Source organism: Psittacula echo, assembly GCF_963264785.1.
Source record: "Psittacula echo genome assembly, chromosome: 3".
Taxonomy (NCBI): Eukaryota; Metazoa; Chordata; class Aves; order Psittaciformes; family Psittacidae; genus Psittacula; species Psittacula echo.
In genome coordinates, this window is record NC_137736.1 from 27,191,879 (window position 1) to 27,464,465 (window position 272,587).

Below are 272,587 nucleotides of genomic sequence, written 5' to 3' on the forward strand. Positions count from 1 at the left end.
AAAGCCAACCATATTCCTGGCTGCACGAAAAGAAGCATGACCAGCACGCTTGACTGGGGTGGATCCTGTCTAGCCTGAAATGCCTGCACATTGCAGATAGCCCAGCTGTGCCCCTGGGGCATTAACGGGCTGTGAAGGAGCAGCATGTTCAACATGGCGCAGGCACAGCAGCATGGCAGGCCGAGGGAGGCACAATGCCTGGCACACAGCCTCCAGGCAGCCCTCGAGGGGCGCCCTGGGCTACCAGTTCCATGCTAGCTGGGTGTTCTGTGACGCAGTGACAAGCCGCTGTGCCAGCCATGTGCCAGAGCCACCAGCCCAGGGGCCTCCGTGGCTGCTGCCCTGGAGTGACCAGCACAACCCGCAGCAGGTCCGGCGGCCTCCTCCGCAGGGGCCAGCCAGCTCCTTCACATAACAAGGTAACCATAAAAATAAATCTCATGTTTTATAAAGCAGGCTGGGGAGTGAGGCTGTTTAAAGGAGAACAAACTCACCTGATTCAGTGCTTGTTCATTCTAGGTTGTGGGGCTTTTTGCTCATTTGTTTCCAAGGGTTTCTAAGCATCAAATTACATTGCTGGAGCTCAGCCCTCTCCTGACAGTCTGGCAGGGACCACTGCTGGCCATAGCTCTGGTTTGCTCCCATCTCTGGCAGGGGCTGGAGGGGTGCAGAGCTCTCCACAACCCTTTTCCAGAGGAGCAGCACATGGGGTAAACAGGATTTTGCCTCAACCTAATTAAATGGAAAAAGATCGCCACTTGAAATGCTCCCCAGAGCTATGGCTTAGGCACAGTTAGATGGACTCAGCGCGGCGATCAGGGACTCAAAATAGCCGTTATTACCACATCCTGTTTTGGATCAGCTGCGGAGCCGCAGCTATTTCAAGGACCTGCTTCCTGCAGGTGCTGGTCGGGCCCTGCTGAGCCGTGTCTGCCCTGTGCCAGGTAGTTTTCTCTCTCTTTTATTTTTGTTATTTACTTCTTAGCAGCATTTAAATAGAGTGAAGTTTTCCTTTTGAGCCAGGTGATATCCTCCCTGAAACTGGGGTGGATGCTTTATCCATTGAGCTACCTTAGAGAAACAGGGTTACAAACACAGGAAGCTCTCACTTGGGGAGACTAGTTCTGTAATTCAGTGTCCAAATTCAGCTTTAACTAAGAATCCCATTAAAGCCAGAATATTTTATTACTTCTATATAAATCACAATGCTTACATTTGGAACATTTAAAGATTTTTCTGTGTAGTCAGCCAGATAAATTTCACAGGAATGTAGGAAGTGGCAGGGAAGATTTAGAGCCTGCTGCTTCCAAGAAGAAGGTGGAAGAGAGAATTACTGGGAAACAGTGAGAGAGAGGACCCCTCCTGGCCTGACCAAATCGAGACCTTCATTTTCAAGTGGTGGAAAAATTGCAAAGGAATGCGCCCAGGATGCTGCACACACCGTTATTTGAAACCATGTCATTAGGGTGTTTTCAATCTTGCTGCCTGGAGACATTTTAACAGCAGCTTACCCACCACCCACAAAATCCATTAGTTCAAACAATGAGTCTTTCGACCAGACAGCAATGGACCTAAAATTGCCCTGGTAAGTGCAGATATAACGAGGATGGAGATTTCGGAGATATGCAAGGATTGTGGCAGACCTAATGGAAAACAGAGCCACCGTGAGCTCTTCTCTGCAGGGGTAACACCAGGCCTCACTTTGCTTCTACTAGACTATCCCGTAGCTGGAGAACCAAGTTTAGCAACAGCCGGGTACTGAATGCAGAGCACTGCACATAGTTTAGGGCTAGGGTGTTTTTTGGTGTGGCTCCTCTAGTATGTGACTGGTAACATCTGAAGCTTCACCTTGGATCTGGTACTCATAGATCTGAGTGGGTCCATGCAAACCAACCAAGAGTGGGACCACCAGCATCTTCAAAAGCCAGCAGGGGCGTGAGTGGCTGAGGAGGGTGAGGTGGTCCTCATCCCTACCCGGCACCACTCTCCCTTTCCACGGTCACCCTCACCAGCTCTGCTGATGGACCTGCAGTGTTAGCGCTCCCTAACCCCATTCTGCCAAAACAACTTTTCCCATTAAATGTATCAACAGCCAGAGCTGCTTTCATTTTATTTATTCCCCACCCAGAGTAATTTCCTTGGGCCTGGAGAGGGGAGTTTTGTTTCCAGCCCATAGCTGCACACAACCGCCCTGCTTGGTTTATTGCTGAAGTGGGTGATATGCAATCAATCCCACACTTGGAAGTAAGGTGCTTAGTGACTGTCCTCTGTCAGCTTTTCTACCTTATGAACCTGTCAAACTGTTTTTATTCACTTCTAATACAATCTTCCCACAATAAGGAGCTTTTGCATGGCTAGAGGAGGCTGCTGCTATTACCTGGGAGCTGTGGTAACTGCTAGGCAGCTTTCAGGGTTGCAGCAGCCATGGGAGTGTTCCTCTTGAAGTTTCAGGAACTCTGCTCCCCACTGTGCTTTATGTGCATGTCACGGTGTGCATTTATAGCCTTTCTGTCAGGAACATGCCTTTGCAGAGGGAATCATAACAATGGATTACTTAATCAGTGCATAAAACTGAGTGATTAATTAACAGGTCATCCATGAGTAGTAAGAGCAGCACCACTGTCTCACTGGACAAATAACCCCGCACCAGGAAGTCTGATGTCTGGGAATTTTTGTTCAAAGCAGTAGCATTTTCTATAGCTGGGATTGCATGAGATTATGGTATTATCAACAGGATTTGCTCTAAAGGCCAGTGGCCCTCTGTATCTTATGGATTAGTCCAGCTCTCCTAGAAAGAATTTTCATAAAGCTCCTTTAATGAGACCATGCTAAATTGAATTATGGCCTGTCTTCCGCTCAAAGTGGGATTTTAATATGATACTGGACATGCACAAAGAGAAGTCTTATGTATTCCTTTCTAGGGGTATGCATGACCTGTACAAGAAGACCTACACAGACAGACACGGGCCTAACCCTAAATACTTGTAAATTAAAAACCAATAATTTGGTTCTTCTGGATCAATTTGACACCTCTGCTCACCATCACCCATTATTCTGGCCCAAACAGCCCAGCTTTAAAACCAGAGATTGTAAATTCTCGGGGGACACTGGTACTCCAGGGCTCTGATCCCTTGCACTGATTTCCCTTTGATACAGCAGGGATGGGAGAGCAGAGGGAATAAACACCTGATTGGTGACAGGCAATGGGAAGCTCTGAAGTTTTTCCTGCTACTGGTTCAGAATAGCAAGTGCCTCTTCATCATCCTGCATACTCGCAGGTAGCTTGTGAAGCTGCCTGCCCTGGCTGTCCCCTTGTTGAATGACCATTCCTCCTGCTCAGCCAGCCAGCACAGCTGTGTTGCAGGTCAGCAGAGTTTTGTGGAAGGACATGGATGGGGAATGTCAAGTCAGTGCAACGGGGCTGGAAACCAGTTTCCTCTTAGCCAAGATTCAGCTGCTCACCTGAGCTGTGTAGCCCCACAGCTGCCACACTTCATCTTCTTGTGGAGACAAAAGCTGCAGGCAATGCTGGAGAAGAGGCTGCCATGGCTTGCAGACAAACTGAGTCAACAAGCGCCTTTCCCTGGATAGATACTGCTATCTTTATTCTACTCCTAACTCTTTTCTCAGTCCTGCTTTATCTAACTCATTTGCTGCAGAGAAAAGAATAATTGGCTTGCTTTCTCATGCAACACGCATCTCCAGTTTTGCTTCATGACCCAGCCCGTAGCTCTGGTAGCTGATCTCCAAGCTCAACCTGAGGGGTAGAGGCCACCTTGAAGATCAACAGGTCCACTCACCCACCACGGTCTCACCTCTCAGCAGACAAGCCCTGAGGCACAGGTTGCTGTGCTGCCACTCTCCCAGAGGGCCAAGCACTGAAGGAAGCTCTCAGTCATGCTTCCAACCAGCAATGAGCAGAAGGCGCCAGGCTGGGGTTTATGCACCACAGCTCACCATCGCCTTTGCCCTCTTCCTGCAGCTTTTGAGACAAACTATTGGTGGTGCTGTTTTACCCTCCCTGAGCACCTGCAGTCATGGCAGGGTACTGGGCTGGATGGTCGTGCAGCCTGGAAGGCTCTCCTCCATGTGTTCACCTATCAGGCACATTGCAGGGCATTACCTTGCCAGAAAGCTGGCAGCAGCAGAGCAGCGGTGAGGTGGAACTTGCCGGCAAGTCGTTGCTGGGGATGGATGGGGAGGCAGGTGAGTCATTCACACCACGCTCCTTCTGCACGAGCATGGTTGGCTGGTCAGCACAGAAACACACCACCACAACAGGGCTCCTCCAGGAATGTATTTATTTACATTAAAAGACTATTATACAAACTGAAAGAGAGGAAAAGAAAAAAAAGAGACAACACCTTAGTGGGGCAGGAGTGCTGAAGTCAGCGCCCCTCACTCCCCACCCCATCTTGCTGCCACCACCTTCCTTCTGCTCTGGTCTGATTGTGAGTGCCGCAATCCTTGTAGGAAAACCCCTTCCCACCCCTCTCAATGTGAACATCCACATTTTCTGTTTAAGTGGCTTTCAGAATCATTTTCTGCCTCCAAAGAAAACTCTTGCCCAAACTTTTTTTCTTAATTTATTTATGTAACACAGTGTAGAAAGCTGTCAATTCATAAGCAATGGTTCTGTACAATCATCTTGCAGAGGATCCCTGTTAATTTTCAACCAGCAGGCACTTTCCCCCCCCCAGAAGTGCTCACAATTAACAGGGATTCTTTTTAGTATTTTTTTTTTAAGATCAAAAAGATACATGGAAAAGAAAATAAAGTTTACCTTTCAATGCCTAAAGTGTGCACATAAAACAGGCACAAAAAAACGAATGTGTATTCCCATGATTCCTACGTCACTAATACAGCAGAGGCAACAATCTGTACAATAAAATGCAGCTGCAGAGGAAAGGAATTTCAATAACTCATCTGGAATACTTTTTAAAAAATGTTGGTTTACTTTAAAATGCATAGTGATCAGAAAAAAATGCTCAGCAAAGAGAAGCAGCTAAACCCCCACAGACACAGAAAGCATCCCCCATCAATTCTTAAAGCATATTTCAATTAGGACTTAATTTTGTCACAAATCACAAGAATAATATACAACTGGCTAAGGAGCTACATGATAAATAATTGGGAAAGAGAATCTATCCATGCACTAGTTAAATACAGCTAACCTCTTTACAGTACACAAAAAACATTCATTAATAATGTAGTGTAAAGACTGAAATGTAAAGAGAAAGAGAGAGAAAATACATTACTGATTTTATTAATTCAAGTTCAGGCATCTACTTGTGTTACAGCACAGCTGTCAAAAGGCGAGAATGAGTAAATAATAAAACAGAGTGTTTTTCTTTCTTTTCACATTATTCTATAACTGAACACCGATGGGCAGTGAAGCAATCATTCTGCTGTCCAACTCATGAGGCTGCTGTGGTGTCCTAGTTCTGCATCTGTTCAAAGAACTTGTAGGTGGGATTTTCATAGCCATTTTGCTGCATCTTGGAAAGGTGGCGCTCCTCTGGTGTCACTGCAGCATCCACCTGTCGTGAGAAGAAACCACCACCGTCAGATTCTTACTTCATTCACAGCATACCCCACATTTCCCCACTTCACAGCCATCCAACGTACTTCATACCCTCCCCTGTATACTTGGGCAGAAAGCATTGTATGAAACACAAGACAGAGTTTGTTTGACAGGTTCTTCCCTGCCTGAAAGTAAGTTAGGTCCTGGGCCAGCTCAGCCCAAATCTCACAAGAAAGTCTAAAATAAAGGTGGCTGGCAAGTGATAGGGATACTTCTCCACTAAACCGAGTATTAAACCTAAAATCTGGAGGCCCTTGCTTTGTCTGAAGAGACAACTGTCTCTGAAAGCTCTTCTCTCCAAGTTATACAGGACAGTGAGCAGCATCATGACAAAATCAATAGAAGGCCCTGCACCCAAACAGCTTTGAAGAGCAAGAGGTGTCCTTTCCAGCTCAGACAGTCATGGTTCACTTTTTGGACAGAGTAACACACAGGAGAAGATAGGGCAAAAGGAACAATTCTGCACAACTGCTGCAGGACTTCAGAACCAGCTGACCAACTCAGCAATGCTAGCTTTGGTTTCTGATGTCTGGCTCAGGAAGCATGCAACTCCACTGACAAAAAAGGGGGTATGTTTTGCATCTCCCCACTAGTCCCTCATTATTAGGTTTCTCCCCCCGCTTCATATATATATCGGTATCTATACTTAGAACCAACTGCACCTCAAAAGAAAAGAAAAAGCTTGCTAAGAAGCTGAAGGAAGTGGCTTGAAGCTGCCTTCTGTCTGTGTTGTGCTCTCAGATTTGTGCAGGTGCTGTGATCTCAAGACCAAAAAAAAATATTAATTGGGAAAAATGAGGGTCACAAGGAAATGCCAAAAGTAGCCAGGCGCAAGGTGAGCAAAAGATCCCATTGCACTCATGGAAACAGAACTCTTCTGGCTCCAAGGCTGAGCCTGGTTCGGTTCAGTTCAGTGACAAAAAGCTTGATGTGTCTGCACTGGTTTAAGTATTTCTACTTAACAAAAATTGACCTTTCTTGATTACTTGGAATGCAGGCATAAAGACAGCTCAGTCAAGACTTCTCCACTGAACACCTGCGGCAGCTCCACAAATTATTTTCTTCCTTCACTGAACATTACAGTAATATAAAACTCCATCAAATTAGAGAGGGCAAGAACAGTCTCTAAATGTTAACGAGGTATTTTACCTCTGCCGTACAAGCTCAATAGCTGTTGTGTATTCAAAACCTACCATACATACCCTGGTTATCTTGCTAACCACCTATGAAAGCAGAGCTAAGCAAGCCTGCTTGTCAGCTATTTCACTTGCTATCTGATATCTCCAGTGTTAGACAGCTCTCAAGAGAGAAGATAAAAAGCCAATTTTACCTTGTTAAAATTTAACATCAGGGAAGTGCCTAAAACTCTAGGTATGCACATTTTCCTTTGGATTCCTATAAGTAGTGACCTTTAGGAAAAAACATCCATTTATGTTTAGCATAAAAATAGCCTTTCAGCTAATGGAAAGTGTATTCTCTCAAAAAGCCTTATACAGCAGTCTAACTTACTCCAATCTTTAAATAAAAAAGTAAAGGAGAAGTACCTATGTCTGATACTCATTTAAAATATACAAGATTGGAAAGAAGCTTAGTGAGGACAGACTATGACCTTCGGTAAGTTGCTTCCTGATTCCCTGGAGAAAGATTAAGGTTATGTCCTTCCATGCCTGGGACAAACACAGGCTGTTCAGCTTACTGAGGTAGGTTATACCACAGTAGCACCGTTCCCACAGTACAACCGGAAAACGGCTCCTCTCAGAGCCATCTTCTCTCCTGATGGTCTTTTGTCTGTTTCTGAGAAGAAATGTCTCTGTGTGGCACATGTATCGGACTGCTCAGATGAACTGCTAACCCCAAATCTGATCCATTTTCATATCTGTGTCGCTTTCATGTTTCATGTTTTCCTGTCCTTTTCAACTCTCAAACTGCATTTTCAATCAACACTGTATCTTCTATCAAATCTCTTTTTCTTACACAGTAATTACACATTTTTGTGAAACGCCCAGCTTTAAGGGCCACACACTGCTTTTGCTTGCAAGCTGCTATGAAACTGTAGCTGGGAGTCCTGAGCTTTCCAGCAAGCTCCTGACTCCTGCCGGCAGGGAGCAGGATGCCAGACACAACGGATCACTGGCCTAGGCTGACACTGTGCTGCCTGTGTTTCTGATCCTGCAATGTAACTTGACCTTTCTTGTTGTTAAAATATTGCCATTAAAGGCTGTCTTCCCCCCTCCCTCCCCCTTTTTTTTCAAGTTGCATTTGTGTGGAGTGATTCTTTTACGCAACAAGTCCCAAATCCATCTATTTCTTCACCTTCTGTGACATGCTCATAGGCACTGAGATTCTGTTTACAGAGAGAAGTCACTCTTTAAGCTGCTCTTTACAGATTTCCCTTTCTTAGACATTTATGGGGGGGCAGGAGGGAGCCTGTTCTTTTTTCCCTGCTCCCTCCCTCTCCAAAAGTAGTAAAAGAAACTTATGTTCCTGAAGGATGTAAGCTCTTCCTAGCCAGCCCACATGAATGGTGAGTGCTCAGCTTGGCTGTCAACAATCATTGCGATCCATCAAGGACAAGAGAACCCCAGGGTATTTCACAGCCCATCTCCTCTTCAACCTCTACACCCAAATCCTCAAGACATTCCTGTACAACAAGGTGCTCAGCAGCCAGCATACAGCTGTGCACTCCCATTTTAAAGACTTGTCCATGTCTGCCTCTGAAGCCTCACCTATGCCCAGCAGAGAAAGCAGTGGTGGGGCAGGGTGAGAGGTAGCGAGAGATGCTATTGCTTTTTGGCAGAGCACTTGTTTTCAATGTATGTCGTCAGTGTAACAGCAGTAGGTCCTAACAAAACGACTAATCCCGCCCTGAGGATCATGCAAATTTAACAGCGTTAACTACTTCCGTTGTGACAATGTTGCCATATGCCATCTGCTGCTGCTGGAGTTGTCACGAACTAACATGGCTGCAAAGGGAAGAACAAAGCAGGGAAAACAGCAAACGTCTGTGTAGCCTTTTTCAGCACTTACAGAAAATAAGAATACAAAGCAAGTGCACAGGAAAAGCCACCCTTCCTTTCATTCTTGAAGGGGCTGCTGCAGCATCAATTCAGTCCCGGTTCTTGTGCACAATACCATGCTACTAAAGTATTGTACTGCTTCTCCAAATCAAGAAGAAAGACCTCCACTATTCACAAATAAACCCACTGACAGATTCTCTTCTAGCATGAAATTAAAGCGCAGTATGAAGCTATGGGGTTGAAGAATCAGGAAACTCTGTGTATTGATACATGCCTGGGAGCATCTTCCTTTCTGGGAGGCTCTCCCACTAGGATGGGATGCAGAGGAGGAATATGCCAGAACCTGTGCTGTACTTCATATTTAAGCTCCAAACAACACTGTATTGAACTCTGTACTCAGTTTAGCTTAAGCCTCCCACTCAGCACTTCTTATTCAAGGACTAGAAGACGTGATAAGCACACAACATAACCTGCTTGTGGGAAAGAAACGGGCTAAGACAACATAAATAAAAGAGAATCAAAGAAAGTGCAAGGCAGAAGAGGCTAAAGAATTGAAGAGAAACTAGAGAAACTTGGAAGAAAATCAGGGAGGAGAAAGAGATTAGGAAAAAATATGAGGAAGGACAGCAAAATCAGGCAGAATTTTTAATGCTCTTGCACAATATTCCATATTAAAGAGTCTCACTTTGATAAAACCAGTTTGTAGTGAAAGTCCAATAACCTCTGAAACGCGGCATTTATAGATGAAAGGGATTTACTGAGGCTCCTAGTTGCAGTCAATTTTTTTCTTTAAATTTCCCCTTTAGCCTTCAAAATGACTAGTGCTGGTACTTCCTGTTCCTTCCTGTAGCTGTCTGCTGCAGGGTAATCCATCTAGCTGCCAACCTACATGCACTATCGCTCATCCTCAGTGTCGCCTCTTCTACTCCCTTTTACCAATTTTGACTCTGCAAACTCTTCCTCATGTTCCTTACAACCTCTGTCCTAGGTATTGCTCTGCCAAACAACATGCCCTGAACCAGATTACCTCCTTGTCAGTAAATCCCTAAAGCCCTTTATCATTTCAAGAAGCTTTTTGCACCCATTATGGAGGTGACAAATTGAACGCAGCACGTAAGAGGCGTGGGTACTCTGGTGCTACTGAGAAGCAGTCTTGAGACTTCTCTTTTCTACAGCATGATGCCTCTTGAGAAAAGAGCTCGGATGGGTAGGTAACCTCTGTTGAGACTGTTTGTCCATCTATCCCCTTCTGCTCCATCAGCCTATGGATCTTTCACAAAGAAAATCTTAACGCTGAGTCAGGGAGATGGCAATGCTGCAGAAAAATTCACATGCTGCCTCTACACACATGGGGCAGATCAATAAAACAGGGAGGAGATGCTGGCGGCCCTCAGATTCACTGAACACAATGATAAATGGATGTTGCCTAATATACACTTGCAGATCAGACTCTTGAGAGATGGGCTTTGGAGAGTACTACAGCAATTTTAATGTCATCTGTGCTAGTGCTGTGAGCCCTCCCATTGTCACCTCTCTCCACGTACTCCTGCTGGAGGTGCTGCCTCCATAACAAATAAGCTTCAAAGAGAAGATTCTCACAGAGGACAAGCTGAGACAGTCAGCCACTGTCCAGAGCACAGGAGAGGTGAGAATCTCTTTTGCCACCTGCTTTCATGGAGGAAGTAACCTCCTGCAGACAGCTCCTATGTGCACACATAACAGCTAATTCCTCAGTCAGTTATTTACTTAGCTGTGGAAGTCTTTTTCCTGAGGAAGCTGAAACACTTTGAAACATTTTCACTCTCAGATGTGGGAGAAAATCATTATGACACTTTTTCTAAACAGGACAAGTATATTCCTACTCAGAGCTTCAAAAAAGGCCAACAGGATTTTTAATAACATCTATTGTTACAGAAATCATAGTGAAATGAGAAGTAGTACTACGGAATTGACTTTCTGGAAGATAAGCATACAGGTGGAATAGGACCTCTTTTGTAATCTTGCATCCATTATCACAGAGTTAAATTCTCACAGTAACTTCTGACATGCAACAAACAGGTTGCAAGATTTGTTACCATATACTCAGCCAACCTAGATCTCATGTACAGTTATTTTCACATCAAGTGGTTTGCTCTTTCATGCTTTTTAAAGGTGTGCTGCTGCTAAATAGATTAATCCTCTCTAGAATGGAACAGCTTAATTTTGAAAGCATTTTATGATTAAACATCAATTGTATATGGATCTATGGATTGTATCTGGATTCCCTCCCCCCCAGATAAGTGCTACAGAATTTTTACCAACCTAGGAAAACATAGATGTTATGCCTTTCTTGCAGGCGACAAGCTCAGACAGTGAGGTCACGCAGTCTGCCAAGACCACAGAGCAAGCCTGGCAGAATGAAGAATCCTGCCTGCCAATGCCACACACAATGCAGCAAATCTACAAGGCAAAACCATCTACAGTGTGGTACTATAAATCAACTAATATCTTGGTACATCCACACGCTATGGCTTTACGGTTGTATCTGTGAATTGTTTTTTATTCCCTACGTGATAATGTCATTTTGACATGAATTACTTGTTCAGCCTGTGCATGTTATTTCTAGTCCAACATTTCCAAATTCATTGTCACTGAAGAAAGTGTGTAGGAATCCAGGATTATCTTTGCTATGCTGCTCTATCAGGTGAAGCTCACCTGAAGTTTTAAGGTGTTACTGCAGTAATGGTCTGTCTACATTTAATGTCTGATTCAGGCCTTTAGCCTAGCAAGCCTCCTGGCCTAGTCCGTTGCCGCTAAATTCACCCGAAGAAGGGTCTGATGTGCAACTGTTGGCAGCAGCTATCAACTTTGTGGTTTAAAACTAAAACCTGTTTCAATTTTCTACAAAATGGGCGGAAAGCTTTCATATGGAAAGTTAAAGCTGAAATTATTGTTTGATATTTCCTGTCTCTTGGTCCAATATTCTGCTGTCCGCTCAAATCTCACCCCAAACAGTTGGTGCTCTTCTGACCATGTCTCTTTGGAAGCTTCAAACCACAGGGGCAACCACAGCATGGAAGCAGGGATGCATAAGCACTGTGCAAAGGCTTACTCAAGTATTTTTAAGAAATATTTTTAAGACCCTTCGTTGCCCCAGACAATGGAATACATGCATCAGGAAGCAAGTATATCTCTAGCAAGACCAAAGCTAGGTTCATCTGACTCAAGGTGAAACCAACATAACAAGACCTGGAAGGAAAAACATGCATCTCTAGTCCTTGCTAGCACAAATACTATCCACAAACCAGACACTCACACAGTAAACTATGCATCAATAAGCAAGAGGGAAAAAAAAGTTGTATGAACCCCCTTCCATTTCTCAGAATTAAAATTTTTCTACTTACAGAGATCTTGTCTTAAATCCAAGCAACAGATGAAGCATTTTAAGTTGCTGCAAACTGAGCAAAAATTTACTTGGTAGACTGGGAAGACACAAGGGTTTTCACTTTGAAAACCTCATGTAAGAGTCTATGTATTATTTGTTTCTCAAATCTATGAGTTTCAGATTAGCCATAAATCAAAAACTGTTAGTGGCAAAAGGAAATCTTGTTTATACAACAAAAAGTAATAAAGTATCTGTATAGGGAAAATCCTTGTCATGTACAGCACAATCCACAGAAGAGCTGCCTCAAATGTTTATTTGCAAGCTAAATAAAGAATTCTCTGCGTGTGAACTCCCAACAACAGTAAACCCAGATTTTTCGTCTTGTGCAGTTTCTGTTCATTGCCCACTTAAATTTCCTATAAAATGAACCTTCACATTACGTGGTAATTGGTCTGGGATAATTCCAAAAGAGATATTTGTGGTTTTACACCCAACTTAACATGGTTTATATTGTGCCTGCATTTACTAAATAAGGCAATTTGATTCCACTCTGCTAGATGCAACTACTCCAACTCTGAACACGAGGCTTGCCAAAACCATGGTTTCTTCGTTTGTAAATATATTTATAGAGAGAGCAGTGTGTTGACTGTTGTACATGTGACACCAGTTGTGCTTGGTAGTTTTTTCTTACCTCCACAACTCCATGATGAATAGATGTGTACTGCTTCTTCTTCAGCATCACCAAAGTAATGACAATGACTGTTGCTATGACAACACCTCCCACCATAAGTCCAATGATGGCACCTTTATTTGAACCCACATCTTCAGCAAAGAACACCTAAAAAGAAAAATAAAGGAAGGTGGCTAATAAAACGCTCACTGAATATCCGGTTAACCTGTCCAGCAATATAAAGCTTGTTGAAGAACCAGTAATTAAACACTACTGCACATCATTCCAATCATTCAAAACTGGATCGCTATACCACAATGCTCTCACAGCTGGAGAAGAGCAATTTGTGAAATCTGGATTGCCTTTGGTGTAGCAGTGCGGTGGCTAAGGGGAAGACTCATCTCCGTGTTTCTGCTTCATACAGGTCTTAAGATAGCAGCTGCTTTTTTTCTTGGGTAAGCGAGTCAATGTAATTGCAAAATGGCTGATGAGCATGTAGAGGAGTAACCACAAAGCATACAGATTTTTTACTTTTAGAATTCTAATCATTAAAGTGCTCACAAATCTACATCTATATGGCTTGCTTGGACCATGATGCATTTCTTTTATCAAAGAGTAGTGAAGACCTGTAGGACAACAGTGGAACTTGCACGCGGTTGAGGTTAGAAGAAGATTCTTACACCAAAGAGACAGAGTCCAGCCATGCTGATTTAAGTGATCAGCAAGGGATGCTTCAAGATTTTGCAGAGTAAAGGGAGATGGGTGATGACAATGCTCATGTGAGACCTAGATGAGGTAACAGTTGTGTGAAAACTCAGATCACCTGAATTATACATATTGATGACAACAAGGGCAGCAAGATGCTTTACCATGCATTCAGTAAGACTGGCTTTTAGCAACAGGAGCAGGTATGAAAAGTGGTGCTTGTTTTCACTGTCCTGTTTTGTATTCAAGCAATATGCTAGATTACTTCACATCTATGCATATTTTACAAACCTTTTATCCGCTTGTCAATAGCAGCCTTTTACTATTATTATTTTTAACCAAAATGGGCAAAAAGGATTACATTCACAGAATTGTAAGACTACCTCACTCTGAAAGACTAAATACTTTGACAAGTATGTAACAAAAATGCAGAGGGAAGCAGGAAACCAGCTGAGAATTATAATGAGTTGTATAACATTTGCACTTTAAGAAACACAACCTTCCTCAGAGAGGTATTAAAGCATGCAGTATAAATATTTATATTGTTCCTAGTCATAAGCAAAAAATATGTTTGAACAAGGTTAAGAATTCACTAGAACATACACACAATGGACAGTGTTGGCATAAGCTGAAATGAAGTAGTAATTTCTTCTGACAATTTTACCTGCCTGGGACTGAAATTCTGTTACCATACTATTTAGGAGCACTGTTGAAATGTCCCAGCTAATATACATGTGCAACGGAGGAAGGCCTTAAGCACTTTGAGCCGTGAATACCAACTTAATGACAGTTAAAACATGAACATCCATAAAGGAGAAAATAACTGCAATTTCAGCTCAATTCAGAACTTTGCGTGTAAAATACAATGTGCAGCTGAATTCAAAGCTATATATATCCTAAGGAGACCGTTTCAATACATCCTAACAGGGCACAGAGGAGGAAAACATAGATGAAAAAGTATTTTCTGTTTAATGCTTTTGAATTAAAGCTAATGGAGAAGGGCATTGGCTAGGATATGGCATGTTGTAGACAAGCAATACTGTGTAAGCCATCACTCACTACTTTCTCAGCAATACCAGTCTCCCTGCTCAGTTTCAACTGAAAAAGACAACCTAGAGGACAGCTTGCCAATATTTAAATAACAGTTGTACCTATGAGTAAGAAGTATGGCATAAAATGCTTTAAAAGGCTGGAAAGATCCTATTTTAAGCATAACACAGATTACCCAAATGCAGGGATTACAACTCATTCCCTATCAGCCACTGTGGTTAAGTGTTGTTTCCAGCATCAAACTGCTCAGGGTGGTATCAAACCACTTAAACATTAAAGGTTACTGCTGGGAAGCGCATATGACACAGGATCAGTAACTACTGGGTCTGAAATACATTCCTGCATGTGCCTTCCCTTCAGTAAACTGCACGGGTTTACTCCATCAGGATGTTTAACCCATTTGAGCAAGCATGTCAGAATTTCCCAGATTAGTGCTAATGCATTTTGGATTAGCTCGTCAAACTGGGAATTCTCAGCTCTCAGCATCAAAGAGATGGCAGAATATCTGTTCATGCAGTGATTGCCTAGTTCAAATGCAAATTTGAGTCCCACGTTAATTTTAATTTTCAGCACTACTTAGCTTTAAGAATATATTAAGAAAAAAAGCTTTCGAGTTTAATATCTGGATAATGAAAGTCATAGAACTGAAATCTCACCATGTAATATACCTTTAAAAAAGAGGAAGCAGGAAAGGTTTGTAGTCAACATTGCTGTATGTGTTCTTCATTACTTATTAAGGGATTGAAAAAAGCTTTTAGAAAATGCTTGTTCTAGCTTACATTATTTTTGGTTGCTACTTTTGTGCTCAAAGCACAGTTCAAATGGGCAACATTTTGCTCCTACCTGCTCTTCACCTGTTAGTAATTTAATATACTTTAAGGAGCAAAACACACAGATAAATCCAAGTATAATTAAGGCCAGTAGAGAATCTCCTCTTATCCCAAGTAGGCAATATTGCAAAAAGTTACGCTCCATGGAGTTCAGCCTCCTTCATGCACTACCACCATCTGTTTTGACAGCAAAGGAATCTATTCCTGAAACAGAGCCACTCTATTTTTTGCTGCATCATGCTGTGGGTGTCTCCACAGCACTTTTCTTCTGTTCTTTTTTAAACTTACTTACCATCCTCCTCCCTCTGTATACCTTCTCTTTAGTTACGAGACCATGATGAAGGGTTTGACAAGCATTTCCCATATGACCACATATAGTCACATGGCAGTGCAATGCAGGTACTATCAGAATTTCCCCTCACTTGAGACTTAATGGCTTTCCCTCCTCTCTGCTGACATGATTCCAAGTTTACTCTCATTTAAACGAGAACCAGAAAAATCATCATCTGTTCACACGAAATCTTTCAGCATTCACATCACTCAGGGGAAAAATGGCCGTAACTGAACCATTAGTTCAAGACTTAATTAGCAACTCAAAATGGACACGTGGAAAGCACTGTTTGTTCACTCACCAGCTTTTGATGATGAACTTCATATCCTGAGTCATGCCGGAATTCCGCATCCATCTTCACTTCAGAAATCTCTTCTGTTTTAACATTGGTCAACCCAGAACCTGCATTGCACCGCAATGATAATTCATTAAAGTCATCGACTCAATTACATTTTGCTCACCTCCACCATTACAAGAGCAGACGGCAATCATTCACGCGGAGGAGGCGTGGTGCAGTGTGAGAGGGAACTGGGAGGAAAGTCAGGTACATTGGATGCTTCAGTCCCACTGAGGTGACACAGAATGAGCTGGTAAAATTTCTCCTCTGTTGAATGTTCCTTAATCCACTGCAGCTATGTTGGTACAAGCATCAAAGTCTTTCAGCATGAAACTATGCAAAAACTAAGCTGCAAGGGACCAATAAAAGTCTCCTGAATTGGCTCACAGGATGCAGACAGATCTGCTCTGACAGCCTCTTTAACAATGTCAAGAAAATTTGGTATTTAGGCTGAAATCTTCCTCCTCCCTAAACTCAGGCTGATGTAAGGAAAAAAACCACACAGCCGCGGTGTAAGGTGGGAACCCCAGGTACGAAATTTTCTTGCTTCCTGTGGGTCTGTACTTTTTATGCAAGCATGCACAAATAAGGGTTATTAAAATGTTCAAGTTTACACAGTTCTCACTTGTTTGTGTAAAGGGGAGATGCTACAGTTGTCTAACTGGAAAGATGACCAGGATTTTCTCCTAGAAAACAGCCTGAGGAGAATGAGCCAGATTTAAAACAGCTAAGCAGTACACCCTGTATGTGTGTCCTGAATGAATGTTTTGTCCTGAAAAGCTGGCTCTGGCTTATAAAGAACATATGGGTATTCATGTAGCTGGTTATTTTCCTGCTCAGTACCAACTGATTGACATTTGTATTTCTTGGAGGTACAAACACTGCAGAAGCATGGTGTTTATGAGAAGTTATTTCCTCACCCTATCTAATGTAATAAGAACAAACTGGTTTTAATTCCTTGTCTATATTTATTTTAGCATTTTAGCACCCCGCCTCCTCTCCCCAAGCCTTCCTTCTTAGTATTTTGGGCTGACCTCAGGCTCTGATGCAGAGGAAGAACCTCTTTTTAAAATTCTCAACATTACTGACTGCTCTTGTGCTCCAACGTGTCTCTGGACTCTCAATAAATTCTTGAATACTTCCATGTGCCAATGAGCTCCACAGTCTGAAGTAGCACTCAATGCAAGAATTATTGCCCTTTTATTGCCTTTGAATGTGCAATTTCTTTTTCATTAAATGCTGATTTATTTGTGTATTATGAGTCAGCAAGAATAGACCTTTCCAAGAACTTCTCTGGCCTGTACAGACAATCGAATTCAAAAGTTCTGAACTTTCTTTTCACAATAAACATGCAAAGGAGAGAACACGAATCATCTTCACACAGTGAAGTATTTATGGTTATTTTCCTGAGCAGTCTGACTGCCCATAAATTCTACCTTATAAGTGTCTTTTTTTTTTTTTTTAAGGAATAAAGCACTTACTTAAAGATCTCAAATTTCTTTATTAAGCATCTGATTTTTGATGCCACATTACTGTACTGACACAAGTATACTTTAACATTTATATATGAGAGCATTTCTAAACATAAGAACCGTAAAGTACTTGAGGAGTTGCAGATTGAGAAAACCATCATGTTCTGTGAATGACATGCAGGAGGACATGGAGGTGAAGAAAATAAAGCCCAGGTGGCACCTGAAGAGAGGTTTAACATTCTATCCTTGAAGCAGCTATGGTTTTCCAGATTAAAACAGGAATAAAATTTACTCTCCTTTGCACATCATTTCAAAACAGTCTCTAAACCTGCGTCAGTCGGAAGTGAAGAAAATGAAAATGTGTATCTGGCTGCACGCCCCTTCAACCCTTTTCGTTTTTAGGATCAAAGTGGATGGGGAAATACCCAACAGTAGAAAAGCAGTTTCTCGCACCAATTAAACAGCTGGGGGAAAGGGCTTTCCCAGGACTTCATTCACTACCCAGAGCTGTAGTGGCTGATGAGGCGGCCATCTCCCAGCTGCTTACCATTGTGCATAGCCACACTTGCTGCACCTTTGACGTGCTGGCAAAAACACCACATGGAAACTTCCCCAAGGCAAGGGCCTGGGGAATTGCACAACTCTCCTGCTACAACTGGCAAATTCACTGAAGCTATAAACATTGATTAGAACATATCCATACATAAATCGGTGAAGAAACAAGTTGTCTTTTGTTGAGGGAAGTCCTGCCTCCCAAACCTCCTAAGAGGTCACTGGAACAGTTAGGAACCACATGGGAAACAGTGATTCGGCTTGGATGACAAAGATTAAAAGGGAAAGTCCTACATGACTTTCCATAACTGATTAAAAGGCAGGAAATGAAGTGTAAATACACAGCCATTTTAAACAATGGAGGAAGGTTACCAGCAGGGTCCCACAAGGATCTGTGCTGTGCTGTTTGTAAAGTGACCTGGATAAGGGAGTGAATAGTGATGTGACAAAGTTTATTGACAAAAAAGAAAAACAGAGGATAGTCAAAGTACAACCAGCTGCAAAGAACCGCAGAAGGATATTACAAATTCTCAGTGCACAATAAGAGGGAAATTATATTCATGTTGTTATAATATAAAGTGGTGCTCGCAGGGACACACAGCCCTAATACATACACAACAATAGGCTCTAAATTATCTCTGTTCCACTCAGGACAGAGACCTTGCAGTCACTGTGGGTAACTCTCTGTGGGCAGTTGGCTCAGTAGCAGTCAAAAAGTCAAAGAGAAAGACAGGCTAATTATGAGGGAACAGAGAAAACAGAAAACATTGTTACTGTGCTGTATAAATGATGTATCCTCATTTTAAATCTGGCCATCCATTCTGGCCACCCCACCTCAAACGAAGGCAGAACAAGGAAACATACAATGCAGGGAGACACAGACAATCACTGGTATGGAATGGTTTCGGTACATGAAGGACTAGACAAATTGTGAGTCTTCAGATTGGAACAGACAACCCAGGGGTAACACTAGAGAGTTATTCACATGACTGTGAATGACAAGGAGAAAGTCTACACAAATGGTCATTCATTATTTCTTCTAGCAAATTACAGGTCATCAACATGGCTATGACACAGCAGATTAAAAATTAATGAAAGCATATATATTGGCATAATGCAAAATTGGACTGTGGAACTCACTGGCACAAATCACACGGATGTTCAAAATACAAAGGAACACAAGCAAAAAAGAATGCTCCATCCACGGTTACTAAGAACAACAGTGACAATAAAATTTCCAGTCCTGGAACCGATCAAAGGCTGGCTGCCAAAAGCTCAGTGGATGTGCCAGGAGTGTAAGGCAGACATGAAGTCTGTAAGTATCCTGCATGCACCACTGCTAGAGGCAGGATAATGGACTTGGGTACTTCTGCTCTTGGTGTATGACCACTTTTACTAAAAGCAAGCTACGATAGCTCAGACCATGTGTCCTTGTTAGCTTCCGTTAAGCAGAGCCATAGGCAGGACTTACAGCACCATTTCAGGGGGCAGAACAGGTCAGGGGCCTTCACCTCAATGAGTGAGCAACAGAGGATAAATTCATCAGTAGTCTCAGCTGCTGGGAAAGTGCAGGCTCAGGCTTCCCTAAAGCCACAACTCTTTGAGGGCTGGGTTGCCTCTCTTCCTCCCTCCCATCTAACAGCAGCATTTGAGCTGTACTTCCAGCATGCAGTGGGTTAAACAATCTTTTGCCTTGATATCAGGCAGAAATATTTTGCTTTGGGCCAGGTGACCAAGGTCTGGTGGCCTACTTGGCCTTACCAATCCATAAAACCTCCAGGAGATCTGAACACAAAGTAGGACCTGCTATTAGGAAGTTAATGACTAATTAAAACTTAGTTTTGGTAGCTAGCACAGGCAAAAGGTCAGAAACAGAAAACTCTTCTGTTGCACTAACAAACCTGATGGCAATTTTTTCTTTCCTCCTATCTGCCTTTGAGTTGAGGAAAACAACTTTTAGAAGTATGACTGCGGTAAACCGGCAGTCTCCTGAAAATATCTGATTACACAGTAAGAGAAGCAGGACTGTACTGGAATCTATTAAGTATCTGGTATGAGACAAAAATATGTATCTGGGGCTATAAATGCCTTTCCACCATGTTACTTTATAGAATTTAGACTTTCTATTTAACAGGCTTCTCTTTATTTCCAGTTAATTCACTTTCTTGTCCTGGTCACTACATATTTAGACCTACATGGTAAAATAAAAGATTTTTCAAAGGTAGTTACTGAAGAAGGAACCCTCACATCAGAGGTCTGTGAATCAGGTTAAGATGCAAACAGCTAAGGGCTACCTATACCACTCTACTCTTGTGCTGAAGACAAGCATACAAAGCAAAGTTATCTATAAGAACTTTAATTCTGACACAAAATAATGCTTTTTCACTAGCAAGTCTAAAGTACCCAAACACAAAAGCCAATGTAAAGCAGGAAAAGTGACCGCAACAGCCTCACAAATAATAATTATTAGTGCTTTTCCTCATGAATTACATACTATCTTTAGGGAGCTGCATTCCTAATTACTTCAATTTAAAAATGCTACATTTCAGCTGGCAAACATATTAACTTGCAACTCCTTAGAAAAACTGACAAAACTATTTAGTCATCAAAGACACAGGCTTAAAAGCATCTAGTAAAATCCAGCAAAATAAGCTATGATGGCACTTAATTCTATTGCTGTCAATTAGCAATGTTAACTGCTTTTATACATACATGTGTACACATGTACATGCGTGCACACACATACACATCACCAAACATCAAAGAGAGCACCACATGAAAACCTTGTTGTTCCTTGCCCTTAAAGGAAAAATAAATGGACCGCTCCCCCCATGGAGTTAAAACCTACTCATATAAAAAAAAGTAAGTAGCTACTTTACAGAACACCTTATTCGTACACAGAGAGCTTTTGTGTTTGTGTAACATAAATTTAGGCTTTAAGAAGAATAAGGGTATAGAATGAATTCCAGCAAGGATGCAATTAGGTGTTCATTATCTACTACACTACTTGTTAATACTAGTAGTTAAGTAACAGCCTAGCAAGATTTGTGATTTTGTTTTTCAAGGATTTGAAACAGGATTTAGCTGTGCCTATGGTTTTCCAGTTACTTTTAGAGTTAAAAATTAAACCTCCAAGTGAAGCACAGCTGAAACTACCAGACCTGGGTGGTCTCTAGGCAAGGAAAATGAAAGGTAGGATGTTTTAAGCAACAGATGAAATGACTGCATTCAGAAAAGCATTTAATTCCATGTCCATGAATGGTCTTTGAGTAATGGCAAGAACAAGAAAAGATTTGTTGAATCAAGGCCTGTTACAAGTGTAGTAAACAGCTTCTCTGGGTAAAGATTCATCTACAATAAACGGGTGGATGGAAAGGAATGAGGTGTTTGAACAATTACCTGCATGTTCTTCCAACTATTACTTCCATATGACTCTATGACTTTGTACAGGTCATTTCATTTTGAAATGAAAGAAGAATGAAGATTATATACTCGATTTTGCAAGGACAACCCAAATATCCTTGAGGACTAAGTACTTGTAAGACTGCATGGAACTAAAATCTTCTGGTCTTTTCTAGAAGTCAGTGAAATGGTGGTTTGCTTTAGCTTTGTGGATGACTAGAGGTCTCTCAAATTGGAGAAAGCAGAAAATAAGTGCAAAAAAGAATGCTATCTTTTTTTAAAAAAAGAATCTCATTGGAACTTAGTATGAGATATCCTGTCTAAGAACACCAGAGATTATTTTAAATGTGTGCAAAAATGAAGAATCCAAATAAGTAAAATTTGATAATCTTTCTGGTATGTCAATGCAGATGCTGTGCATATGCACAGATAATTGCATTCACAGTTAATAATGATCTAATTTATAAAACAAAACAATCTAATGGAAAAAATCCATTAATGATTTTTACTTGGTAGCTGCAGACAATTGGTTTAAGTTAACTGTATTGAACTAGTACCACTTAGAGAGGAAAAAAACCCTGGCCATTTCTGTCAAGAAAATCATAAATAATTCACTAAGCTGCTCTACGCCCTCACCTCATACAGATTGCAGCAGATGTGCTAATGATTCTGCAGAACAGCTATCGGGCTCAGAGCCTCTGCAACCACGTATGAAAAAAACCCCCTCAGCTTTCTATATAATGTAATAAAGACGGACATGTAATGATTTATCAGCAGAAGGGCAAGAGACACAGAAGCAGCTTTATGTGCAATGTCTCCTCAAAACTCTGGACTGACTGCAAAAACAATCAACTGACAGAGTTGGGAGAATGTAAACCAACCCCCAAACTGTATTACATGGAAGAAAGTAACACAGTTAATATAACAAAATTCTTGCACTGTGAATAATGGTCATCCTGAGAGTGATATCATTACAGCTGCTAGTGGTATAATTACAACTGCAACTGTGCAGCAGATGATAATATGATCAACCCTGAACAGAGCACTGGTTGTTTGCTTTATCACCTTGAATTTCAGAAAATGTGCTGACGCTAAGCAGCCTCCATTCTGATGTAGGTTCTCTAATCTTCACTCAGTTTCCACAGATCAGACCTGAGGAATTAACATTAGTAAAAAGGATCTTGCTTATGAGTATTTAAAAAAGTTTTTGTATGTATCTTTATGTGTGTATATACATAAATATATGCATAAAATAAAAATAATCTCTATATATACACACAAAGAGGGAAAAGTTACTATTAAACCCAGAATTCAGCTGCAAGAAATTAAATGTTTGTCCTGAAAAACCAACCTCTGGGCACAGGCGAGAAGGAAACACTATTGCAAAAGCTGTTATAGTTAGGCTACCAAGGAAAGAGGTATTTCTATTTGAAGCTCTTCCGGTGGAAGTTCTCAGGCTGGACTGAAGCCTTCTAATATTTCCCTGTACACAGCAGTTTGTAAAGAGAAGGAAACATCATAAAGCTCTTATTTTGCGCTATATTAAAAACCAGCTCCGTGATGACTGCTTAGTACATCTATTTTCCTTGCCTCTGACCTTTTTCAGTAGAGACAAGAAAGGGATTTAAGCATAATTCTTATTTTTGTTCCCCTATTTGTGTATTAAAAAGTAGAAGGACAGTATGTTGAAGCACTAGGCTCCTTTTCAAACAGCGGTGTCAATCATACAGATGTTGTATCTATACTAGGAAATGGAGGTCCCCCTGACAGTACTCTCTTCCTGGGACTGATGTAGATCAGATTCAAATTCAGTCTTTGACTGCTGACAGCCAAGGTGGAGTGCAACAGAGGTAGGGGTTGGGACAACTGGCTTAGATTTTAGTAAATCCTTTACACTTGGCCCTTACTCATAAGCTTTTCTGCTCTATGGATTGCACAACTCTACTTTTCCTGACTTTACTCACAGACTTGATTTTCTGAAGGAGAATCGTGTGGTGAAATAACAAGATCCTAGTTATCACAAACACTACTGAGAACTAAGTATTTGCTCTTCTTTTCTGTACTGTGATCAAATTATCTCTTCTGTGGCAAATGCACAAAGGTAATCTGAAAGATTTTGATCTATTAGTAAGAAAAATGTACTAATCATTGTAAGAATGTTGTATGGGTGAAAAGTGGTAAAATGAAAATGGTAAAGATTAAAAAGGGTGCTTGTTTCTATGTTTGCCATAGTCCTTTCAGAGCTGACTTTCTTCAAGGGTTCTGAAAACCTACAGAATATTCACTTGTTCTTATTTCCAGCCTTGGGCTGTTGCAGGTTGACATGACACCTGTTTTTTCACCCTAAAGAACCAGGTCACCAGCCTGTTCACTTGGGCAAATCAATTAGAAGCACAAACTGGGAAGTCAGGACTACGAAAAGGACAAACCTTTCAGAAAAAAACAAGAATCTAGGCAATTAAAACAAAAAGTTACAAGCAGCTGCATGTATTAATCTGCCTCCAGGTCCCTCGTTAATGCTTTTTCATTGTAAAATAATATGCTCATTTTTCTTTCTTTTCTTTTTTTTGGAATTAGCCTCAAACCATAAGAACAGATACAGTGACTGCAAACCCCCCAGTATCTCTTCTCCCTTTTTAACCTGCAACATAGAAGTTTTATCTATAATTAGCAAGTAAAACAAATTTAAAGCACACAATTTTAAACTTTCAGAATCCCTTTTGTATTTCACAGTTTGAGACCTCACTTGCAGTACTGCATCCAGCTCTGGGGACCCCAACACAAGAAGGACATGGACCTGTTGGAGTGAGTCCAGAGGAGGCCACGAAGATACTCCAAGGAGCACCTCTCCTATGAAGACAGGCTGAGAGAGTTGTGCTGGTTCAGCCTGGAGAAGAGAAGGCTCCAGAGACAAGATCAGGTGGACATTTATTGCCAGAATTTCTATCAGTAAGGACAAATTTGCAGAAGTCTGGACATGGTGACTAAAGGCACAGGAACTTAAGGTCTACCAACAGTGAAGAGAAAATGTTTTGCTTACTGTTACATTTAGCACTATTGTAAAGAGGCAAAATCCCCATTTCACAAGCCCATGTAATACACTTTATGCTTTGAAATTTGGAATGCAGGCACAGCAGTGAGAGATTCCAGTCACTCAGGGAAGCAAGCATCATCTCTCTGCAGAGGAATGTAGCACGCATCCTTGCCAGGCTGGAGGGGTTCACTCTGTGCCAAAAGCAGAGAATGGGCCTTCGCAGCACCTAAAATCTGTGCTAAAACTGATAAAGGCAGCACAGGCCCCTGGACAGTACTGCTTTTGCACTTGAGCAGAGAATTGAGGAAACAACCCATGTGGTTTTCATAGTGCAAAAGTTACTGTATCTGATGGAAATTTCAAGCCATAATGGTCACATGCTGAAATATTTTTCACCTCTCCATATGTATCATTCAGAAAGATCACTCATGACCTATGCCAGCCATACTTTCAGTATTATTTATATTACCCCAAACAACAAAGAGCTCTGACAGAGAAGACTAGAACACACAATTTCACTCTGAAACTAGAGTGCAGCAGTGTGAGAAACCCCATTCTCTAGAGAAGGGACATCAAAGGCTTCTGTCATGTGTGTATGTGTGAGGGAATAGAAGGGAGGAAGGAATAATCTTTAGCAATAAATAAGGGCCTCATAACAGGAGATTTTTCAAGACTGAAAATTAAAATAGTTAACAGTCTCAAACATCAATATTACAAGAAAATTCCTACATTGAACTAATACTACAAAATTCAGATTAAACACACTTGGTTTCATTTGTGATGATGTTTCTACTGCTCTTGGGGAAGAAATCTAATCCAGAAGGCAGAGATGTTCCCTCATCCCATGATTTTTGGCACCATTGGACAGCTAACTCCATACCTGTTTCCAGGCTCTCTTCATGGAATGAACTAAGACTCTGAACACAAGAAAAGATGTCAGACTGCTAAAACAGTGCTAGGAGCACATCACCTGGCAAACCTTGGTATGGGTGAGTTATCAGAAAGGCATAAACACACTGGGAGGGTGCTGCCCATATGCTATCTAATGGACATTTGTGGAGGAAAAGAGAAAAAGAAGACAGATTGATCAGTTTTATTTGATCCGAAGGAAAAAACATAACGATGCTGTAACACTAAAATAATTCTGACCCTAAATTATACTGATCTCATCTCACTATGTGCTGGAGAGCTCTTCTGAAATGAAAGGCTGCTTGCTTTCAATGGAATCTGCCATTTCAAGATAATCCTAAACAAATACAAGAGGAAAATCAACCTAAAAAAGCAAAAGAAGTTAGCATGAAAAGCACTCTTTTACTTCAAAAATCAGATTTGTCCCATTTACTTTCTCCAAACATTTGCAGCCTGACACACCAAACTAGTCATCTGCTATTACTCTGAAATCAAGAGGAAGATACAGGTATGACAGAGGGCAAATAATCACCCTTCTCCATCCTAGAATGGAATGAATAGCTGTAGAGAGGTGTCCTTAGAGAATCCAGAGGGAGCATATATGTATCAGTTTTTAGATACCTGGAGATAGCCAAGAAAAATGTCACAGTAAAAAACATTGATGCTCCCTGCATGAAGATATGCACGAATTCTTTATTAGACCCAACTGCAAGAAACTGTATGCTCTACACAGAGGATTCAACATTTCTATCATACATTCCAAATTAAAAGTACTCTCTGCACTAGGGGGTGCCATGTCTACCACTTCCTAATGCATTATTGCTAGAAGGGATGACAACTTGATACGAGTATCAGCTCTGGCTCTCTGGGTCCCACTCCCTCTGCAAGTACACATCTGGAACACGCCTGGTACAGACAGCACTCACGCAGGTTCACGGGGTTTGGGTGGGAATGCTTCCCTGGTTCAGGCACAGCATTACATTTTAAGAGACCGTTATACAAAAGCAAAGGTAATCGTTTCAGCACGAGCAGACCACATGCATGCGCGGAAAACACAGGTTAGGTAAAAGCCATGCAAGTTATATACCTGGTCGTGTGGTGAGTCCTCTGTCTGCAGCTGGGCGGGCATCAACTGGCTCAACTGGGCATGTGCAGAAAAGAAACAGAAAAGCAAACAAAAAATAAACAAAATCCCCCAAAATGATAAAGTCAACTGCTCTTCCGTTGGGACAGTGCAGGAGACACTTACTGCATAGACAAAGTTACTGAAGCAACAGCTTCAGTTAATCCTGGAAATAAAAGGAAGGGATGGGCATGACTTTGAAAGGAAAGATTCACAGCTGATGCGTCAATTTTACATCATATTCTGGTTACTGCTTAAAGTGCAAAAACATCCAAGATCAAAAATTTCTGTCTGCAGAGGGAAGCTATATTCATGATGTGCAAACTTCTTCCAATTGATGATCAGATCTGGCAGCAAGAATGCACACGATGAGTTCTTGCAACTACTCTTGATCAATGCTGACTTACAAACCCACTGAATCCCAAATCCTTTTTCCTTTCAACAGGGATTCTTACAGCACTAGGTATAAGGTCTGAAAAAAGTAAAGCGCATTTTGAAAATACGATCAATACTTCATTGCAATGTGCTCAGATTTGCAGACAGCATATTTGTCTTCAAATTTTTTAAAGGAAAGCAAAAGGAAAACACAATTTTCTTCCCAATTGTGTGCCATACATAGTTTTGCAAAACTCTTGTATTACTGTACTAAGGCTTTATCAGCTGAAACTTAAGGCTGATGGTACCCACTGGCATTAATAGAAAAACAGGTTTTGCAAAACTCAGGAGCTGTTTAAATCATTACCTACTACCTCAGTTGAGTTCAAACATACTGGAGAAGTTAATTAAAACATTCAGATTTTCCCCCTCTTTTTTTGTTGTTCCTCTCTTTTGCTCCAGTACTGTTGCCTTCTTCATCTACCCAAATATGCTGGTTCAGAAAGAAAGTAAAATTCAGAAATAAATACTGTTATACCTTAGAATTCAGAATTTTTAGAATAAGGTATTCTCGTTCATTTGAATTCCTGGATTCAACTATGAACCTTCTAATCAGCAGCAATGAACCACAATAACACAGGAAACCTGACAAAACCACAGTTTTCAATCACTAAGAACTGCTCACAGCATTTGGCATCAGGAAATCACACAAACCTGATGACACTGCTGATTTAAGTAACAGGACTGCCCATCTTCTCAGGAGGTCTGTGTCAGTTGCTTAGTGTTCCTATGGGTTTGACAAATAACCTACTATGCCTATGTGGCACCCATGTCCTTTGTACACAGGACATGACTGCAATAGCTCCTGCCTCTGAGAAAAAAATCAGTAAGCTTTATAGTAGCTGCAGACTAAAAGTGCATCCTCGTATCTGACTTGCTTGTGTTTCCAGAAGGGCAGAATTTTCATTGAGCTTGCTGGTTTGGTGTTGCAGAGACAAGCCATCAAACCACTCTTCTTCACAGCAGTTCAGAGTGGCACTAGCAGACCATGTAATTGCTTTCCTTATATACTGCTGTACAAAACCCAATTTCCATCCTTAAATAAAAACTACATTTTTGAGTACTTTCCTATTTCAGTCTTCTGCTAGGTTTTCCAATATTGTCAGCACCAACCCTCAGGTAGGTCAGCTGTAAATCTTCAGTGGAAAGGTCTCAATGGAAGAAATAACAAAGATCCAACATTACTCAAACTGCTCCTGAAGAACCCTCCTCTGTTGCTCTGGTGTCTGCCTCCTCGCTAGAAGGCTAAGGGGTCTTACTTCCCTCTCACTCTGTAACCCTACATGCCCATAGCTATGGAGAACTGGGACAGCAGGTTGTGGGTAGCAATAAAAATGGAAGAAGGTGAAAGCAGAAAAGGATGGAGGAAATTTCTGTTGTACAGTAGCACAGACCTGACCTCAGCGTAATGCAGTATCTGTGGAGTCTAGTGAAAGTATTAATAATAATTTTTCTTGCCATCTATAGTTTTGGAAGCACTCTACAGAGGAAAAGGCAAACATCACTGGCACATTTCATAACTGACACAAAAACTAAATCAACCTTCTTGAGGTCACAAACCAGCTGCAGGGGAAAAACTGAAGGCAAAAGATCAGAGGTTTTCCAAAGCAGATCGTGATTCCAGGCACTGAAGTACAGCATGCCCCAAGCAGCACAATACAAACAAAGGCTGGTTTCTGGAGAGCTGCCACCTTTTGAATTACAGCTGCATTTCAAAACCTGCTTGCTCTTGCCCCAGTACTGATGGGCAGTTAACTCTGAAAACCTTGTCTGTGGGTTTCCTCACTGCCTCCCCTGCTGGACCACAGCACCTCTCAGCAGTTGATACAGAGGGGAGAAGTTTAAACCTCCTACAGCTTTCATTAACAAAATTGAAACTGTAAGATGTGCTCTGTATTATTATGAAAACTGCATTCATTTTGATGCTCCAGAATCGTATTTCTCTTCAACACACTTCCATGTGCACAGAAATACACAGAATTAAGACTGAAAATTTTCCAGATAGCCTCATAATTGGTAGATATCCGCTTACACTGACTATGCAGGTTTCATACAGGCTCTACAACCCACCATGTATCTAACGCCAATGCATTTCAACAGAAAGAGAACATTGTTGCTTCTCTTTTCTAAAGTAAAATAAAGGTGAATCAAAAAGCTCAAATTTAGTACAAACCAGCAGGTGAGGAGAGGTATATGATGTTCACCCACCAAGAAGAGTGTTGAAGGGAGTAACTGGCCCAGTCTTAAAGACAAAGACAGTACATTCACAAAAAAAATCTCACTTCAGATACGTAATTTATCACTAAAGCTAACTATAACTGGTAAAATACAAAGGGTAAAACACTATACCCAGTTACCCACTGGCAAAATGATCACGGGCCTTGTTAGAGCTTCACAACTATTGGGGTTTTCCCCCATTGCTGAAAGTGCATTTTTCATTGTTAAGACAATTTCCTGACAGTTTGGTGGTGCCTTCTGCGGTGTCCTCAGACAGCATTTTTGTTAGCCTGATTTGTACTGCAATACGCTAGACATACGCTCAGCCACGCAAGCTGTGTTGTGTATGGTGTAGTGCTTTGGATTCATCTCTGTGGACATCTACAGGGAAACTACCAGGAAGGAAATTCTTTCAGAAAAAACTGAGCTACCTACACTTTCAAGGTCTTTTTAATTTTAGACTATTTTCCACTCATTCATCAGAAAAAGCAATTTGAGTAAACTGCATAAACCCCATCCTTTTACCTAAACATGCAGTTTAGACTGGAAAATTTCAAATGGAGTTATGAAGCCATGAGATTATATGGCAATGTACCAATCCAATACACTATTAATATCTCCAGCTGAAAGCTGGGATTAGATCATGGCCATGGCAGAAAACAGGCATGAGAACTAATGACAAACCTAAGGTATTTTTTGTAGTATTTTAACTTCATCACTTGTATGCAGAATACTGGATACTCTGAAACTAAGACTTAATGGCTGCATTTCCTTCCACCTTTTGGTTTATGCATTTCCTGAATGGTTCCTTAAAAACAAGGCCTGGCGCTGTGACTGTACCGGAGGGAGTGGGATCCCAGGTCCTAATCCAGCCAGCTCCAGGATTTGTTTAGTTGCCTCTCACATGTCAGTGGTCCCATTAGAAATTTGTTTTGACAGTAATGCAAATTTGCAGTGAGGTGAATGATTTACTTGGTGTGCCTGCTCAGGACTGAAGAACTATTGCTTATCCAGTGCAGCAGCTCTTTGCAGTGAGGAAGTTGAGGCTCTCATTCTACTTAGAAACCTATCTGCATGCTTAGCTGTTAGCACTCTGGATTTGTGTTCAGCAGAGTTTTAAACAAAGTTGACTTCAGCTTTCAAACTAGACCAAAGCAGTATTAACAAATGAACTGGTAACTTGCTTAACATCTGAAACTCCGCTGCTAAGTCTCCGATATCTGCTGGACCAACCGCTCAGCAGACTTCCCAGATACCACGTTGTCTGTGTGGAACATCCTGTGATTTTCTTGACAGTCCTGAGCACCCTCAGCCCTCACCCAAGTAAATGGGAGCTGAGATGTTCAGTTCTCTTACCTGTGATGTCATGCTCAGCATCTCCCAGCAGCAAGAGATCGTCACTAACGCTGCAACAGTTAGTCACACTACAGTATTTGAGGTTTCCCTAGCACACTGTTTTTGAACTTACACCTTTTTTGATGAACTGTTATTTGTTAAGAAACAGGAATGACTTGCTCTGAATGACTGCATAAAATACAAAAACCTCACTGCATAAGGGGAACTTACTGTGTGAAAAACAGACTATGCAAAAAGACCTTCAGTGGAGAGGGAAAGGAGAAAAAAGGAGAAAATTGTGTCAATTGTTATTTCCTTCTTGCTACTTCCAAATATTATAACAAGACAGACAGATGTTTTTGGAAGCAATTTAGACAAAGCCTGTGATTAGACCATGGCCACAGAAGAAAACAGGCATGGGAAGAGAGGACAAATGACACATTTAGTCCTGGGTTTCTGGAACAAAGAGGTGGGAGACAAAGACAAAGGAAAAAGACAAGGCTGTGAAATTTCCCATTGATACTATGGGCAAGAGTGTAGAGAGGGTATCTAAAGAGAGAAAAAAGTATTGTAGGCATAAGAACATTAACAATATTGTGGTCTGGGTAGTTGAAAGAGAAGGGCAACGGGAAGCAAGGAGGACTTGAAGAGGTTTAAGTCTTCAAATAATTTCTAGCTGGGCAGACTTAAACGCTGATAATGGTTGGCGCAACAGAATTGTTTGCTGCAGTAATTTTATGACAAATACAATCCTGACATCAAATAAACCCCCAACCTGAAACCCCAGCAACTTAAAAGGTATGAAAGTTAAAAGATATTCCCACAGTAAACATTAAGAAGTGCTGCAAGAAACCATGCAGTGCATTAAAATACACAGGATTAATAATTAAACAGTATCTTATTCAAGGCAGGAGAGGTTTTGTTTCTTATTTGATGTCATACATTTTGAAAGAACCACACTCAACGTATTTGCCTCTGGGAATTCAGTGCCACACTGAAGTATGTATTTTTCATTATTAAACTCTGGGCTTTGCCAGGTTTCTGAAGGATTATACTGTGGGTATGTCTGGGTGCACCTGTCTACCCAATAACTTCTGAACTTGGCGACTGGAATCAGTTACATTTTGAAAGGTGGGAGGACAGACTTCAAAAGTAATTAATCCTCACAAAGTTTCATGGAAGCAGTCAGTGGGTATAGAAACTGATGCCCTGCATGCCTCAGCTATGGGAGAAATGGCAGCCAGAGCTGTACTGGAATACTCCTGCAGGACAGACACCATCAGCCAGCCTTGTCAGCCATCTGTACTACTCACCAGCACCTGATGCAATCCAGTCAGCTGCTCTCAGACACTCAGCACATCACTTGGCTGCAAGCGCCCTCCAGGCATATCTGGAGTCCTTGTCATCATCTCCTGCCTTCTGGTTCTTGCTGCTGGCTGGGCCATTTAGTTTGCACCAGCTCTCCTTCTGCTCTTTCACTTGCTTCCCACCTGTAGTGCTGACCCCCTGGCAGTTTGATTTTAGCCCCACGCCTGACCAGCCTCTCCTCTTCCCCTCAGATTTTGCTTCACTGACTTGTTGACCTTTGCTCAGATATTCTTTTACTTCATCTTGGCCTTCTCTGACTCCTGGGGCTGACCCACTTTAACAACAGAGCTGGTTCTGACTCCACTGGTTTCACCTGGCATCAACCTGAGATCTGGCAAATCAATGTCCCATGTTTCATCTCCCAAGCACCCAGTTGCCAACAGTCACATGTGCTGAGTGAGACTAACTGCCAACTAAGGCTGGTATCAAAACTCATTCTGAGAGGAGGTATAGGCTAAGCCGGTGGTTTCGAGAGATTTCTGAGGGAGGTTAATGTCTGTGCAGTTCAGCTAGGAATTACAAATTTGCCTGAAAAAAGACTTCTGTAGTTCCAGCCTCTGTGAATCTGCTGCTTTGCAGTAACAAACTTTCACTAATGTGATTAACTTAGCACTAATGACAGTGGAGTTGAACTGATAAATGAAAACAAACATAATGGGAGAAACCTTATCGACAGGATTGAAGTCCCTCAGGTTTCTGATTAATTGGCTCTGGCACCTAAGTTAACTACCAATTCCAGATTATATATAAATTATTAAAGAAGTATGTAGCCACTTCAATAAATTAGTCCATGAGCAACATGAAATACTCAGGAAAAAAACTTTTCACTAACTAGTTGCATTTGTGACTACGCAGGCATATTTTTGCAGTACATTCCAGACAACCAGTGCGTGTGTGGAAATAAAATAAACTCTCATGCTAGGATTGTGCAGGATCTGTAATCATTATTGTACCAGCAAACAAAAAGCTCTTCCTTAACTGAAACACTGATTTCATCATGGCACAAATCTAACAACTTCCTGAGCTACCTTAGCTAATTGTCATGTATTTTCTAAGACTGTCAGTCATAATTCATGGTAATTTATTTTGATTTGCTTTTCAAGGAAAGTAAGCTCAACACTGAAAGCTATTGCGTGTCTGAATTCCAAATTTTAGTTAGGATTTTCTGTTCCGTCAAAGGGACACAGCAGACAAGTTCTAAACTTACATTTGAGGAACTCTATTTTGCTTCCATCAGAAAGACGTCAATTTCCAGGGAACAATGTGAAGAGAAACCACAAAGCTCAACTCAGAATATTCTGTCATTTCTCCCCTTATTGTACATACCTTCATTTTCAGTATTGGCTGGAACAGAATCAACACCAAATGGATGCCATGGCTGAAGGTCATCTAGGCTGAACTCTCCATCCACTGGCAGAAGTTCAACTGTAGTCTTAGTTTCTGTCAGCGAAGGCATGAGAGCATCATTTCCATAGCTGATTCTGGGTTCGCTGATCATATTGGCCAAAACATCATCAGAATAGTTTTGCTCTTTCTGAAGTAATTCATCTGCAAGGGAAGGGAATTTCAATACAGAAATTATCTGAAAGAGCCTGCATTTCTGAGGACATATTTCTGATGCTATTGAAGTAATAATTTACTGTTACAAGATTCTGTTTTCTTATGATAAAATCTCCCATAAAGCCTTTCAATAGTTAAAACTATGTGGTAACCACTGTAGCTAAGCTAGGCATTTTTTTTGCAACATGAACCAGAATTGTTCAATACTGTTTCCCACCCTCATTTCCACCACAGATCACAGGTCTGTGCTTTACAAGTCCCTGGACTCTTCCCCACCACTTTTAAAAGAAGCACAAATCAATCCCCTTCAACTCAACACACTTTAAGTCAGCAAAAGTCCACAGGAAGCAATGTCTTTGTTATTTCCCCTTCCTCTTAAATGCTCACTATCAGAGCTCTTAAATCCTAAATCACTGTAAAAGTTACTATATTAAATTTGGCTTACAACAACACACTGAATCTAAAGAAGCAGTTACCCTTTTAACATATATAACTGCCAAAATACTGAAGTAGTTCTTTGATAAAAATCTTCAGTAGTAATAGACATCTGTAGGTGAATTCTTTTACAAGAAAACAGGACCTGAAGTGGTGCAGTACTATTTAGGTTGTGTGTTTTTTAATTTGAAACAAGATGAGATCAAAGCACTTTTAGTTCCATCAGGTGTATAGGATAGTTTGTCCAACTCATAAGCTCGGAGGCAGTGTGTGCTTCATTACTCCAACTCCCTTCTCATATCAAAGTCCATCTACTCTCCATCTCCCTCTTCACTGCCAGTTTTTTGTAGGAACAACACACTATTCAGAAGTACTTTGAGGGAACTTGGTGCACAACAGCATGTTCAAGTAAGCAAGCAACCACAATGGAGATAAATAACTGCTAATAATGCACCAATGTAATTAGTAAGTAGACGTTACAGAGCTAAATAGTTCAGAATCAGAGACTGCAAAGGTTACATTACTAGGGTTTAAGTGCTTGCATACATAAGCACACCCATGACAGCTGACAATACAAGAGCTTTTACTAAGAATGGTTTCTCTTCACTTGGTTAGAGGTCCCCTGACTGTCACCGCTTCACACCTCATCTGAACCCTGTAGCAACGCAGGGACAGGAATTGCCACACTAGTGCTAAACCCTTTCGTCATTCTGTATGGGCTCACTTATTTCCCAGTATCAAAAGTGAGAAAGAGCATCTAGATTTCTGTACGTGCCAGATCTTTTAGACCCCTCAGTTAAATCTTTTGAATACTATGGTACAGACATGCTTGACAGAGGGAGGTACCCAACTCCCATCATGACACTGTGATTATATCCAAGTCCCAGGAGGCCAGGAGGGATGTATACACAAAGTCTCTCTCTCAATGCTACCCAACTGGGAGGATGTCACTGCCAGCACTTGCAGGCTCCATTGTCTCCCATTCAGCTGTGGCACAGAGCACAGACATTAACCAACCCACACAATAGCTCAAGTGAGGTGGACAGATAGTACAACCAGCAGATTATGACTGCATCCATTTTACAAGCAGGGAAACAATGGCCAAAATGAACGAGCCCATCTGATGTAATGAATCAGACACTGAATGACAGTGAGAAACTGGAAGTGCCTGGCTTAGAAACCATGCTGGAGTCCATCAGACTGAGGCAGCTGTGTCTGCATCGAGTAAATCATTTGCAAACAATTGTTTCAATCTCTATAAACTGCTGCTAAAAAAGTTTGCCCTAGGGTGTCTGGTTATCCACACCAGCTGGCAAAGTCCAAGACCAATTTTTCAGTGTTGATTTTGTTCCAAGTATTGATAACTACTTCAATCATCAGTTACACTAATGGAAAGCCATACAGCCTGGCTGTTACACAGCTATACAGTATTTGCTCTCCTTTTCACAGTCGCCAACTTGAACTCCCCCACCCTGCAAAAGACAATTCTCTAAACAAGCAGAGGTACAGACACAGCTGGAGGCTAGGACGTGCATTCAAGACTGTTTCAGGAGTTTTGTTTGTGTGGTGAATATCTTCATGGTTAGGTGCTTAAAACAGAGAGACTCTGGGCTTGCTCTTCAAAATTTCATTTCCCATCAAATCAACACGACAAAAACTTCATGACAATCGTCCTACAGTAAACTTTTTGTTGCCTCGCTTATTATCTCCTTGTAGTGTCCTACGATGTCCTACATGTCCTGCCATGGAGAAGAAAAAGGAGGATGCTGAAACTTTTTGTCCGTCTGAGAGCATGTGCTCAAAAGCAGCCGTGACCTGGGGAAAAACCTTCAGGACCTCAAACCTCGTTCTTGGGCTCACTGCTGGCATTTCCCCGTAAGTCACCACAACTCAACAGCATCCAGAAAAACTGAAGTGAAATACATGTGATGAACTAGACAGAAAGACAATACCACTGCAAGCTCCTTTCAAGACTATTCTCTTATCCCACAGAGACATACAGAGCCAAAAGCAAAGAAGGAGTAGAGGCAAAGGAAGAAAACTTATCACAGAATCTTCTGATGGACACTGGACTGTTACAAGCCAGTCATCCACAATGGCCCTAGACCACACTTTTACTGGTAGAGCTCTGCAAAGACCACTATACTAGCAAACGTACCATGATGAATCCTAACAGAGGTGATGGGAGTCTTACAGTGGCAAAATCCATGGTATTTTATAACTTTATCTACTTTTTATTGGCATACAACACTGTTTCCAATGTTGGACTCTGAGGCATACTTACCCCAGCCCTTAACTGGCACAGCTATAATGACAGAAATTTCACCTAGAACAGCTCCATTTATTTGTGTTTTCTTTACAAGGGGCTTGTTTACTAGATGGAAAGCTCTGCAATAACTGCTGTGTGTAAGACTCTTCAATTTACTTGAAAATCAGCTTTAAAATTGGCAATTGTAATTTTGGAAGTTCTATAAAGCAATTTAAGATCTTAACCAGACTAAACAAAGTGCACCCCAAACACATTTAATTGAGACACTGTCAAATTACATGACATAGCTTTGACCCAACACCCAACTTCCTTTGTAAAACAATATCTACATGACAGGATACATATTGATTCAACAAAGACAGGTTTGAGAACCATCTCAAACTGGTACAAATGCAGAGTCTTACTGCCTCATATTCACCATCTTATCCATGACCAGTCTGAACTGAACACGTGTTCTCCTCAAAGTTATGGTTGCTTTTGAACATGTGCTTTCAAAAAGACAAATTTAAGTGTCAGTAATCTCACAATTCTTAACATCAGAAATTAACAGTTGCCTGGGTCATAGTGCTGGCTTCATTTGCAGGTGCGTACATATTATCTTACACCAGTTAGAAGACAGTTTAAATCATACCAGTGTTGTATATCTCAATTAGGATTCACCAAGAACATTTACACAATCATTTATTGCAGTGCATGTGATGAGAGGTTAACATGTTCAGATGAAGCTTTTATGATGCCTACTTTATGGGCCAATTCAATATGTCACAGCTCAATCTTCAACATGATCATGTGCCTAAAGGAGCTGCACTGATGTAATGCAGTCAGGTTTTAACTAAATTTGAACATCTGCATTTCATCAGCTGTATGAATCAAAACTCCCCCAAACTGGTGAATTTGAAAACAAAGCCTCCTTAAAAGCTTAACCTTAGTGAATACTTAAAAACAAACCCAAAACATTATTTACCTCTACATCTGCATTTACATTAGAGCTCTTACCTAATCTGACAGCATACTTGTAATCCACTTAATGCGGCAGCACTTCCAAACGAACAGATGTATTTCACATTCAGAAAGCACTTTTATTTTCCCACAAGTCATTTCTATGGAGACGTGTTGTAAATACACAGTTTATGTAGGGAACTCCAAAATACAAAGTATTAGTAGTGCAAGTAAGGCGTTTTAGAGAAGTAACACTTAAGGTTCAAAGGACTTTCTGTACCTGTGATGAATGCAAATTCTACAGAGTCAGAAAGGTAGTTAAATCACTTGTATATGCTGTGGGTTTCATATATATAACTTTCTGCATCAAGCTAGAGTTCCTCCTCTGAGGTCAAAGGAGAGAATATACCAGAAAATACCATGGGTATTTCCTCCAGCTTCTGCCCAAGTTAGAGCAAATTTCAAGCATGTGCTTAAATATAATCACACTGAAGTCTGTGACTTACCACAGAGAGTTAAGCTCCACTGAGTTTCAAGCATATTGTTATTTTAACATGTTTTGCTCAATCAAGCATGTAAAGTCATAATGTTACATACTACTGGGTGTCATAATTATAACATTATCAAGCTGCAAAACACAATTATGTGGCGTTCACTGTTGAACTCATTCATTTATAAAGTACAAGTCAAATTTAATTTAGAGAGCAACTCTCATGACACCGTTATTGAAAGTGACCAGCCTACTGGAAGGTGTGAGTGGTTTTGCTGCCTGCACTCTTTGACGATGATGACAGAAGAGTAGTATGCTAGATAATTACTGTGAAATACTGGAAATGAGCCTAACCTGCAATGCTCAGATCCATACTGACAGAGAAACGTGACCACCCTGTCAGATTTAAGCTTTCTTCTCTTCTCTTGCCTCGCCTGTGAAATTACGCCACAGGTTGTCTTTTCTGGAAACTTTTACAGTGCAGTATGTCTCTCTGGGTTAAACTGAGACTGAGAGAGCAAGAACCATGGAAAACAGTATTTCACAGTTCTTATTTTCTGTCCTTTAGAAACTTCACCATTAGGGCAACAGTAAGTAGCAGCAGTTTTTCAGATTTCAGAAATTTCTTATGTGCCTCAGAATCTTGTTCAATAAGATGAAAAGACTTTTCCTTTTTCAGCTCCTCAGGAAATAAACATTTAAGGTATTATGAAGCAGCTCACCTAAGAAATTTTCCCTAAAGTTAGTAAGAGAATAATCATCCCATAGCCTTACACAATACCCTGGCTGCCCAAGAACCAAACTTCGGAAGAACGACACCTCTGAACTTAAGAATAGCTGCCACATTTAGAACCATACTAAAAAGAACATACTTCCAGTATTTTTTAAAAGATCACAACTTGATTTCTCTCATTTCTTTCCCATTTCTTGTTGCTTCTCCGCTTCTGGCATATGTGCATTTCAGTGTTTCCCAAATCGCATTATAAAAGCAACCCAAGTTGAATCTCCTCTATAAGCAGGTACATATAATAATGTCTCAGTTGGATTTGCCTTGCAGACTATTTGTCTGAAATAACAAAAAAACCCAAAGATGTTTAACTTCTACACATAGCAACTGTCCTGCAGATAGACTGTGATACAAGAAAATTTTCTGGTATTAAACAGTGTTCAAAGCTTGGATGATTCAATTCAGGAAAACATTTTTTATCATGTAACGATTAATTTCAATATGACCCAGGTGTCTTTCTCATTAGAGATGGACTTTAATGCAAATTAAGTTTTGTAGAGAACTATGCAATTACAGAGAGCTTTGAGTAAAGGTTCATGAAAATTTCCACACCACTTCATCAAGGAAGAAACACAGTTACCCTCTCTCATTTTTACAGCACACTTCATGAAACTCAAGGTCTCGATATTTTGTTTAATTTTATAAGAAGGCAGCTATGACACTCTTTGCCTTCAGTGAAAGAATATCAGAATTACTACAGACCCTCAGCTACCTGACAGCTACATAAATCAGTTATTAACTAAAATTGAAAATCAATAGATGGCTACAGATGTGTGCACATTTATGTTTTTTACAAACATTTAATGGCCAGTCTTCTGATTAATGACTGCATTTCCCCCTCAGTTCAAAGCAGGGAGTATTAAAGCAAGTTTGTGGGATGAAGTTAAGTCCAAAACCAGAAGCTTGTTCTCAATTAAAGACCCTGTTGAAACTCTATGCCATACTCAAGGATATACATTGTATGTCATCATTCTGATCCACATAAGGCACTGTAACAAATCCACAAGGTTTACATTTAACTCATTTAATTCCAAATTAGCATATAATTAAGTGCTTTAAAATAGGCTGAGGAGTCTAGATTAAAAGAAATAAACAGCTCCCCCCCAATCATCACTGACATTTCTGCCAGATGAATCAGCATTCATTATTCAGTCTTGTATGAATTAGAAAAAGCCAAGTACATTTCCATCCTAAATAAGGAAGTTACAGGGCTTGTAAGTGAAACTGCCCTGAAAAAAGCATTTATATGAAAAACTGCTACGGAATTTTATTACCTTATTTTCTGAAAATACACTTAATTTACTCATAAATTACTTATCAGTCTTATTTACCGATTAAAATGATCAGATTCATTTGCCAACCTCGTACTACAAGGTAAACCTCAAATCTTCAGTAGAACCTAAAATTCTACCACTTTCTAACCCCTGAAAAAATGTCCATTACCCATCATTTGTTATAAAAACATCTAAAGGTACAAATCCCACAGCAATTTTTGATGTTTACTGAACTTGCAGACAACTGCTGAATCACTAATAATCCATACAAATATAAAAATCTAAACATTAATTTGTTGCACCTGAGCAACCCAGAGGGCATTTTCAATTTGAGTCACTTATAATAGTTTAAATCAGGATTTACCAAAACTGAATCATGCAGCACCTGCTCAAGATAAAATATATTTTGCCTATTTATTAAGTGCAGTTTTAGCACTTGATAGGCCAAATATATCCTGGTTGTCAGAGTATTCTGAAGAGATGAATTTATTTAATTTAACAAATACACCCATTAATTGGGACATGGCCTGTTTTCACGGTTTTTATGCTGCTTTCATATGCATGATCTAACAGAAGGAAACAGAACAGGGAAAGGACTGGAATCCCAGCTAGGTAGCACTATCCAGGAAAACAAATTTTTCAATTAAATTGGGTGCATGAGATTCAAACAGCAGGAAAAAGCTGTGCTGATGCAAGATTGCTTCACTTACAATCTCACATGCATGGGAACTAGTTGTTAGGAGGTTACTGCAACATGTCCATCAATCCAGCCGTCCTGAAAAAATCACATATCCTCAGTAATTCTTTTCCCTTTTTATCCCAATAGTAACAGCTTGCCTAGCAAGAATATGTCAGATACTCTTGGCCATTATAAGCACCTGTGAATTTTCACTCTACTCTTCTGAAGAGTAAGTTATGCTTGAGTAAAACAAACCTTAGTACATCATTGGCCTACTTAGCGCTCTCCCTCAGATACTTGCCCGTAGTGATGCATTTCAGACTTCAGTGTCTGAATTCCCCCGAACAACAATTCCAGAAACTGCCATGGGACCGACAACTGACACACTAGCTCTGTAATATATAATATATAAAGCTATAATATATAGCTTGTGCAGACAGTCTCACTGGACACTTAGAATCTGCTGGCATGTCTAAGAATTAAGATGATTGCTTCTTTCACAATCCAACACTCCCTATTAGAAATCTGACCCTTTAGCGACTCACAGAGAATGACAAAACTATGTTTCCAAACCAAGTAATTGGGAAAGGAAAATCTACTATTCAACAGTAAGTGAAAGCTGTTGTAGGTGTGTGTGCTGCCATGATTTGGGCTGTTTCAGTACTAGTGGACACTGACATCATTAATGTGATTTAAGATGATGAGAAGATGACATATTTGTGAATTATACTACACATATATTCAGTGCACCAAGAAAATTTTCAGTAACTAAGTGCAATGACATTTCTGTAAGTGGGCAATGTTTCACCACGCCAGTGCCTCCCCATCTGAATGGAAGCTATGCATTCAGAAAGTCAAGCTCATCTGAGCTAACCTGCTCTCAGATCATACATGCAAGCTGGACAACTGCAAGATGTTTTCAGACTTCTGTCATTCAGCCAATAAAAGAATGACATCTTAAATTTGGCACATGATGAACTAATCTATTAGTTTCTTAAAATATAATGGTAGAAGCAATTATCAGGAAATACAAATGAGAAAGGCTGAGAGAAGCCATCCCCCTTCATAAAACAGTAAAATCAGACTTTATGAGTGCTCCAGCTTTTCTTTATACTTACACCGAAGATGCAATAGAGCAGGAAATCAGCTAAAATACTGTTTACGAACAAATCTAACTATGAGGTAATCCTGACCTATGATGTTTTTAAAAATGAAACATATCCAGTATACTGGTTTAAAATAATACATACACCAGTGGAAATAATACTCTTCAACCAGCTGCCACTGTGAGCTCAGAGTTGTCTTTTGGCCATTAACTTCCTGTGGGACCTTAAACAGCAAGATAACTTGTGTCTATGAAGAGGTACTTCAGGCTAGAGTAATGGAAAGGGTACAGAACAGACTTCAAGAAGGATCTACCAATACAGGACAGTGTTCTAGCTATCAGCTCCTGAAGAAAATCAAGGCAACACCTTTAAACCTCCCCTGCTAAAGAATGGATTATTTAGAATGAAAGATTGAAATAGCCGTTGAAATAGCAGATGTCCAGAAATTAAAAACAACTTTGTTTATAATTGACGAGTCCACCATTATTATCAGAAGTTCCTGGGTTTTGTCTAACACTTGGATCATGAGATTTTCTTACAGGTGCAAGCAAAACAGAACAGTGCTTTTCAAACCAGAGATAAAAATAATAAACTCTGTAATACCTTTTTATTCTGACAAAATTTCTGAAAAGTGGATGGAAAACACGATGTCCCATCTCTTTCCCTGATGAAAAGCCACCCCAATCCAAAGTCATGTGAAGCCATTTATACTTTTCACTATATCTGTAAGATTAGAGGAAGCTGGCTCTTTTACTGACTGAAGTCATGTTCACAATATTTATGAGATTAAAAGAGGGCTTGTGTGCACAAAACTCAGGATTCGTATCTTTTCTGAAGAACACTAGCGCCAGTGACAAGACACAATAGACCATTTAGCTACAAAAGATGGGGAGGATACAGAATGCTGCTAATGAAAGCATTTGAGAACATCAGCGTCAATGAAGTACATTTATATCTATTTTAATCATGTACTATTTTCTGCCTATTTTTCTATGACAGTTAAATAATCTGGACAGAAAATAAGAGATGCTTAGAAGAGGAAAACATTGTATCTATTTCTAGTGGGTTTTCTTCCTTCCCCCTATGCTGCAGCAAAGGACATAGAGTTTTCAATCTGGAAAAGTAACTGAGGTTCTTCAGCTCTTCCAAGATCCTGAATGCCGTTTGGAATTTACAAAGCAGCATGGAACTGTCCTTCCATCTGGCAACTACCTTTGCCTATTAAAATACAGCACACTAAAGGAGGACAGTAAGTTAGTTGCACAAGAAGTGATAGCTCCTGCTCCTGTACCTGGAGAATAACCATCCCATGCACCAATAAATGCTGGAAAGCAGCTCAGCAGAAAAGAACCTGAGAGTCCTGGTGGACACCAAGTTGAACACAATCCATTAACACACCCTTGCTGCAAAGATGACTAATGGTATTCAAAGTGCCAGCAGAAGGGAAGGGATTCTCTCGCCTCTGCTCAGTGCTGGTGAGACCACACCTTGAGTGCTGTGCCCAGTTTTGCGTTCCCCACTACGACAGGGACTTGGACATGCTGGAGAGAGTCCACAGAGGGACTGCGCAATCTCTCCTAAGAGGAAGACTGGGAGAACTGGGGCTGTTCTGCCTGGAGAAGAGAAGGCCCAGGAGGATTTTATCAATGTGTATAAACACCTGAAAAGAAGGTGCAAAGAGGACACAGCCAGGCTCTCTTCAGTGGTGCCCAGTGGCAGGACCAAAGGCAGTTAGCAGGAACTGAAACACAGGAGGTTCCCTCTGAACATCCGGAAAACACCCTCTTACTGTGAGGGTGACTGAACACTAGCAACTGGCTCTGGGTGGCCCTGCCTGAGCAGGGGGCTTGCACCAGATGACTTCTAGAAGTCACAGAATCATAGAATAGCTTGTGTTGGAAGGGCTCTTCAAAGCTCATCTAGTTCAGCCCCCCTGCAATGAGCAGGGACATCTTCAACTAGATCATATTGCCCAGAATCACATCCAGCCTGGCCTTAAATGTCTCTAGGCATGGTGCATCTATCACCTTTCTGGGCAATCTGTGTCAGTATTGTACCACCTTCAGGTCCCTTCCAGCCTCAGCCATTCTCTGATTCTGAGACATCAGCTGGTTCCCCATGTGAACAGAATACATCACCTTGCTCCAACAAATAGCTCAATGGTATCTTACTGAGTTACTTATGGCATTTAAATCATCATAGAAATATTTTATAGAGGTAACGAAGTAGTTAAACTGGTGACTTAGTAAAGACCATAAGCTTGGGATGATTAAAAAAAAAAAAACCAACTGAAAAAAAGGCTGCGGTGTGTGTACACATATAAACAAGCCAAATACTTTAAAATGTCCTTGGTGGAAGAGGTCTTCATTGCTTACCAGGTAGTTCACCTGGCTCACGCCATGTCAGTATTTAAGCAAACAAAATCCATCTATGTAAATGCTGCTGTGTGAAGCTTAACACAGAATTCATTTGCTTTTGTGGGAGAACCCCCTACTATTTTTAACCACTGACCTTGCAATATATTTTTTAGTAGAGTTCTAACAAATCTCCTATTCAACAGTGGGGAAAAAGCACAGGCATAGTTAGTGCTGGAAGTCACTCCAGGGTACCTGTGCAAATATACTTTCTCTGAAGGCTGCTTTTGACTGCTTGTTTCAGTTGCATTGTTATCCTTATGGGCAAAAAGGGAAGAGTGGAATGGGAGGAATGGGAAGCCTGTATGATACAACACAGACACACCAAAGAGTCTCTTGAAAACAAGAATGTAGGTTTTACAGTACCTTAGGGTAAGATCTGCAAATAACTGTGCTACTTCCAGAAAATCTGTTTAAAGTTTACTGAGGTATTTCTGTATGGTATAGGTAAACCCATCAAGTCTGAATGGAAGAATTTCTGCCATGGAAAAATGTGCTGCTTTTAAAGAAACAAAGGTGGAAATTCAACACTTTTAGTTTGGCAAAGATGACATTCCCTTGTGTCCAAAATTGAAGATGCTCCCTCTCAAGTACTAGCCTAGTGCCTGGGGCAATTTAGAAATAATTCTGTTGACCTCCAGAAAACTTAATAGAATTCTCTAAACTTTCTCAGGTAAAGATTTTTTGTAACTACTGCACACTGGAATTGTGGCTGTTTATCTTAACCTGGGCAAAAAGTTCAACTCCATCTGACTCCTTTATAAAAGGAAATGCCAACTGGAAAGTATTGATAACCAAAACCAGAGAGGAATTGCTTTTCTTCAGAAAGAAGAGTATCTAGTTTTCCAGTCCTCAGTGTGCTGCTCTGCACCCCCATCTATTGCTAGGAAGTGCCTTTATTTAGCAATCAAGTGGACCTTCCCAGTGTCAGTTCTCAAGAACAGTCAGAGCAAGCTGTGAAGTGGAACACAGTAAATAAGGACAACAGAGACATCTGTTACCAAACTCTACTCCCATGTGAGCCAAAATGCTACTGCAGACAGATCCAGGAGGATTTACATTGACTAGGCTGCCGGTTTGTCAGCTGGTGCAAAACCCAACTGTCCTGAGGATAAGCACCACTGATGACAATTCCTCATCTTTCTCTACGCCGGTTCACTAAACTTGGTCTCTCCCAGTACAGATAGATCCTAGAGTCCTTATTCATTTACCCATGCTTCAACATCTCTGTTTTTCTTCACCAGAAAAAAAATAAAAATTAAGGCATTATAACCACTGTGATACATGACATTTATTGCATTAAACAACTGCTACCAGGACTTTTGCCTCTAGTCTAGGAAGAAAACTAGAACTGCTTCCCATGAAGCAGACTAGAACTGCCACCTCCATGACCAACAAGCAAGTTCAGGAATTTTATAGTGTAATGTACTGCAATTTAGTCATAATTACTGTTTCTACTTGATATAAACTATATCGTTCTGTTGATGCCATTCCAATACCCTCAGTAACTTTACAGTACCTTAATAACATGCTATTGACATGTTTAACGTACGTCAACTTTATTATTCTGACACCTCAATACAGCAATCCAACTTCAATAAAGGTGCAGAAACCCTAAGAATCACTTCCTGATCTTAAATATTTTTTGAAGGTAGATCTCTTCCCTTCACCTAAATCTTAAGAAAGAAAGTACAAGGAAGAGTTAGAGAAAAACAAGACACTAAGAAGTCCCATTACAGTCTGAAAGACATTACTAATTACATATTCATAGCATTTCAAGGGAGAGGATGAAGAAAACAATCGCAAAAGAAATGGCACAAAACAGGACAGACAGAGAATTCGTTTTCGCAAAGCCCCCAAGGGTGTATTTCAGTTTTGGAACATAAATCCCCAAACCACAATAGTTGTTGCTTTGGACTGTCAGCCCATGGCAAGCAGCTAATGCCCTCAAAACTCCTTCAGAAGGATATCACAGAATGAATGGAGAAGAGCATCCTAATTCAACTCATGACAACAAAGGCAGCAAGGCTGTGGATTAACTACAGGTCAAAATTAGCAGCTAGAAACAAGAAATCAACAGTCTTAACAAATGCTGAAAGGCCGGAACTAGCTAAGGTAGTGCTAACTGCCCTCCACAGATGCAGACTGGTAGGTGTAGGGTCCTAATGGTTCAAAAGGAAAGGTTAAAAGGAAGCAAGTCTTTGGACATCTTTAGCCTGCAGCTTATCCTATATTTACAGCTTTTTCCAAATAGTTAAAAAAAAAATCCTTTCAGGAAGTTGTGAACCAAGTTGTCAAGAGGCAATCTCTCTTGCTCAAACTTCAACATGCTAAACTGCAGCACACAAATACTTGAAATAGCACATGACCCACGGCACACCGTATGCATCTGAATGCAAGCAGTGATCTGGGGCCTGCTTGTGTTTGGCCTTTCTCCCACCTATATAATGTGAGCGCGGCATGCAGATCATGCTGCAGAAGAACAGGATAGGCATAGTGGAATAGAATAGTAAAATAACAACAGCTTGATTTTACTTGTCAAGGGAGGGATGAAATCATATTCTCTTACTGCTCATCACTGAATGTTTCAGAGCTTAGTTAGGATACTGCTGCAGTAGGCAATGCTGAATATTACATCGGTGGGGCTAGAAAACATGGAGCTGAGGACTTCAATATGGAAACAGAGCAGCAAAGACAGAATTAAAAATTCAGCTCACTGCCTGCCCATGTGACTGATGCACAAAGCTCTGACGTTGCTTGTGATTTAGAAACTATGCCACTCCCAACAATAAATTGCCTTTTACATACACGGATAATCAGTCTAATCAAATAAGGGTTTAAAGGAGGATGTGCTCAAGGAACCGATTTCTCTTAAAGCCTGCATTGCTCTCTCTGACCTACTGTATATATTAAATAGTATATGAGAATTATCAGAGAGAAAAGGTGACTACGAATACCTACGTAACCAAATAATCCATCTACCTCCAGTGTGCAAATAAATACCTCTTCTCAGAATTTTTGGTGCCATTCTCCTATCTATGAGGCATACTCCTGCCTATGAGAAACACTGTTTTAAACCAAAAACTACATCAGTTGCCAAAAAGTGACCTGGTCTGTAGCACATTTGCATCACTGCCCCTTGAAAACACATTTGAAGCCACAATGGCAAATGATCTCCTACACAAATGACCTGCTTATGCCTTCCAAGGCTTGTCATAACAGTCAAAGTAAGAAAGACCTTTTTCTGTGACTCAATACACTGATCCTTCTTCCCCTGTCCTAGCATGAACAATAGACAGCCAGCAGTCTTCTTCCTTACACATCTGGAATTTGCTGCTACAACACGTGCCTGATACCCTAATGGGGCGTTTGTACATCACACATTGGTCAAATGCTTTGCAAAACATCCTCACTTCATGCAAGTGCCGCTTTCTATCCCTGGGAGTGCTGCGGGTCTTTATCTATATACTAATCCCAAAACATCTTCTGTTCAAGCAAATGGACATCAGCTGGTGATGAGGACAACAGATGAGCTGAAGATAAGGACTACAAGTCTTTTAAATTCTCCCCTAACTTCCTGTCATCATCCCTATGGGAGTTCTGAAAATAGCCAGTCTCCAAAAATAGCAGACAGAAATTACAAGTGTGCACCTTATCTTCGGGCCCATGTACCTTCCAGTGACAGAACACTACCTATTTCTCACAAATGAACCTTCAGAAGGGGACTGTCAGGAAGACATAAGGGACATATTTCTGGTATAGTTTCTAAAAAAAAATAACTGAATCCCAAGACCCGAGATTCAAAATTTTCAACAGGTAATACTGGAGAAACTGTGCAAAATAGGGCATAATATTTCTAGCAATAAGAAAATCTAGTAAAAAACCAGGATTTTATTAGATATAAGAGGATTAAACCCACAGTACAAATTCACAGGAAACTAGATGTCATTTATTTTTCTGTTCGCAGAACTACTTGTTCATTTAAGGGAATAATTATGTCAGAGCTGTGTCTTCTAAACAAAAGATTATTAATTCCTCGAGGTGAAAATTGTTCATGAAGAACTCTGCAGTAAAGCATGGAACTAGAAACTGGAAGTATAATGAACAAAAAAACTGAACTAAACCATTAGCCATCTAACTTGCATCCCAGCCTAAGAGAACAGCTATTTCCAACAATGCTTCCTTATACGTAATTTATAATTCAGACACTGTGTGTGCGAGATGTTCTTACCTAGGTAATTTTTCAGCTTCTCCACTTACTCAGACTTTCTAAGTCAATGGTTCTAACAAAACATGTTTCAGTGGAAGTTGTAGTTTTTCTTGGGAACATTATAAAGTGCAATTTTAACAGTATTTTACTTCACAGATTCTGCAGCTATAAGAGATTTGCTTTGCCATGGGTTTAGGAAGAGTACATAAGCAAAAAAAAAATCGATCATTTCAGAATAGAATTAGAAACAGATCAGTGCTCAAAGCTAGGAAGATACTGTCTCCTTTAACAGATGGGAATGACTTCAACAAATTTTCACCAAAACCAGCATGTAAACCCAAGTACACAGCCAATGCCACCATCAAGAACGTTGATACTGAAAGAAAACAGGCTTTCCTCTCATTACTGAAAACTATTTTATGTAGTACAGCTCAGATCTGATAGTGCTTTAAGTTTTGCCGCTCCCAGTATGAGAAATTACTTTTCATTGCTTCAAACCCTGCAATGCTTTGAAGAATTCTTAGTATACAAAAAAACCCATAAAAACCCCTTCACAAATAAGCAAGGATGGAGCCAGGCTCTTCTCAATGGCAAACAATGATAGGACAAGGGGTAATGGGTACAAACTGGAACACAAGAGGTTCCACTTAAACTTGAGAAGAAACTTCTTCTCAGTGAGGGTGACGGAACACTGGAACAGGCTGCCCAGGGGGGTTGTGGAGTCTCCTTCTCTGGAGACATTCAAAACCCGCCTGGACACATTCCTGTGTAACCTTATCTAGGTGTTCCTGCTCCGGCAGGGGGATTGGACTAGATGATCTTTTGAGGTCCCTTCCAATCTCTAACATACTGTGATACTGTGATACTGTGAAATAAGCAACCTTAAAGTAGAGAAAAAGTACTCAAGAGACTGTGATAGACTTTTTCTTTGAGATATCTTACTTTCTATCATCCGATTAGGAAATAATATCCCACTAACTTTAGGCTCTTCCCCCTCCCCTAAAAATCAGTATTACATTTTGAGATTTGGAGTGAGATTTTTCTAAACTGCTTGGCAGACTTTTTCTCCCATGTCACTTAAAAGCCTCTGGAATTCCCATTTCATTTCAGTATTTAGGAGGGAGAAGAAAATTTAGAATATCCTCATCAACAAACATTACCATTACTAAGAACAGATGAAATCCAAACTTCAAATAAAAAACCCAAGGGAATGATAGCAAACTGACATCTCCAGGACCTAACAGTACCAGCATCTCCTTCGCTACAGAAATGATATGTTTTCAAATGATCAATAAGATGTTTTTCTGCACAACTACAGACTGAGACTGTTGATTGCACCTTCTAATTGTGGAGCATAGAAACACACTGTGAAGATTAATTACTAATTCAGCTATCTTCCTGTTTCCTCCCAACCCCTTCCCCAACTTCCTTATCTCATTCCCAGCCCTCTCAAGTAGAAGCCCACCTCCTTCCCAACCTGCGCTTTGTGCAAATGACTACCACTACTCCCTTTCCATCCCCTCCCTGCATTCTCAGTGTGTCCTAATCCTTACTGCAATGGCACGCCTGCCTCCTTCCCTTGTGTTTTAAAGAAATCAATATTTTATTTAGTCAGCCCAAGCTGGTTATATGTGAAACTAATCCATTAACTGCCATTTGGCAGAGTATTACGTCTTGCAAAACAAACTTGTTTCAAAGACAATGACCATCCTATTTCCGGCCTTTGCATTCAGCTATGTAGTATTTTTTTTTACAGAAGCACATTAGCAATATGATGTCCAGAGCTGTGGCTATATCTGAAACTAATACAGGCTAAGTAAAGTTGCCTTGGTGCAACAGCAGCACACAGCAAAGGCCAAATGCCATGACAGAGGTACCTCTGTTGCAGGTACTCACAGCCAGGAGCTGTGAGTGGTAGGAAAGACCATTCTCCCTCACAGTTAATCTGCTGTGACAGCACTTGAGGAAGATGCAGCCATGGGACTCTTGCTACCTGACTAGTCCACAGCCTAGCCTGTGTGCTGCTAAAAAAAGGGAGGAAAGAACCATTTGACCAACTAATCAAGAACTAAATGGATGACCAGTAAGATACTGCCAAGTTGCACTTAGCAATTTCCAGTTGATACTTGCACTTTTCTCAGATGCCTGGGTCTGCAACTGATTTTTTTTTTTGTTGATGGATTTCCAAAATGTCTACATCAGACAATGTAAATACTTGCCATGTAAATTAAATATCCAAACCCAGGATTTGCTAAATCTCACTGTCAACAGCTGTGCCCCTTTAGCATGGAGGTTCCAAATGTAAATTAACATATTTCAGGGAAGACATTTACAACAATATGAGGAAGCCACTGCACAGGTTATAAAGGATATGTCTCCCAAGTATTCATTATAATTTACATTACAATTTAAGAACATTGCCAAGTTTACTGTCCTGTTTCTCAGCTGGGACAACGTATTAATATGAGAAGTAAGAAGTACTCTATGATTCTATGCTGTATTTTAGCTTTTGGTGATAATTTCTCATCAGAGAAATGTTTTTCCTTTTTCTACATTAATAGTTTGCATACCGACTTCATCCTGGATCTCTTCTGCCACAGCAGGCACATTGTAGAGGAATGAGAGAGACTGGTTCATGCGTTCATATATCACACGTAGATGTGTCATGACCTATGGAAATAAAAGTATTTTAAGAAGGGGAATACCACTTTTAATTTGACATTATTACAAATTGCAAAGGTTATAGAGAACAAGACAGTTTTCACTTGCGTAAGGTATAAGATTTCAGTATGTTCTACGCACCAAAACAGTCAAATCCATTGCAAAACTCACCTCTCCTACAGCTGCTACAAAAATAGTGCTCTAGATCCTCTTCCATAGCAACTATCTGAAATCCCATGGGAATGCAGTTATTTAAGCTAGTGGTCTATAGCTGCTGTGAGGGAGAGCATGTACACAAGCAGCTACTGTGGCAGAAATCCACAGCCTCATTTTCCTTTTAACAACATTTATATTTGCCCATACCTGTAAGTTTTCACATAACATGCAAACCAAGTGAGGTGCAATGATTGCTACATCAAAATGTTTCAGCTCTTTGGGTTTTTCCTCCCTTTATCCTAATATTACAGAAAGAAACAGCTCTCAAAAAACCTTCAATTTTCTTGGTAAAAAACATGTACAAGCTTTTTTCAGCTGAAAACAAAAATATTTTCACCCAGCATTACTGCATTATCTCGTGATTACAACTCTATTGCCTCAGGTTCCCGCACACCGCTATGGGTTGAGTCATAACATCTCATGATATATGCTCCCCCAGGGTACTCTCCACAAGTATCACCTCTCTTCAGTACAAAGGGAAACTGAGGTGCATCTTAGAAGACTGACAAGGCAAGTAAGCCTGAAAAGGAAAATGGCTTGCAGACAGCAATTTTAATGAAACAATGGCATGATTTCTTCAAATCCAAATACAGTATTCATGATTTTGAACAAAATATTTTGTTTTCTATGTTCCACTGAAAACAGTTTTCACAAAGAGGTCCTTCAGTCTAAATTCCCCCAATCTTCTGACCAATTCTGGAAGCAAAGACACTATACTCATTCCGATGACAACATACTAAGCAATACACTGCACTTAAATATCAGCTTCTAATCTTCACCTGTGCTGCCACACAATCTGTAGTCTGCAAAATTTCAGTGTTTTGTTATAAAGTACTCTAAAGTTATAGAAACTAAAAAGTCATGTTAGATGCAAAAGGACATGCATTAACATTTGAAATGAGCGAAAGACAACGATCACTGAAGAAGAATGTTGGGAGTGTGCATTTCTAACTCTAGAAATTTCACGACAGCATAATCTCAATGTACAGGTCTGGCTGGAATAGACGTTTGAAAAATCTAACATGCAAATTGTGCCATTCAGGGAGACATATGGTTTACATTTGGTTTTTGGCAATACCAGTCAGTTCAAGAACTGTGGCTGGATCAGTGCTTCCCACTGCATCCTGCAGAGGGAATAGCAGCAGATTCAGCAGATTGCACTTTTTTATCAGATTATCCATTGTGCCTACAATTTTAATTGCTGTTTTGAAATCCACCTACATCATCTTTTTCTTTTTTCTTCTGCTTTCTCATCCTCCATGATTTATGAAGGCAACATAAAAACTGTTCCAAAACATACACCTTGAGGACTGCAGTAACATTCAGCAGTTAAAATGCCATGAACTAGAGTGTCTATTTTAAAAGAACACATTAAACTCCAGTGCATTGTAGTAATCACATTTATAGACACTACAAGTGCCTCTGCAACGACTATAGAAAGGTTGGTTGCAGTGAGATGGCTACACCACTTCTGGTTCTGCCACTTCAGCTGAGGGAAGCATAACCATATGTGGTCACTAAATCTATTACTGACATTTCCCAGAGCACTAATAAAGGCTCTGGGCATTAATGCTCTGGAGGGCTCCTCAGGAAATGCTCACAACTGACTCATTGTCTGGGTAGACAAAAAAGCTGTTTTTCAGTTCTTCTCAGAAGACACATTACACCCACCCTACTCCTATATCACTTTGCCCTAATCTTCTGCCAGAAGGCAGATTATTACTGCATGTAAACCTGTCCACAGAATGGACTCAGGTTTGTCTGGTTTTGTTTTTTTAAATAGGTTGTCAGAAACTTCACAATGGTTATGAAGAAATACAACCCCATTAACCCTCAGTGGGGATTACCTGAGATCTGATTTGGGCAGCTTTCTTTGGGTCTACCATGCGGACATGTTCAAAGTGTTTGAGAGTATGCTGTCTGTCCTTCTGCTCAGCACGCACATACTTCTTCAGCATGTTGAATACATGACGAGGCTAAAGGGAAAAAATAGGTGGTGAAAAATCAGTTTAAAGCAACACGTTTTAGTTCCTTGCATTAGAAATGTATCCCACAACAAAATCACTTGGCCAGTGGTGCCTGCAGTTAATCTTCTGAATGCATAAGGAACATTCTTACCATACGGAACATTCACTCAGCCCATTCAGCAGAACGCACCATTAAACAGCAGTTGTAGGTAAGCAGATAAGGTCTCTGAGGAGAGCGTTCAGATTTCCTCCCCAACCATAAGGAGAAGTTTGGCTGTGGCATCTTCTCGTGTAACTGCTACACCATCAACCCAACAAGACAGCAAGTGCCATCTTAGCGTGATATGTAATGGACACCCAAGATCAATTTTCTCTTCATCAGACTTTACTTCTCCTCTCCCCCAACCCTGGAAGCTCCCACGATTCAAGCTCCCAGTTTCAAAACCTTCCCCACCACCAGGAAAATCCCTCCCAGAAGATACCCCAAAATCTGGACACTCCACTGGAAGCATTTCAAAGATTCACCATTTATGCTCTACTATGTTAAATACTCAACCAGCATCAACATCTGTAAACTAGAGTTGGCTTTGGCAACTAAAAAAGATCACAGCCGGTAAATTTTATCAACAATAAACTGAATGCACCCATAGAGATTCAAGTACAGAAAGTAACCTGCACAACAGCTGCACGGAAGACCATGTGAAAAGCACTGCTGTATCTAAGCCAAAGGATAATTATCAGACTTGACTGCAAAACATAAAAAAACCCCATAAAACCAATCAAACAAACTCAACCCAAACCCCCTCCCCCCCCCCCCAACAAACTGGTATGACACCAGGGAGAAAAAAAAGAGGAAAGGGACCATTTAGCTGAGGTACAGAAAGTACACATCCAGAATACACAACTGGTTGAAAAGCCACAAGAAAAAAGGGGCACCTACTTGGTTCTTCCGAACATACTCAGTTTGGGTGCCAGATTTTGTAAAAATTCTAGTATTATGTATACATTGCAGATGATTTTTCTAGTAAAACCTATTAAAAATATGCCTTAAGGCATACAATTGAACGCAAACATAGGAAAGGTCTGTAGCTGAACGGAACTTGAAAATACACACAGAATGATAATGGAGCGGTGAAGACTAATAAATGCATATTTTTCTTTACTTTCCTACTCCATACAATAATACAGTGCCAAAACAGGGAAGTATTCTCTAGCATCCAGCTAAGACATGTATTTTTAACTGAGTGTTTATGATGGATTCTGGACATTCCTCCTCCCTGGCCTGTGCTGTTGTGTTTACGCATCCTACCTGGAGCTGCTGAGCAGTGAAAAGCACGAAGCTCAGGCAGTTGAGAAGAAAGGGAAAGGTGACCTTACTGTGCAGCAGATTCAAGAATGAGCAGAAGTGGTGAACAGCTGGTCTGGGCACTGGCAGGGACACAGGGAAAAGGGTGGGGAAATGACAAGCATCACAGGCTCCGTGCACAGCATTCTGAAGCAGGAAGGACCGTGGGCGAAGTTGAAGTTTTAAGAAAACTTACGGACAAATATAGAGCCTAAACGAATTTAACATTTACACAAGAGATGAATACTAAGCTACAGAGCTCAAAGATTTAAGAATCATTTCAGCTAAGAGAAGCAAGAGATTTTAAAATGTAAAGAAAAGTAAAGAAGAGGTTATTTGAAGAAGATTTGTCAGACAGAAACAGAGAGATGTGAAGCTATTCCTTGCCAGAGGATTAAACTTAGTGGCTCCATGACTGAAAACTCATTCACAAGGAACATAACCCCAAGTCTCCAAAGACAAGCAACCTGGGATGAAGTTAAAAGGAACTGTGGAGAAATGTTGGAAGGTAAGTAATCCTCACAACACTGGGTAATGGCCAAACTAAAGTGTCAACCACAAATCTTTACAGGAATCAAAGATAGAAGACCAGAAAGTTTCAACAAAAATAAAATTCTGAAGGCAGAAAATGTTGTTACCTTTCCTGACAATTCAGCTTTCCTTGCCTCCAAACACACCACGGTAGCAGGTTAAGGCAGACTAGAGAGAATGGATTAATTTCTATTTCTTCATGAGATATTTCAAGTGTAATGTCTAACACCAGAAGGGCATAGTTTTTGTTTTCCTTTAGTGTGTTTGCATTCACTGTAGTATGTCAATGAAACTTTGACATTAAGAGTCACAAGTAGACATGTTAATAGGATAATAATCTTGAAAATACCTCTCAAATACCACTAAAAGTAGTAAAAAAAATTAATTACTTGGGTAAATTTGCAACCTACCTTCAGTGCCTTTTCTAACATTGAGAAATGTTCCAGACTTACTGCTATAAAGAAGAAATGGATGTGCATGCCTTTCGCATGTCTGCTCAAAAAATCTCCCTGTGATGGCAGCAAAAACTGTAACTCAAATTTAGGACAATGCAGAAAGAATATTAAATGAAAGATGTTTCCTTACAGAGATAGAGACTTTGGTTTTTTCTCAAGCAAAAAGCCTCAGTCAAACACTAGAAACTCCCTGCATGTAGGTATACAAGCCTAGAGTTTCAGAATTTTGTTTTTAAAACTAGCCATATGCACACTTTAACCCTGATGGTAACTATTGGTCTAGCGATCTCATATTGCCTAAAAGCTTGTGACATTAAAAGCAAGTGATTCAAAGCTAAGAAGTCCTTGTGAAGCATTCAGTCACCCTGCACAGATGCACAAGGCTTTCCCAATCAGCAAGGCACTGCACTACATGCCAGATTCCTAGGGTGGATGCATAGGCATCTATGGAAACAACAGTATTCCATGAACACAATATCGAGACATGAGGTACAGATATAATCAGGCTCCTCTGAAGTAGAAGCTGAAATGGATTAGAAGTCTTAGCATACAGACTTGTTACTGCCAAAAATGTCTTTATTGTGACCTTTAGGAAACATGCCCTGCCTCCATTGTTAAGGTAATATTATACTTTATATATAGTATATTATATACTGTATTATACTACATAATTCTTATTGCATATTATACTACATAATTCTTATTGTATTATAAGGTCTGATCAAAAAACCTCAAAAGGTGGTGGTAATCCCTGAACTCCTGACTTACACTACACCAGCTCTGCTTCCTTGCTGGATTCACACTGGATCAGGTCATACCTCCAACCTTACCAACAACTTTGCAGTGCTACTGCCACATGGCTTCAGGGCTGTGGCTGAAGGTGAAATTGCCAGAGCTGGTGATGGCCAGCAAGAGCCTTCCACTGGGCTTTGCATACCTGAGTGTGGATGACCAAACAACGACCAAGGTCTACACTGAATGCAACTTAAGTAGTAAAAAACCTCAATAGTAAATTAATTGATCATTTTCTCCTCAATGCCTAGAACTGCAGACCTACTGCTTGCAGAGTTTTAACAGATTTTTGGATCAGCAAAAGCACCCCAAGTCCCACCCCTGTATTTTATTTCATACACATTTTCTTTTAAATGTCATTACTGAATGAACTGGTTCTGCTCAAAAATGCCACCCATGTAGGCAGTTTTTAAAGAGATACTTATAAGCACGATTCACTCCCAAATCTGGTACACTGAACGGTGATATGATCTCTTGTGATGGTAGAGCAGAGAGGCCACAGTGAACAGTCAGGCACAAAGGTGAGGAAAGGCTCCATCGGCTGAGATGCAGACAGACCCTCTATCTGAAGCTATTATATCCACAGCCATCTATTACTTCAACCCTAGGCAGGAACCTTCATATTAAATTATAACTGAAAGTGATGCTATTATCAGCTAAATTAAGTTCCCAAGGTCTCAGCTCTGACACTGCCTATGGCAGAAGAACAAATGGCTGACACATCCCAGGGCCAGCTTGGCACCTCTTGCTCTTCATAAATCATGTACCAACCTCCAAACTCCATCACAAAACTCTGGGTTTAGTACTTGAAATTCTGCTGCGTGTTTTGCCAGGGAAAACTCGGTGTGTTCATGTCAGTAGTCACCTTACTAAAAACCATGTCACAGAACAACTAACTTGTATCAGCCACCAGGGGCGACCTAAGCCTCATGAAATAATTCCACTACTTTCAGTTTTCTGTACTTGTTTTGCTGGCTTTTTTTTCAGTCTTCCTCTGAAAACAGACAGGATACTCCCAACACAACTCCTGTTATGCCCATGTTTTTAGTTACCTTGGCTGACCCATCTAGTAAGGTGTGCAGTGAGCAATGCAAGGTGAAGCAGTGTGAATGCTACCGTTACATGCTGCTTATGACTATTTCAAACATACACTCTCACGCCGTTTGCTTCCACGAAACTCATTCCAAAACTCCTCTTTCTCAGCAGATTCAAACACCTGTTGTTTTTTCTTAATCTCAAACTAAACACAGATCAATCATAGCCCTTTTATAAGCTATTGTGACAGGCCAACAGATGTACTGGCGTCTGTGGGTATTTTAGTTGTTAATTTAAAATCCTGTTTATACTAGAGAATGTTCTCAAAGTATTATTTGTTACAGTTTTTGAGAGCATGTTGGGACTAGCATGTATTCAATACATTTGGTACAAAGTAGACAGGTCCACAGACTACACCTGTGGTCTCCGCAGACTACCTAGGCTGACAATGCAGCATTAAAAAGCTGATTTTCTACCTAGTTCTGTAGACAGTATACCTTGTCTCCTGTTTGGAAGACAATATTTTCTGTAACTAACTAAATTATCTATCTATCCACATACAGACATATACATAGGCATATATATGCACCAGGGCAGAGTTAAGGACCTGTACTGCAACTCCCTGGTTTGAGAGCTTAACCAGACAGTCCAGAGAGCTAGCTAACACATTTCCAGCTGTACAAGGCACAAGCCCAAACAAAGCAGAAAGCACTGATGGCTCTTGGCTACCTGGTGGTGAGTTCCAGCCCCACAGACTCTTGTCATCCAGTGCTTTTATTTTGGGTGGCATCAGCATCAAGATAAGGTCACCCCCATAAAAGAATCATATATGAGACCTAAACTGCCCCAAAACCAGATTAAATCAAATATTATAACAACATATAAATATAAATATGAATATATATGCATGCATAGTGTGTCTGTCATCCCCTCTCCCAGAACCCTACAGTGATCCTAGTCTACTGTTTCAGATTAAGGGAGTGATGAAAGTGCAGTTTCATTGGGCTCAGAAAATGGAAACATCAAATGTAGTTTGGATTGCTACAAATCTAACTTACACTCTCCTCATGGAAATCCAAAAGACTTACTTCGGAGAAACAACACAAAAATCATATTAAAACACTTCTGTGTACTTAAAATACAACTTCCTGGCTACGTGCCAGGGAACTTCCATGGGAAATTCTGAGCTGGCTTGTCATTTTGCTCAAAATTCTCTCTAAATGGGAAAGTTTCACAATGCTATATTGTGCTATTTAATCTTGCCTGTAGAGAAAAATCAATCACCAGCCCTTTATGATGGCTGCTCTCGAAATGTGCAACAACTGCTTCTTTTCATTCATGTTAGGAATACCCTGTATACCATATTAGGTATATATTTTATCTGCTGTGATATTAGGTCATGTTTGACACAGGAGTAGTAGTTCATTTTAGGAACATTCAAGAAAGGCTCTAACCAGGATGAATGCAGGACTTTTACTCATAGGTGAGACAAACCCAAACCCCCATCCAGCCACCTTTCAGGTGGAGTTAAAGATGCCTTCTACAATTTTTGCTAATTTGTAACGAAATGTGTTACCCCACACAAGACAAACACATGGCTATAGTGGTACTCAAAACTTCCCTTTGCCTACCTTCCCGAGGACTTTTCTTGGGGCAGAATAGAATTAAAACAGTATTTGATTCAATTTCATTATTTGCTTTTCAGGATTTCAACTTACTGAACTTGGACAAATTACAGACAAATTTTGTTCCTGCTCATTCTTTTAAACCATTGCATTTTAAATACAATGAACCTGGCAGAGTTTTGCAGAATTTAATACAGATTTGAAATCATCTCCTCTGTCTTCAATTCGCTTGTACATAAAAACTACTGGCAAGCCTAGGTGTATGACCATATCATCTGCCTGGGCCCACAGACTGGGGAAAAAACATGGCACTCTGATTTTATTCACATAAAAGCCTCAGAAGCTGCTGGAAAACAGAGTTAGATGACCACGTTTCTTGAAGTCTGACATGGTTTAAGAGCAGAACTGCAATCCATGCTATTTCACAAAAACCTACAAAATTAAGTGTATGTGAGAAATTCCACAGCTGTAAGTTTATGGGTTTGGAGAAGCAGAGCTAGAGGGTGGAGTATTAGAGCTGAACTGCTCTTTCTCCTACTGCACAGGAGGATTTTTATCACTAGATCAGCAGCAACACTTTGGCCTGCCTCCAACTGCATATTTCCACAGCAACCTTGTCGGACTCAGTAAAGGCTTCAAGCTTCCCAAACACAGAGGCACTAAGGGCCCCACCACAGATTCCTCTTTCATGGCCAAATAGGCAAACTGGACTGGTTTCAGCCTGCACTGTGCTCTCTTCATATGAGCAAACGCTGCTTCCATAGCGCGAAAGGTACGAGAATGAATTCTGAAGACAGCAACAACAGGGGAAAAAAAACTGCAACAAAAAATTCAAACGGGTTGATGCACATGCTAGGGTTGACCTTAATGATCCTGCTCTGTTCAGCAACAAATTACATTTTAGTAACGTAAATTACTGAAATGTAGTTTAGTTATTGCAGTAAAATAGTGCCAAATTAGAAGAGAAGCTTTTTAAAGTGATTTTAATGATATATGCTCTCTTTGATCTACGTGCAAAGGAAGTAGGTTAATTAATTACCTTTCAGAGTTTTCCTGTATGTTTCCTTGCTCTGAAACCCTTTATTTCACTGCTAGGAGTGGGATTTCTTTTCTGCTTCTCTTTGCCCCCTGCCATTGACTTTCCACAGAGAATGTGCCTCTTTTACCAACAAGCATTAAACAGGGAGATGTAAAGCCAGCAAAATTTGACACGCACGTGAAAGGGGGAATAGCAGCAAATTACAAGAATCAATCCGCTCACAGAGAATGATGGATCTGAATTCCTCTATTTAATTTGCAAAATGAAGGGGAGGATTTCCAACTGTTTTAAAAACTACAGGCATATTGGCTACAGCTGCCACTAATCCTCCTTTTCTGTAGTAAGACCATCAAGCAGGATGAAACAATGCAGTATTTTGACACTGGATAGCGAACAGCTGCACCCCATTTTTAAAGGCAACACAGTGCAGCAGCACAGCTAAGCTGCATCAAGAACCAGGGATCAGGATCAAATGTGAGTTTTCTGGGCAGCCCACATGAGAGTGCTCTGAGAACAGAACAACAGTACAAATACTTGGTTGTGCTCAAATTTATGTCCTAGTAGACTTTGGAGCTACAGAATTTCACCTCTGCATGCTCCTTGTCTCTCTTGCTGCCCAGAGCGGTACTCTGAGACATGCCTTCGACAACAGCATTAGGCAGCCATCTGCTTAACACCTGACAAAAACCTGCAGTGGAAGATTTTGGACCAATACATAAGCTATTCCTAAAGGATTCCCAGAATTCCGTGGTTTCAGGTAGCATGGCACTGAAAACAGCTGGTTTTCTAGGTGTGTACAAGAACATAATGACTACCCTACTGACTTCGGAGTTCTCCTAGTTCCATACCTTGCTATCCTACAAGGAAAGCCTCATCCAAAGGAGCAAGTAAATGATGATACTACTTCTCACACAGACAGCCTCCCTGTCCATAGCTCAGGACCTTCCAAGGCAGAGGAAGTTTCCCTTCAGCTCCCCTGAAGAGCCCACCCTTTGAACAGAAGCACCACATAATCTGTATACATGCAGAACATAGCGTTTCCACCATATCGGGATGTCACCACTCACAGAAAACCATGTATCACATCCATGATCAGTCTGATAACAGCAGGAGTGCCAGACTCACTGTACTCCTAAGATAACTGATCTGCAGGCAAAGACTGGTCACAGATTACTAGACATCCAAGAGTAAAATGAAATCATGCTGCTTCAAGTGGCCTGCCAGAAGTAAAAAAAAACCTTGGGAAACGTTCAAATTCAAGTACAAGCCAATATGTCTAAGCGATTAAACAGCACATGGAAAATGCTTTTTGCACACACACACACATCTATATACGTATCTATATACCCCAGACTTAGAGTATATACAGATACGCTCACTAGCTGTGTGCAGAAGACATGCACTTCAATAAAAAAGTCTAACTTATTTTTCAATTTAAACCCAAATCCTGTCTTTACAACGTCTGAGGAAGAGACTCCATGGCTTTAAATATGCAGAATATAGTTTTGTAGTAAACATACTAATACCAAACATGCAATTTGAAGCAGGCTTTTAAAAATATTTGGGAGGAACTCTAGAAAAACCTCCCTTTTGTAAGATTACTTAAAAAGTCGCCACTTTACTTTTTGGCTTACTCTTCCAAAGACAACACCGTCACATCAGATGTACTTTTAGTTTACTAGGGAACTGTCAGAGAGAAATTCTGCTAGAATATGAGAGTTGAATTTTCCATTACTCCCTATTTTCTCTTTGTCTAGGCAGCCAAAGTTTGGATTCACAGTGTATTCACATTTCTGGCTCCATATCCTGCAGAGCAGTCAGTAGAGTGGATTCATTCATTAGGCTGTTCAGCTATCATCGATCACTGTTCAGGTTTCACCCTCTGCCTCACAATAAATCCAGACAAATCCTCCTGCTGAATTCAAGGTCAGTTTTTTTCCTGTGCTTTGGCACACATCCGACCAGCAGTTCAGAGGCATGCGCCTGCACTGTCAGTAACTACAGAGCACACAACCAAAAAATGCTGAGGCAAGGACAGTACCATCAACACGACTGGCGAAAGAACCATTTAAAGACATTATTTAAACTTTTCACCCCTATTAGTCTTGAGATAAGTCCCCATTTGGTAACAACACCAGCTGATGTTACCACCATGCTTCTGCTGTTATATGCGGTCCCCATCTTCACCTTCCACAACCTCAGATAACCTGCAGAACCAAGCCTGATCTACACACAACTTTGCCCAGCATGCATTTCAGGCAGGATTACATTCGCATAACGCTCAATGTCACAGCAACAGCTGATGGCTAAAGCCAAATGCGAAATCCTACCTCAGCTGAACCACCCAAAACCACACTGCAAAAGAGCAAACACGACCTGCAGTCTGTCCATGCACTCACCTCATCCCACTCTCAGTTCTGAGCCGCAGGCTTCAGTTTCCTGAAGGAAGCTGCACCCCAGCCTGTAACTCTAATCTGTCTGCTAGTGAGCCCAAGCCCTTCACTACCTTTCCCACAGCCAGTTTACACTATGCATCTTGCACTCAGAGCAAACAACCTCCTCTAACAACTTAATAGACTAGCTTAGTTTGCCACAAATCATTGTGTTGCAAAATACAGATTAACTCTTAACACAACTACTCTGGAGTCTCCCCATGACACTTACACCTAAGTAAAAGATTTCTCTTTTATTTGGCACACAGAGTAAAACCAAGAGTTTTGCACTATGGGGTGGAGAAAAGAGTTTGATGGTGATAAAGAACCAAGGTGATGATCACTTTTCCATGCTCACTAAATATGCAGGTTTCTCTGCAGAAGGAAGTTCATTTAAAACGTGCAATTTTACCAAGTTAGCCATATTGAAGTAACTCCTTGTGAGGCCAAATTCAGGATCTAATGGCTACATCTTACCTTGCTGACCCCAAACCCTTTTAGTAACATGGTATTTTTTCCACCTAGGAAGTACTCAAGAGGCAAGAGGTATATAAAACATTTGACTTGTCTTTCCATGTATTTGTGCAGATTCTCTTCTGAAGGTCACAGATCAGTTATTCTGGTATTGAATACAAACGTTACAGATACGGAGACACTACTCAATGGAGATTCTACTCAATCCACATTCTCAGCTTGGTGTTTACACATAGCAATAGCCATCACTGCATCCAACACAAACAATCCTGAATTGCGACTGTGCTATCTTCATGCCACCCAGCAATCCTCAAACAATCTTTCATCACACACATTTCAACACTTCAACAAACAAAACAGAAAATCACAACCACCCTCACCCTTAAGCTCCATCTTGACATGATGAAGTATCCTACTTGGGCATCACCTGGAGGGATGCTTCATCATCCTTCTGCAGGATCTGTGAACAGCTACAATTTCTGACAACCAAATCACTTTGACACTATCTGCTTCAGTGTATTTATGGATGTATCTATCCACCTATGGGCATGTAGGGGTGTGTGTGCTTGTGCCTTTATGAACACAGTCTGAACTTTCAAACTAGCTGACTGCTGTAGCAGCTCTTGCACGGGGAACACACACTCACTGCTCCACAGCTGGACTGTACTTGGGCACACTTTATTTTTCCCCAGGATGACTACAGGGATTTTGACACAGCTGACACAGCGTGTGGTATTGCACTTACCCTGGGTGGGACAGTCTGCAGGGCTGTGATATAGTTCTCCAGAGCGATGCGGCGACGGTCATTCAGCATGGCTTCCACCCGTGCCATATGAGTCTCCACCAGCTGCTGTCTTTCGTTTGCTGCTTCTTGTTCCAGTGATTCTACTTTCTCCTGGAAATGCTGAAAAAAACATCCATCACAACAGGAACAGCGAAGACATCAGGAGAGAACAGCAGGCATGAACACCTCCATCTGCAAATCACCAAAATCTTTCCCCATGTCAGCCTAGCTTGGCTTCCAGGAACTTTCCACTGAATGCACTTTTTACTGATTTCAGGGGGAACTGCTAATGTGCTCTATTTCTTAACACCCAGCCATATTTTATTACTCTAATAAAATACTCCTGACATGTTCAGCACAACCACCAGTGAATCCTTCATTTGCCCCTCACCTCCAGGACAGTGATTCAGCGCTAGAGAATTGTGCCTAGAGGAGGGTGGAGTTTGGCTACAACGAAGAAAAATTGAGTCAAAACTTATTCCAATAAAGGAAAAGACTGACTGGGTAAAATGCACAGAGAGCAAAGCTGTGCGATCTAATGGGCGAAGCAATCTGGTTCTGAACACCACTTTTTATAGTTTTGCATTGAAATCGTTCTAGCAGTACTGAGTAACATAGGCACTGTGAGATTCAAGGAGTACCTAGCTTGTCAGAATTTTTGATTTATAGCATCATTTTGGATAAAGTACTTCTTGGTTGAGGGTTTCTTTCAGATAAAACTGATGGTGATTCCTTCCTTAAATTACATTTTCCATCTCTGCTTTAAGCTTAGGTCCTGCAGCTTGTGAGAGCTTGTCATGGACTAAATTCTGAAAGGGGGCTATGGGAACTGACTTTTCGTTCTCACTGAAAGCAAATCTGAATTCAAGAGAAATTTACCCCTTCATGCAGTTAAGCTATGCCCTGCATTGCTGTTCCAGGGACTGGCTGCAAAGTGAAAGGCACTCAGCAGCCACTAACAGCTGGAAACAAAAATAGCAACAGCAAGAGCAGAGAATAACATTAAATCTCCATAGAAATAGGTTTTAAAGTTGTATCACACCCAGCACCACCTGTATTTTGACTGTGGCCCCAGCTGATAAGCTTGTGGTGCATTTTCCTTTACCTGGATAACAGCTTTCTTGTCAGCCTTTGGCAAGTTCTTAGCTTGGCGTTCTGCCTCTTCCCACTCTCTCATGACCTAACGAACAAAACAAGAAGTGTGACTTTCCCATTTTCCTCTCTTGTCTCAGGGCTTAGCAACAGCAAAGCACAGCAGCTCAACAGTCATCTTTTTATATTCTTCTCCTCCTTTTATCTCTACAAAAAGTGGTGACAACATTTAACAAAGGTATGATTCTTTTATTAAACTAAACAAAGATGGCACTTCTGCATCTGAACATCGTGCTGAGCTCTCACAACTACAATGTGAAACAGTCACTCCTCAAGCGAGGGAAATGGAGGTAACTATTGATGAATATACAAACCCCTTTTCATCTCAGACTGAAAGGAAACCACATCCATCTACTGTACATCCTTGGCCAAAACGAGTGCATATCAACTCGTTCTAACAGACGCGTTTTTGGCACCACAAAAATGCTTAGATTTATTCAGACTACACTGCTGGCCCTTGAGTAGGACAGATCAAGAATTACATGCAATTTGTGCTAGTCTGTCCAGAAGTAAGTGTCCCACATTTCAGGAACTGGATATATTTATATCTCAGGTACAACACTGACACAAAAATGATGCAGGAGAACTTCCAGTACCATTCCTTTCAGCAATGCGAGAGGCCACATCCTCTGGTAATACAGGGGAATATTTCAATAGTCAGGGAATGAGATATTCTTAACTTGCCGTCCATGACATCTGAAACCTTCTCTGGTCTTTCTTAGGGACTCTACTCATTTCACACCTAAACAGCAATCTCCTCAGATAACACATTTTATGCAGGAACAACTGCTCTCACCAAATGCAATGCACACAGGTGACTTGTTTATTTGCAGCATTAGCACAATGTCAGGAGATGACAGAAGAAATATAAAAGCAATAACTCAGAATGTGCATTTTCTTTCTTTGTCACAAAACCCACACTTTCATACTGTTCACTAGAAACAGTCAAATGCACACTTTCTAAAGTGGATTTTGGAAAAGCACAGTCTGCATGCATGACTGAAATTTTACCAAGACTAATATCAGAGGCAGGGCAAGTTAGACTTGCTGTCTTTCACATGTGCAAGTTGAGCCTCCACCACTTGACTCCTGTCTCAGGTTCTCCAGTTCTCCCACATACTGCACACTGCTGATCAGGTTCCTTGAGGGACAGACTGGAGAGCACTGATGATCGCTCTACCATTGGTTACTTTCCCACTACTTTGACACAGGAGATTTCACTGCTTCCCCGACAAAGCAGTACTCGAGGACATGAACTGACATAATTCAGAGACTAGGCTGTGTTCTGGAAAAAGCTTATTAAATACACAGCAGTACTCTAAGCATAAGTGATAATACTAAGTTAGGTATTCACCTCTTTATGCTTAGGCCATATGGCTGTGGTGGCTGAGAAAATTAATGTGTGCAGACAGCACCTTTCTAGAGAGCTGACATGTCACTAGTGCCAAGACATGAACATTACCGAAGACCCAGAAATTGTGGCATTAATTCAAGTAATAAACTACAGTGACAGAAATACTGGCCTAGGTTAGCAACTTTATGATTTTCCTCTCCCTCTTCTCCTTTCACGTGTTCAAATCACATCTCTGCCACCTGCCTAATGCTCTTTTTCACTCTGAATGAGCAGATGATAGGTTTTCAGAACAACAGGTCCCTTGCTGTCTTTATCCCCACAGACTAACCCTCTGCTAATCCATATTGTGAAAACAAGTAGTGTGGGTAATGTGATAAGGAGACCTTTGGCTAGATCAGGTGTCTCTGCCTATTTTATTTCTCTAAACCTTTTAAGGCATGGAAGGCAGGATGATAAACTGACAGCATACACAGCTAGTTTGGAGGGATGTAAATTATGGGCTTCAGAGTTCAGCTCTGGTGCAACGAGAGTGAATGGCTTGTGAAAAATACAGGACAACGTGGCTGTTTGCAGAAACAATATTCAGTGTAAAGACTGCTGTTCTTTGAGTGCCAATTTTTGCAACTGAGAAGACTTCCATAGTTGAAAGCATCTCTGCTATGCTAAGTAACTAAAGATACAGCTTCCCTACAGTTATCTATGGGTAGCCACGCTACCACCCAGAGAGAACTTCTGCCCTCACTGAAGGTCATAGCTTTAAAGAATTCTGAGTGACTAAGAAATATGCCAAAGCACTCTAGGAATACAAAGAGCAAGAAATGTAAAAAAAAAATCCCCAGATATGCATGTGCAGAAAGAGGCTGAACTTGGCCTTTATGCACTTATAAACCTATTCTCCTTCATTGACAGCACAGACCTATCAAGCCATACAGATTTATGACTCTTCAAGGCTTGGCGGATTTGCATGGGGAAAATGACAACTTCTGGTTGAGATTTAAGAAGCTAGCCATTTCAAAGTCAAACTTATTCAGAACTCAGGACTTACTGCCTGGCAGACATCCTTTTGAAATTGGGCTGTAGAGGACAGCAAGAAGGAAAACGGAAGCATGAAAAATGTCATTCATTATTAAGAGAGATGCTAAGTACACAAATCTCATTATATTGAAAACAGCAGAATTTACTCCCACAGAAGCGTATCTGCAAGAGAAGAATTTATGACAGACACTTGGGTTACAGCAATCAGACCAGCAGAGGAACTTGCCTGAAGGTTTGCTCAGTTAGAAGGTCAAAGTTATGCCAATAAGATGCTTACATTTGTCAAGGGCTTCTGTTCCACACTTAAGCCTTGCCCCTTTTTTCTAGTAATAGCATCATTAAACCTCTTCAAAGAGCCATGACTGTAACTGAGAGGAATGCTCCTACTAACCTGAAGATTTTAAGGAAGGAAAGAGCCCTCCCGCAAACAGTAATAGAGATGGTGGGATCTGGGGAATGCAAGGACCAGTATTATTTAACGTATTTGTCAGGGACATGGACAGTGGGATTGCATATACCCTGTGGATGACACCAACCTGAGTGATGTGGTTGACACTCTGGAGGGAAGGAACGTCATCCAGAGGAACCTGAACAGACTTGAGATGTGAGCCTGTACAAACCTTATCAAGTTCAACAAGGTCAAATGCAAGGCCCTGCCCCTGGATCAGGGCAATCCCAGGCACAAATACAGGCTGGGTAATGAGTGGATTGAGAGCAGCCCTGAGGAGAAGGTCCTAAGGGTACTGGCGGATGAAAAACAGAATATGAGACAGCAGTACTTGCAGCCCAGAAAGCCAGCCATATGCTGGGATGCATCAAAAGAAGTGTGACCAGCAAGTCCAGTGAAGTGATTCTCCCCCTCTACCTGCTCTCATGAGACCCCACCTGCAGTGCTGTGTTCAGCTCTGGAGCACCCAACACAAGAAGAATGTGGACCTGCTTGAACGAGTCGAGAGAAGGCCACAAAGATGCTCAGAGCCCCTCTCCTACGGAAACAGGCTGACAGAGTTGGGCTTGTTGAGCCTGTAGAGGAGAAGGCTCCAGGGAGACCTCAGAGCAGCTTCTGGTGCCTAAAAAGGCCCTACAGGAAATCTGAAGAGGGACTTTTTACAAGGGCAGGTAGTGACAGGACAAGGGGGAATGGCTTTAAACTGACAGAGGGTAGATTTAGATTATGTGTTAGAAGCTGCGGCTGTCCCATCCCTGGCAGTGCTCAAGATCAGGCTGGACGGAGCTTTGCAAAACCTGGAAAGTGTCCCCGCTCATGGCAGGGAGGCTGGAATTAGATGATCTTAAAGGTCCCTTCCAACTCAAACTATTCTGTGATTCTGTGGTGCCACTGACACTAAAAACCAGCTGAAGATCTCCCTGGGATGTTGAACTAGTGGCATGCAATGATCCAAAAAAAGTCTTGGATTTAACACCAGCCCGGCTGAGGCTGGCTGGGGATTGTAGTAGTTGCAGATGCTTGCTTTGGAAATGAATTTCCAAGAAGCAAGACTATTCTAGGAGACAAGTCATCATTAAATTCCTATAATAAGTACTGTACTTGCTATGATTCCTAAAATATTGTAAACAGCCAGAGGATAAGTAAATTTAAGACACGAGATAAATTTAAGACATCTCCTTTAGTCACAAGATGTTTGAGGAAAGAAATGGATAAACGATACTGCTCCTTTGAGCAAGGTTCAATACCTGGTTCCACCAGGCTATTTAGGAGCAACTATTTAAGTGAGGGAGCTGTATGGGAGTTAACAGACTAGAAAGAGGAAAAGGGGAATCACACCAAAACAGGAAACAAGAACCACAGCATCCTGCAATCAGCATAATTTCTTCCTTGTCTGCTGTTCTCTGACGTGTACATTTAAAGGTTACACATGCATGGCTGAATGGCTATCTTGTTTGCATGGGAATGTAGCTTTGCTGTTATCTGGAGTTGCATTAATAATTCCTGGGGAAAGCTTAAAATTGTATGTTAGTACAATTCTCTGCCTAGAAAAGTTTATGAGCCTTGTTGCTCATAAACTTGTTGCAGTGTAGTTATAAAGGCAGAAAAACTTTCATGGTCTGTAGTCTAAAGGGATGGACACAGAAGAGCAGAAGGGATTAAAACAGACTGAACCAGAAGAGCATCAGGTCATTGTATAAAAACAGCAGAGACTCCCCTGCCTGCATGAATATCTTAATGTGGGAGAAAAAGAAATAACAAGTTGTCTGAATTTCACGGTAAACAAAGGTAAATCTCAGAAGGAGAATATACAGATGATCTGCATTTGTCCCGGTGACATGTTTAGTTTAAAATATTTAGAATCATAGAATAGTTAGGGCTGGAAAGGACCTTAAGATCATCTAGTTCCAACCCCTCTGCCATGGGCAGGGACACATCACACTAAATTTAATTTTGATTTATTTCTTCAATGATAAGCTTCCCTGCTTCTTAGGTGATTACATTTTATATGTGAACTAGAATGCATCTGATTTCTTTTTTATTAGTTAATTGGCTGTTGCAAAGTAAAGTGTGCATTGAATCAAACACTGTTTTAAAACTAGCTGCTTTATTAAAGGAATACCTGTATTTCATGAACCAACCAATTTATTTCAGATTATTACATCTATCAAGATTAAAGAATGACTTGATCATTTTCCTAAAACCACAGATCACTGCCTCTCTTTTTAACAGGAGAAAAACAGACTTTGCTGCTACTTCATAAGCCCCCATTTCCCAGCACTGAAAGAACTGGACTTAGAGCTAAAAATAAAATAAACCAAATATTCAGTGCAGCTGGAGGACTTGGATACTGACTCTTCCTTGTTAAGTTTAGGGCTTTGTTGTTTTTTTTTTTTTAGAGAAAAACATTGACAGCAAAGCTTACTGATTTAATTTACTCAGCACTGTTCTCTGTTTTTAACATAGCAAGGAACAGCTTCAGATTAATTTTTCATTAAATATATATTAAAAACATACCTGATTATAAAGAAAATGTAAAAAGCAATTTTTAAGTAAATTGCTAGAAAAGGACACCAGTGATATGGGACATAGAGATACCAGTTCATGTGAAGAAACACTGAACGTAAACTAGTTGGCTTTTCTACTACCCCGTAAGATCTTACATTTTTTAAGCATTTGAAATGTTAACCAGGAGAGCTAGTTTGGCACTGTACGAAACATTATTCATGGAAGGGAGAACTAACTTTTAAAAACTTAAGCTAACTCTCTCCTACAAAGCTCTGCAGGGGTTCTGTGTATTTCAAGACATACGTACTTTAAGATGTGATTTCATAAGCAGCATAAGCAGATTAAAGATCAAAGACCTTTCCTTCTTGATGTCCCTATCGTGCTGCTGCTTCCCAGCATCGTGCTGAAGTGGCCACAGTTGGTTATTTTACTTGTTTTTCGGAAGAGCAGCACCGCAGGGAGATGAGAGGGCTGACCTGCCTCACCCCACGGCTGCACACTCATTAGCACTGACAGAAAGGATGGCTGGGAACGTGCTAACAAGGGCAGAGCAGAGGCAGCACCAACGTGATCTTCAGTCAAACCCCTGAACCAGTCTTCATTTCTGTGCATGGTAAAATGTGCAGTGCATTTACCCACGAGTTTTCTGAGGCTACGGCTCAGTGCTTTTCCCTGTTTATTCTTTTAGTCTCAAGCACTGACGCTGTGTGGTCTCTCTGCATGATAATTTCTGGGTGCCCGTGCACTTGGTTAGCTATTTTTCACAAGCCATCATCTCTGAAGAAAATACAAAATACATGGTTCACCCAAATACTGCCCTTAATTACTCACCTGGACCTTTACATATTGGGATTTTGGAGATAAACCTGAAACCATGGTGCAAATTTGAGGACTGTTACAGGGAAACCTGCCTTTTGCACTGACTTGTCCTTTGCTTTCAAGCCACCCACCCCTACGGTGTCATTGATAAAAAGGGCTATTTCAAGGGGAAGCAATAACAGGGTGATGACTGCATTACCTGCCAACCCCCTGCATGCCTAGCCTCTCCTCTGCCAGGCAGGATGCCTGCCTTTTTTATCCTCCTGATTCCCAGCTTACTTTCAAACTACAGGCACACAGAAGCTTGTTACAAAGAGGACTAGAATGATATGCTCCCTGAGAGAGCAGCTACCTTGCAAGCCATGCTCACCTCCCTCCAGATTCACCCTGCGGCTTCAGGCAGGCTCCAAGCTGGGTGCTGCATGCACCCACTCTCGGCAACACTTGCACCTTGGCCACTGGTTGTTTTAATGAAGCTCTTCAATTGTCCAGAGGAAAGGAAATGATAGCACTTTAAGGCTGAGTTAGGCTTGCTCAGCATGGAGAACAGAAGGCTCAGGGGAGACCTTCTAGCAGCTTTCCAGTACCTAAAGGGGGCCTAACAAGAAAGCTGGAGATGGAGTTTTTACAAAGGTGACAGAACAAGGGGGAATGGCTGTAAACTGACAGAGGGTAGATTCAGATTAGTTACTAGAAAGGAATTCTTTACCATGCAGGTGGTGAGACACTGGCACAGGTTGCCCAGAGAAGCTGTGGCTGCCCCATCCCTGGCAGTGTCCAAAGCCAGGTTGGACAGGGCTTTGAGCAACCTGGTCTAGTGGAAGGTGTCCCTGCCCATGGCAGGAGGGTTGGAACTGGATGAGCTTTAAGGGCCCCTCCAACCAAAACCATTCTATGATTCTATTTTCTCTATTTAAGAAGACAGCTTTCTTCTACTACATTTCCCAAGTGGAGGCAGATGAGAAGCACCTATCTTCTATTAAGTGTCATATTCTCAGTATGTGATTTGTGCTGACCATATGACTGCTTCAGGTAAGATGCCCTGCCCTATTTATTAGAAAAGTGCCAGGCATAGCTGTAATGCCAATAGAGTGGGACTTATACTAAGAGCTTCATTTCAGGCTTACTCTTAACGTTTTAGCACAGAGCTAAAGGTTAATGTGTCACAAACACTGAAAATGCAACAGGGGAACAAAGTTACAATGAAAAACTATAGTAAAATACCTACACAGATATATGCAGCGCATATGAATTGTACTACATTCATTTTGGAAGTTGTTCCATCCTAAAAAAATATGCACCACAGGCTTTCCTTTAAGCTTCTTATATTTTTTTCTTTGTTGTTAATAGAGCAGAACTGTGAAATTTTTTTAGTAGCATTGCTATTATTTCTCAGAGAGTGGATAGCTCATCTCTTAGCGTTCAATAGGATTAAAACCCGTACGGTTTCAGGCTACACAAATCTTTTTGGCTAAATGAAAGAAAAGGGTTGATTCAGCTGGATTTTAATTTGGTTCAAAAGAACTATTTTTTCCTCTTTTCTTTGGCTTTAGATGCATTTCATGTTACCCTGAGGCTCAAGACCATTAGATGAACATATGCAATCTTAAGTTACCCCAGGGCCTCACCATGTATGTGTACACACAGAGAATGAATCTAATAACAAGCAACCTCCCTGAGCTGCAGCAAACATGACTAATAAAATGGTCAAGTTCTTCACTTAGAGACAAGAATCATCTCACAAACCAAACATTCTTCCACTGTCCTAGGTTCAGCAGCAGCAGGCAGTTTTTCTCCTTCTTAGTAGCTGGTGCAGCGCTGTGGTTTTGACTTTTAGCCTGGGGATAATACTGATAAAGCCGATGTTTTCAGTTGCTGGTCAGAATGTTTACCCTGACCAAGGACTTTGTGAGTCTCATGCTCTGCCAGGGAGGAGGGGAAGCCGGGAGGAAGCAGGGACAGGACTCCTGACCCAAACTAGCCAAAGAGGTATTCCATACCACAGCACATCATGCCCGGGGATGTAACTGGGAGTTACCCGGAAGGGCATGCTCTCTGCTCTGTCGGGCTCATTTTCGGCAGGTGGTATCGTATTCTCTTCCCTTGTTATTTCTCTTATCATTATTATTATTGGTGGTAGCAGTAGTGATTTGTGTTATACCTTAGTTATTAAACTGTTCTTATCTCAATGCGTGGGAGTTACATTCTTTTGATTCTCCTCCTCATCCCTCCAGGAGCAGGGGGTGGGGAGTAGAAACTGCATGGCTGACTTGCTGACTGGCTTAAACCATGACATCCACAGAAATGAGAACAATTTTTATCAGACTCTTCTTCCATTTTTACCAGCACAAGTAACTGGGCTGATTTATGATCAGAGCTGCCATTCAACCACAAATGTGTGTCCCAAGCAGCTGAATTCATAGGTAAGGGTCAGAAAAGCAGTAAATGGTGCATTTACAGCATTGTAAATAAGCAGGGAAGCTGGCTGAAGCCTTGGGAAGTAAGAAGATGAAGGATCGCAAGCATCTTATGACTCAACAGACAAAGCACTCACATAGCACTCACATTATTCTATGATTCTATGATTTAGGAAGAAATCTCCCCTTACCTGAGACATCCTTTCACGATGCTTAGCTTCAAGTCTCTCCTTGGCTTTCTGGAAATGGGCATGTTCATTCTCATCTCCAGGTGTCTCCAAGTATTTGTCGACAGCATCAGGAGTGCTAGCAGCTGTGGTAGGGACTGAGGTGGAATTTTGAGGCAGGGAGAGGGAAGGGAGGGGGAAAGAAAAGCAGAATTTCTACTTTAGTACAGGTAAAACTTTACTTGGACCAATCACGAAACATCTGTTCTAATTTCCTCGGAATAAATCCATTCCTCTAACCTCAGAGGAAGATATAAAAATATGGTTAAGGGAATATGTTACACATAGCAAATATATATAAATATACAAGGAATTCACCTGCCCTGTTTTATATACCAGGAGAAACTCCACAGATAACAGGTCAGAAACTGCAGCCATGCCAAAATTCCAAGGAAAAAAAGACTGGCAATGACAAGTACATAAGTCATCAAAAAGCCCTTTGCAAAGTTACATGCTTTGTATATTAGTTAATTTTTAAAAGATAAACTGCAATAACACACACAGAGTGCAATGCAAATATGTTTAAAGCACCTACAGATCTCATGGTACCATAATGAAATGCCTCAAATCCTTCTCTTAGTGACAGTTGGGTCTCACAGATATTTATTTGTAACAAATTTGATTAAGAAAACCCCTCATGGATACTGGAAATAATCAGCAACCTTGCACTGACTGCCAGCCACTCCTGTCGGATAATTAGGCAATACCTATCACACTGTTAGTGGAAAGATTTCTGTCTGGGGTAATTCAAGCAAAGCGAGCAACAGTTCCCTCACTACACAGCAACATCCAATGACCCCTGCACTAACTAGAGTAAGAGTTCTGTGCTAGGGCCATAACAACCATTTAAAAAAACTCTCCAGCTATTTCATGTGAACTAGGCTGCTCCTAAATATTTTATTATATAATTAGTTTCATATCCCTGGTCACATTTACTTCAATAATTGCAAAGTTAGTCTAAAAAGTCTGACAAACAAAGGCTGTACACATAGCTGTGCAGGATTTTTTGTTTTTAAATACATTTGACTTCATGTACTATGGTTAACTTCACTTACAGAGGTAATACATTTTAGTAAATAGACTAATACAGGTAGAGAAAAACCCAGAACCCTCCCACACCTCAAACACTTCTCAATGTCTCCACCAAAAGCAAACTTCAATTTGAAGGTCAGATTGAGTAATAACAACCAGCATTTACTTATGACTACTTTCCTTAAAACAAGCCGAAATATAAACACACGTATGCTAAATTATTTAATGAGAAATTAAAAAATCAGGTTAGAACTGTAACATGCTAGTCCCAATGAAATACATCCTCAAATTTTAAGAAAAACTTGACCCAAAATCCAGCCTTTTCCTCCAATTTTACTTTAGAAGTACAATCCCAAAAGCAAAACAAAATAGCACCAAAATGAACAGAAAGCCTTTGGCTGCATTTGAGGAATTTCTACATGTTCTCTGCAATGGGCATGAATGGTTTTATCTGCTGCTGGTATAGACTGCACAATGGATTTTGGAAGTTACTCACCGGACCAAAGGAAAGGCCTTATTTATCTCAAAATAAACAAACAAAAATCTACCAGCAACCAAAAAAAATCAAATTCACAAGTCCTAGGCAGTGCAAAATTTCACCTCTCCCACCATTTTCAGATTTGTTTCATAAATATTTAATGTCAAACTTACATATTGTAAACTTTGTTACTGAAGCACTGTAACAATCAAGCAGGAACAACTGAGCTTCCTGACAAGTCACAAAAATTACAATAATGGATTGCAACTCTGCATGTTTTCAGCGGTTTCTCTTACCAACTTCAGACAATTTAAAGTCTCTGATACTGTTAAAAGCATGAAAATTTTCTTTCTTTTTAAACATTTAATGATAACAACCCATTTACAATGATAATGTGGTTTGTGCTGGGGTGCAGTGCTGCCAGAAAGGCTACATCCAGTGACAGCAGATTCCAAAACCAAACCACCCAAATTTTGGACGAAAAGTGAAAACATCTCTGTAATGCTCAGAAGTATTTCCATATAAGTTTGCCTTTTAATCTCTGAAGCACCAAATGAATCTTTATTAGCTACAGTTAACTGCAGTCCATTTTAATTCCGTTTAGAAAATGAAAATTTATTTCAAAGCAGAAAGAAATTTAAGAGTGTCAGACTGAGCAAAGGCTCCTGTTTCCTGACAGGGGTTCACTAAACACCCCCAGGAAAGACCAGTGAATACTCTTCTGCAATGTTTAACTGACCTTGCTGGCATTTTCCTTCCATGACTCTTAATTTTATCCCCCAATCCCTCCACACCTCCCTGAACCTTGCATGAGATTTAACATTCACAATACGGTGTGGCAATGAGTTCCACAGTTTAATCAGCTCAGCGTGAGGAGCGTTCCTCTCTGCCTGCACCTTCCTTTTGCTGCCTCTGCAGGACACAACAGGGTTTATCATGGTAAGATGAAATGGGAGAGAGCTCTAATGCATTTGCTGTTCTTCACCACCTTTTACAGTTTATTTTTTTTTAAACTTAAGCCTGTACAAATGTGAGTGGAAAGACGTGACGATCTAAATAAGTGTCCAATAAATTATGCAAATTTAACCTTTAATTTATTGAACTGGAAAAAAGGTCACCAGCATTTGCACTGAGATCAGTTAAGCCACCTGTACATTTAAGGTCTGATTTTCCAAAGCTCCCGTCTCACATACACGGCCTTTACAGCTGGGTTTTCAGACAGCTCCCTTTCTTCCCACTGGGATGCTTGCTGCTGCATTTTTGAACGAGTGAGGTGCTGAGAACTGGAAAACCTGATTTCAGTGCCTGGTGCTGAGGATGTCAGAGCACTGAGGCCCCTTCGAAAGCTGTGCAAACCCGTATCAACCAGTGACTATGCATTAAAGGCCACAGACATGGGTGCCTAAGGCAGCCAGGCTGTGTCCAGGAGCATGGGAAAGGATGCAGCCAGTACACTGATACCTGACTTCAAACTGCTCTCTCAAGCCAAGCTGAAGAGAGGAATGCTACCAAAGAGCAATACTGCGTAGGAGGAGAAAGCTGCTACCCCTGACCCGGTGCAAACGGCTAGTGTAAAGCCACACATGGCTCTCCACTATATACTCCCAAAGAGAAAGAAGGCTTGGAAACAGGCATGTAGGCTTATGGGAGCTTGGGGAACCTGCCTCATGGTAAGAAGCTCAATCAGTTACACTCATCCACCAGGGAGCACACTACTAATTTGATTTAGAAAATCTCTGCTGAGAAAAGATTTCTGACAATAGCTTTATCGGAAAGAAGCAACCAAGGTCTGATAGTCAGAAACCAAAGCTAAGCAGAAAATAAGCTGGCAAACCAGACCAGAAATAAGCCACCTACTTTAGTAGTACATCCAATTAAGTATTTGAACAACTTATGCAAATATACGCCCATTTGCCCAAAAGCATCCTTGAAAACATCCTGCTTCAGCATCTCCTTCCAAAACCCAGCCAATGAACAGGTGGGAAAGCAAGGAGTAAAATAGATGTTTTCTCCCAGCCTGCTTGCTGCTCACAAGAATCTGCAGCCTGATCTCATTTTACGACCCCATCTGCTCTTAGAAGGAGGTTTCATTTTCTATGCATTGCTTGTTTTATTAGGTAAGTCATTCTAGTACTGCACGATAACTGATAAAAAAGTGTGTTTTAACAGGTGTGGAAGAAATGCAGCATCAGATGACATTTTCTTCACACTTGCATTCATTTTACCTGTCAATTCCCAAACAGTTGTGGGCGGGTTGGTTTGGGGGGTTTTTTTAGTTTTTATTAAGCTTTAAAATCCTAACCTTCCTGGAGACACAGGTTCAATAATATGGCCAAATTATACTTTACATATTTTTTGCTATTTAACAACAATTTTTAATTATCAAAAGACCGGGGAAAAAATAAATAGGAAGAAAAATGCAACAATATGCCCCCAGATCCTCTTTTATGATTTTGCATAAAAATAAATAATCCATATCAGCATCTCCAGTGGAAAAAAACCCCACAATATCAATGGTCTCTCACCAATCTCATATGAAGTGAAAGGATTAGTAGATGTCCTTTTTCTGAATGAGACTGGCTGCAGCATATAAGATGACAGCATTACCCAACTACAGTTTAGTATTCAGTGGATGCATTCATTGCCTCTGAATTCCACGTATACAACTGCCTCATTAATGAAGGATTAAGATCAAAGCTTTCAGTTGTTGACTAAGATCACAGCTAATTATAGCACTTCTGGCAATCACAAGTGGATATGGAGTATCTTTAGCAAGAAGGACTTCTATTGCTGCTACTGCTACCTTATGAAATAAGCTGCTTTTACAAGATGGTATCCCCATCCTTTTGTGAATAAGCTACTCTGCTTACAGCAGGGTGGCAAAATGAGTGAACAGAATCTGAACAATGGGAAATAAAATTAACTATTACCTTTTCATTACAAAACAGAGAAGTTACCAGCTGAATGATGCAAGAAAAATGAAGGCTGGAAAAGGTTTATGTAGGATCGCAGCAAATTGTCGGAGCAATCCCAGGCACAGCTACAGGTTGGGCAGAGAAGAGGTTCAGAGCAGCCCTGCAGAGAAGGACTTGGGGGTGTTGGTCGATGAGAAAAGGAACATGAGCCGGCTTCAGTGTGCGCTCGCAGCCCAGAAAGCCAAACGTATCCTGGGCTGCATCAAGAGGAGCGTGACCAGCAGGTCGAAGGAGGTGATCCTGCCCCTCTGCTCTGCTCTCGTGAGACCTCACTTGGAGTATTGTGTGCAGTTCTGGTGTCCTCAACAGAAAAAGGACATGGAACTGTTGGAACAAGTCCAGAGGAGGGCCACGAGGATGATCAGGGGACTGCAGCACCTCCCATATGAAGAGAGGCTGAGAAAGTTGGGGCTGTTCAGCCTGGAGAAGAGAAGGCTGCGTGGAGACCTCATAGCAGCCTTCCAGTATCTGAAGGGGGCCTACAAGGATGCTTGGGAGGGACTCTTCATCAGGGACTGTAGTGACAGGACGAGGGGTAACGGGTTCAAACTTAAACAGGGGAAGTTTAGACTGGATATAAGGAAGAAGTTTTTTACTGTTAGGGTGGTGAGGCACTGGAATGGGTTGCCCAGGGAGGTTGTGAATGCTCCATCCCTGGCGGTGTTCAAGGCAGGTTGGACAGAGCCTTGGGTGGCATGGTTTAGTGTGAGGTGTCCCTGCCCATGGCAGGGGGGTTGGAACTAGATGATCTTAAGGTCCTTTCCAACCCTAACTATTCTATGATTCTATGATTCTAAATTACCACAATTCTAAATGTAGGGAAATGGATGTACCAGGACAGTTTTTACATAAGTTTTAAAGTTTAATATAATTTAATTACTTTGAGAAAAATGTGTGCCCAACTGCTAAGCTTTCTAGTAGAGATCAATACTGTAGCACAGAACAGTAAGTGTATTCACGTACTACATATAATCCACAGCATTAGAGAGACAACTACTCTCATTCCTAGCACTGTAAGCTGCAGGATCAGCAGGCTAACTGTCATTTCTTTTCACTTTTAATTACTTTCTTTTCATACGTGCTTCCACCAAGACTACTTTAGGAACCTTGTCTAAAACTGAAGAATAAATAGGAGGACAGAGCTCCTCCCACAGTCAACAGCACCAAGGAGATCATGTGAGAATGAAAATCAGACATGTCTCCAGTTTTAACCATTTTACATATAAGCGGCAGGTTACTGCTGCTGGTTTCTTTTTCGGGTTTTGGTGACCAAATAGACAGTACTGCTGTGCTCCAAGGTTTGGCATCACCCACCTGGGTTGGCAGGAATTCTGGGAGCCAGATCTTTCACCTCATCGCTCATCAGCACACCTCCCTGCCTAGAAGCTAACTGCATAGCAGAGAACTGTGCTTACAAAGATCAGAGCGTGGCACTCCTGCCCTTCACCCACTCAACTCCAGATGCCCATCCTCTAATTTTCAGCAAATATGCTCAATAATGTGAACTCTCTCTAAGCTACTGATGGATATTAAGGCTCATCCATTTCAAGTACATATTTATCACTCAGCCTGACCACACAGCCACTCAGCTGGGTTTTATTTATCTTCCACATTTACTTTACCCTCATATTGTGACAATTATCTTAAGACACCCAATCAAGTCTTTGAAAGTAAAGTCTTCATCATAAAAATTGAAAAATTCTGACTACAATGGTAGGGACTCTGAAAGCACAAAACATGGACTAACAGGCCAGATAAAACCAAATATATTCTTCTGTCAGAAAAAGATACATGCACATTGGCAGTGACTTAAGAAAAAACATCTCCTGTAACAGCAGTGGTTGTATACTGAGGGATCATGTCTGAAACACTAAAAAGAATCATCCGTTCTGAGACTTGACTTTTCCACCTTAGATTTCAAGCTATCTCTTAGCTTCCAAAATTCTGATAGATTAGATGAATGTTCCTAAAGCAGATTAGAAAGTACATTGTTTAAAAATGTCCACTAGTTTAATTGAAAGAGATTGCAGACACCGGTGACATGAAGAGAGTTAACACATGAAAGAGAACCCAGTGTTCCAGAGGGATGCTCTTTCCTTTCTTAATAGCTGGGTTATCTCATTGTTTTTATTACCCATCAAGGCTAAACTACTTTGTTATAAAAGACTGCATATAGTTGCTGTAATATTTCATAATTTGCATTAGCATTCAAAGAATAATTTCAGGTCAATGCAGCAACCTCAGCCTGAAAATATAATTAAGTGTACTGAGATAGAGAAATCATATTTTAAAAGTTACATTCCTTCTTGAACTTCACTTTGCGAAGACTGATCCTATCTTTCTTTGATATGTTAGAGTGAAATCCCTCACAGATTCTTCTTGGAGAGAAAAAAAAAAACCAAAACAACAAAACATACCTTACTCATATTATTCGTCATCCACTGCCTTGACTAATGTTGACACCTGCCACTTAAACTAGGTTTATGTTAAATTTTCTCATATAAGAACCTTTCTGTGTATAACCTTCAAGATGCATTTCCTATCCATGCACAGCTGGGACTTGGCAATCATGCTTTCCTTGCATCTCCATGAATACAACTTCCTTTTCACCAGCCCTGACAAATGCAGTTTCGCATTGCTCATACTCATTTGACACTCATCTTGACCATTAATTGCTCAGATCACCCTCATCTGAGTTCTTCGATCCATTTTGTGCTTGGGAGGAGGTCCCCAAAGCATACACTAAAGCATCTTTGCAATACACTACTTCAAGGTCATTCTCTTTTGATTTGTCACTGTAAGTTTAAATATTTATGAGGGAAAAACCCCATTAAATTCTTCACCTATTACATCAAATGAGAACATATAGCAGACAGAAGTATATTCCTGAACATGCCTTCTGCCAAGGTTGCAAACATGTCATCAAGTTCCACAGAATAAAAAAAAGCCCACCAGTGGTTAGACCCGATAAAACAAGTAGAGCAAAAACAGTTTCTACAATAATACATTACATTAATAAAATTCCTAGTGCTTGAAATTATCAGTAGTCTAAATCTTGTATATGAAAACATTTGCATCATTTCCCTGTTGAGCCTTAAATTTACCCAATTGCTTTTTAAATAGGCCCAGTCTAACAGCACTCACAATGAGTGAAGAACTGCAAAAATGCTTTTCTTAAGATTCCATCTACGCTATTTGAAGCTGGCCTCAACTTTATCAAAATGTATCATTCAGCTGAGCTTTTATGCTAAAGAAAATTAAACCCAGCAAATACTGGTAATTCATGCAGGAGATAATGGGAGAGGGACACATTCAAGTAAAATCTTAAGAGGTAATGCCCCTTTACTGCTAATTTTGGGAAACAGTAGGACAATTGCATATAAAGAGCTTTTGTGATGAAGCAACAGGTTGTTCTAATGTGACTGGCTTTGGCGAATGTGTAATAACTTGGGATTTTTAATTCATTCAAATTCGTAGTTCTTATGCAAAATGTTTCCTTGCAATATCGCTACTTATGAAGGCAGACTTTTAAGATTTGAAATGCTATCACTAGAATTCTTTATTTTAAATTATGTCTCCTGTAGCATCTCCATGACAAGTCAGTATTGTAGCTATCTGCTGCAATGAATATTTTCCAGCACTAAGTGCGTTGCCAAAAAACTCGACGTCCGGATGAACGTATTTTAGACGTGGCCTGGTTTCTGTCTCTGAGACTCCTTCCTGAGCTCAAGCTCAAGCTGGCTCTGTGGTTGTACAGATAAAATGAGCAATCACCAAGTAAGTAAGACTAAGGATTAAAATGTTCTACCTAGCTATAAATTTGGTATACTTTACCATTCTGCCTACAGGAATGCACTGCTGTTCTTTAATGTGTTAGACACACTCTGGAAGTTGGCATGCAAGTTTAGGTGTCAAAACACTTATTTCCTGCTAACTGGGGAGATGTCAAGATCCCTAACAAGTAACAAATGGATAAAGCAAATTATTGACAATGGGAGTATCATCTCATAAGCTGCTGCTTTTAAAAGGTACAGATCATTTGCCTTACCTCTGAAGAGAAATTAAACTGGACAGTGCAAAATGCTGGGTCATGAATTTTCCCCTCACTTAACAGCATGACCTGGAAACACATTAAGACTGATCTCATCAATTATCAGGGATGGACTGATATTAACCTGTAGGGAAGCTGAAGTTAGACTGTATGAAAAGCAGTAAGAGTGTATTCTCCCTAGTAGTCTAAGTCTTGTGCACAATTTTAATCCATATTTAAGTTGCTGTGAAATTTCACCTATATTATGAAATTGTAGCTTTTAGTGTGTTCCTTCCATTTGAAATTGAAATAAAGTATCTGAACACTTAAAAATCACCCAGAGATACAGCGAGTTTGTACATTTACAACATTTAGCCTAGAGAAGAAATACTATTCTAACTAAATTCACTCAAAGATCTGTGATAGTGCTCCAAAATGATCAGAGATAAAATAAAGTGTGTTAACATTTAAGCTTACGATTAGGTTTACAGGGTTTACACAAGGAAGGAGGGAACAAACAACACTGAACCCTGCCGGTTCCCTCTTTGGATAGCCACAGGAATTCAGTACAATGATAAACCCCCCTATTTTATAAAAAGTCATTTTAATGACACATCAAAGTTTACAAAAATTGACTGTGCCACTGGAGTACAGTTCACTCCCACTTCAGATGCAAAACAAATGAAAACTCAGTGGCACAAATTCATGCCACTCTGCTCTTGAAGGCACCCTGGGACCTGTAGGACCTGCTGGGAGAGCTTTCTCCTCTGCAACAGCTGACAAATGAAGCACATTTAAGAGAATGAATGATCTCAGCTTGGAAGCTCCTTGTGTCCCCAAGTTAAGACTTGAACATCAATGTAATTTCAAAATAGTGCTTACTAAAAAAATCTGGTCTTTTTTAGCTCCTTCTATAGTTTTAAGGATGTTTCACAAGCAACAATAAAGAGACAAGAGAAACAAGTCATACAACAAATTACTTCTTAGTGTGACAATAAGAAAGAAATCATTCCTTCAATAACAGCAAGTCGTGGTTTACTTCCAGTTGGTAAATGAGTACCACACAGCTGCTTGCTTGCTTCCCTCTCCCCTTCCCCATGAGATGGGGAGGAGAATCAGAGAAAGGTAAAACCTGCAGGTTGAGATAAGAACAATTTAATAATTGTAAAGTAAAACATCATAATTATAGAAAGAATGGTAACAGGAGAAAGAGAGAGAGGAATAAAACCCAAGAAAGAAAAATGATGCACAACTGCTCACCACTCGCCGACTGACACCCAGCCCAACCCGAGCAGTGATTGGTTGCTTCCGGGTGACACCCCCAGTTTACACACTGGGCATGACATGCTGTGGTATGGAATACCCTTTTAGACAGCTTGAGTCAGGTGTCCTGTCTCTGCTCCCTTCTGGCTTCTTGTGCTCCTCCTCACTGTCAGGGCATAAGAGACTGAAAAGTCCTTGATCAGGGTAGGTGCTACCTAGTGACAGCTAAAAACATTGGCGTGTTATCAGCCACTGTTCTCAGACTAGAGCCAAAACACGGCACTGTAAAAGCCACTAAGAAAAAAATTAACTATCCCATCCGAAACCAGGACACATCAATTTATCATCTTCTGCTTATTCTTATCAATATATATCCATTCTGAGATCATTAAATTCAAACTAACTGCCTGATAGATCCTAATCATCTCAAAGAAGTCATTATGGCCAGTCACACAGCAGAAGTTTGAGTCCTTATATTGAATAGAAACTGCAGATATTATTGAACATCCTTATTAAAAATCAATAGAGAGCGAGCATGTGGTCTGACAGGCTGAAGGAATCAGTAACAAGATCCTTAGAGCCTTCTACGGCAATTGTATTTCAATTCCCGTGTAGCTGGGTGATGAATGGAAAAATTTGACAGTAGTAGCTCCTACCCAACAGACATGATTTTTGTCAGACCTCACAGAACTGGCCAAATTCACTGATAGTGTAGACAGTCTAAGGCTTAGAGTGACAGGACAGACCCACCTCTTCCGATCAAGGCAAAGAGACTTCAGTAAGGAAGCAGAATAAAACATGATTTTTTTTCTTTTCTGTTGACAGTGTGTTCAGGATATCAGCATTCAGCGTTCAGAGTACATGAGTATTTCTAACAACAGAACATCCTCAGGCCTTGGATCAGTCCAATTTCAATGCATTACATGAAAAATAAAATCACATCCCACCCTTTCATCCTTTGCCCACTATTCAAAAGAAACCCAACTGCTATCCACTACTTTGTATTACTCTATGTAAAATCTAACTAGTTTTTCCTACAAAGCAAACTACAGCTAGACAAAGGAAAGACATGCTTTTAGCATCCATCTTGTCTCCTGCCTAAGAGGGGCTCACTTTTTCTTTTATAGCACACAAGGGAGCAACAATAACGTGAATACTGCAGAGAAAAGGAATAAAGAATGGAGTAAATAAATATGAATGGGGGGGAGGCACAAAGATCAAATAGAAAGATTAAATTAAGGGTGAAAGGTGACAGAACAGGGGTGGCCTAGATGGAAACTCTTCTCCACCATTTTTCTTTTCTTCTGCATGACCGGGGTGAGGGTGGTGTCTGTGCTACAGCCAGATGAAAAAAAACTCTTTCAGCAATATTCAACCAGTACCAAGACAGGATGTCACTTAAGTGCTAAAATATATAGTATTCAGCACTTTAATTACTCTCATTACCATTTCTATTCAGCAAAATGATGAAGAATTTAGAGGAACATCATGGTGATATTGAGACAGTAGATGAAACCAGAAGAAAACACAGTTATTTTTATTTTCTTCTTTTCCAAGGATAGAAATAACACGTGTGTACAAGGTACAGAATAGATTGAAATATCATGAAAATACAGGAACAAAAATGTAACTAAAATAGCTAGGAAAATGTACCTTATAGATGCAAATGTTTGAGAAACTACTGAAGGAAAAAAAAAAAACCAAACCGGAAACAGAAAAAAGCCCTCTGGGAGATCTGTTTTAAAAGACAAGACCAACTCTACCTTTCCTCACCGCCAGTTGCGCAAATGAAGCCAAGCAGCTCAAGTGCTCAATCTAACTCCATTTTCCCTAAAGAGAAAATGACTCAGACCAAATATTGGGAACTCCAAAGTAAACCAAGATAACTATGTAAAGAATACAAATGGTAATGTTCTTGGCATTGTTTCATTGAACTGAAGTTAAGGAAAAACAAAATGAAACAAAACAAACTTCCATGAGATAGAGAGGAATCTCCAGGGCTTATCTCAATATCCTAATGAATATAATACATAGCAAATTCAGAATCTCTGGTTCCACACGCTGCAAGAGAGTTGCCAGTTTTAGAAGAGAAGATCATTTCTCTTGCTGAACAGCATAAGCTGAACAACTGCTGCTGCCAAGAGACAGGTCTGAAGAAGGAAGACAATCTAATTTCCAACTTTCATTTAATCCATAATATTCTTTTTAAGATCATGGCTGAGGTCACCTCTTTTAGCAGAGTATTTCCTGCAAAAAGATCATTAGGTTGATTGGAAGTGTAACACAATAAACTCTACTGGCTTGCTATTACAAGCAGTCAGTGCTATGACTTCACCTACAACCTGTGTATGAAAGGCAACACCGCTGCATTATCGAAGTGACAAATTGGAATCTCACCCCTCCAAGTTTTACTGCGTTAAGTATAATTCTCACGAAGTCTGTTTTGTGATGTGACTGCTCTTTAGTCAGCAACACCCTTCCCTATGTGTAGTAACTCTGCAGCACTATACAAGCCAGAAGTGAAACTCTCAGATTTGAAGTGCTGGGTGAGTAACTACAGCACTGTATGCAAGATGCACGATCTTTGGAGATCTTTGAGTCTGCATACAGTCCCATTGCAGAATTTGGAGAAAGAGATGCATTCACATGGCTCAGCTTGAAGGGCAGGAGACAAAACATGCTGTAAAAACTGGATGTTTAAGAAAACTGCAATCTTGCAAGAGTCCAGACCTACAGGTCCTTATTTATGCTGTTGTCCAGCCTTCAGAAAAATACATGTTTTAATAATGCTGACAAAGGCAGCAATAATTCTTAATTCCTACCAGGTATGTGAAAAGGCTGACTTTCGTAGCCCTACCTTGTTGGACATGAAATACAAGGATGAAGCCCTGCCCCCCCCCCTTTTTTTTCCCCTATTTCTGGGGAGAGGAACAGGCACTGTCCCAAGAGGAGTACTATCAGAGATAGGTGATGTTCATTTGCCTCATATAGACCGAGGCAAGCACCTCTGTGCATGTAGATCATGTTCAGTCCTGTCATTCTTTCCCTGCTAAATGAGACTACTTCCAGATACAAAGCAGCAAAAGGTTCTGTTTCTCAGCTGTTTTCCATTATTAGTTTTGACAGCCATCAGCATGTCTGGATCCAGTCACCACTTACGCATGATACTCACCCATGTGTGACTGAAAAAAGTAACTGTCGTTTACAAATTCTCTGTTGGCCATAACGGTAAAGAATAAACACAGCCTCATCTTGGCTACCTGAAACTAAATGCACAAGGAGCTGAAGTGGATAGTCTAGGCTTATTGTGCAACATCTCTCTCCCTGCAGTGCTTTTTCTATGCTTCCAATCTGTATCAGCCAGCTATTTTCAGTTTATTTTTCTTTCCTCCTTCCACATCTACAATATCAACTGCTCGTCAACATCACAGACCTTGCATTTTGCATAGCATAAATATTGCTTCTTTAAAATTCTCTTTTTTTCTACTACTGCCCTAATTTGTTACGAAGTCCCGGTTTTTCTTGCCTGTCATAGGGCACGCAATCAAATACAAACCACACTCTGCATCTGGCAATGTCTCACCTTCCACAGAAACTTAATGGCTCAAAATTTCATTCTCTTAGCAAATATATTACAGACCTCACTTCAATCTCCTGCAAAGTTCTTTCTCTCTTCACTACATCTTCTGTCTTGTTGCAAAATCTGATCACTATCTAGGAGGCATCCCCCTTACTCACATTGTGGTAGTTTTTCTCTACATCCCTCTATGGAGCTGTGCAAAGAACAGCTTTAAAAAGATGCCAAGACGAAACACAGCTGGAGCACCAGAGCAGCTATTCTGTCTCCATGATGTCTGCTCCTGCTCTCGTAAAACACAGGCTAGCTCCTTTGCCGAGCACATAGACAGTACACCTCACTAGGGAACTGCATGTGTTTCTCTCCATTTTTATGCCTTCTACTTACTGCAAACATTCCTAGGCACAGATCAGAAAATATTTTGCTAAAAGGAGCCCCAACATGGAACTTCTGCTCTGCTCCCCTCTGCCTTGTGAGCTGGCAGGGCAGTGAGATACAAACTCACTATTTCATGTGTCAGACGTAAATTGCAGCCAATACTCTCCCAAGAGTACATGCTGCTAAGACAGACAGCAGGGAAGTGGTACCAGTGGTTCCCAAACCAAAACCCAGCTGATAAATTCAGCATCTGATTCATCAGCTTCAATGCTCTGTGACGGAGAAAGCCATCATTCTCAAACCAAAATTCACAGTGCAAACACTCTTTCTTCAGGGAAAATGATCATTAAAATATATGGTGTGTTAAAGTAAGTGGGAGGTGATTCACATCCACGTGCATCCTCAGGGAAACCTGAAAAAACAATGTTATTTTTCCCGCTCTTGTTGCAAACACACACAAAGTATTCAATCAAACTGGATTGAAAAAAACCCAAAAATTATCTTGAAATGAACATTCTGTTATTTTAACGATTTATCTTTGATTAAAAAAGGTCAGAGTTAATACATGGAAATACACTGTAAAAACTATAAGCTATATTTAAACTTACCTGAGGCTTATCTAACGTCTGTGTTGCTTCCTGAACATGCCCACACAGACATACACAAAATGTCAGTACGCTTTGACAGAAAATTAAGAGAAGGTGAGTGCGAAGGTCTTGACTAAGGACGTGTTAAGCTTTTAGCTAACTACTTGCAAATCCCCATCTACAGCACCAAGAAAACACCCACTACCATGCTGGGTTAGCGAGAGGCTAGTGAGGATCTACTAGTGAGCAGATGCTTTGGACAGACCGCGGCCAAGGGTTAGTGTGAGTCCAGGCCCACTCCTGCACAGCAGGAGCAGGGGAGGCATGGAGGGGCACTTACTGACGCTGCCACAGACCGCCATGCAGTACTCCTCCGAGTCAAAGTTGTTCCGGTTCCCACCGCAGCCGCCGTAAAGGAAGGGTGCACACTTTCCTTCGGCCACATCAAAGTACCAGCGGGAGATCATCGCGCGGCAGGGACCAGTCTTGGCTTGCTCAGAGCACACCTCTAGTCACAGGAGACCCGAAGGAACCACATTTAGCATGTATATGGTATTGCTTTGGTTTCTTAATTAGGTACCTTTCAATGTCCACGCATGCAAGCGAGGAAGGAGACGCACCAAGGAGGTGTTCTGGGGAACAGCAAACTCTTCCCCAGAAAACCACCCCAGAGACAATTCTGAACTGGCTCAGATTGGTGCTACTAAGTCACCTTAGCTTGCCTATACTTTTATGTTCTTAAGCAACTTCATCTGCATGCAGTGAGGGGTGTTGCCCTGAAACAAGCTCCAGCATGGTAGCAATGGTACAACTGTGAAGTTTCATCTGCTTTCAGGCCAGAGGGGTACAAACACTGCCTGTTCATGGGGTCTGCCTACGGCCCGAGGCAGATTCATACCCAAGCAGCACACTCAGTGCTAGAAGGGTGTCACCCATCTGGAAGAGGAACATCTGAAAGCAGAAGAAGCCATATTTTCATTTGTTGTTTTTTAGCTACATACTCCCTCCCTGCCCAGCCTGAGAAGTTTCATAGCTTATACAAAAGAAAAAACAAACCCCAAATATTTGAGTTATAGAGGAAAATAAATTCTCTTCAGACACCTATTTATATACAGTCATTGCTGAAGAAACTCCCTCTTGCAAGCTGCCTTCACAGGGTTTTTAATTCACAGTTCGAGGGCTCACATATATAAAATTGCTGCCATAGCTTTAACTCATCCACTGTAGGAAATCTCATCCCCAGTAAATATATACTGGGGAAAAAATTAAAATGGTCTGTGCCTGTGTTCATTGTGAGCTGCCACAGCCTCTGGCTATATCCTGCAACACAAGAAAACCTGAGGGAAGAACCAAACCACATAAATTAATGGAAGACAAAGCAAATCCTGCCTGCAATTTGGAATTCAGCCAATTACACACTTAAATGTATAGCCCTTTACCAATAATGTTCCAAACAGACAAAACCAGTTTTATCTTTCAACGTGCTGCATAAGTCATTTCCAATCTACATAACGTTCGACAGCAGCACGCCCCTCATTTGCTTTCATCCCACGCACTGCATCGGCAGACAAACCGGTACGTTCAACTACTGGCTTCTAAATTCCCTGCATCTATTTGAGTTTTGTGGAAGGCAGATCCCTAAGGGTTGAAAGGTGGTATGAAGAAATATCAGTGCATTAGCACTGAAAATCCCCTGCATGCTCATCACCTCTTAGATGTTGGCTACAAAGAATCATGCTTTTCAGAGTCTGTCCTGATACATCTCTTCACTCTCCTCAGGAGCACTGCTATTTATAAATGCATTTTATGTTCAATTGTCATGGGCAGTCAGTGTACACCTACAGTTCCTTAAATAAATAATAAAGGTGTAATTTGACATGTGTTTAACGTATTCACATATCCTATCTGTAAATAATGTCAAGAATCAATTTCAGAGAGCATGTATTTGGTCTAAGAGAAACAGAACCAAGTGTATGCAATCATCAAAAATGTGCTACAAACACTGCAATTCTGGACCAAGCAATTGGGAGGAAGAACAGCAGAGGGTGAAGGAGTACTATTTTTTTTTCTTTAAGAAAAAACATAAGAAGAATATTTACTTGTAGATGACACTAATTACAATTAGTTGAATACTACCATATGATACAGCACATTTAGTATACAAGTGTTTCTTCCTATTTATTTTAAATCAAATCCAGCTCTGCTGTCTTATTATACTGTTAAATCTTGACACAAAGCTAACTTTGCACAGCCTTGGAAGAGCTGCCACATGCCAATTAAAAATGAATAGTGACTCTTGACATTAAAGAGACAGGTATAATCAAGAGAATTTCTGCTGACAGGAAATGTCATCTTAAAAACCACAAAGGTCTCAACAACTCAGTCTTTCTTAGCTAATATTGAGCATGGGCTGAGCTCTCCTCACACTGTAAGTGCCTTCTAGGTTTCCCCCAAAATACCAATTCTGCTATAAAGACTAATTTATTTCATTTTACACTGTTCAGTGTTATCAGAATGTTAACAGTTCACAGATTTAATCTGAAATTTCCTATAGGTATCTCTCTTACAGAAAGAGCAGCACAGATATTTTTTGCATGAGCAAAAGCAAAGGTAATTGTCCGTCAAGTAACAGATACCAGTGATAACAAAGAATTGTCTCTCTGGAAACTGCAGTAATTTATACACATGAAGATGCACTTGAACAAGTGTTTCTGGCAACAGGGTAAAAAGAGCAAGCCTGAAGCACTGCAGTCCAGTGCTGTGGCCAGGGACCTGCCTCTACCTCCCACCAGGCTGGTGGTGACAGTGCAGGGTCGTGAAGGGACTTTCTTCCCCTCCAGCTGACACAGCCAACCAACCGTAGGATACTGGTGAGACCTAAATGGTTATTATTTATCACAGAGAGAAATGGTCTACTGCCATGAACAGTTTATGACCTAAATGAACATTAAACAAGAAATGGGAAAAATGACCTGGGTTACTGTTTCCTGGTTGCTCTGTTTGACAGAAATGTTGCTGGCCCAGTCTAGGAAACTTCTCGCTGCTGTTACCGCTTTCCCAGTGTCACCACCACCATTCACTACTGCCTGTTCTCTGTGGACGGCTCAGAGAGGCATTCCTTCACCCCTGCTTTGGGGTGAAGGTACATTTTTAAACCAGCTTCCATGCCTGGGAATTGGTCCCATTGTTCCTGTTGGTGGGCCAGCTGCTCCTCCCATGACTCTACATCACCTCCACATCACCTGTCCTTACAGAAGAAAACCATCACATTAATCCTCACCTGTACCACGTCATCTGAGAAGATGGGGAAATGACGTGTAGAGATGGGAAATTCAACAGGTTTTCTTGGCTGTTAAACCAAGTATCATTTCCCTTTCCATTGCCACCAAGTGTAGCAACTAATGCCTATGATGGATGAGCTACAGTATTTTCACAGCTATTAGCAGCAGGCAGGCAGCATATACTGCTAAATAATTCATCAAAAAGTTAAAAGGTGTCTTTGCTTCATACATTACTCTTGTTGCTGAAAACTGATTAAAAGATGAGTTACTTTTTGCCACTGTGTAATTCAGGTTTACTTACGCTATTTATTTAGGGTATTTTGATACCACAAATAATTTGCATGCAGTACAGCATTAATGGTGAGAGCTCTGCTTTGTTTAAGGAACTTGCTCCCTCTTCTCCTTCCAAAGATGCATTTTTGCTTTTGGATCCATGAAACTGGATAAAATTAAAGAGGACAAGCCTTTGCCACAACCCAGGTTCATAAGTAGTGTAAATTCTGTTTTCAGACACAGTTTTAAAACCATCCTTCTTAAATAGTAAATTTTCCCTCATCTTCCCTGTGCCCCAAACCAAAGATTACAGTTGCTGATATCTTCCTTCTCTGAAACCCCAGATATGGCATATTATTTCTGAGATATCAGGAAAGTATAATTCAACTTTCCTCACTCAAAGCTTCTTGTACTTATACCAGCCTCTTGATGAAAAAAGGAGCTGTTTCTAACCAAGCAGGTAGATCATTCCCCAGATGACAGTGCTGTTGCAAACCTTTTTGATTTACTTTTAAATTAACAGTTAAAATGATATACTGAAAACTAATCAGTTACACTAAACATCAGCACTGACTGTGTTATTTTTTCTTTGAAAAGCAGTCTTCAGCCCTGCAGGAAACACAGGCTTAAAGTATCTGGACATTGATTTACAGTGCCTATACACAAAGTACTTCCACAAACACTCATTTACCAAAATGCTGTAAGTAGACCTAATTAGAATTTATGTGCAAACACTTCAGATACTTTTGAAGATCAATTTTTACAAAGGCAAACATAAAATATGGTTCTGAATGGCATTTTAGAGGTTTTCATTACCATATAAATTGTTTGGCTTGATATTTTTTTTTACTGTTACTTGAAGAAAACCGATTTTAAATCAAAGTGAAATTATAATTGCTTTATTTCAAAATCTCAGCTCCATGCTCTTTTCCCCTCATGAGACTAACACTTACTCTGTGAACACCAACATTTTCAATTGAGGAATTTAAAATAAAATTTAAACTTCTAATGGGGGAAGGGGGAGAGAATTAAAGCTACATTTACATACTTCTATCGCTGTAAACATCAGGGTTGCTTATTATTTTCTTTAGGATTTGAATTTATTTACATGATGATGAGAACTAAGCTCATTTAAACGCTGGCACAATTAGTCCCAAACCTTAAACCTTAAATTAAATTTGAGGAAATTTAAGGGAAAAACGACAAACAGGAGGAGGTAAGACTACCAGGTCTGGCCTGTCTTGGAAGTTGGGTCCTATGTTTAGTTTATGCCTCTGAAAATCCTCTTTAGCTTACGCGGCTTATCATGCGGGCTTATAAATATTACAAGTTCTTTAATTTAGCCACAGTAATTATATATAATATTACAACCAGAGTAATTCTGGCTTCCGTGTCTTCAGGAACTGAGAGCTATAGTTTGGGGTTATTAATACACACGTATCTGTGTTAGTCGCCATTTTTTAACTAGCTGAGAAAAATGAGACATCAGTGAATGCACTGCTTTAATTTTAGTTATACTGTTCATGTTCCAAAAAGGCACAATACTGTTTTCCTCAATGAATTAATCAAAAGGAAATATTTAAAGATAATTGCACTGAAACAAAGCTTCCTCATTTTGAATATATGGTTAGAAGAGGCAGCCAAATTTTAGTTTCAGTATTCAAAGACAAAAGCTAATTTCAGAAGGGGTTTCTGGAATTAGGAGAAGACAGCTGTGAAGCTGGCATATACTGTAGGAATAAAGTTGGTGCACAAGCTATACAACTGCTAAAATACTTTCTACACAGAAAGTTAATAAAGCAAAATGAATGACTTTTAAATGCAACACTGAAGAAAAGCTCTTCCAAAACTGTTAAATACCCTAAAATTGTAATTTCCATCCTGTGCAATTAAGGTTCAGTTTCTCTGTCTACTGTTTATTCTTCAGCTACTGGAGGGGGATATTTGTAATACAAAAAAATTTAATTGTATACTTGGCTAGAATACAAAGCCTTGCAATTCTGAAGCAGAACAAATACATGAAAATACATTTTCTATTTACTTGTGAACAACTCAACTACATTTTAAACGAAGGTGCCATGTAGTTATCACTGATGGCCAGAACCCCAGCAAAAGCCCAGCTTGATTTTAAATATAGGTCAATAAAATGTCATTAATTTATGTGTATTTTAGAAAAGGTATCATTCCTACATGTCATGACTATGCTAACATGGCAAGACAGTGAACATGACGATTAGCCCAAAAGTGCATTCCAGTCTTTTTTACACAGCAAACCGATACATTCAATATAGTAAAATGGTATTTTCTCTAGGGATACAGATTCTTGGAGGATCTCTTCTGCCACGATATATTTCAAATGAAATCGCTCTCCAACCTTATGTAAAACAACACTATTACTGTGTTTAGTACTTCAGTACTTTGCCCTCGACCCAAAATATTAGTACTACATTGCTGTCCATCAACAAGATTACTAGATCATAAAAAGAAATTCTTCCAATTGCAATATATCTTGAAGTATTATATTACGGCGGAACAGCGGAGCTTTAAATTATAATGCCTAATTAAAAGCTATCAGTTATTTTAATGCAAATCCATTAGGTTAACTTTATCAGCTCTTGTCCATATGTTACAGTAGATTATCATTCTTAATGAACATCTCCTAATAAAAACAAGGTAGAGTTATCATAGTGTGTACTAGCCATATAACAACCTATCGATGTCTTCATAATATGGAAAACAATCACAAATTATCACTTTCCAACTATAGAGTACTGCACAGCCTTGAAGCAAATGAAGAACAAGAAGGAACTACTACTTTAAAAGAAAGATAATAACCTTTCAAATAAGAAAGTGGGGCAAAGCTATGGAGGTGAAAAAAAGCCCAATTACTCTAGCATGTGTTACTAATATTATCCCAAAATTTACAGTTAATAGGTCTAGTAATCAGGGTTAACCTCCCTTGCTTTAAAGTAGATGGTCGCTGTTGCTAAACAGATTTAAAGTCTTTTACACCTGAAAGTCTTCAGCTAAAAAACTCCATGCGAGATCAATAAAGCTAAGAGCTACCACACAAACATCAGGCTGCTTTTCTCTTGCTAGGAAACTAGCATATGGTCTGTTGCTTGCAACTCAAGACTGTAAACAGTTAAAATGTCGCATCAAGGAGCACTGCTTAAATTTTTGCTTAACTGTTTAAAGAAACCCAGCTGAATTAGAGAAAGCAAAACAAACTGCTAAAGAACAACACTATATGCTACATGAGGCAGGTCTGGCCAATGCTGCTGAATCGCCCTGCACCTGCTGACAGGTATGCAAAGAAGTTGCCAGTTGTTTTCTGCCAGGCTGCTGCGCAGATCCCGCTGCTCTCCTTTAAACGAGAGCTGATTGACTGCTATGTTGACAGGAAGCACTAAGATGAAATCGCTTTTTCTTTGTTGTACGCCAGGAGAGACTGATTTTTCTTGTCACCTACTGTGCTGAAGGAGAGCAGAAACAACATCAGAAACAATTGCAGATGACAGAAGAATAGTGCTCCTGCTTGCTTTGGTCATGCGCTAGAACCACCACCTGGAGCCTGGATGCTTCATGAGCAGCTCTGCAACACCCGTGACACTGGAACAGTGATGGCAGGCATCAAACCGCCCTCTTCCTTAAATCCTGGCCAGCAGAGAGTCACTTCCCTTGCTCCACATGGAGACAAAAGTCAAGAGCCACAGTTTTCCTGCAGGGCTTCATAAACAAGCCATAATTAGTGGCACAATTTCACAAGTTCAGTGACTAAGGTGAAAAATGTAATTTGACATTAATTTCACTCTCTGGATCCCTGGATCCACTATTGGCTGGATTTAACATCTGAAGCCCAGCAGGAGCATATCTGAAAGTTGAAACTCCATATGAACCATAAAGTAAAGATGGTCTCTCACAAAAGGTAGGAAAGTGCATACTGGCAAATACTGTCCTATGGAAAGTATATTCACATTTTTGATAAACACTATAGCTCATAGAAATATGGTTGCTGAAGAAACTATCTTCCTGCCAATGACCTCTCTCATTCTCTAGGCAAGATTAACTTCCTTTTCAGTGAAAATAAGTTTGCAAGTGGTTCTACTATTGCTATTTTAATCACAATTCATTAAAATATGCAAGGAAATAAAACTGCCTGACAAATTGATTCTTCAATAGCTCAAGTGTCTTTAAAGCATAACATTACACTTATGTTTTCCAATTATTTATGGTTGAGGGCAATCATTCCACTGATCTGGAGGAGAAAGCGCTCAGTACAGCCCACAATTAGATCCTAATTTATGGGTTGGTTTAGAACAGTTGCTCCTTGTTGATTTCACATATGAAATGCAACTCCTCTCAAAGTGGGCAAACCCACTGTCTGAGCTCTTTAATGCTAATGACAATGTTAGTTGCAGCTTCATAATGCATATATAAAACTGGCTGTAAAGCGTCTGAAGAGCATCCTAGGCTGTATTTTATGAACTGCACTGACTAATGCTTGGCAAAAGTAGCCTGAATGGAGCTCATGTCCACAAGAATGAAGGTCCAACACGTAAACCCATCTGAAGAGGCTTTCAAGGTGTCTCCACAGTATGAACCACTTCTTAGTATGCGTATCATCTACAAGGTACCTCCGCCTCTTTCATTTGTACTGACTGTGACAAACTTTTCTGTGTGCAACAGCAGGACAACGGCAGATGCTCACCACAGAAGTTCCTATGCTGGATCTGCTGGCTGCATCAGGAGGACAGGGACCCTGTAGGAAGCTTTCTCTCAAGTGCAGCAAGGGAAGCAACAGCAAGGGCCAAGGCTCTGTTATTTGGACACTTTTACGTTTAAAAATAAACAAACATTTGGTAATAGTGCAACTCTGTCAGACACCAGTTACACACTCAGGAACAGTCTCTGCAACCCCGTTCTCCAGGAGAGCTGGAGGTCAGAAAGCCGAAAGGGCTGTGACAGAACTGCACCAAAAACTTGTGCTGGTAACAGGCTGCCCTCACCTCACTTGCAGCAACACGGGCAATAGCATTTCATTATCAGCTAGCAAGTGTATATGTTTCTAAAGGATTTTTAAAGGGTGGCTTCAATACTTGCCTCATCTCTTTTGTATTTTACATTCCTATTATTACACACTATTTTCCTGAAGGCTAAACATCTTAACCTGTTTGAAACGTCAACCTCAGTAAAGAACATGTACTACCTAATTCGTCCTCATTTCCACTCATCCAAAATCCCATTAACGTCAAGCGTATTTCTTTTTTTTCCTCCCCTCTCAATATGCAGCGAGAACAGGGCGTTTTATCCCCAGGTGGTGAAAGCTCACATATGGAAATATATTTAATTGGTTTAAAGATTTAAACATAATCTCCTCCCGCCCCCTCCTCACTGAAATGACTCTCCAACAACTGAGCACAGCACTCAATACAGTTATATAAGGCAGAAATGCAGAAGACTGCGTTACCACCCTCGGACAGAAACAGTTGCAACTGATTTTAGCAAAGCGTCAGGGCTTTTGATTAGCACGCTTATCTGCATGGAGACTGAACAGAAAAAACTAAAAGACATAATGCTGCTTTTTTCAAAGCACTCTTATGACACCCTGCTGTCCCCAGCATGTGTGATGAATTGTAGCCATCAGTCCTCTGCTCCATACCTGTTCTGCCATACACTGGCACCAGGATTCAAGAGAAAAGGACACTGCCACACGTAAAATGGGGGACCCCGCTAGCACTTCAGTCCCAAGCATCCCTAGAGGCAAGGGATGCAAAAGCAAAGGGAGAGGAAAGGAGCCAGGCCAGATGTTTTCTGCATCCTTTAATGACTGCCCCAATCACTGTCATTTTTCTTCTACCTCCTGCACATCCCAACTCCTTTATTTTCAACTGTAGCCTTTCATCTCATTTTCTGCCATTATCTCCAGCACTGACTGGTAGAAATATTGGCATGTATCTTACTGAGATTTATATCATATCAAATTGTAGTTACTAAAATTGAAACATAAGGATAATTCATTCAAATATGTAACATAGAAGAAATGTGGCATTTAAAAATATTATGTTGCTATATTGTATATAGAATACAGTAAAAGTCAAAATTTAAAATGCAGTTAATTACAAAATATAATGAAAAACAATTTTAGAAATAAAGAGTTCTCTCTCACTTCATGTTTTCCTTTTTTTGGCAACGCATTCCTATTTCCTCCTCCCCCACCCAATACAGCTCATTAGTTAGGTTCACTTTTCTGCATAATTATTTCTAAATTCCTTTAAACTTATTGCATTACTAGTTCATGGAGAAACACTGGAAACAGGTATCTAAAAGAAATCACACAAAATGACTGATTACTGCTGTTCAGGTAAGAGACCAAACCAGCTAGTGCTACCTCCTGCTTTGAGCTGACACTCCCCATCCTTCTGCAACCCATGCACATCATAACCCACACACATACTTTCCCTGTGTTGTTTGCTACACATGGCAGTCAAATTTTATCTAATGTTATTTTAAAACAAAAACAGCTCTTCTGCTTCCATCCACATCATACACAACAGCCACACTTCATAGACAGACACCTCTAAAGAATATCTGTAATGGGAAAGGGGAGGGGATTCAATGTGCAAATTACAGGAGACAAAGCATAATAACAATGCTGCAACTCAGGATATTTTGCTGTTTGGAACATTTTTTCTCATAAAGGGCAAACAAGCAAAGCAGCAGGATCAGTTTTCCAGTCCCAAGCAAAATGCCCATGAATTTACCTCTGACAACCTCTTCCACAGACTCTGTAGTTGTGGTGGTAGTTGTTGCAATACTGGTAGTTCTTTCAGTTGCTTCCTCATACTCTTCCTCTGTCTCTTCTTCAATTTCATCACCATCATCATCATCGTCATCAGCATCTTCATCTTCCACAACGGTTAGCTCCTCATCTTCCTCTGCTCCTTGTTCTTCTGCTACCTTATCATCACTAAATGAAGAAAAAGATAATGATGTGTCAGCAACAAAATTATTTCAACATTTTATTCAGAAAATCTGCAAGGACAAGAAGTTACTTGTTTGTCTATCCTCCTTCTCTTTAAATAAAAAAGAAAGAATCAGGGACTCTGGAATATCCCAACAAGTAAGAAATCACAAATGCTAAAAATCCCCCAAAAGTCATCATAAGCAATGCAGTGAGAAAATGAGGAAGACGGCAGACTGGAGCTCCTCCTTTAGCACAGGGATGGGAAAAGAATCCCCATCAGCAATACTGTATTTTGACAGCTAAATAACACTCCAGCTTCTTTCACTTACTTTGAAAGATGCTCACATTAGCTCAAAATGCACTCAAGTTCAAATGCACAGCGAAACGAGAGCTCCCCAGGACTCTCAAACAAGCCATCTTACCCAGAGGCTTGCTGTGGACTACTTTGTATGCCTTTCACGGAGGACTACCAAGTGTTGAAACAACCTGAAATTGTCCACACTGACTGCTGAGTTTTTGTTCTATTCTCGAAAGTGTTATGTGTGAATGGAAAAGCATACAGGACACACTGTATGCAATTCCTACACGCAAAGAACTGGCATTGCGCACAGAGCTGTCTGTTTGCACAAAGGACAGGACAGAGACACCGGACATGTGATGCAACTGCTACTTAGCTGACTGTTGATAGTTTTCATCTTTGAGGTTTTGTCTCCAGCACGAGCAGCTCAGCTCAGATCTCTGAACTTGCAACACCGTGTTGACGTGTAAGGCCTCCATAAAAGACCCGTGGTACTGACCTGTATTACGATGGCAACACGTGCACCACTTCAAGGAAACCACAAACTACTGGGCTAAAAGCTATTATCCATCACAGTGCTTCAAATTCATATATTCACCTAAAATCCTCAGGACTTTAATTGGTCTTGGATGAGAGGAGGAATACTGAAGTTGACTAAGTTTTTATGTTTCTGATAAGGTATTTCACCTTTTTCTGAGTATGAAATAAACACTATATGTACACCATCACCTCTCAACTGCAAGAATGAGGTGGATTTGCAATGTCCAGTAGCCATTTCTGATCTCCAGGCTTCTAGTCTTGGCTAATTACAGACAACTAAACTAGGCATATGGAGTGTAAGATGCATCAGAGACTATATGCCTTTCAACATTAAAGAAAGCTGCTCTCTGCATTTCTCTCATAAACCCAGCATGCTTTAAGAAAAAGTGCAATTATTTTTCCTCTTCCTTTCATGTGAATGATCACTCTCAGATATTGGCCAAACTCATAAAAGTTAAAAAAGGACAACAAAAACGACATAATGAAACAAACAAAGTCAACTAGTCACATGGAAAGCCACTTCAAAAGTAATTAGTATGCGTGCATCAAATATCCATCTGTTTTTAGCTACACAAAAGCAATCATCTCGGTTATGTCAGTCCACAGCGTTTTGCTGGGAAATTCTCAGCATCAAGGCTAAGATTTTATTTTTTCCTTTCCCTTTTTTCACTTTTTTTTTGGGGAGTGTCATGGTGAAAGGGGCAGGATGAAAGATGACAAATCTCTGTGTGCACTGGCTGGCTGTGCCTGCCATTATAGCAGTCCCTGGTTTCCTTTCCAGTAACTTACCAGAAGTAAAAGCTTAAAGGGCAGCCCCCACCTGCATCCTATCTCTGACTTGCTGCTTGCTGAAGACCTAGACATCTGAGAACATAGAAAACCCCAGAAGTGATGAAGACTACAGCAGTTTATGGGATCAGGCTCCTGAAAACATTCTAAAAAGCTGGCACAAAAACGTACTAGAATATTCTTTCAACTATTTTGATCACTCCTAGAAAAACTATTTCTGCTAGCAACATATTCTGCAAGACTCCATCACAAGGGTAGTATTTTACTGTAAGCTTAAAAAAGAAAAAGGAACAATAAAAACAGAAGCAGTTTTGCCTTAGATACCTAAATGGAAGTGAAAGACTTGCTGTATACTTAGAGAATTAAGATGCCTGAAATTAGGCTTTAGAAGGTCATTTCCCTATTTAACAAGGTTTTTTTAGAATCTCATTGTACAGAAGTGTGAAGCTATACTCAGGTTCTACAGAAGCACTCCACGCTTTCTCTAAAAATAATTATTTTTCCAGCTGTCTACTTTATTTTTATTTACACAAAGATGAGTTAGTCTCTTCCCCTACTAGCAGCGCCTTCCAATGAGAAGGGGAAAGGGAAATGAAGTGCTTTATGCTCTCTTAACAAGTTTCTTCTTGAATATCAGAAACTAACCTGACTAGCATTATTCTGAAGGTTTATCATGCTCAGCTATGCTGCACAGTGTAACAGACCAAACAGCATGAATATACAAGTCAGGGACATACCCTAGCAAGGCCTGACAGTAACAACAGAAACAACTTCACATTAGATACCAAGGCTACCCACTAAGTCACACACTCCTAAGTCAATCACAGCAACCATGCCCTGCAGTGCAAACAGAAGATGACCACATCTTCTCAAGAGGCCATGGTTATGTCAGACATGAGAAAACCAGCAATGCCAAGCAGTCCCTTCGCAGCACTTCTCAGGGGCCCAAGGCCATGGGGAAGGAGCAGGTCTCCCAGCATTTGTCTGTAATCAGAGGACTTTGAGCCTCAAGCTTGATACAGGTTTAGTATAAACAATACTACATATTGATGTGCCTCTGTTACAAACAAAGACAGCTGGTAAATTTCACATATTTTTAATGTTAGCAAAGGTACTATGTCCTGTAAGGAACATGAAAAAATATGCTTGGTTTTGCTTCCTTGGATTTAACCACTGTTATCATCCCAGCTCATCTTCACAGAGCACACATGTGAGAGGGATAACAGAGAACAATAAAGAGGGAATGAACTTATACTACAAGATCCAGAATAAATTATCAACTTTTCAAATAGGGACAAAACCCTTCCCTGCTGCACAGTCTGCAGGGCTGTTTCCCCCTGTCATGCTAAATGCTCAGGTACCATTCACATTACTCAATTTGCATCACCACAGCGCTGTTTCCCATACACCACATCTAACTTCTGCACACCTTTCACCTTGCTAACCAGTTTAAATCCACCATTTCAAATAAACAATTACTACTAAATGAATGTGGATACTGACATTTCCCTTAGAAGTCTCAGAGTTTTATTTAATACACATAGCAGGTGTGTTTACTTCCTGGTATTATTATTACATTTTACCTTCTTCAGTAAACAAGTATGACTCGGTCTGGTTTCTCTTGGAACCATGACACCTTGATACCTTTTTCCGTATATCCCCCTGACACTGCCCCAGCCAGGGTTTTATTAGCACCACAGACTGCAGTGTCTCGTTCACAAGAAACTGTTGACATTCTGCCTTTGCATAGCGCTGCCAGTGACAGGAGTGGTCAAAGGCTGCTCAAAAAAAATACTTGATATGCTGACAAGTAAAAGCTGTATTATCACCATCTGAAACTGCCAATTAGCCATTTACCGAGGTGAGCAGCTCCAGAGAGGAGCCTTCAACCCCGGAGCAAGGGGAAATGCTGCATCCAGGAGCCTCAGTTCTGAGCAGTGAGAGCCACTGAGGGAGCCTTAAGCCCTCACCAGGCCTTGCCCAGGAGCCAGCAGCTCCGCTGAGGTGAGCAGGGACTCACAGGGCGCTGGCACAGGGTGCCCAGAGAAGCTGTGGCTGCTCCATCCCCGGCAGTGTTCAAGGCCAGGTTTGACGGGGCTTGGAGCAATCTGCTCTAGTGGAAGGTGTCCCTGCCCGTGGCAGTGGGTTGGAACTGGATGAGCTTTAAGGGCCCTTTCAGTCCAAACCATTTTATGATTCTACATCTGATGCCACAGACATCCTGGGGTTTCAGGCAGCCTTAAGAAGTTACTGATTCCATTGACTCCAACAGAAAAAAACTGACCACTCCAATGGATGTATTTCTGGTTTTAAAACACGCACTACTGTACAGCTCCTGCTAATACGCACCTAAGTGCATAGTTACAAACAGTGTTTAAACTATGGATCTGTAATGTATATCTAAAAACTTCCTTTTCATAATCTGTCACTTCAGTGAGAGCTGGCAGCAATTTATTCCCTTCACTCAGAAGCATGCATTGTTTTGCTATTTTGTGAAGGCAAAGCTGAAGGAGAGGAAAAGTGAAGAAAAGCAAACTGTACTACCTCTTGCTGTTCAAGAAGTAAGAAAACATTAGTAAATTAAAGTTTCCTTTCTGTACTCCAATAACCTGGAACAGAGACAGCGGCAGGACGCAAATGACAAGAATGATGAGTCTTCTTTCTAATGGTGCTTCAGAACTCATGGAGCCACAGCATAAGCTACCTTTTAAGAAGAGGTTTCTGTCTACAGCTATTAACTTCAGACAAAAACATGGCAAAGCTTCCAATTTAGGGTAAAAAGTAACTATGGACTGATTACTTTTATTGGGAAGCAGACCACGTTTTTCTGCAATAAATGCTCATCCATTTGGATGTATTTAAACTGTGATTTTGCCAAGTAACAAGCAAAAACATCAGTGGGTGAAAAAGGTGCTACAGATAGATAGATGTTTTAATATCTGGCAAGATCAGCATTCCCTACACTTTGCAACTGTATTTTATCACAAATAGATTCCATCTGGACTGTGGTTTTTACCAACCACCAAGCCTGAGCAAATAGCTGGGGGAAAGCTAATTCCAAGAGAGGAACCAAATCAACAGTAGCAACAAGCTGCTGCCTGCCTACGGAGAGCAAAGCCACATACGGTGGCTCTACACAGCTATGGGAATTAACACTGTAGAAGCAATTGCTGCACATAACTTGTAGCCTGGGCTCTTTCATGCTAACAGGCTAAACTGATGGTAATTTATACATCCATAACCTTTACTACTGTAGGTTTCCAGTCTCTTGTGCTTCAGGCTCCCAAAGGCACAAAACCCCCCACCCCTCAACAAGCCTCTACAGCATCTCAAACTCCAGGAAACCCAAAAACACAAAGCTAAATACAAGAGCAGGACACATGCTTGGAATCCAAACAAGAAGATTAATACATTTGAGATGGCCTCTTTACCAGGCTTTTGATTAAAGGCAAATCAGAAAGCTAACAGGCAAGTAACCAAATTCTCCCTCAACAAATCTGCACATTGGAGGCCTGGTTATTTTCCACCTAACATTTTTTTTCCAAACCTTGCATGCTAGAAAAAGTTCTGACCAAAGGATGAGATTTCTCCAGAACCTGGTCTGATCCCACCACCACACTCTTCTGAATGGTGTCCCTAACTAAACATATGAGTCAACACAGGCATTACTTAAAGCTAAAACCCAAGCCAACAGTGCACTTTGGCACAGGAGCACTCACCTCACTGTACTTTCTTTTATTTAACTTTGGCACACCAGCCCACTTCAAGACAAAGCTGAGTAAATCAGCTATATGAAACTGAGCCATGTAAACAAGAACTAACAAAGTAATTTTGCATGGCATAGAAAGAGGAAAGGAAGTCAAAATAAAGTTGACTTGGTTTTGTGAGATTAGGCACAGAGCCAGGAAAGAAAAGTGTTGTGCCAGACCTCCAGTCTATGTAACTGATCTTCTAAATGGCCTATTGGCATTGAAGTCCGGAAGATTACAGTGATGTACAGAACTGAAAAAGTCTGACCCACAAGATACCTCAGCTGTTTCTGGTCTGTGTGTTAGGGAACTACAAAAGCACAAATTGCTTAAGAACTGCCTTGGTTATTTTCATTAGAGCTGGATTATACTAGGTTAGTAAATCAGATATCTCACAACAAGAAATAATGTGATATTCAGACACACATAAACACTTACTAAGAGACAGTTAAACTTTTAAGAACCCACATAGGCACCCTCCATTGCACAGCCAGTCAGGACAAGCAATTCATGTTGCCTAGTATTTTTCATACATTCATTTTGTCACTTCTAATTATTTTCCTATTTGTTTTCCTTCTCTGGGGAGGTTGAAAATACGTTTATTTTCACATTTCCTAATAGAAAAAGCACTACATAGGCTGCTTTTCAGTTCTTAGACCTTATCAAACAACTGAATTATGTGCTTCAGACTACCTCCCTGTTTTTACAGTATTTAACCTTTTATACAAAACAATACAAAAAATGTGCCTGGTTTCATTAACGTTGATAGAAAAGATGAAAAGTTGCAGTAAAAATCTTTCAATCCAATTTTTAAATAGAACATTTATAAAAAATAAACATGCGTTCCTTGTTCTATTGCCTCTGACAGGTACAGTTATTTTTAGTCTCCATACTTAAACAAGAAGGTGTACTTTATACCGACAGAAACTTCTTTCCACAGCTAACCTGCCCAAAAAGATGCGTGTACAAGGTGGCATGTAACATTTCATCTCATGTTTCACACAAGGTATCTGTTGCCTGATACGCAGGAATACTTTTTCAAAACTAACCTATTTTTTTCTTGGAAACAAAGCCCTTGCTGGTGCCACTGTTCTGACAGCTTTCTTTGGAAGATGGAGCATTCTGCAAGAGGTATGTCAGTTTTAGAGAAGGATAGAGTAATACTATATTTAACCCATGTTCTTTTTCACTTTGATTATTTTTGCTGACGATAAACTTAAAAACTATAAAAGTAAACATACCTGCAAGTACATAAAATCACGCTCTGTGAACCTGGTGACACTGAATAAATATTAAATTCAAAATCCCAACATTAGACATGCATTAAGACTGAATGCGATGGAAGAGGATGGAGTAAAGGTCACATGTGCAGCCCTATTTCAACCAGCTCAAGAATCAGCAGAAAAAGCTCTAATCTATTACAACATGTTTGTTTCCACAAAACTTCTGCTGTGTTTGGAATGGAGTATTCAGTGCCTCTTTGTCCAACCTGCTATCCTACAGCTCATCTGAGGCAGCCAGTGTGAACTCTGTACCAAACGACATACTTGCCCTGTTTGTGGAATTCATCACCTTGGTATGCTCACACAACGATGACTGGGTAAAACTGGAATAACAACTTTGTTTTGCAATTGGGAAAGCAAACAAAAGACATACCAGAAGCATGTAGTAACTCTGGGTGTTACTACAAGACACTGAATAACATTTTTCAGAGAATTTGCCATCTTAAACTTTTTAAATACAGCTGCCAGCAGCTGTTGGAGGCCAGGACTTCTACAGAGCAGACTATGTCCACTGATGCAGCCATAAGAAAAAGAGGCATCTTTTGTCCCAAGTGCTTTATGGCAGCCACAGCATGCTAAGCCTAGCAGAAGACTTTCATGGCAGAAGTAAGAATAGATCCAGTTCTCCAGGGCAACATTTTACTGTTTTAGCCTTTTCTTACTCACTTAGGTCACAACTGAGTGTTACTCTCTTCCATCAGCAGTGATAAAAATAAGAGATCCCATGTGAAGAATTGGCTTTTTATTATGTAACCAAAGCCAAAATACTTGCATTCAAGAGCTGAAACCTTTTCTACCAGGAAAAGAAAAAACAAACCTATATGGTTTTGCCGTTCCATGCATTCAAAGTGTGCAGCCTTAGTTAGAAGGCAGAAGAAAAAACCTACTTACTCCAGAAAATGCCTTTTTGGGTTTTTTTTTTACTACAGTATGCTGTTAATAGCACAGCCTCACGAGAGGTGGAATAATTTAGATTTCCACAAACCTCCCCAATGCTGAGCTCTAATTTCTAGTACAGAACATGAATGTCACTGAAATGTAAAACAGAAGCAGGAACTGCTGGTTAACTTCATGGAGGGATACCCGGAATGCATCCACCAGTGCACAGTCACGCTGATGTGACAGTATGTGTTGAAAAACCCAGCTGTAAGTTTCTCACTTCCCCTTTTTTTCCCACGCCTTATAAGTAGTATACTGCTTGAAATGGGCTGGTAAATATCATGATGTCACAAGAACTTCTTAGAACATCTTGCAGACAGATCTGAAGGGTTTCTTGAGTTGATTACTACACAAACCTTTCTCTCCCATGTTTCAGCCAGCACAAATCACTGCAAGTGACAACTTAAAATTTCTGCTTATAAAATTTAAGGAAAACATGGCAGCTGATGGCTCTTTTGTGAGGTCAAAAAAAATGGAACCCTTCTCTGTGAGTTAACCTTCTACTAAATGTGCAACTTTGATGCCATTAACCTTCTGAAACCACCTTAACATTCACTGGAGTCATATGAGTAGCCTGCACAGCTAGCAAACCGCTTTCACCAGGGGTCACAAAAGCCTGGCTATCTTCTGCTCATCACCTCCTCAATTACATCAATTTTCTCCACCCATAGCCTCATCCATCACTTCAGTTAATGCTTTATACTCAAATGGTGATTGGATTTGCCGGCTCAGCACTGCTGTAATTACCTCTCACAGCAATGCAATTTCATCAATTCCATTCTAACTTTACTTGTCCCAAGAAGAAATCCAACACTTTGGTCTTTCTAAAATCATTAATGCTCTGGTGTTTCTATCATAACATCCACATTAAAAAAAGTTAAAAAATGTTATTAAAAATACATGATGAACTATCTGAGTATTAAGTAACAGCCAACATGAGACAAAAACCCAATTAATGTGAGAATATGAGATACGCTAATAGCATATAAAAGCTGGAGTATTCAACTTGGAGTTATTCAACAGAATACTTGGAGTTATTCAACAGAAGTAACATTATCCCTACATTTGGTGATGACTTAGTTGAATTTATAAAGAAAAGCAATTAGGTTTTATTGTTAAAATACTTAAGAATTCAGTTTCTCAAACAAACCAATTTAGTGATGGACAAACCTTGTACTGCAAAATTCACCTATTCCAGTAACTGGCGTTAACCTATACTGATGACAAACTGTAGAGGAGGGAAAAAGGCAAGAAAAACTTAACAAGTTTGTAATTCCTGGTGTTCATTTGAGGGCAATGGCTCCCAATTAGGAACAATTTGTATTAGGACAGCTGATGAGAACACTGCCCCTGGCTGCACTCCTTCCTTCTCCCGTGTCACAGACGACTGTACTCCTCATCAAGCAGACCCTGAACCACTGCAACAGCATAACACTACTGGCACAAGGTTCAGTCTTCCTTACATTTCCAGGGGTTATGAACAGATTGCAGCTCAGTCAGCACAGCATGGGAAAAGTGCAATCTTTTTAGCCATATAAATGCAAGTCATTTCCTGCTTCTAAGTCAGAACCAGCAGTACAGACTCTTTGTCCAGCTTCACGTCTGGTTCAGCTTTAACAACTCAAGTGCTGGGAAGCAGGGGGTGGATTCATTTATTTTTTTAAAGAATCATTTAGGAGATTCGCACTGGAGCATTTCTCATTGAAGTTATTAAAAACTGACTTTCCAATTTAATGAAAAAAGCTTACATCAACAAGAACTCGTTGTTTAAGATGAGTAACAAGGATGGCTTGAAAACAGATGAACACTCTACAGAGACAAAATTTTAATTTTCTTTTTGCTCCGCTGAGCATGTTCCCAATGAAGAATTTAGCCTCAGCACCTTCCTTTTTTCTTCATCAGTAACTCTTTTTTTAGCTTTAGAATAGTCAAAACATCAAAAGGACTCTAGATATCCCATTTCTACTTTTTTTGGACAAATCTTCTGGGCTCAGAGCTGGGCTTCTAATTAAGGCTTGAATTTTTGACTCAGTGCTGGCAAGACAACATTAACAGTAAGACCAATAGAAGAGGAGGAGGGAATGGTCAAGAAACACAATGTCACTACATACTAGATGCAAGTATGAAGAAATAAACAAAAATTGAAGGACTTAAGTTGTGAGAACCTCAGAAAGATGTGCCCCCTGCCTCATTTTTTCAACACCACCACTCCATATCATGACACCGCTCAGGGCCTGACTCAGCAATGCAGAACTTCCCCACCACATGGGGATTGACACCCCAAGGTCCACATGGCCGAAGCAAGGGTTTACTCTAGGTGTCAGAAATGCAACCTCCCTGCAGGTGTAATTAAGGAAACGAGCCCCAACTACTCCAACACAAATCATATGGTCAAAAGTCTGTCCATTCAGATGGGATGTCCATCCCATCTGGGGATGCAACACAGAAACCTATCTTTAAAATGGGAAAAGACAATACATACCAACATCATACGATACATATCCTCATCCTCCTAGTCTTCCTCACTTTTTCCCTCCATGTTCAACCTGCCTTTCTTTCTTCTTTGTAGCTCAAACACCAAAGAGACCAGAGTACTCATCAGAGCAATAGATAAGGAAGATTACAGCATTTTGTTTAGTTCTCTTAATCTCTCTGTTTAGTTAATATGCAATGGCCAAAAATACACCTGGGTCAAACAATTCCTTAAAGACTTTTCTTTCATGCTGTATTTCCAAATACATCTTCTGGGGAGGAAGAGGAAAGTAGGGTAAAAAGAAGGGTGGTAGGAACACAGGGAGATGTAATCGGGAGAGATGGAGCAAGAGGGTTTCATGTTTGGGATAGCCCTTTTTTGATGAACACTGAAGAACAGCCATGCTGGGTTTAGCATTTACCTGCTTTACCCACATTCACAATTAAAACATCAGCAGGTCTCTGACTCTTGCCTGCATTAAATCCCCACTGCTCTGGCACACAGGAACCCAAAGAGAATCAAGCAGTAGCTAGTCACAGCTACATTTACAAAAGGAAAGAGAATTTCCCATATATAGAAATGACTAAACCCCATTAAAGTTGGCTTTCAAAATTCTTATATTGACTCTTGTATACTACCAAATTTATTTGCTTATGTGTCACGACTTGGACTTCAGCATTTTTCATAAATACGTGCCACAGGCAGCCATTCCAACTGCCTGTCTGCCTACTTTGTGTCAAGGGAGTAGTGTGACACACCACAAGGGCTCGCTCGGTATGCTGCTTTATCAGGTCAGGGCACTGACCATGGCCAATTTAAACACACCTCGTGAGACCCTGATTTAATGACAACACTCTGGGGAATTTCAATTGTAACTAATTTGATGTTGAGGTTAACTTACAGACATTCCTGAAGCGAAAACACTAGGCAAAACATGCATTGACATCTTTACACCACTGAAGGCACAGATAAAAACACAAAAAGAGCTAGAGAGTGAAAGAAATGAGTTGCATGCTTCCCGCATGTCAAGTGAGGATCTTCAACAAATTACTCAGCAAAGCAATTCTGTTGGGCCCCTGTGACTCCTCTTCCACAAACACTAGAACAAGACTGATAATTAAAAGCACAGGAACGCACCTGGAAATAATTCAGTATAACAGGCACATATACTACACTGCTTTCACCATCAGAAAGAACAGACAAGTTTTAAAAGCCTTTCAGGATTTCTTTGATTAGAGTTGGAGGAGGAAATTAAGAAAGAAGTAAGTTTTCCCAGGTACCACTGACAAAAAACCCCAAACTCTTTATGCAGTCAAAAACCATACAGCACTTTAACTACTTTTTTTTTCAGCACCTGGGAGATGAGCACTCATCCTTAAACTCAGTCTGGTACAGGGCTGCAAAAACAGAGAACAACATGATTACCATGCTATGCAGTGCAGATTTATTTTAGTTTTACTTCACAAGATGCCTAATTATAAGCACAAAGTGACTGCACCATTTCGTATTATTTACTGTAGTAAAAACCCTGCCGTATTAACTATCTTATAAAAACAAAAGAAATCACTTGGCAGAAGTTTATGAGGAACTGTACACCAAACCCTTATAAAATACACTACTCCCTGTAACGCGACATTTACAACATCACCCAATTGTTACATCAGCCCCAACATACATTTTATACAACAAACAGACAAAATTAATTTGGCCTAACCTGCTGAGGGAGCAACAATGAGAACTGAAATCTCCTATTTTAGACTTTGAAAATACGTTCAGATTGTCTAGGAAAATGACACGGCTAAAGTTAAGGCACTGTCTTCTTTCTGCTCCTGAGCCATGGGACTGATTTGATATAACCCTCAACAGTAACGCTTATCATGCCTCAGTTTTCCTGCTGTGAAAGAAGGAAAATGACCATAGCCTGTTTCCCCGATGGTGAGAAAAGCCTGGGAGGTCTCTCACAGAGTGAGAGGACAGGCACGTATGAGACAGATGTACACAAACCCTGGAAATTTCCAGCTTGGCCATCACTCCCAAAGATGTTCAACCTTGGACATCAAGGACACCAAAGCTTCAAGCAAGTGCCCATGTCCAGGCAGGAGGGCCACCAGGCTGTGCCGAGTCTCAAGGACAGCCAGAGCTTGCAGGTCACTTGACTGAGCTGTAGCTAGGCAGGGACAGCTCTGCAGCTATATTGAAACCAGCACCTGTGTCTGGCTGCCCCTCAGGCAGTCTTCAAGGTAAATTTTAATTAAAGGTGTGGATAACAACAAAGAACACCACTGCTGAAAAGTGCTCGTGACCTCTTAGTCAGTTAATGCTATTTCAGGACAAGCGTGACATGATGCCATTTCAAAAGCGTGGGCAGATCCTGCCTGTTGACCTCAGGAACAAAAAGGGGGTATATTATACCATCACCAAAATACAGCCTCCCTCCTTCCCCCAGGTGCTACGAACAAACCACACCATGAGACAAGCCACATCCTTTTACGCCCAGACCAACGTGGTGGTCATACAACAGGTAGGAAGAATGTCTGTCTATGATGGCACGACAGCCCAAGCTCCCTCCACCTGCCCCTGATGGCACAGATATAACGTGCTGCTGAGCTTTGCTTCCTCCTGTGCAGAAGAAAATACCCATGACAAAACGAAAAAGAAAACACAGTGCTCCAGAGACAAGTGTTGGGGGTAAAAAACACAACACAGTCTGGAAAAAGGCGTTTACAAAATGAAGGCTGCAGTGTAATTTCCTCTAAATAGTCAGAATCCTAAATGCAAGTATTTGAAATTCAGATCTGAATAGTTTGATACAAGGTCACTTCAAAATACATCACCTACGTTTGTTGGCTTCTGCTTTGTCACAACAGGCATTTTGAGAAACAAGGATATAATCATTTGCTTTTCAGGTTGGCACCTCCACTTCAAACACCTTCACTTTGACTTGGGCATCTCAAAGCAGCCACAGCCCTTTGAAGGCCCACACCACAAGGCACAAAGCAGTCACCCTGCTGCTACCCACTGATGGGGAGGTGCTTTATGCACAGTGTTTTCCAGTGTCATTTGACAGAGATGGGAGCATGAAGCAGCCAGCCTGGAGGTTTCACTCCCTGAGAGTAGTATTGGGCAAGGGCAAGGTGAAAGACAAATCACATGTGGCTGTGTGAGCCTTCTCCACAGCCAGACATGAGAAACAAGGAATATGAAAATATGGAACCTTGCAGATGAGGTAATTTATAGAAGACTGGTTTCTACTTATGTGCAAGGAGTGGGTTATGTTCTAGCTGGCCCACCTGGCAATTCTACATACCAAAGACATGGAGATATGCATGGCAAAAGCATCTATAAGGCCTTATTTGTATAATAGAGCCAAACCTGGATTTTAATGAAACAAAAAAAAACCAAACCAAACAAACAAAAGGTAATTATTAAAGTATTCACATGGTATTGACAACTAATTTTAGCCAGAAAAAGTGTCTTCTGGTTAGAAATGTCCAAAAAAGGTCAATCCCGTAACTGCTGCAACAAGAATGCTGTGGAATTCCCACCACAAACCTGTGGCAGATTAACAGCATGAAATCTGTCTCCTAAAGACGAGCTGGTATCTTCTAATTTTCACATATTTGCACAAATAAAAGTGTTTTCCAGTAGTTGCAGCAGTGGCCACAAAAATAGCAAAGCAAACACAAGTATTCCCCAGAATTAGTGAGTGGCCCCCTCCCTAAAACACACAGCATGATTTGGAATGCTCCCTGTGTGCTTTAAAAGCTGTCAACTGGAAGACACTGACAACTTGCACCTTGCTGATCTAACCCAAGTAGAAGCTACTGCTGAATGAGGAAAATACTTTGATGGTGTTCTGCCCAACTGATGTACTAACAACATACCCCCTCCCTGCTCAGACAAAGGCTCCATGAAGAACCCAGACCCTCTGACAGGGTTTTTCTTCAGAGCTGCTAAGCAGTGGCATAGGCTTTAGCCAGTGCACAAGCTACTAGCACCTTCTCTTCCCTTCACACAGTGTCACACTGAGGATGTATTTACACAGAAAGGGGTGTTGAAGGCTTCAAGACAAAGCAAACATCGTCAGTGTGAGATCACCTGTGCAAGGTGAAAAATACGGACTGTAGTAAGCACTTGAAACAGAGGTGCACAGCATATTGAGAATTTAGCATTAGGCAAGTGTCCCCCTACTTCTCACTTCCTTTCTCTCTCACAATCAGCTTAGGACTAAGGCATATATATATTTACATTCACACAAACATATGGTCATATATATATGAATATACACACAAAAGGTCATACATATATGAATACACACACAAAATCTTAACTACCACCCACTGCTGCATAAAAAATGAGTAATTTCTGGTTTTTCCATATGACTAAATTTCAAGAGTATTTCTGGCACCAGTACACATGGTTAAAATGCAGTTCAGAAGCTGAAAAGGCAGCAAGAAATATGAGTTAGTCAGTGTAAAAGAACTGCAAATTGCTTGGCTCTTCATCTGCAGTTGAAGTGCCCTGTAAAAGAATCTTCTAATTTTCCTTTTGCATGCACTTCTATGGAAGGAGAAAAAATAAAAAATAAAATTCAAAAATCAAAAAAATCAGTATTTCCTTGGAGCTTCAGAAATAGATTCAAATGCAATTACAGCTTCTATTCCTAGAGGATACAAAATTTATGAAGTTATTCTTGAACTCATCTCTTCAGATACTAAACTGCTTTACGAGGAATAAAATGGGCTAGAGTAGTAAATTAAGCGTTCAGTGACAAATATGAAAAAGACAGAAAGGGGCTGTCATACAAACAGAGGTATTCTATATATACCCTTGTGAACTCTTATTTAAAATATTTCAGGAATTTTTGATCAAATACATGGAAGTTTTTTATCTATGTATTTTATATATAGCTATAAATATATATAGATAAGACATTTAATAGGTATATAAAATACTATCTTGTGTATGTGTATATATACACACATATACGATACATATACATACATATATAACTATATATATGCACACATACATATATATATGATGAAAAAAAGGCAAATTTGCCTCAACTAGAACAAGGTCTGCACTCAGTTCTTACTTTAAGAGAATGTGTTCCAATCAGTATCTAAATGAAATATACAGAAGTGACACAGCAATAATCCAAAGGCTGGCTTACAAATCCCACTGAAAGGGTTATAAATTGCAACACTCTGACAGCTGTTGGAAGCACAAGTCAGAAAAAAGCCTGAAGGCGTCAATGTGGAAGATGCAAAGTTGCTTGATGCCGATTTCTTGCATCAAGCAGTCCTGACCATCCACTCCAATTTATGAGAGAAAACTGGAACTTACAATGTGGAAATATTTATTTTAATTAAATTTATTCCATTATATACAAAGAACTCTTCCCTGCAACACTTGGTAATGCTTTGTCAGGAAAGATTTAGATGCCCACCATGACACGGTTTCTAATTTTTCACTGTTTTAATGCCATCTATTTGCCCCAAGTTACAGCAATTCAATCTCTGGCCTTCATCTCTACACTGTTCCTGAACTTGTTTCCATCTGGATTACCTATTAACTTTCCACATTATTTACTTGATTCAGTCCTCATGTATTTTCAGGGCTCTCCTTGAAATCACTAGTAATCAGCCTGAAGTTCTGGATTTTGTGTATTCTTTGTAAAAGATGCAGTGTCATAAACTGGAAAGTAGAAACACTGCATTAGCACAGTATGAAATGATAGAAGTCTAGGGAGCATAAACAGAATCTGAATGTAGATCTTAGTTTTATGAAGAAAGCATCTTAAGAGTTGTTTGAATTCAGCTGCAAGAATGTAACACTATACTCTGTTCTCGTAAGTGCTGTCTAACACGCTTAAAAGAGTAGTATGAAAAGGCTTTGACAGCACCAGACCACTCAGTTAAACACAGTCATAACCTGTATTTGGTTCAAAATCAGCCTATGCGCATGGGGGATGTTAAAGGGTAAAGACAAGCATGGTATTTTCCCATTCACCGCTGTCTTGGAAAGAAAAACTCCATACTCCATCTTCACAGCAGCGTATTAGTGAATCTGTCAGAAGCTAGATATTAAAACAGATTTTCTTTTAAATATACATTTAGAAAGTAATTGTCAGCATAAAAATATTCTTACAGTAATAATGGCTCATGGTTAATACCTATTATGAATGAAGATGTTTCAAAACCTCCAACAGTTACGTTGGCTGGGTATCTGCTGCAGTACCCTGGACTGCAAATGAAGCATCTTAAGAGTACAGTATTTATCATCTAGTTGTCAGAAAGTATGCACTTAAGCATTTTTGTTATTAATATGGCAATACTTCTCATTGAAGAAATGATGAGGGCATCAAAAGCACAAGAATGATATTAACAAAAAGCTTATTAACCAAAAGCTGCTCTGTAGCAAGTCAAAAATAAATGAGAACACTGATGTTTTCTACCACTGTAGTTGCCAGTTCACTTACAAGGAGCAGTGACTCTTACACACTGATGTCTTTTAGACAGATTTTTGGCATTTTAATATGAAGATAATAACAAGCTGAAGGATAGAAAGTCACTCTAACCTTCCATCGGCATAGTCTGCATCAGCACCTCCCCACCAGACATCTGAATCATCATCTTCGGCATCAGCTGAATCAAGATTGTCGCTTTCCTCCGCTAACGGGCAGCAAACAAACTCCACGCCACGAAACTTGTCAATTCCACAGGGCAGCAGCATGCCATAGTCATGCAGATTCATACTCTTCTCACTACAGGACTATAGAAAATAGAAAGAAAACAGCAACAATTTTGTCATGGAGGAAGCTAGAAAAATCGGCATAGATCTTAACAAAATGTAAGGGGACGTGTACTGCTCTAGGAATTGGAAGCTGGTGAACTGCATGGTCTCTGGATTTTGAGAGATAATTTAGGATAGCCATGTGTGCATTCACTACCTGCATGGTAAGTAGTTCCCTACCTTTGTCCACATGATCCCTGTAAGCAACAAGCTCTCCCTTTCCCTCCTCTTTAACTTTTCCCATTATAGAAAGACTTGTCTCCTCCTATACACACAACAACTCTATACCCTCTTGTGTAAAATCCTCACAGGCTTTGCCCATAAACAGCAAACTTGAAGGCAGAATATTGTTTAATTTGATGTATTAATCCTGATCCTGATGTATTAATGCTACTGAAGAGTTCACTGCAAGACAGATTAACATTTAAAATACCTATCATACTGGAAACACACTTCTGCTCTGACAGCTTCTAGCCTTGCTTGGAAAACTAATACCTTAAAGAAATAGTGACGTAGGACAGAAAGATATAGTGATATAGGACAGATGAAAAAAGGAAAACAGTTCAATGGTACACAGTGACAGTGTTCTTCAGGGCTATGCCATTCCAAGTTTGCATATACTGAAAATAGACTAGGATTTGCCTGCACAAAGCTTGGTGCCTTCAACGCTTCATTTGAGGAACAACAGTATGATTCAAACAAAAACTGAAAATCTGAAACGCTGCTGAGCATATTTCAATTTTGATCTCCAGAAGGTGGGATAACATATAAACTAAGAGGTTCCAATTAAGAGCAGCCAGAAATCTTGTAGCTCATCTCCATTCTTATTCCTAAAACCTCTCTACGTAAGGACAAAAAAATTGTCCAAACGCATTAGCAATAATAACATGAGGTTTATTTCTGTTTTCAGTAAATCACTGGTGATTTGTAAAAACTCTTGTGCTTGGCTGCAAAATGCATTTGGCTAGTCCTATGTGTTACCAGCTCTCTTACCCTTTTACACTGAATTTCATATATTACATTCTTTAAAGCCTGTTTGATCTCTGTAAAGCACCTGGCATACCAATACCCATATTGAGGACAATGATAAAGGCAAAGCCGAGGCGTTAATAACCAATCTTCAGCTCCAGAGCAGCACTAACACAAGAAGCCAAAGGAGGTAGAAAACATGGTGGGTGTGAGTGGACGTGAATTAAAAAATCCAGTGCTATGAAACAGTGTCAGTGTTCCAAGTGTCAGAGTTAAATATCCAATAGTGGACTGGTGTGTTCAGGAGACTCCCTTACAAAGCAAAACAAAATACCATTTGCTCAAACATTCATCATAGAATCACAGAGTAGTTAGGGTTGGAAAGGACCTTAAGATCATCTAGTTCCAACCCCCCTGGCATGGGCAGGGATATCTCCCACTAAACCATGCCACCTAAGGCTCACCACAGTTTTTAAACTCACCCTCAGAAGAGTGATACATCTCTAAAGAAGGAAGGTGGGAAATACTAAGACAGATGAATATACCTCTTTTGCAACAGTATGCCAGTGCAGGTGAGTTTCACACACATCCATCCTTTCCTGGTGAAGGAACTTGCACTTGTCTGGTACCAGAAGAGCGTCACTCACAAACTCACCCACTGAAAGAAAAACAAACCCAAAAATGTTAATTTTGTTTCCAGTACCCTGTTAAACCTTTAGCCAGACACAGGGCAGCTTCCATGAATGAGTGGCAGTGTCTGTTTGCAGAGAATGGAACAATTTCTAAATGGTGCTTCTGCTACTCCCTTCTTCAAACCTTCTGTTTCAAAGTAGCTCCTGTCTTTGATCTCAGTGATGTATTAGATGATGAAAACTTTACCATATCCAGTGTGAAACTTGCAGTACCCATAGAAGACATATGTGGTGCAACATGAAGCCAGGTGCTGATGGATCCAGCTCCTGGAAGGTGAGCGCAGGGACAGGGAGAGACAATTACATTTTGCATCCGAGTAGCGGTAGGGAGATGGGTTTAAGTGTTTTGAAATATTTAGTTTTTCCACACAAAATGAATATGACACCAACACATTATTTTAAACAAGTTGAGAGTATTTCTACTAAATTACAGCCTGAACAACAGCACAGTCCACTTAGCTATTTTAGTTGATGCAGCCTCTTTATTGCAACCTCATTTCATCAGTCGGACTCAGGTTAGCCCAGAAGGCTGATGAGCAAGTGGTGCTCATTAGCCAGAGAACAAGGTGATTCATGGATCACGTGAGTATCTGGACAGACTGAAATGGGGAAAAAAGGCTCTTTACCAAGGACACAACTGACTAAAATTGTGCTGTCTTCAGCAGTAGAACAAAATTTATACACTAATGAAAAAAACAATGCTCACAGCTTTAGTACTGACAAGTAAGAAGAAACTCAGCTTATAAGTAACAATTTATTGGACTAAAATCCCCATAATTCTGTATAATTCTGGCATTGCAATAAAGTAACCTCCAACACCTTTGAAGATTTTTCTTTTTTTTTAAATGAAAAATTACAGAGTACTTTCAAGATATAGATACACTGAATGGACACTGGATTGTGAAAGCAGATGACTCAGCTGGCAGAAATCACCAGATCCCTAAAGCACGTTTTGTCCATAACCTCCAAAAAACTGCAGCCTCTGTGTGTTAAATGAATGAACCAAGGTGCCCAGTGGCTGCATGGACGCAATAAGGTTAATTAATCAAAGTAAGATGACTATGAGTTTACTGTTTCAGCAGTGGGTCATCTCAGGAAGCTGATGAAGTGGCCCTTGAGGTTTACAAAGTTTTAAAAATAACCAATACCCAATGCACTGGGACAAAGCCAAGTTCAGCAAGTATTTGTATGCATCTTTGTGAATCACCAAGATGTGCATTTCACATGGAATTCCTTGCTATAGTTCAGCGCTTTTGATCTGAAGCATTTAAAAGCCACTCAGTTCATTTACTAGGATAAAAAGGATTTTGTAAACTTTATCCTCCAGTGACAAGCAATGGCTGCAAATTATTAACAGAAATGGCTTCTAAAGGTTCCAAAATAAACTTGCAAAAGCAGTGGGTTAAAACACTTTTCTGCAACCCAAAATACAAAATCTGCAGCTTCTGTTAACAAAGTGTCTGCTGCCAGTGATATCACACCCAAATCTTGCCCTGAAATTTGAATAAATTTGCAAGGCTTTTTTAGCTGTACTTGTCTTTGCAGGGGACCATCCTGCCACATACCCAAAGTCACTCAGTACCTAAGTAACCAGTAATTGCTACTGCTTCAATTTAGTCAAGTACCTGAGCACTAAGCAAGCACATGGGTGTTTTGCTGAAGACTCAGAGAGTACGTTGACTTCACTCTCCTAGGACGCAACACTACATACAGGACTGCAGCTACACTTTTCTGGCTGCTCAAGCATGCAAAACATTCAGTCTTTAAGGCAAACATCTCTATAAAACAAATAAAACAGACTCCTGGAGTGTGTTTTACTCCAGCAAACTACATCCAATTTGAGAGGCTGTGCACACAAGCATGTGTGAGAGCTGGCATCACCTATCTGACTTCTGAAACGCACAGGCACACAAGTCCAAATGTGTGCACACCCAACAGATAACCTCTAAGTGAAGCTATTCCATTGACCTTAACTCCCTGCAGTATCATTAAAGGTATTTAATTAAAGGTATACCTCATCACTGACAAAAATAACCCCGTGTCATTCTGGCCAAAGTAATGAATACAGATGTACCACTGAGTTACAGCCGCCAAATGCAAGATGGAAAGCTGCATGTCCAAAGTTCTGGGCAATGCAACTTGGGCTGCGGTGCCATTAACAGTATGCATGAGTGTGTAAGCAAATTTAAAAACAAAACAAAAAAATCCCTCACAAAAAACCCCCACCAAAAAAAACCAACCCCAACACACACACTAAAAAAAAATAAAAATCCCCCAAACCACCTAAACAACGAAAACTTCCCGCTTTCTTGAATGGCTGTACACTAAAGAAACACAAGACATATAATTGAATGTAGAGTATTAGATTTGACTTTAATACACAAAATGTGCATCTGCTTTATAAAATCAGATTGCTTGAAAATAATGTAACAGCATTCCCACAGCAACCCAAATTCTCATTTCAAATGAGGCTCCATTTTGCAACCACTTTCTGAATTTCACAGAAATAAGCAATCCATTGGAACAAGCTCACTCCTCCAGTCTTTCTGAATGGCAGCTCTGCTGGCAAGTGTGTTGACTGGTAATACAGTAAAGTCCTTTGCCTAGAACTGGTGACAATTTGAGTGGAAGCTTGGTCTTGGCAAATGAAATATTTAGGGCTCAGCAGTATTATGGAAAGTGATTGCTTAGGTGGTTAATAATCAGCAAGGTATTTTTGCTAAGGTGATCTTCAGCTGCTGTTTATGGAGGTATTTATTCACTCATCAGAGCCTTTGTGCAAGATGGCATTGCAGAAACAATTACCGCCTGAACTCGATTTTACAGTGATTTCTGTTCTTTGCCATAAGAGAGCAAGCGAGAAACAACTGAATTAAATTACTGCTGAAGTAAAAAGAATAATTTTTTTATAAAGAAACGTGCAGTGTGAAGGGGTTTTGGAGGAAGAATGGAAGGACAAATGATCTACAAAAAAAATAAATCAGACCTGAAATCTTACTGAAGTAAGATTTTCTTGTTTCAAGTGTTTTATTTTAACAACATTCCCTTGTTTAAAATGTTTTATATTCCTCATTGGAATCCTAGCGTTTGAAATGGCCAAACCTTCAAGGCATCTGTAGGATTTTCATTCTTTCTACCTGTCTATAAGCTTATGGTTTTCAGAAGAAAAGAAGGAGCTGGAGAGAAGGGTGGTTGTTTAATCTAACCACTTCATTATACAGAATTCTAATAAATTATCCAGGGTTGTGAACATCTGGGCAGCAGCAATCACTTGCAACTTCGCATGCGATACCTTCTGCCTTCAATTCAATTTTGTATTACAAATAAAATCTAATTCTGTCCATTATTTACACATGCGAAGAGTTCATGCACTGGAAACTTTACTCATTCATTTCATTATAATTGTTACTAAAGGTTAATGCAAAGCTTTGAACCTTTGTTCTATTTTGGTCATTGCTTTAAATAAATTAATGTTCAAGTGGCAGTTTGATGAACTAAACTGAATTCACTTGACAACTGCAACATTTATTTTGCCTGGGCTAGTCTAACAGAAACACAAATCCATCAGAAAGAAGCACGTCAAACACTTTTGATTTGTATAGAAGCTTCTACCTGTGTCATTCCAGTGCACATTTAACTTCCAACGCTGCTGAATCCTAAGACTTTGGAGATCCTTTGCTTTCTTCAACAAGTAACCCACAGCATACACAGGGGGAACAACCAATCGTGTGCCTCCTAAGAGGGGGGGCCAATGTGCACGGCTCTAAAAATAAGGAAGATTAACAGTAGTACTTCTGTTTGCCAGTATAAGCCACGACTGAGGTAACTGCATTTTTCTTGGCTGATGGATCATCCCAGCCCAGCACTGGTTGTCATTTCCACTGTCAGGTGCTGAGATCACTACACGTATCACTTCAATATTATTTTTTCTTCCAGGATAGCAACATACCAACTTGCACCCCACCACACTGTCCTTCACACCCTGCGTGTGAGGCTCAAGTTGGATGAGCATTTCCCTAGGTAGCGGCACTGCCTTAAAAGCCTCCCTGGCCCCACACTGTCTCCTGGTCCTTACCAGTACCTTACCACCACTGCCCTATCCAGGAGCCAGTACACCATGGCTAAACCACAACCATGCCAGGGATGGAAGGGTCTACAGAATTTGTATCAAATCCACACCACAAATTACCACCACCACCGGCGCTACTTCTATTGGTCTTATATTTATCACTTCTTTCTGTACTCTTCTGCCTTCTTCAGCATCTCTTGTATTTTATTACAGCTGTACATCTGTGCTCTGCTGAGGTACTCCAATAATAAACCACAATTTGTCTTATGGCGAACCCATAAATCAATAAACTCCCCCAGGTGATTCAACACACAAGTGTAAGAACTTCTTGTTTTCAAGTACCTGTTTACCCACTCTTGCAGGGAAGGGCTGGACAAAACCAGACTTCTCTGGCTTGTGGGTTTCTAACCAGTCTGGCAAAAACAGTCCCAAAGGGGAATTCTGGGCAGAGATCACTTTACCACGTTAAAAAATACCATCCTGTGCCTACCATTCATTTAGCTGAAGGCTGACAATCCACTGCTTGCGCCCTTTTGATAAGTTCCTAGTTGCTAACTCAAACCTGCACCTTCTTTTACTGCATAGCAGTAGAACATGAATTGTGCTAACACAGTTAATTTCATTTTATAATTCTCATTATTTGTTGCCTAATGTCAGTAATCCCTTTCCTGATGCCCAATTCTCCATTACATTTGTAACTTACTTCTACATATCACCCCATCCTGGTGTATTCCAACAGAGCAGCAGTTCACATTTTTCAAAGACAGTTTTGCCAAAGGTTATGATGCCACATTTTACTATTAAATATTTTTTTTTTTGGTCAAGCACGTCCTGTTCTCTGAAAAATACTCTTGGAATAACAACAGGTTTTGGGCTGTAAGACCAGAAGTTCTGGTTCAGAAATTTCATTTTTCAACACACCAAAGACTAAGAAAAGCATTACATCAAGAATCAACCTCTAGTAAGAATTAAGATTATAGTGAAGGCAACTGATCATACACTCTTTTAAACCTTCTCTAGGAAGAAAAAGGCTCAGCAAGTGGGCACACTCGTAAGATGACTAACTTACCTGTTTAATGGCTGATACGGTATCAGTGAAAAGTAATTAAATATAAAAATACTATATCCTGAGAGAGAAATAGTCCTGATCATCAGACTTTCCATGCACTGCATAAACCAGATGGGATGTGAGAATCCATCCACCATTGCACAGAAAAAGATTAGATAATAAAGGTAAATAAATCAAAATCCATGACATTGGATGGATGCAGATCGTCAGGATCCCAACCTACAAACAAGCCTGTGCAAATTATGTTCTGAGGAGTACTTTTTCAACCAAAGCCTGCGCTAAATTTTGCATGAGGAGGCAGCACACATGCTGAGGCTCTAGGACTCGAGGCTTCATTTTCTGTGTCAACAATAAGAACAAGACTTTTCCTAAAATGAACGTACGAGCTCAAGTGCTTGCACCACACATATCTGAGAACATTCAGAGAGATGTGTCTTTTCACTGTGACTTTGCATAGATTACCCCGAGCCATCACGTGCTCAGCACAGTGCAGTGAGGAGCAGGTCAGCCCTGCGCCTTTCCCTGTCCCTGGCTTTGCTCTGCTTTGCTCCCTAGGCACAAGAGCTCAGCTCCCCACAACACCTCTGCTAGTTCTTGTGCCTACCCAACATTTAGTTATACAAATGTACTAACATTTAGTTATTACATATTATGTTACACATATATTATTACATTTATGTAAGCAGCCATACAGCTTTAGCACTTTTATTAAGGGTGATGTTTATATAAGTCTTTCCATATGATGCTTTCTTTTATTTATAACATTGGTAATTAAAAGTTCACTGCAATCTGCATCAGAGTGCAAGCCAAACACATCGGCTTCCAGTGCAAAGAAGCAACATTTTATTGAAAAATGCTTTTTCTTTTCTTTATAAGTCTAGAAAAGCTGAGAAGATGCAAAGCACCTATAGATGCTTTATGTTTTTAATTTTTCAGTAAAATGATTCAGTAAGTACAATTATCTAGTGACATACAGAACCAGTCATAGTGTACCTCACTATTTTAGACTTGTTATCTACAGATCAAGAGGGAGAGGCTGTGCCTGTCAAAACCCGGGTTGAATGAGAGTTTGCTGCCATTCCAAACCCTCCGGGCATAGATACCTGCCCTGGCCCATGGCATTGCTTTCCTCTGAACTTGGGTATGAGATATGTTAAGCTGGATCGTATGTTAAAGATCTTCAGTCTAGTTTACAGGATTTTAACAGCCTCAACAATGGTTTTGTAGATTTCTCCAATTTCAAATTTAATTTTAAATGAAAGTTCAAAAGAAGCAGTGCTCAGGAAGTATGTAGAAGCACCCACAAAAGATAATTTCTACCTATACCGTTACCTATGAAGAGCTGCCAATATTAATACCAGTACCCACTCAGGTATCAAAAACCACCCCCTAGTGTATGTCATCCTCCAGTAATTTACAAGCATTGAGAGCAGGGTCGAACAATGCTGAACCCCACCCCAGGTACTCACTAGTGAAAGTCACACTTCAAGGCAGCTTGTACATGGGGACACCAGCAGGGAGGTGGAGAGCCGGGTTTTGCACCAAAACCCTGCTAGCCTTAAAAGCTCAAAACCACCTTCCTCGATCCCATCCCAAACACCAAAGTTAGAGGCCTCTACCTAGCCCCCATCCATCAGCCAAGAGAAAGGCAAGGTGGTGCTGACAAAACATGACATCTGTGGCCTGGCAGCTTGGATCATCTGTATTTTTCTGGTGAGTAACTGGCTTCACTCTTGCCCATAAGAGTGTGCCCAAAAGAGAGCTATGTAAGAAAACTGTCCCTACTCCACTGTTCTATCTGAAACCTATAGCATGAATTTCAGTAAGAGATCCATGGCGTGGCAGATGGACAGCAACGCAGACAAGCATTTGAAGGGCAGGAGGCACAAGTGACAGCGCAATCTGCACAGCCACTTCTGGCTGGAACAGCAGCTCTTCCATCTTCCAGACACTCAGCTGAAACCAACACCAGTCCCATTAACATGTCTCTGTATCAATCCTTTTGTCTTCATAAAGTTCCAAGAAGTTATTTTCCATAACTATAGCTGGGTTTTTTATTATTTTTTGGAGCAAAACCATCCACTATGTTTTAAGCATCTAAAAATAAGGCCAATGGTTCTCCAACAGACATTTTCGCAGCATCAAAGCAAGTGCCTATTGCTTTAGTATTTTTCTGCTTCAAACTGGCCCTTGAATACTCTTGTATTCCTGGTTGCAAAGAAACTTGAAAAGGTAAAGAGAGTACACCCTCTAAAAAGTGGTTTATTGTTCTGTTATTTGGCAAACATAGAGACAAATACACCCTGATGCAAGCACTCTCAAGTAAACCACCTTTACTATTGACAACATTTAGCCATTTATTAGGCTACAAAAGTCAACTATTCGGGCTGAGCAAAGCTCTTCTATTAGATTAAAAACTGAATGGCAATTCTAGCTGTACTACATCTTAGCACCTTGATGCTCCTAGAGCCATTTTGAGAAAACAATTACAGTACTTTTCCCAAATATATGACCTTACCTGGGACATAAGATCAAGGTAAAAGAAAAGCCCCTATAATGAACTCATTGACATGGAGCGCTACTGTTAATATATCATGTGCTCTACTGTGATTATTGGAAAGCCCAGATAGCTTACACAAAATTCTGGAGTTGAAGGGCTAAAATCCCTTACGTACATTTGTCTGGATGAAAATAATGAACTATATACCAAGAAGCAAACCTGTATTTCATGGTGTTTATTATGTCTTCATTTTCATAAGGCATCATATATAAAAAGGGGCTATTCTCAAACCTTTCTCTTCCTTCCTTTGTAGGTCTTCGATCGTAGACATAAATGGACTTTCTGCTCACTTCACTACTTATTTGCCTGACTGAACTTTCTGTCTTACTTTCCAGGCAAGAACACAAGCATCATTCAGATTTGACACGTTATGCCAATAACAGATACATCTGTTTACATGCAATAAGATTCAAATACACATCATCACACATTCTGGCATCTTTATAGGCAAAGCATATAAACAATCCTCAAAGGTCTGCTGCACCTCAATGGTTCATTGAAGCATGAAGTTCATTTACTTCTCTCCTTTTTCCACTTGCCATTCCTATCTTCAAGGAACAGTCTTGCTGAGAGTACAGTAAGATCCCTTTTCTGTCCCTCTGTGACTCATTAATGCAATATAACAGAACTGTGCTTAAAGCCCATTACCCAGGCATCATGGGCTATGCCATTATGGGTTATGGCGGGATTCTTCCTCCTGCCCCATCTTCCTAAAAAGCCCACAAAGTAAAAAAACACCCACCCAGGAAAGGTCCCCCAACACAGACTATCTGAAGGGTTTTCCCTTCAGTTTGCTTTCACTAGGCACCAAACACTCACACTAGCAAACTTTTTTTCTCCACACCACAAATCTGAATGCTGCCTCTTGAACATGATTTACCGAGAAATGGGCCCAAAAGCAGGCTGCAAAGTCGAGTTCGGGAAGTTGAGAAAACTCAGGACTGAGTTGCTCTCTCTCCCAATTTCTCAGTGCACTGGTTATATCTGCAAAGCTTCTGCCACAAATTATAGTATTTGCTGCATACATAGCTCCCTCCCTTCCAATTATACAATCCTCCCTAATTTCTTTGAAATCATTAGGAAATGGCATGAATAAAGTCTAGAAATGTTATTCTGGATAGCTTGATTCCATCCTGCCTTAGTCACAGAGCTCCTAAGTGATACTGCCCAAGTAAACACCTTTTCTCCTCCTCCTGCTCCGTGCTTAATTGCTTATTGCTTCCTTCCCCTCTCTTCTCTACAGCCCCAACAGACTTTTCAGATTGACTTTTTACTTTTGACTCCATCATTGCAGTAGTCCTGCTCGATACATCTGTATCGGGACATGGTCAGCTGCTCTGGAGAGCTGGTGAATGCACTGGGGACAGGAATCTCCCTGTTTACAGTGGGAAACAAGATTATAAAGTGAAGGATGCCACCTGCGGGTGCTTGCCACAGGGTTATTTGGTGGGGTATTTCAGTGTTTTTTGGAACAGAGGGGTTATCTGGGGGGAATTCAAGGTCCCAATCTAAACTAACAGCAGTATGTGTAGCTAAAACAGATTTTCTGCAGTGCTATAAAAAGAACAGGCAATGAAAATCTGGAAGGTGCTGGAAGCCAAAGTAAGTCAGACAAGAGTGATTCTCTGTACAGCATAACAGAGGGAATGCTACTGGGTTCCTCAAACTGGAGGGAAAGAATAACCCAAGAATTGATTGGACATTGCTTGATGCACAGACGACAGTTGGTAAAATTCACAGAAATGAATACTCCTGAAAAAAGAATACTGGAAAACTCTAAGGAACAAATTTGAAACGTGAAAGGCTTAATTAGACCATTTGTGAACAATTAGTGAGATTCTGTCAAGAATCCCAGGACAGTGGACATTATTTCAAGTATCCTTGGCCACAAGCAATTAAGGAGAAAAAAAATCAGGAGGGAAATAGGACAGTGATACCTTCAATGACAACAGCACTTTTACTCCACAAGGAAGTATGTGCAGGCTGTTTATGCAGAACTGTGGGAAAGATGCAGTTATATGCCTGCCATTACATGCCAGCTGCCATTCTGTTTGGCAAACATCCTGTCTCTGTGTAGCTTTTTACAGCAAGCTGCAGTGAAACAAACACAGAAATGTTGTTCCTCAAAGACCGACCAACCCAGTCTGGAAAGGAACTGCGGGGGCAAAAGATAAGAGTATCCTGACTACCCGTGCCCCTGAAAGTTTGCATGGAAAACAAAACCTGAAATGTTTTCTTCATAAACATTTCTCCTCCAAAACAGTTGATTTTTTTCTCTTCCACACTGAAGTGCACACATCCCTGTCAAGTACCAAAAGCAATGTGTGGGGTGCAAGGAATAGGAAATGAAAGAGAAAGGAAAATCAAAAGATTCCTGCCCCCCACCTCATGCTGAAGACCTATTACCAGAATGATGCAGCAGAAGAGCCTTCCTGAATTTGCGAATGCTTCTTTTAGTAAGGTAAGATTCCCTTGGTAAAAGCGGCATTGGTTTTAACTGTTTTCAATCTGTATGCTAAATGATTTACCTCAAGTAGGAAAGTCGTTAACTATTCCCAGGTCTATTCAAGGCAACATTCACTCTCCTCTGTACTCAGGAAGATTTTAATGAAGCCGGTTTCCAAAAATATCAAAGGAGAAGAAAAAGCTAGTGGCTTTTAAAAACTAAAAACATTCCTAAGAACCTTTTCAGAAATTATTAGCAAAACTGCATACCATGATTTGATAAATAAAGATGACAGATACTGCGGGGCCCATTTTAATGCTCTTCCTTATGTTTAACTATAAATATCAAGTAGAACTTAATATTTCTCAAAAGTGGATTTAACATTCCAAATCTTAAGCAATCATATCTTTGTGAATCTTATTTTTCCCCATCTGTCTTGAGGTTTTTCCAAGCTATAACATGGGTGAATTGCAAACAGATTATGCTTCATAAATGCTACCAAAAGCATGAATTTTAACACTCCAGCTACTAACATCACGTTCTGCTGCCACTGAGACGCATGACAAGCTGCACATCAGTTGTCACTGTTTCTGCTCTCTCTCTCACAGCAGGCAGCAGATATGTTTTGCAGCAAGATCTGCAAGTGCAAATCTCCAAGCAGTTTAAACTCGTGCCTCCCTTCTCGCTGAAGTGACACTTCATGCACTTCATTATGCAAGACCTGCTTGGAAAACGGGCTCTGATACGGAAACAGCATACAGGAAGAAGTAACTGGATTAATTCATTAATAACTTATGTATGCATACTAGTGACCTGCTAAAGACACCTATCAAACAGTAAAATGGCATACAGGTAAGTTGCCTGAAAACAATTCAGCACAACTGGGACCAGTAATCCCACTGTGCTTTGCATTATTATACAATGCGAGCTTGGGCAATTCTTAGTAACCGTGGTAAAGCATCAGGAATCAGGAGTAAGGCTAGCAAAGGTCCCACTAGTCACTGATGTCTAAGAGGCAGTAATGACCATAAGCTTATAGACAGGTAGAAAGAATGAAAATCCTACAGATGCCTTGAAGGTTTGGCCATTTCAAACGCTAGGATTCCAATGAGGAATATAAAACATTTTAAACAAGGGAATGTTGTTAAAATAAAACACTTGAAACAAGAAAATCTTACTTCAGTAAGATTCCAGGTCTGATTTATTTTTTTTGTAGATCATTGTCGTGGTTTAAGCCCAGGCCGTAAATCAGAACCACGAAGTCCACTTCCCCCCCCACCTTTCTTTCCTCCACTTCTGGAGGGACAGGGAGGAGAATCAAAAGAATGCAACTCCCATGGGTTGAGATAAGAACAGTTTAATAACTAAGGTATAACACAAATCACTACTGCTACCACTAATAGTAATAATGATAAAGGAAATAACAAGGGAAGAGAATACAGCACCTCACCGACCGGTACCTCACCCCCACCCCGCAGTCATCCAGCCCTTCCAGGGACTCTCAGTTCTACATCCTGGGCATGACGTGCTGTGGTATGGAATACCTCTTTGGCTAGTTTGGGTCAGGTGTCCTGTCCCTGCTTCATCCCGGCCCCTCCTCCTCCCTGGCAGAGCATGAGACTCACAAAGTCCTTGGTCAGTCTAAACATCGGTGTTATCAGCTTTGTTCCCAGGCCAAAAGTCAAAAACACAGTGCTGCAACAGCTACTAAGAAGGAGAAAAAAACTGACTGCTACTGCTGAACCCAGGACAATCATTTGTCCGTCCATTCTTCCTCTAAAACCCCTTCACACTGCACGTTTCTTTATAAAAAAATTATTCTTTTTACTTCAGCAGTAATTCAATTCAGTTGTTTCTCGCTTGCTCTCTTATGGCAAAGAACAGAAATCACTGTAAAATTGAGCTCAGGCGGTAATTGTTTCTGCAATGCCATCTTGCACAAAGGCTCTGATGAGTGAATAAATACCTCCATAAACAGCAGCTGAAGATCACCTTAGCAAAAATACCTTGCTGATTATTAACCACCTAAGCAATCACTTTCCATAATACTGCTGAGCCCTAAATATTCCATTTGCCAAGACCAAGCTTCCACTCAAATTGTCACCAATTCTAGGCAAAGGACTTTGCTGTATTACCAGTCAACACACTTGCCAGCAGAGCTGCCACTCAGAAAGGCTGAAGGAGTGAGCTGACAGGAAACTCAGCAGCAAGTCCAGCCCCTGGGAAGGAAGAAGCCCTGGGAATGATACAGGCTGGGGAGGAACTCTGCAGAAAAGTCTCAGCTGTGGCCAAGCGCAAGTGGAGCACAAGCATGTTCTGACAGCAAAGATGCTCAATGGTGTCCTGGGCTGTACAAACAGAAGCATATATAGTAGACAGAGGGAAGTGATTAACCCCTTGTACTTTGCATTCCTTAGACTGCATCTAGGATACAGTGCTCACTTCAAGACATCCCAGTACAAGAAAGATAGATGAAAAGGAGTGAGTTCAACAGGGAATTACTGAGGAGACCAGAAAATCTGGCCTATGAGAAGAGACTGAGGGAGTAGGGCTTGTTCACCCTGGAGAAGAAATAGCTTTAAGGGAGCTAGTATCTGCCTGATCATACCCATGGAGACATCATGAAGACACAGCGGGCTGCTTCACAGCATTGCACTGCAGGAAGAGAGAGTGGCCCTAGTTTGAAACAGGAGAGATACCAAACAGATAAACTTGTGGAGGAATAATCACAAATATAATTAAACATAGGGAAAAAGCTGCCAAGAAAGGTTGCAGAATCTCTTCTTGCAGGTTTTCAAGATCACACCGGACAAAGCCCTGAGTAGCTGGTTAAAATTCAGTATCAGCCCTGCCTCCAGCAGTAAATTGGACTCAGAAAGTCCAGAGGCCACTTCCATCATAAATGACCCCATGGTTCTATCCATACCTTAAATCTCCCCTTATGCTAGCAACAAATCAAAGCAGCAACAATCCTTGACTTCATTTCAGTCACACTGGCCTTCAAAACATCATTATTTCTGCATCCCTTGTGTGACCTACTGCTTGGGTTTTTGAAGTTGTTGCAAACTACAGTATCATCAAGAAAGTGGTGCCTTGCCTAGTTCACAGGCACCTTCACACACTCTGTATGATCATGTAAGTTTAACTGAATGGTTTGTTCTCCCGTTATCTATCCCAAAACAAGAGTGATAGCACGGTCAGCTTTATGGGCAGACAAAATGATAGGCCCACACTCAGGAGTTGGGAGGAGGGTGGGGAAGAAGGTGCTTCTAGGCACCAGTGTCCCAAACAGGTATTATCTACTCATAACCAGCACCAAAGAGGAATGTTTGGCCACAGCTGGTGTGGCACACAGGCCAAAACACAGCAACATTCATACTTTCTCCTGCAGACTTGCAGCTGACAACCAGAGGATTTTTGGGCAGTGAGCAACCTCAGAGACACCTTGCATATCACTGGAAGACGGGAGGGGGACCTCAGCGCACTCAAGAGGCTCACAAAGGCATCCTCCCACTTTTTGCATGCCCATAACTAAACTTAGCTGGACTCAGCAGAGAGCATGCTATTTTGGAGCACGTTTTTCTTAAGAATAATAATGTACAAAAACCTGCTGTATATTGATTCTGTTGTAACAGATCAAATAACAGTAACTGTACACAGCCAATTGCTTATACATAATAAAAATGGCATTAAGAGTTGAAATTACAGCTTCAATTTTTATTAGAACTTAAGTTACTCGTGAAACACCTTGACACAGGAGGCATTTTATAAATTTTGGGAGCAGTTACATAACTGAAAATTGAAATAAAAATCTGCAGCTGCCTACCATTTTAAAGCTTAACAAAAGGAAAGGTAAATGAGACTTCAGTAGTACTCCTTTATGATATGCCAAATCAACTTGGGAGATCACCATTGGCTAATGAAGGAGAACAAATGAAGTACTAAAGAGGTTCTTGGTAAGCTACAGGAAAAAAATGTTAGCTTAGGATTCAATCAGGTTTTAATCTAAAAACCTTGTTTCCCAGACTAATTGACAAAGCGACACATGAAAATGATTATGATTTACAGAATGGAGCAAAATGGCATGTGGAGGGTAAGTTCACACTGTAAGCAGACTGAAACCTAGCTTCCCTATGCCCAAACTTTGAAACATGAAAAGAAACATCAAAGTTTGATCACATCAGTGCTCTACAACAATACAGCGGTGACTGTGATTCACATATGCTACGTTTTCTGTTTTCAGTGTCAACTCAGCACATAAGAGTATTAAACCCAAGACAACTACCGAAAACCACCCTTTGTAGCTAAATGGCCACTCATGAGTACGGCAGCTTGCCTTTTCAAAAGACTGTGCATAGTGTAAATGCTATTTTACACCGGCTTAGGCCAACCCAGGTCACTGTTTCTTTCAAAAAAAAAGGGTGGCTCTATGCTCTCACAGATAGCTATTGACCTCCCTATGGTAGTGCAGGTACCATGAGATGGAAACCCTGCCCAAAAGACTTCATTTCTTCCTAGACTAAAGAAAATGTATGTAATTCAATTCAAGCTTAGTGAGGTTATAAAACAGATGAAAAAAAAAAAATTGTCTGGTACGCAGGGAGCTGCATTTGAGGTTGATTACAGAGCTTATGAGGGATTTCACTGTAAGAAGGAAATACTCCTGAAGGTTGTTCTCCGAAAAGAAAACTAGGTACACACAAAAAAGTCCACATTATGCAAAGGGAAGGAGCTTGCCTATCCCATATTTAGAACAGACTGAATAAAGAAATCCAAGAAAACAGGAAAAAGGAAACAGTTCTGCCTGCAAGCTCATGTGTGCATGCTGTTGATCATTTTTCATTTGTACTGAAAGGTGAAATACAGGCTTTTCACCGATAGTGCAGGATGCTCCTCTGTGTTAAGTATCATAAACATGGTAAGATAGTCTTTTTCCCATAGGGTTTGTAATCTCTGTTGGGTGGACTGGTTCCAAACCGATGTAGTCACAGGGAGCTGATTGTAAATAATCAATTATCTTCTAACAGATTAGGAACAGTCATGAGGGGAAGGGAATGACTTGACAAAATACCATCTATTCAGAAATTGTGTCCTAGGTTAAACTGCAATAACAAGGTATAAAACCACATCATATATAAGACCAACTCAACAGCCCAGGGAAAATAAAAGCTAGTCTCCTCCAAAGTATGGAGTATCAGAGTTCCTAAGGCGCAGAAACTGTTAATGTATTCACCTGAGTACCTTCTGGAAAAAGTAATAGAAGCCAGTATTATTACAGAGCCAAAATTAATTTGTGTTACCAAAATTAACTTTGATATCAAATTGTTATAATCCAATTTTCAGTTGACCTAGTTGCAATGATCTAATAGGGAAAAATGGGGTAATTTAAATATTTTGCACATCAAGAACTTGCTGACAAAGCCATTGAGACTTAAAGATCAAACATATTAATGCAGAAAGTAAATAACTTCCAATAATCACAACTGTCACTCATTATCCCTAGTACAGGTTTTTGCTGTCTTCTGGTATTTCAAACTAAACAATTAGGAAGCATATTTAACGGCCAGGTTTGAGTACAGAACTAAGATACAACTCCTTCCTATCAAGTCTGCAGTTTTTAGGCACACACAAAAAATTCCTGGGTGGAAAACAACAACAAAAATTCAGGGGATTAAGAAGAAAGGTTACAACTGTAAATACGTTTTTTTTAAGCATCCTCATTATGTTCTAGTAAATTTGAAGTACTTTGCATTAGTTTCAGGTTCACATATTTAACTGGAGCAAACTGCCCTTTAAGTTCCCTTAGTGATCATTAATAATTTCCAAGTGATTATGAACATTCTTAAAAAATGTACTATTGATCAAGCTGAAGGTCAGTAAGAAAGCTCAAGATGTCTGAATAAAGTTTAAATCCACAGTGACAGCAAAATGCAGAACTGCTCATACATTCACTAATACAGACAAAACCACTCATGAGGAAAGACTATACTGTAATCAGGAACCCAGCACCAATTCTTCAAGCTAATGATGTATTAAACCTATTAGCTTTATTTTTGCTAACAAGCAGGTTGTGGCTATTATTAAGTATTATGCTGGTATGATCTACACATAAGCACATCAAGAAGTTTAAAAACCAAATGGGCCATGCACAACCACTTTGCAGAACCAGTTTTCACTTCCATCACTTTGTAACTCCCCTACGCTGGCTTGTTTCTTCAGTTTTAGCCCAACAAAGGTGCAAGTGGAGAAGAGCAGAGTACAGTCCCATTCAAATAAAATCAATGCAAGCCATCTCATGGAGAGCAAATCAATAAATGTAAGCAAAGGATTAAAAAATCCCAAACATCCAGACAATCCCATCAGATGCTTGCTTTGGTAAGTGAATGCCAGTGCATTCCTATGCCTGGGTACCGTAGCTGTTCTTCCTTTAGCTTCCTGTAACAACAGACTTGAGCAAACTAGAGAAACAAGTGATACCCCTTATACTAACAGGCCAGAGAAGACTGGCAGGCAGGAAGATGACGGTAGGAAGTAACTGGTCACTTTGGAGGGGACAGAGTACTTTCCCATCAGCAGCAGTCCCTGGCTTCCAGACGCCAAGCTGGCGGCTCCATGAACCACCCAACCCATCTTGACCACTTACCCCCCCCGCAGCTGTTCTGCTTTCAGAGCACAAAAAAACCTTACACAGTCAAAATGGTTCCTTAAAACACATGCACTACTGTTCCACTTCTTTTGGAAGAGGGCTGGGATGAAGGGCTGCTAGTTGTAGTCTAATCAGTTCTTGGGTTTTGGGGCTCTTGACAAATCATGTGTCCAAATTTGAAGAGCTTCAAGAAAAGCAAGCTTTAAAAAAACCACCAACAAAACCAACACACACAAACCAAAGCAAACAATATCCCCTATCTCCCCATCAAACTCATCAAAAGCAAGAATTGAAAGACTTCGAGACAGTTCTATTAAAAACAACAAAACACCAAATGCAACTACATGAGAAAGTTCTTGAGTTTCTGTTGCTACTTACTCCACAACACGGCATACCAAAAATAGCTCGCTTTTCCAATTTGAAAGAGAATCTGCTGTCTACATGGATTCATCAAAACCTGAATTCCTAGACGGTAAATGGATGCTTCATTCTCACAAATTGCAAGAAAACAAACCCCCACATTTCATCACAAAATGTCTCCTGTTACACTATAGTTTTTAACACAGATCACAAGTATAAGGTTTCATGTGAGGGAGAATAGAGCCCCAAGGGAATTTCTGCTTTCATGATAAAGATGCCTGTGCTTGTGGATAAGGGACTGGAAGTGCTGAAGCATGTTTGACCTTCAAATGTCAGCATGTTCATCTTGCGAAGACTTCGGATGTTTATACAACCATGAAGTGCTGTAACTCTTTCCCTAGAGACACACTCTGAGCTCAGCGATCCATCAAGCAGGAATACGGCTGGTGTCATCCCAGCACAGCTCTGTGGACACAGCCCTGTAGCCCTTGAATACCAACTTGCCATTTCCTGGGAAAGCTGCTGGGTCCAACATGAGGCTGTATCTCTCCTTCACCCCAAGGCTGTCAGACATGAGGTCTGATGAATGAACTGAGCAACTTCCAGCAGTTCAAGCACAGCCTTATAATGCTGCCATGCCTCCCCCGCCTTGCCAGTTATGGATAGTTTATCCTTTGAGGGCAGATAAATGCCGCGACACTGAGCTGGCATATCGTAAGTACTAGATTTATCGGTCCTCTTTACCTGACGGGCAAAGTGCCCTAAATGAGAAATACTTTGCTGAAAAATAACCAAGCTCTTTCCCACACTTACTGAAAGTCATTTTGCTGACATTTTTCCAAGGTTACAGATGAACCTTCTGACACAAGCTTCCTCCCAATGGCAGACTATCTACTTAGAATGAGAATGTAAGGGCATATTATAAACAGATGTTTAAGATCTTTCAATGAGTGACAAAATACTTTTCACAGAAAGCCACTTCAATCATTAAATACAGGGTTTTTCCTGTCTAAATTAAAGAGACAAATGTGGACATTAATTTATACCAGCACTCTGACAACAAAAACCTTATACATATTGGTTATAGCACGTTTTTGCTGTTGCTGCTGTGGTTAAAAAATTAGAACCATTTTACTGTGCTACTTAAAACCCCAATATTTTTCTTGAACAGTAATTCTTATGTCCTCATGAAAGTATTGTGACATAAAAAAATACCAAATCTAGAAACCACTTAAGAACTTAAATTCAAAGTGGTAGAGCTTAAATGCAAGGTCACCTCTAAATTACATGGGCACAATAATACTGTTGAAAGTAATGAAAGAAACAACATGGACACAACATACAACTCAAAGTACGTTGTAGAGAGGCTGCTGATAACCTGGAAGCATAGCCAATTTATGTTTCATGCAATGAGAGGTAGTTCACCTATTCCCAGACCCAAGGGCTCTCTAGAAGCAGTAATAGACATATTCAAAGACAAAAACCTCAAGGAACTGTGCCCAGCATTCCCAAAGAATTCAATCATTTGCTTCTGCACAAATGAATGGTCAAGCGGCATCGTTACCTTGCTTGCTATTTCCTGCCTACATGGGAGAGAGGACAGTGCAACCTCAGTCAAGAAACGTGTATTTTAAAAGCATGTCACAAGCCTAATCCACTTCTCCAACAAGATTCTGGAACTGTGGTATCAATAGCATCGCTCATAACAAAAAGGCTCCTTCTCTGAAGTTCTGCCCACTCCTGCAGCTTTTTCTCCTTTGGATTTCAAAACCCATTTTATTCAGTTATAATGTCGGGTTTGATGCACTGAAAGAACAACAATGCTAGCATTTTAAAAAGAGACAACAATGTTCTTCCATCCTGCCTACAAGATAATGAACTTCAAATAAAGACAGAAGAAATCTGCAACTCATCCTATGTTGCAAGCCACACATGGGATAGAAACAGTGGAGAGGGAAAAAATATTTTAAGGATCTAAGGGTGTGTGTGGGGGAGGTGTTGTTGTGGTTTTTGTTTAAAAAAAACGAATTCAATGTAGCTGTAAGAAAATACAGAATCACAGATCTGCAATTTTCACTGTAAAGGGTAATTAAAAGACCATTTATAATCTTAATCAGATAGCACCAAAGGGGAAACCAATGACCATTTTTGTTATACAAAGTCATCTTAGTTTAGCTAGCTTTAAGTAGAATATCTCACAGCAGGTAGGTCATTTAATAAAGCAACAGGATCTTCCTTCAACACAAATGAAGCAACATCCGAAACAAATGTCAGCCTGTCTGTAATAGTCATAATTGAGAACACTTCAATAAGGTAAATCTTATTGCAATCTGTTGAAAACAAAATATAAAATAGAAGGAAAGTTGAGGCAATTACCCTTTTATTTACATCCGATGAAGCCCTGGCAGATGTGCACAAACACGTTACTGCTCAGAACCCAGAGCATGTTTCTGCTGTGACAAGAGGGGATTTTTCTTCTCTTAAGTGCTTGTCATGGTTTAACTCACAGTCAGCTGACCATCACACACAGCTGCTCCCTCACCCCCCCCTGCAGTGGGACAGGGAAAGAACTGGGGGAAAAAATAGTAAAATTTGTGCATTGAGATAAAGATGGTTTAATAGGACAGGAACAGAAGGCAAAATACTACCAGTAGTAATAGTAAAAGAACTAGAATATTCAAGTGATGCAAAATGCAGTTGCTCATCACCTGCCAACTGATGCCCAGTCAGATTCCAAGTAGCGCTCCCCAGCCAGCTTTGCCCCTTGCTTACATGCCAAGCATGATGCCCGTTGGGGTCAGCTGTCCCAGCTGTTTCCCCTACCAACTCTTAGTGCACTCCCTGCCTGCACGCTGGTGGGGTGGGGTGAGAAACAGAAAAGTCCTTGATTTAGTGTGCAAACACTGTCAAGAAACAACTGAAACATCACTGTATTATCAACATGATTCTCATTATAAATCCAGACCATAACACTAGGAAGAAAATTAACTCTATCCCAGTCAAAACCAGGAGAGTCCTACCTTGCCTTTGTGCCACACTGGACTGATCTCACTGATCCCAGGAAGGATCACAGGGTCCCGCTATCTGCCTGGCTCAGGTAGCATCAAAGTGACATTTGAAATGAGATGATAGGAGATGCGTGGCAGAGCTGATGAAGAGCAGGGAAGGGGATGCAAGTAAGACTAGCTTGGATAGGAGATGCTGAGAGGAAGCAGAAGGGGACATGCTGAGGAGACAAATGTCTAGCTAGGAAGAGGATTACTCAGAAGGAAAGGAGAGGTAAAGAAACATCAGTGCCTGGGGTGAGGAGACCTGAGTGGAATGGTAGTGACAAGACAGTAGCGCCTGGTCAGCCAAAGAAGGGAGCAAGGCTGGAAAACCTGGAATGAGACAGAGACTTGGCAACAAAAGCAGCACAAGGACAAAAGCAGCCTTCCGAGATACAGAAAAACAGAAAAGCAGGTTAGAAAGGATGGTGGTATGCAGCACTCGTTCACACAGGAAAGGAACCCACATAATTATGAGAATATGTTTCTCAATTCAAAAAACCACGAACTGTTAGCTCAAATGGTCCACAGCAGGTACTCTCAACACAACATCAATAAAGGATGTAAAGTGGCAAGGAGCAGGCAAGAGTATTTCCTCAAGACAATGTCTCACCACCACCTCCACCAACGCAAGACTAAGGTTCCTAACACCTCATGAGTAATCCTGCAGTGAACTGTCCTGTTGGGCTTTGAACCTTCATAGGCTCACAGCATGCATCAAACACTGTGGCAGGAAGATGAGCAGCTTGTATACACACTGGGCAACAAAATCTGCAACTATGCGATGACTTCTGTTTGCTTGGGGCCTGAAGCCTGCTGGTCTCATCTGATAACCTGAGGTCTCATATGGTGAATGACCATTGCTCATCCATCCTCTCCAAGCTACTCATGACCTCGCAAAGCCATTTCAGAGCCTCGAGACATCTTCCTTTCTATCTGGAAAGATTGTGTTATTTCTTCTACAGGAGCCATGTCATTCTTCAAGCACTCACCATCACTCTAAATTCTTCAGTTTCTATTATACTCTTATGAGGAAGACCAGAACTTCAACTTCACAAACACTGGGAAGTCTGTAACTGACCCAGTGGTACAGTTATGTTCTACATCTTGTTCCCCATTTCTTTCCTAATAATCCCTAACACTGTTTTTTTCGCATCAATGGACTCATGTTTTCACAGAGCTATTCATACCCAAGGTATCAGTCTTGAGAAGTTACAGGCTAATCACAGTATCACTGTATATACTAAAATCAGATAAATTTATTTTGTGCTTCATCCATGTACGCTGCCTTTACTACATCAGTTTTCACCTGCCATTTTACCTTCAGTCAAAGACTCATCTGAAATTCTTCATACTTTGCCTCTATTAATTCTAACTTGAGTAACTTAGTGTCATCATTAAACTGGCCACTTATTTACCCTCTTTTCTAAATCACAAAGACTTTAAATGTCATAGGCACAAGAACTGATCTCTTGAGATTCTACTGGTGACCTTTCTCAACCTTGAGGACAGACCATTAATTCCTGCCTTTTTTAATCTTTCTTCTTATTTAGCCGCATAAGAGTTTTTTCTTCTATTCCATGGCAGATTAATTTCTTTAATAGCTTCTGGTAATGGACCTTGTTAAATTTCTTTCGGAAAATCAAAGTAGACACACTATCCATTTGCTTACTCCTTTAAAAACAAAACCCCGAAACTGAAAGAGCCTCTTGCTTAGTATCATACTCCCTGACAAGTCCAATATTCCAGCACTTCAAAAACACACACACACACCCACCCACCACCCAAATAAGCTTATTGAAATGCATTTCCAGGCTCTTCCCCAGCACCTTTTAGAAATACCCAGTGATTCCCATCGCTGACTCTTCCTTTGCAGTTAAGAACTATCAAGTCTGTTTGAAACATTCAATCCTCCTTGGAGACCAGAACATATTTAGCATGAGATCTTACCACTGCTTTCAGTTAGGTGATAGAAATCTGTGGGAAGATGTTTCAAATGCAAACCAATTTAATGACATGTGGTAATAAGTACACTTCCTTTCTCTCCCTCTCCCCACATTTCCTTCCTAGAAGGGTAAGCAAATAACACACTTTAATCAGCCGAATCCTCCCATTGCAAAATAAAGTACTGTAAGTTGAAGGAAACACCAAAAAAAAAAAAAGATTAATCAGCTCTGTGACACCTCAAAGCTGCTCAGATTGAAAGGTCCTGGTTTGTCTGCTCCAACAGCTGGATGCATACAATGAACAAGCTATGAAATTTATGCAGTGGTTTCATGTGTTACTTACAGGCTGTGTGCCTGTGAATGCACACATCTATCAAAATCAAACACACCCGGTGTGCTTCATAAAGAATCCTGTGCGTATGTGCACATACACACGAATGTTGTTTCGAACACTTTACAATTTGGAGCCTGACTATCAATAGATACTTTTGGTTTTGAAGCTTCTCCCAAGCCTTTCAACTACAAACTAGGGATGATGCTCCTCATTCTCATAAGGGTTATAAAACTAAACCTGTGTACCCAAAGTCCTTGGGTAAGGTTAGAGAAATTTCTAAAAGGAAAATTACTTTTGCCTTCAGGCAAGATTCGAGTGGTGAGCAGTAACTAAGGCTGCAGGAGAGGCCAAGCTAGAAGGTCAGAAGGAAACACCTAATGGCCCATTCATGTGCACATAGTCAAACAGGGCAGGCAGATGGGGCTGCCCTGAAACTGCGGCCTCCCTGGTACCTCTTGCACAGGAAGGGTGAAACTACAGTTAGGAGGCAACCTTAGCTTCCCTCCTTTCCTAATTTTTGAGCTCTTTTTAACCTTACTAATAGTCTTTCAGCCCTACTTTTTGTGGTTAACTGATTTTATATAAAGCACTGAAGTGTATACACCACTTGTTCTGGCTTCCTTTGTCCACTGTAAGGGACAAATATACCCCTCATTTTCAGTGTGTACCTATAAGGAATTTTTTTATTGTTTTATGAGTAGCTCGGCAGACCCGTCACATTCAAGATCTCAAAACGTGTTTGTGTTGCAACTAGTTCCGCAAATTCTTTTCTTATTAAAACCTTACTGCAGTCACCAAACAAGTAAAACATATACCCTATAAACGCACAGAAACACGCAAGTTTAGATTTATTTCTTTTTCTGGGCTTACACAAAAATGTTTTATATTTACCTTTAATCATATATAAAGGCATATTCTGGCCACCACCAGAATGTTAATTTTGCTGTATTTCTTCACTTCAGGGTTTCTATGCCTTCAGCTAGGATTTGGGTAAACCAACAGCTGAGCTGATGTTTGCCTCCAGTGAGGAGGTGGAAATCTCCAGAAACAGATTCATGACTGGCTGAGGAAGTTTTCGTGCTCCTGATGGATGATTTTATTCAGGATTTCTCTGCCCACTCCCTACCTCTTCCTCCAAGCAGATGATATTTTGCCCCCTTAAACATGCAAAAGGCCACTTTAACAGTTCATACAGTCCTGCTCTGCAAAGAAGGTAGCTGGAAAGACTCAGTTATAAACCATGAGGCAACACAGCTGTTTAGAGCTACAATAAAAAGATAAACTCACTATTGTTTGCATGCATGATCAGTAACCCAACCGATGCTTAACGGCCACTTTCTTCTCTATTACAGAAGCTGATCATAAAATTTGAGCCAGCGTTCAGGTGTAATAGAAAACCATTTCTATTCAGTGAAGCATATCAGGGCATGCTCTTAATTACAGTGCTGCACATAAGCACACTTAAGAACACACTTTGAGAAGTGAGGCCCTAAGAGCTTTCCCCAGTTTTCTCAGCCATGAGGATGCAGAAACAGGAAAAATCCCTATTGTTGACACAGGTACGGGTTTGGAGCTGGGGAGGGACCTGGGTAGAGAGCACCTGCCAAGGCTTTGCAGCAGTGGAAGGAAGACAGTGTGTCAGCAGACCTCATTATCCCTGCAGCACTTCAGTTTCACAAAGACGTGTGCCTAGCCTATGTGGGCAGGGCTTTCTCATCTGCCCGCCAGCACTGTACCAAAAATACCACTAGCAGGGAGGAACACTGTCTGTGAAGGAGCAAAGAGAGATTGAATACTTCTCCCAGTGAACAGCTGCATCTTTCACTGCGCCTAGGATTTCTCTACCTGTGCCCTACCCACTAAGCAATTCAGGTTGTCAGTATTTTTGGAGATCTTTCCTTCCCGTCAGCTACCACTGTCAGAAAAACCAGACACGATGGAGTCGTGTAGGCTGAAACTAACTGCACTTCTGTATTTTAGGAAGAGTGTGGTGTGAGGCCTGTCTGCATCATTGACATGGCTGAGCAGAGACTGAGGCAAGCTGAAGGCAGGCAGCTAAACTAGCAGGGACAGGAGAGCTCTGAGACAATTATTTAATGTCATTCTGTTGATTAGGCACTGCACGGAGAAGTCAAAGTACCTAGAAGAGAAGCTCTGTCACTGCAGCCAGAAATAGGTGCACTGCACTGAGAGGGGGAAGGAATGAAAGAGAAACACAGGCAAGTAATGTCATGTAGTAGAAGAAAACAGCACTTCACATGCTTATGTGAAAAAATTCCAGTTAAAATGCCCAGTGACCTACAAGATAAACCAAAAGAACCGACAATTACATATATCTCTATTTCTTTATTTAAATTATTAATTCCAGGCATAACCTCTGTGTTTCCTTTGGTATTATTGGTTAGGAATGCGTATCAAAACTTTAGTATGCCCTTCATTCTGACATCAACAAGTGGTTAACTTTACAAGCTGTTAAGAGTAATAAAGCCTGACAAGTTAATAAATATTTTCAAGATGTCTTTGTTAAAACTAGGAAACAGAAGCCAGCTTTTCACTGCATAAATGAACAGCAAAATATACTTTTCATATAACCTAATCCACTTGTTTATGAACAAATGATTGCAAGTAATCACATTTTGATTGACAGAGGCTACATACATAATGATATTCCAATACATCTGGATCCTTGAAACACTGCCTGAATATAGTGCTTAGCAGCATACATTAACAGGATAATGAAAGAGAGTCACATGTGAGTACACAAGCAAGCACTTTACACAGCCCTGTGAATCAGTGCTCCTGTAACTTCCCTTTACCCCACCTCACAGTTGTTTGTTCCCCATGCACACACTAATCCCCAGACATCTGCATAACTTAGCTTTTCCTCTCTCCAGGGTTCCAGCGCACAATGAGCAGCTAGGCTCGGGAGTATTTCACCAACAGTAAATGAAACACCACCTATTCAGAAGTGTAGCCATACATTTATCCAAGGCATTCAAAGAATCAAAACACTGGGAGAAGGATGCCTGCTCCCACTGCCAGCCAGGAACACAGAATGAATTACTTCATTTCACAGCCCACGCTGCACAAATTCGCCAGCTGCTTTTCCTCAGGCAAGAAGTGAAGGGAGGAAAGAGCAAACTAGAACTGCTTTTTGCCCACACTGCCCCAACACAGGCAGAAATCCTACTCCCCTGCTGCAACTGGTGACAGATCTCCTTCCAACATTAACAAGGCCAGGTCCACAGCCAGGACATTTTTCAAGGCCAGTTTCCATACAACAAAGTGGAAATCCTGGGCTTCTTGGCACTACCTGAAGAAACCCTGCAGCTGTGCCCCACAGCAAGCTTACTATCACTATTTTTGGAGGGCTTGTCTTAAAAGCACCTGCCTTTTGCATACTGCAGCTGTGAGGATGCCAGCGCACGTGCTCAACACCCTGCCGAGGAAGTGCTGCAGATCTTCACTCTTCCACCAGTACACCTCATAGCTCGTCATCGTTTTTAGCATCAAAACACATTTGTGGCTCTAGGTCAAACAGCACACTCCTCACTCAAATAGCATAATTTAACCCTTTACTCTTCGTATTACTAAACACATCCTAGCTCCAAAAAAAACAAACCAAGCTCAAACCCCAGATTTTCTTGTTCCCCTGAAGACAGCAGTCTGACACAGTCATTCAAGAGACCAAATTTCCACCTAGTTTCCCATTTCTATCATAAGATGGCTAACAGAGCTTTGAGTCATAGCAAGCACACACTGGAAGATGTCATTTTCTAAAATCAGGAAGATAAAAATAAAGATAAGTTTTAAGCCAAATGCCTTCAATGTGTTCAGAAAGGTAACTAAATTTTACCCAACAATTTTCTTTTCACAAGAAGCTTCCCCTATTCAATGAGCTGAAACTGTGCAGTAATCCCCTGTGTCCCTAGAAGCATGCAGTGAATATATCACTAAATCGTATTTATTGCACAGAACATTTTCTAGAAGCTTACAGTTTTAAGAACATTGCAAAGCCATGCACAAAGGCACCAAATCTTATCTTAAAATTAAATTAAACCAGATGCTTTTCTTCTTTGGGTTCAATTAGAATATTTTTAGGGGTGTAGTTATGTGGTCACTGCAAAGACCCATGGCTGACTCAAATAAGAGGCTTTCCTTCTGCCTTATTCCTGTGAGGGTGGCGAGGCACTGGAATGGGTTGCCCAAGGAAGCTGTGAATGCTCCATCCCTGGTGGTGTTCAAGGCCAGGTTGGACAGAGCCTTGGCTGACACGGTTTAGCGGGAGGTGCCTCTACCCATGGCAGAGGGGTTGGAACTTGATGATCTTAAGGTCCTTTCCAACCCTAACCATTCTATGATTCTATGAATTATTTAAATTACTGTTTTTATGTTTTAGTTGCACACACTTAAGAAAATAAAATATGAAGCTGTGTAATCTAATAAATCTGATCAATATTACTAAAGTATACTGCTACAAATAGCTGTAGTAACTACCATCATGCACAAGTCTTAGAGAAAAATATTCATGAAGCAGCCAAGTGCTGTAGCAATATGCTCTCTACATGTCTCAGAAAGCCTCAGCTGAAGACTGGGATGCAAATGGACTGTGAAGATGCTCTGGCCTGAAAGCAGACACATTTCTGTCACTCGCTGTTTCTCACCTCTGTGGAAAGCAAATGTCAAGATGGATAAAATTATAAGCTGACTCCAGATCCTAGAAGCGACTGTCACAGCCAAGTGAAATTTGTAAGACTCAACCCTGCAATGAGCTGCCCACTGCCAAACTCCCTTCCGGCATCTTAATTCTGACCAGAGTCCATGGATTTAACAGTGGTCTGGCATGAGGGGGTTGCTTGCACTAAAATTACTGAGGAATGGGCACTGCTAGCGCCCAACTTCTGAAATTGCCCACTAGCAGCTACCACACACAGCACTGACAGCAACATTAAACTTCTTGAAAATGTATCTTCTAACACTGAAGAAGTACTAACAGGAGACAGATATATATATATATATGTATATATATATAAAAAAAGCTCTCAGAATTCCTTAACTCCATAGCACATAAAATTTAGGAAAAATATTTCAAGGCAGACATAGTACTGCTTATGGTGATAATTAATATAATCAGTATCCTCCTATTGAGCTGCTAGTGCAGGCTACAAGATTAGTTACCCCCCAAAAAAAAGCCCCAACATGATATTGCATAAAATTACTAAAAAGATAATCAAATACATTGAATACTCCAGGTCCCCTGACGTACAAGGGGCTCAAAGTATTTAAGGTATCTGACCACAGCTTTCAGACTACAGAAAAATCAAAGTAATAAATCAAAAGGGTAACTGTCCAACAGGAACATTAAATGAACAGTCTTCATTAAAAACCCCAAACAACACTTTTTCTCCCCGTCCTCCAAGACTTCTGCTCTTTCCAGAGGATCTGTTCACCTCAGGACCAGCTTCACCACTATGAAAACAGTAAGCCAATAGGAGAAGAGAACATGAGCTGCCAGCAACAGATGAACATCCACTGCTGCATACTGAGCTAGCCTGACTTCCCAGGATGGGCTGTACTCCCAGCCTCACGTGGGAAAATGACCCACTCCTCCAGCCTCCTCCTCTAATGCACTTTCACCACATGCAAGAAAGTCTAACTTTAACCATACACAACAAGCAGAGGGCTGGTTGGTTGATGGACAAGTGACAGATAACAGTCTGTTCACCATTGTTCCTCCAGTGGAAGTAATTATGTGACCACTTTCCCCCCCCCAGTAAACTCTTGGGAACATCGGTATCTAAGGCTTTTGTTTCTGTTAGTTTTACTGTAGTCATGGTCAAAAGATGAATGGCAGCATAGGAGAAGGATGACAAACACAAACAGGCAAGCACAACTGCATAAGCTCAATTACGAGGAAACTAGACAAAAAATAGTATGGGGGGGTTAGAATAGAAAATAGGAGCTAAAGGCAAATCATTAATGGACATGAGTGCTTAAATGTCTTCAAAAAGGTTGTCTCCAGCAAGCAAAGCCTACCTTGCTACCTAAGATAGCAGACATGACATTGAACTCCCAATAGCTTTTCATTCAAAACCACAACTCAGGAAAGACAAGTCCAGTTCCTCACTCCTGCAGGGAGCTGCACATATCATAAATTTATGAACTTCCTTCTAAATTACTAGACTTCTTATTCCTTTTACAAGACTACTGTTGGAGCACCTTACTCTTGCCTAAACTTCCTTGTAATTTCCAGATTAAATTTATTCATGGGCAATTTATATTCACTTGCTCTTGTGATGACATTGTCTTTCATCTAAAATTAGATGCTAAGTTCCCCAGGGCACTGACCAAATCTACATAAGTATAGAGTCCGAAGCATAATAGTTCCCTGACCATAATTCAGAGCTTTACTTATGATGACAATGCAATAAATAATAAGTTTAGTTTTTATAGTTCCACTAGACTGATGATCTTTTGCCACACCTCTGATTAGTGCAATCGCACTCGCATGGAACCTGATCAAATATATCGTGATGAAGCTAGGTAAGACTGCAGTTCTGTCCTGTGAAAAACTAAAGAAAACACTGCAACAAAAGGGTAGAAGAGCATGCCCCTTTTAGCATTAAAACTTTTGGTGGAAGTGACCAACTTGCCTCACACAGAAGTCTGGAAAACACTCAGAAAGCAGCAGGTTCCTTCTCATAGTCAGGATTCATATTGTTAGAGGCAGGTCCTTCCCCCCACCACGTCTTGAATTAGAACACTTTTTCCTCAGAATAAACTAGTCATTCTTACCTACAGTAACATCAACAATGATATACTCAAGGTTTAGAAACACCTATTTTGTATCCATACAAACAGGAGATCTAGACACTTTACTGAACAATACAGTTTCCCTGATAATTAGTACAGATTTTGCACATCTGCTCTTTCAGCACCTTTGACCATAGCAGTAGCATGTTGGTAAGTTACTCTGCAGTCCTACCTTTGTTAAGTTGGTATCCTCACTACCTGGGCATCAGGCAGAACATACCACGTGTTTTGCCTATTCCACAAAAATGAACAAAAATTTGAGAAAGATAGTGTATTTTCTGTTTCTTTCATTATCTAATTCATGCAATAACTGGCCTGAACTGCTTTACATACATTTTAGCTGTCCTGGTTTAGGAGAAGGGCAAATTCCAACTCTGAACTCCAGCATTTAACATGAAACTAGGCAGCCAATTCATCACAATTTAAATGGCAGTGGTAAACCCACATATTTAAATAGTTCATGGAATAATCTCAAGAAAATGTTGTGCCTAGCATGTTAATGAAAACAGCAAATATCATTGTTTTCTGAATGCTGACAGAAGTTTAACAAAACAAAAACGAAGGAATGAACCTCCCTTTTAAACTGGTGAAAAGATTCAAAGCACCAGGATACAGGAGACAATAGCAAGTAACTGCTACAAAATAAAGCTGCAGAAAGAAACATGGGAATTTATAATCTAATTTTTGCTTACTTTCAATAAAAACAGATTGTCATTGACATTCACAGTCAACCCAGCTGATTTTAGCTAGGAAAATGGTATTACTTTCCATAGTACCTGGTATGGGGCTGTGTTTTGCACTTGTGCTAGAAACAGCATTGGTAACAGGGATGTTTTTGCTGCTGCTGAGCAGTGCTTACACAGAGCCAAGGCCTTCTCTGCTTCTCACGCCATCCCACCAGTGGGTAGGCTGGGGATGCACAAGGAGTTGGTAGGGGACACAGTCAGGACAGCTGACCCCAACTGACCAAAGGGATATTCTGTACCATATGGCATCATGCTCAGCACGTAAAGCTGGGGGAAGAAAGAGGAAGGTGAAAATGCATGGAGTGACGACATTTATCTTCCCAAGTTAACTGTTAACATGTGATAGAGCCCTGCTGTCCTAGAGATGGCTGAGTACCTTCTTGCCAGTGGGAAACAGTGAATGAATTCCTTGTTTTGCTTTGCTCACATACACAGCTTTTAATTTTCCTATTAAACTGCCTTTATTTCAACCCACTTTTCTCACTTTATTTCAACCCAAGTCTTCTCACTTTTATTGTTCTGATTCTCTCCCCTATCCCACTGTGAGGGCAGTAAGCAAGCGGCTGTGCAGGGCTTAGCTGCTGGCTGGGGTTAAACCACAACAGAAACCAACTACTAGATGTTCAAAAGATAATGTGGGTGGGGAGGGGGAGGAAGGTATCTATTTAGGGAAACAGTAATGGTTTATAAGCAAAAAGACAGTAAACTGGGTGCACACGCACATGTCTTTACTGGAGAAAAAGAGGGGAAACGACAAACGTCAGGTAGTAAGCAGAAACCTGGTTTGCAGTCATTCATGAATATAGTATCAGGAAGAGCAGGCACATTTTCTCTCCAGTTCTGTTCCAAAGGACTGAAAGACTGGGCGAAACCCACCTCAGAGAAGATGACAGCACACAGGTATAAAAGATATTTATGTAGATTCTCTATCTTTTTCATGAACAGACCAAAAATTAAAAAAAAAAAACACAGAGCAAGACAGACTGAAACTCAGTCACTCACCCAAACACCTGTAGGGAACCACAATATGTGGGTGACCATTGCACTGCTTCCATCCCCTCTTGCACCAGTTCTGGATTGTAACGGGCTGGTTGGCTTCAACAACATTGGTGATTTGTAATTCAGGGTAAACCTAGCATTAAAAGTGTAAAAAAGACAAATGTTATCATAGGCATGCACCCTGGGTCATGCAATACTGTTATATGTTTGTAACATGGATATCATAATACAATGCTCTCTTTTCCTATCATCTCCCTCTTCTGCTAAGTAATGTTTTTACTTCGTGGTATGAGTATGTGCACTTACCTGGAAAACTGGTGTGTTTGTTCATCATCTGAGCTGCCAGCTCAGAATGCTATAGTGGTCAACAGCTCGCTGTCAAAACGTAACTTGTTTAAGCTTGAGATCACAGTTGCTTAAGCTAGAGATCAGCTAAACAGGTTTTACAGTTGACTAAGATGCCCTCTCCTCCATGTCTAGGCTGTTGCTCTCCTTGGAAAACTCCATATACTGTGCCTAATCTCTATGCATCTAAAATTAATACCATATTTGTATGTTACTACAATCATTAGCAAGTATCATAATACTATCCCACTACAGTCTGCGTACTATTAACAGCCTGTTGAATCAGTTATTCATATTTAGGTTTACATCACCAATATAAACCTATCCCCAACTTCCTTAAAATGCTGAGATAAAAATCCTGTCTGCTTTTAATACCGCAATGCTCTTCTATGCCCACAGCCATGCCACCAGCAAACTGGATGACCTATTTATTGGCAAGCCACAGCTTCGACCAAGCCACATATTTGTTTATGTCGCTCAGTCCCGTTATCCCTTTTCTAATTTTACTGTCAGTAAGGGCTTATCTGTCCTCTTTTGTCAAGAAGAGGTCTGAGCTACTGACCTTTTGCACAGCCTCCCCTCCCTGTCACCTTCTACATGTGCATTTTTGTCCATTGGGAGACATTGTCTGAACACTACGCTGTGGTTCATGCTGTGAAGAATTTCAGAGCATACAAAACACATTCCTTATGGATACAACTTAATGCAAATATGCGCTCCTGGAGCACACCTAGCAGATAGTTAGTCCATGCCACAGCAGGCTAGAGCTAACCAAAGCGAAGCCTGCACAGTGCATCCAGCATGGATGCTCAGCCCCTGCTGCTTCACTCCCAACTCTCACTGCACCACAGCAGTTGCTAACACAGCCTATGGCTCTCGCTTTTGAGTTTTCAAATTGGCATTTTATCTGCCCTAACATCATACTCAGAAGGTACTAGTTTTCCTTTGCCTTTCCTGAAGCAATCCTTACCAATTTCCGAGTATGTCAGATCTGAGGATTTAGGTGGACTGAAAACTACAGTCTACTTATACCTACCAGTGGAAAAGACAGACAGAAATAGAAACAAGCCTGAGGAAAAATAAGTAATTGGAGATGGTCCAAAATCATCCTGCAGAAAAGGAACATGACTCCAGCTAAAGAGAGCTGGGCTGAGATTTGGTGAATTTTGGGAGTCTAAACCCAATGCTTGGAAAATCACCCTGCAAAACTTAGGAGCAGTGCCCTGAGGAAAAAGGATTTATCTCAATCACCTATCTCCCCCAAACTCACAGCATCCCAGTGAGCACTCCCCTGACCAAAGATTTAAAATGTAATCGTGGCAAAAATGAAGGACGCAGGCTATTGAACTGCAGCTCATTTCAAACTTTAGAAGACACTAATCAACAACAGTACAGTCTTTTCAGATTTGAGATCAGTAGTCTCTGAATGAACTTGGGCTGGGTCACAGGCATCGTAACAACAGAAAGTAATCACAGCATAATTTGAAATACTTGGGTCAAACTTCTTACTTCCATTAAGAGACAGGAAGGCACTAAAATAATTGTAAAATTGAATTATATTAACAGTTTAATAGACAAAAGGCCAGGCACAGTAACAATGCCAAGAAAATTACTACAGAAAGAAACGCTATGAAACAATGCACTTTATGCTAAAGAGACTGAATGCCAAGCTTGCCTTTTATTACAAAACAGCATTTTTTAATCAGGTACCTCTCGCTTTGCATAAGTACTTCACAGAAGCCATCTGATAATGTTTTTTTGCCAGCTTTAACAGCACACTCAGCTCACTACAATTAAAGTGTGTGCAGAGGCTTCGGACAGCAACCTTCTACATTAACCCAGCACACAAGACATAGTTTGCTTTAAGAAAGCCCACAGAGTAGAACTCAGAACTCAAGAGTGAAAGTTTCCTGCGCTCAGAAGACTCAGCTTTGCTTTGTTCTTTTTGTCAGCAGGTGACCAGGGCTGATGGTCATTGTCCACATTACAAATGTATCACCATTTTTACAGTACTTGTATAAAGCAGAGGAACTTGCTGCTCCCTCTGCTCCATCAGTGCTTCAAATACTGAACTCTGAACTGGAACAGCAAGGCTGCAAATTCAAGGAAAGCTCCCCTTTCCTCTTCAATCTCTTCTTCTTTTCCCTTGAGTCCCCTCAGCTCCACCAAACATGCTCATGCTCCTGACTCTTGTCACAGCACTATCAAAATGGATTAGGAGGTCACCATGACGGGGAAATTTCACACCTCAGCTACTGTATAGATATTACACCACAGGGCATCATGGCTGCCTGAAGAGCTGACAAGCCAAGATGCAAGAAAATCAGATCTTTCTCTGATGCCTTTAGCATCATCATGCTGCACTCTTACAAGTTCTTATGCCTGCAGACATCACATCTGAGCAATGACAGCCCACAGCGACGTAATACTGCATGCTGTCACAAACCATGCACTTGATGTATCATTGTGTCACTGAGATGTTCTCATCAGAGACATTTTAACGTTACTTAGGGTTAAGCAGCACTTGTCATGTACAGAGGAAGTAAATGCCTTAAGTGAAGATGAATTAAAAATATCTCACAAAGTTTTGACTGGAATGTTAAAAAAAAAAATGAAATTAAGGGGAAAAAAGGGCCCTCAAAGCAATTTATGCATCCACAGGAACATGTAGGTAGCTTTCAAATGACAGAAAATAGGATTCTTATCTGTGAGAATAAAGACACAGTTGGTTCCTTTCCTAAGGAGAACTACTACTGTAGAACATTACTGAAACAATAGGACTGGGAGGGGAGAGGGGGAAATCAGTATTTTATTTTTTACACTTGCCAAACCCACCTTTTTAGGTTCTGGTTAGTACAGTGGACCAAATTCTAAGTAGTTAACACAATCTGTCAAGAGCACGCAAGGGCGAAGAGATACAAAGAACCCTCCTCTTCTGTTTCTACGTCAGTTACTAAACTCCTGATTTCTTTTGACAGCTTGCACAAAGCTCTGTTCACCCTTCACAAGAGAAAACAGGCTTTGGATTTCATTATCACTAGGTTAATGCCAGCAGTGTGCACGCACTAAGGAAAGTTCCCTTTACTAGACTTACATAAAGTATTCGCTCTGAATTGAAGAGGGACCTACTTAGTGGCACAGAAGAATGAGCCTTGCATTTATTTTTAGTGTCCCTAATGAGCCACTGGTCTTTCTAGAGAGTCAGGGCAAGCAGCAATAGGAAGTTACAGGAGATCCAAACTTTCAACATTATTGTAACTTGCTGGCAGAGTAATTCCTTTAGTATATTTCAAGAGAAACAGTTGAAGAAACAGAGGTCAACATCATCTAAAAATTCTAACTGTCAATCAAGTTATACCTAGATCTTAATTCACTTCCATTTTCATTACTAAGCTTCCCCTATTACACCAACTTCAGAAACAAACATCTAAAAAAGCCTCTGCACTCAGAATTTAGTGTAATCTTGTTTACATTCTCGCTTACCACTACCAAGCCTGGTGACAAACGGATTTAGGACTCAAATGCAGACGTGCTTAAGGAAAGAAAGGGCATTTTAATCTGTCTGCATACAAAGGTGTTGATAGAGTGGTGACAGTGCTACAATAAACTAGTCGAGTATGTGTTACCTAACAGGAGAATAGGGATTACTTTGAAACAAATCTAGGAAAACCAGAAAGATACAATTGAGGAAAACATTAAAACAAAGCAGCGCACATGCGGCCACCACCGCCACCTGCAGAAGGAAGACCAGCCGGGAGGCCTTCTGGCACTGCCGACACAGGCGGGTGCACACACCGGGAATGCCGGTCACACACATGGGGCGGTGAGACCATTTCAGGAAAGTCTGGCTGGGACAAGGGGATGACAGTCACTAGTATTCTACGGGCAAGAGGCAGGCATTGCTCCCAGGGGCATGGGGCGGTGACGCCCTCCTGGAATACCAGGCCCAGTGATGGGGGGAAACAGCTCAGGAGGACTTGAAGATGAGTTGAAGAGCAGTGAGGAGATCACATGTCTTGCGCAGAAGGACCCAACTCCACAAACAGTCCATTTAGTATGGCCAAGCTTGGCTGAAGCTTACAACCACCTTCATAAATTTAAAACTTGTGAATGTTGATTTACTACACTTGGTTGAGGTTGTAAGGGAGCTCTGGAGGTCTCCTGGCCCTACTCTTCTGCTCGAGCTGGTTGCCCAGGACTGTGTTCAGACAGCTCTTACGTATCTCCAGGATGGAGACTCCACAGCCTCTCAGGGTAATCCTTTGCCAGGGCTCAAACATCAGCATTAAACTCAACTGAAATCTCTGAGCAATACTTCTTTTTTTTTCCAGTCAGTCCCCCATATATAAGCAGCCTTTTCCCTACACAGTCATAAACACACAGCAAATGAACTCTACACCTTGATGCAATCCTGAAGTAATACTTGAGCATAATCATGAGGCATAGTCATCTCCGATACTAAATGACATTTACATTCAAAAGCATAGTATTTCACCTCTTGGTATTATTCATTACACCTCTCATCATCTAGAGTAACTACGACCATTCAGAATATTGCTTCTTTTATCATATTTTCAAATAAATTTTTGAAAGGTTTACAAGGTTAGCTGATGACTAGGAGTTTAGTGGAGCTATTTCAATTTATTGATGCATTTTTTATTACACAATTAGAATAACAATAGAAATAAGTAAATACAAAACATGCAGTACTATTAGAATGTATATGGTTGGAATCAGTGATACAGATTTATTCTTATTCTTGCTTGAACTTAAGGATCTTTTCCTCTATATTCCAAAAGCAGAATCATCCTAGGGAAGAGATCAAGATTCAGCTTCAGAACAACAAATGATCTGAGTTACTAATGGAGTATGAAACACACACATCCATGCAGTTGCAAATACACAGAAGTACATGCACTCCTTGTAAAATACAGGACAGTGTTACACTTAACACGAATTAAAAAAAAAAAAAAAAAAGAAAAAAAAGAAAGAAATATTATCTTAAAGAATGTAAGGCATAATCAGGAACTGGTGTCCGTCTCTGCCATCAATTTGGAATGGCAGAGAATCTGGGCAACTGGCAAAAAAAATTGTTTAAAATTAAGGTGCAAAATTAACATGGAATGAATTGCCATTTTTTATTTAAACACCTTAATTTCTTCTCCAAAGTGCATCCCACATCAGTTTGAATGCTGTTCCAAATCAGAGATGTGTTTTAGTTTAACTGCACCAAATGCTTTATCAGTCTGAAGTGGACATATCTTCTTACTATAATTTCCTTCTACCCTCTTTCCTTATCCTTCAGTTGCTTGCTATACCTAATCCATGATATCCTGGCTTAAATTAGATCACACATTTGGTTTCTAGATCTTCTTTTACCCTAAGCTTCAGCACCTGGCAAGGCAAGACTCTGAAGCCAGCCTGAATCCAATTGTAATGCTCAACTCCTACTCTCCCAATGACAAGAGGCTGCTCAGTCTCTCTGCAGGCATGATGTCCAGTCTCCCCGCAATGTGCCATTGAAGAACTGGTGCTAATGCACCCCAGAGCTGACAGGTATTTATGAGCTGCCATTCTGTTTGAAACCTGTCTCAGACAGTCAGTGACAGTAGCTGTATTAAAAACTAAATGCAAGACTGACTAGCAAGGAATATTCATACAGATAAAATAAATGAAGAAGAAATTACTGTTGCAAATAGTCAGAAACTAATTAGGGTGGCTTTAGCAGTTGCACTTTTAACAACCTGAATCATCTGAATGACTTGATTTACTTAAAGAAGGGAAGATAATCAAACTAGGATACACTTTGGATTACCTCCAGACTCTCCCTGCCTACTCTTATCCCCTACATTCCCGCAAGAAAGGAAGAAAAACCACAACCAAGCAAGTTGGTCTGTGAGCAAGTTTACTTCCAACTGGACTATGCACCTTTGTACTACGAATATTCTATACTTACACTATCCATGTTACTTTAACATTGAGAACTGTTCACAGAAATTACCAGACGAGTCACTTTTTAAAACAGTAAACCAAAGTCACAGATGTGACACAGGTAACTATTTATCTCTGTGCTTTAAGTAATTTTTCTTTACTACTTCAGTGGTCTGCAAAGAGCTACTGCAAGCACAAAATAACCACAAGTGTTTAGGAAGACTGGTCTTAAAATGGTTTGTGGAAAATGTCCTTTGACAGCAAGCATATCTGAAGGACAGCTAAGTCCTAATGCTTCAACTATGAAAAAAAGCCTTCAGTTCCAGATTAACAAATTGTAGCTGGATCAAAACTATTTCTATTTCTTTCTAGAGTGTATCTTCAAATAAATAAATAAAATCTTTCTGCAGGATTTTCCTATCAGAGGGCAGAAAGCAATCTACATGTTAAAACCACAGAAAGAAACAAAAGAACAGCTCCTTCCCAGTGTTTTGCATTGGTATGTTACTGAAGAGCAGCAGCAAGCAGACACGCTGCACTCATTTTCAAGTGTTTGGCATGTCCACACAGAGAACACAGTAATTATTTCTGTGTGTCCATGCACAGTGTCTCTGCAAGCTTTCCAGTCCATGACTTCAGGAGCAGCGATGCTACAGAGTCCTGGCTGTCACAGATCAGCTGCAGCAGTAGTGGTATCACATGAGCAGAAATGACAAAAGCACCACCAACCCTGAATGAAATGCCCTGTTCTCAGTATTGCAGCCTTGTATCTGGAAAATAGACAGCTATACGCAGTTTCCAGTTACTATACACTGTCTCATGTCAGAATATTCTAGTTTATTACTAGTTTTTACAACCACTTTTCTACATTACTATAGAGGGTCTTGGCATAAGGTAATTTTCAATCTTTATTTGGTAAGATTTAATTCCAATTGAGATTCGGGAAGCAAGAATTTTTAAACAGATGGGGTTTGGGATTTTGTTTGGGATTTGTTTTGCTGCTGTTGGTGTTCGCTTGGTTGGTTTCTGTGTAGATTTTGTTGTTATTGTTGTTACTCAGTGCTGCAAAGTCATGTAATTTAAAGACTAAAAATTACATCAAACTAAAAACCTCCATGCAAAAAGGAACATGAGCCTCACAAAGTCTTCTGGAAATACTCTCTCTTAAGCTCTCTTATCTATAAATAAGGAAAAAATCAATCACTGTATTGCACACACATAACACATGCAGCACACAACGCAGGCAATGGATGCTTATTACCTTTATGATCCCTTCCATTTCAATCAGATATCCTAATTTTTTGCCTGTTTCTTCAGCAACTGCTGGCCCCAGGTATGATTTTTAACCCTTGCTTCCTGTGCACCTGCTCTAGCCATAACCCTTGGTTAGGCCTGCAGGCTAACCAAGTGAAACAGCAGCCACTGTAACCCTAAAGCACAGTAACCTCTGGTACATCAGCTCTGCAGTTCTCCTGCACAAACACATTGATGTTAGAGGTACAGGCATAACCCCTGCACTGAATCATAGAAGCCTAGAGTAGTTAGGGTTGGAAAGGACCTTAAGATCATCTAGTTCCAACCCCCCTGCCATGGGCAGGGACACCTCACACTAAACCATGCCACCCAAGGCTCTGCCCAACCTGGACTTGAACACCGCGAGGGAGAGAGCATTCACAAATTCCCTGGGCAACCCATTCCAGTGCCTCACTGCCAAGCAAGGTGGAGAGTGGAAGTCATGCAAGCTTCAGAAAGATGTTGCCACACCAACACAAAACCATGCTATGTGTGGTCCTTGATCAGAGTAACAACACATGGCTGTGTTATCAGCACTGTCCTCAGACTAAGGCCAAAACACAGCGCTGCATCAGCTTCTAGGAAGGAGAAAAAACCTAAAAATAACTGTTGCAGCTGAACCCAAGACATTCTGGCACTGACAGTGGTAGAAACGTGAGCTGGTTTTAGTAGAGTGGCCAGTTGGGTTGGTTCACCCATACGAAGCTTTGCATGTACACAATCTCTTCTCTTAAAAATCCCTAATGTGCCTTAACCTGGAATTTCATGGAAGACTGCCACTTACCTTGTAATTAAAGCGTTCAGAAAATCTGCCAGAAGTGTGATAGCCTACTCAACCTAATTCATGCACAGAGCCCTGTGTCTTAACTCAGACTTAATTGAACACTTGCACACTGGCTTTCTCTGAGCACTTTCCTCTGCACACAGGGAAGACAGAAGTCTATGAAAGTAGAAGTAAAGCTGCATGGTCAACCACATTTCAAGTCCTTCATTTTAGAACACAAGTATGTTTGCATGCAATAAGGAAACCAAAAATCTTAGCTCTGCCAGGCAAATTCCGCTTACCACATCAGGTGTCCAAAGTCTCTCCTGTGTAATTATGAAGCATATCCAGCTCCTCATACTGTAAAACCTCAGAGTAAACACAGCTGGACTTACGGTCTCTTCTAAACTGCTTCCCAGTCCACCTTAAGCACTTACTGGTTTAAATGCAATGAGCACTTCTAGCTCTTTGAAGCAGGAATTTCTACCCACAGGGAGACAGCAAGGCCCGCTTCGTCATGACACCATAAGCCTGTTTACAATTTTACTCCACTTGAGCACAAACACAGAAGATGAGATTACATCTGCCTGTTACTCTGTGGCATCGCCAGAAGCAATTAACAGTTTGGGGTTTGGAGGGTTCTATTTTGTCCTTTTTTGTTTGCTTGTACATTCATATTTTTTAATTAAAGTTCTGCAGGAGTAAGATTAAGTATTAGAGCAGTGAAATGGAATAATATCTAATGAAGTTAACAGGATATTTTTATGATGCACAAAGGATATGGGCTCCTGTTTTCCCAAGAGGGAAATAACAGGCAGCCAGGATTAAAGAAAGAAAGATAGATAGATGGATAGATAGATAGATAGATAATTAAATAAAAATCTCCTCTTTTAGTCATGATATAAGATTTCACCCACCCCATTCCCTCTTCATGGATTTAAGGGTTGCCTGAAGCACTGTGTCCCCCTATCAAGGAAGATGGGACAGTGTAAGCAGCTAGAGAGCTTGGGTCAGGATTTCCACAGTCTCCTGCAGGCTGCCATCTCTCCAACAGCACACATCAGTGGGAGGAAAGTAAAGCACAAGGAAGGAGCTGGCATCAATACACACTGACATCAATATACAAAGTGACGGTGATCTGTTCAAGGCAACTGATACACAGGGAAGGTGTTTAAACAAAACTGTGCTGGCTTCAGTACCAGCATCCAAGGGACTGCAATAAAGGCTCAGCTATCTGATGTTGGAGAAGCAGTCCTTAGTAGGACTATTCTTCTAAAAAAGCAAACATTAAAAAAGCCAACCAAACAAAAAACCCCAAAAGCCTTGTAACAAACCAAACAATAAACACCACCATCATCAAAACAAATAAAAAAAGCCCCAAAGAACAACAGTCTGACCTGTCGGATTTTCATTCTGAAGATGAAACATCATGTCACCTCAGGCATGATAGTGTTTCAAGGGCCAGCAGGGAAACAAACAGATTTTGTATCAGCAATTTCTGCCTAAACCTGGGGTGCAATTCTAAAGGTATGAAATTAGGCAATTTAATAGCTTTTTGAAAATCACTACATGTGGAAAGCTACAGTTTCCATTTCCCTGGGTTTTGAAAGAAATAATCAATAAATATGGGCTATAATACACATTTTAAATCATCAAATTATCTACCTGAACTAGTTTCAAGAGCTTCACCTAAAGAAACTTCCCACCTGTCTGTCAAATAGGAACATACGTGACTGTAACTAAGTTGTTAGTTATGCTCTTCGAGTACATCACAGTACAAAATATACCTAAGCAGTAGCATAAAATCTATAAAATGATACTTGGAAAAAAAAAATAAAATAATTGTCCTCTATTCAATAATTTCCAACCTCCACTGCTTACAAAATTATCTACCTTATGTCAAAGTTGTCTTCGGAGCCATGCAAGGACTGTCACAAAGTAACTGTCCCGAGAACTCATTTTTAATAATCTAATTAATTTATGCATTGTTGAGTTTACTGGGGAAATAGCCAAAGGGTAATTCATTAATCTAAGAGCCTAGATTCAGTTGTATGCATGCCCCAAGAGACAAACGGGGCTGTGAGTTCTCTTTTCATGAAATCAGCTTCAGGCTCTAGTACAAAGAATGTGAAGTGGTAATGTAAGGTTGTATTCTGAAACTGCTGTTGTACTCCTTATTAATTAGAATACAAGGAAACCATGCATGGTTTAGTCCTGTAGTGAAACAAATACAGGAAAAGTCTGGGAAATCTGCAGGTTAGAAACAGACTACCTGACGTTCTGAAATACAACTTGACCTTAAAAATAATAATACTAAAAAGAATAGAAGCTGAACACGAAGAATGAAGCTAAATGGAGCACATCTGTAGAAAACGTTCAGACCAGTAACATTTCTTGTTTGTGAATGGCAGAGGAATGTGCACTCAGTTTTATATTTCCCTGTCTTGGTTCTTTAAAAAACGATACCTACAGTGATTATGTGAGTAGCTCTAGGATGACACTGCACTTTTTTTTCCTTTTAAATCAAGCAGCAATGTTTTTCAATCATTCTTGTGCTCATGCATGAAATACACATTATATAGACTACAGCTTTAAAATACAAATACAGTATATTTAGTATCCGAGTTCCTTCTCAGAACAGTTGGCCCACAGTAGTCAATTGCCTCACCACTGTCTCACACAGATATAGTTATTCTGCCTGCAAACAGCTCTCTTAGGACAGCAACCTGGAGAATACATGTCTGAAGATAAATCAGGTATTTCCTACTTCCATTAGCAATATTAACTATATATCAAATTAAATGAAGTTCACAGTCAAAGCTCATCTATACAAACTGTCTCTTAGGCATTTTCTGAAGCCTTACCTACTCAAGGGACCCACAATTTGGAGCCACTACCAAGACAGAAATTAATTTAGTCTTTAACATTTCACATGTGTCTGTTTCAAACAGAAGACTGTAAAATAACAATGTTCCAAAACTCAGACAATAAATTTCAGTACTGCAGTCTGAATACTGAATAAGCTGCACACATGTACTTCAGCCTGATTAGATCCACATGGACTTATTCAGGATTTTAGCTTACACTTGCATTATTAATCTGGAACAATTTTCCAATGTGAAAGCAATGGAAGCCTCAGCAGGTGATACAAAGAAGAAAATCTGCTGAGAAAGCAGCTCGTACATACATGGTGCAAATTCTGCTCTACATGGAACAGAATCTACTGCTCATGTCTTTGGTAACACACACGGAGCGTTACCTAAAGTTAATGTCCAATAGGATATTAGGAAATTTTCATTAGCCATTAGAAGTATTATGGCTCTCCAGATCCCTTAGAATTCACTTTTACTCATAAATTGCACTTGACAGAAGAGAAGAAGGGTATGGAGAGGTATGATAACTGCCACCTGCAAATGTCTTTGTAACAAAGCTTGGACTGGTTGGTGCTTCATTTCCAGCTGCTAAATTGGACTGAAAACCAAACTAATCTCAATTTCCTGCTAAATACTGTAGCTGCTAAAGAAATAAGCTGCCATCCTGAGTCCATGAAGGATGTCCATGTGGGTATTTAACAGGAAAACCTCCCAGCCATCTCCCCTTTTGAGAAAAAGGGCTTTCAGCCAATGATCCTTCAGACGAAGTTGTGCCCTGGAGTCTACAGGTAATTGCCTGTTTGAAAGCAAAGCAATAAATCAAGCGTGCATCATCATCTGTGCTTTCCCATATAGTGAAGCCCTGCCATCCTTCTTCTCCAACAGGCTTCCAATCTGTCAGACAGCATGCACACACTGGAGCAACACTGGTAGTGACAGACTGAGTTAGTCCTCGGTCTGAAACAGAAGGACACATGCATCGTCTCTCTGGGCAATTCAGCCGCGGAACACTCAGTCTGCACTCTTTATTAGTAAAATCACAGCACCTTATTACTGTTTTTTCAGAATGAAAACCAGTGTAGCAGAAAACCCCCCTCTGTTGCTGCATTACCACAAGAGACCCACCTGGCTTGGTTTATTTTCCAGCAGCAAGAACACACGAGGTGGAGCTCAAAGCCTCTCAGACCCACACTCCACCACTGCATCCTTGAAGCAAGACCTGCTACTCAAAGGCTCCAACTTCTTCCAATGGCAGAGGAAAGAACAGGGACCAAAGCTTTTGAATAATCTTTTCACTTAACAGGTAACAAACATTGCTGCAGAGCTGGCTATCGAAGCTCACAGACATGAGAATGGTTCTGACAAAAGCTGACAAATCTTACACATGTATATAAGCACCAAGTTTAAATGTACACAACACTCCCAGTCATTGGGCTGTCTATAGGCATCTGCGCCTTTAACAGAAGCAGCTCAGAAGCTCGCAAACCAAAGAACAAACTGTCTTAGTGCTCCATCCCCCACCAAAAGAAAAGCTAAACATTTTCTTGCCAGCCTTCTTCTTCCTGCAGTCTGTTCTCATACAGATGGCAAAACGTTTTTTGAGGCCTTGTACTGCATGCTCCACCGAAGTCAACGGGAACCCTGACACTGACTTCTCTAACAGAAAGATTGAATCCACCAACTCAAAGAAAGCCAGAAAAGTGAAAAGCTTTTTTTATTCTTTTGCTTTCCTTCCCCTACAAAAGGACAACCTCAAAAGGATTAGGAAGTCTGCCAAATGGAGAAACCAGAAGCACTTCAAATTGCTCCCAATGACTCCATTGACCACAGTGATGTTAATCCCTAGAGAACAACACTGCTGTGGCATAGCATTAAGTCCAATCAGATCCAACAAAACTTCCACACCAATATATGTAAGACCTTATTCTCCAGCAGAAATGGCATGTGCATTTGAAGGTGCTTGAAAGCAAGATGGGTAAAGGGAGCATTAGTTTATACTTAAAAAATCCAAGTTGACTATGAAACCCCGAGACGCTTTGATCCTGAATTTTTTCAGGACAGAGGAGGAAGCGGTGTAATCCTGCATCTGTTTTCCAATCCAAAATACTGCACAGCCGGAACATGTCCATGCACATGTTCTTCTGTGCCATGCCTCTCGCCAGCAGATCTCCCAACCCTCTCACACCACAGGTGAGCACAGCAACCATCTCAGCCAGATACTGTCATAAAGTCAAAAGGGCAAATCTCAGTCCACGTACTATGTGAATCAAGCTATACTAGCTCAAGCACGTACCATATGAAACATGTAATTTAAAAAGTGATGTCTACTTCACATAAGTAACAGTGCTAACAGGTTACTGAGAGCATGACACAGCTATTTGCCAAGCTGCAATTCCTGCCCTGGGTGAACTGCTCTGTTACTTGAAATCTGAATCACACTACCTCAAGTAAGGTGGTCTTAAAGCATGATACAAAAACAGCTTCTACCATCTCCGAGTACATGAGGGTGGAATAGGTAAATACTACTATCATTTTTAAGAGCTTAGCACCAACTTTCTGAACTTCATATACTTCAAGCTTGTAGGAGACTTTTCTTTTGAAGGGGACAGCAATGAGGTTTGCAATAGGATTTAATTTCAGTTGAAGCTTGTACCCCATTCTCACAGAGACACAATCTTCAAAGAAATACAAAGACATGACGACAGAAAATACTCTGCTGTGTTAAAAAGACTTAGGCTTCAGACTACAAATTCAGCCATTCCTGACTGCTGGCACTCAAGTTGGTTTCCTGTCTTGCTGATTGTTATTTTTAAGATACGCTGGGAAAATGGTATGGTAGCATTAAAAATCAGGAAAGAAAGCATGACCCTGGTTGAATACACTTTAAAAAAGCCAATGGAGAGAGCAGGTCTGACATACAGCATCAGTCCTCCTTCTGCCTGAGCTTTTCATTATCCCCATGCTGGACATTAGTGCCCTTTGCACAGATGAAGAGTAGGTTCCTCTAACAGGCTCCTACCAGGCAGCCACACAAAAACCTTTCACAAAGTAAACAGTATATGAAAACCTTCAGTTACTTCACTCTGACTGCTGGTAGGGGAAAAGAAAAAATAATTAAAAGGGGGAAAAAAAGGGGGGAAAAAGGACATTTTAGTATGATGCAGATTAACATTTCCAATTCTGAAGCTAAGAAAACAGAAGCTACAAATGCCTAGAAGAGGACACAACGTGCTGAGTACACTGACTTACAAAAGGTGTTGATGGAATCTACCACAGTCTACTATCATTTCTTCTTGTTCACTGTGTAACAATTCCCCAATTAACCAGTTGCTTGAGGCAACTAATTAACATGCAACTGTTGTGGCTGCATCCAACTAAACAAGTTCAGAACACCTCAAGCCCAGCATATTCTGCACAGGACACCCTGGCAAAGGCATCAAGGAAAGAATAACAAGGAGCTTCAAGTACCGTTTGACAAGTACTATCAAACTCAACCTTTGGCATCAAACTGACTTGCTCTTCATCATCAAAAATGTTTCCTATAACAGTATTTAACAGATTGGCACCATAAACAGCAGCTCAGCAGAAAAATGTATTTTTTTTTAATATTAACTGCTACATGAACGATTATATTTGGAGTCATCAGGGTAATCCCAACTCAGGTAGCAATAACACAATCAGGTAATTTTTGTTCTTACATGATCCTCCAACTTGCTAATTCCTTAAAATCCAAAAAGAACTTTAATAGTAAAAGCAAGTATGATAATTTATCACATGCCTCTTCTTTTACTTTTGTTTCAGAGCAAGACCGACAAACAATACTTTAAGTTAATTAAATCATTGGCACCCTTTCTCCAACAGGAACTAAGTTCACTGAATTGCACCAAGTAAAAATTAGTAAATTAAGTTTGACCTTTCCATCAAGTACTTTTTGACAGAAAGGATTTTCAAACTGAAGAAACAAAAAACCCTTAACACTCTGTACTGCACTGGCTCATTCTGTGAGAGAGATTACTTCTAACCTTGCAGAACTGCACCTACGCTTCTGTTGAAATTTTAGGAAATGAAAAAAAGCAGATCAAAGCTTTAAATGCTCTTATCTTCAGGATTATGTTATGATGCAATCTACTTTATTACTGCACTCTGTGGCTTAGCAGTTTCTGCTGTTCAGCAGAGTAACTGCTTCAGAGATAAGCGTTAATTTCTTTGGTACTCATGAAAGTGAGACATTAAACTAAACTGAAGTTCTTTCTCCAAAGACAAATTTAAGCAGTAAAGTCAATGTAAGGATTTACACAGACTTCAAATAGCTCTGTATCAAACTCCTAGTGCAGTGCAAGCAGTTTTGTATCAACCTATTGCCACAGCCCTGTGGCAACCACCACGCTGACCCTCTAACACCCTTTAAGTCAGCCCAGAGCTTCTCCCTCTTCTATGACATGGCAACAGTGTGATAAATACATCCCATTAATTTGCAAATATCTAATCCACTTCTGCATTATGCTTAAGACAGGATTTATGTTTGCTAAAAAGCAACAAATAACCCTAATCTTAGAAAACAGCATGAGACTGATGCTCCTGGGAACAGTCCACTCCACCTCCAGCTGCAAAACCAGGGCAAAAGCAAAAGCAACAACAAAACAAGCAACAGTTAGGACTCTACATTTGACATGGAGGGTCCATATCCTTCTTGTCAAAATACTTACGGCAGGCCTGTGAAAGTAGGGTTTATCATATGATCCAAGAAAACTCCATTTCAGATCAGATCATCCCCACAAGGATATTGCATATGTCAAATTTCTCAGTCTTTCATTCATCCATCAATTCTTTCCTGTCCTTCCTGCTGTTATCATCCTGACTAAAAATACCAGCCTTGCTCACATTTCTTCATTTTCACCTGCCGTCTTTTCTCTCCTTTTCTGCACACATTCTGGTATTTTGAATCTGTTTGTTCTCCACTAATGGCCCTACTGCTGCCCAAAATTCAATCATGGAGCCACATTTGCATCTCTAACATGTGGCCTGTTCTTCATTACAGGCTTGATTTGACATCTGTCTTCTAGACTTAATAACATCCTTTCTTTTTCCCATTTAAATTGCTCCTGTTGTCTTTGTCTTATCACCAGAGAAAACTTGCTGGGGAAATGTGGGTATTAACTGGATGTGTTCTTCTGAAAACACATAAAGCCAAGAGGCAGAAAGATGCAGTGCCTTCAAGAATACTTAAAAAGCTTCTCCTTCTCCGGCTGTTCAAACACTACAGCAAAGCCATCCTCTGGTCAGCTGTCATAAGAAGTCCTGCTTTCCCCTTCCACCTCCTTCGGTGAGCCAGGTTGAGAGAGAAACTCATGGGGTTTTTTCTGTTTGTTTGCGGGGTTTAGCTTTGTGCAGTTCAGCTCCTTAAATTTCCTCACTGCCAGATCAGACATATGCTAAAATCTGGCAGAGCAGAAATGAGGAGGAAGAGGGAAGAAAACTGACTCTTTCTGCAACAGCATGTACTGCTTAAACTCAACACTTCTGCTAAACAGCTCTGTAGCAGCACTCCTCTTAGTTTGGTAAGAAACTCTAAAATTAGCTCACGTAATATGACTGTCTCATAAGAGAATGTTCTTGCTACATTATCTTAAGCTACAACAGCTCAGGATGCTGAAGCTGAAAGTATGCAAAAGTGGGGACATTGAGGAAATTCAAAACTGGCTGAATATGGAAGACTTCTTAGTCTTCCATGTTGCTCTGAACCCCAAACCAGAGCAGTGCTCTTTGTGTGAAATGCCTGGGGTAAAGGAATGAAACCATGATAGGAACACATCACACCAGTGCTCAACAGAGGCTCTGATCCATACTGGCACCAGAATCTTAAAAGCCATCTTCCAGACTTCAGCAAGTAATTGCTTATTAGCATATCCACTAATGTGTTCTCAGCACTAGCTCAAAATGCAAGTTTCTATGACAATTTCCTCTAAAACACTAAAAAAAGTATACACATATTAACTTACAAGATATTACAAGTTCAGCTTTAATAAGATCAGTCTTATTCTATCCTCTTAGGTTCTTTGTTCAGAAGCATAAATGTTATTCTTTGGATGATCCCTTCTGATTTTTTATTCCTCTTTGATGGCGTATACTGACTTGCCAAGCTGTGTGGGAACTTGGACAAGCAACATAAGCTGCAACACTTCACAGATGTTTAAAGAAATCCTCATCAAAATAATTTTTTTAATTTTTTTTTTTAAAGTCTGTAATTGGCTCAGAGAAGGAAAAGCAAAATAATATTAAAAGATCTTGATACTGCCTCAAAAAAATTATAGTTTCCCATATGCAAACCAAAGTTAAATTTACAAAAAAGTCATTTATGGACCACAGCTCTCTGGCAGAGCTCTCTTCCCAGGCCAAATGGAAGAAGGGAGTAATAATGAATGGAGGACATGAGATGTTTCATAAATGCTTATGAAGACATATGACGACATATGACTTAGGACAAGAACCAAATTAAATTGCCTTGGTTTATATTCTAATGGAAACCTTGTGCAGTTTCTTCAGACAGCTGAAATAGGACATCTTGCACATCATTACATTTCCATGGGGTCAGTGCTCTTCTGACCTACACCGATATTTATAGAAAAAGAAACTAAACTAGCAAGAAAATGTGTATCAGATCGTATTTTCTCATATCCAGATTAACAGAAGAAAAAAATTAAACACGGTATAGTCATTACCACACAAGTAATATTCTTTTTTTTCTCCTGTTAATATATGCAACAGTTACCAGTACCCACAAAATACAAAGCTGATGTTTTAACAGATATGGTGATGCATCCTCTAAACACTACACAGCATCTTTCTAGCAGAAGCTCCTGTCTTAGCTAAAGAGGAGTCTTTCTCTTTCACTAGCAAGGGTTAACCCTAAGGTCTCACCCTCCTCAAATAAAAAAAATAAAGGCTAAAATTCTGTTTACACTAGTAAAAAAGCCCCTTGTTATATTTATACAAAATGGAAAAAGGTGGATGAAGCCATCAATAGTTGGCCAGATATTCAGAAACATCTTCATAATTATAATTAAAATTAATCCACAACCACCTAGAACAATTTTCTGTAAATCTATAAAAACAGAATATCAGTGGAATTTTTTAGCCAGAGGTATTCAGTCTTTGGAAGATTAAAGCAGGCACTCAGTACAGCACTACATAATAGTTTTAATTGGATAAAAGCTGACCAGATGATTATGCTGCTGTATGAATTACAAAGTGGTGGTAATAAGCTGCTTGGGGAAAAAAATGAATGTTCTAGAAATCAAGAAGTATTTCTCCCATCCAATCTAGCAGCATTACTTTGATATGAATTCAAGCAAGCATCACCTTCTGGACAGCTTCAAAGCTACACAGCACGAGAAGCTGTCTTTTTTATTTCTGCCTACGGAACTGGCAACTGAAACTATGTGTGTAATGTCCTTCTACTTGCAAAGACAGACTTCTGAACATGAGCCTATTCTGTGTGACCAATCTGGACAGATCAGCCCACTGACTGCCACTAATAAGCTTCACACGCACTGTTACAGTGAAATCAACATATCTGTAGTCAGTATTTCTGATTTCCATATATTTCAAAGTACATGGACAGGTGAAACAGGGGAGAGCTAAAAAAGCAAGGGGGGGGGGGGAAAGGAGAAAAAAGAAACCTGCTCCCTTGTTCCCCCACAAAAAAGAGAAAGAAAATCCCCAGAATTGAGTACCACTACCACCACAACACCAGAAGAAAAAGCACTAAGCCACAAAGTATACTCCCTATTCACACAACCCTGCACAGAGACTTTTTGTGTCTTTCTCTGTTTCAGCTCTTTCTGGTCTTCTGTACATCAATACTCAGTACTTCATACAGAAGACCAGAAAGAGCTAAAATCCCTTCAAGCACTCAAAACCACACAGACCTTCAAACCCTGCAGGTAGCCTCTCAGCTCTCAGGACCACCATATTCCCTAGGAGGAGTCACACTTGCTCCCATCCATCTGCAGAGGTACACTTGCAGATGCTAGGGCTGCTGTTTCAGTGCCCTTAAATGGACACAAGTCTGATATCGCCAGAGCACGATTCCTTCCTCTTTTGTCCACTTACTGCTAATACCTCTCCATAAGCCAGTGCTAACACAGAAGCTGGATCAAGAAACTGACCTATCTCTGAAACCAACCCCCTAAGAATAAAAACTACATCATAGTGGAAGCTGCCAGGAGTTAGAGAGGTCCCAGAATGACCTTTAGCAAAAGTGGGATAGATTTGTGCCAAACCATGCAAGCATGGTCTAAAAAGGTAGAGGAAAAGACAGTAGATCACCAAGGACATTTCCTCCTTAAAAGGGCCGATATGTAACAGCTGTACATTTATAATACATTTTTCTTTCCTTAAGGTAATCATCACACTTTATGCCTAATATCTCTTAGGCTTATAATATTATTTACTAAAGGACAGCTCCTATCAGTCCATCTCAGAGCTACATAGCATAAGATGTTTGGGAGATGTATCTGTAAAGGAAACAGCAGACAACTTACTACGATAATTGTGTGTGTGTCAAAGGGAAAAAAGAATGGTGAAACACAGCAGTAAAGATCTGCTGTGTTGTCCCCACCAGGTGCAGGAGAGGTAACAACTCTACAGACTTCATCCAAAGCTACACAGCACTCTCAGAAGTTTCTTGGGCTCCAGTAAGGCCAAGCATTGGACCAGTTGAGCTTCGCTCCCTTCCCTTTGTATGCAGAGAGACTTATGCAAGCATGGTTAGCTGGTCCTTCTGTAACCTTGAGAAGCAAAGCCACAAGCACAGAGCACAGCATACTGATGACAATGTAAAACATTTTCTTCTTCTCTTTTTTATCTCCAATTTAGCAGGTTTCTTTCGAAATCTTCATCACATGCTATATGGTTGTCTTCTAGTTCAACTATGAAACAAAAAAGGCAATAGGACTACCCTGCATACAACCTTTACATTCATGTATTTTAGAGGACAGAAGGAATAATTGCATTCCTGGCACAAACACCGTGCTGGTGGAACCTGCAGATTAAGTTGATCCATTCATCTAGTCCAGCATATCTGCAAAATTCGAATTTAATCTAGGGGAAAATGCAGCATCGCAGCTTCATTAAACACTGCAGCACACACTTGCTTAAATATATATTTATGCAATCCTTGCCTATTTTCATCCTTCTTCCTCCCTCAGCCTCAAAGCAGAAGCAGCCTCCTTCTACAAGAAAGAAGTGTTGCTTCAAAATGAGCTGGAAAACTAATCATAAAAGCAGCAACATACTAAGATCCTCATGGTTTTTATTTCTTTGAGACACGCAAAAAAAGGTCTGTGTAGGGAGAAAATGAGAGTGGACCCTTTTCATTTCATTCATGAAAGGCAGGCATTATCTTGTAACATATGCTCCAAGTTTCATTAGCCACTTGATTTGAAATATATTCAAATGGAACACTACAGTCTGGACTAAAAAGCCCAGACTTCTTTTTCAAGAGGGTTGGGTCTACAGTGAGCATATTAAGGGTAAATATATCATCAAGTAGCAGACTCTCTATTTCCAAAATCTAAGCCTCCATTGAAGCAAATGAGAGTTAAGCAGTGGCAGACAGAACGAACTAATTCAACTTGTGCTGTGGACCAAAAGCTAAGTAAAAAAAAAGACCTCAATAATCAATGCCAAGAGTGCTAATATACTGTTCACCTGAACTTTTAATCATGACTGTACACGTCTCAGAATATATCAACACACATTTCTCTTGAAAATGTCATTTGTTTCTAAGGACAATCTGTGCTGCCAAAAATCTGTATGTTTTCCATGATGTTTCATTAAATGGATCGTTTCCTCAGAGCAAAATGTATGGCTTTTCAGGCTGCTGAATTCAGAGTGGTACAGGTTTACAACTGATTTTGTTCTTCAATACAATGGCTATTTGGTTTGAGAAACCAGAAAGAGCAGATTATGCAGCCTAGATAAAAACAACATACTAGGATGAAAATGACAAATTCTCTTCTCAGAAGAAAAGATCAAACTATTTTTTTTCCTTTTTAAAACCTCAGCATCCCTGGCAGCTCAACAAGCCTTTTACAAACCTTCAGAAGCTCTCAACAAGGACAAAGACTAGAGAAGGAGGGAACTGCTGCCATCAGTCCTGCCTGATTTTGCCTGACATGGGCCCAGGGCAACAAGAGTAAAAGGATTACTGAAAATGGCGGTAGGGAGCCAAGCAAGTAAGTAAAAATGAAGACAGGGAAATCATTCGATGGCCTTTTCGACTCACCTACAAAACAGGGGACTTGAGGACTGCTTTGAAGCTGGGGGTTGTGGGGTGAGTTAATTTCAAGGCCTTATTATGGTCACATTCCAGCTTGTACTGGATCTGGCTAAGAAGTAGCTTCATGTTTAGGTAAAATTGCTGGTGAAATCCATGGCATAAACACAGAATATTTGATAAAAATGACAAGAGGGTAATTTTAAAAAGTATTATGCTTAGAGATTAGAAATGTCAACACTGTTCTGTCAACAGCTATAATGAATTACCTGTTATCTGAATTTACCCTACCATTTTCTGCTCTACATAACACAAAGATGCAATTAGGAGCATAGTAGCATGCATTATTAATTCTTTTCTTTTTCCTTTCTGAGGAGGACTTTAACAAATAAATACACATTCAATGAAAAAATGCTTGTGGATCTGAATGGCATTTAGAAAGGAAATGGACAAAAGAAATCAAGCAGTCATGATATGGTTTTAGAGATGCTAGGTGTAACACCTGCCACAGCAAACATACACCCTACACCTATAAGTTATTCTAAGCATTAAAAAAACCTAAGATCAACCCAAAATGGAACAGCTCCATGCATACTTAAAATGGAAATGAGCACCTCCAAACTAAATTGAGTAGGGAAAAAACATGTATTAGACAAAATGATTTTTTTGCCAGCTGTATTGTTTTTACAACTCATTTTGGACACTAAGCTCAGCACAGATGGCAAAATAATTTCAGTCCTTCAAGGAACTCATATAATGTATCCTAATGGCTAGACATAAAATTTAAAACATAGGAGTTGTTCAAAACTGCTAATATAATAAAACATACACCAGTTTGTTCCTTCTGAGCACTCACGCTGTTTAAACAGGGAAATGAGCACACCTAAATTAACCTCCTACTCTGCATATTCACATGACTCTGAAAACACAAACTCTGCCAAAGGGCAAGCTCCAGAACAGTTTTATGTAAACTGTTCAGCAAGACAAGGAGCTGATGAGCCTTGAAATGCACCTTCCTTCAACTGTAACATGCCACTCCAGTGCTTGAACATGTATGGGTGGGGGCAACCGGCTTCTTCCACAAAACAAGAAAGAGCAAACTCCAGGTGCAGTGGTCCCTATCTATTTTATGACATCAGCTAATCACCCATCAGGGGCTGTTAGGAAGAAACCTTCCCCAAGGGGCTGGTTATCCAGTAATCGTGTATGGCAGGGTTTTTCCAACATCCCTCCAAAACAGCTGGTACTGCAATGTCAGCAGCAGGACTAGACTGACTGATGGCTTGACGTGAAGTGTCAGCTACACTCACACCACATTAACGATTTTGGCACACCTGCAGGTATAACCACTCCCTTTACACTAAAGCAATGCTGCACGGGCATTGTCTGCAAGCAGCTATCAAATTCAAGTCCTGCAGCAACCCATGCCATTTTACTTTTCAGCACAGGTACAATTAATATAAAGACATGCTAGCTAGTTTGACATTAGAAAAACCACTAGTAAACAGTACTTCTGTAACCAGCATCTCATTCCACCCAAGAAAGCTTGATTAGCTTGTATTTAAAGAAAACAGAAGAAAAGTCATCAGCTTTGGCCAAGCTCTGGAGAACGTGCAGGTCTGAAGGCAGAGAAGATGGATGTCCTGTGCTGTCGCAACCACTTATTCAGTAGCAGAGTTTAACTGAGGTCAAAGAAGTTAGAAGGCAGCGTTCACGTATCTCCATTTCCTTTCAAATTAGTAACATACAGTCTGAGCTTTATCATCTTTAAACTGTGTGATGTTTTGTCCAAATATAAATTCAGACAGTTCCTGTGCTGCACTGAACTCCCACTCAAAATGAAGCGAAGCAACAACAAGCCATATAAACCTTTAAAACATGTAGGTGGTTCTGCTTATTCCCCATTCCTTCCTTTCTGCCCTTGCAATGCTCCTCAACTGCTACTTTCTACATCAAGACTTCAAAATCCACCTACGCTGGCAATGGACAAGGAGAGGCAATGAAGACAATCTCAAGAAAAAATACAAGGCTCCTGGTACATCTCTGCAGGAGAAATTTAAGTCCTTTTGTACTCCATGCACCTTCCAGCCCAGTGCTCTGCCCACCACCCAGGCATCTGGCCTTGAGTCCTACAGCCAGTTGCTGGCATGCAGGGGGGAAGGACAGGGCAGAAGAGCCAGGACACCAGCAGTTTCCCCCAAATAAGCAGGAAGCATACTGGTAAGTACAGCAAGGAAAGGGGCTTTTTTTAGCCAGATTCCTATGTTTTAGCACACCACAGCAGAGTTGATCACTTCAGGTTAAGGAAAGTACATTGCTTTATCACACACTGATTTTAGCTAATCTATATGATTATGTGTAAGACGCCCACCCCATTTTTAGGCAGTAAACCTGCCAACACCTTGCCCCACAACAGGGCAGAACCCCCTAAGCTGTGCTTTTAACTGTAGCTGAAGAGAATCTCTTAAGTTGTGACATGATCATCTAATAATAAGCTAAAGAACTTTCGAGTACACAAATCAAGGCTACCACCACAACAGAGTTTCAATTATTTACCCTCCAAACACACATAGCAAAGGTCTTTGTTTCCCAAGTCAGGAAAAAAATTCAGATTGGCAAAAAAAGTCAGGTTAAAGCAACCTAGAGAGGTCATCCAGACCCTCCTCTACTCCAGGCAGGGCTTACATCTAAGCCAGACCAATTTGCTCATTGCCCAGTTCAGCTCTCCTAGTCTCCAAAGACGGGGACTCTAAGCCTGCTTGGGTGCCTGTGCCACCACATGGTCACTCTCATGGCCAAGACATTTTTCCTCACATGCAGTCAAAAAGATATTTTCCTTATCACTCCCCTTGTAATCCAACACTATGAGGCTGCTACCTTCTGACTGCTTTTGCTTTCCTCTTCCCTTTTTTTAAGAGGGGTTTTTGAGTCTGTTTGGGTGTGGGAAGGTTTTTTTGTTTGGTTTTGTTTGGGGTTTTTTTAAATGCCATTTACAATTCCAAAATGACCTGACATCCAGCTGAGATTTACAGTTCCAAGGCCTCATTCTGCAGCCCTTCCCTACCAGCGGTATTTGTAACTGAACTGCAAAGTTACTGAGCTATTCATGCCTTAAAGCCTCCCAAACTTTCTACTTTTAATTCCTGTAAATTCATGTATTGCTTTCTGTAACTTTAAATAGAGACTTATTACCCTATGGATGTTTATTAACTGTTCCTCTACTTCCATCTTCTTACTCTTTTCCTCACCTTCAGTAATTTCACTGCTCATAAATCAACTTTATATAAATCAGACAACAGAAGGCCTGCAGAAACCTCCAAAACCTTACTAGTAGGTTACCTTTGGTATTTTTGTCAGTGGTAAACAAAAATATTAATTTCACAAAGTAATACTCAGTAAAAAAGACAAAAGCTACTGGTGAAAAATAATTTTAGTAACCATTACAATACAACGTTAAAATGAATGTTCTAGACCATAAAGCCAAAACCCAGGAAAAAATCTGACCAAAACACTGCAAGAAACAGAAGGAACAATCAATGGGTAAAAAGACAGGAATAAAGATGCTAAGAGAGCAGAGATCTGAAGCATGAATTATCTTGCTTTCTAAAGAGGCATTTTCACAGGAATTGATTTGACATTTAGGAAGCAACTCAGCTACTGCCATGGCAATAAGCAATAGCCCCTGCTTTAAAAGAAAATATAATAAAAGCAGAGGCGGTACAGAAAGACATAAGGACTAAAGCAACTCAAGCCATGCCCTTTTGTTTCATGGCATGAAATCCGCATTTTCTTTTCACATTGTCACACATTGGTACGAGGTTATCACAGTATCACAGCATGGAGAGAAAACAAAATTAGATCCACAATCTGTTCTTAGGACATAAGGGAGTGGTAATAAGTTTCTGCTCTGAAATATGAAATCAGTCATTGTGACTTCATCTGTAGGGCAAGCTTTATCTATTAAGAAAACCTGAATGGTCCAGTGTGCAGCAGAGACCAATAACTCTGGACTGCCTCAATGTATTTCAGTGTCATGGCAGGATGACAGAAGACATGTTACAGCTGACTCTTTCAAGATCAGCCCAGAAAGAACAAAGGCATTTTAAAGAATACACTGTCACCTCAGCTTTATTCAAAATACTTTGTAAGAAGCTCACTCTGCATAATAATGTACAAAAATTATCCCCCATGGGTAGAAGACATAGGGACAAAATTGTCCAATAACAGTCCTTGTAATTCCCCCAGCAACCAATTTCTGAAGCTGTTTAACAGGCTCTAGAGAAAGCCTCTTTAAAAAGGACAAAAAGAAAATGGAGCAGGAGAGAAAGAGGAAAAGGAAAATAGACAGGGAATGTCCCTACAGACTCGGCTCTCCAGCACACCCCTGAAGCTTAGTGCTTCAGGAGAAGAATCACCGTAGCAGCTCCCAAGGATGGGACTTACTTCCTGGCAGTACTGGAGAATCCCTTCCTTTGTCCCAATGCAGGTCTTGGTGCCAGAGGGGTCTGACTCCCACTTCCCATTCTGCACGTTCATGTGCATGTTGAGTTTCCCACAGAACATAGCGATCTGGGGCTCTGCCAGCAGCCCAGCGTTTCCATCAGCTGGCACCTGCAAGAAGAAGAAGAAACGACAAAAAAAGGTTTAATTCCATGCCTGACATTTCAGTCCATCCAAAGCAGGAATAGCTCAAGCAAGCCTGAACCAAACCCTAGGCTTACCCACCCACAGCAGCAAAGGCTGAAACTGTTTGATTCAGGCAGATTTGGGAAGCATCAATGCAGTCTTCATAGGAATCCAGAACACAATAGTGTACCACAGATTTTAAAGCTGTAACCAAACTGTTGCCCAAATATAGTCACCTTATCAACTTGGTTGAACACACAACAACCATCATTCTCGAAGCAGGATTACAGAATTTTATTTTCCACAGGTACTCAGGGTACTGAGTGGAAGAGTTCACTAACAATTAACAAAAAAGTAACAAGTTTTCCCCCAGAGCTTCCTAAAAAAACCCACAATGTATCTTTTTTCCAATGTTTAGCACACAGGCCGTATCTTATCATGCCTTATATAGACAGCAGGTTAAAAGCAGCAGTTTCCAAGTAAGATTTGTCTCAACTGAACCTTAAAATGCACTGGCTGGGATGGAATCAAAATGAGACTGCTAAAGGTCTAGCTCACAGCCAACTATTACAGACTATCATCTACCCAAACAAGCATTAAAAACACCCAGGTTGATGACAGGCCACCCTAAGTGCTCTTCCTCACCTCTTGTGGGCACACTCCCCACAACACCCTGACTCAGCACCACCCAGCTGCCTCCCCACTTTAAGTGCCCCATCTTCTGGGGTATAGAGCCAAACATCAGAGATGCCCTCAACTATTTCCCAACTACATGCACTTCTGGGATATCTGTGAGCTTCCCACCTCATTATATGTATTTATAAACCACCTTAACACTCCTCCCCAACGAACCTCAACAATGATTTAAATCCCTGCCATGGGACTGCAGCATTAAGGCAAACAAGCCAAGAGTTCTTTCTTTCAGCCTTCTGCTCTGCTATGTAGCCAACCTCAGAAGGTATAAGCTGAAAGTACTCACTTCAGTTTTACCATCTGAGAAAACACAACACAAAGATAAATCTCCTCTTCAAGCTAAGTTCCTCAAGAGAGGAGTCCATGGCTCTCCACTGCCCCATATGCCCCAAAGGCAAGCATGTGGCAATTGAGGTACAGCGGAGCATGCAATTAGGTTTAAATATCTATTTTTAACTTTAATCTTTAGCTAGAAGGCTTCTAAAGGGGAAAATCAGAAACATTTTAAAAATTAATAAAGAACTGAAGAAACAGAATTACTGTCTCACACAAGGTATGCAAACCCTGTATCTTAAGTTTCCCTACTCTTTATTTAAACAAACACAAAACAGCTTCATGAATAATAAAATCACGCGAAGAAACATTGCAGAGTCAACATCTAACTACCACAACATATTAGCTTAGCATTGTTAGTTAAAATGCCACAATTAAGACAAGTTGGGGTTTTGTTTTCCTTTTTCTTAGATTATTTTATTTTGTCTTTTTTTTTAGGAAAGAACATTCATTTTCATGCCTTCAGGAACATTTCTATTGGCACAGATTTCCCTTTACTATCTCAATTTCTCTTCTCCAGTGGAAGGAGTAAGCACTGTATGATTTAACAGTCAACCATCACTGTCCTTCCACTAGGTAATGAGAGAATTTTCCAGTAACCAAGATGACACCTTGTCTGGCTTGCTTTGATTAGTGAAACTATTACAGGCTTACTCCCTCTAACATCTTCAGAAACTGGAGAACATCTCAAACTTGACACATCTGCATCAAATACTTGCAAAAAAAATACTCCAAATTAATGATCTTTTTTCTTTATAGATGCACCACAACCCTATCAAAACTTCAATAAAAACAGAAGCGAGTCATTCCACAGCTGACGTGTGTGAATGTGAAATCTACTCACAGTCAGCTCCTCCACCTGAGATCTCTATTAAATTAACAATCAGTAGGAGATCTACTTATCTTTTTTCACTCAAAATCTTAAGTTGTAATTTCATGGAGACCTTGCCTAGTGGCTTTGTAATAGGGAGCTTTTGGTTATTTTCTGCCTTACCTAAGTAAGCTAGGAAGGCAGATAAAAGTGGTAGGAAACAAAGTGACCACTTATTTAGAGTGCTATCAGTTTAGCTCTAACAATATGACAACCTATGACTGTCTACTTACAATCTCATTCCCTTCAAAAATTTACATAACATCTCCCAGCTTAGTGACATTACCAGAGCATGTCATGATCACATGTAGCTTTCTATATTTTGAGCTGGCAGGGCTGTACTGATGAACTGCTCTGCATAGCACTTCCTTATATTGATTAGGACAACTAAATGTTTCTAATCATAAAGAAATATTGGAGCAATTAATACACACTGTCAACAGAACTAAGCATTTAGATCACAGGATCATTTAGGTTGCAAAAGACCTCTGAGATCACTGAGTCCAAAAGTAAACCTAACACTGCCAAGTTAAACCAAACTAAAAGCCAAAAATGAAAGATTAAACTTAGCTGATTTCAAGAGAGGTTTCTAGTCTGCATAAGTTATTGATAAGGTAAAACCTAATGAACTATTATTGACTTTAACAGAGACATCCAACATCAGTTTTATCATAAAGGGGACTGAACAACAGTATTTTGGGAGACAGGGGTGAGGAAGTAGCACTTTTTTAAGAACACATGCACTTCAAAAGATAAATTAACAGCTCAAAAAATGGCAGGAGAGTAAGATAAAACTAAATGTGGTAATTTGTCCCGTACATGCTGCCATAACATTCTTAAACACAAATTCATGAATCACTGGTCACATCGAAAGGCATATCCAGCTTAAATCTAGGTGAAGAATTTTATGTATCATTCACATTTTCTTCACAGCCAGTGGTTTAATTCATTTATATTCATTTCTTGACAAGAAAAGTCATCTGCATTACAATGCAATTAAATAATCTAGAGCACTGATCTACATAGATAAGCGGCTTTTATCCAGTAATGCTGAATAACACAAAGCTACAGTCCAGTTTGCTACAATAACGCCTGCAGGGGCAAATCTCTCCTTGACTAATCCTAAAGCTCTTGGGCAGATTAGTCTCCCAAAGAATAACTCATGCCACACAAATGACATGAACAGCAACTATTTCCTTTACTAGTATTCTGCAAAAGTAAAAATCTCCAAGCTTATTAATGAAACTGCAACCACATATTATTTTTGTCTATTTTGCATATGACCTCGAAGAAGTAGCATGTGCTTTTTCCATGCCTCTTGGCAAATCATTAAATAACAGTAGGACCAATTAGCATGTCGTCTCACGGTAACCCCAAGGTTATGCTTTGGTTTTCACAGTATATCCAGTTTGCAAATAAAACGCTACCCATCGCTTCTACACAACATCTGGATCACAGATCTATTTCTAGAATGGGAACTACCTGAATTTTAAAATGGCAATTAATGCATTCTGAGAGATTACCTCAATCAACTGTACACTATTCAGAGCTCTGTATAAATACACTAGTCTAGTATGTCACAAGATGTTCAGGTACCAGCTTGACATTTTTTATAGAGGAAACAAAATTATTAAGTTGTTATACATCTTTTCATTATTAACTTTCGGAAGTGTAGCAAGGGTACACGTTTGGAAAGAAAGGACCCACAGCCGTGCTAATGCTCAATGCTGACAGCAGGTTCTCCCTTAAAGAGTTCCAGCATCGCAGGGGCCTGTCATTCAGCTGACAGACTCATTTCACCTCCAGTTGTGCACACCTTCCTGTGAGCTCTTCTGCCACATTTCCTTCTTATGAGCAGCTACATGCTGAAGCATTTAAAATATTACTTGACAGTAACGAAAATTAAAATACCTTTCACGTATAGGTTCTTAGTATTTTGCCTACTCTCAAAGAGAAAGCATGGTAAGAACTCATCCTATAGGTGGGGATATTGAAAAAAGGAAATCCAATCGACACTAAAGACTGGGATCAGAAGACACCTCCATAAGAGAAAGCCCATCAGATATATCTCTGCTTATTGGTTATAACTGCTTTGAATAAGGAAAGAACATGGACATAATTCAGCTGTTTTCCCAACAGACTGTGTCAAATAAATAGTTTAGAACAAAAGAAGGTTAAGTCCTGGAAAATATACCTGAATGACTTTGTTTAATTACTGGAGCACATCTTTGAAAACAGAAGTTTCATGGTATTTTTCTGATTCTTTTGAGAGGGAAAACAATCATTCCAAGTACTTGTTTGATATCAAAATACCAAACTAAATACAAGAAAAAGAAAACCCATCATGCAAGCATTAAGAGATTAAGCATGTAGGGAACCTGTTTCCTTCCCATGCTAAGTTATAGTACAGAGGTACCACTGCTTTCCCATCTTCAGCACTGGTAATTTAACACATTATTTGAGGAGAGGTGCAACGGGTCCTTAGTACATCCATGCAGTCCATACCCATAAGGCATGCTGGATGCCATTTATACAGTTTCTGAGACACTCAAAAAGGATTTTGGTAGCAGAATACAGAGGACTGAAAGAAGTTTATCCAATTACAAAATTTAAAAAGGAATTGTCTACCTTATCAAAGTGTGATAACTTTTTTTAACTCATTACCATTTAATTTTAACATCAAGGGGGTTTTTCCTATCAAACACCATTATTTCAGACAGAAAGCATAGCCCTCTCCCTATCCACTCTCTGTGTCACTGCTTTCTGCAGTTACAAAAGTAATTAGTGTATGCACTAATAGCTTTTCATAATCCCTATTTCAACAACAAGCATTGGCTTTTTTCACAACTAAGGCTATACTCAGAAAACATAGGCTGCAAGGTTTTACCCTCAAGAGGCTTTCCATTGAGACTAAAGTAACACAACTTCACTCCAGATAGCTCCACTATTAACTTTATAATTAAGGACTACAACATAATATGAAAATAAGCACCAGACCTTGCATGTGCTATTATTAAACATCGAAACATCAAAACACATCCCCCAGAGGTCCCTAAGACGGCTACCATGATTTAGGTTGTTTTATTCTGCAAACACTAACCTGAAGCTACTTTCACAAGCCTTCAAAGTGTATTTAATCGGTATTTATTGCTTCATTTGCAATTACTCTCAAGGAGAGGACATTCTGTAACAACCTCCATACTCAAGAACAACAAATGCCCTCCTTATTTTAGGAAGTGATTAAAATAATCCTTTCCTGCTTTCCATTTTTAATGCTAACACCAGCTCCAAACATTCAACCAAGAAGTCAGTGACTACATTTTTAAGTTTAATAACTTGTGCTGACAATAAAAATCAAACAGGGGCTCAAAATTTGTGAAGAATTAAGCATACTCAAGTAACACGCCACCCTTCCAAACCATGCTCGTACTTTGTCCAAACTTTTATACCTCATTCAGGTTGAAATCTGAGGTTTCTCATTAACTGCAGCAGCACCAATTTGTGTGCAAAGCAGTTTGCCTCCTCTATGGCTATTAACAAAACAGAATTCTATCTTTGAAGTGGAGCTGCTCATAGCTATTTTCTCATATAAAGAATGGCACTAAAACTAAAAGGTACCGAGTGTAAAAGGACTCTCTGCTTGGCCTCACACACACAGTGAGGAAAACGTGAGATAACCCTGTAATCCCCACCGGAAAGACCAAGTTTCTTCCACTGGACTATGTCTGGTCTGCTGCACCCTACAAGTGAGGATCACTCCTCAATTCCAGAAGTCTACAGTTCAAAGCAGGTAAATGTCATGCTAATATAGGTTCATGTCACCAGACACAAATCCATGGCTTCTTGCCCGCTGGTGAACCGTTCACTTTAGAGCAGAGTGTAACAGAATATGGACTGCCAGCCTTCCAATTTAAGCCATAAAATACTAGTTCTCCTCCTAGTTTTATTAGGTACCTAGACATAACACAAATGCTTTAAAGTCTATTTATATTTAAAATCCTGCTCACATAGATAAAAAAAGAAAAAAAAAAAAACCCAACTCTTCTTTTCTTATAAACACAATCACAACAAAAAGACAAAAAAAAAGAAAAAGGAAAAAATATTAAAAATAAAGCACTCAAATTAGAAAGGGAGGAAATATCAAATTATTGTCTCCCCACAACTTTAAGATGGCTGTCTCGAAACCAAGAAAAAATTTCCATCACTCCACTTCTCCTTGGAGACGAACTGTGTCGCAAGAGGTTGTCAAAACCAACATGAATAATTCAGAAACAGGGTTTTATTGTATAATGTTAATATACAAACAGCAGCAGCAATTACTGTTGTCAACAGCCTACTGAAATAGGCCAAAAAAACTCATTTTACTGGTTGCTCAGTAAAACAGCTCAGTATAGTTGCTCCCTTCTGAAGACAAATGTTTCTGGCAAACAGTAACAAAAAGGGCCATGTCCCGAAACGATAGAAAATCCTGGGAAGACCCAGATCTCCTCTACAAAACGCCATCAGATTTGAAGAAGCTTGAGCACCCTGTAAACTAAAAAGCACCTGAAATTTGGTTGAGAAACTAAAAACTCCACTGAAAAGCTCCTGGAAAATAAGAGATGTTTATTTGCCCTGACTACAACCTATTTAACCCAAGTGTAAATACCTGTGTGTAGTCCTCCTGGCATGCTATGAATCCAATACCAATGTCAAAAGGGCATCACAACAGCGCACGGCCCACTACTCGACAGCAGCTCAAGGATCGCCTGTTCTACAAATACACTAAACACATATCTGTCCCCAAGACTGCAGAGGAAGCAATAGTTTTATCAAAACTATCTTCTGGTAGATGACCACTGTCCCCACCCATACCATTTACATATGTTGTATTTATTCCATATGTCTTAGTTTTAACGCTTCCCTCAGGTCACATTCCAAGTACTGGTAGCATGCTACCTGAACCCAGGGCTCAGGCATCGGTCTACCCTGGAATCAAAACAAATACCAAAAACAAACCCAAAATAAGCCAGGACTAAGCACTGAGCATTCAAAGCTATCTCATGGAGCAAACAGAAGGTAGAGTGCTCCCCTCCCCAAAGGGCTGAGCAACCCAGAAACCGAGTGTTTACTTGTAAGACTTCAGCAGCAATTTTGCTATCATATCTGTAAAGAAGAATAGACCTGCATATGCAAGTGCGAGCATACACCCAAGAGAGGAAGGATTTCCCCAGCCTGAGCCCCTGCAGGCCCTGTCCAGCTTCACCATGCAAACGTTTCCATGCTCCTGTGAGAGGACTTCGAAAAACTGAAATTCAACTACAAAAACCAGCATCTCTGAACGTGGTCATAAATGTGAGGAAAGTATCAGCAGAGGAGCAGGGGGAGAAATCAAGATATTACAAGGAAAATTAAGAGTGCATTAAGAAGGTTTTTTGGTTGGGTTTTTGGTTTTGGGTTTGTTTTGGGTTTTTTTTAAACAAAAAGCCCCTCAGTTAAGATGCTGAAGCAATTTTTAGTCATTTACATGGATATACATGTGTTGACTAATAGCAGCAGGGTAAACAACAAACAAAAAAACACCAACAAAACCAAACAAAACTCACACAAAATTAGAAAACACACCAATTCCTGTCAGAATTAAATATCCTCCACCATCTAATTTGGAAAAAAACGAAGGAAAAAAAATGGAATCCAGCAAGTGTGCAACTTTGACAAAAGAAGTGTTTAGTAACACCAATATACATATGAGAAGTGTTATGATTTCTTTTGGTATATCCAGCAATGCAGAAATGCTATGATACTGCCTTTAAATGTCATCACTTGAAAGCCTGTCATAACCCCAAAACAAACACAAAAATTTGTTTTACAGAACCGAATTGAGGTTTTCAACTGAAATTCAGTACAAACCATGTAATTCCAGCATTTTATTTTCTACTGCAACACTCAGAGCCACTTTATCTTATCACTTACTTTAGCTTAAATAAACGTATCAAGTATAAGAAAAAAGTAAGTATATTTCACAGCAACGCAACAGGCCACAGAACTATTCCAAGCTCAGTAATAGCTTTTGGGATCCTATTATACCCATGAAACTCACTCATGTAAAATTGAAACTACATGAAAGAGCAAGTACACAAGAGTTCTAAATAAGGCCTAATTTTCATTTATATTAAAGCACCTTTTTTCTTACAAAGGAGTGAATTATGTGAAATGGAAAATTACCATACACAGAGCCAGACTTCAACCCATGAAACAAATTTAAGTTATATCTGCCAGGTTGAAAATTGAGGAATAATCCTAGTTCAAGAAATCTGATAAACAAGTTAACATTTGAGCAATGTCAGCTTCTCCGATTAACTACATCACTCAAATGTCAGTGCTATCTAAATTATTGACTTATTTTTAAACAGAATAGCACTCTTCACTTTTCAGGAATTCATGCGAAGTAGCTGTTGACTTTAAGATGGCTTCACATCTCATTCATCACATTTCCAGTTCCAAATTCACTTAAGCATCTCAAGGAAAAAGAATTCTATATAACATCTTTGCTGCTTTTTTACACTATTTATTCTGTCAACTTTTCCTGCTAAAACTGGGCTGCAAAAGGACAGCCTGTAAAGAGGATGCTATTCCATTTGAGGGATACTTACATCTTACTGCCATTCCATAAAATTTGTTAGCACTCAAGCTGTCACAGAATCGTATCTTTCATTTAGAAGGATTTTGAAGAAGCAAGAAAGAAAATAAGTTATTTAAATTACTCCTTCAGCACTGTTTTTATTCTTTTTAGGTTCTATATGGGATGCCATCAGGACAAATCAGCAGACTTTGTTTACAGCCCAGTCCCATTTCAAAGGGCTCTGTTTAAATGCTTGGCCTTGTAACTTTCTAAATAAATAATAAACTTAAAAAAAAAAGCCCAGTATGAAAACCACAATACTCAAATTACACTTCCAAACATAACTCTTATATGACTAATTTATTACACAGTAATAAAAAACATCCTGTATTTTTGACACTATAGTAATTAGACAAAGTGAGTTAAAGTACACAAGGCACCCGAGTTTTCCTGAAAAACCTCCTTGAGAGATACCAGATTTTTCCAGATTTGGAAAATCCTGCAGGCTTACATCATTTTCCCGCTGCAGAAAGACAACAATGAAATACTGAGCTAATTACTCTAAACCCGCAGAATTATTACTGCAGTGGAGGAAATATACAGTGCATTTTGTAAGCTGCTTCAAGAAGGAACAGAAGCTGAAACCCATCTGCTCAGCAGATTTTTCTTGTGTTACAGTCTGACTGAACAAACCCTTATCTACCCAAGCAGAAATTCACCAGGACCAGAAGAGCTGACGTTTTGTTTGTGAAACAGGACCTCCACCCTTCATCAACTGAATTTCAAAGGAAGCTCTGAGGTTGATACTTTACTGTCATTATTTATTTTGCACACAGATCATTATCTGCCCTCAGCACAGAGGCACAACCTACATCGCTAAATTAACTGCTTAGTTTAGCAGACCACATTGCTCATGTTATTCTTTGAACTATGCAAAATGGCATCGTCCTCTGCTGCCATTTGGCTGAACTACAAACATCTGAACAGAGCCATGTGAGAAGTCTGATGTAACTCACTAGATTTAACATGAAGCGCTTCAGCTATTTTGCACTGTTACAGCACTCCATACATATGCTAAAAGTCCCTCTCATCTTCATTTGATGCAGAACTATTCTTTGCCCAGGCATCAAGCCTGTGAGTCACAGTCTTCTCTGAAAGTTGTCCCACTGGATGGCTTACTACTATTACTATTACTAGTTTCATTCCACAAACAATGTGGAGATGAATTAACAAGGTATTTCTGGCATTTGCTGACTCTAACCACTAGTGTTTAACAAGTTGAGGACTCTCGGACTGCCTCAAGGAAGAGCATGTCCATAAGAACCTTCCTAAGGTATTATTTACCCTACCCCAGATGCCAACACATCTCCAATTAGACAAACCTTTTTTAGCTCACAAAAATACCAACGTGAGCAAGCCAAAAGGAACTAATACGTCAACACTAGGATTAAACAACATAGCGAACTACCTGGATTACTTTCCAAACACGTACAGAAGCCTGATACTAGTTGCCACATGGCAGAGTCAAATAGATGGCTGACAGATTTTGATTCATTCTGAATTGAAGGTCCAGTTCCTTCAACCCTTCCTCCACAAAAATGTATGAAATTCTACCTCCTCACAACAGCAACAGTGATAAGGTAATTAATACAGCATTACTAGACATGCCATGCTGAAGCAAATCCTGCTCTGGATTTGTTTTCAGGGTACTTGAGTCACCCATTACTAAATAAAAAATAAAATAATTAAACAAACAAAAACGACCAACCAGGAGCCAGGAGTCTTAATCTTATTGGAAATAATAAACCAAAGGAGTTATTGGCTTGACCATGCAAGCCAGTTATTCTATAAAACTCAACTCCTCAGCTTGAAGAACTAAGTAAAACAACCCAAAAATCAGACGTAGGGGAATTCAGTCAGACTTAAATCAATTTCCAATGACATAAGAACTGGAAAGAGAACTAGATAATTGTGATAAGTCTACAACTTTCCAAAATCCATTATGCAACCCAAGTTGACAAAAAAAAAAGGACCCCCAAAAAAAAATCAAAACAAACCCCCCCTAAACTAATATGCAGGAAGCACTACAGAACAGGAGCCAACTGCCCCACACATGAAGGCCAATGCTACAGAAGCACATGAATTTTTCCGATTCATGCATTTAAATTTTCAAACCCTACCTGTGGGATATCTTAGAGCAACTGTTCTTTGGGTCTAAAACATGTACCATTTAAAGACACAGCCTTCATCTGAATTCTTCCACAGATGGTCTTCACAAAAAACCTTTCTGATTTCACAGAAAAGAAAGCATGTTCTGATGTCCTCTCTCTTTCCTATTCACAGTATGTATCACCACCATGGGTTCTGGATTTCTGATCTTACTGAGCACTAGAGTGCCATGACTACATGGCAGTACCCAGGACTGTTGCTTAGGTTTTTGGGGGAGGACTAGATCCTATAAATTCAAGGACTTTCTTCCAGTTATTATAACAACTTTCTGATAATGCAGCAGTAGGTGTCTCATACAAGCTTAGTTATGCAAAACTTTGAAACATGAGAAAAATTGTGCCAGTTAGCTCTCCCTCTTCCATGAGAGGACATGCTGTTATTATGCTTAACAGAAGCTCACACAAATGTTTCACATGCAGGCAAGGACAGAGAAAGTAACTGACTGAAGAGGTGAACTAGATGCCAAAATTCAGAATGGGAAGTTTCTGGGGTTTTTAACTATACTAAGACCCCAAGAGTCCTCTGCTAGGTCTGCTCACTAATAGCAACTGCTCTCAATCTTGACAACAGTGAGAACAGGAGAAAGATGCTCACAGACGTTTGATTTGAAGGCTTATGAACATCGTTAAAGACGATTCCAAATTCATAGTAATTGAATTTAACAGTTGTATGAAAGAGGTCAAGATCAACTCTGAGGCACTTTCAGATCATCAAATAATGTAGATGAGTTTATTCATTGTTAATTATTGTTATCAGATGAGAGAATTGATCCAAATAAAACAAAGCAATAAAGATGAAGTGCTATTTCCTCACAAATAAGCTGACTAAAATCACTACATATCATTAAGTATAAAACCCCCAAAGCATTAGCCCTTTCCTAAGGGAATAAAAAAAATAATCTGCAGTTTCTTTAATCATGTTGAAACCACATACTTCAAGATAAAAATGCTCATTTTTCAATACTGCCATTATATTATTGCTATTTTGAACACAAATCCTCCAAAGAGTCTGGATTTTTTGTTTGTTTATTAAAGGAATAATCTGGAAGATTAATACAGCATCTTGCTTCGTAAAACTCATCAGATGTAGCATTGTTTCTTCATTTGTGACGATTATTATCAGGATGATACACTTTACCAACTCCCACTGTTTCACTGAGATATAATAAGTTTTTATTGAGATACAATAAGAGTGTGTGAAAGATGTCACACACTCTCCATTGACAGAGGGGAAGAAAAATTTTTCTGTAGTAGAGCTTCAGGCTCTGTAACCAAATGAAAGTCCTACTGAACACTTATGATGCCTTGTGAGGGAAGTACAGGCAACCTTATTTCTACTCACTAACAGAGAAACAAGCAAGATGGCTGTCAACTTTTATTTAAGTCTAGCTGGGTCACTACGTGCAGTGAAAGCAGAAATAACATTTATTTTACTTCACTTGCTGCAATGCTTAAGGACTCTAAGTAGGGATGCTGATGTCTCATCAGGAATTTGACCAGAGTACTAGATGTACACAAGCTATCCATGATCCGCACAATGTGGCAACACATAACAGATTATTTCCTCTCCAGTCCTCCCCACAGATTTATTTGCAGATATTAAAAATTCTTTATTACCTACACTGACAAAACAGTTGCCCCAAGCTGCAACACAGCCTCTTTTCTGAATGTTTTTTCCTCTTCTGAACAACACGCTCTCTGAAAGCTGCACGCACTTGTTTTCACACACTCAATCTCAGAGCAAGAAACCTTTGAATCTGGTATGTCTTTTACAACTGGGTTTCGCTTGTCATGCTGAGAGGTTGAAAGAAACTGTACCACTAAAAATACAACACAAAATACAGCTGACATCAGGCCTCACCTTAAAACCCTGTTCTCATTCCATGTAAAGGCTAAGATATTCTAGAGTGGCCAACAGCTGCTTTCCTATTTCCCACCTTCAGAAGACTCCCTTCATGCTCTCCTTCCTGCCTCCACACCCATTCCGTTGCTGAAAGAAGCAGCAGCTCAGAATATGAGCTGCAATTATTTTGGTAGAATTCCTTGAAAACACCAATGGGAAAGTAAGAAAAGAGTAAAAAGACCACAGAATGGTTTGGGTTGGACGGGACCTTAAAGATCATCTAGTTCCAACTGCACTGCCATGGGCAGGGAGTGCATCACAGAGCTGAAATGTCCAAGCAGGTAGTTTTCCAGCTTCATGTTAGGCTTAACACTACCTCAAGCACTACCTTCATACAGTAAGCCACCAAGAACTGCTTAGTGCTTTCAACCTAAACTGGCTGAAAAGGTCAGACTTGCACTGGAGCTTAGGATCCTTCTCCTTCTCAGTGGTAACCACCACCTTCCAGCAAGAGACTCAACAGCAAGCTACAGGCAAGCAGCCTTCCCACAGCTCTCCCCTTCCGACCCATGAGCTCAGGAAGGCAGGCATGGCTTCCCAGTGTTTGGAATGCCAGGAGGGTTCAACTTAACACAGCATAGCAGCATAGTGTTCAGACCCAGAAATCCTGGCAACACTCAGGAGAGGATTAAGTGGCCCTCTTTACTTGTGCCCAGCCCAGGCTTAGCCAAGCATTCATCATCACCTTTAGTCTGCAGTGATTAGGTACTCTACACAATGCACGACCCAAAACAGAGGATTTACTGAAAATAGAGCGATTCCAAGTATTACGCTCCCAGGACGTACACGCATACCAATACCAATGGGCATTTATGTTATAGATCTGTACTGCAAAATCAGCAACAACCACATTACTTTGTAAACTGAGTAATTTTTAAGAGCCCCTCAAGTCATTCCAACCAACAGCATAGTTTTCCCTTTTGCTGACATGGTCACCAATATCTTTCATCCTTGCTCTCTGGGGTCAGCCAGTGTACATTACATGGTTCTTCCCTCTGCTAATGTAATAAGAGACTATAATCCATTAACACCAGCATTGGTTTTTTACTTGCATTGTTACAAACATGAGGAAAACTGAAGTTGTTTCAAGGTAACCAAGAATATCATCAGAAGTTTAGTTTCAGATATATTTTGTTACATAAGGGCAGAAAATAAACATCAAATCTAAACTAACAAAATGAGGCTAAGAGGCAGTACAGTAACAGTGAAGGAAGACTAGTGTTTCAGACAAGCTGTAAGAATAACCAGTCTATGTACTTCTTTTAAGTGCACTCACTGCAGATCTTTAGCACAGATCTCAAGCAGTCTCGCAATCTCATTCACTGATCTCTGAACAGATCAGATTCCTGAGGGAAAGCTCACTGCCTACTGTGGGCACCTGTAAAGACTTATTTCCCTTTTAAAAATGCACTTTTATATAAAACATCCTATTATTTTCAAACATGAAAAGCATACAAAGTAATTCATCACATGATATAGACATAACTCGAGTGTTTTAATTCACAGCAATATAACACAAAGGTTTTGAAAAGTGAACTCAGTTGTGTCAAATCACAAAAATAACATTTGCTACATTTCAGAAGTAAATTACAGCAATGAACTCATCCCTGGCTCCAAAGAGCACTCAGTATTGGTAAATTATCGCACAGGGATTTTTCCTCCCCTCACCATCTCCTGACCTTGGCAAACATCCGTTCACTCTATCAAGTTCCAAATGCAAACTACTGTGAAAATTTTAGTTCTTCTACAACAATTTCTCAGCTTTCAACAGGAAGTTATTGTTTTCACCAGGTGTGTCCTTACACATTCATAGTGAGCTGAATTCCAAATCTATGCCTTTCAACATCACGCCAAATCTTCAGAATGTTTGCCTGTTAAGTTCAGAGTCTACAACACACATTTCTTCCCACATTGTACAGCAGAATAAATTAAATGAAGGTTTGTTTTAAATGTCATGCCATCAGTTCTTAAACCTTTCCAAACAAGTAGGGATTTTATATCATTTTTTACTGATGTTTGCAAGGTTTCAGGGCAGTCGTGTCACCAGGCCTTTTTGGCCTGTTTTTACAGGACTTGGAAAATTCTCTTCTTCATGCAAATACTATGTTCTATGTCTAGCTCAGGCAACCTTCTCATTTCTTAGACACAAGCTGTCCAAACATGCATCTACCCACTCTTGATCGGCAACTTTTCATTAAAATCTGTCAAAAGCAACTAGCCTGAATAAGTAGACACTATAAATCCATTTCAACAACCACACAACAGATGCATATGATTACACATACAGCAACATCTGAAGCATGAAAAAGCTGACTGATCACCTGCACCAAGGCTTGCATGAAAAGCCAAGGTACAGAAACAGCAATATGAAGATGTTTTCAGAGGCAGCTGTAAAGAAGGAAAAAAAAAAAAAACCACTTAGTTTCTCTTCTAGGTTCAGGACCATTCAGGTCACCGGCAAAGTACTTCTGCATTGAGAGAAACAGAAGATGCTTTAGTAAGAGATACTCAAACAACCTTCTGAACCATTGAAAAGCCACCACCGCCATTGAGCAGGAGACTGAATTAAAGATCTGCAAGGGTTTAGACCACGCTTTCCGTGGTTGTGTTGTACCACTCCAACTATGCTGAAAATCTGGGTCAGAGCTGTGAGGTGGACATATCTAGAAACGTTCCTACTGTAAGACTCCCTTAAAGGATGTCCTTCCCACTCCCCCAAAACAACACAGTATTTTATTAAATACATTAGTAAATTAGTACCCATTTTTAGAAGTCCAGATAACACCAAGTGTTAGGGTCACTGGAAAGGCCAGCGCAGTGGCAGACAGTACATAGTGCCCGCAGGGCTCACCCCACCCTCCAAGGAGGAACATCCCTTGGGGATGCAGCTACACCAGCAGAATGCATTAACTCTCAGATGGTATTTCACAGTACAGTAAGCACATTACTCTGCTTTATCCACTACGGTGGCAAGCCTGTTAAAAATGACCAGTGCCCTCGCCCCACTGTGACTTGCCCAAAGGTGGCATTGCTTTACTCAAACACAGCACTGAGGAAGGCAGCAACTTTAACTGGATGGGTTGAAAAATCCTAAAAACTTGTTTCTGTAAATCCAGATTTGGGGATATGGAACTATTTTTACTGTACTATCTGTATATTAAACTTTTTGCAAAGTCTTTTCAGAAAGACAAAGATACAATGCAAATTACTATAGCTAAAATTTTATGTGATGCAGACTGGAGAGTTAACAGCAAACTACTATAAAAGCAAACAACCCAAATCAATTTTATTTACCAAGTAGCTTCTCCAGACCACCAGTCAAGCACTCCTTCCCTCATTCTTTATTCTGCTGAAAACAGCACATGGCTACAAAACCTGCACTGTTCCAGCTGCCATTCAGACTTTCACAAATCCCAGGTCGCCAGCACAACACAAATCAATGCAAGCATTCATTTTTGGAATAGATCAGTGTTACATGGCTGATGTTTTCATTCTGAACCTGCACATACAATTTCTTTACTACTTCATCATATAATAAAAAAGCACACATGCAAAGCAAAGGTAAGAAGTTCTTCCTCTCTTTGCACAGCACAGTTTACAAGGGACAGAAAGTAGAGTCCGCTACCACAAGACTTGTCTTCCCTTGCCATTAGTAAAATGGGATCAGCTGTAATAAAAATACTCCCTACAGTTCCCCTGAGAAGAAACTACTACAGGCTTTCCTTGGAGAGGAAATGCGGTAAGGAGAAGGGGGACATGACTGAGGGGATGTCAGAGAAGAGGAAGAGAAAGGATGTCCAGTGTTTTTTCTCCTTTTAGCCCACTCCACTTTCAAGGCCTTCCCAGGCAGTTCTGTTGAATCTTGAATGGTGGAAACATAAGATTACAGCACCACAGAAAGTATTTGCTACTAGTCAATCTGAAATACCCCATTCAGCTTTGGAAAACATCTGTTGTGGACAAACAGACTGAGGCAGAGATGGTATCAATTTAAATGTCTACCAAGCTTCAAGTAATACCAAAATAAATGCAGAACCTGGAATGAAGTTGGCTGTCAAGAGCCAGTTTCAGGAACTATAACTAGACTCCATGACAAAAATAGTTCATTTATGTTCTATTCTCTTTTTTCCACATCAACCTTCAAAATCAAGAGATCAGAAAGAAACATCATATTTTCATCAATACTGACATGTTTCTGCATTAATTCAACTATCAAAGCTGATCTTAATACAAATAACCAAAATAATTTCCTTCCTAAATGGATCTTGTTTTCACAAATTCATTGAGGCCATGAAACTAAACCCAGTTTGAAATTGCCAGCAATTAAATCCTTGCTTTAAACTTTAAAGTGTATCTCACACAAAACAGCTCTACAAAACATCCACAAAAATATTTATTAAAAATATTAATTTCTTTCTTGGATCTACAGTCTCCCTCCACATCACCCTTACGTGATAAAAGAAAGTTAGTTACTTTTAACGATGATAGAATCACAGAAGGGTTTGGGTTGGAACGGACATTAAAAATCACCTGGTTCCAATCCCCCTGCCATGGCCAGGGACACCTTCCGCTAGACCAGGTTGCTCAAAGCCCCGTTCAACCTGGCCTTAAACACTGCCAGGGATGAGGCAGCCACAGCTTCTCTGGGCACCCTGTGCCAGCGTCTCAGCACTCTCATAGAGAAGAACTTCTTCTAAATACGTGACCTAAATCTCTGTCAGTTTAAAGCCATTTCCCTTGTCCTGTCACTACAGGCCCTGGTACGAGTCTCTATCTTTTTTGTAGGCCTCCCTTTAGGTACTGGAAAGCTGCTATAAAGTCTTTGTGGAGTCTTCTCCAGGCTGAACAAGTCCAAATCTCTCATCTGGTCTTCACAGGACAGGTGTTTCAGCCCTCTGAGCATCTTTGTAGCCCTCTTCTGGACTTGCTTCAGCAAGTCCATGTCCTTGTTATGTTGAGGGCTCCAGAGCTGAACACAATACTCCAAACAAATAATAAAACCCTCATTACTATTAAATAACGTGCTATTTGATTATTATTAAATAATAACAAACTTGAAAAATCAAAGGCAGTATTACTCCTTACAAAAATGCTACTCCTTACACATGCTGCCTAGAATACCCACCTCTGACCTTTGGGCAAGGATGAAGGGAGGAAAAGAGGGAGACAAAAAGGAAAATTAAAACAGACAGCCTTTTATTTTTCTGCACAACCAAGACTGCTGCAATATACACAACAGCACAGCAATGACAACTCCACCCGATACACTAGCTAAATCCACTGGACAATACAGACCTCTAGCCAGTTTGCCAAGGACACAAGTTAAAGAGCAAAAGGTGGAATTATTTTGTCACAAACAAAACAAACAGTAACCTCAGGACAGTGTCCCAAACAAACCCACAGGCGAAGTGCAAAATGCTCCTTGCCCAACCAGATCAGTACGCTGGTGTTGAGCATCCCTCGCTTCCCTGGAGCAGAACAATGCTTACTTGCAAAACCAGCTGCCACTCAAGCTACAGAAACCACCTATAAACCAAAACACTAATCTTAAGACAGACCAATTCCAAGCAGATTTTCTGTTGACTTCTTGTTTTGAAGAACAATGTTACCTGTTGCACAATCCCAGGGACTATTAGCTTCTTAAGTCAGGATGGTGATGAACCGGATCACAAACCCAGTCGGAGAGCTTCCTCTTCTGCTACCAGCACATGAAGGGCTGAGACAACCCTTTTTGAGCTACCACAGCAACACTGTATGCATGGATCATGTGGATTTTTTTATTACAGAAACGTTATCCCATTTTCTAATTCTCCATTCAATTTATCAAAAAAAATTACAAAAGGCAGAAAATAAACTTGTCTGCGGTCAGGCAGGCTATCAAAACACTCAGTGCAAGCCACAGGATGCGAACGTAACAAGATCACGCAGAGCGCCGTTGGATCTGGTCACACCGAGACCAAATCAATTAAGAGATATCCGCAAGCACCCAAGCTGGCAGTACACGAGACTGAGCAGCCGCAGCAGAGCAACACACTACACGAGTCTGTGCAAAGTCCATCTGTCAGCAAAAACTACATATAGCAGTGGCCTAATTAACACCAACTTGCAGTGAGGACAACACTTAGAGGAACAAACAAGTATGCTTCACACACTGAAAACACAACCCTGAAATAGTTCAGAATCTGAAAACTGAGGCAAAAGCCAAGGCAACAAAGCAAGCTAACCTCTGTGTCCCTTTACAACATGAAACCACCCTGCCTGACCCCCCAGGGATCCAACCAGGGGCTTGCCTGCTTTCAACATTAAAGAGTTAAGACATCTCCCTCTGACAGGCAGAACATTCGACTTTTCATCTCATCCTCATTCAAGAATGGTAACTTGACATTTGCTTTTGTCAGCCACCTCCATGCATTTCCCCTCTGCTGCCAACTTAACACACTGCAACAGCAACTTCAGCAAACATCTGAAAGCCACAAGTAAAAGTAATGCTTAGGTGAGAACATTACTGCATCCATTAAGGCTTATTAGACTTCTGAAAAATATTGCTTTCTTTCTGCGAAAGAAAAGCCTAACACTCAGATGTGAACTGCCATATGCAGCTGTTCATCTTCATATTCTTACAGCTCCAATTTTTTCTCCTTTCTAAAGCCCTGACACACAGCAGAGCCCAGCCATGCAGCATCTCTGTCAGCCCAATTCATTTACAATTACAGGTAAGACAGAACATCTCTTCCAGCAATAACAATGATAGCAGAAGACACTGCAAATCAGTGCAAATCAGTCTAGAGATGCTTGCATGCTGTACACATTCAGTTCCTGCAAGTAAATCTCAGTATTATCTGAGCTGCTACACTTCACCTTTGACTTTATTACTGCAAAGGTCAACTTTAGGATAGTATTAGCAGGCTGAATCTAATTTACTGTTTATTAAGGGGAGGTGTGTTAGATAACCCCAAGCTTACATTTTCCACTCAAGTGAGCAAATACAAATTCAGAGATATTAATGAGCCCTGTGCATCTGACCCTCTCCTCAGATAGGCACTCTACAGCTGGCCATAATTAGCATTACTTATCTTTATAGTACGCATACACGTCAATACACAAGCACGAACACTGTTCACAACCCCAACAGCCTGCAGTGCCACGTCAGACTGTTTGTATTTCACCTACCATAGGCTTTGTATTTCCACCCTATGGTCATCACCCCATTTAGCAAGGGTCATCTTATTTTCACATCTCTGAAGCTATTAACACCTTCACACCAAATAGGTAACAACACAGGAGATGACTTGCCAAGGACTTATAAACAAAAAAACAAAACAAGAAAACCTGAGCTAGCCTTTATATTTTAAGTGAGCAATAATTTCTTTTAATTTTATTAGCGATTCCAGATAGTCAGTACTTAGAAAAAAAGTCCAAAACCACACACACCCCTACAGGTTGGGCATCCAGCTTTGCCAGCTTTAGCCTAGATATAAACATAACATACAAACCACATCAAAACATTCTTAAAACATCCACTTCAAAGCCAGAAAGCAAGCATTCAGCTACTGCAAAGGAGGCAGGAAACTGTTTCTTGCTCTTGCACTGCTCCTTTAAATGATGAACACAACAAACCTCTTGAGGTTAAGAAGGGATGCCTGGGGATCCTGGGTCCCAGCCACATGCTGGCTCAGAACATTTCCTCAGTGCCAATGCATTTGCAGCAGCGGATGTGACAGCGCCCTTGCTGCCCTCAGAGGAATGTGCTTGTAGATTACATGACGGAGTCACTGAAGTGCTTTGGAAGAGATACAGAGTGTTTTAACCAGTCTTTCCCAAATGGGCATATTTTTTTTCCCTTATAAAAAGGGAAGAGGTGCAAAAATAACATCATCTGCAAGCTGAACTTTTCTGCTTACAAACACTATTTAAGACCATATTCCTCATCCCCTTCATTAGGAGCCTTAGCAGAAGGACAGTGATGTGTACTCACAACTTCTGGCCAACAGACATGGCAACCCCAGTGCCTTACATTAGATGGGTGACACAAGAGGCATCAACTCCTTGCATTACAACCACCAGTCACAAGGAAATTTCCAAAGCAGTTTGATACATTTCTTTTTAGCATGTGCTGTTGCATTTCTGACTATGGTTCAGTGACTATACTACCCTAAGACAAACTAAGTGTCCCTACAAGCTGCCATAGCTGGAAGACATTGTCCCTCCCACCACCGCTGCAGCTGAGACTACATTAGACACAGAAAGGACCTGCAAAGTAGAACAGCTGTGCTTCTACCAGTACTCAGTGCATTTCCTTCCAATCACACCTAGTCCAGCCATGTGGCACAGGCACCCATGAGGGGCCAGCATGTTTCAGGCATGTTCCTGGAGAACATCTTCTGGTTGGGTTCCACCATGAAGAAGCCAGCACGCTCCAAGGTCACCCTGCAGCACAGCACCAAGCCCAGCAAGTCAACCCATCAGCCCCATCTTGCTCATGGCTGCAATTTGAACATAAATGCTAATATAGGCACAGAATAAAGCCACCAACTTTAATCAAAAGGGGACACCAAAATCAGACTCACGGAGTTTCCTGAAGCCAAAGTGCTGCATCAACTCACCCTGTATCGTAACACAAACCTATTCCATTCTCTATGCTTGCTGTGGTATCTTCTCCTTCAAGGCTTAACATGCCTTTTCAATGGAGTTTCTCAACTGATAGCAGCACATGTCAAATAGCCAAACAAGACTCATCGTGATTGCTTCCACCTCCCAAGAGGCTCTAACATAGGTGCGCAAAATGTACATCCTAGTCCAAAATAGCTAGGCTTCTGGATGTTGGTCTTTCTTCTTCACTTATTTTTACAAAGTTATTGAAAATAGCTGAGACACCTGTCAGACTTGCTGGCAAACTGACGAGCAGTGCCAAGTCGTATAAACTCATGCAGAACTGGTAGGGGCAGGGAGGCAGTCTCCCTCCAAGCCATAAGAACTGTTCAACTGTATCAGGAATGCCTCGACTCCTAAAGGTATGGGCAAAGCTGACAAAAAGATGCAGCCAGTAGGGGAGCTGTAGTACCCTGCCAAAGCCTACTCTTTGGTCCTACATCAATTCCCCAGGAGAAGGGAATCAGTAGATACCCACCCACCCCCGCTTCTAAAGAACATCATTTTAAGAGCTAATTTTCATTGAGAGAAAATTGTTTCCTTCTGACACCTCAGAAAAATTATCTGTGTGGGAACTGTATGTGCTCACACACAGAGAAGGGAAAACAACAATCCGAGTCAAGCACACCCACTCGCTACCGAAAACCATAATCTGCAGCAGAAGGCAGAAACTCCACCCCTGCACAGGGCTCAAGAGAGGTGCTTCTGCCACGGCATAAAGCAGAAACCTGTGGCTCGCACCATGGCTCTGAGGATGAGGACCTTTAGTCCAGGGAGGCAGAGACCAGGGAGCAGAGGTGGCAGGCACAGCAGAGACTGTGTGGTCATGCCCAGCAGACAAAAACACGAGTTAGTAAAACTTTCCAGCACCAAAGCCAACAGAGGCATGCACTGAGCATCACTGTTCCTAGTGATAAAATCACATGCTTTGCTTGTATTAATTAATGCATCTTTACCATCTCCTCCCATCATTAAGAACCAGCAAGAGAGAGAAATCCACCCTGAGATATAGGTGTGTCCACTAAACTAGCGTTAACGCAATATTTGCTCTATGTGTACCTTCAAGTACAACCCGGCTATATGTTACAGTTTCAGGCAACCAAATCACGTCTACAAAATTAAACCAGCATATTTCTTCACATAAGTCATAACATTGCTTGCATTAGCATGGAAACCAACTACAAAATTAAAACTTCACTGAATATTGAGGGGCCAGTACAGGCTCGCTAGGATGAGGCATTTTCATTCCAAATAAGAACCTCTCCTTCATCAATACTGCATTTTTAGCTATGTTTAAACAAAACTTCATTTTTCCACAAGTGAGCAATTTCTCAAAAATTCCCAGCTGCCTGTTGCAAGTGCCAACAATCCAGCAATTATGATAAGCATTTCTGCACACCTAATCAAAACAATGCGCGCTGTAGAACTGCATTATTTATTCTGCAAACACAAATTCATAACCACTGTGCTGCCTCTGAAAACAAAGCCATTATATCCTTTCCATTTTGGGGTTGGTTTTTTTTTTTGTTCTTTTTTTTTTTTTTTTTAAGGTGTACTGAAACTCATGCAATTAACTTGTCAAATGTTGGTTTACAAGCCGCCTGCCCATTATTGTTACTTGTAAGGGAATACAGCTTGCTTGCAGCATGCTTAAACCAAATCTAGGCATTGCACATAACTAACACCACATACTGTACATAAACATAGCTAACACCAAAACCAAAAAGACCAGTATTTACTATTCTGGGCACCAGAAACATTTTAATATAATACATGTGATCTGACAAAGATGGAAGAATCAGTCTGGGAAGTTTCAAGAATAAAGTATGTCAGAGGGGGAGCTACTCCTCTGGCAAAAAAACACGCACCAAAAACACACTCTAAAAGAACACCACAAAACAAACAAAAAAATCATTGCTTGCTTTGGTTGTTGTTTTGGTGGGGTTTTTTTTTAAACTAAGAAATTTTTGAAGTATCATTTCAGGTCTGAGAGGAAAAGACAGAGGGGAGGGTAAGTTTCTAAGCAGACTAAAACCAGTAGCACAGATTTGTACAAATATGTTAAAAAAGACATGTGAAGTCTCAGTTTAACTCTATATGTGTTCAACCCCTATTTCATTTCTACGCTCTTTGCATCTTCTGTTCTTGATACTCAACATTTCCACTGCAGAGATAAACCCTCTCTGAAAGACATGAGTGTATAACCAGAATACCAGACTTGCAATCAGTGAAACTCACCTATCACCGAACCTCCAATTTAAACAAAGTTTCCAAAGTAACATTTCCAAGAACAAACCCCATAATTTTAAAGGGAGTTCTTCAGAAAGCTGTGTCCTCCCCAGTGTCCTAAAGGAAACATAAAAATCACACGCAGCAAAGCATCTTTTATGGATCTGAAGAGCCAAATCCCAACAAGGTAGGCAGGCTACTCAAAAGCTGTGTACCTTTCCTGCCTCAGATGCATTTTCTCCTTTCAAAGCACAAGCAGAACAACAAAGGTGATGTGGCACACACAATTCAAAACCTTCAATGTTTTCGACACTGTACCAATTTAGATGCCATAAGTGATTCAACTACATAGGGCTGAAAACTCAGAGGCACTTCCCAGAGGAATTTTTATGTGCTTTTTCATAACATGTAATTGGAGCCATGGGAATGGCAGGCTGAAAAATACAAGCCCCTTCCTTTTCTGAACACTTCTGATTCAAAAAAAATCCCCATCAGTTCAGGATTTTTGTACCATTTGGTTTAGCAAAGGAACCTGGTATCCTACAACATACATTGTTAATTCAAACAAAGCAGTAGAAGATTGAATATGCAAGTTATACATTAACAAAATCTATAGGCATTTTAATTAAGTGCTAAACCACCTGAAGATTAGTTAGTAATTGTAAAGCTGTCTCCCTACTCTTGCACTTGATTCTTGTAACAGATTCACCAGCTCTCAAAAACCACTCTTGAAGTTGTTTATTGCCTCTTCCCATTAACTTAGGAAAACTATTAAGTCACAAACCACAAGGCTGCATACAGGGTCTTCCCGTTTTTCCTCCCTTGCAGATCACCTTCAGGCAGACCAGCAATTTGGCTGCCGACATGATTAAAAGCAGCCTCTGAATTAGGAAGCCAGTAACACCATTATGGTTCTTGAAGTAAGACAGCTAGAGTGACAGTTGGGGGTGGTGTCTCTTTGGGGTGTTTTTTACAGGGTTTTGTTGATTTTTTTTTTTCCTTCCTAGGTAAACTTTATACTGCACTGTTTCTCCTGAAACAAGAATTAAAACTGTTAGAGCAAGACAAAAGCAGCCGAATACCAAAAAAGACCCAACAGACACAGCACTGACCCAAAAACATATCTAACATGAATTACAAAAGCATTTATTGATGGCACAATAAATAAGAACAGGAATCTTCACATGTGTAGAAGACACCCAAAAGCCCTGGAGAGACAGCTCCTGACGACACCCATCCATCAGCCAAGATGGGCAGAAGAGCTGTAGAGGAGCAGCCACAGAACTGCAGCGCTGGGCAAGGGGAGGGAGAACCTAAGAGGTGTCTCTACACACTCTTCTGGAATGGGCAAAGTAAAGGCAAGAATTCAAAGCAAATCTTGAGACTTCAGACAAGCACAGGCTGAACAAAACAAATGGTACTCTGACGGACTGGTGAGATAAGCGGAGACACCCACAGTCACTTCAATTTTCTTTCATCTCGCTGGACGAGCTCATACCTTGCCAGAAGCCTAATTCCAGGGAAAGCTGCTGGCACTCTTGGCAAGGGTACCATACTGAAAATTAACTTGTAGATTTCTGATGTGCTTAATTCCTTACCCAAATTTTTCTCTGTAACTAAAAAGCAGTAAGTAATGGACAAAACCAAAGTCTGCACTCTAGCTTAAATGCAGCATTCCTGAGGGCTCACACGGCATTTTACATCAGCCTCAGCTGTCACAGAAACCCTGGGGAGCTATCACTCCTAAGATACATTATTTAGTGATCATCCTCCCAAGGTTTTTGCCTTTTGCAGGCTCAGCCATTTAAAAAATGAGAAGGCTTGAAAATGCATTAAAGTATCCCTTATCTGTTAAGGCCATTTACAACTCAAGCCAACTCCTTAAAAATTGTTCCTTTTAAAATTTCTGTTTTGGAAAGCCACAGAGCTGGGCTAATGCATGAAGCAAAGATGTAAGCAGATACAATCCAAACTTGTTTGGCACTACCCAGCAGCATGAGACATAGTCCCAACCAGCTCAGCCTGCTGATGTCCAGCTCCAACATGTTTTGTTTCAGCAGGACTGATAAAATCCCTATACCTTTCAAAGGGCTCAGAAAGCTTATGACTTAACTTTTATCACAACTTAACACTAAGAACAGACACTTTCCAATTGTTTCTTTGAATAGTTCTGCAAACAGTAAGGCACTTATCTGTGAAATCCCAAACCATACTAAGCAGTTCATCACAGAAAATGCTAGCTTACAACAGGTTTAAATAAAATAAGTAAATCAAGTTTAATGCTTATAATTAGATTTTGGTAACACCAAAACTCTTACCCTAAAATCAACAAGCAAATAACTTACGCTGTATTTGCAAACAGTGTTACTGTCTACAAAATCTTGTAGACGCTGCTGAATTCCCCTTGGGGTCGTGCTTAAAGGCACGGGAAATTCCCCATAAGTATGGAGTTTAAATCCCACAATTTGAACAGGGAACATCTGATCTGACTTCCTGCACATCCCAAGCTATTACATTTCTCTTGTTCACCATGATTAAGCCCAACATCTTGTATTTACTTCTTTGGCAAAAATTAGTTGCACAGTCTTCACATCTGCAGCCAAAAACATGTGTTTCCCCTTCTCAGCTTGCCCCAAGCCCATACTGTCAAAAACAGGTCCTCAGTTTCCTATCTAAGCGCCTTCGAGACAGCAGTACATGGCATGCCTTTCCTTGCCCGATACCTCCTTTTTGTGAAAGCAACTAAAGCGCTGTTCAGTCTTCCTTCTGACAAATTACAGATAGTTTTTCTCATCTGGTTTTACCTTTGGAGATGGAATTTAAAAACTCCTCCCTCCCCATGGTTATTACCTTTATCCATCAGAGCTACAGAGTAACTCCTGTCCCAGCCTTCTCTTTCTTGAGCCCTTCCCTTTCTTGAGCTGATGGGCTCAGCTCCCCAAGCCCACATCTAGCACACAGCACGGTAACATCAAATCTATAATGAGTTTATCTAAACTTGCCCCACAGTAAAGCCTGCTGCTCAGTTGCAGGGTGGCGAGGGGGCAGGAGATGCAGGCAGAGGAGGAGCCCAGGGCAGGAAGCACTGCTGGCTTCACCCAACGCTAATTCTTCCCATGGCCCATTTTCCACAGGCTCCAGGCCTCAACATCCCTCATTAAAATGAGACGGCCACTGAATTACCAGCCTTGATGTCAAACACCAGTTTTACAGCAACAGAAGACTCCTACCCGCTACTGTGGAGTCCCACAAGTCAACTGCTCCATTTAAGTCACATTTTGCCTTTCTACTTATAAAAGGAGTACATAACAGCCTTTCGTTACTCAGAAGTTTTCTTTTAAGTGACAGATTTAATTAAAGCTTTCTCCCTCTTATCAGTTAAGAGATACAATTTCCTTAAAACACATTACAAACAACGCATGCATGCATTTATATTCAAGCATGCGCAGCCCCACTCAAACAAAGATGATGGTTCAGCCAGCCAAGCAGTATGTCAGCTTCAGCCTGCAGAGCCTGGGTCTTGACCTTCAGTATTTTTGCCCATCACCCACAGAAGTTCTGTTAGATTTAAATAGGAACTTAGCAATTTAGAATTTGTATTGTAATTATATATTAATCTAAAGCTGTTTGACAAATCCTAAATCTCATTTAAATACATTTTCAGAAATAGTTTCGATTGTGATTTCAAAGTAAAAATGCCTTGATTTTACCCTGCTGTTCATCAGAGATTACATTTTCTCTCCGACCTCAGATGTTTATCGGATTTTCCTGCAAACACCTTCAGAAAGGCATTAGCTCCTCTGCCCAAAGGAAAGCCCCCCTTTAATTTGTTACGGATTAAACAAAGCCTGTCAGCTATGGCGAGCCAAGAACTGATCATGATGCCAACACACACATGGGTACCATAACCCTCACTCCCTGACCACACAACAGGAGCTGCCCATAATGGGCACCTACCCCTCTCATGCTGACCCATCTCATCTTGGCCATTCACCAAAATAAAACAGCTTGTAACTCAACCAGGCAAGTTCCAGTTTTTATCAGAGATGTCACCTCAGCCTAGATTCAAACAGGCATGACAGGCTAGAGCAGCAGAAGGTGAAACACTTCAATAGCTCAGAGATGTGATCACAGCTATGAAGAACACTTTGCACACGACAACTGACTTTTCAGGCATTAACACTAGCAGGAAAAGGAAAACAAGGTCCCCACAACTTGTATCACCACTATGAGAAACAACACAATGCCAAAGTAGAAACGCATCTAAACAAAAGCGAAAGAGACTGCCACTGTCCAGGTCCCCTTGGGGACCTTCGGAAGTCTTTAAAACTCCCTCAAACACTCCATGTACTCTGGGTCCCTTATTTGGTCTTTGACTTTTCAGGCTTTACAACTCCAGAGCTGCAGAAGAATACCAAAAAAGCTTCGAAACCACCCAACAGCTTAACACATGCTACAGGTCTAGATGCTTGCCAATGCTACACATGCACAAAACACCCTTATTTCCGTACTCACCAATTAAACTATGACCAATCAACATTTAGTACATTTAGGTTTACAACATCTATAAACAAACAAACCCAAACTAACAAATGCAATTTTAAAGCCACTACCTTTTAGCTGCATTAACAGTTTTCTTCTTTTCCCCAGTTTATCTTCCCCTAGATAACACTGTATTTTTCACTGTTTATGAGAACAAATTTACAGGCATTTGATGGGATGCATATTAAAAAGAGGGGGTCTTTTTTCCAAGGAAAAACAAACAACTGGAAGTCATGACTTCATTTACAAGGAGCTTTGAAAATTAATTACAACAGAATCAAACCTTTAACAATTACACATCCAAAAAAATCCCTCCCTCCATGTTTTCAGGTAAGACACAGGGAACAAATGTTCCTATGTTTCCAAGCTACCTTTCAAACAATGAGAAAGAAGAATGCTGTAATACTACTGTATCAGCTCAGTAATCTCTATTTGAGATCTAAAGCTAAAACTACAAATAAATTTACTCAACTAAGCATAGAAAGAAGAACAAGTTAGCCATTTGTCTCAAAACTGAATTATGGTATCTGACAAAGCAAGGGCAGGGGGGAGGATATCAGCCCTTTGCAGAAATCATAATTTAGAGGAAAAAAAAAAAATGTTATAAGGGTCAGAGCTTCAGAATGAGCAATCTCTGCTTCAAAAATGTGCTGATAAGGTAAGAGAAGGTTTGCTGCACGAACAAAGACAATGTGATAGCATAACCAGGAGATTGGGAATAACTCCAAAATCCTGCCCCATCTCTACTTTTTTGTTTTGTTTTTCTATGTGTGTCCACTGGATACCACTACTAAATTTTGAAGGCGAATGAGGAGACAACTTTCACCTTCACTACCAAAAAAATACCCAAATTAATCGTGTATTTCAAACCTATTAGCACCAAATAACTGTATTACCTAAATCTGAGCTGTGTATCTGTAAAATCCTCCTTCATAGTTTGATAAAGTCCAGTATTAATACAGTTCCCAAACAATGCAGGGTTTTGTTTACTCTGCCCCCTGAACCCATCTGGAACTCCAATTAAACATACACTTTGCTCTACTGATTGCAATTCCAAACAGAAATTATGTAAAGCATACAAACTGTCATACTGGATCACGCTGGTAGGTGCTCTGAAAAGAAGCAATTTTTAAATGCCTTTACTAACAGGTACAACCAGGTTTGCCCCATTCCTGTCACGTTATCTAGTGTGGTTGAGTAGATAAACTCTGCTCTAGGGGAAAACAGACTAGAAAAGGATGAATAGAGAATTCCTATAGCTTGATGATACTTAAAACTACTGATACAATAGTTTTACAGCATTCTTCTTTCTCATCGTTTGAAAGGTAGCTTGGAAACATAGGAACATTTGTTCCCTGTGTCTTAACCTGAAAACATGGAGGGAGGGATTTTTTTGGATTAGCTCAAAATGGGTCAGTGGAAACTGAATAGTTATCCATCCCTAAATGAAACGCCTTAGGGATTTCCACCTTTTGCAGTGACTTGATGCTAACTCTTAGCAATCTGGAACTAAAGAAGGGTTAGCTGTGAGACGACTGCTCATACTCTGCTGCAGGTTACAAGAAGGAAGCTAGTGGATTAACACCTTAATTAAATGCTATTACACACACTTCAGCAAACACGGTTTTAGAGGTTCATGCTCTTCCCCAAAGCAGCTCCTTGCTCTTTCAGCTGGGCTAGTTCAACTGCTTGTGCTCATTTTCCAGCTTTGGTCTCTGAAGCATCTGTCAGAAGATGACATCTACCAAAGAAAGTACAGCTTATTTCTTTCAATGTGGCATAAGATGCCATAAGATAAAACCAGCCTAGAGATGGGTCAAAGAGCACTGAAAAGGCTGAGCTTACATAGTGGTGGCCATTGGTGGAAGCAGGAAGAGCAGCTTTCAGCAGCCACCTCCAGAGCCAGGCAGGCTGCCAGCTGAACAGGAGTGTTTAACTACCACTTGAAAGGAGCAGCCAGGTAACAAAAAAACATCCTTCATATGCTCCTCTGTTTAAAGCTCAGCTGTTCCAGTCCATGGAATGCCATCAGTTCACTAGAAGGTTTGCTTCTTTTGGACAGCCTTGTAAATTACCACCGCAATCTACACCTACCTTTCAAGTCCTCAAGATCAAGTTCTCCTGAACTTGCTGGGAGGACCATCAAGAAATCAAAAGCCAGAAGTCCTGCTTCTCAGAAGAACTCACAGCACTTATAAAGCTGTTACACTGTGAGCTACAGTAAAGAAACCAGCAATACCTGTATCTATCGCTCTCCTGTTTCTATTAATCAAAGCAGGGCAAGAAGCCTAAAACACACAACTGTAGAACAGCAGTGTCCTTATGACCAGTAGCTGGTTTGAGGTTTTCTCCCTTTCTAAAAAGCATCACTTATTCTAATACCTTTGCATTCATGCTTATCATCTGGAAAGTATGTTTTCTGATCCACTGCAAGATAATGACATTAATTAATTAAATTTAATTAATTATATTGAGGAATGTATTGCCCCTTACCCATATTTCCATCAGGTGAAATTTGGATTTGTACTTATTTGAATCATTGTCAAGCATGTGCTCACAACATGCAGTGTGTCAAAACAATCCTATATCCTCCATATAGCAAGGAGCTTGAGGTATGGCATTACTTTTTTACTAAACACTCATATACACACACTAACTGACTGTCCCTACAATCGATCCCCCTGAAAAGAGGCTATTATCCCCCTTTATTTCATTTCTCTTTTTTTATATGACTAAATTCTCACAAGGAAAGGAAGCTGGTTTTGGTACACTGGAGGCATCTCCAGAGCTTTTGGAATCTACAGCAGAGCACACCAAGATTTAATAACCAGGTTGGTCCCTAAAAGGTTATTTTTAAATGAAAATCAATGAAAAAAAGATGACAAATATCCAGGTTGCAGAACCAATGTCACACTATAATCAAGGGCAGAAAAGTGACTTATTTAGAGCTGAAGACTCAAAACCACATACCAGCCATTACTGGCTGATATTCTCAACTGGTCTGGTATCACCAAAAGGGATGGAAAATTTGTTTTCAAACTTTAACTGTAGTTGTTTCTAAAGGAGAATCGGGGAAGGAGGGCAGATTCTAGATCAAGTTGTGAGAACAAGGCCTCATCAAAAGACTTCATTTAATTATAAACAAAACCAAAAAGCAGGTCAGGGTGAAAGCTTAACTTCTATTAAGAGGAGTCCCTTGTTTCCAAATTATTCCAGGCTCAAGCTTGTTACCAACATTGCTCTTGGCAATCCTCAGACTGGCAGCAACTGTTGTAAACCTTTCATTGCAAGAGCATGCTCTAACAGTTAACCAAGCTTACAGGAAGTCATTCAGTATTTTTTTCAATTTGCTTTACTTCTAATCTTCTTATACCATGGGATTTTTTTTCAAAATCCCCAGACTTTAAATCCAATAACACACAGCTCTAGACTTACATGCTAAAACCACACCAGACAGCTCACCTAACTTCAATGAACCTATTACCATATACAGATCCAATTATATTTTTATCAGGAGCAGTCTAGAACTTCATCTCTTCATTATCTGGATATAAGGAGATATGTAAGTAACTACTGGTTGAATACATCCTATACACTAATATAATGTATATACACAGATGTACACATATGGTGATTTTAATGTCATACATTAATTATGCAAATATATTGGGGATTTCAATTTACATTTTCATACATTATATAGACACAGGTGATTTTAATGCATTATGTGTATGCATACATAGGTATACATATACACAGACATATGAAAGATACAAATACTTTTTTATTAAACCCAAATACAGTTTTTTTGACTCCTGGATATTACATACATTTTTTGGAAGATGTGACACGTCAAAACAACACTTGCTCAAAGAATTCAGGATTAAGGATGTAAATTAAGCCTAGAGACACTGCATTAAAAACAAACAAGTAACAGCTTGGAGACATGTTTAAATGCAGAGGTGAACCAACCAAACCAAACGTGGATGAGGCAGGGTGCCCAGCAAGCTTACACAGATTCTGTTCTTGGAGCTCCATTTTCAAGACACAACTGCAGAAAGCCCTGAGCAGCCTGGTCTGATCCCAGAGCTGGCCCTGCTTTGGGCAGGGGTTCAGACCAGAGACCTTCTGAAGGATCCTGTGATCCTATCTAGTAATTTCTTAATCAAGTCTCCACACCCAACAGTTTGTGTTAATTATTTTACTGAGTAACTAAAAAAAAAAAAAAAAAAAGAAATTATTCTGCTCAGAAAAACAGCTGCCAATTCACCATGCAGTTACATGAAGTTACAATGTTCTTCAGCTATTTTGCTAAGCTTTGTATTGGAAAAGAACTGCCAATTACAAGAAATTGCCATCCCTTTTCTTCGTACAACTTACGAACCAAACTGTTTATTATCCTTTACAGTTTATTAAATACATGCAAAGGGAAGTCATGAAAAGCCATCAAAGATGATCTATACTACACAATGCAACTCCAATCAATTACAACTGATTAAGAAAGATCACTTGCATCTGTCATATAGATGGCTCATGGGAAAAAATGGAAATAAGAATCTGTCAGCTCCCTCATGTTTTCATATCTGTTTCGTGAAGCAGCACAACAGCTGATCACAAACCCCCCCACTCCCCCCCCAAAACCACATTTGAAGAGAAAGTGAGTCTCAAAATCATCTGTTGCTTGTTAATCAAAAGGCAAATGAGGGAGCAAGGGAGTTGCTGCATTTTTCATTCATCTCATTTATTCACCTGATTGCCAAGGGTCCTGATGGTGCATCAGAATCCACAACACCTGCCCTGCCCCACTGACGCACACAGCCACTCACCCCATCACAGCAGCATTTTAAACAGGCAGTGCAACAAGGGACCCTCCAACAAATGCAAAGATTTTGCCAGGGGAACTCAGGAACAGAACCAATGGGAAGAGAAACCAAGAGCCTGTAATGGAAGCCAAGGAAAGGCTTCATTCCCCTTCCCATGTTACAAAGTCATTTCTGAAGGTCTGCTTGAAAACCAAACAATGAAGAAAGAAGTATTTGGGGTCTTCCACTTAAAGAAAAAAATTTAAGAAAAAAATAAGAACCTATAAAGCACTACGTTATCCATTAAAAAAAAAAAAAAAAAAAAAATCTGTCAGGCAATGTAATTTTTGTCAACTAATCTTCCGAGAGCCAGCCTGCATGCTATCAATGCGTTAACTTGATTTCAGTCAGCTGGTAAAAGAGTCTCACTTACAAACATGGAGCTAGAGCAGCGAGCAGAACAGGCATGGCAGAAATGCCAATAACCTCAGTGTGCCGATTAGAAGAACCTGGATCATTCACGTACATTCACATGGTTACATTTATCTATCGAAATCAGGCAATTAATGGAAAGGTACTAAATGGAAAAACAGCTACTGAAAAATCCAAGTTTTGAAAATTATGAGAGCTCTTGGCTAATGGATTTCCTAACCCCAGTAAGTATGATTCACCAGAGTGGCAGAAGCAGCATGCTAAGCAACCACGACATCACCACAGCATCGCTAAGGAGTATTTCCTTTAAAGCTGCATAAATAAATATTAATCTACCTGCAATTTTAGAAAGGAATTCTTCATGTGTAATATAGAAAGAATTTGTTTTGTTCCTGCTTTCCCTCCTCCTTATACCATTCCCTGTAACTGTAAAAGCAAAGTGCAGATTCTTTCCTGCTTTCCGGAAAGCATTTTTTAAAATGGCAGGTAAAAATGTTTCATTTCAGAAGATCTAAAGAGAACCTAACTCAAACATCAGTCTCACACTTTAGTGTAAGAAGACAATTTCAGTGCAGTAAATGTACATACACAATTCGTACTATGAAATACCTTTTTATTACAAAAACACTTTCCAAAATGTCAGCCTTTGAGTAACAAAACTGACAAATGCTGGTCACAAGACAACCAGATGTTAAAACCTACCCAGCTATCAAACATTAAAAAAAAAAAAAAAACACAACCAGGATAAATGCAAAGCTTCAGATGTTTCATGTGGAATGACAGAACAAGATCGAAAACTGCTGCAAAAACATCAGTGCCCACTGAAGCAAATGCTTCAAGGCGAAAGATGTCTTTGAATATTCTGGATTATCACTGAGGCTGACACCATTGCGGAGGTCTCCAAGTAGACTCTCCTTTGGCCGGTTTTGGTGCAAAATCCAAGCCCCCTTTCTTGTGAGCACCTTTACAGTGGCAATGCCTACATACCTATCTGTAAGGCCAGGGTGACAGGGACCCAACAGAAACGCCCATCCCTCCGTGGTCTATCCTGATACACAGTCTCAATAGTAAAACCTCATCTTTTACTTCAGCCGTGCACCCAAGGCAGAGATTTGCTTCTGCTGCACTCGGACAACAAATGGTTGCATCAAGCTGATAAAACCCAAATGAGTTTTGGAACTGGAAGCTTTAAACCTCTGAGCATCTTTACAACTGCTCAGCTTGATAAACGCTGCTCAACACTGGCAAAAACACTCATCGAAGCGTGAGCCTGTGGCTGGCAGCCTTGGCACCGGGGATGGCGAGCCAGGATGAAGAGCTGTCTCCTCTTGTGTGTCAGGCACCAGCGCCCCTCCTTGGAAGGGCACCTGAGCCACAGGGCTGCATCCCTCTCCCCAAGGGACAGCACAAGCTTTGCTTCCTGTCTCAAGGTTGGCATTCACCTCACTTCTCCCACCCTTGAGCCCCTAGATGCATAAGCAGGGATTAATACTAGATAAGGGCAAAAACTGAGGTCTCAAGGCCAAGGTCTAGCAACCAGGGACCAAAAGAGACCAGAAGATAACTCCCCCACCTTTTTGTGTGGAGGAACACCGACACCACCCATACCGGCTCCTCTTTGAGGTCGGGACTTGCGCACCTCACCAGGATGCTCCCGGCTCCCCTTTCCCCGGCAGGAACCGCGGTGCGCTGGCACCCCCGGCCGGAGGGGCGGTACTGGAGACCCCTTCCACCCCCAGCCCCACACACAGGGACCCCGGTCGGAGGGTGGAGGCAGGCCAGGGCGAGCAGGCGCGGCCCCGGAGGGGCGCGGGCGGCTGGCGGCCGCAGCGCGCACGGCGGCGCCTCTCTGCTGCACTGCAGAGGCGCCATCTTCTCGCGGCTCCGTGCCGCCCGGCACCGGCCCGCGGGGGTAGGAGGAGGAGCAGAAGGGAAGAAGGGGAACACGGCACGGCTCGGCCACCGCCCCCTTCCCACGTAGCCCCGCGGCCGCACCGGCAGGACCCCTGCGCCAGCCCGCGGGGACCTCCCCACCGCCGTCCCGCACACCTGCCTGCGGGTGCGCCATGGGGGAGGCGCTGCCCTGCCCTCCCCCGGCAGCACCCCCGCAGCCCGGCTCAGCGTCCCCCGGCTCCTGCTCCGCAAGGGGATGTCGCCAGGTGCCCCGGCCGCAGCGCTCCCACAGACAAGGAAAGTTTCCCTTCCCAGCCCCTGGCGGAGGAACCCCCTCAGCGGATCCGGCGTCCCCGCGGGGCGCGCTCGCCCCTTCCCCCACCCTGCCTGTCGGCCGGCGCCGACGCCCCGACCCCCGCCCGCCGCGCCAGGCGGCTCCACGGGCGGCGGCCGAAGTTAACGAGGAAGCGCCCAGCAGCTGGACAACGAAGGGAGCCGGCCCCGGCAGCAGGGACGGAGCCGGCCGCCCGCAGCCCGCCTCGGACACGCGTGGCGGGGGAGGCTGGTGCCAGTCCCGGGCGCTCCCAGCCCTTTTCCTCCACGCCGTCCCGCTCGGCGGGAGCGGCCCTATTGTTCGGTGGCAGGAGGGCAACGGCAGTCAGCAAAGAAGCCCCCCGCCACTCGGCTGCCTGAAGGTGCCGACGAACCTCGCCCGCCCCGCCCCGCGGCGGCCGAGCCCCGGCGCAGAGGCGGCTGCGGGCAGACAAAGCATCGGAGAAGCGGAGGAGAACGGCAGGGAAGCCGCCGCCCGGCCGCTCCCTGCCCCGCTTACCTCGAGAGCCCGAGCGGCGCCGGAGGCCAGCAGCAGGAGGGCTAAGTGGGGCAGCATCGCGGCGGCCGGGAGGGGGGGGGAGGAAGGGAAAGAGGGAGGCCGGCCGGCGAGAGACGGCAGGGTCCGGCTGTAAATCCGCGGGGCCGCGCCGCTGCCGGGGCCAGCGACTGAGCTGCGGCGGCACCAGCCGAGCGGCGCGGCGGGGCCGGTCAGCTGATGGTCCGGACCGCCCCCGAGCGGGCGGTGCGGCCCGGCCCGGCCCGGCTCTCCCCGCCCCGCGGAGACCCCTAGCGGCGGCGCCCGGTCGGAGCAGTGCCGGCGGGAGGCACTCAGCGTCGGCGAGCCGGGTGCGGCCCCACCTTTCTCTTCGGGCCCACCGCACCGCGGCCCCCGTGCCCGGCCACCATGGGCTGAGGCCTGAGCAGTGAGGCGGTTCCTCAGGCCTGGGCCCGGCTGCTCGGTGCGGCCTCGGACTGGCTCCCAGGCTAGCCTTAAAGCATTGTAGAGGTTGCCCTCGTAGTGATAGTTCGCAGCTGTAGAATCCTTCTCCTTGGCTGCTTGGGAACCATCGATAACCGTTTTAAAGCCACCGCACCACCCTGCCCAGTGCCGCTGCCGGAGGGTCCCCTTAGGAGTCCCAGGGCTTCGGTGCACCATCACCCCTCTGCAGTGTTGTGTACAGGAATGCAATTGCCATGGTTGCAGGGTGTCCACAAAAAGAAAAAAAACAAATCCAAAAACTTAGGTGATCTAGAGGCTGTTTAACAGGTTCTGCCTCTCCTGGCAAGGCCACACACCAGCCTGGGATCTTCAGTCGCTATCCAGGTAGAGGTGATGAGCTGTATGGAGGGCTATACCTGAAATGCCAGAAGCCTAAGCCTCGTGCTCATCAGCATAGGGAGGCAGCTGTGGTCCCCATGGTATTCCTTTGTCCACTGCTAATTGCAAGATCAATGTGAAATTTGTGGGACTGCTATTGGTAACAAAGGCATGTGGGAGCATCGGCAGAGCAGAGGTTTATTGCAGTTGAAAGAGAAACAAATAAAACTAAAATGTAGGGCTTTTGTCAGCTTGTAATCAGGAGGCCAAAGCAAACTACTTTCTTGGCTTCTTAAATATTGGTATAGTAAACCTGTAAAGAGAGCTGAAAATGAGTATTAGGAGAGTTTCATGTTGAAACAGCTGCTATTGTATCCAAAATTCATCATGACACCACTTGACCCATTCTGCCTCTGACTGGTGGACTCCATGGTAGCATCTCTGCTCCCGCCAGGGCTCCAAAGGTGGCAGCTAGTGGACCCACCCTGTAATAGGGACCTGCACCCAGGCCACGTAAGCAGCAGGAGGTTGGCGTCTCCCTGGCATATGGCTCAGATCAGAAGCCCTGGCTCTGTTGTCCTCACTGCCACTATCACACTCATCTTCTGTTGGAGTCAGAACTGAAATCCACCGAGGCTCTTGGCCAAAGTTGCACCGGATGCAGACAAGTGCTTGCATACCAGGGGAGAGCAACCTGAGTTGCTGTGTGCAGGCAGGCTGCAACATGCTGAGGGAGACCCTAGCACGCTGTGTTTTGTCCCCACAGCCAGGCCTTATACAGTTAGAAGACTGTTCTTAGACCAGTATGAATCTTCTCATTCAAGTGAACAAACCAGCTACGTATGAAGGCTTTGGGGAACTGCTTGTCATGCTTACTGAATTTGAGAGATCTCTGACAGGCAGATAACAGATGAGGCTCCTCCCTCCCCCCCAGACATACAGATCTGAAATATATCCAACAAGTGCAATTGGTAGGTGCTTTTAAGAAACACACACCAATGGCACAACACAACCGAAAATTAAAATGAGTTAAACAGCAACAGTGGCAGGTTTATCTGTAATAATGTAATAATGTTATCTGCTTCTTGGGATAATGATCACATGGCTTTGAGGGGTTAGGAAAGGATTTGCTGTGCACATGTTTCTAATTGGTTGGCTTCTACACTCAGCCATTGGAAAGGCAGTGCCATGGTTGCAAATAACCAACATCCTGCTAAAGCTGATGGAGGTGATTCAAAACCAGTTCTTTCCAGAAACAATGGAGGCAATCAGAAGGAAGCTTTCTGCGTATTCTGGGGGGAGAAAATATAAAAATAAAAAAATAGGCTTTAAAATGGGATAGATGGAAGATCAAAATAGATTCATATAGCCCTTTTGTTGTAAGTTGGCTTGGCAGGTCTCTGTAGTCACTTCCTCCTAGTGCTGAAATCAAACATTATTTCCACTGCTGCTTCTCTGGATGAGCCAAGCCTGATTCCTTCCTCACAGTGGGCAGACTGGAGGTTCTTCCTCCCCAGTGGCTGGGAGTGGGGCAGACGAGTGGGATTGCACACCTTGGGGGAGAGCAGGGAAGTTCAAATGAAAAGGTAGGGAAAGGCAAATGTACTGGAAGACATCTGTAAGATAGGTGTTTCCATTTACAGCCAGTAAAAACCAGTGACAATATCCAAAATCCAGTGACAATATTTGCTAAGATTTCATGAAGTTAGCTGTGCTGAAAGGTCATAACTAAAGACTCTTCTGAAAGCTGTTTGTAAGGTGTGCGAAATTTGGAGATGACCTGCTGATAGGAAACAAAGCAGAGATTGTGTTTTATTTTCCATTTTCTCTTTTCAGGATCTCTACAGAATGTCCAATACACTTTTTTCCTTCCTTTCCCTACTTGTCATCTCAGTATATAAATTCAGTCTTACCAGGCCTTGGGAGCTGTTCCAGCTGGCATCCAACGAAGCCCACTACCACCTCACAACAGAGTGAACAATGGAAATGGTCTTCCTGAGGATGAGAGCAACACAGGTTGGATCACAGCATGATGGGACTTACTTTCGAATCTAATAAAATGCTTTCAGCATGTAATCCCACACTTCGATCAGATGTGATTTTCCCTTTAATTGCTGAGCTTTGTTACTCAATCTTAATTTGATAACTTTCAAAGTGATGAGCAAGCATGCACATCAAGTTTCATTTTTTGACCACTTCTGTGCTCTGCCTGTGTATGTGCAAATGATATTTAATATTATTTTACAGCTTTTCCATTTTAATATATTACCTATATGGTAATATTGTTCAGCCGTACAGTTTTCTCATTGAACACTCATGAAGGAAGTGGACCTTATCCACAAATGCTGATATTACTCTACAATAGGCAATAAAACACCTCAGCCTGCTTCATAACCTAATAAATTCCAGTGGTAAATAAGTGAAGAGGCATTTCACCGATGTTTTGTTGCCACACTCACCAAAGCAGCACGTTGTTGGGTCAGATTTATATTTTGTCCTGAAAAGAGTCCTTTCTTTTGGTGGAGAGAGAGAAATTTTTAAATGCTCTAGCCCCCCTCCCAAAACAATATCTCATTGAAGGTGTTTCTGGGGGAAACAAAAGCAGTATCACAACCCTTGGAATATTCTTCAGTTACTTTTAAGCAATAAACCTGCCCTTGATGCTTCCATGGATCTCCCAGCAGAGAGCTGTAATGGAAGGATTCATGCATGTTTTCTGAATGGGGACAGGCAGCCTGTGGCATGGACACAACGACAGCATTGTCAGATATCTGCAAGTAAGTACAAGTGGTTTTGTAGAATACATGTAATTTACCAATGTTCACTGAATTTCTGATGGTTTATGCTTATTTCATACACTTCAACAAAATTAGTGTTATTAGTCCAGTTCTCAGCTGTATTTTTTCTTAGTAAGGGTGATTCCTCAGACAGATTCTTTCAGTACAGTGCTACAGCCAGTGCTTTAATGGAGATTTCTCTGTTTGCTCTCAACTCTGAGGAGAGGGCTCCAAGTTGGCAAACTTGAGTTTTGATTCAGACTTTGATGCTGACTCACTGTCTCCTTCTGGAGTTGCTTCACTTGAGTGCTCACCATTTTCTTCACTGGCGATGGCACAGTTTCCCTGCCTTTGTGATTCATAGAGGGAGCAGAACAACGCACTAGGGTTAGTGTTTCTGAGAGAACCTCTGCAGGTTGAAGGCTTGGATCCTACTGAGGTGGCGCCTTCTGTGTTAGTCCTAGGTAAGGAGTTTTTCTGTACTCTGAAAACTACTACAGCATAAATTACCAGATTTATTTCAGACAACTCCAGCAGGAATTTGTATTTTCAAATAGTACGGAATTAATTTTAATGGGAAACATTTAGGTATTGTGCTACACCTAGAACCACTGCAGGTATAATTAATCTGCTCACTGTCATGCAAGTGTCCTCTAGAGACATATTTTTTCCTTTGGAGTCAGTCTGCAGCCCTGAGGAGGCTTTCTAAATATTAATCCAAAATACGAAGAGAGAGATTCTACCTAATCAACCCTACACAAGTACATGCTGTTAGCAATGACAATGACAATAGATGTGGATTTGATTTCAAATAGTGAACAGTGGATCGTTGTCTGAATTCTGTAAAGCACCTTCAGTTTTTGGCTTTTACCGATGCAGTACACAGTTAGGTAGGCAGTAGCCATAGCGACCTACTCAAATGCAAATGATTTGTTCTGCATAGCACAGAAGTATTAAGAGTAGATGGTATCTACTGGAGCAGGTACACAATGCAAATGGCAGAGCCAAGTGACTAATGAAATCACAGTCCAGAATCCCAGGAGTGCTCAGCCAAGGAAATGAAATGGAGATGCAAACAACAGTAATTGCTCCAGTGATTAGGATGTGAGCATACATGGCCATCACTCCTTACCAAAGAGATACAATGTTATTACAGCTTCTCCCTTCGTTGACAAAAGCTGCTGTTGCTTGCTGATGGTGTCAGTAAAGAAGAGATCTTCAGGATGGCTGCTTCTTTGTTTGATTCTGTACCCCTGATGTTGTGCACCCAATTACTACATAATGCAGATATTCCTAGCAGAATCAGGGCTAAACATTTAATGTTCCTTTTTTTTTTTTTTTTTGTTCACCACTTCATGCACCGAATCTTCCTAGATATTTTTGGCCTCATGCCTCGTGGTCAATTTACCAGTAAAGTATTGCAGGTGAGGGCTTTCTGGTGGTGTTTTTTCTCACCATCCTATATGCAAACAATTCAATACTAACATGCTTTTTCCAACAAAAAAGTCACCCTACGGTACAACAGGCCAATTTTTTTCAGGCAAGTCATGTTTAGCACTGCTCAGAGGACAATCAGCATTTCTGAAAGGCTAAAGCAGGCCCTTGAGACCATCTAACTCCACAGGAACTCCAGAGCAACTATGCAAATGATACTTAGTTATTTGCACCCCTGTAACTGAAAGTTATAATGTGCTTTTTGCATGTTATGAAGGCCACCAAATGAAATGGTTATGGTGCTCTCAGCCTCTTTTCAGCAGCTTGTTCTACTGTGATTTGTATTCCCAGATAAAACAACATTGCAGTGTGTGGTGTGAATATCCCAAATCATTAATATTTCACAAAAATAGAGGCAACTAACAGGATGTATTTGATTTCTTTCAATATCTGAGTGCACTACTAAGCTTTTTTAAGCACTATTCAGAAGTCATTAAATCTTTTTTTTTTTCTTTTTTTTTCTCTGTTAAAGATTTACTTAGGTTTTTATCCCCTCCTATGCTTCCCTGGTGCTTTGCCCATCTCTCCAGAGACACAGCTCTAAAGCTTTGTCCACAGGTTCCTCTCCATGGGATCTAGCTCTTCTGCAGCTTTGCCCAGAGATGTCCTGCTCTCTTACATGTGTCCAGCCCTCCCCAAAGACCAGGACTTCCTGAACACTCCTCCCAGCTTTTGGGTTCTTGTTACCTCCTCTTCCATATTATGAGATTGACCATATTAACACATGACCATATTAACACACACCTAATTTCCCTTACAGGGAAATGAGAGAAGGAAACATGAGAGAAGGGTGTGGCTGATAAATCAACCAACTGCACAGTAGTGAAGTTATTAAACAAAAGTCTTGGTATTTTTGAATTCCAGGCCACACAAGCCTTCCATGGTTATTTGAATGGATCCCAAGATAAAAAAGAGGTTGCTAGCTGGGTAAAAGAAGCTGTCTGTATAGTTAGACATGGTGCTTTGTTTCAACACTGCCTTGGAACTGAAATAAGAAACAAACAGGAAATTCAGCAGATGGTGCATGTGTGTATATATATACATGAAATATGTCTTCGATTCTAAGTTCAGTTAACTGAAGACATTTGTACAGAATGAGAAAATACATTGTTATTTTGATTCTTTCAGCATAGTGCCCCAGATCCTAAAATACCTGCCAATTGCTAACACAGCAGGTTGAGATGCTCAAAGACCCAAAGACAATGCTCAACTCGATTTTGAAGGGGTCAGCTAGTTTGCAATGGTGAAATTAAAACCAATAAATTTAAGAACAATAGTGGACCCAACTTAATGCAGAGCATCTGTTTGTCAAGAAATTTCAACAAAAGCATCCCTATTTCTCAACTTGCTTATAGGAGACTTAAGTCATCACATGGACTAGCCTTTCCTCAACTGTCCCTGAAGAAGAAAGCTGTACTAGGTTTTCTTAAGGCTATGAAAACCTGATGCAATCAAGACAGGCTGTTCAGAGGAAGTGAAGTCTGAGGCCTTTACATTATAAAATGACAAATTCAGCTGGAACATGACTCCACTGATATTCAGCAGGTGATATGGAAGTCCATGCAGCCGTAAGCCTGCACTTCAAATGTAGACAAAAAACATCCAAGAAACTCAATTTTCAAGAAACTCAAAATTCAATCCAAGAAACTCTTACATGGGCACAATGATCCCAGCAGTAGCTGGGTGTGTGTGTGCCACAGGTTTCTGTCATTTCATTCTCTATATAGTCATTTGAGAAACTAAAAGCATTACCTGAAAGACTGTGGCTCCAGCTGGAGGCATGGAAATGGGAGCTATAAACAACAGTGACACTGCTGTAGCCCCAGATGCTCTCTCTGTAAACAACTGGGGCTTTCACTCTGACAAATGGCATCACCCTCCACAGCACCGATATGTTTGCATTCCCAGTGTCATGCTGCAGCAGCATTTGTGGTTGGAGGAGTTGGAGGCAGAGGCTAAAGTGTGCATCTGTAACTCCCTGTTTGTAAATTCATATTAGGAGTCTGTGAAAGAGTGTCATGGAATAGCCTGTGCAGAAAAAAGACAACTCCATTCCTGTTACAAAAATCTGGTAGTTTTTTCAAGATCTGCGGTTCAAACCAAGTTGTAGACCTGAAAATAAAGGAAAAATGTGCTTTAAATTAAAAGTAATGCTTCTTGTCGGCTTCCTATATTATTACATGCTGCAGAGATTGCTCATGCCTCCTATGGTTATCATCCAGAGGTGAATTTATTTTGCAGAATAAAATGCAAGAAGGGGGAAGAGGAGAAAGCTTCAAAATAATCCATCCTTTGCTGGGTCCTGTTATGGACCCTCCCTGCAGCTGTAATTCACATTTGCCAGGCGGGCTGACTCAATGTCCTCAGAAATTTGCACTAAGGCATTTTCTCATATATTAGCTGGTGCTCAAAATAATGTGGCTAGGCTAATATGCACACATGATCAGATTACTTGGTGAGACAGTTGATATCGTTCTGGGACAAGGGCTGGTGTCATCTCACATGGCCTTGAAAATTGGCTGTAGCGTGGCTATCAGCACATGGGTATCACAAACTGTTATTACAAAGCATATTGCGCAGTGCAGCTATGCAGATTAGGTGATCATCAAAATATAAATGAACTCTTCTGAGAGATTAGTTTCTGTAGAGTCTCATAGTAAGACCGAAATCACTGATGAGAGGCCAGGAGCATAATAAAGCAGCTGCACAACAGTACAGGAACAGACATGCTCAGTCCATCTAGGAATTGCAACCATCTTTTATAAAATACTCACAGTATTAGAAGCATGGAAGTTTGATCACCAGCCCATAAATCAGTGACTGCAGGAGCTTTGTAATGGATGGTTTGTGCTGAAGAAGGAGGCGGGGGGCAATTGCAATGGCGAACCACAGACTGTTCTGTATACAAGAATAATGCCATTCTTAGATATTCTGTGTTTTGTAATCACCCTGCAATTTTTCTCAGTAAAAGGATTTTAAAATATTTCTACAAGTTGATTTGGCGTACATCTGCCTTATTCCTTTATGCACACACACACAAAATAATAAAGAAAAGAGGACCTATCTTTCCCTGACTTACAGCCAAGACACAAAAACATATTGGGAGTAGGACAGTAGATGAGATTTCCTTCCCCAAAGCAGAATTTGTGACAGGCACTCACTGGTTCCATTGAAAAAGGCTATAAAACTAGACTTTGTGTACTGGCAAGCTAAAGCAAGGCTCTTCTCATCAGCTGTTAACACATAGTGTTAATTCAGTATCCCAACCTGCTCATGCTGAATGCAGAGAGCTTGTACACACTGTGCCTTCTGCCTCAGCAGCCAGCGGGGTTGGAGGGCTGCAGGGCTGCCCCTTCCCTGCTTTCGGGCTGGGGCCCAGGCACCTAGCACCGGCGCGGCTCGCACAGTGTGGTTGTTCATGCACCCATCGGCAGAGGTGTGAACTTCAAAATATTCATTGTAACAGAGATGCTGACATTATTCTTTGCATTTTTTTAATGAGCTACTAGTGAAGCATTGAAAGTGATGTGGCGGCTTTTATATTAGCATGAAAATACACGGAGTTAAAGAGGATCAGTGTCATGTTAGACATCTCAAGAACCATCTATTTTTTTTCATGATAGCAACACAGAGCAGAAGGAGAGAAGAGATTCTGACACCTATTTCTGAAAACCTATCTTTGTACATAAAAGAAAGACCTCCCCACAAACTAACTCTGGGTTCAGTTTACTGTGAGCTACTGCACTATACAATCATAGAAGGAATCAGATTAAGCTGTAAAAGCTAAAATCCAGTTAAAGCTCGCTACGTTCTATTTTCAAAAGCACTTAGTTCGAAGTTGACTTCATTTAATTTAAAGCCACTTTTGAAAATGTGAGAAATGACTCTAAAATCACTGAGGTTATGTCAAATAAATCACCTGACATATTTTACTTACACATTCCTTGCCCCAAGTGGAGCCTCAATTGTTTTTCCAATTAAAAACCAAAACCGCGTGTTTTAAAAGGTGACAGGCAGTTGTACAGCACAAATGAGGTGGCAGATATAGCTGTCATTTGCTCTGAGTTTTGATTATAATACATTCAGGAAACCTCATGCAAATTCAATTTCCAGAGACAGAAGAGAAATTCTTACAGCAGAGTAAATAAATGAAAAGTTCTACTAGAATTAGCAGATTAGCAAAACATAATGTGCAAGTATTTCTATCATAATGGCTGTAGAGTATATCTACTAAACATAGCTATAAACTTAAATATATTGAAAATAATAAACAGATATAAATACTGATGTGCAGCCTCTAAAGTCTCAAATTAAAAAAAAAAAATTTTGCCGGTAATTAAGCAGATAAATCAAACATTAATGGGTCCAATAGTTAATTTGTTCTATTTGGCTTATGCTTTTTACACCAAATGTAGTAGAGCTCTTACTGTCACACTATGAAAGTAACTATTCCTTTACCCTCTTCCTGGCTTAAACGTTATATCTCTGCCCAGAAATTATTTCGATACATGACTATATTAAATATATATATCATATACACATATAAATATTTATAATATGATACACTTGCTATGGTGTATTTTTTAGCTGCAGATCTGTTAAAGTAGTTATTGATCTAGATCTATACATCTAGATGAGAGAAGCAGCCCTGACCCCCATTAATCATGTGGGCTGGTGGCAGCAACACATTAGGCTTGCTACAGTGTTGGAGACATTCAGAACTGAGTTGTCACTGATCACTTAATCTCATGAAAAATGTTTAAGAAAGCAGGACATTTCTTGTACTTACTACATGCTTGCAGGCTGACCCAGGTCTCATCATGATCAACAAAAGCCTTTTTATTAACTAGCAGATCCCAGATAGAATTTGAAGAGAACAACCCTACAGTCTCCAGTTCATGTAAAAAAAATACTGAAGATACTCTGATGCAATTCCACAGCCATTTAAACCAGCCTGTGTGAGGGTGACCTGTCTCTGCCTTCAGCCTGGCTTTTCCACCTTCTATCTTGCTCCAGCACCAGTATGCAGGTAACGGGTCCATTCAGAACTGATTTGGCTGAAACACACAGTTATTTTTTGGTGAGATTTGTTTGTGCAGTCATCTCAGCCTACATTGGCTTAAACTGTCATTGGAACTACAGGTTCATTCTTCAAGAAACATCCTGAATCTAGTGTGGAAGAGACACTAAAAATCAGTGTGCTTACATTACCAAAATATTATGTCCATGTACATGTACATATCTATAAATATAGATATATAGGCATAAATAGGAATTACTATGAGTAAGGATGATTTTTTCTGTTCTTGCAGAAGTGCATCAGCTACTGTGTTTAGGTCAGATGTTAATGGTATGTTGCTCAAGCTCAAATATGAATTACCTAAATTCCTTCAGATATCTGCATTAAAAAATGAAAGAAGGAAAGGACTTATGTGTAGCACCAAGGATACAAATGGCTGGTGTATGTCCAACACATTTCAGGTAAACTTTGAGAGCTACATGGTATGTCATAACAGCAGCTTGAATTAAGCAGCAACATCTGTAGGAAGTATTTGACTTACTCTGTGGTATGTCTCTCCCTGTGCAGACAAGGCACCCATGTTAAAGAGAAAATGTGGACTGAAAGTACGATGATATATTTAATTAAATGTTTTGACTTAATTTCTTCAGGATTATACATGGGCAGCACTTAGTCGAAATGATGCTAAAGTTGTGCTTTTCAAGACTGTTCAGAGTTGACATAGTTCTACTCCCAAGTAAAAATCAGTAGGAGTTTTATTGCTGACTTCCACAGAATAGACCCCAATGTTGAGCACTTCTGAAAATAGCTTTCCATCTGTATATTTATTTAAATGAATTGTAGAAATAGGAACTGAAAAGATCAGGCTTTTAATTTTAAAAGTTGAAGTTAAATATAGTTTACTACACTAGAAACTAAAACACAAGAAACACAAGTCAAACTTTAACACTTTTTGCTCTCATTAATAGAAAGAATTGAAGGAATGGATGTCAAACAGCTCCGCTGCCCCAGTGACACAGCCCCAGGATTTCTGAGCGCATTACACACCATTGACTCTCTACTAACGGCCTTTCATTCTTCCAGTGGGCAGATGAGGACTCTAACAGAGCCATTTAGAAGTTAGTCCTGGGTAGTCAGCACCTCCCTAAAAGAAATTATTGTATCAGCCAAGGCAGTCAACCCCACTCTTTTCTATGTTCAGGTAGATTTCTACTTCCCATTTTCTCAAAGTGGTCCTTTTCTTTTGCTGCTGAATATGGTTGCTTTCTGTAAAAGAATATCTTTGTGACAAATAGCTGTTGGCATTGAGCCATTACAACGTTTACTGTAGTTAATATTTAACATATGAACAATCATATTGACTGCGGCGAGGCTCTTGGAAGTCTTGAAGGCTCAGTTCTGAAGTGGTGAGGTGCAGGAAGGAGTACCTGTTCAACGCTGCCCTAAAGAAGCAGTAAGAAGAAGCTGTGTCTAAGGGAGGTGGTTCTTTATCTTGTCTAGGGAGTGAGACAGCTTGAAGCAGCTCTGCAAACAACACTAGTTTCTCTTACTTTCACGTTCTAAGTAGGCAAAGCAGTAAATTCCAAACCAAAGACCCCAAAGGCAGTGCCAGATAGACCCAGGAAATCTCAGTAACGCCTAAGTAACAAAAGCCAAGTACAGTCACAACCTCCTGATTTCTAATTCTTAAGCTTAAAGTACACCAGGCAATAGAGGAAATAGCACCTTTTATTTTTTCTTTTCTTTATCTTTTACTTTTTTTCAATCATAGCTTTACATTTAAGTATTGCTTTGGTTTTGTTTTGGTGTTTGGTTTGGGTTTTTGTTGTTGTTGCTTATTTTTTGGTTGTTTTTTCTTCAGTGGGAAGTATCTGTTGAAGTTCATCTTTTGCAAATAAGAGAAAAGTCCGGAGACTGAGAGTCTATCCTTAAGTTTTCATTGGATCTTGATGGTAGAAGAAAGATACTCAGTGACATTTGAGGCATGGGAGGTCAAACTGGGTCTCTACTTCACACAAAATCCTATTGTTAGTGTCTATTGCTTTTGCAGCTATTTATTAATGTGTTGCAGACCAACAATCAGCTACTTACAAAAGTAATATTGTCTCTGTTTATATTTGGGATGCATATTCCTGTTCAAATTTTGGTAAGACATTTTCTGATGTTACTTTGGGTTGGTTTTTGCCCTGTGTAATCTCTGACCATGCATTCAAACATGCATTTAAACACAAGATTATTCAAAGTCATGAAAGTCTGGTATATTTTAAGAGTTGTTTTTTTTTTTCTGGTCAGAGGTTTGAAATCGTTGGTGTACTTTGTTATATTACCCAATTCAGATTTAAGTACGTCTTTTACTAATTTGACAACCCAGGTGGCACCTCCAGTTTTATGTTTTGATTTGATTTTCTTCTTTTCTTTAAATAGATCTTTAAGTCAAGATCTCAGGAAGTCAAGAAAAGAGGAAATAGTACTAAAGATGAGATAAGCTTATCTTCCCATGGCACTCAGAGCTTGATGATCCCACATTTCAAGCATATTGGCTAGTATTTTTAATCTCAGCATATTAGAGAAACTCATTCAAATATCAACATCTGCAGAATGGAATTAGTTTTGACATTATTTTTCCTTTGTTTTTTTAGGTGCTGTAGAGAACTAATAATGCTTTTAGGTTTGTGCTAATAATTGTTCTCTACAACCAAAGCACAGAAAGCTTTACATATAATGCTTCACATAGAATATTTCTGCCCTGTGATCAGTTTAAAGTTGACTTAATTCAACTTGAAACTACCCTAGTCAATGATGTTAGATCTAGAACAGATAACACCAATGAAAAATGGAAAAGAAAGTACAAGGAAGAAATAAGAATATTGATGCAGATTTTAGTTATGCTGATTTCCACAGAACATTTTATCAAGTTCTAGAACTTGTCCCTCAACCCAACATAACTTAAAAGTTACCTTAGTGTTCCTTGAGGTTGGAGTTGAAGCCTGTATTTGACAAGCCTGCTTCATCCTCAGCAGTGTTCTGCCATGTGAGTACCTCTATGTTTAGGCGGAGACATAGATCTCAGAGGCTGCTCTGAATTTGTTAATGGAGATTCGTCAGACACTCATCAGACTTTATTCCAAGTGCTGGGAGAATTTCTCTGACCTGTCTTCATTACTGTATAGCAACCAGTAACACATTTGCACACACATTCCTAAAACCCTACAGTGCCTGCACAGTTTGCAGTCTGCAGAAAGAATCACATTTTGGTTTTGTCACTTGTCCTAAAAAAAGCAGTATATGAGCACATAAAAGTAGAAGAAAAACGTGTCTCTCACAAACGAAGTCTTTGTTTCTTCTAATTGCTGTCACTGGAGTCACAAGTGGACACTTTTACTGACCTCTGTTGACTAGGTAGCAGTGCTATGTACACCTCTTCCTCACAGATTGCTTATCTATGCGTGTCATTTCTGGTCATATCATGGAGTGGTTTACAGTCTTTTGGAGGGTGTATTTTCCTTATGTCTCCTTTAATGTGCAATAAGTTACGATCAGAGCTGGAAACTTCTGCATAGCTAGATCTACAACACAATCTGTTGTTGTTTCAGGATGTGATTTAATAGAAGTTCGGCTCCTTTAGTCTCATGCACACATCTGCCAAAATATTCAAGTAAATTGCATTAGGAATGAAGTCATACTATCATATAATATAATATTGGAAAGTGGCTGATTACATTGTCTACTATAAAGAGCTGGGTCTCACCATAGCAGGAGATTCAGCGTCTTTTAAGGAAAAAAAAAAAGGACTCTCTGAAGTAATGACCTTTAAACATTATTTGTCAAGTAAGAAAATATTGGAGCATATCTTTTCAGGCTCAAGTCCACATTAATCTCAATATTCAAAAAGAAAAGAGCTTATCAAACTGAGCAGACCCTCCCTTTTTCAGAACACTGTATTTGAAGACAATCTTGTACATCAATTTCATTAGAAAAAAACAGACATAAATGTAACAAGCCAGAAATATCCACCACAAAAAAGATGCCTAAGCACATACAGAGAGTTAAAATCAAAGGAGCTTAATGCTGGCATGAGCCAGTAAACATCAAAGGAAGATATGATAGAGTCATGCCAATAAATTAGTAGTGATGCAAGAGTTTTATGAGCCTTGGCAGTTCTGTTGGCCCAGACATTTTTTTGCAGGCATAACGAACGGAAGATATTATCTCTTACTGTTACTGAGATAAGATTTAGAGGGATCTGATTTTTTTTTCCTTTGGGGCAGACTGAGTTCACAATAAAGCAAGTGCTGTGTTGAGCTAAATAACAGAAGTGAACAGAAAAACAGAAACAAGCCAAGAAGCATGAATATATTTCACAACTAATGAATCTTTTAAAATCAGTACTTTGAACAGTGCTTCTGCTTTCTAGATATTCCCACTTACAGTCAGCTGGATATATCCGTAAATCATATTTTACTGTGACGCTGAAAGTTGTGCATATAAAAATAAATTAGAAAGGACAAATGCAGTTGATGAAAAAAATGGGGTTTTATCAGTAAAAGTGAAAATGCCCAATCTAAAGTGCTATGGAGTACCTTTGTTTTGCCATTGGTATTGGCATCCAAAGATTTGTGGAGGCATTTCTGACTGCTTGTTGAGACACTGGAGAGCAAACCCAATCATTTTTGTGAGAAGTGCAGCCAAATAGGAAATGACTGAGTCAACCAAAAGAATGTCATCTCAGAGTTTTGATTCAGGAAGGCAATTAAGGAAGTGCACAACTCCAAGCACTTGAATAAACCCACTGAAAAGAACAGCATCTGCTCACAAGTAGGTGTCTATCTGTGAGCAATGAAACAATGAGCTTTACTGGACTCAGTAAGACTGTATGTTGGAGGAGAGGCAGTTAAATCCCTCTTCCCCTTCCAGAGCATGTAAAAATACAACTGTTTTAGTAAAAGTCTCCCTAAGCTCCTGCAGTTAATAAACCAGATGTAACATTTTTGAAATTTTTATAAGGAACTCTCCTGATAAAAATGTTAAAGCTGCACAGCTGATCAAGTTACTGGATTTATTTACACCAGCAGCATAACTGAAATGATCCCGCGGAGTCTTTAGCATCAATTGCAAAGTACAGCTGAAAACCTGAGGTTCCTGTCCTGGCAAATGGAAGTTGTGGGTGGATGGTCTTCATCCAGTTTGGTCATATACCTTTGTCTGTTTGGCAAGTCCTTATTTGAGGAAGCACCATCTGTACTGTAGAACTTTGCTGTGGTTGAATGTTGAAGTGGAAACCGATCTTTTAGGGCATTCTAAAAATGGGCCTATTTCATTGTTCCTGTCAGTACATGATAAATTCTTCTAAAGAATGTAAATATTTTATAGGTTGATTCAGTACCTGAATGACACACTTAATGAATTGCTGACTTCAAAGTACATCCGAAGTCCAAAATTAAGAGGGTTTTTTTTAAGGTTACAAGGGACAGAAGTAGAGTTGTGGAGTCTACTGGAGTCATATGCGTGATGCCAGGGATACCTTTCACTCTGTCAGGTTCTGACATGCATTCTTTTTGAAGGCAATTATTGATTTTCTGCCTATACAAGAAGAACCAATGCAAAACCACCCTCCCAACCTGAGAATACAAATCATGGCTTTATGAAAGAAAGAAACCCCATTCTTCCTCTTTTTAAAAATGGGTATATGTTAAATGGGAATGGGAAAAGAAATAATGGTGCAAGTGCTTTTTACAGAAAGATGTGTTGCTCTGAAATAACACTGTGCATTACTTAACTTGCCTGTGGAAGACTTTGACATTATCAGATGGGGCAAACCAAAGCTACTTATGATATCATTTGCTGTAGATAGATGCTAAGAGTTTGTGCTTAATGTGCTCACAGTCTCTCTGACATCACACAAGTGATAATCATCTTTGCTGTGGACTGTGACTTTGGAAATGAAACAAAATGGCTGAATAAGTATGGAGCGATAAAATGTATATTTTACATTTTATAGTGTAAAAAAAGTCTGTCATAAGGATTTACAAGTATGGCTGTCACACAGTGTTTTAAGATGAATTGTGTCTGTTCCTTGTTGTGGGCTTTGTGTACCCGTCTCATCTCAGTAGCAGCTGTACTTGAAAATGAGCAAGAAAAAATGAATGAGTAGTTAAGTTTTGACTCTGCAGATTTGTATGTTTGAGGCAGTAGCATTTTGCATTAGTGGAAGCATTTGTCTTTTAATATAGTAGATTATATTTTTTCACTTTTTCTTGCTTCCATCTATATAACCAAATATATGGGAAGTATCTAGGGGAAAAAGTATTCCAACTGAAAGAGAATATTTGAGTATTGAAAAGATTTGAGTATTTACAGAGCACTTCAGTATTGTGGTTTTGTTGTGTTTTTTTTTTTTTTGCCAGTAGCCATTAAGGCCAATATGGTTTTATAATATGAGATATTTGACTACTCTTGGCATAATTTAGATCCTTCGTACCCAAGAACGACAGAAAGGAATTAGGAGCAAGTAGAAGGTTGAAATCAGAAGGAAGTTGAGAAATTAAGATGGAAAATGAAATGCAGATGGGGGAAAGCACATAAGAGAGACAGAATAGGTGGGAGGAATAAATGAGAAGAAATAAAAAAATAGAAACAGCAGGAATAAAAACTGGAAGGGCAAAGACAAGGAAAACATGGGGTGGAGAAATCCAGACGGTATGGAAAATTAAAAGACCTCTTTTTCCTTAAGGCCTTCCTTTCAGGTTAGGATAGAAGAACACCAGCAAAAAAATGGATGAAATTTGTGCCTTTTTCAGATTTCACTGAGGAAGGAAGTTCCCACACTATTTTAGCAACATTCTTAAACACTAAATTTACTTTAAAATATTTCCCTGCCCTTTGCTCCTGAAGAAAATGTCAGCTGAGAAGGAAAAAAAAAGCTTCATCCAAAACTGCTAGTAGTCAGGAAGTGTAAAAGTAACAGGGATGACTCATATCATGTACATCAGGCACACTGAAAACAGAAGATGGGAACAGAAAAACAAGTGTCTTGTGTTCTATTTGAAGTGTTTTAAATCTGTAATTTATAAAACAGCAGGTGGGAATAGGTGTCTAGAAATAACTAGCCAATGGATATAATGCCAAGGGATTTTCTTTTTTTTTTTTTTTTTCTCAGATCACATATTGCTTCAAGGATAAAATACAACTATTTTGGTACAGAGGGCCACAAAACCCACCAATAAAAATTTCCAGACCTCAAACCATTAAAACCAAACTGGCTGCTACCTCTCTCCTGGACATGGAAGATTTCTTTTCCAGGCAAATACTAAATTTCTTGTCTACTAAAGGGCAATACTTCTTTCTCATACAAATGCTCACAACAGTGGTATTTATACCACTTTTATTCTGAGAAAAAAATGGCAGATCTAGGTTTTAGGGCAGATCATAAGGAGACACATTAGCCAGTGAAAGAGTAGGCAGATCTCTGAGGGTGATGCTGAACCACAGGAGAACAGCATCTGAAGCAACACTACCGCTATCCAACTTGTTCGCTCTTACCACTTCAGATTAGACCGTTAGACCAAAGACCATTATTTCCTGATTGTTTTTTCACATAAGAGGCAGTCCCAGGAGTAGCAGCTCAGCCAACAGGAGTATACCAGTTCAGGACAGATTTGTCCATCCTGGTCCTATGCCACTTTCTTTGTGTTATGCTATAGATGAAGTCAGTGTGTTATTGCATCCACACTTTGTCAAGCACTATTCTGAAATAAGTGCTCCTTAAAAGCAAGGAGAGCTAGCACATTCACTGAGTGAATTCATTTACATCTACTTGTGTTCAACCCTACCTATTTGGTGAGTCCCCAAATGAAAATAACCATAGAATAATTTACTCTGGAAGCAACATATTGAGCACACACTCAGTTGAATTGTCCACATAAACAAAGCCATTAACAGTCTTGGCCATGGTACTGACCCCTGAGGCATGCTACTAGTAATCAGCTGCCAGCTGGACTTTGTACTCCTGATTACCACCCTTCAAGCCCAGCAGTCCAGCCAAATTTCTACCCACTTTATTGTCCCCTTATTCAATCCAGATCTCACAAATTTGGCAGCAAGAATACTGCAGGAAATGGTGTCAAAGGCCTTGCTAAAGTCAAGGTATAGAATACTCTCTCACCCACTGCTCTCCCTTTCATCACACAGCCAGTGATCTCATCACAGAGAGCAGGAAGGCTGGTCAGGCATGATAACAAAATATTTCTTCTTCAAATAATCTTTGCATCCTCTCTTCTTCTGGGGTGCAAACTGAAAAGAATAAAATGCAAATCTGCCCAGTAAATGTGCATGGAATGCATTATTATGTATACATTACTGCAACACCCAATGTCTCAAATTCAAACCCTGGGTGCTATTACAGAGAGATGAAAGAATACTATCTTCGCTCAAAGAGAATTTACAGTCAAAGACCAAACCTTAACATAACTGACTCATGATTTCCTGTTACCAGTGTAATACTATTTCTCTTGGGAATGACTGTTCAAGGCATTGGTTTCTAATAAAAGGTAGTTGTTTAAGAGTCAGCTTATGATTTTGTTCATCTAAGAATTCACAAAGCTAAAAACCTCAGAAGAATTATCAAAAGCTATATTTCCACTGTGTATTGCAATCAAGGGTATAGTGTTACATGTTTTTGTATACCTATATGGTAAATCTTGTTAGACAACAGAAACTTGTATTTGGGAGACTAAGGCTTCAGCTTCAACTAGAGATGCTTGCCCAAGCTTTCCAAAACACAGAATCTTCAACACTCTCACACCTACTAGCAGTGCTTTAGAGAGAAACAGATTGTTAATCTGTACGGGAAATGAGTTCTGCCCTCTGATGAATACAAATCATTACCATTACTAATTGAGGATGATCTTCAGAGTACAAGTAGCAATTTCTTTTTGTAGAGGTTGTCATTGGCTCCACTGGCTTATAGAGAACTCAGCAGCTACATGAGCACTGAGAATCCACTGCAAATCCACTGTAGCTGGAAAATTATTTGCAAGATAACAATAAAACAACAACAACAAAAAAGGTTATTTCCTTCATTCTCTTCCAGCTCAGTCAGAGAACACTCAAAATACAGCAAACCCTGTGGAGAAAATGAAATAAATTGGTATCAGATAACTTATCTCTAAAAATTATCTTGGACCTCAAACAACAGAAATGGACATGAAAATCTTTGAGTTTTCATGGACACTAAAGTACTGCAAAGAAATTTTGTATCCAATTTCAGAAGAAATGTTTCCTGGTCTGTTTTGTCCAGATCATTCCTTATTCATACATGTTTGGCTAAGTTGAAGTTCCGTGACTTTCAACCACACCTGATTCTAACTTTAAAGTTTCATACTGTCTCTGTATGAGCTCATACTGAGCTCAGTAGATGTCAAGATGGACTGAAAGCAATCTGAATCCATTCATAAGCCTTGATTCATTTATACACAAACAGAAACTGGCCAAACTCCATGTTCTGAAAACTGTGACGTTCAGTACACTTGGTTCACCCCAGCTCTCTGTCACGCAGCCTGCGACAGTCGAGGCATAGCACTGGCTTCAACGTAATATAACTGCCTACCAATGGATCATAGAATCATAGAATAGTATGTTCTGGTTTAAAACCTTTCTAAGAGCTGGGAGCAGGCACTGTGTCTTAGATGCAGCCACAGGAAGTGTAGAAAGGGCTTGACAAGTTCCTGCGCAGCTCAGGCCCCTCCAACATCCTGGATGATCACACACAACTTCCCAGCCTCCTTTTAAGCATGATGCAACTGGACTGCTTCCAGAGCTGAATGCAGAGCTTTGCCAAATGGAGACAACTTCATTAGGAAAAAGAGGGGGTTCTATGCTGATCTGAGGGGGAACTGAGTTGAAGCTTTTTTTAGTTTGCTATAAGAGTAAAGGACAAAGAGTAAAGGTGTGGATGCCCCAACCCTATTAGTGTTCAAGGCCAGGCTGGATGGGATTTTGAGCAACTTAGTCTAGTAGAAGGTGTTCCTATTCATGGCAGGGGGTTGGAACTGTGTTAGTTTTAAGGTCCCCTCCAATCCAAACCATTCTATGATTCTATGACAAGTGACCGTGCTAAAATAAGGGAGCAGTGACAGATCAGATCATTGTTTTTCCTTGGAAAAATTTGGAAATTCAGTTTGCAAAATCATAGTCTAGAAGTACACATCTGTCGTGGTTTAAGCCCAAGCTGTAAATCAGAACCATTGTAAATCACCACTGCCGCCACCAACAATAACAACGACAAGAGAAATAACAAGGGAAGAGAATACGATACCGCCCGCCGGAAAAGACAGCCCGCCCGACCAGGGGACGTGCCCTTCCGGGTAGCTCCCAGTTACATCCCCTGGCATGACGTGCTGTGGTATGGAACACCTCCTTGGCCAGTCTGGGTCAGGTGTCCTGTCCCCGCTTCCTCCCGGCCCCTCCTCCTCCCTGGCAGAGCATGAGACTCACAAAATCCTTGGTCAGTCTAAACATCAGTGTTATCAGTTTTTTGTTCCCAAGCCAAAAGTCAAAAACACAGTACTGCAACAGCTACTAAGAAGGAAAAAAAAAACAAAAAACTGACTGCCACTGCTGAACCCAGGACAACATCAAACAAATTCAGTTCTTCTGGTGACAAAATTCAAGTAGCAGGACATACTGAATCAGGCCTTTTCCTGAGCTATACCTGAAATAAAACTTTTAAGCCTGTTGTAATAGGGAGAAATATGAAAGATTATTCTCTGTCAACAAAGACTAGAAACAAAACACTGCAAGCACAGTGCAGATGGTTAAGTAAGAGTTTCTCATGTAATGCAGTCTTATGTAAAAGTGTCCTCTTCTGTCCTCCAGCATCATCAGGAAACAGTTGTGTGTCCTTCAGCATGGCTTGAAAATGCATTTTCATTATACTATCGAGTGTTGGTGCTTTTAGATTTAAATCACATGCAAAGCTGAGTGCTCTATGATGATTAGGAGAATTTTCCTTTGAGTCTGTAGGTTCACTTCATTCCAGAACAGGAAGCTGGTTTATTTACTTGCTTAATACAGCATCAGCATGATGAGCAGGATAGCTTTCTAGCTGCAAATGAAAAGGTTCGGAGATTAGCACTTTCCCCCAGTGGATGTTATGGCTCATATAACAAAGAGCCCTGAATGGAGATGCTGGAGATGTTTCAGACCTTAAAACTGTAAAACTGCATGTTAACTCAGATGAGTCTCATGTTTTATTACTACAGATAAAACATACAATTTAATTAAACGTGCACCTATAAAATGTAAGGTTCAGTTAACTCTCAGCTTTATTATAATACAACCTACATAGGTAACTAACGGTAATGTTATGTAAAGAATGAATAGCTGTTCAAGTCATAAACCACCTTGGAGCTATGTTGTTTTCTCAATTTAGAACAGCTCCAATTTTGAGCTCAGTTTCTGCTCACATCGTCACTTAACCCTTCATCTTCTATGCTTTTCTTCACTTTTCTATACAGTTTATCTTTAGACAATGTAATAGATCAATTACCACTGCTGTTTTCTGTATCATAGATTTAAGACAATTTCAACCTGTATGCATCCAAATCCAGGGCTGAATTTTAAACAGGAAGATACAGTATTTAGAAGAATGTATATACACTGTTAAAGTCAGAACATCAGAGCAGCAGACAGTGAAAGTAAATTTGGGTATGCTTTTTATCTGAGTGCATATTTGAAAGTCCAAGAAATTAAGTCACAGGACATTATTTTCTTATGTGCAACCAAATGCCTCAGGGATTCATCTTTTACTTTAGTACCCAGTGATTTATTTTATATCAACAAGTCTGAGTAGGGTGATTTTCATTCTGATGCTGATGTGACTTTTAACTTCTGTTGTCAAAATAAAATCAAAAGCATTGCTGCTGTGCAAATATATGTTCGTATGCACTTAGCAAGGTCAAGAGATCCGTTCTTCAGCTGGGATGAAGAGAATAAAATGAAAATGTTACAATTGTTTTGCATTAAAATCAATGGATAAGCCATCCAAGATCTTACACGAAGTACCTCAGTCGCCCTGCTGAACGACAAAAGTGGCCAGTACTTTATCTCTATACTGACTCATGGATGGTGGCAAATGCCCTGTGGGGGTGGTTGCAGCAATGGAAGCAGAGCAACTGGCAACGCAGAGGTAAACCCATCTGGGCTGCTGCACTGTGGCAAGATATCGCTGCCCGGGTGCAGAAGCTGGTGGTGAAGGTACGCCATGTAGACGCCCATGTACCCAAGAGTCGGGCCACTGAGGAACACCAGAACAACCAACAAGTGGACAAAGCTGCTAAGATTGAAGTGGCTCAGATGGACTTAGATTGGCAATATAAAGGTGAATTATCTTTGGCTTGGTGGGCCCATGACACTTCAGGTCATCAGGGCAGAGATGCAACATATAGATGGGCCCGTGATCGAGGGGTGGACTTAACAATGGACACTATTGCCTAAGTTATTCATGAGTGTGAAACATGTGCTGCGATTAAGCAAGCTAAACAGTTAAAGCCTCTTTGGTATGGAGGACGATGGCTGAAGTATAAATATGGGGAGGCCTGGCAGATTGATTATATCACACTCCCACCAACCCGCCAAGGCAAGCATTGTGTGCTTACCATGGTGGAAGCAACCACCGGATGGCTGGAAACATACGCTGTGCCCCATGCCACTGCCCGGAACACTATCCTGGGCCTTGAGAAACAGATTTTGTGGTGACACGGCACCCCAGAGAGAATTGAATCAGACAATGGGACTCGTTTCCGGAATAACCTTATAGACACTTGGGCCAAAGAGCGTGGCATTGAGTGGGTATATCACATCCCCTACCATGCACCAGCCTCTGGGAAAATTGAACGGTACAATGGGCTGTTAAAAACTACACTGAGAGCAACGGGTGGGGGAACTTTCAGGCATTGGGATACACACTTACCAAAGGCCACCTGGTTGGTCAACACCAGAGGATCTGCCAACAGGGCTGGCCTAGCCCATTCAGAACTTATACATACCGTAGAAGGGGATAAAGCTCCTGTGGTGCACATAAAGAATTTGCTGGGGAAGACAGTCTGGGTTATTCCTGCTTCAGGTAAAGGCAAACCCACTCATGAGATTGCTTTTGCTCAGGAACCCGGATATACTTGGTGGGTAATGCGGGAAGATGGGGAAGTCTGATGGGTACCTCAAGGGGATTTGATTTTAGGGGAAAACAGACAATGAACTCAATTGTACGCTGTTGCCTGCTATGTAGCACTTTTATAGCCCACCAACTAGATGTCTTCAGGTCACCAGCAACTGACACTGACTTCCCTCTGACCATTGTTCCAACAAAGAATGAACTTTGACGAAACTAGATGAGCTCAGAAGTGACCAGATAAGTTCTGCAGTATCATCAGCAGGCAACAATCCAACACTGCACACTGTCTCTCCTGCTCTGAAAGACTGTTACAAGAGATGGAGCCCAACATCATGGACCAGATGGGCTCAGCAGCTTTATAGGGACTGGTCCATGCACTAAGGAATGATATCTCTCTGAGTGTGTGTGTACATATATATATATATATATAGGATCAAGGATATATATATGAGATATATATATATATAAAGAATGCTTTAAACTAGGTGTGTTGGGGGAGGGGGGCATCATTCCATCCCAGCACACCCAGTGAGTTGCCAACACCTATAATAAATGCTTGGAGCAACGTAGAGATATCCCAGCTGCTCCAGCCAATGAGCCGGCTTCATTTGGAGCTCGGCTCAGATGCCTCTATACAAACGCCCATAGCATGGGAAACAAACAAGAGGAATTAGAGATGTGTGCACGTCTACGGGGGTATGATATAGTAGGTATCACAGAAACATGGTGGGATGGCTCCTATGACTGGAGTGTTGGAATGGAAGGTTACAGGCTCTTTAGAAAAGACAGGCCTGGCAGGTGGGGAGGAGGAGTTGCTATTTATGTTAGGGACAGGCTGGAGAGTATGGAACTCTGTCTGGGGATGGGTGAGCAGTCGACAGAGAGTTTGTGGGTCAGGGTTAAAGGGAGAACAGCGATGGGAGACATTACTGTTGGGATCTGTTACAGATCACCTGATCAAGAGGAATCTGTGGATGAAGTGCTCTACAGACAGATAGGAACAGCCTCACGCTCAGAGGCCCTTGTTCTTATGGGGGACTTCAATCACCCTGACATCTGTTGGAGTGAAGGTACAGCCCGGCACAAACAATCCAGGAGGTTCCTCGATTGTGTGGAAGACAACTTCCTTCTGCAAGTAATAGAGGAGCCGACAAGGAGAGGTGCCATGCTTGACCTCGTGCTCACCAACAGGGAAGGGCTGGTTGGAAATGTGACGCTCCAGGGCAGCCTTGGTTGCAGTGATCACGAGATGGTCGAATTCGAGATCCTCAGGACAGTGAGAAGAGTGTGCAGCAAGCTCACTGCCCTGGACTTCAAGAGAGCAGACTTTGGCCTCTTCAGGAACCTGCTTAGTAAGGTTCCATGGGATACAGCCCTAGAGTGCAGGGGGGCCCAAGACTGTTGGTTGTTATTCAAGGATCACCTGCTCCAAGCTCAGGAATGTTGCATCCCAACTAGAAGGAAATGCAGCAGGAGAGCCAGGAGACCTCCTTGGATGGATAAGGAGCTGCTCAGGAAACTTCGAGGGAAAAAAGAGGCTTATAAAAGGTGGAAGCAGGGACAGGCAGCCGGGGAAGAATACAGGGATGTTGTCCGGAAAGCTAGGGACCAGGTGAGGAAAGCTAAGGCCCAGTTAGAATTAAACTTGGCTAGGGATGTTAAGGATAGCAGGAAGGGATTCTATAGGTACATAGTGAATAAAAGACAGACTAGGGACAATGTAGGCTCTCTCCGGAAGCTATCAGGAGAACTGGCTACCCTGGATTTGGAGAAGACTGAGGTTCTTACTGACTTCTTTGCCTCGGTCTTCACTGGCAAAGGCTCGGACTGCACCACCCAAGTCTTGGAAGACGGACGAAGGGACTGTGAGAATGAAGATGCTAGGCCCACTGTAGGAGAAGATCTGGTTCGAGATCATCTTAAAAACCTGGACTTGCACAAGTCCATGGGACCTGACGAAATCCATCCGCGGGTCTTGAAGGAGCTGGCAAATGCAGTTGCTAAGCCACTGGCCATCATATTTGAAAAATCGTGGCAGTCAGGTGAGGTTCCCGATGACTGGAAAAAGGGAAATATAACCCCCATTTTTAAGAAAGGAAAAATGGGTGACCCGGGGAATTACAGACCAGTCAGTCTCACCTCTGTGCCTGGCAAACTCTTGGAGCAGATTCTCCTGGAAGGCATGCTAAGGCACATGAAAAACAAGGAGGTGGTTGGTGACAGCCAGCATGGCTTCACTAAGGGGAAATCCTGCCTGACCAATTTGGTGGCCTTCTATGATGGGGCTACGAAACTGATGGACAGGGGCAGAGCAGTTGACGTCATCTATCTGGACTTGTGCAAAGCATGCGACACTGTCCCACCCGACATCCTTGTCTCTAAATTGGAGAGACATCAATTTGATGGGTGGACCAGTCGGTGGATAAAGAACTGGCTGGATGGCTGCACGCAAAGAGTTGTGGTCAATGGCTCGATGTCCTGCTGGAGACCGGTAACGAGTGGTGTCCCTCAGGGATCGGTGTTGGGACCGGTCTTGTTCAACATCTTTGTCAGTGACATGGACAGTGGGATTGAGTGCATCCTCAGCAAGTTTGCCGATGACACCAAGCTGTGTGGTTCGGTTGATACGCTGGAGGGAAGGGATGCCATCCAGAGGGACCTCGACACGCTTGTGAGGTGGGCTGATGCCAACCTTATGAAGTTTAACCATGACAAGTGCAAGGTCCTGCACCTGGGTGGGAGCAATCCCAGGCACAGCTACAGGTTGGGCAGAGAAGAGATTCAGAGCAGCCCTGCAGAGAAGGACTTGGGGGTGTTGGTCGATGAGAAAATGAACATGAGCCGGCTTCAGTGTGAGCTCGCAGCCCAGAAACCAACCGTATCCTGGGCTGCATCAAGAGGAGCGTGACCAGCAGGTCAAAAGAGGTGATCCTGCCCCTCTGCTCTGCTCTTGTGAGACCTCACTTGCAGTATTGTGTGCAGTTCTTGTGTACTCAACATAAAAAGGACATGGAACTGTTGCAACAAGTCCAGAGGAGGGCCACGAGGATGATCAGGGGACTGCAGCACCTCCCATATGAAGATAGGCTGAGAAAGTTGGGGCTGTTCAGCCTGGAGAAGAGAAGGCTGCGTGGAGACCTCATAGCAGCCTTCCAGTATCTGAAGGGGGGGCTATAGGGATGCTGGGGATGGACTCTTCATCAGGGACTGTAGTGACAGGACAAGGGGTAACGGGTTAAAACTTAAACAGGGGAAGTTTAGATTGGATATAAGGAAGAAATTCTTTACTGTGAGGGTGGTGAGGCACTGGAATGGGTTGCCCAGGGAGGTTGTGAATGCTCCATCCCAGGCGGTGTTCAAGGCAGGTTGGACAGAGCCTTGGGTGGCATGGTTTAGTGTGGGGTGTCCCTGCCCATGGCAGGGGGGTTGGAACTAGATGATCTTAAGGTCCTTTCCAACCCTAACTATTTGATGATTCTATGATATATATATATGTATATATATGAGACAAGGGTGATGGTATTTTGAAAAGTGTGGGATCTGAGCATGACGTGAATGATATGGAATAAGGGGTGGATAATGTCCTGGGTTCAGCAGTAGCAGTCATTTTTCTCCTTCTTAGTAGCTGGTGCAGTGCTGTGGTTTTGACTTTCAGCCTCGGAACAGTGCTGATAACACCGATGTTTTTAGTTGCTGCTCAGTAATGTTTATTCTGACCAAGGACTTTGTGAGTCTCATGCTCTGCCAGGGAGGAGGGGAAGCCAGGAGGAAGCAGAGACAGGACACCTGACCTAAACTAGCCAAAGAGGTATTCCATACACAGTACGTTATGCCCAGCATATAAACTGGGGGCAGTTACCCAGAAGGGCTAAATCACTGCTCAGGTCAGGCTGGGTATCAGTCGGCGGATGGTGAGCAGTTGTAGTCTCTCCCCTTGTTATTTCCCTTATCACTCTTATTATTGGTGCCAGCAGTAGTGGTTTGTGTTATACCTTAGTTACTGGACTGTTCTAATCTCAGCGCATGGGAGTTACATTCTTTCAATTCTCCTCCCCATCCCTCCAGCAGCAGGGGGAGTAAGAAGTGGGGAGTGAGTGTGTGGCTGCGTGGTTCTGAGTTACCGGTTGGGCTTAAAACACAACATGCAGGTACCATACATTTAGAGTACTTTTGCTGAAAACAAGATGCATTTCTGTCCCAAAGATACTGCTTTTTTTTTGCTAAAACAGCCTTAGAATATCCCCTTTTCAGATGCTTATTCTTCAGCCATTTCTTCTCAGAAGAGTGATATCTCAACTTCAATAAATAATATTGGAGGGATTTTTTTGACAAAACAAGTTAGCCCAAATTCTCCCATGTTCAGCTGAGCATACTGAACACCATGTTTTCTGTAAAACAGGAACAAAACAAAAGCAACTCCTCTCCTTGAGGCAGTACGTAGTACATTGAATGACAAGAGCAATTTATGCTGTACAGCCTTTTGTCTGATTCTGGATGCTTCCTTTGTGTATTCCATACGCAGCATCTCTGAAGCACACCTTTCTTCCTTCACTTCTCTTACCAGTGCTTTCCCCCTCACGCCTGGCTGGTTTGCAGAAACCCTCAGCAGATGATCAGCTAAGAGCTACAAGTGCTAAGAGCAACAGAAACATAAAGTTTAGGTAGCAAAGCACAGAAATACCAGGCTTTGGGAGAGGAGAGCAAGGGCAGTTGGAGAACATGGTGCCCTGCCTCTTTGGGGTTTGGGGTAGTCCCCCTTCCACAGCTTTCTTGCTCAGACCAAGTCAGGGAACTCCACACCACACATCACTGTGGAGCACCAGTGTAACATCAGGGGCCTTAGTGCCCAGAGCAAAGCTCAGTGGTGGTCTTTACATTCCCTTCAGAAGAGCTACTGCTGTCCAAACACATGCATGGTACGAATCCTCTCCTGTCCCACTTGGAGCTCACACCCTAAGAGCTGGTGTCATCCTCACACCCCTGACTTCATAATTTGTTCTGGTTTAGGGAAGTTATTCTTACATGTGGCAAGGTTGCCTAAAGTTATGCCTCTCCCTTTGTGTCACGCAGAAGTGAGCCACAGTAGAGACCTAAGGCAGTCGTGGAACTGGCCCTTTGTCCAGATTTAATAAGTATGATTACAACATCATTCATTCCTTTGGCTTTTAGACATTCATTTGCTTCTTGCTGGTTTGCAACATTTTTTGCCAGTGGAATAATATGGGTTGACTCAAAGAATAGCTCATGAAATAACACTCTTCTGCAGCCCCTCAGATTTCTAGTTAATGAACATATTTAAGTCAATCAGCAATAGACTTAATACAGTGTACATGAAAAGAGAGAGATTACTGCATTAATGAGAAGATTTTAATTGGCATTTGATAGGTGTTAAAGGAAACACATTCCAAGGCTATATTGACTGCATTATTTTTTCTATCCTTTAGTAAGACCAGTTGTCAGATTATCTGCCTTGTGACAGCAATAAAAATCTGGAGCTTTACAATATGGGAATTCATCATTCCTTAACAGTTACCCAGAAGGCACATCAGAATCTTTCCCCAGTAAAATTCATTGGCCAATTTCCAAAGTCACATCTAGAACCATAAAGAAATTAAAAATTCCCAAATTTTTGTTGTAAACTGAAAAAAGTCTCATGAAAATTTCCACTGAATTTCGGGTAGTGGAAAAAATGTGACCACAAAACCTGCTTTCTGTCCATGCTTTGTAAATGTTTAATTCCAAACTTGTGAGAAGAGCTTTTATTGATTTATTTTCCCTATGGTGTGCCTTCCAAACCAACCATCCATACACAAGCACAGGGTTAGGGAAACAACTGTAGTATTGGATAAAAATCAGTGTTTTCCTTGCCCTCTGCTTCCTGTTCCTCACCTGGCCCTCTCTATCTGCTGCTTTCCTAGCAGCACAGGTGATGGGGGAATTAAAATCAACTGGAATGAAGGGCAGATAGATTTTTCCACCCAAGCAGAAAACAATTTGTTAGGATGATCCCAAAGGAGAAAAGAAATCCATGTGAAAAGCAATCTCTTCTCCCTCAGTGTTCCACATGGAGAAACAACATTGTCAGCCAATTCAGTGCTAGTACATTTGCGTGTGTATATTTAGAAACAGACACAACATTTGGTCTCCTGCTGCCGCCTGCTCTCCAGAGCTTCAGGTTTAGGTTAGAGAGGTAGTAAGGCACAATATTTAGTAACAATAGCACCTGCAATGATCATAACCATTTATTTAAGGAAAAGGGGACATTTTATACTGTGGTTAAATGGGATGGCAGAATTTGTACTCCTAAATTTGGCTCAGGCTTTTGTTTGAATGTCAATATTATTCTAAAGTTATTCAGTTTTGCCACACTTTGGTGGTTTATTTCTATAATTGTGGTTTGAAAATTAAAGACACACACTTGTTTTCATAGGAGCAGAGAAGGCTAACACTGAAGCCTTCTCCAAATCTTCACACTTTCAGAATAGGGGCAAACTTGCTCTCATCTGTGTGGTGCCCAATGAACACAGCTTATGACCATCCTTACTGATGGGGCATCTGACTAGTGTTTTTAGTTTATTTTACGAAGAACAAACTACATCCTCTTTTCTTTCAGACAGAACCTAATCAGAAAGAAGTTGACTATACTTTATGAAAGCTCTAGCACAAAGCTCACAAAATTCAGCATAAAAATGCCTTCTTGGTGCTTTCATCCTGATCTCAACAGCTCTGTGTTTGTACTAGAATTTTTCCCTTTTTTTTCCCACTATGATCTTGCTCAATTCTCTTACATGCAGAAGGACAACCAGGATACTGCTTGAAGGCAACCATTTTCAGCAAGGCTTCCTCAAACAGTTATAGAGGACCTAATGAGGTCGTACTCAAAGAACTGCATCTGTCCCTGCTATGCCTTTGAGTTATACATTGGGCACTTAATAAACATTTTCATGAAGGGGAAGACCACGAGCCTGGTGTTGTAAAATCATTTACTGGAAGTGTCTGAGGATATAAAGCCTTTCTAGCACCATCTCTTCTTTTTGGTCCATAAGAGAGATGTGCAAAAGCTACGTTTATTTTTATTGGACAGTGAGAGAAGCAAAAGGTTACATGCACATATAGTTTAGATAAATTTTTAGATCTTTAGATCTTTGCTTTACAGGAATTAGAATCTTCCACAGTACATTTCATCTCATTCAAAACATGCAACTTGACTCCATTTGAATTCTTGGACTGACAGGGGTGGTCCCCCTGACTCTGTATTACCCAGAAGCACAGGGTTAGAGCATTTAGAGAGAAATTAAAGGCTCTGGAGGCAAAGGCAACACTACCATTACTTTCAGATTTGTGAGTTTAGCCCCTCAGTTTTCCATTTCTACCTCTCCTTCTTCCTGCCCCAAGCAAACTATGTTGATTTGGCTATAACACACAGCTCATTTGGGATAACAAAACCCAGGTATTTCACCAGGCTTACTCCTTACTGGAAAACATTCAGCATCTCCTGGACAGCAATGTGCCAAGAGGGGCCTCCTTGTCAGACTCAGCATGGAATGCTCAGATGCAGAAGTAAAAATAGTAAATGCCCTGATTTTATGCCTGCAGGTCAGCTTAAAGATTTGGAGATGGCAAATGCAACATACGCCTCAGTTTGTGTTCCCCATACTGGCTAAAGCAAAATAAAAATAGGAAGCAGCAGAGAAGGAAACAGCACAAATTTATGCACATGGGAAGAACTGCAATCCCATGCCCAGGGACATGAGCCATACACTTTTAAGGAGGTTCACAACAGTTTTGCTGACTCCAGTTCCAACAGGAGTTTCCCTCAGGAGCTCAGCACAGTGTTTCTGGAAACAGTCTGCACAGGAAGGGCAAATGCTGCCTGCAGGGCTGTTGGGCAGCTCCACCACAGTTCCACCATTTCCCTCCCCAGGGTACTCCTGCCTGCACTACCTCATTCCTGTTCGTCACCTGGGCTGAACAGAAAACAGATGTAGCAGCTCCAGGCTGCCCCCTGGCAGCCTGGGTCTCCTTGTCACCCCACAGTGTGGCGGGGGCAGAGGTGGCCATCCTGCTGGGATAACGATATGGGACCTCAGCACGCAGTGACAGCATGGTCCAACAACCCCAGGGCTGTGCTGTGCTGGAGCGGGAACCACGGTCACCTCAGGGGTAGGCTCAGGAGAGGCTTTCTTGGTCCTGCCTGACATCCTTTCTGACCCCCATCCTGATGGGATACAAGGCTTTAAATGGCTATGAGCCAGCACCTGGGGACTGCAGTTTGGGCAAAGGCAAAAGCAGGGACCTCAGGAGCCAGGTCTCTGCTTGGAGGCACTCAAGCCAAGGTAGCCTTTAATAATTTAACAGAACAGCAAAAATGTTATCAAAGCTATCTTTCTAAATCCATCACTCCCTGCTTTCTGCTCTTTGGGTGTGTATCCAAGTATACATCACGCTACCAGTAACCTCAAAGCAATTACTTTCTGCCCATCAATATTAGCAACACACCTCCTTGTAACAGCACTTATCTCTTGTCTGTGAGACATCTCAAATGATTACATTCCTAGAATGCTTTGCTTTGCCAAGTAAATCTATGAAATAGATGATGTCCTGGCTGAGGGTTTCTAGATGAGAAACACTGACCTTCCATTATTTTTCATGGAAAATGTATGGCAGACCTAGTCTGAAAACTTAAAGTCCTGTGGCTTTGCTACAAGGCAGCAGTTTTGAATTGGAGTGCTGGCAATAAACAGAAAGTTACCTCCAAGGCCTGAGCAGCAGCTATAGTATTGTAAAGGCAAGTTTCAACTCATTAAAGCAAAATTTTGAGTAGAAAAGTAAATTTTGCAGCTGCTAACAAGCATTGAATTTTCCAGAAGTTTTTCTCGGGTTGAGAATTAAAAAGCACTTAAGAACAAAAGTCAGCAGTCACATTTTTCTTAAGTTTATGTATCAGTGCATTTATATAAATGATTGAGACATTCTAGTCTCATGTAAGCAGTATGCAATTAATTCTTTTGCTTTTTCCATAGAACGGTTTGGGTTGGAAGGGACCTTAAAACTCATCTCATTCCAACCGCCTGCCACTGGAAGGGACATCTTCCACTAGAAAAGGCTGCTCAACGCCCCATCCGACCTGGCCTTGAACACTGCCAGGGATGGGGCAGCCACAGCTTCTCTGGGCCAGGCCATGTGCCAGGGCCTCACCACGCTCTTCCAGTTTAAAGTCATTACCCCTTATCCTCTCACTAATTGCCCTTGTAAAAAGTCCCTCTTCAGCTTTCTCGTAGGCCCCTTTTTGGCACCGGAAGCTGCTCTAAGGTCTCCCTGGAGCCTTCTCTTCTCCAGGCTGCACAAGCCCAGCTCTCTCAGCCTGTCTTCATAGGAGAGGTGCTCCAGCCCTCTGAGAATCTTTGTGGCCTCCTCTGAACTCACTCAGACAGGTCCACTTCCCTCTTGTGTTTGGGGTCCCAGAGCTGACTGCAGCACTGCAGGTGGGGTCTCACGAGAGCAGAGTGGAGGGGCAGGATCACCTCCTTCAGCCTGCTGGTCACGCTCCTTTTGATGAAGATTTTTTCAGTTCCTCCTAGTAATGTGCCAGCATCCCAGAAGCGTACTCCTGCCTTTACCGTCTCACACGATGCTTAACAAGTGTCCACAACAAAATAACACTAAGAGCAGTTTCAAGGTTGTTTTGCTTGCAAGCTTCCTCCAGAATCCTCCATTGTCCCTTTTTAACTACATTTCTAAGCTTTATAAAAACAAAACACTGAGGATACTAAATCTTTACCAGACTACCTGTAGGAAAACACCAATATTTTTATAGTACACATGACAAATACTTGGTACATATCAGCACAAAGCTGCTCCTGCTGCAAGCACTCATCAGCTTTTGCTGAGAATATCAACATGGGGACTATGAAATCCAAAAGCTTATTTGGGCCCCTGGAAGGTATTTTCCCAAAAGACGTTAAGGCAGTTCTGGGCTCTAATGTTTAAAACAGATTTAACCATGTCGTAAATCCCTTGCAGCCCACTGTACTGACAACAGAGCAGGGACAATGACTGCCAACAAAACAAAGTGAAATAACATTTACCTGTTTGGGTTTTTTTCTGAATAGTATTGTGAAATTTAAGAGGATTCTTACTCAGAAGATTGAAGAGAATGTACTGCCTATGGGTTATAATCAGGGCCCCATGGCAATCATGGTGTTTATTAGGATGTGGTAAAGAAACCATCCTCAAGCCCATGAAGACAATACCCATGTATAACACAAAACAGGAATGTTACCGCCTGCTAAGTTGTAAGGTAGTAGCAATTAAACAAACACATGTAGGAGAAAAGAAAAGTCTACTGCTTTAAAACTCACTGGGTCAAATGCATTACCGATAGAACTTTATTAAGATCAACTGAGTTTTACCATGAATGGAGCAGTTTAACAGAAATTATGAGGAAAAATTAAGTGCCTTTTTTTAAAAAAAAAAACCACAACAACAAAAGGTTTTTGGCTCTCCAAAGTAAAGAATGAACAGTTTTAGAGTGCGAAAAGCTTATTCTTTTTTTATTGAATTAATAGGAAACAGATTAATTCTGGGAGTTGGTCACAATACAACCTGCTTGTTTATGCTTCACAGACCCTTTACCCAAAGGATCCTTGATGAGCTCTTGTTATGCAGCTTCTCCACTCCAGTGTAATCCATGATCAAAGCTAAACAGAGGTGTTTGCTTGCAGTCTAACTGCACTGAAGGTACTCAGCTAGAAACCACCCTCCTAATGTAAAACGTTACAATCCATAATGAATCATTTCAGTAATGTGATCATGAGTTATTGATCATAAGTTACATCACCATAATTCTATGCCCAACATCTGAAAACTTAGGTCATGAGAAAATAAATGCGAAGTCAGAGAGGGAGGAGCTTAGCAGCTACTCAGACTCACTTTCCTTTCTTAAGGCAAAACCAAACAGCTTCATGAATGCTGGAAAGATGTAGCATAAAAAAGCTATTGTATGACTTATCATTGTCTGATGCTCATCAAAAGTGTGAATAATTTCTTAATAAGCAGTGAGAAATCAGAGTAATACTAGTAAGAATCCAACAGCTGCACCAACCATAAAATTTCTGTACCTTCATGGCATACAATTCAGCAGAACAAACAAATTCTGATGTATATAGTTCTTAAAGCTATTATGTCTCAACCCATCTGCTAGTGCAAGAAAGCATACATGGCAACAAAGGTGTTTTCCTTCTTCCTTCAGTACACTGGTTACTTACATAGACTGTAGGACACATGGTAGGTAGGAAGCTCTTCTGAGCTGTTTCATCCTTGTCCTGCACAGATGGAGTACACACAAATCGGGGATTATGAGGAGACCTGTGCTGATCCAAATCTTGAGCAACAGGAAGATAAGGGCAAGCTGGGAAAACCATGTGTCACAGGTGGTAGCATCATTCCAATTGACCTCCACTCTTCAATTCCTAAACTATTAGTATTAATAATTTATAAGTATCAAAGAAATTGTTATTTGCAAAGTCTTTTTTCCAGTTAAGCAATTTAATACATCGATGAATTAGCAAACAGAAGGAAACAGAAAATAAATTATAACATCATACTTGTATTTACATTAAATGGTCACTTGTATTAATGTTTATAGCTGGTTTATCTAAGGGCAACATCCTATGATTCATTATTCATCAATATTAATGAACCTTTTGTCCTTTAATTTTGATAGAGTTTGTCCACAACATAACTTGAGTACCATTTTTGAAGGACGTTTTGAGAATATCAAGGAGCTGAAGCAGGAAAAGACCACTGACGAGGGAAGAGTACATTAGAGAAAATGTGTCCCTATGTATATAAAGAAATCATACAGTTAAATTTCATTTTAACTGCCATTTTACTGCCATTAAATTAACCATAAAGTCAATTCTTACTAGCACCTCCTGAAACCCATACTCCAATATACACTCTCAGAAAGCACCTGACAACCACGTGTTAAAGAGACTGTAGTAAAGGACTGTAGTAGTGACTGCATCCTTGGTAGACGGATGCTGCTGCTATCCTTCGTTATATAAAATGCCAAAACTCCCATTCTGCTGGGGACTGTTCAGCCTCTTTACTTCAGGAGAATGGTCTTATCACCAGGATAATGGCTGTCATCCATGGGAGAAGAAAAGAAACCTCCATCCATAGTGATTTTCAAGACCCAAAAGCAGAAAGCCCTGAGCAGCCTGGCCTGATCCCAAAGCTCATCCTGCTTTGAGCAGGAGCTTGAGCCAGAGACTTCCTGAGCACCCTTCCCACTCAAGGGATTCCACGAAAATGAATCATAGGAACAAGAAGCCATAATCTCTGTCCCTTTTGCTGAAACTGTGAAAGATCTGAGAAGGCAAATCATATGAGTACCTACATGTCCAAAATAGTTATTGCAGAGAAAATGAGGACAACCCGCTTCCCTGTTCCAGTGTATATTACCAAAGACTTGCCACACTCAGCAGTTAGTACTTGCAACAGAAGACACAAAAACTTTACTTGAGTGATGCTTTAGAGGAGAAAACAATCCTTGATCTATTCTTGCAAAGAAACATATGTATTAACTACAGATACTGACTTGAGATCCTAACTGGAGGAAGACATGGAGCCACAGGTAAAATTCAGAGCCCTAAAGAGGCAGAATTTATTATGTGCCCTTATCCTCATTTTCTTTAACGTTACATTTAGGCAGAATATAGGCTGACAAGCTGTATAGTTTTTGGATCCCTTCTGTGGTACTCAGCTATTCCCACTGCAGCTTGTGAGAAGTCAGTACATACCACTTCCCCACTGAGGCCAAGTGCTAGGAACTCACTGTAGCAGCGTCCAAATTGTGGGAACACTGCAGTCTCACTCTTTAGCAACAAAACAAAGATCAAATAAAAAAACCCCGACCTGTGTTCCTTCCTATCGCTTGCAAAAAGTGACGATTTTATGCAAAACTACATAGGTAAGTAGGAACAGAAGGTTTATAATCCTAATTTTAGATTGCATAAAATAGCTTTTAGGTAGTTAAATTACATTCTGAAGTGCTAAATACTGCTATGTTCTTCTTATACAAAGGCTGTTTAATTGGATTCCCTGTGCTACAGTAGCCTAGCTCTGGAGTCAAAGGAGACTGCTGTTAGAACATCAGAAGTTGAAGCATTTTTTCTATATAATATATAGTACATCAGTGATGTTTTTGGTGGAATGAGATATAAAAAGACCTATTTAACTGACTCGTATGATGGCTAATAGATAAAACTAGAGAAATGCAGGCAAAAAAGCACATCTCACTTGCTGAAGGGTATTTATTCCCTATCCAGTGAATCTGCAAATCAACATTAACTGTTTAGAAACTGTTTAGGCAGAAAGTAAGGGTTTGATGCAAAAAATCATTTCATGAAGTTATGGACAGAGCTCTGCAAGATGGCAAATTATTCCTGTAGTGCCTTCCAGGGCATTAGTCATTTTGCTAGCAGCAGTGCTACCACCACTGGGCCACTACCATTAAAACCCACATGAAACAGAACTTCAATAGAAACCAATAGTCAGGCCTTTTCTTCACAGACTGATATGCTTTTCTGAACCTAATCTGTGAAACAAATAGATCAAATTCGCTCTTGTTTGATCCTTTCTAAAGCCTCTTTTCCTCATAAGGGGTCCATTCCCATTCACTCAATGAACATCTCCAAATAGATCTCCTAGCCAAGGAGTAAAAATATCCCTCCTCTATACTTTTTGTCATCCTTTTTCTTACAGGGCCGTGTGCTGCCTTTTTAATTGAGATCCAGGCTCCCTGCAGACAGCCACCTTGTTCCATAAACATTTGTCTGGGCAGCTTCTCTTTATTCACAGCTTCAGGTAAGTTCATCTCCATTACTGGATATTAAGCCACAAACAGGAACTTTAACAACTATTGTATGGATTTTGTGCCTCTAAAATAGCCTTTAATAGTCTTTAAGCATTATTTGACACTTTTCTTGATACTCTTGGTGTGCTAAGATTAAATTCTGACTTTGGGACAGAATTCTGTCCTTGCCTGCCCTTGCAGAGAATTTTGTGTCTTAATATCTTTGTAAAATCATCACTGTGTAAGTACCAAAGATATCAAACCTCACAGTCCTTTTTGGTTCAGGGTAAGACCATTGCTCTCTGAAAGCTCTTCTATGCTAGGATGGGACCTTGTGACAGTAAGAAAAATTCTTTAAAATTATCACAATGTTGGGCCTCAGGAATCATTCATTTGTACTTAACTTGAAGAACTCAGCCTGAACTTTCCTAGTGTGAAAGTTTGAGATATTTTGTACAGACTTTCATATTCTGCTACTAAATGCAGTCTGCAATGTTTCATTTTATTCTTTTCTGTTCCCATTTTTTCAAGAGTACTTCTTGCTGTCCTGTTTCATCTGAATATAGAAAAGCTGTAATTCCAAATAAGTGGCTATGCTTTTTATTATTATTCTTGTTCACATAGCATAAGGGAAAAGTTAGAGACCTCTTGAATATGCCTTGCTTAAAGCTGTTAACATTACAGGTCCTAGACAATACACAGTTTTAGGATAAAAGTCCACAGTAGAAATTTCTCAGGATGTAGATAAATACATATCTTTTTTTCAGTAGTGGACTGAGGTGGCCTCAAGTCTTTCCATCTCCACTATCAGCTCCTGCTCTTACATTGTGGTTTATCACCATCCGAGATATATCTATGCAATATGACATTATGTTGTAATCCTGATAAGAACAGCAATTCACTTTTTACATTAAAAAGCGCCCTCTCTGGTGCTGGTCTGCAATCAGTTGCAATGGCATACTTGAAAATGCGGTCAAAGAGGGCAAGTGAGGGCTTAAGCCTCTTTAAACTGCTTTGCCCCTAGAGAAGATGTAGTTTTAAGAGACATGATTCAGTCTCAACAGCTCACATATTGTGTCTCCAATGCTATGATTCAGCTGAAAACATATAGAGTAGGAAGGTAAAATTAGCATTTAGAAATGTCCAGTTCAGTAACTGTGTTTACTGTAGATGCAAGCCACCTCCCTTTATAGCCATTTCTGTATACCAGTATAGCTGCTGATTTAGCAAAGTAATTAAACCATCCCTAATTTTAAGCATGTGAGGAGTCCCACTGGGTTCAAAGAGATTATTCTTATGGTGAAGTACATTGCTGAATCAGTGCTGAAATGAAAATAGTTACATAATTACAGGATTATATGAACATAGAGTTGCAAATGTGAGAGAGAAAAAGAGAAAGGCTAATTTACAGGATGGTGGGAACATTTAATTGCAGTTTAGAGATGGAAGAAAATCCACCATCATAAATGATGATACAAAACAGCACATCTTTTACAAGCACTGTGGCATCTTTAACTTGCAAGCATCTTTAACATACAACCCAAGCAGGTGTATGAATAGCACAGTGCTGCAAACAAATTTGCACATACAGCCTTTGTATATTTCATTCTGTACCTGTACACTTACTTATATGAAAATATCTGCTTTTCAAAACTGATGGGTTTTCCCTTTAACCCAACACCGTTTTCCCTTCTCAGTTAGTAGCTGTGTTATTTTACAAGCTATTCTATTATCCCAGCTATAAGGGCAGAAATCTCTGCCCCTGACAGACTACTGGCCTATATTGCCTTTTTTAAATCATCCATCACTGATTAAACTCAGTGTCTATATCCATATACACAGATTATGGGGATTTATCATCCAGAATAGGATCCAGAGCTAAACACTAAATCTACCAGTGGTAGAAGGCAGCGCTTCCTTGCAAGTATGGATTATCTCATGTTGCAATGGAAGGTGACCTGAGTGCCACCACTGCCCACAACACCCTTCTCTTATAGTTTTCCACTTTTTCTTCCTACAGCAAAGGACAAGTTACTCATAAAGCCTTTGAACTTTCTCTACTGCAGCTGGCAACATGATGTGTTCAGACAAAACCTTCACAGGAGCTGCTTTAGGGCAGCATAGTCTCCATGATGGGAGGGTAAATGCATCATCTGCTGGCCCAATATAAGACGCCCTGTTAGCTTTTCAGAGCCTAAATGTGGTCTAAAGGTTAGAACAGAAAACCTTTGTGTGTCCAAATCCTGTTCCCCTCTGAATTTCATATCACTCAATTGTGACTAGAGAGAGGTTTCTCCCTCTCTTCTAGCACTCTAGTGTTACAAGCAGCTGCTGAAGGGAGAGGTCTACAATTATCCACTGAAAGAATGGGCCTGGCTTATCTTCTAAGTCATCTAGCTGGCCACATGCTATTCTCAGTCATATCTAGTTAAATCAGTGAGGTTGCATCAATGTAAGACTACATTCTGACCTTAGCTGTGCTGTTGCGCATGCCCAGCTTCCTCAGCTGAATAGCTGGAGACTATGGACAAGGTCAGTAATGTCTAACAATATTAATGAAACTGTAAGCTGTAACTCTGTATAACAAGTTTGTGAGGTGTTGTTCACATGGCTTATTCCTTCCTCTAAATTTCTTAACACTGACTGTGTAACACTGCTACCATTCTATGAGATACAGCAATTCTTCAAGGGGTGGCAGCTCAGATGTGGACAGGCCACAGCTCTGCTTTGCAAATCAATACAGCTTGGAATAAATCTCAATAATCCATGTCTGTGTGAGTGTAGAATAAGAAGGGCAAAGCCTACAGCAAAAAATCTAATACATTAGGAGGAAGTAATTGAGACGCCCCTTAGTTTGGTTAGTAGGCAGAACAAGTTTGGGGTCATTTTATGAGACTGCTTGATGTGTGATGCTTATTTTTGTTTGTTCTTCAATTCCATTGAGTGCTCATTCTAAAAGAACACAGGGCTATCAAAACAGCCCAAAACAAAAACCAGTGACAACTTCACAATAAGGACTTAAAAACCATGTCAGTATTAAATATACTTGCAGAAAATCTTGGTGGCATTAAGACATAACATGCCTTACAAAATGTTTTCCCAAACCTATAAACTTGCAGAAATAGGAGCAAAGATCACCAAGATCAACTGAGGTTGAGACAACAGTTTCCTGTGGTAAAACAGAAATACTCAAAGCTTGCTGCCTGATACGATATGCTATGCTTTGTGCTTTACCTGTCAGAAAACCATAGTGTCAGTTTTCCATCATTTAAATCAGAGTTTCTGCAGGACAAAAGCCTGTTTTGAGAAGACAGAAACAATTTACTGCATTTCAGAGTACAAACCTGGCACTGAAAGTTGTGCTTTCATAGTCATTGTTACACTACTGTGACTTCAGTACTTGGTATCCTCTGTTCCAGAGATGGAGGATCACATTTGTGCCTGGGAGTTTCTGTAGTGACAGACTCATGACTGTGCTGTAAGAGTAAATCCCTGTGCTCAGTACTCTGTCTTCACTTCACTGTATCACGTATGAATAGATGATAAAGAGTGCACTTAATCTAGCCGATGTAATCCCAGTATCATATGTAGTTTTGGACACTTATCTCTGTTGAAGCGTATTTTTGTTCAGGTATGGGAGAAAAGGTTTGCCAGCTATTCCTGGTAGACTTTAACTCCTGAAAAATTATGTAAGTTTGAGCATCTGCATATAGGTGATTTTTTGCTGTTTCTCCCACCCCCGATTCCCCTCCTCTAAACAGCACAAAGTGCTTGGTTCTGTTATGAATCAACTGCCTATTATGCTTGCAAAAGCCAGACTTGAGCAGCAGGGGTTTCTCAGCAGGGAGGACTGTGGCTGTGGAGGGCCACTCAGCCCAGGCCTTCTGCCAGAACCCCACAGCAGCTGCCTGAAGCAGCTGGGGGTTTCTCCCAGGCACATAACCAAGGCACATAATCTCCCTGAACACATAACCAAGATCTTTATCTGCTTACATGTTAAGCTTGCACCAGAACCAAGAAGTCTTAAAGCAGCCCAACCTGCACAGGAACAATAACTGGGGGAGCCCAAAGGCAGGGGTTTTCAATTCCTAACCATCTGATACTCTCCCTGACAGAAACACAGTGGCAGCACTCTCATTGCGGTTACAGGAATCACTACTCAAGCAGCTGGCAAAAGAAACAAAACGGCATTGTCTAGTCAGTCGGGAAGCAAGGGGAGGGTTTTGAGATCAATGGTAGCTAACTTCCTGAGCTCAAGTTTAAAGCCCTGAACAACAGTCCTCTGGAGCCTGAGGTCTGCAAGCACTGGGTCAAATGAAAAAAAGGAAAAACAGTTCACTTGGATTCATTCAATCAAGCAGTTTCTTTGAAAAAATTTGTAATGCTGATGTTTCATGAAAAAAAGGGGAAAACCACGATTTAATGAGCTTCACTTAAGTAACTGTGATTTTCACATCATGAAGCCAAGTGCATTGTACCTTCATATGTGGCCTCTGATGTCAAATATTGCCTTAGGCCAGTGTCACTGTTCTGCTATCCCAGAAACATTCATCCCAGGAAAAATCTTAGCAGCTTGGTGTTTTAAAGGCAAATTTCAAAGGGGTTTTGCTTTTTTTCCTAATTATTTTCCAAAAGCTAAAAGCATGCTAGGTCTTTATGCAATAAGAAAACACACCCTCTTAATCTTTCAATTTCTTCCTTGTGCTGCCATTTCTTAAATGTCAAAATGATTGAAGCAGTGGTTTCAACAAAAACTGAGAAATCACAAACAAATCTTTCAAATCTGTATATGTTAAGCCAAGAATATGTGCAAACATCATAACCTTGCAATTTCTCTGTTTATTTCAGTAAACTCTGGTTAAAGCTTCTTACATGGTTTAAATAATCAACTAAAACAGTTGTGGAAGAGTCTTCATTCCTTTGTACAGTCGAATATACTAGAATTCATTTCTATGACAAAAGCGTTAGCTGAAAGAAGAAAAGGAAATTCACTACTTGAAAATTTCCTGCTCTAACTTAGAAATACCCTTGGTACATGAGCCCATCACCAAACATCAACAATGTGATTACTGAGCATCAAAGGTTCAACATAAATTACCTTCCTTCTGCATAAGAGTTGGGTGTTCTGCTCTGGGATTAGGAGAAAAAAAAAAACCAAACCAAAACACCAACACACACAAAAAAACCCCAAATAAACTTTGCAAAAAGGCTGGTATTTCCATATTTAGGTATTTCCATATTTAGTGAGCTTCCTTCAAGCTCATGAGAATGAGCCTGCAGAACACCAACTGACTGCAAAAGCATTTAACTGATTATAAGTGAAACCCTCCTGACTTCGCAATTACCTTTGATTAGCAAAGGGCACTTGAGGAAATATGATCACAACCTTCAGCTAGAAATCTCCTCCAGATTTCAGCATGAGAGAAGTGAGCACCAGGAGCTGAAGGGTAACAAGGGAAAAGTGCTGCTAAAAAAAAAATAAATCATAGAATCACAGAATGGTTTTGGTTGGAAGGGCCCTTAAAGCTCATCCAGTTCGAACCCTCCTGCCATGGGCAGGGACATCTTCTACTAGACCAGGTTGCTCAAAGCCCTGTCCAACCAACCGCGAGGGACGGGGCAGCCACAACTTCTCTGAGCAACCTCTGCCAGTGTCTCACCGTCGTCATAGTGAACGATTTCTTCCTAATATCTATTCGAAATCTCCCCCCTTGTCCTGTCACTACATGTCCCTTGTAAAAGTCCTTCTTCAGATTTCTTGTAGGCCCCCTTTAGGTACTGGAAGCTGCTCTGAGATCTCCCAGAGTCTTCTCCAGGCTGAACAAGTCCAACTCTCTCAGCTTGTCTCCACAGGAGAGGTGCACCAGCCCTCCTGAGCATACCCTAACCCTAACTCTAACCCTCCTCTGGACTTGCTTCAGCAGGTCCAAATCTTTCTTATGCTGGGGTTTCCAGAGCTGAACACAGCACTGCAGGTGAGGTCTCACCAAAGCAAAGGGGCAGAATCACCTCCCTCAACCTTTTGGTCACACTTCTTTTGATGCAGCCCAGCGTACGGTGGCTTTCCGGGCTGCAAGCACACACTGCTGGGTCATTTCCAGGAGGATCTGCTTCATGCATCACTCCTGAGCTTGCGGGAGGTGATCCTTGAATATTTTTTACCAGCTCTCTTGGGCCCCTCTTCCCATGGTACTCTGCCAAGCAGATCCCTCAAAAGGCAGAAGTCTGCTCTCCTGAAGTCCAGGGTAGTGAGCTTGCTGTGCGCCTTCCTCACTGCCTTAAGGATCTTGAACTCCATTATTTCATGGTCTCTGCATCCAAGGCTGCCCTTGAGCTTCACACTCGCCACCATCCTCTACTTGTTGGTGAGAACAAGGTCCAGTACGGCCCCTCTCCTCATTGGCTCCTCTATCAGTTGGAGAAGGAAGTTATCATCCGTAAGTTCCAGGAACCTCCTGGATTGCTGGTGCCCTGCTGTGTTGACCTTCCACCAGATATTGGGGTGAATGAAGTCCCTCATGAGGACTGGGGCTTGTGAACATGAAGCTGCTTCTATCTGTCTATAGAGGGCCTCATCTACTTGGTCTTCCTGGTTGGGCAGCCTGTAGCAGACCCTCACTGTAACGTTCCCTGTCCCTGCTCTCCCTTTAACGCTGACCCATAGGCTCACAGTCAGCTCCTCATTCATCCCCAGGCAGAGCTCCATACGCTCCAGCCAGCTACTGACACAGAGGTTGACACCCCCTTCTTGCTCCCTGCCTGTCCTTCCTAAAAAGCCTGTATCCTTCACAATGCTCCAGTCACAGGATGTGTCCCATCACATCTCTATGATGCCAATAAGATCATAGCCCTGTTAGCCCTTATAATTATGTTAATGTAATATTACTCCTTATAGTACTTTTAAATTTGTAGGCTGTAGGTAGGCTGGTTTTCTAATTTTTTTTATATCTATTTTAAGAGATTAAAATCTTCATGAAATAAAGCCTGATGAGAAGTAAATAAAGCCCTTTATCATCAGGCTACATCCTGTCTCCTTAATCATACATCTATTTCCAGTATATATCTGTCAAAGATCAGCTGCTATCTCAGGAGATAAAAAAACAGGCTCCCAAAGCCAGCACAGAGGGGCTGATCACGCAGGTTCTCTGTATCTGTGGGCTCCACTGGGTTTTCATCCCCAGCTTCAAGCGATGGATTAACCACAGTTGCTGAAGGGTGGTGGCAGACCAGGCGTCAACACCCTGCAACATCGCAGAGCAGTATCCCAGGGCAAGTGCAACCTGAGTATTTCCCAGACAGAACAGATGAAGCTTGTGACAAAGTTCCCCTTGGCAAGGTACATGTCAGCAGCCAGGAGCTCTCCCTCTGGCAATTCGCAGAGTCCGTCTTTCCTTGTTTATGACAAGCTATCAGCATTCTTCTGGCCTCGTGTTATATTTGGCAGTGTGGCAGCATCTTTGGGAGATCCAGTGAAGCTCCAGCCACATCTAGTCAGGAAATAGATGGTGCATAAAATACCATAAAGTCTCTTATGAACACACTGACAGGCCATGCATTTATAGGTAAAAGAATACAGTATATGGCAGAGTAGAGATTACACACTGCTATAATACACTTCTGTTCTAGGTCAGCTTTATCATGTGCTTTAGGCTTTCCTCTCCAGCCGCCACCCCCCACCCCCAAAGCCCAATTCTCTGAATCTTTCACGTTTCTCTCCTCACTTCTTGCTTCTATTTGCCCACATGTTGAAGCAGCTTTGCTATTGGCAGAAAGCAACATTCCTCAATAATCCACTTTACCTAGGATTTCATTTAGGTAGATCTTCCAACAGCTCACTCATGCAAGAGTCAGGTCTGTCTCTCAAAATGTGGGAAAGGCCTGCTACTACATCAAGTTTCCTTGTAAAATTATAGCATGATTTATAGTTGAGTTTTTTAACGACTACTGTTTATTAGGCATGGGAGAAATTACAGAATTAGAGACGTGAGCGATGTTTCCTTGGCTCATTGACAGTAAAACTAGGCTGAGCATTTACAGATCAAGGAATAGTGTGGATTCCATACTTATTTACAACACAGTAAATTGAGATTATCTAATCACTATACTACTTAGAACACCTATGGATTTTGGAAGCCTTATGCCCTCTTACAGCTAGATTAACAGTTTATTGGGCAAGGAACTGGAGTATTTGTGTGTGAAACATCTGGCTCCAGCAAAGTCAGTGAAAGTTGTAAAATGGAGTAGGAGTTCTTTGGACAGCCAAGGTTTTACCCCACTTTGTACATCCATTAGTATAGACCAGGACAGCATCAGAGCCAGTCTAACTCCATAGTCATATATTAACACAGGGCGGTCCTATGCAAGCACCACACAAATAGGAACATCCTGCAGACCTGGCTAGAAAGCAAAATATTGCACGAGTGCCACAAGATCCCTGAAGTGGCACTCACGGAAGTGCAGTCAGGTTTCTTTAAGATACAGCATTACAGATCTGGAGCTACTCCTTTCAATGGCTGACTCATGCAGATTTCCAGGAACATTAAGTCACAAACATCCCCTTTGGTTCTTCAGCTTTCCTCACTACAGCTGCCAAGAATCACCACCTCACAAGCACACTGAAAAACTAGACCTGACTTTGTCAAGCATGTGCTGGTCACAGAACCACACTGGTTCCATGGAACAGGTTCCACTACATGTGTTGGTGAGTTAGAGAGTGCAAGCTGAAAATGGGTGACATGGATTTTTCCCCCCTCAAAAGTACCCAGCAAGTGTCAGCCCTAATTCCATGCAGATCAGATTTTAATGTGTTGCAGCTTGTAAAGAGTTAATAGTTAAGCCAAGAGAAACAAACTCTAAGAAAGAACAACACTATTATGGCTACATTACATCCTTTAACACACTCCTTAGGAGCCTGAGTGTACATATTTGAAGGAATAATTTTCAGACCATTAAGTACAATGCCTTCCCAAAGAAAACATTCTTTCCTGATCACTTCTAGAAATAGCTGATATCTCAGGCTATGAAAGCAAATTGCTATGGATCAAACTAAAGTAGGGTTTGAAAACAGTCCAGCCAGGCTAGTGAAAAGGCCACATATAATTCACCCTCATTCTGAACTGAAGAGGTGTTTTTTTCTGGTTGAAAAGTTAGCTGGTTGGAAAAGCTCCTTAGCAAGGAGGTATCAACAAATCAGAAATGCCAAATGCAAAACAGTTCCTTGACTTTATAAAGAAGGTTTTCTCCGCAACACATTAGGTATAAAGTGGTATGCAAAATCACATCAGCTTGTGCAAGACTGTTTAGTGTTCTGAGCCTTTATTTACATTATGGTGTTTGGGAAAAATCCAGTAGATTAAAAAATAAGAAGGGTTAACACAGAAATCAAACACTTCTTTTAGGTGTTGTTTTATAGGCTTCCTCCTCTCTTGAGTTTTATGAGCACTGCTGAGTTATGAGAAAAGCTGGATTATGATTTTATTATTTTCCAGTCCCTCCGTGTTTCCCCTTTCCCCCAGAATCGTTTTATCTGCAATGAGAATTCATGACAGAAAGCCCTCAGTAAAGATAACATTTTCAAAACATGCAGTTCTGGATCCTACAAGGCCTTCAGCAGGCATCTCACTTTCCTGCTGAGCACAGGAGGAAAGCTGTAGACATGGTCACTGGGAGGACTCGTGTTCTGAGAGATGTATTTTTTTTAAAGAGGAATAAGGTAAGATATCAGCCCGTATGTTGTATATTTGGTGTATCTACTAAGATAAACCAAATAAAAGCTTATTGCACCATATGCTTAAAATAAAGAACTCAGTATTAAGAAAACTTGCTATTATTTCAACTGAGAAAGCACATCCATCTCTATCACTGTGCTCTATCCATGCATACGCAAGACAGATCTAATCAGTGGCTGAAGTCATACTGTGTCAGGAACACTAAAGTAATACATTTATTAGATCTCATGGATGTCGAAGAGGTTCGTTTTTCTAGGGAGCTATTTATAACATCTTATAAGGAAGGTAAGAAGGTCCCTCCTCTGCAATCATACAGATATCCCTTCAGAAGGATTAAATCCTTTGAATTACAACTTGGAAACACTGAGCTCTGCTGTGAGCTTGATGGCAAGCCTGGCTCTGAATACAGTGGTTTTGTATCTCAATGGAATAGCTACACCAGTCACATTTGTAACTCTGGCTGCCTTTAGGGTTTTACAGAGTTGGCTTTGTGTTTCCATTAAACAGAAGCTGTGGGTTTCTAGGTGCCTGACAGCCACTTGAAAGTCAATTTGTAGTTGTTTATGCCTATTTCACTAGAGCTGCTCCTCATGGTATTAGCCAAGGGGACAGCAGCAAACATGTATCACAACATTTCAAGTGACCCATGAAAGGGAGGCGATGGGGAGCTTTACAGGCTGTTACTAGCAATCCTGCATTTCCACTTGGCAGGACTTGGACACACACAGAGGAATTCATTTGGATGCAGGGCAAAAATCACCAAGAGCTGAACTGACTTAGGATTCCCTGGAAGATCATAAAAATACAGTGGTGCTCTGGATTTATTCCTAAGATTCAGTCTGTTTTGCCCCAGTACTTACTGTATTTCAACACTTACACATTATTCTCCTTACAGTTGTCTAGTCACCCCCATTTTACATTTACTTCATTTTATCTTTTAGGGATGGATTAAACCCAGCAGCTCTGCTTCTTCCCCTGCCTGTAAATTAAACCTCCATAGCTAAAACTGATTTTATCTTCAAAGTTTATGTATCACATCCTTATCCATATCCTTCAATAAGACACTGCTGTTGCCAGGTCTGGGGTGACACTATATTTAGTTCCTGTTCTCATGAGACTTGGTGCGTGTAAAAACTTACCAGAAAATCCATTTTGCTTCTTGCCAAAGGAATACAGTCTAGTATACAAGCTGGCTTTTATTTTAAGTTACATTTATGGTCTGTATGGTATGAAGTTAAACTTAAAAAGGACTACTATAAACAGATGTAATGATTCCTCTGAGCTTGTAGAGAGGCCAAAAACCACCTAAGGTAAGAAGCAAGGATTCACCAATTCACTTTATAAAGTCAAACTGACAATTAAGAACAAATTATTCTTGCTTGAAATTATCCAAGCGCATTCTCTGTATTTTGTGCCTTTTAATATCACACACAGAGTTCATGTGGGACACCATAAAACTGTGACCCAACAGTGGGGAGGAGATAATTCTGCATATTAAGAGAAGAATGTCTCAAAACAGTATTAAATACACTTAAATGAATGTGGACCCTCTTGAACCCATCAATCTACAAGCCCTACCAGCTGGAACTACATTCAAGTTGGAGGGACCAGAAGCATCTACTGAGCTGTAGTGCACACCCCACTTGCATCCCATGTTCATTGTGTGTTAGACTTCAGCACAGATCCCTGGGAAGAGTTTTGTGTGTTCGTGAGGACAAGAACAACCCCTCAGTGCTCACTCACCTCTCCCCAGCCCCTCATTTTTCTTTGGGATTAAGGCTTGAGGGTGAACCGCAGAGCACAGCTATACCACCATATCAATACAGTTTTAATCTGCCTCTAGTTAAAAATATAACACCACATCAAAGTCACTGAATCTCCTCCTCCTATCACCTCCCACACAATATGTTTACCAAATAAAATAGGACGTCTTATGCTGGAGAGACAGAAGCAAGCTTTTGCATACAAGAAGAATATCCCACATGGATTAACATGAAATAGGAGTACATTTAATGTAACACTGTGGTACACACAATGAAAGAGAATGCAGATCAGCCATTAACTAGCCATCTTTTGTCATTCCTGAAGACAACATCTAGCATCAGTCAAAGCCTGGAGTAACAGCTCAACAGTACATCAAAGTGAGCATCACATATGCCATGCTCAATTTTTGCCCCATTTGCTGAATTGCTTCAACTCAGAGTCCAGACATGACAGTAGCAAACCTCACCATCTCCTTTCCAGCTACTGGAAGTTTGGCAGCAAACAAGACAGTAGCATTAATTTCTGAGTGAAAAGTCATACCAAGGTGAAGGAATATGACCACAATGTTGCCAAACTTGATCTTGGGAGTATTCAAAGGCAGACTTTTATCTTCAGAAATATATCTGTCCTCCAAGATGGACTCAGACTGTCTAAATTAAACTCCCACTTTTAATCTGCTTCTAGAAGATCCATCCTCTAAGATTATTTTGAGTAATTTCTTATCTTGCATGCAACGTGTCATTTCCTTTAATGACTGTCCTACTAAAGGGTTGGTCTTTCCTCTAGACACCTGCAATTGTAAGTATTCTTAAAATATTTAATGGTGCTTTCAGCTTAATCCAATATTTTCTCTTTTTCGAAAGCCTCATTGGCACTGGTAGGATAAACTTCAAGTTCAGATTCAAAGCCTTACGGTTGGGGGTGAAAAAAATTAGGAAAGAATTCCGCAGTGCCAGGTCAATATCCAAGCACACACTCGGAGTAGATGCCCAAGTCTCCTTAAAGTCTGTTTCTCTGTAGATAATAATAGCTCAGAACCTTTTGTAGTCAAGTCCCTCAAGCCAGCATACTGGCTGCTTCTCTTCCTTTTCCAAGACGACATGTCAGGAAGCACATTTGATAAATACATCATACAAGCTGTGCATTTAGAAAGTCTTCATGAAACCATCCTTTGCATGCACTGAGAGCCAGACCCATGTGACAAGACTTCTTTAACCAGTGTCTGGGAAAACAGCCACCACACACTCACATCCCACCCCAAAACTGTGATGCTATACACTTATTCAGCACAAAGATGTGATGCTGGAAATGTCTTTTTAGAGAATAACGGAATTTTTCCTCCAGCTATAGAGAAGAATCCTTAGTTTTATTCTAGGACAGAATTGAGACTCACAATACACATTTTTAAATCTAGCTGTAATTACCAGCACTGTGCATAGAAAGCATTTAAAGAGTTTATCTCCATTTATTTAAGTACTCCAATGGTTATTTGCATCGCAGTATTTTTTTTGCCTTTTTTATTGAGTCACACAGTATTGATTGACAATTGTTAGAAATGAAATACCTACATTTATGTATTTTATGCTAATGTACTGTGTTGGTTTTGGCTGGGATAATTTTCTTCATAGTACCTGGTATGGGGCTGTGTTTTGGATTTGTGCTGGATACAGTGTTGATAACACAGGGATGTTTTAGCTATTGCTGAGCAGTGCTTACACAGAGCCAAGGCCTTTTCTGCTTCTCACCCACCCCATCAGTGAGTAGTCTGGGGGTGCATAAGAAGCAGGGAGGGGACAGAGCTGTCCTCCTGTCCTCTCCCAAGTGACCCAAGGGATATTCCACACGATATGGCACCATGCTCAGCATGTAAAGCTGGGGAAGAAGAAGAGGGAAACGTTTGGAGTGATGGCATTTGTCTTCCCAAGTAACTTACATGTGATGGAGCCCTGCTGTCCTGGAGATGGCTGAGCACCTGCTGATGGGGAGTGGTGAATGAATTTCCTGTTTTGCTTTGCCTGCATGCACAGCTTTTGCTTTACCTATGAAACCATCTTTATTTCAACTCACAAGTTTTCTCACTTTCATCCTTCCAATTCTCTCCCTATTCCTGCTTGGGGGGAAGGGGGAGTGAATGAGCAGCTGTGTGGGGCTTAGTTGACGGTTGGGGATAAATCTCAAAACATCCCACAGAAAGTAAGAGGCTGGACTGGGCTCATGATTAAAGCTGGTTAATGGTCTGCACACCCGATCCCTCTTCAAGATGATTTCTGATTAGAAAGAAATACATTTGAATTAATCCAGTCTTTCTCTGTCGATTTAGTACCCAAGAAATGTCATTAGCAAGGGCTGAAAGGGAAATGCTCAACACAGTTGCATGGAAGTAAAAGGCCACCTTGAACCAGAAAGCATCCCAAAATGATGACCAGAAAGCTGCAGAGGCACCTCAGAGGGTGCAGAGATTGCATCCAGCAGTTCCAGACAGCCAGGTAAGTGATGATTCATTTTGCCCATCACCTGCTACCCCCATATGCTAGGGAGCAGCAGGCAGCCGGGGCTGATGCCAGAAAACGGCAGCAGGCCTGACAGAGAGGCAGAAGAGGCGACCAAAGGAGAAGCCCTGTAGGACCTGAGTCACATTTCTTGCTGCTTCTCCAGCAGGCAGCAGGGATCACTTCTAGCAGGGCTCTTGTGAATTAGGGTGCCTCCATGGGGGCTGCCACTGCTTCGTCCTCCTCCTGCACCTCTGTACTTACATGTGCTGGCAGCACTTTGACAGTAATAAGATGAACTCTATTGGCTGCTCACACATTTTCCAGGACAGCCACTCGTTCCCAACCAGTACAGAAACCACAGTCAGTATGAATTTCATGTCTCTGGAAGATTTACCTCCTGTTAATATGAGCTACATCCCAAACTCATATATTCCAGTAGTCATTTACAGAACTCTCTGGACCAAGAGCCTCTTCTCAAGAAGGATTGGAAAGATACAGTCTTACGGTACACTACAGCAAGCACAGTCTGGTACTTTTGAGGTGTTTTAGCAGTAAGACGTTTGGCTGTTTATAAAACAATTTACATTGAGAACATCTGGCATCTTTAATGAAATACTTGGTATTTCTCCTAACTGATCTTATAATTAGATCTCATTCTTATATGAAATAAAGTTCAAACCACTAACCAGTAAGCATAAATTAAATTCATCCTGATAAATGCCAGTTGACACAAGGATGTGTCTTATTTGCCTTTATTTGCCTTTGGGGCGATGCCCCCAAATACAGACTTTTCTTGTATTGCCCTTTTACTTATTCCTGGGTAAGCCTCACTATGAGACAGCAGTTTTTCCTCCCAGTGAATAAAGTTATTATCAACACCTTTTCCACTTGAATTAACATGCTATTGCCTCCAGAATTATAAGGTTGAGGATTAAACCCAAGAATTGCCTGTCCCTCTTTAATACATATCATCAGCAGCACAAAAGAGGAGCCATCATGCAATAACTGGCTTCCTGAAACATGGCAGATTTGAATTCCTTACACCAGCTCCTAGCTGATCAGAAGAATAATAAATGGAAGAGGCAAGGGTTCCCTCACTGCTATTCTTAGTTTAGAGACTAAGAGAGACCTGTTCATGTTTCATCCTAATTTAGAGACCTATTCATGTTTCATCCTTTAAACCCAAACAACAATTCCTTTTATTATGGAGAGATCAAGCGTTCAAGAAATGAAGTGCCAGGAAATGAATTCAGAGTTTATTTTAGTAGATTCATTGTTACCTGCAGACACAGACTAAGCAAACATTTCCTTCAGCAATGAAGTCAATAGCAGCCTTTCCAGCTGCTCTAATGACAGCCTTTTTTGACATCTCAGTTGATAGTTGTCTGCTCCATATTAGTTTGTTGAACTGACACCCACACAGCAACAGAGAAAACTGAGACAGTGTAATTTCAATATCCACGCTCTTCAGAGAAGAGCAGTTCCCCCACATATTCATGGTATAATCAAGAAGTTAATATCACTATCAGACAAGGAACTGAACTACCCAGCACTTCAGAGGTCCATAAGGCAGAGGCTGGCAATGGCTGAGGATTCAGCCCTGTTTGGGGGTGCAGCTCATGAAGCTGTCTGCAATAGGGTACAGCACTGATGCTCTGCAGAATTGTCAGTTGTGCCACACAGTAGGTATGTCCTTACAAAAAATGAGCTGTGACTTTATTAAGGCTATTTAAGGGGCAATACTGGGCAGCTGAAGAATTAAGAAATCTTCCTGCCACATGTTTTGAGAGGTACTACTGGATTTGTTCCACAGTTATCCCTCCCTCTGATTTAGTTTGCTCTCATTTTTATCGCCAGCTTTGTTTACATCAGAAATACTGAAGCATGAAAATGGAGTTATAGAAAATGGTACTGACAATAAACCCCTTCAGTTTTCCTATTCCTTGAACAACGTCTTCCCCATACATACTGGGGAGGGAGCAGACTTCATATTACCTTCTGAGTCTTACAGGCAGAGGAATGTGCTAGCAAGTGATTCCTCTCAGTGGGGATTTTCCTGTCCATTGGAATTACTGTGCCGCTGTGACGGGAGATCATTTATTTATGCACTTTCCTTTCCCCCTTCCGGGATTTTTACACACTCATACACAAAGGTACATGTTTGCTCACATGCACATATGTATCCTTTCCAACCCTAACTATTCTATGGTTCTATGTGTTAATACATGCTTACATACAGAGCAGGTCTTGTTTCTGTGTCACTAAAGCAAACAATTCTGTCATGCCTCAGAAAACAAAACCTGGCAAGCAATTATTGTTCTGAAACAAAATGAATGGCTTGCTATACCACTGTGTAGAAAAGAAGTCTGAACGAATACCACAAAGTGCATGTCTGAAGAACCCCAAAACAGAAGTGTTATCATCAGGATGTGACTTGTGTCACAGCAAAGGGTCAGATTTAAAAACCAGATCTTGCTTTCTTGAAACAGGAATTGGACACTCAAGAACTCCACCAGTCCGGAGCTCTTGCAGTTACTGTGGTGCCAGAGAATGACCACAATTTGTAGATACATGCACCCTCCCCCTCAACTGATTTCATTGCTCAATGGGTGTTACCCAGAGCTACAGGGTGTGCTAAGAACAGCTCCTAAATTTGCTGTAATTCCTTAGGGCTTAAAGCTTTTTTTGTCTGCATTGAAACAGCGAAGAGATTTACATTGCCCTTCTTGTGTCTCACTTGAAATTTCAAGAGCTGCAGATCTTTCATTGTGGCATATACCCCACTAACATGCAGGGGGAAACCAGGGAACTACTCTCTGCTAATCAGTGTTGTAGGTATAAATCAATAACAAAGCCACAAACATGCAATACCATTTGGGTACCCTCAGCCTAACCTACCTGCTACTTCAGAAGATGTACAGCTCCACCACTCCCAGGTCATCTCTGCCAGCCCTACATCACCCTTTCAAGGAACCTGAAGAAGCTAAAACACCCCGAGGATTGGTGTTTAACCAACTGAAGCCCACCCCAGGTAGACTACACATTTTATTGAGGATCCACCTGCAGGCAATGAGGAGAATAAGGTGTTTTTAGCAGGTGATTAATTTAGCTTAACAGTTATCTAACAGCTACTCTGTAAAAGGCAGATTTTTCTTCAGGAGCTCAGAGTCTCAGATAGCCTAACCAAAGCATATTTTAAAAGAGATGTGCCAACACTTTGTATGAGAGTCAGTAAATTTCATGTTTATCTACCTTAAAGCAAGGGAGGGGGGAAAGGAAGGAAAAAAAAAAGCCTGAGTAAAAAAAGCCCAGACCCTCAAAAAGCAGCGTGTGCTTCCTTTTCCGATAATCCTTCTTCTTTATAGGCAGCGTTGTCCTCTTTCTAGCAAAGTATTTAAGCCAGAGACCAATGATGGAGTAGACTGTCAGATATCCAATACACATAATCACTTCTATAGTCTGGTTTCCCTTCTCATCAATATCGCTTAGGCAACATGACAGATGTAGCTTTTATTTGTTTTCTTGTTTACTTTAATGGCATCAGGGTGACTTGCTGCCTGGATGAAGAACATTTCATTGGCCTTTAAAAAAAACCAACAGGGATGTAAATTGACGGTGGCCAGAACAAAAGGCAGGAACCAATTATTCTGCTACCAAATATCAAATGATATTTTTGGTAGCAAGCATCCCTGGGTACGTAAACCTCAACATTTTTTGAGAATTTCAAACAAAGTAAAGAAACAAAAATACTTGTTTGCTCAGTGCATAATATATATAAATACATATTAACATACCAGAGAAAGGACCTGCCACAGACCCAAATTCCACAGCAATTTTTGAAATCAAAGCCAATACGCATATGTTGGTGGTGTACTACTGAATCAAATCTACCCATGACTATCCGTTGGCTCTTGGGACAGGAGCCATGGAGCACCCTGAGCCCAGCTCTCTCACGCAACCTGGCTGTGGACAGGCTGTCCATGGGCTTCCTGGTCCATGCTGCATCTGATCGTTGTACCCAGGAACTGTTCACTGGGGCTGGTGCAAGGCCCAGCACCTCTTTGGCCACTATGCTGAAGGAAAGGCTGAGGAGGTGAAGAGGATCCAAAGCACAAGCACTGAACCTTGGTACTGGCAGGGCTGCTGCCAGAAGAGCCAGGCATCCACAGCAAGTACAAGGGAGCTGTTGCAGGAGCATCTGAAAATAGAGTGGCGAGATTTTCCTGAGGAAGACAAAGATCCAGTTGTGCAAATGGTAGAGAGCTGTATGCTGGGGAAACAGGAAGTTCTCCACATCCTGAGACTGAACTGGGTGTTATCCAAAGCCTGCACCAGTGTTCAGACATTTAGCTTTGGCTACAACTGAAAGGGAGCCAGCAAAGAAAGACCACAGATACTGTTCAGAGATGACAAATGAGATAAAGTAGATGAAGTTTTGCGTGAAATCTGTGAACTGGGCTGAAGAAAGACCCACTTTTCAATGTTTCCTAGAAGTCCTAGGATCTCAAGGACACCTTGGGTTGTTTAAATGCTTTTCATGAGTCTTTCTATAGCTGCTTCTCTGGTTTAACATTAATAATCCCATGAATGTTCAGCTCTTGCTGATTTGAACACAAGGATACTAATCTAAGCCCACAAAAGGTTTTCATATGTGTGAGCTGTACAGACTGATCTTTTTCTGACTGAGACTAGAATTTGGGGATAAATGCTGACTATTAGACTAAAGAAGTGCTGTAAGTTTTTAACAGAGATGATGTTTTATTTAACCAAGAAATGGCTAACAAAGAGCCAGTGTTATTTTACAATACTTTATCCAAGAACTCACAGAAACTTCACTTCCAAAACATCAATCAATTCTGCAGTTTCCCATGAAGAAGACACCTTCTTCTGCTATAAATGTGAAATCTTATTCAGAAAAGGGGCCCACTTATTTATTTAGAGAGGCAATACAAAGCAAAGGCTCACCTTAAGAGCTCTTGGTTTCTTGGGCTGCTTATTTAAAACAAGGCTTACAGATAAAGCAAGAACATAAAAATACCTATGTTTGGAGTACAACTTCAGGGAGGACAGAGAACAGCAGGATCACTTCTAATGGTATTCCCTCTTTACATGTGCCTTTGAAAATGTAGTAAAGATATCCTGTATCCTCTCTCTTTCTTGAGGAGCCGAGGGAACCATTTTGGATCAATGTTTCTCAGATTTTTTACATCCCTTAGTAAGTAAGCTGAGACACAGAGAAATATTTACCGTGATACCACTCTCTTATGTTCAAAATGATTTGTTTATCACATAATCATTTATGGCTAAAAAAAAAATTAGATGCTGAAACTAAATCAGTTTGTATATAGCATTGTGAATACAAATGGACACTTTGATCATAGCTGACACAATGGATTGTCTCCCTGAGAATAATTTGGATATTAGACTCAAGTGTGCTTGCCCGCCATCATGACTATAATAAGTTAAGCTACTTAAATATGATTAGCTTCTGAAATGGATTTTACTGAATCAGTGGAGAGGGGAGAAAATGAGGAAATAAAGTTTTCTTTACTGCTGAGTACTACAAATACTGAGTGTCATTTTGGCTGCACGAATTGAGTTTTGTCTTGTTTTAATTTATTGCACAGGACAGATGTCACACAAACACTGTCTTCTCTTCAGGCGGCAGTTTAAATGATAGGGTATAAGAAGCTCAAATTTAGATTTGGTTTGAGAAAATAGTTCACACAGTACGTCAGCTCTACCAGAGGCGTTGTACAGAGATTGAAGACTGTTAGAATCAAGGCTGCTGAGTCGTGCTAACAAGTTCCATGTCCTCTGGATCCACAGAGATAAATATGAGACCTGGCTTTTGTCTCTTGTTCAGTATGAACTAGGATCTTGTCTGCCTGCCCTTCTGTAGAGAGGTTAAGAGCCATGGCTATCTCTGCTTCCCCAAAGAAGCAACTTGTTCTTCATGACGAGCTATAATGCAGGGTTCAGCCTGATGTAATTTCAGAGAGTTCAGACATGAAATTTCTGTAATGTAAAGAAAAACAAAAGACCTTAAGGTTGATAATGAGAAAAAAAACAGGAGGAACATTATTAACTATATCCACTTCTATTAGCAGCAGTGGTATTAATTAATGTTGCAAAACCAAGAAATTGATTTTATAGTCATTAAGAAGTTGCGTTAAAAAGTAGCTTCAGTGTAAACAGTGTCCTATTCAGCTGGGCTTTTAGTGGTTTAACTTTCACACAGCATAAACATACAAACAACTCATTATGTTCAGGTTAGTGAGGATCTAAAAGAGAAGGAAGAAATTGGCTTCTTTCCTAGTGTTACCTGGAAGGTAGCCTTTAGCATGGACAGGATGGGGCAGATCTTTACTGAAAAGGCATTTAGCTGTAAGGGATGTCAGCTGGGCTGTGTGTGGTTGTGCAGGTCAGACTCTACTTCCAGAAGTCAGGAATGATGAAACACTTTTTTTTTGAGTGAAAACATTCCTGAGAAAAGGCAGGAACACAAACTTGTTGAATCCCAAGGAAGCAAGTTTTATGCAACTATGAGTCACATTTTACTTAGAATTAACTTCTGGAGTTATTCTGGAGTCAGTATTATGATTAAGCTGTGTGGAGAATTACACCAATTAAATGGAATAGACTGTAAGAGAGAACTTTCCTGTTGCAGTGTTTTACCTGGGGCTGTTCATGGCATGGGCATTCCAAGCAGTTACAAACCTTTTAAAAATCTGTATTTATTTATTAATTCTTTCAGTCTCATCTTCAGTTGTAGGCAAACGGGAGGTCAGGGATACACAGATATGTAATAATGAAAAGCTTCTAGGAAAACACCGAGTGTATCCCTTCCTCTGGGAAAGAGAGATGTCAACACTGTGTTTTTACCAAGACAGATATGATTATTGCAGTTCTGTTTGCACAGTGTTATTGGAGATTCTTTTGATAATAATAATAGATGAAGAAATGATGGCCTTTCACCAAAAGCTAGGGAAACATGAAAAAACTTACTTAGCGCTGCATTAAAGGAATTCACTGTTCAAGAGGTGTCTGCAGGCCGACCTCCCACCTCTTTGAACCTGATTTGGTTGGAGAGAAACAGAAAAACAGTGGCCCTTGAAAACTCAAAATTACACTGAAAAAATCTGCTTTAACGTCAACATGGACCTTCAGCTGCCATCGCCACAGTCAGATGTTTTAGAAGTATTGATTTTCTTGCACCGATGATAAAATGTTGACAGTCTTTGTCCAGAAGAGTGCTTAGTGGCTTTTTTTTTTCAAAGTTAAGCACATTATCTCATCTGTTTCAGAACATTTTTCTTTCAGAGAACCCATATGACATTAGATTGCTGTGAGTGTGACTGCCTGCCAAGTCTCCTTTGTCTCTTCACTATTTAATTTAAAGTCCAAAGAGTGACACAAATGTAGAAAACTGCAGTCTGAATAGCTGTGCTTACTGCAACCCATTTCCCTCAACAAGGAGAACAACAAAGTCAGAGCAAGGTTTTGGCCAAGCTGAATAATGAAAACATCTTTGCATGAATGTTCATTCATAATTTCTAGGACTTCAGCTGGTTACACCAGTTCTGCCTGCCCTCCTCAAAATACAGAGCTCTTGTTGAGAACATTCATCTTGGAAATGAGATCCCACAGGAGTTATGTGAGGCCAAGTGACCCATGTGGTATGGCTGCGGGTTCCACAGCATTACCTTACTCTGATCTCTGCACCAAACTGCTGAGATCTACTCCTGGAACAACCTCACGCTTGCTACCACTTTGGCCGTGCTCCTGATGCGAGTGTGATGCATATCCACTGTGCTGATTCAATGGATCTGCATGAGTTCAGGCATCTCCTGGTCTTTCCTTAAATAATCCCTGCATGGTGTGGTATAATGAGAAGAATTGTTTTGAAAAGCAGGATCAACCCATTGTGATACATGGAGAAAAGGCTTGAGAACAAACCATCCACATGAATTACTCTCTTACATTTAGAAGCTCATCATCAGATGATGCATCAGTCTGGTCCCTTAGCTCATCACCTTCCTTGAGGGAAGATTAATTTTTAGTGTCTCTCAAAGTCCCCATATCCTTCCCTGTTTCTATTCTGTGGATCTTTAAGGAATGAGTTCCTGCAGGTCCAAAGACAGACCAAACCAGAATCTAGAGGCCTTTTTCCCCACTGCTTGTTTCCTTAGACTCTGTGGGTGATTTAAGCCAACACATTCACGTGGCAAACCATTTTACAGTGCTAATACAGTTACAGAGCAATCCCCACCTCATGAGGGTGCATGTCCCATAATATACATTTTTATTATTATTTGCCCTTCATCATTTATGCAGAATGCTTTGGTTCATAAGGAAAATAAGGAAAAAGGAAATTAAGGAAAATATGAACATTAAAATAATGACAAAGACCTAAAGAAAACAAGAAAAAAAACCAAAAACAACCCAGTAGGACTCTAAAGGTCAAGCTAAACAAGGATATCTCTGGTTACCGTCCAAGTGATTCTCCCAAAAGGCCCCGTCTTTTGTTAAATCACCTATCTTTGACCTTTTTATAGTCCTGAATGGTAATTTATTCCTGGGCTGGCTAAAATATTAAGTCCCTGGTGTTGCCACGATGTTTAGGCAGAACACACTGCAGATATAGAAGAACAACTGCTTGTGTGTGCAGTTACACGTGCCAGAAGAAGGAAGGAGAGAAGGCTTTTTTGAGGAGGCACACTGCTGTATTGATCACTAGTGAAGCAGGGTACAGCTCACTGGGATAGGGACTTAACTTGCCCAGTGGACTGACCCACAAATCAGCCTTGCTGGTGAAGGGTTTCCTCGGGCTATGAGCTCAACTCAGTTTTTCAGTGGGGGAGACTTGAGTTATTTCTTCCAACACTGACAGTCAAGTCTTCCATTTTGCTCCCCATGTGGGTAGCCTAGGCAACCCTTTTTAGGCCCTCCTGGCCTTCTAGCACTCCTTTGGGTGAGAAAGGTACATCCTGAGGGAGCGTCTTGAGGCAAGACAGGGCTTTGAGAGAGCTTCAGTGAGCTTGCAGAGTGTCATTCAGTTTTTGCTGGGGAACATTATTTCCTCTGCAGACCCTTTCCACCATCCATAAGCCAAGTCCAGGGAATTCATGATTACTTTTTTGTCAAAAGCAGTTTGCAAAAACTGCCAGGATCATTCTGTTTTCATCTGTACCCATAGGCAGATTTCTACAGAGGGCTATCCACTAATATGGTTAAAGACGCAGGTCTTTTCTATTTTGCAAAGACCTCTGTATTGTCTTTCATGAATACACACAAACCCCTCCACTGCCCCTTTTTCATAGTTGTTACAAGTAGTATAGATGATGTGAGTGGCAGTCTCCTAAAAGCTTTATGGCTAGCAGACAGGGCACTCCAGTCCATTAATCTATTCAAGTTTTTTGAGGGCCTCACCAGAAACATACCTGAACCACTTCATGACTTTAAGTGGTTCTGTTTCACAATGCCCCTGTATTACAGAGAAATGCCATCCCTACCTTAAAGACAAGGAACTGAAGCACAGCAAAAATTAGATGTTGAAAATCACAGCTGTAGCAGAGTTATGAGAAAAGCAAAGTACTTCCTAGGTGAGTGTCATATTCATTCAACTATCCTATTAACAGTTACATATTTGGAGAGGAAAACGAGGGTAAAATAATGAAGGAAAAAGATATTAATAGATATTAATAGAAAGAAAAGAACCACAACAAAGAGAGATTTATTACCAACTGATTTTACTGTGTAATGGGGCAATTGCTCATTTTGAGTGCTTGAGAGTCACATAACTAAAACGGCATTTGGGGCAAGTTTTCATATTTCATTTACTGCTGCTGCGAGTGTGGGATGTATGGGAACGACAAGGGCCACTGGATGAGGGAGCAATATCTGCTTTGACCCAGGACCTCTGGGGAAAGCAGAAAATAGAAAAGCAGGACAGCGAGAAGAAAATCTCTGGTTAGTGGTTAGAGAACATGTTCTGTAAATAGGTTAAACACTGAGCAGCGGCCAGCTGCTTCTAAACACTGCAAGCATATGCAGCTCTGGGTACTGCTGATTAAAACTGAGGCACTTGGAGTCAGATCTTTGTTCTGCGGAAATGGCACAGAGCTTCAGGCGCTCAAGTTTCAGAAACTGAGGCCAAACTCAATTGGAGCATAAAAAGAAAGAAAATAAAAATAATAAAAGGAAAACCAGCCACTCTGCAAAGTGGGCTCCAGCCACCGTCCCTGGGGTATCTCATAAACAGGGTTATCAGCAGATACTCACCTTTGGGAAGCAGTTTGAAACTCAGACAAAGGCTGTATTTAAGTAATTGCATAAACTAAACTTTCCTAGACTATTCCTGCTCCCATTTTAATCAACGGGCTTTTTTTGCAATAAAACCAAAAATCTAGGCATTAAGCTACCATCTCCCAAGACAACACTATTATTACAAAAGAAAAGCAGATTTAGAGTTAATAATAAAGTACAGATTATGTTTTCTTGAGAAAAAAAAGAATCATTCCATAATATATTGCTCACAATAAAGAGCAAGACTCAGGTTTCATGCAGCAACATTAATTACTAAGGAGAGGGAACGAAAGAAATCATGTCAGATTAAGATTCTTCTGAATAACAGCAGCGAAGATAGAGTGCATCTTCTGAATAAACAGGTTATATTACAGAGAGTAAAATTAGCAGGCAATCTTCACTGATGCCTGCCTCTAACAGTTCTCCATATGACTTCTTGTGGGCAGGCCCAGGAGACAACAACTGAGGGCAGAATGATTATTTCAGCTTCCCATGTTATTATTCTGCAGCCTTTCTCAGAGCGAGGGGATATTAACTATTCCACCTCTTCTCTGCGCTGCGGAGAAATTAGGCTTCACGTCAGCATGTAATGTACGAGTAACAAATAATTGCTTATCGCAAAAGCTTTTTGACCTGAAACTATGAGAAATGGCATACAGAAGAGAAAGGACATTGTGTGTTACTGCTGCAGGAATAATGCATTTCAAATAATTGCGCTAAAATAAGATTGCCATCCAGAAAGCAATGTAATAACCACAGGTTCTCATATATGAAAGACCAAGGTACGTGCTTTACATGCTGCAGTGAGATTACTCCCACTGATTTTGGTGGACTCAGCCATTGTCCTGTGCAGACCAGGATAGAGCCCTCCACAGCACAGCCCCTCAGGGCTCCACAACGCAATGTTACTCAGGCTCTTGGCTAACACTGTCTTTTAGGAGCTGGTTCTTTACTTAATGTATACACATTTCACCCCCTTCGGAAGCAAGGTTTGTGAAGGCCCTGGTCTCTAGAGGAATTTATTGCAGGTTGCCTCTAAAGAAAGCTCTGCTTTCTGCCAAGGTGGCAAGAAAACTAATAATGTCCATGGTGCTGCAGCCTGCCAGCCTGCGCGTGTCTTCCCAAGCCCTCATGAAGTCACCAGCAGCCTTCAGCTTCGTGCCTTTGAATGTCTCAACCTTGACTTAATACTCTTATTCAGCCTGCTGAGCAGGGCAAGAAACAGGTAAGGGATCCTCAGAGGGGTTCAGAGGAGTCCATGTTGCTGAGACACATCCTACATAAGCTGGAGGCCCTGAAGGCCTGCTGGTGCTGGGGAGAGATAAGGACCACTCCACAGTGCGCTTTCAAAGGATGGGATGCCATGTGGAGAGCACGAGAAGGCAGGCAGTCCCAGGGCTGCTCTGAATCACTTCTTC

At 40.8% G+C, this 272,587-nt stretch overlaps 1 protein-coding gene across 1 annotated transcript; it reads right to left on the reverse strand.

The window, feature by feature from the left end:
- Positions 1 to 4,793: 4,793 nt before the first annotated feature.
- On the reverse strand, positions 4,794 to 209,814 carry APP (amyloid beta precursor protein). The gene is made up of 17 exons (XM_080613686.1): positions 209,739 to 209,814; positions 173,548 to 173,715; positions 147,624 to 147,753; positions 116,439 to 116,551; positions 114,710 to 114,903; positions 97,853 to 98,058; positions 87,875 to 88,042; positions 73,179 to 73,312; positions 64,360 to 64,434; positions 63,216 to 63,374; positions 52,623 to 52,751; positions 50,469 to 50,568; positions 33,062 to 33,283; positions 26,345 to 26,398; positions 15,853 to 15,953; positions 12,657 to 12,803; positions 4,794 to 5,540 (listed from the first exon to the last, which is right to left on the reverse strand). The coding sequence occupies exons 1-17, from the start codon at positions 209,793 to 209,795 to the stop codon at positions 5,439 to 5,441; spliced, it is 2,259 nt and encodes a 752-aa protein (XP_080469812.1). The 5' UTR covers positions 209,796 to 209,814; the 3' UTR covers positions 4,794 to 5,438.
- Positions 209,815 to 272,587: the final 62,773 nt, after the last annotated feature.

Excerpts from the sequence above, each read along its gene's own strand:
- APP (XM_080613686.1), bottom strand. The coding sequence starts at position 209,795 with ATGCTGCCCCACTTAGCCCTCCTGCTGCTGGCCTCCGGCGCCGCTCGG. Across the intron at positions 73,313-87,874 it reads GGCGGTCTGTGGCAGCGTCA|TCCCTACCACAGCTGCTAGC; the intron begins GTAAGTGCCCCT and ends ATTCCACCTCAG. Across the intron at positions 50,569-52,622 it reads CTGCCCAAATCAGATCTCAG|GTCATGACACATCTACGTGT; the intron begins GTAATCCCCACT and ends TTATTTCCATAG.